The 288,358-nt window shown below is 41.5% G+C and overlaps 1 protein-coding gene and 1 non-coding gene across 2 annotated transcripts; both read left to right on the forward strand.

The window, feature by feature from the left end:
• Window positions 1–1,373: 1,373 nt before the first annotated feature.
• On the forward strand, window positions 1,374–1,448 carry Trnat-ugu (transfer RNA threonine (anticodon UGU)). Its single transcript has one exon. It is a non-coding gene; the product is annotated as a tRNA-Thr (tRNA).
• A 27,131-nt stretch (window positions 1,449–28,579) lies between these two features.
• Window positions 28,580–219,737, forward strand: LOC126154933 (ankyrin-1-like). The gene is made up of 6 exons (XM_049916196.1): window positions 28,580–28,649; window positions 148,168–149,106; window positions 162,592–162,671; window positions 207,423–208,167; window positions 208,261–208,508; window positions 219,587–219,737. Exons 1-6 carry the CDS (start codon window positions 28,632–28,634, stop codon window positions 219,735–219,737), a joined length of 2,181 nt encoding a protein of 726 aa, XP_049772153.1. The 5' UTR covers window positions 28,580–28,631.
• Window positions 219,738–288,358: the final 68,621 nt, after the last annotated feature.

Genomic DNA, 288,358 nt, shown 5'->3' on the forward strand with positions numbered 1-288,358 from the left:
ACACTGAATAGTGCACGGTACATCCAACCCGTTTCGAACTCATCGTTCTACCATTCCTAGACCGGCAAGGGAACTTGCTGTTCCAACAGGACAATGCACGTCCGCATGTATCCCGTGCCACCCAACGTGCTCTAGAAGGTGTAATTCAACTACCCTGGCCAGCAAGATCTCCGAATCTGTCCCCCATTGAGCATGTTTGGGACTGGATGAAGCGTCGTCTCACTCGGTCTGCACGTCCAGCACGAACGCTGGTCCAACCGAGGCGCCAGGTGGAAATGGCATGGCAAGCCGTTCCACAGGACTACATCCAGCATCTCTACGATCGTCTCCATGGGAGAATAGCAGCCTGCATTGCTGCGAAAGGTGGATATACACTGTACTAGTGCCGACATTGTGCATGCTCTGTTGCCTGTGCCTATGTGCCTGTGGTTCTGTCAGTGTGATCATGTGATGTATCTGACCCCAGGAATGTGTCAATAAAGTTTCCCCTTCCTGGGACAATGAATTCACGGTGTTCTTATTTCAATTTCCAGGAGTGTATTTGATCTGGTTATTTATTTATTGCACTAGTTATATCACTTCACATTAACTAAAACAATACGAAATCAGATTATGAACATCAAGATGCTCGCTGCAACGTCCTTTCAAGTCGTCAGGGCAGGTACTTTCTTATGACGAAACGAATAACACAGCGGTACGACAGTCAGTCGATGTTTTCTCTTCTCGGCTTGTAGAGATAACTGCACTATCACACCCAAAGAGTTTTCTGTGCTACAAAAGAGATAAGATGTCCGACAGTATGAATCCCGCTCTATGCTATTTTATCACTCTAGAAAGTGACGGGATTTTCAAGTCCCATTAGGTAGGGAAAGGTTAATCCTACTTGGTAAGGATACCAGCTTGACGAACAATAATTGTGTCTCAGTCGAATGAGCATTTTGTGAGCCACTTCTTTCTTGGATGAATTACACTTCCTTCTACCAAGGAGTCTCTGCCTGTCGGTCACTTTTCCTACAACTAATTTTATATGGTCATTCTACATTAGGTCGTACCGAATAGTCACTCCTATCTATTATGCTGTTACCAACGACTTATCGTCTACACCATAATCGAAAAGTAGTGGATATGAACCCCTATTTATGCGCAGTCTCCTTAGGAGAGCGTGTAAGATATTTTAGAACAAATTATTCTTAAGTACTGGTCGGCTGGCCAATACACTTACCTGGTTAGTCCGTACGAAGAAGGTAGGGACTTACATGATGGGCAAACATCTATTAGGCGCACTACGAATGTAGTGGTGTGGACATGTTGGGAATGTGGATCTCACGGGGAGCGTGCAAGGGATAAGTCCCTGCAGACGCACTATCCTCTGTGCCCGCGGCGGCTCAGATGGATAGAGCGTCTGCCATGTAAGCAGGAGATCCCGGGTTCGAGTCCCGGTCGGGGCAAACATTTTCAACGTGTCCCCAATGAAGTACATCAACGCCTGTTTGCAGCTAGGGTGTCCATTTAATTATCATTTCATTTCTAGCAAAGCTGCATGGTCATCCACGGTAACTGTTCTTTCAGGAACAGATACTACCGTCATATATAAGTACACTCCTGGAAATTGAAATAAGAACACCGTGAATTCATTGTCCCAGGAAGGGGAAACTTTATTGACACATTCCTGGGGTCAGATACATCACATGATCACACTGACAGAACCACAGGCACATAGACACAGGCAACAGAGCATGCACAATGTCGGCACTAGTACAGTGTATATCCACCTTTCGCAGCAATGCAGGCTGCTATTCTCCCATGGAGACGATCGTAGAGATGCTGGATGTAGTCCTGTGGAACGGCTTGCCATGCCATTTCCACCTGGCGCCTCAGTTGGACCAGCGTTCGTGCTGGACGTGCAGACCGCGTGAGACGACGCTTCATCCAGTCCCAAACATGCTCAATGGGGGACAGATCCGGAGATCTTGCTGGCCAGGGTAGTTGACTTACACCTTCTAGAGCACGTTGGGTGGCACGGGATACATGCGGACGTGCATTGTCCTGTTGGAACAGCAAGTTCCCTTGCCGGTCTAGGAATGGTAGAACGATGGGTTCGATGACGGTTTGGATGTACCGTGCACTATTCAGTGTCCCCTCGACGATCACCAGTGGTATACGGCCAGTGTAGGAGATCGCTCCCCACACCATGATGCCGGGTGTTGGCCCTGTGTGCCTCGGTCGTATGCAGTCCTGATTGTGGCGCTCACCTGCACGGCGCCAAACACGCATACGACCATCATTGGCACCAAGGCAGAAGCGACTCTCATCGCTGAAGACGACACGTCTCCATTCGTCCCTCCACTCACGCCTGTCGCGACACCACTGGAGGCGGGCTGCACGATGTTGGGGCGTGAGCGGAAGACGGCCTAACGGTGTGCGGGACCGTAGCCCAGCTTCATGGAGACGGTTGCGAATGGTCCTCGCCGATACCCCAGGAGCAACAGTGTCCCTAATTTGCTGGGAAGTGGCGGTGCGGTCCCCTACGGCACTGCGTAGGATCCTACGGTCTTGGCGTGCATCCGTGCGTCGCTGCGGTCCGGTCCCAGGTCGACGGGCACGTGCACCTTCCGCCGACCACTGGCGACAACATCGATGTACTGTGGAGACCTCACGCCCCACGTGTTGAGCAATTCGGCGGTACGTCCACCCGGCCTCCCGCATGCCCACTATACGCCCTCGCTCAAAGTCCGTCAACTGCACATACGGTTCACGTCCACGCTGTCGCGGCATGCTACCAGTGTTAAAGACTGCGATGGAGCTCCGTATGCCACGGCAAACTGGCTGACACTGACGGCGGCGGTGCACAAATGCTGCGCAGCTAGCGCCATTCGACGGCCAACACCCGCGGTTCCTGGTGTGTCCGCTGTGCCGTGCGTGTGATCATTGCTTGTACAGCCCTCTCGCAGTGTCCGGAGCAAGTATGGTGGGTCTGACACACCGGTGTCAATGTGTTCTTTTTTCCATTTCCAGGAGTGTATTTCTGGAAACTACGACCCATTAAGGAAGATATCATCTACATAAAAATTTTCGTGAATAACAGACAGTTGACTAGAGTAGCCGTTAAAGGCGGGACTCAGCGGTGTGCACTGAGATGACGAATGTGATGGGATACCTCCTAATATCGTGTCGGACCTCACTCATTCTGCCCGGCATAGCTCAGCAACTCGACGAGGCATGGGCTCAACAAGTCGTTGGAAGTCCCCTGCATAAGTACTGAGCGATGCTATCTCTATAGTTGTCCGTAATTGCCATCGGGGTGGCCAAATCATTTACTCGAGTTGGCCAGAATGTTCTTCAAACCAATCTCGAACGACTGTGGCCTTGTGACATGACGCATTGTCATGGGAACATGAAGTCCTCGAATGGCTGTGAATGGTCTCCAGACAACCGAACAAAGTCACCAAGTAGCCGAGCAGAATCATTTCCAGTCAATGATCAGTTCACTTGTATCAAAGGACCCACTCCATTCCATGTAAATACAGCCCACGCCATTACGCAGCCATTACCAGCTTGCATAGTGCCTTGTTGACAACTTAGGTACATGGTTTCGTAGGATCTGAGCTGTACTTGAACCCTCCCATCAGCTACGCCAACCGAAATCGGGACTCATCTGACCTGGCCACGATTTTCCAGTCGTCTAGGGTCCAATCAATATGGTCACCAGCCCAGGAGAGGGGCTGCAGGTGATTTCGTGCTGTTAGGAAAGGCACTCGTGTTGGTCGTCTGCTGCCGGAGCCCATTAACGCAGAATTTCGCCGAACTGTCCTAAAGGATACACTCGTCGTGCGTTCCATATTGTTTTATACGGTTATCTGACGCAGTGTTGCTTCTCTGTTAGCACTGAAAACTCTGCGCAAATGCCAATGCTCTCGGTCGTTAAGTGAAGCCCGTCGGCCACTGCGTTGTCCATGGTGAGAGGCAATGCCTGAAATTTGACATTCTCGGCACACTCTTGACGCTGTGGAATATTGAATTTCCTAACGATTTCCGAAATGGAATGTCCCATGTGTATAGCTGCAACTACCACTCCGAGTTCAGAGTTTGGTGATTCCTGTCGTACGACCATGGTCACGTCGGAGACTTCTTTTTCACTTTAATCACCTTAGTACAAATATCAGATTCGCCAATGCACTGGCCTTTTGTACCTTGTGTACGTGATACTACCGCAATCTGTTTGTGTGCCCATCGCTATCCCATGGCTTTAGCCACATCAGGGTAAAGACTGACGAATGTGGCGTGTAGAATTATTGTGGGAAAAGGCAGTATATTTTTTGTAGAAAAAAGTGTTTCTTGATAGCCACGACTAGGAGGAGTTTGTAAAAAGTGAATGTGGATGTTGCAAGCATTAAGAAGTTCGAGGTGGGACTACAAATGTAGACGTATCAGTCACGAGTGTGTTGTGAATTGGTGGAGGATGAAAATACTAATACTATTCCGTTAAAAATTTTATCTCAGTAGTGTTAAGGCCAAGCTACAGAATGATTAATTTGAAAGTAGTAATAATCGGGCGACTTGCTACTCAAAAATAACATCAAGCAGACGTCCTTGTGCAAACTTGAAAATTTGTCTTCACAGTATTGATCTGATGCAATCTGTCCCGCATCTTTCGAATTTATAGTGATTAAAATTGTTCTGGGTATTGCAGTCGTGCCCTGAGGAAGGCTGCTGTAATTCGGCAGAAACGTCGGTTTTAATTTATTATTATTGTTAGTTTTTAGCAATGACGCGGCATGATACCCAGAAGACTTCTAATCACTATGACACCGGCCGCGGAAGCCAACGTTCTTATATCAGCGAACTTTCGAATTTAGTTTGAAGCTCATTTACCATGTGCTTAAGCAAGAAACAGTACTCCGAAAAAACCGCATATTTTATTTTGTTTCAGTTCTGTGAATTTCACTTAGTGAGCACAATGACATCACCATCCTGCTGAGATCCTGCAGGCTGGTAAAGACAACACCATCACATCGACGGTAGAGAGTATCCACCCCACTGTAATTAATCTCGAGGTAGAAGCGTCTGTGACTCATTGAACTGTTGTCAGCCGCCGTCTCATAGATATGTTGCACAGAAACAGAACTCTGACAGCAGGTTACATAAAAAAGCGATTAGTAAATGATGTCCGAGACGATATTAATTTACTTGAACCTAAGAATTTAAAGGTAGAATCTATTGTCAAACAATAACAGTACAAGGGAAATATACTTTAATTTTACATCTTGTATAGGAGTGTTATTATAAAACATTTGCATCAAGGACTAACCAAGATTACACAGCAAGATTACAAAGTATATAACTCCAGTTGTAGGTACAATTGTTAAAAGTTTCTAGTACACACATAATTTAACGTTAGTTATTATGATTGATCTAAATTTGTATTACATCGAACCGTCAACGCACACCAGAAAAGCTACTCTGTTCATTTACTCGGTGCATAACATTTACATAAAGATTTTGAGCTATCCATGCACACATCTACGTCCTGTAGCTAACAGTTTATTAATAACAATCATCAATAAAGAAGTGCTTACAATATTTTTGTCTTTTATCTATTTATGTTCTTCATTATGTACCGTATATTGTTTTGTTAGGGTGATTGTGGATATGTTTGTGTGCTTCATTGACCGTTGGTTATCAGGCGATTGCATAGGTACCTTCGTTCGATTTTGGAAACTGATTTGATGAAGGGGCATGACTCATCGAGTCTGTTTACTCAGCTAGTTGTTGTTGTGGCATGTTTGTGTACTAAGATACTACGTGGTCGAAACAATATAGTGCACTCTGGTAATCACAAGAATAAGTACAGAGTGAGGAGAACACTGCTTTTCCTTTACTTGTTAATTTCAAATGGTTCAAATGGCTCTGAGCACTATGGGACTTAACTTCTGAGGTCATCAGTCCCCTAGAACTTAGAACTACTTAAACCTAATTAACCTAAGGACATCACACACATCCATGCCCGAGGCAGGATTCGAATCTGCGACCGTAGCGGCCGCGCGGCTCCAGACTGTAGCGCCTAGAACCGCTCGGCCACACTTGTTAATTACAATCGGATCTACTGTGAAGCACATCAGCTATATACAGACTCGGCAAACTTTCATACAGCTGTTTTAATCGGTATGGACACAGCCATGGGCATTATAGTCAGCAGTTGACGTTGATCAGGACTGATTTACGCCGTTACAGAGCGGGTAAACCTCCACGGGTAACCAACCGTGGTTTCACCTTCCTTATTTCCATAAACTTTCGCAACAGCAGCGCCCGTACAGCTGACAGCCATTTCCGAGATGATCGTTCTCTGGAAACTTGCCTTAAAAATCTGCCCTTTGTCATAGTTGCCAGTGTCAGTGGATTTCCCCATTTGTGGCCCACTCGCCACTTGGATGTATCCCAAAAACCAGAATCAATGCAACGTAGAATCGTTACTTTATTTCTTTCCAAAGGTGGACCAACACACTATTAAGTAGGTGGTAATGTTTTGGCTCATATACACTGACAGAAACAAATCGCAACACCAAGAATGAGTTGTGCGACAAATCGAAAGTTGGCAGGCGCGTTTCTACGTATCAAAGATGACGTCTATTTCAGTTTTGCGCCAGTAGCATAAGAGTGGCGCTAGTAGCGCCACTATGAGAATGCAAATCAGCTTTGCTCTAAGTACACGCTGTAACGATCGTGAGCTTTAGTTACCTTTGACATTGGAAGTGATAAGATGTATTAGTCAAGAGTGCCTTTAGGGCGACAAAAACGCCATTGTCAACATCTTGACAGTGTTTGAACGAAGTTGTGTAATAGGGCTACGAAAAGACTCTGCAGTTATGTAGCTACTGTACAAGATTGTGGTAGCTGTCGTAACAACAGTGTTCGATAGCAAGAAGGCCGGGCTCCGTAAGGCCACGTGGAACTAACGGGAAGCAAGAGGATCATGCTCAGGGTATGACTGACGCCCCGTACTGTAACTGCAGCAGCAACTTGAGCAGCAGTTGGCACCATAGTGACGCAACGAACTGTTGGAAATCGGTTACTTCAGGGACAGCTCCGAGTGAAAACTAGTTCCACCTCGGTGCCAATGATGGCCACGTGTTGGTCAGAAAGAGGCCAGTTGAGGGCCTACAACCAGTCTGTGTGGATGCTAGACGAACTGGACCTACACCTGGAGCTACGTCTGTGATATGACAACAAGAGCACTCTTGTGGTTATCTCAAACACCATGACTGCGGATGTATGCGTCAATATGGTGATTCGACCTGTTGTGTTGCCCACACAATGAACAGCATTCCAGGGGGTGTTTTTCAACAGGATAGCGCTCGCCCACATTCCGCTGTTGTAACCCAGCATGCTCTGCATAGTGTCGACATGTTGCCTTGGCCTGCTCTATCACCAGATCTCTCTACAATTGAGCAAATATGGGGCATAATCGGACGGCAACTCCAGCGGCATTCACAAACAGCGTTAACTGTCTCTGTATTGCCACAGGGATGGAACTCCATCCCACAAACTGATATCCGGCACCTGTACAACACAACGCATTTAACATTCTGGCGGTTCCACCGGTTATGAATGGGCCAACATTTCACTTTCACATTTGTAATGGCTTATCTCAGACTTACATTAACCTGTGGTCTTGCAAATGTTAATTGCTTAAATATGTTACGTAGTAAAATGTAGTCCTGAAATTTCGGTATTCTACCTAAACGTCAATACAGAAATTAGTCAGATACACACGTCTCCAACAAACTACCAGAGCACAGAGTATATTAAATGTCAGTAAGAAGTATGGAAGACTACTTTAAAAAACTTCCTGTTGGGATACCATCTCCGCTGCATAGAAAAGCTCCTCCACAGAAACTCTTGAAATTAATGTTTCATGTTAGTTTATAACTAAAATTAACAATTTAATAAAATAATATTTATAGTGTTCTATCATTTCAATGTATTGCACTTAAATATATCTAAAGTTATCACTTATTTTCACATCCCAGAGACCCTTGTCAGCGGTATTCCTGAAATACATCTAATGCAAGTTAGCGTTCAGGTCTCGCCCTATTGGATATGGTACGTTGTGAGGCTTGGTCTTTTAGCCAGATCCCAGTGAACAGGAACTGAGACAGAAGGCTTACTCGCTTCAAATATCTGGAGGGAATTTTCATTTTTCTGTATGTACCTTACAAACAAAGAAAACCTCGGTCGAAACCTTGGATAAAGAGCTATTTCTAAAATTTCTCGTGGGATAATACGTTCCCAACAGAAAAATGTTTGCTTGACCTGTGAATGACCGTATGATATAATACTATGTGCGATGGGAGTTAGACTGATAATTTTCTCTAAGATGCATAATAGTGTAACGGACGAAGAGTACACAGAAAGCATGGTTGAAGCTGGAAATAAATGCCTTATAAGATAAATTCTCGTTAGAGCACGTACCAAAACACACACAATTTTATCAAAAGTATCCGGACACCCCTATGTAAAGCGGGACTTGCCACTAGTTATCACGACAGGCGGACCCAGCAGTACAAAATCAAACGGGGAATATTCTGTTGTCAGTAGAGAAGCAATAACAGAATGGATCAGTCAGGAGATTTCAACGATTTCGAACGTGAACTCGTCATTGCCTGTAATCTGAGTAATAAAATCCATCAGAGTCATTTTAACCCTTCTACAGCTGCACACGTCGACCGTTTGTGACGTGACTGTACAGTGGAAACGTAAAGGAACAACCACAGGTATACAAAGACCAGATAAAGGTCATGTACTGACGGAGAGGGACCGTCGAACATTACGAACAGTGATCGTAAAAAACCAGGGGACCCGTGCAGAACTTTCGCAGTTTTGTGGTTTTAAATAATGACAACATTTAGAATAAGTGTAGTCGTTAGGATAAAGGTCGTTGTAGGAATGAAGAAAAATATATTTAAAAATAAACCGAAAGACGTAAAATAATAATCATTAATTTATTAAACATCTTTGTACACACATTTTCATGCATATAGTTCTGAACGAAGTTCATTTACAGTAAGCATGTTAGGCCGTAGTAGCAATAGGTAAATGACAAATGATGAATATGTTTGTCGTTTCGGAAAGTACATTCGTTTGGAAAGGTCAACTTCTACGACATGCACAGATAATGGACTACCGTAGTGGTCATGGTTACTATCTATGATGATGCTGTATACATATTAACCAGTTATTGAATACTTCAAAACAAGTAAAATGATAGTAGTAATAAGGTAACACGAAAAGAGAGCTTCTTATTGGTGAGTAATAAGTTAGCTTTATGAAATATTTACTACTTCACTGCTTAATGCTTTAAAAAAGCAGTAAACGAAGCAAAAAAAAATTTGGAGTAGGAATTAAAATCCATGAAGAAGAGATAAAAACCTCGAGGTTTTCCGACGGCTTTGTAATTCTGTCAGAGACAGCAAAGGATCTAGAAGAGCAACTGAACGCAATGGGCAGTGTTTTGAAAGGAGGATATAAGATGAATATCACCAAAAGCAAAACGAGGATAATGGAATGTCGTCGAATTAAATCAGGTGAAACGGGTGGAATTAGATTAGGAAACGAGTCACTTAAAGTACTAGATGAGTTTTGTTATTTGGGGAGCAAAATAACTGATGATGGTCGAAGTAGAGAGGAACTAAAATGTAGGCTGGGAATGCCAAGAAAACCGTTTCTGAAGAAAGCAAAAATGTTAACATCGGATACAGATTTAAGTGTCAGGAGTGGCAGAAGTAAAGCTGTGAGGACGTGGCGTGAGTCGTACTTGGGTAGCTTAGTTGGTAGAGCACTTGCCCGCGAAAGGCAAAGTTCCCGAGTTCGATTCTCGGTCGGGCACACAGTTTTAATCTTCCAGGAAGTTTCATATCAGCGCACACTCCGCTGTAGAGTGAAAATCTCATTCTGTCAGGAAGTCCTTTCTGAAAGTATTTGTGTGGAGTGCAGACATGTATGGAAGTAAAACATGGACGATGAACAGTTTAGACAAGAAGAGAATAGAAGCTTTTGAAATATGGTGCTGCAGAAGAATGCTCAAGATTAGATGGGTAGATCACGTGTCAAATGAGGGGGTACTGAACAGAATTGGGTAGAAGAGGAATTTGTGGCACAACTTGACTAGAAGAAGGGATCGGTTAGTAGGAGGCATCAAGGGATCACCAATTTAGTATTGGGGGGAAGCGTGAAGGGTAAAACTCGTGGAGGAAAACCCAGAGATTAATACACAAAGCAGATTCAGAAGGATGCAGGTTGCAGTAGGTTTTCGGACATGAAGAGGCTTGCACAAGATAGAGTAGCATGGAGAGCTGCATCAAACCAGTCTCTGGACTGAAGACAACAACAACAACATGAAATATAGGTATGAAGCTGGCATCCATTATGTTCTTTTGCCTGTGATAGTTAAAAGTTTCTTATATGTTATAATCTTCCAAAAATACTAAGTTTTAGCGCAAAATCGGCATCCAATGTTAGAAGGCGTTTGTTGGAAGAAAGTGATGTTGACTTGAAAAATAATGTATAAGATCGCATGAAGCCTGTGAAAGGAATCATCACTCGTGAGTTCCAAAGTGGTACCAGCAGTCTCGGTAGGACAGTGACTGTGCTTAGGGAGTTAAAAAGAATGGGGCACAGCAGTCGAGCAGGTAAGATAATCCATACATTTCTGTAGTCAATGCCAACTTACGGTTGAAGTGGTGTAAATAGGGTGGCCAATGGACAATGGATCACTGGAAACGAGTAATTTCGAGTGATGAATCACAGCTGTACCCTGTGATACTCCAATGGAAGAGTCTGCACTTGGTGCATGCCTGGAGAACGTACCGGGCTGTCATGCATAGTGACAACAGCGATGTATGGAGGAAGTAGTGTTAAGAATGAGGATGTTTTTCGGGGTTAGTGTGTAGACGCTTTGTAATGCTAAGGAAGGATATGAAAGCATTTCGCGGCACTGTGCACAGTATAGGAACACTTCGGGGACAATGATTGTTTGTATCAACATGACAACACACTAAGTGGTAAAGATGCATCAGTGAGGCACTCGGTTGTGGACAATAACATTCCTGTACTGGATTGGCCTAACCACAGTCCCAGCATGAACTTTGGGATCAGTCAGAACTCATACTTCGTTCAAGATCCCAGCGTCCAACAACATTACCTTCTCTGGTTTCGCCTCTTGAGGAAGAGTTGGCTGCCATTCGTCAAGAGACATTTAGACATCTCACTGAAAGTGTCGCCAGAAGAATTCAAGCCATCATAAAGGTGAAAGTTGGACAAACCCCCTACTAATGTCGACTAATACGTGATGCAACACTGTAAGTGGGCTGTTTAGGTTTTTATGTTGGGGGGTTGGGTTGTTTGGGGGAAGAGACCAAACAGCTAGGTCATGGGTCTCATTGGATTAGGGAAGGACTAGGAAGGAAGTCGGCCGTGCCCTTTCCAAGGAACCATCCCGGCATTTGTCTGGAGCGATTTAGGGAAATCACGGAAAACCTAAATCAGGATGGCCGGACGCGGGACTGAACCGTCGTCCTCCCGAATGCGAGTCCAGTGTGGTAACCACTGCGCCACCTCGCTCGGTTTTTATGTTGGTAATGCCATGTAGCGCTGTGTATGAAAATCACTGACTGCGCTGTGTGCAGTCAGTGGCTAATTGGACTCATTGTTGGAATATTCGCTTGTGTTGGGCTACAGTCTGCAACCGCGCGACCGCTACGGTCGCAGATTCGAATCCTGCCGCGGGCATGGATGTGTGTGATGTCCTTATGTTTGTTAGGTTTAAGTAGTTCTAAGTTCTAGGGGACTGATGACCTCAGAAGTTAAGTCCCATAGTGATCAGAGCCATTTGAACCATTAGTGTTGGGCAGTTGGATGTGAACAGCCCGTAGCGTTGGGCAGTTGGAGGTGAGCCGCCAGCAGTGGTGGATGTGGGGAGAGAGATGCCAGAGTTTTGAGCGGACGGTCTGGACCTATGTCCATCAGAAAAAGGAAATTTGTTTAATTCAATGTCATTTTGAACACTATTAAGGTTCAAATGGTTCAAATGGCTCTGAGCACTATGGTACTCAACTGCTGTGGTCATCAGTCCCCTAGAACTTAGAACTACTTAAACCTAACCAACCTAAGGACATCACATACACCTATGCCCGAGGCAGGATTCGAACCTGCGACCGTAGCAACAGTGCGGCTCCGGACTGGAGCGCCTAGAATTGCACGGCCACCGCGGCCGGCCGCTATTAAGGTAAACACATTGTTTGTTCTCTATGAAAATCTTTCATTTGCTAACTATGCCTATCAGTAGTTAATGCCTTCAGTAGTTAGAATCTTTTATTTAGCTGGCAGTATTCGCGGTCGCTGTATTGCAGAGTTCGAGTAACGAAGATTTTTGGGAGGTAAGTGATTCATGAAAGGCCGGCCGGTGTGGCCGTGCGGTTAAAGGCGCTTCAGTCTGGAACCGCGTGACCGCTACGGTCGCAGGTTCGAATCCTGCCTCGGACATGGATGTGTGTGATGTCCTTAGGTTAGTTAGGTTTAATTAGTTCTAAGTTCTAGGCGACTGATGACCTCAGAAGTTAAGTCGCATAGTGCTCAGAGCCATTTGAGCCATTTGATTCATGAAAGGTATATGTTATTGTTAGTCAGGGCCATTCTTTTGTAAGGATTATTGAAAGTCAGATTGCGTTGCGCTAAAAATATTGTGTGTCAATTTAGTGTTGATCAGAATAAGTAAAGAGAGAACTGCCTGAGTACGTTCAGTTTTGCTCAGCTGTTTGAAAATCAAATAACGTAGAAGATTACCAGCACAGTTATTCTTAATTTTTCAAAGGGGACGTTTCAACACTTTTAATAAGACAGTAACTGCTATTTCGTATACTGTAGTATTACAGCTTGTTAGTGTGACAGACAATGTAGATTTCGTTAAAGTGATGTGAATTTCTCAACGTTAATTATTATATCTATCTTTACTTTCCATCTCCACTTCACTTGCTTTTGTTAGTATCACTAATGGTTTATTCAATCAGGAAAAAAAAGTTCCTTTGAACCAGCGATAGGATCTGTATTTCTAGCAGTGTCCCAAATTTTATAGTATTAAACAGCTAGCGTGAGAAGTAAATCTGGACAAGTAATTCTTAGACAGGCACTATTGCAATTCGATAGTTGCTGAGAGACGGCCCTGAGAGACGGGAGTAAAGAAAAAAGTATTGTGGAACTTCTGTTCGAGGAAGAGGAGCCGTGCTGGTCGATCAGCGTGTGCTGGCAGGGCCCTGCGCCCCGTTTTCCACGCAGTTGGCCAGAGGCGAGGTCAGCGCGCCCGAGCGCCAGAGTAGTGGTGAGGCCACGAGTCGCTGACCTCTGAGTGACGCGACACACGAGTCTGTAACACAGCGGGCAGCTGCAGTCGCATGTGGCGCGTACCCGCGACCGCTCGGTGCCTCATTCACTTTGTAGTTTAACTTGTCTCATCTTACAAGGTATCTGCTTCCTTATTGTTTGAAACCTCACTGTTAGCATAGTGATGAGAAGTTAATATTCCGAACGATTTACCGTATTACTGAACAATGATTGTTTATCCTGAGGCATCAACGGATGCTGCTGATATGTGGGACTTTCAGTAAATAATGCAACACTTTTTTTTTCTGAAAGCAGGTTGGTATTATTCAGGATTTCATTACCCTATATTATTCCCATCTCTTTTGCGTAAAAACTCAATTTTTCAACATAGTTTGCATTCAGTGCGACGACCTTACGCCAACTGACTGGTAGCACCTGTACCCGCACATGGTACTACTCTAATGGTCGACGTCGGAGTCAACATCTTGCTTCACCAGTAATCTCCCCATCAGACCCCTTGAAAGTCCCAGAAGACTGTCGCCGTGACTTCACCGACTGAGATTGCGGCTTTGAACTTTTCATTCAGGGGAGAGGTGATTTGACGCCAATCCATGGTTTGTCGTTTTGTTTCCGGTTCGAAGTGAAGAATCCATGCTTCATCACCTGCTCGACAAACCACTGTCACGATCAGCCTCGTAACGCGCAAGCAGTCCCGCACAAATGATCCTTCGATGCTTCAGTTACGCGACGAGGAAACCAGCGGGCACACACCTTTGAGTACCCCAACTGGTGGAGTGTGTAAGCACTACTAACAGAGACGTCCAGTTGTGCCTGCGAGGTTTGATTGTGGTCCGTCGATCGCCTCGACGTTTCAACATTGCAGGAATCACTGGTGTGTGCAGCCGGCCGGCACGTGGGAGATCGCACAGGTTTGCACGACCTTGTTGCGATGATGACAGAAAAAAAAATGGTTCAAATGTCTCTGGGCACTACGGGACTTAACTTCTGAGGTCATCAGTCCCCTAGAACGTAGAACCACTTAAATCTAACTAGCCTAAGGACGTCACACACATTCATGCCCGAGGTAGGATTCGAAGCTGCGACTATTGCGGTCGTGCGGTTCTAGACTATAGCGCCAAGAACCACTCGGCCACATCGGCCGGCGATGATGACAGACGTCTCGGCCAACGACTCAATGCGCTTTTGTTCACTGCCAGGTTTCCGTAACATTCAGCAAGCGCCTATGAATATCTGATATCTGCGATGGTCTGGTTTTCCGCAAAAAGACACTCGACGAAGCTCTGCTTGGAACGCGCCTGTGTTACAGACGCCGACTTGAAGAATGCATATAGCGCCGCCATCAGTCGGAACTTCATGAAATTATGGGAGCTGAAGCAGAAATATTCAGTGATATCCTACAGAAAATTCTATATTTTGTCAACAGTAATTGATCGATAAAAATGCGCTGCATTACTTATTGATCGCCCCTCGTACTCAATTCCTGCCAGAAACATGCTTACTAATCGTCTCTGTTTTACTTGACTACTTGTTTCTGTTACGCTGCACTGTTGGGCATTAGTGCTGAAACGCCATGAAGACACCAGGAAACAAATATTAAAATTGGAAGAAGTGTTTTGTATATTTGTATACACAAATGATCAGAGAAATACACACATCAAAAAAGCTTTGCATCACCCCGATCCCAAGTAATCCAGAAGATTGACGTTGACTGTGGATATTGTATCACAGACACAGTCCCTTTGACTGTTCAGAGATGTCACTTAACCCGCCCAAAGATGTAAACAACCATGCATGAGTAGCGCCTATTAGACGGATGGGGTCCGACAGTCGATCTGTTCCAGTCATTCCAACACGCAGGAGGTACACGGCTCGTGTTGTCTGGAGTTCGGCCATGCTTAGACGAGTCTGGTCCCTCTAATCCCCCAAACCAACCAACCATGCTTAGACGGTCAATACCGCGGTTCGAACGCATCCGCATTGTTACTTTGCGCCAGGAAGAGTTATCAACAAAGGAAGCGTCCAGGAGTCTCAGAGTGAACCAAAGCGATGTTGTTCGGACATGAAGGAGATACAGACAGTCAATAACTGTCGATTACATGTCTTCGCTCAGGCCGCCCAAGGGCTACTACTGCTGTGGATGACCGCTACCTACGGATTATGGCTCGTAGGAGTCCTGCTAGGAACGCCCTCATGTTGAATATTGCTTTTCGTACAGCCACAGGATGTCGTGTTACGCCGGCCGGAGTGATCGAGCGGTTCTAGGCGCTACAGTCTGTAACCGCGCGATCGCTACGGTCGCAGGTTCGAATCCTGCTTCGGGCATGAATGTGTATGATGTCCTTAGGTTAGTTAGGTTTAAGTAGTTCTAAGTTCTAGGGGACTGATGACCTCAGCTGTTAAGTCACATAGTGTTCAGTGCCATTTGAACTTTTTTTTTTTTTTTTGTCGTGTTACGACTGAAACTGTGCACAGTAGGCTGCGTGATGCCCATTTTCACTCCCGACGTCCCCATCTTTGCAACCACGACACCATGCAGCGCGCTGCAGATGGCCCCAACAACATGCCGAATGGACTGCTCAGGATTGGCATCACGTCCTCTGCACCGATGAATGTCGCATATTCCTTGAACCAGATAATCGTCGTAGACGTGTAACCCGGTCAGACTGAACGCCTTAGACACACTGTCCAGCGAGTGGAGAAAGTGGAGAGAGATTCCCTGATATTTTGGGGTGGCATTATGTGGGGCCGATGTACGCCGCTGGTGGTCATGGAAGACACCGTAACGGCTGTACGATACGTGAATACCATCCTCCGTCCGACAGTGCAACCCTATCGACAGCATATTGGAGAGGCATTCGTCTTCGTGGAAGACAATTCGCGCCCTCATCGTGCACATCTTGTGAATGACTTCCTTCAGTATAACGACATCGCTCGGCTACAGTGGCCAGCATGTTCTACAGACGTGAACCCTATAGGAAATGCGTCGGATATATTTAAAAGGGCTGTTCATGGATGACGTGACCCACCGACCAATCTGAGGGATCTACGCGGAATCGTCGTAGAGGAGTGGAATAATCTGGACCAAGAGTGCCTTGATGAACTTGTGGATAGTATGCCACGACGAATACAGGCATGCATCAGTGAAAGAGGACGTGGTACTGGGTATTAGAGGTACCTGTGTGTACAACAATTTGGACCACCACCTCTGAAGGTCTCGCTGTATGGTGGTACAACATGCAATGAGTGGTTTTCATGAGAAATAATAAGGGCGGAAATGATGTTTATGTTGATCTGTATCGCAGTTTTCTGTACAAGTTCCGGAACTCACGGAACCGAGGTGACGCAAAACTTTTTTGATGTGTGTATATAAAGAAAAGCATTAGATACAATAAGTACTACAATAACATGGAAGCTAGATGTTAATCCCACTTGAGAAGCTGTTGGCAGTAGGGTCTGTACATAGCTTGAAGCCTGTTTAACTGTTTGGCATCATATTTAACCAATGTTCTCAAACACAGGTTAGGTAAAATAAATTTGTCCCTGAAAATATTTATAAGACTGACGCGAAACTGACGCTTCTTACTGAATAGGAAAATTGCCCATCACAGAAAACGCTCCAAATCATGATTTCAGTGCACCAGTCTGTTTTGTCACATGTCGCATGTCTGCACATGCGCATCTCCAGCATGCCCTGTCCTGAGTATGTCGTTGTGTCATTATGTTTGAGTGAATGTGAACAGCGGATGTGTTTAACCACCAGTTGAATGCCACGCAAAATGGTGCTGACGATAAAACAGAGCATGTTCATTTGAGTGTTATGCCAAGCATAATTCAGCGAAACATAAGCGCCACTCCTTACGGAAGACTTGAAGCGTTGTGGCAAAACCTTCGTCAAAGTTTTCAGTTTACATTGCCGCCATTCCCAGCAACATCTGTGATGTTCATTAACGAGGGTCAATCCAACATCGACCTTATTGTATATATTTTCCGAGCCTGTTTTATTTAATAACGCTAACAGTAACATCAACCACAATTATTCCCCACTTAACGTAATGTAGCACATTAAAAGGACGAACGATGCATCATAAAAGTATTCATAGTCTCCCCACGGAATGACTGGTACAGAGGACCGAAAAAACGAGTTTGAAACAGATGAAACTTTGGTGCCTGTGTTCTATAACAATACAAACACAGCATACACATTATACAAGTACATGACTATTCCGAAAACAGTCACCTTGTAGTTGTGTTAACCACAGTAACATATATACATTTCGTAAACCACCTGACACTTTCTGCCTCACAGTAAGAAAAGGAGAATATGATGCACTGACACGAAATTAACGGACTAAATTATTATTGTGATTAACTTACAACTCTCGACTGCGGAATTACAGTTTTTTGTTTTATTTATTTAATTTGGCAAGATAAGGCTATCAGACCCTCTCTTACGTCTAACCAGGCGTTCTACATGTTTTTCATTTTATAAATTACAACAGCATGTTATAATAAACTTAGAAAAATGAAAATTACATTAGTATAGATAAGAAAAATGTATACACAGTTTTTACTCGTACAAGGTAAATACAACAGTAATCAGAGATCACAGTAATGTAGGTTTTTGATTATGAGTGCTAGCATCAATGAACGTGGAAAAAGGGATGGACGAGGGACGGAAAGATGAACGTGATAACACACAGTAAAGGAATATGTGAAAGCGGAAGGTCGCGTGACTCAGAGAAACTAAAAGAAAAAGAAGCGTAACTAGGAGAAGATAGAAGCATTGGGTTTGGTTTTTTACAGATGGGAAGTTGGCCGAATACGTCAGTTTTGGGTAAGCGCTATGAGGATGACAGTAGGAATTTCATCGACTTTTTTCTTAAAAGTAGCAAGACTTCGAATTGTGCAGTAGTGCAGGACAGCTTGTTCCAGAGGCGGACAGCAGCGAATGCATTGGCACAACTAGGATACTAGATAGGTGAGACCTTGTGTTTATATTATGACTGCACGAAAGACGTTTAATCTCTGAGGCAAGGGAGTGGCCGGCCGGTGTGGCCGAGCGGTTCTATTCACTTCAGTCTGGAATCGCGCGACGGCTACGGTCGCAGGTTCGAATCCTGCCTTGGGCATGGATGTGTGTGATGTCCTTAGGTTAGTTAGCTTTAAGTAGTTGTAAGTTCTAGGGGACTGATGACCTCAGATGTTGAGTCCCATAGCGCTCAGAGCCATTTGCAAGGGAGTGGTGGGTGCTTGCGTGCCGAGGAGCCGGTGAAGTAGACACAGGGTGTGATGGTCCCGTAACTTGTCTGGCCGGAATCACCCTGACTAGGTGTGTGAAGCCCAAACATGGTCGTCATATCGACAAATGTTGCAGATGTAACGCGCTTAAGCCTTTATGGTTAGCTCTAACCGTATTGTGTGTTCACTACTTGCAACATGTTGAATTACGTCACAACAGTGGAGGTTCATTAGAACTAATGACTGCTCGAATTTGCGTTTCACATCCTTTGAAAACACGTTCCAAAATTTTTTCTAGGGCATAGAGGCAATCGGAAGTCATCCAGCACATGATGACAGTATTCTCTGCGCAATTCAAATGGTCATCCAAAATTTTACCCATGTTCTCCATTGCTTTCTGATATGTTATTGGGATGTCGTGAAGGTGAATGGGAGGCAATTTATCGCCAAATTTTGGACTTACTAATTTATGATGGGATATGGCTCTGAGCACTATGGGACTCAACTGCTATGGTCATAAGTCCCCTAGAACTTAGAACTACTTAAACCTAACTAACCTAAGGACATCACACACATCCATGCCCGAGGCAGGATTCGAACCTGCGACCGTAGCGGTCGTGCGGTTCCAGACTGTAGCGCCTTTAACCGCTCGGCCACTCCGACCGGCTATGATGGGATACTAAGATTACTTCAGACTATTTTACATTTAGTTTAAGCTCCAGGTTACCACTGAAGACAGACCATCATCCATCTGGGAAATCGCAGTATTTATAGTATAGCTTCAGGCCTAGCGCTTAGGAAGAGATGGAGGTCGACGGCATAGAAATGGTATGTAGAGGAAGACAGGACAAGTGTGACACAAATTTGTACAGAACAAAATTTAGTATCGTAGACATGAAACACATCAGAAATACTAACCAGAAAACTAAGCATAATTTTGGCATTCGGTTTTTCCGACATGCATATATTATGTGTATAAAAAACGCATCTTATTTGACAAGAAACAATTTGGATTTCCTTTGTATGTTAAAATGAGAAGAACCGAGCTACAAAACAGCTGTGAACACAAACGGCGGGAAAACACACACTTCTAGGTAGCCTTTAAGCAGGAACTTTGCGCTATAGGAAACTGGTATATCTGCAGCTAAAAAGTGAAGTATTTCGTTCTAGTCTGTGACAGATTCTCTTCATCCATCGTCAGAGGCTCTTCTTGGGCTCACGTCCGATTGAGCCAATGGAAGAAGAAAACTGCTTGAAGTTAAAAATTTTCTCTTCGTCCTAATGACCTTTCTGTACCTATGGAAAAGCACTGCGGTTCTCTGACTTTTCTCCCCCAAAGATATTCTAGCAGATGTGTTAATATTGAACTTCGCTTTCTTCAAATTTTACTATCGTTTATAAACTTTCTCTGTATATTCTTAAAAATACCTGGCTAAAAATGTGGTTGGTTGGTTGATTCGGGGGAGGGGACCAAGCAGCAAGGTCATCGACCCCAATTTAAAAAAAGTGTGTAACTTTACTATTCACTTCCGGTCTTTGATCAAAACTGCATCAACCTATGCAAAATTATTTCACTGGTAATGTAACATGATTAAAATCAGTTCTCCAGATATCTTCATTAGCAATCTTCTGATCTTTTTTCTGGTAAGTTTTCAAAGTTTTCAAAGCTTCAGTCAGGTAAACGTGCGCAATATACAAAAACTTTCTCCCTCAATCAAACTATTACTTTCAACATTGTTGACAACTTGGCAGATAAAGCACACTTTACAATTCAGCATATGAACATAAACTAAAATTGATTTACAATCTAAAAACCATTAGCCGTATAAAACAATACATTTCTTCTTTATTTAACAATGTACAGTAATTAACCAACCCCCATGAACCATGGACCTTGCCATTGGTGGGGAGGCTTGCGTGCCTCAACGATACAAGTAGCCGTACCGTAGGTGCAACCACAATGGAGGGGTATCTGTTGAGAGGCCAGACGAACCTGTGGTTCCTGAAGAGGGGCAGAAGCCTTTTCAGTAGGTGCAGGGGCAACAGTCTGGATGATTGACTGATCTGGCCTAGCAACACTAAACAAAACGGCTTTGCTGTGCTGGTACTGCGAACGGCTCAAAGCAAGGGGAAACTACAGCCCTAATTTTTCCCGAGGGCATGCAGCTTTTCTGTATGGTTAAATGATGATGGCATCCTCTTGGGTAAAATATTCCGGTGGTAAAATAGTCCCCCATTCGGATCTCCGGGCGGGGACTACTCAGGAGGACGTCGTTATCAGGAGAAAGAAAACTGGCATTCTACGAATCGGAGCGTGGAATGTCAGCTCCCTTAATCGGTCAGATAAGTTAGAAAATTTAAAAAGGGAAATGGATAGGTTGAAGTTAGATACAGTGGGAATTAGTGAAGTTCGGTGGCAGGAGGACCAAGACTTTTGGTCAGGTGAATACAGGGTTATAAATACAAAATCAAATAGGAGTAATGCAGGAGTAGGTTTAATAATGAATAAAAAAAATTGGAGTGCGGGTACGCTACTACCAACAGCATAGTGAACGCATTATTGTGGCCAAGATAGACACGAAGCCCATGCCTACTACAGTAGCACAAGTTTATATGCCAACTAGCTCTGCAGATGACGAAGAAATTGAAGAAATTTATGATGAGATAAAAGAAATTATCCAGGTAGTGAAGGGAGACGAAAATTTAATAGTCATGGGTCACTGGAATTCGACAGTAGGAAAAGGGAGAGAAGGAAACATAGTGGGTGAATATGGATTGGGGGAGAGAAATGAAAGAGGAAGCCGTCTGGTAGAATTTTGCACAGAGCATAACTTAATTATAGCTAACACTTGGTTCAAGAATCATAAAAGAAGGTTGTATACGTGGAATACTCCTGGAGATACTAGAAGGTATCAGATAGATTATATAATGGTAAGACAGAGATTTAGGAACCAGGTTTTAAATTGTAAGACATTTCCAGGGGCAGATGTGGACTCTGACCACGATCTATTGGTTATGAACTGTAGATTAAAACTGAAGAAACTGCAAAAAGGTGGGAATTTAAGGAGATGGGGCCTGGATAAACTGACTAAACCAGACGTTGTACAGAGTTTCAGGGAGAGTATAAGGGAACAATTGACAGGAATGGGGGAAAGAAATACAGTAGAAGAAGAATGGGTAGCTCTGAGGGATGAAGTAGTGAAGGCAGCAGAGGATCAAGTAGGTAAAAAGATGAGGACTAGTAGAAATCCTTGGGTAACAGAAGAAATATTGAATTTAATTGATGAAAGGAGAAAATATAAAAACGCAGTAAATGAAGCAGGCAAAAGGGAATACAAACGTCTCAAAAATGAGATCGACAGGAAGTGCAAAATGGCTAAGCAGGGATGGCTAGAGGACAAATGTAGGGATGTAGAGGCTTATCTCACTAGGGGTAAGATAGATACAGCCTACAGGAAAATTAAAGAGACCTTTGGAGAAAAGAGAGCCACTTGTATGAATATCAAGAGCTCAGAAGGAAACCCAGTTCTAAGCAAAGAAGGGAAAGCAGAAAGGTGGAAGGAGTATATAGAGGGTCTATACAAGGGCGATGTACTTGAGGACAATATAATGGAAATGGAAGAGGATGTAGAAGAAGATGAAATGGGAGATACGATACTGCGTGAAGAGTTTGACAGAGCACTGATAGACCTGAGTCAAAACAAGGCTCCGGGAGTAGACGACATTCCATTGGAACTACTGACGGCCTTGGGAGAGCCATTCCTGACAAAACTCTACCATCTGGTGAGCAAGATGTATGAGACAGGCGAAATACCCTCAGACTTCAAGAAGAATATAATAATACCAATACCAAAGAAAGCAGGTGTTGACAGATGTGAAAATTTTCGACCTATCAGTTTAATAAGCCACGGCTGCAAAATACCAACGCGCATTCTTTACAGAAGAATGGAAAAACTGGTAGAAGCCGACCTCGGCGAAGATCAGTTTGGATTCCGTAGTAATGTTGGAACACATGAGGCAATACTGACCCTACGACTTACCTTAGAAAATAGATTAAGGAAAGGCAAACCTACATTTCTAGCATTTGTAGACTTAGAGAAAGCTTTTTACAATGTTGACTGGAATACTCTCTTTCAAATTCTGAAGGTGGCAGGGGTAAAATACAGGGAGCGAAAGGCAATTTACAATTTGCACAGAAACCAGATGGCAGTTATAAGAGTCGAGGGGCATGAAAGGGAAGCAGCGGTTGGGAAGGGAGTGAGACAGGGTTGTAGCCTCTCCCCGATGTTATTCAATCTGTATATTGAGCAAGCAGTGAAGGAAACAAAAGAAAAATTCGGAGTAGGTATTAAAGTCCACGGATAAGAAATGAAAACATTGAGGTTCGCCGATGACATTGTAATTCTGTCAGAGACAGCAAAGGACTTGGAAGAGCAGCTGAACGGAATGGACTGTGTCTAGAAAGGAGGAATAAGATGAACATCAACAAAAGCAAAACGAGGATAATTGAATGTAGTCGAATTAAGTCGGGTGATGCTGAGGGAATTAGATTAGGAAATGAGACACTTAATGTAGTAAAGGACTTTTGCTATTTGGGGAGCAAAATAACTGATGATGGTCGAAGTAGAGAGGATATAAAATGTAGACTGGCAATGGGAAGGAAAGCGTTTCTGAAGAAGAGAAATTTCTTAACATCGAGTATAGATTTAAGCGTCAGGAAGTCGTTTCTGAAAGTATTTTTATGGAGTGTAGCCATGTATGGAAGTGAAACATGGACTATAAATAGTTTGGACAAGACGAGAATAGTAGCTTTCGAAATGTGGTGTTACAGAAGAATGCTGAAGATTAGATCATATAAGTAATGAGGAGGTATTGAATAGAATTGGGGAGAAGAGGAGTTTGTGGCACCAACTTGACAAGAAGAAGGGACCGATTGGTAGGACATGTTCTGAGGCATCAAGGGATCACAAATTTAGCATTGGAGGGCAGCGTGGAAGGTAAAAATCGTAGAGGGAGACCAAGAGATGAATACACTAAGCACATTCAGAAGGATGTAGGTTGCAGTAAGTACTGGGAGATGAAGAAGTTTGCACAGGATAGAGTAGAATGGAGAGCTGCATCAAACCAGTCTCAGGACTGAAGACAACAACAACAACAACAACAGTAATTAAATATCGACGACGCAGACGAATCCAGTGGGATCTCCTTTGTTAATTAGTTATATGTTCGAAAACTTCTTCTATCGAAGCGATGTGATACAAGCCCGTTTATAGGATAAGTTTACACAATTAGTTTTAACATAAATGAACATGATATTTATTTGGTCCTACTGGTGCAACTACACTTAAAAACTACGTGTTGGGTTTCTTCTGCGAGTTGTCCGTCGGTTGGCAGGTTTTACTCGACCGGCGCTGACCAGACCAGTCACAAAGGAAGCCTCCTCTGTTCTCACTTGGGGTCATTGAACAGGCAAATTAAACACATTATGCGCTTTATTACTTTGACCCTAATACATTATTAATATTCTTTAAAAGTAACACACACTCACCTAAGGTCACTCAACCTTCCAGGAACGTAGTGTGCCGAAAAGTTCGACACACTGCAAATGACAGTGGTAATTTTTCATGTTCCTCACGTAATACAGGACGAAAAAGAACGATACGTAAGGAATGGTGAGGTAACTGACAGCACAGCATTCAGGAACTGTTTTGATGATATAAAGGACGGAACCTCTGAAGTTCAATTGTGCTCCTTTAAGAATCATTAGTGGAATATGAATGCTAAATCTATTAAATGTCGTTTCTGCCCCACCCGTGTCATGTTACATACTGCACGTGATTGTATGAAGATGGAAACTGTACAAGAATTCGACACAGTCACCTAATTTATAGCAAGAAATTGCAATGGAAGCGTCAGCTGCAAGATACACTCTATCTTTGAGGAATTAAAAATTTCAGGTAAGAGTACATGTGTAACAATGCCGGATGTCCCACATGAAACCAATGCTCCTCACGCCCAAGATACAAGTAACAATGAACTAGCGCTAAAAAACATGTAGTTATCTGTTTATAAGAGATGCTGGAAGCAGTGGCAATGGGCATCTCGGCATCGCTGACTTTGTGTGATGACGTTACCAGAAACATACTGTAATTCTGCAGGCGTGAGGTCGTTAATTTCTCTTGTAATGTTTCGTTTAAGAGCGCCTGTTGTGTGAGGATTGGCAACATACACTTTGCTTCCTAGTGTGCCCCATAAATAAAAATCACACGATGTTAAGTCAGGGGACCTTGAAGGCCAGAGGTCTCTTCTAGCAAGCCTGTATTCAGGGAACAAGTTGGTAAAGTGGGCCATACTTTGACTGGATGTGTGAGCGATCGCTCCACTTTGTTGGACTATTGCATGCAGCTTCTCTCCATCTGTTAATTGTGCGTAGAAAGATTCAAAGACTTCTAGATATCTGGTACTGGGGTAATTCAAAAATATTGCGTCAATAATGCGCATGCCGGGCAACGCACACGTAACACCCATCTTCTGAGTGGAAAGGTTCTTCATACAAAATATGTGGGTTGTCCCGCGACCAGTAGTGCAATTCTGGGAGTTTACATAACCTGACAAATGAAACCAGGCCACATCTGACATGAAGTAAAGCAAGGGCTCCAAATAGCCATTAGCATTTGATGTTAAGACCTAGTTACTTTAACAAACTCTTTTTTCCTGTTCCTGAAACTTCAACTTTTGCGTCACGTTCACACAACTGGCTTTTAATTTAATATCTTTAAGGACACGATGTACGATTTATGTACACCATCCTTTTGCGATAACCTCGTTACCGATGTCAGAGCGTAATTTCAGTGCGAATTCTGGCTATAGTTTCAGGGATCATCACTGTCGGTCGCCTATTCCTGTGCACATTCTGATCAGATTCTACAGCTCACCATTTCTTACACAGATCGTGCATAGAGCTGGTCTTATGGAGTTTCCTACCGGGATACTTCGCTTTAAAAAACATTTCTTTACATTCCTTGATGGAGTCTGTCTTTATGCAACACTCCACAACATCAATTCGCTATTATAATACCAACTGCTCCATTTCTGTAACAATTCAACAATACGTGCTTCTCACAATAGCTGACGCACGATGACACAGCTGCTCTCAACTTCCCGATAAAATGCAGTGTAGCCAACTTTTGGGACAGTGTTATCATTTAACAAGCAGTTCGGCTAGAGATAGTTAACCGGTACGTGAAGCGTACAGGTTTTATGTCAGACACCATGTACTGTTGTATATGGGCTTGTTCAGTATTTCAGTAACCTTTTACAATATTACGAAAGCACTGTCGATAGATTTGCCGGCTTCTTACAAAACAACTCGAATTTCAGCTTCGCAGATTTTATACATGAACTGATAATATTTAATTCACACAAGCAGTTGCCATCTTACTCCAAGAAATAAAGCTTACTGAAGGTTGAATTCCAGGCGACGCCGTAGCCACTGCGGCGCAATTTGACCATGAAAGCACGCTATGCATAGATTGCCGCACATGTTTCGTTCAGTATCTCACAAACCTATCAAAAGTGGCACGCGAGGAGTGGATTAAGAATTTTCCTGCTCAGGTAGTCTCGGTTCAATGAGTACCAAGAAAGACTTCTCATAGTGACAAATTGCAGAATTGCAGGTGGATATGAAACTCGCACAGGTTCGCAACAAATTTTATTTTTAGCATCAACACAAAATGTCACACCGGAAATTGCGCTCGTTCGTCTTTGAGTAAAAATATAAAAATACCTAACAAATACACCCTACTAGCACAGAACAGAATTCGTCATACCCCGCGTCAAACCTAATGTTCCTGAAAGCTTTGGTTTTTTTTAAAAAAAAAAAAGTACTGGACCCGCAGGGGAAAAGGAATCAGTATGGCATTTTGAAGCTTTTGACCAACCATTATCCATTTCGAAGCGTCTGTTAAGTCAAAGTACTTATTTTCGCGAACGCTTGTTTACTTGCTCGGCGATTTTGCACTTGTGAACTTAACAAATTCAAAATGTTCAAATGTGTGTGAAATCTTATGGGACTTAACTGCTAAGGTCATCAGTCCCTAAGCTTACACACTACTTAACCTAAATTACCCTAAGGACAAACACACACCCATGCCCGAGGGAGGACTCGAACCTCCCCCGGGACCAGCCGCGTAGTCTATGACTGCAGCGCCTTAACACAGTAACATATTAGCATCAGCTTTCGTCACCTGTTATCATATTAGAATCTCTGGCATACGTACGACGAGAATGCGTTAACCTAGGATGCTTCTCCATCACAACTAAAGAAAGCAAAGCAGGGCAAAACCGACATTAAAACGATATTCTTCCGTTTTTTTTTTTTCGATACGAAGAAGATAGTTCACCATGAATTTGTTCCCCAGGGCATCATCAGTTAACCAAAACTACTAGTATATTAAAATGCTAAGACTATTATGGGAAATAGTAGACCTACGGTCGAAATTGTTTAACGAAATCCATGGTGGCGACCAAAGATTTGACTCGTCCACTCAGGACGCGTTCGAGAACATTTTTCCACACAAGCGACGTATCAGTTGGCATCCCTCCTCCCCCTCTTAGATATTAGTTGCCACTGCTTGGATTACTGGTCAGATATTTAAATCTACTGATCGTAAAAATGAGTTCTTCTTTTGAAATAAGAACTACTAGACATTCCTCTTAACAGAAACAAATTTCTGAATCGTAATCTCATATTAAATATTAAAAGAAGAAACAATTCTTTTCTCCTGAAGATAATTCATATATAAAAAGCTTTTAGTGAAAGCAGAATGAACTTGGCCCACTGTCATTTTTAATGTTTTATGCTTGGCTTCTAGATTCAGTAAAAATGTGCTGTCTATTAAGCTGAGTGGAACGAATGAAAACATAAAATTTCCATTTCTAGTTTAATAATGGAACTTTTTCATTCTGTACTTAACTAAGAATTACAGTTCGCACTGGAAAAAAACGGCATAAATACAAACAAGATTAATTAAGATAAATGATAAGGGAAGGTTGAATGTCAGACCATACTGTCACAGCAAATCCACATGTGAGCGAAAGAAGCACGATGTTAAACAAATTAAATGTCCTGAAAACAATTTTTCGGGTAAGTCTTTTGGAGAATATGTGGACAATATTGCACAATATCAACTTCCAGTAAAAAATATCCATTTTTAACCACTATCACGTATTGGTTCCCTTAAGCGATTTAGGGGATCCACGGAAAACTTAAATCTATATGACCGTTCCTGGTCTTGAACCGTCGTCCCCATGATTGCACGTCTACAGTGCTAACCATAGTAACCGCAGTTCCACCTCGCTCAGCTGAGTATTGCTAGCAGAGATGTGAGAAAACAGAGGAAACTGGAATGCAAGACGTAATTACTATTGTAACCGAAAAGTAAATTGTGACGTCGGGACACACATGGATAGTAGACGTACAAAGGGAATACTTTGCTGGTTACTTTTCAAAGCGGCTTTCAGCATTACAAACCTGCGCATGCATCTCCATAACAGGGCTGAGGGGATAATTTATTGAATAAAGGAAACATAGATGTTTGAACGCTGAGAACAATTGAAAACCGAACAGTCATTGTACTGCAACGTAGCGTTACCATAGGAACAAAAACATCAGCTTCAAGATTTTGTCCACATCGTGTCATCTAACGTTATGTAGTACATCCACTCCAACACTCACAATCGGCCGAGACTGACAAGTTTCATACATCTTTAGACACATGTAATATTTAGTGGACTGCTTTGCTTTCTTGCATAATAAAAACAGAACAGAAACAGTGTCACATTCATCTGTTACTGCATAAACTCGCAGATTCAAAGCTGACTTGTGTTCAGATGAAAAGACTACGTTTGTTGGTAGTACTGTAGTGATAATTTGGAGCTAATAATCCCTCCTTCGCCGCTCTCGCGTCGCGTGCAAGAAGACCTTCACCAGCGTAGCCGTGATGTTTGCTGCGCAAACGGTGAGTACGGTACCGTACTGTGGCACTGATTTCGAAAATCGTTCATAACAAACAAATATGCTACCTGCTATTTGTAGATTAACCTACGTTTACGACTCTAATTTATTGGGATGTAAGTACTGCGGTGGTCGAACATTTGTAGTTCCTACTGCAGTGTAAAGAATTTGAACGCATTAGTCGCCTGTTAACAGAGCTGTAGGCCTACTATTGTTGTTTCGGGTAAAGACAACGAACATTTAGGTTCCGTAATTTATCAAACATATTAAAGGCGCATTTTGATTAGCCTACAGATATGCTGCAAAGAAATTGAGTGAATTTTTGACTTTCGAAAAATAGAAAAGGCGGTCGGGGCAAAATAAACATAAAATATTCCAAAAACGCGATCCCTGTTTGCGTGTAGGTAATTGTTTCAGAATAAACGTTCAGTGAACCTAAAAGAAGGAGCATCATGTAGGCAATCATTTAAGTCACTTACGACGTTAACCCCACTTAGTATATACAGGAACCTTGGTTATAACTGGAAATATTTAAATTATTATGCTTTTCAATTAATGCTAGACGATACAACCATATGTATTCTTAAAAGGCCAAACCAGGCTTGTTACTTCAGAAGCAGGTAGCCTATCTAACAGCTTCCAGGGACAATAACAATCCGAGTTTCATTATTTCATATAACTTAATTTTAATAATCAACAGCCTCAGTTGAACCGTTTACTTAGTGGACAAACGGTAGTTACTATTATTCTGAAGAAGGTTGGGTTATCCCGACTGAAACCTAGGTAAATTCTAGGTAGACGGTGCTACTGAAGCTGTTGATTGTTAAAATTAAAATTGATATTTATACAGTTGCTGACATGTTGAAGATATTTAATTTCATATAACTATTAACCGAATGGAAACATTTAAAATACTGTTTTTATCCATTAAGAGATATACATAGAGTTGTTCCCCAGAATCCTTGAAAATATAAGCTCTACAAAATTTCTTGGAATATGGATCCATGAAGATCTAAGATGGATCCAACATGCAAAATACATTAACGATAAATTGAATACCATTTGTTACACTATCAAAATTCTTTCTGGTTGCATATCGAAAGAGACACTAAGAAATGTGTACCTTGCCCAAGCAGATTGCGATATGGCATAATCTTTTGGGGAAATGCATCTACCAGCAAAAGTTCTTTTATTTGCCAAAAGAGAATTGTAGGAGCCATAGAAAACACTTCCGCAAGAGGCAAATGCAAACCCTTATTTAAGAAACTTCATATCCTTCTAGTACCATGTCTATATATTTTACAAGTACAATAAATTTGTTAGGAAAATCTTAGAAAATAGCAACAGTTTTGTGTCAATTAACCAGAGAGTCCATCTGTATAACACAAGGAGAAAGCAGGAAATACATGTTGAACCCACTTACACAATGCTAAAACAGAATGGACCACTGCAAACAGGAAACAGACTGTACAATAAGCTCCTAATAACATTAAAAAATAAAAATAAAAAATAAAAAACACTTCAGAATTTAAAACTACTGTCCATAAAAAAATTCTGTCCAATATCCTGTGTACAATATAAGTACTGAAAAAGAGATTTTTATGCACAAATAAATACATATATAAATATTTATTGCAAAAGTGTTGAATGTCTTGAAACATCAAAACTTGTTCTGTACCGTACTCTGTGTGTAAACCTGAATACCTTAGTACAAAAGTGTGTCACCTTCACTGTTTTACTTTAGTAATGGAATTTTAAGTGTATACAGTACTTTTGAATTTCCGTGTTATTTGCTTATATGTTTTTTCCCTTAATAATGTGAACTTATTTACAAATAGTGTGCAATTCTGAATCTTTCACAAAATATCCGCCTACACCCTTGTCTGTTTCTTGGCATTACACATGTATTGTATGAACACTTGTATCATTATAACACCACTGACATAATCATTTTAACCATGTACCATCTCATCTCCATTTTTGACTTGTCCTATATCATCATGTATTTCTCTGCACACAATGTATGATCTACAGGATTAATAAAATTACAGTTACAATTAAATATAATCCCACATCAAATGTTTAACACAATAAGCACATATACATATCGAGCCAGCATAGTTCATAGTGCACAAATTACCCATAATTTTTCAATAAGTGTTTGAGAATGAATACTCTTCACGACTTACAATACACTTAACACATAATTTCAAATCCTTTCGAAACTTTTCTTGCTGGCATTTTACCAAAATAGTGAAAGCGAATTTCAAATCCTTTCGAAACTTTTCTTGCTGGCATTTTACCAAAATAGTGAAAGCGAAAAAAGTTTATCACTTACTACATTTTCATAGTTAATGCAGTAAAACTTCAGTATCAGACATGATTTTTGAATTTATTACTTCTTTATTGCTTGTTCGCAATACATTTTGCAGACGACACACATATATTTCACTGGATTACCCACTAAATGATATCACTGTACAGTGCACAGTCCAGAGGATGTGACATCATGAGCATTACGATGCGTGAAAGTCTACCTTAATATATTTACTCATTTGTAATGTAATCAGATGCTGAAAATTTTGTAAACAGAGGAGTTCAATTGTTTCTCGTGGTGGGTGTTACTGGTAACACTAGAAATGAAATCAATTCCATGAGCCCATACCCAAAGCCATGTAATTGTAAGTGACAAGATCTTATGCTAGTTCGAAACCCCAAAAATACTCCCTTCGAACTAAAGAGACACAAACAAAAAAAGCATATTTAAAAATGTTTTGGTAGAAAAAGCTTTCTATAGCATAGATGATTTTCCTCTGGCATACAGTGTAAGCACCATATGTAATATGATACTGTGTAAGCTGCATTATTGGGTACCATACCATACTTCACATTAATAACCAGATACATCTTATAATCCTTGCTCTAAAGCATTCAGAGGAAATATGTTAGTTATGTAATATGGTGCATGCATTTTAAAATAGGCCTCTGTGATTACATAACTATGATTGTCTGACTGCTAGTTACTGCACATAGTACCTTTCCATGCTTGATGTACACTTTTGACTTGATCCATACAATTATGGTACAATTACAAATTGTGATCATTCATATTTTAACAACTGAAACTGGATTCCTGTATTGTTTTGCACAGTAAAAAGTATTTTTATCATGTCAGGCTGTTACAATACTTCTAACTTATACTCATCAGATTACGACAAATTATGCTACTGAAAGTATTGTCTGTTTTCACTGTGATCTATCTGTTCAAACATATCATGTGTGGTGTATTATGAATAAAGGATCCTGGTTGCAAGAGCAGTAGTAATATTATGTTTTGTGTTATTTATGTAGATGTAATGCCAATGGCAAAGCACCACACAAATATTAAAACAGTTACTGGCTAGTTAGATGGGGTTTCCATTTGATTCTGAGGATCAACTGAAAATTTTGGAGAAGGGAACTCTGGAATAGTGTTCACTGAACTTCAAGACTCACAGGCAAGTTGGTTGATGGTGAAGAAACATCACTTGGTATTATTCTTTCTATTTTTAATTTTCTGTACCCATCACCATTAGTCACCCCTAGAATCTCCTACACATTGGAGTCCTACCAAATTTTATAACCTGTCATTTTAAGCTCCCTAGAGGAAATGTTCAGTCAGGTAAATTGGGGAAAAAGTAAAAGAAATTTGCATTAATGGAATGTATCTGAATCAGCATCAGTTTGCTGAAGACATTGGACTATTTACTTTTTGAACATTCATACTTCCATTATGAATAGAAAAGACTGCTAGAGGAAGTTTGAATATAAACTTAAAAATCAGTCACATTGAGACTTAAATAATTTATGATCAACTCAGTGTGCAAAAACTGGCATGAATGTACAATGATGTCATAGTCACTTGATGAGTTTTTGTATGTAAAGGTCTACATCTACCTTTATACTCCACAAGCCACCCAATGGTGTGTGGCGGAGGGCATGTTACGTGCCAGTGTCATTACCTCCCTTTCCTGTTCCAGTCACGTATGGTTCGTGGGAAGAACGACTGCCGGAAAGCCTCCGTGCGCACTCGAATCTCTCTAATTTTACATTCGTGATCTCCTGAGGAGGTATAAGTTGGGGGAAGCAATATATTCAATACCTCATCGAGAAACACACCCTCTCGAAACCTGGACAGCAAGCTACACCGTGATGCAGAGCGCCTCTCTTGCAGACTCTGCCACTTGAGTTTGCTAAACATTTCCGTAATGCTATCGTGCTTACCAAATAACCCTGTGACGAAACGCACCGCTCTTCTTTGTATCTTCTCTATCTCCTCCGTCAACGCGACCTGGCACGGATGCCACACTGATGAGCAATACTCAAGTATAGGTCGAACGAGTGTTTTGCAAGCCACCTCGTTTGTTGATTGACTACATTTTCTAAGGACTGTCCCAATGAATCTCAACCTGGCACCTGCCTTACCAACAGTTAATTTTATATGATCATTCCACTTCAAATCGTTCCACATGCATAGTCCCAGATATTTTACAGAAGCAACTGCTACCAGTGTTTGTTCCGCTATCATATAATCATACGATAAAGGATCCTTCTTTCTATGTATTAGCAATATATTACATTTGTCTATGTTAAGGGTCAGTTGCCACTCCCTGCACCAAGTGCCTATCCGCTGCAGATCTTCCTGCATTTCGCTGCAATTTTATAATGCTGCAACTTCTCTGTATAGTACAGCATCATCCGTGAAAAGCCGCATGGAACTTCTGACACTATCTACTAGGTCATTTATATATATGGTCATTTATATATATTGTGAAAAGCTACACTGGCACATATGGGTGGAGACTGTAAAGTGTGGAGAAATCTTCCACAGTGACAATGACAGGGTGAATAGAAAATAAATAATCAAAACAGTAACAATGGAATGGAGAGTTATTAATGAGATAAACAACATTTTTAAAACTAAGCATCCACTATGCCTGCAGTGGAAAGATTGTAATCAATGTGTATTGTCAGTTTTGACATATTGATGAGGCATAGAATTTTAATACTAAAACTATTTAAAGACATAGCAATGGGGGATTTATACTGAGAAATACTAGGACATACAGTATAACAAACAAAATCGGTGAATGAACTGGAGTTGAAGTTGTAATGAAAGTAAAATGTAGATGGGGTGCATGGAGTCATGTGAATCCATAATACATGGACTAGGGAATTTCTTTGACGGAACAGAAAAGGTAAGAGAACACATAGGTAAAAGTGTAATAGAGGTGTGTACATGACATTAGTAATCATGCAAGAGCAAATTAGAAATCGTTCAACAGCTACACTGGCGCATATGGGTGAAGATTGTAAAGTGTAGAGAAATCTAGAGAGGGTTGTTTATTCTGCAGAGGATGGAAAATGTTTGAATCTGACTTAACATTTATGGGGACAGTGTACATCATGTCAGGATGGCTAACTTTAGGAAGCACAGTTGAAATTATATGGACCCTCCAGATTAAGATGTTCATTCCTACAGTGATGTTTCTTACTGCTTATCTTGCTGTACATATACATTATACATATTCAAATGTTCACTCATCTCCTGAAAATAAAAAAAAAACCTTCTCATCCCCACTTTTTTTATTATTGAATAGTTTTCTGTATTCAGTAGGGGCGAGTGTTGCACATTGGTACACATTCCAGACTTTTGACTCTAGCCAGCCCCTGAAATTTATAAGTGCTGCAGTTGAGGAAGTCTTGTCAGTGTCATCTACTTGTTACATCATTACACTACTGGACACCAAATAATCACTACATGAAAACAAATTAAGCAGAAGCAATTAAAAGTTGAGACATATTAAAATAGAATCTGTTGTAAACTTATACCAATTTTTGTTTTCAAGACAGGTAAAATTTGTTGTTGTTGTTGTTGTGGTCTTCAGTCCTGAGACTGGTTTGATGCAGCTCTCCATGCTAATCTATCCTGTGCAAGTCCCTTCATCTCCCAGTACCTACTGCAACCTACATCCTTCTGAATCTACTTAGTGTATTCATCTCTTGGTCTCCCTCTACGATTTTTACCCTCCACACTGCCCTCCAATGCTAAATTTGTGATCCCTTGATGCCTCAGGACATGTCCTACCAACCGATCCCTTCTTCTAGTCAAGTTGTGCCACAAACTTCTCTTCTCCCCAATCCTATTCAGCACCTCCTCATTAGTTACGTGATCTACCCACCTAATCTTCAACATTCTTCTGTAGCACCACATTTCGAAAGCTTCTATTTTCTTCTTGTCCAAACTGTTTATTGTCCATGTTTCACTTCCATACATGGCTACACTCCATACAAATATTTTCAGAAACAACTTCCTGACACTTAAATCTATACTCGATGTTAACAAATTTCTCTTCTTCAGAAACGCTTTCCTTGCCATTGCCAGTCTACATTTTATATCCTCTCTACTTCGACCATCATCAGTTATTTTGCTCCCAAAATAGCAAAACTCCTTTACTACTTTAAGCGTCTCATTTCCTAATCTAATTCCCGCAGCATCACCCGACTTAATTCGACTACATTCAATTATCCTCGTTTTACTTTTGTTGATGTTCATCTTTTATCCTCCTTTCAAGACACTGTCCATTCCGTTCAGCTGCTCTTCCAAGTCCTTTGCTGTCTCTGACAGAATTACAATGTCATCGGCGAACCTCAATGTTTTTATTTCTTCTCCGTGGACTTACATACATACTCCGAATTTTTCTTTTGTTTTCTTCACTGCTTGCTCAATATACAGACTGAATAACATCGGGGACAGGCTACAACCCTGTCTCACTCCCTTCCCAACCGCTACTTCCCTTTCATACCCCTCAACTCTTATAACTGCCATCTGGTTTCTGTACAAATTGTAAATAGCCTTTCGCTCCCTGTATTTTACCCCTGCCACCTTCAGAATTTGAAAGAGAGTATTCCAGTCAACATTGTCAAAAGCTTTCTCTAAGTCTACAAATGCTAGAAATGTAGGTTTGCCTTTCCTTAATCTGTTTTCTAAGATAAGTTTTAGGGTTGGCATTGATCACGTGTTCCAACATTTCTACGGAATCCAAACTAATCTTCCCCGAGGTCGGCTTCTACCATTTTTCCATTCATCTGTAAATAATTCGCGTTGGTATTTTGCAGCTGTGGCTTATTAAACTGATAGTTCGGTAATTTTCACATCTGTCAACACCTGCTTTTTTTGGGATTGGTATTATTATATTCTTCTTGAAGTCTGCGGGTATTTCGCCTGTCTCATACATCTTGCTCACCAGATGGTAGAGTTTTGTCAGAACTGGCTCTCCCAAGGCCGTCAGTAGTTCCAATGGAATGTTGTCTACTCCCGGGGCCTTGTTTCGACTCAGGTCTATCAGTGCTCTGTCAAACTCTTCACGCAGTATCGTATCTCCCATTTCATCTTCTTCTACATCCTCTTCCATTTCCATTATATTGACCTCAAGTACGTCGCCCTTGCAGAGATCCTCTATATACTCCTTCCATCTTTCTGCTTTCCCTTCTTTGCTTAGAACTGGGTTTCCATCTGAGCTCTTGATATTCATACAAGTGGCTCTCTTTTCTCCAAAGGTCTCTTTAATTTTCCTGTAGGCTGTATCTATCTTACCCCTAGTGAGATAAGCCTCTACATCCTTACATTTGTCCTCTAGCCATGCCTGCTTAGCCATTTTGCACTTCCTGTCGATCTCATTTTTGAGATGTTTGTATTCCTTTTTGCCTGCTTCATTTACTGCGTTTTTATATTTTCTCCTTTCATCAATTAAATACAATATTTCTTCTGTTACCCAAGGATTTCTACTAGCCCTCATCTTTTTACCTACTTGATCCTCTGCTGCCTTCACTACTTCATCCCTCAGAGCTACCCATTCTTCTTCTACTGTATTTCTTTCCCCCATTCCTGTCAATTGTTCCCTTATGCTGTCCCTGAAACTCTGTACAACGGCTAGTTTAGTCAGTTTATCCAGGTCCCATCCCCTTAAATTCCCACCTTTTTGCAATTTCTTCAGTTTTAATCTACAGTCCATAACCAATGGATTGTGGTCAGAGTCCACATCTGCCCCTGGAAACGTCCTACAATTTAAAACCTGGTTCCTAAATCTCTGTCGTACCATTATATAATCTATCTGATACCTTTTAGTGTCTCCAGGATTCTTCCATGTTTACAACCTTCTTTTATGATTCTTGAACCAAGTGTTAGCTATAATTAAGTTATGCTCTGTGCAAAATTCTACCAGACGCCTTCCTCTTTCATTTTTTAGCCCCAAGCCATATTCACCTACTATGTTTCCTTCTCTCCCTTTTCCTACTGTCGAATTCCAGTGACCCATGACTATTAAATTTTCGTCTCCCTTCACTACCTGGATAATTTCTTTTATCTCATCATACATTTCTTCAATTTCTTCGTCATCTACAGAGCTAGTTGGCATATAAACTTGTACTACTGTAGTAGGCATGGGCTTCGTGTCTATCTTGGCCACAATAATGCGTTCACTATGCTGTTGGTAGTAGCGTACCCGCACTCCAATTTTTTTATTCATTATTAAACCTACTCCTGCATTACCCCTATTTTATTTTGTATTTATAACCCTGTATTCACCTGACCAGAAGTCTTGTTCCTCCTGCCACCGAACTTCACTAATTCCCACTGTATCTAACTTTAACCTATCCATTTCCCTTTTTAAATTTTCTAACCTACCTGCCCGATTAAGGGATCTGACATTCCATGCTCCGATCTGTAGAATGCCAGTTTTCTTTCTCCTGATAACGACGTCCTCTTGAGTAGTCCCCGACCGGAGATCCGAATGGGGGACTATTTTACCTCCGGAATATTTTACCCAAGAGGATGCCATCATCATTTAACCATACAGTAAAGCTGCATGCCCTCGGGAAAAATTACGGCTGTAGTTTCCCCTTGCTTTCAGCCGTTCGCAGTACCAGCACAGCAAGGCCGTTTTGGTTAGTGTTACAAGGCCAGATCAGTCAATGATCCAGACTGTTGCCCCTGCAACTACTGAAAAGGCTGCTGCCCCTCTTCAGGAACCACAGGTTCGTCTGGCCTCTCAACAGATACCCCTCCGTTGTGGTTGCACCTACGGTACGGCTATCTGTATCTTTGAGGCACGCAAGCCTCCCAACCAATGGCAAGGTCCATGGTTCATGGGGGGGAGGAGGCAAAATTATTAAGACATTAAAATAACTCAGTGAATGTGCAAGCACCTCATGTTCCGTGGTATAAGTCCTCCTTCTGTTTCAAGGTACAATAATGTGGCACATGACCTACAAAGTATGGCTTAACAGTTCGCATGTTATAGAAATAGTTTTAAAAATATAAACACTTTACTCGCCATAAAGTTCTGTACCCGAAGAATTAACAATATGTTACAACTAGCTCTAACATATTATACAGCACATAAATATGTTGAACATGAAATATATGTAAATGCTGCATAAAACATAACGTCATGTCTAACAACAACAAAAAGTGTAGAAAATGGCATTTCTTCATGCGGTTCCAAAATCAGTCATTACACTGAGGAACCAACCAAAAACTATCAAGTGTTTGTAGGTACACTATCCCCTTGGTATGACACTCTCCCCTGCTTGTATTGACTGTGGGCTGTTTATTTCAATTTATTTTTTCAGTTTTCTTCTTCTTTTTTTTTCCGCAGTTTGGATGGTAGACATACTACATGGCATGTCTTTTCTCATTTCAGTAAGAATTTAATGCATTTTGCTTGAACTTAAGTCTTTCGTTGCTCTTAACAGAACTTTAATAAATGCAAAATAAGACCCATTTAAGTCAATTAAATTGAATCAGTATTGCAGTAGAAACAAGTATTAGAGGTGTCAGTAGGTGCAAAAGTGAGTGTTCACATCACTGTTCATAGAGATTACAGATGATATAACAGTGCCTACATACGTGTTGGAAATGAGTATTGCAGTTCTGTTCAGGACTAGGTAAATAATGTATTTGTTTGTGAGTTTATTGGCTCAAAAGTGTTTCTAAATCCTTGCAAAAGTTAAATCAAATCCTGCTGCTGACTGCTTGGACTTTGCAAGCTCTTTCACATCTCATTTGATCTACCATTGACACTCCTTATGGGGGTAGTGATACAAATACAAGTGTTTAATTCCTACTTTGAGCATATTTACAAGCAGTTGGTGTCATCACTGTTAACACAATAATAATATAAACTTGGGGAAATGCCATTAACTACAATTTAATAATCCAAGATGGATACAATACATATTTATGCAAATGTCAATAACAACAGAAAGTTTCCTAGATCAATTACAAAATAATTGAACTATATAGTTCAGTGAATGGCAAATAAATAATCAAACAGATAATTAACAATAAGTACATGAAACAGTAATAACATAGTTCCAGAGTGTGGCATTTATATAGTTTTCAGTTAACTTATTGTTCATTCTCATAAGGAGAGTGGGTCATTTGTCACATACTCAAGGAATGCTTGAGCAGTGTAAATTACTTTACTTTTCATCCACCTCAAAAGACTAGTTTTAAATTTATTTACTGGCACTGTGTAGGCATTTTCAGGTAATTTGTTGAAGTAGGCAGGACCAAGATATTTATTACTGTTATGTGTTTTGTAAATTAATTACAAATTGGTTTCCAGTGTTTGTCTGTAACCTTTTGACTTCAATATCTATACTTTTCCATACATTTGTCTTTGTTCCCATGCCTCAAAAACTGTTTCTGGTTGTACTGTATTTGGCAGATTAGTGATCTCATAGATAGGAGTAGATTAAGCAAGAACACCTTTACGTTGGAAAAACTTGGTATGCCATCTAACTAAATTGCTTTATGGAATTACTGTGCTTATTTTTGTAACTCCAGAAGAATGTGGGAGGTGAAGATAATCTCCATGGCTACAAAACAGACCATGTTAATGTACTATTGATCATTCTGTTCTGTATTATAAACTGTTAACTTCACACTTCTACATTTGAATGTTTTGAGTAAGAGATCATATACTGGAATAATTTTACTCAAGCATTCAGTGTAACATGAGCACTGCCGGTACTGTCAATGTTTTCAATAGTCTGTTTTTAGAGTAGCCTAAATATGCCAGAGAGCCAGAGCTGCCAAATTACTACACAAAGTAGCAACAGTCAGTGAGAATTGCAGATTGGACAGTGCAAAGGGTAAGAATCAAAGTACACCTTAACTTTTCCATCAAGATGTAAGAAACTTTTTAAATAATGAAGAGGAGATTCTCACATAACTAAAGTTAACTGAAAATATCAAAGGGTGGCTGTACAAATATGTTACAGATAACATTTGTAAATTACAGAAATTAAACAGATGCACCTAAATATGTACATGTTCATATTATATTACCATAGGCATAATATAATGAAATAGGTAATGACTACATGATCAAAAAGTGGAATAAAGTTTGAGCCATAGACCTATTTGAATACTGCATGGAACAATGCTTTGAGTGCTGTGTTTTACTAGCAGACTTGTAAACAACCAAGTAGCATTTTTGTAATTTACATGTGATTTAACAGTCATCATCTGTATGAAATATTATTCCAAATTATTCACTGAATGTGAACTTCATGACATCAATTTTAGGTCTTTCTCAAGCCTCATGGGTTCACTTTGTTGCTTGCTTTGTACAAACATGCAGAGATTTGTCAGACATGGTTGGCAGCCTCTGTGTGATGAAAAGCATCTCCCTTTTTTGTTTAATGGAATTATTTCTGGGTCCAGTAATTAGTTTGACATGGGCTTCCGTAGAATGAATAATGCCTCTGAATCAAGCGGAGAAACAAATGTCACAGTAATGACAACAACAACACTTAACCACCACATGCTCGCACTGTTGCCTTGTTTGTAGGTACATACAGAACCTTGTGTAGCATCACTGTCAACACTGTTTACTATCATAGCAATCTGTCAGTCACAAAGCTGTTTTTCTCTTTTTCCCCCAAAGGTAACTCTTTTTGTCTTAATCTATGTGGCAATAAATAAATACAGAATTAATTAAGGTAATAATCTGTGTAAGTAGATTACTGTTTCCATAATTGGTTATTAACATGCTTTCAACAAGTAGCTTGCACTGACTGTTTTTTGGTAGTTAATGCAGAATTGGATTCATTCCACATCCCTAGAGGTTCTCCTACATCAACAAAATATGATTTGTGAATGAATGAATATCAGAAGTGGTGGGCGGGGAGGGGGGGGGGATATTCACATTATTGTAAAGAAGCACCATGTTTTATTGCACATTTAGCAGATGTTGAATATTGTCTAAACAGACACATGCAGATATTGACAGTAGCATATATAGAACTCCCAGAACATAGTTCTTTGTTCTGCAGCAGCAGAAACAGGAAAATGAGGGGAGAACTTAGCAGACTGAAGAGAGAAAGAGAAGTTAAGAATAGTTTGGAGATCCTTAAAGAGCCACTGCTATTTTACTCACTGATGGTTCAGAATAACGTATCTTGTTGTGTTAGCTCAAGATTCAACACTTTTATAGCTTTTTTTGACATTCACCAAGATTTGTTCCTGCCTGGTGATTGCATTTAACTTGTCCATGATCACCATGGAGTTTAATATTTACTCTGTGTGTAACATCATTTGTCCCTAATTTACTACCACTTTCCTGTGTTCATAGTCCATGTCACACTATATTTGGTTGCACCAACACATTAATGAGCAAAACATTATGACCACTGACCACCATGAGGCTCACTACCACCTAGTAGTGTTGTGGGCAAGTGGTATAGTAAAGAAAGTATATAAGCAGAGTGGAGACAAATGGAGAATCATTCTAGTGATGTAAAGACAACAAATGGGAAGATCCACTGACATGCATGAATTTGACAGAGGACAAAATGTTATGACATGGTGCCTGGGACTGAATGTCTCAGAAATTGCAGAGCTGCTTTGCTATTCATATGCTACTGTATGAGCATCTATAGAAAATGGTTGCAGGATGGTGAAACCATGAGTGGGCTGCAGCGTATTGGAGATCCACATCTCATCACAGAATAATTAGGTCAGAAGATTTCCCTTTCTGTAAAGTAGGATAGATGGCAATCTGTGGCAGATCTGGTAACAGAGTGCAATGCTGATGCAGGCCCAAGTGTTTCAGAGCACATCATTAACTGCCCATTGTTGACAATGGAGCTCTGCAACAGATGACTCTTATGTATTCTGATGTTGACCAAAAAATATTGTCAATTACAATGGGCATTTAATCATCAAAAATGAGCCAGGGATCTATAGAAATTTGTTGCCTGATTATATAAATCATGTTTCTCGGTACATGATGTTAGTGGTCATGTCTGGATGCAGCATCACTGAGTTGGATGGCTGCTCAAAACATGCAGTGCACCACTGAAACAGGCCAGTGGGGACAGTAATATGCTGTGGGAGACATTCACATGAACTTCCATGGGACTTGTGGTAGTATTCAAAGGCATAATGACAGCTGCGGACTATGCAAACATTACGCAGGCAACCTGCATCCCTTCATTTTTTGTTTTCCTCAGCAACAAAGAAGGCAACTTCCAGCAAGACACCTGTCCCAATCATACTATAGTGGTTTGAGGAGCATGGTATTTACCTCAAGTTGGTATCATAGCCATGGAATTAGCCTGATATAAATCCAATGAAACCCATCTGGGGCACTATAGGAGTGCCAGTTACACAGCCGCAAATCATCAACCAATAATTAATAGAAACTGCGTGATAGACATAGACATCTGGTGCCACATATTTCTACAAAATAATTTACCAATGACTTGTCTAATGCATACCATGCAGAATCACTGCTGCATTGCATTTCAAAGATGGACCAAAACAAAATTAATCAGGTGGTCATAATATTTTGGCTCATTAGTATCAGTATAGGAAATCTTGGCTATATGTTCCATTCTCCACAAATAAAAGTCCTTTTAGTTTAGTTAAAGACATAACAACTTCTAGGCCAATACAAACAAGTATAGATATTAAGTACTTACTGTGAAATAAATCAGTATATGCAGTGTTAGAAATAATGTACTAGAATTAGAAAATTATTGTAGAAGTAAGAAAGTGGGTGTTGTTTGCTTAGAGAGGAGAGAAAACTCATAGGATTCCTCCAGTATCATGTCTTGATGTGCCATCTTGATATGCCGTGGACTCAGCAAGTCATTGGAAGTTCCTTGCAAAAATGTTGAGCTATGCTACCTCTATAACCACACATAATTGCAGAAGTATTGCCATTCCAGGACTTTCTGCACCAACTGTCCTCCAAATTACATCCTGTAAATGCATGATGTGATTCATGTAGCCGATATGGTTGACCAGATCATTCGTTCGAATTTTCCAGAATGTTGTTCAAACAAATTTCCAACATATGCGGCCTGGTAACATGGTGCATTGTTATCCATAAAAATTTTATCATTTTTTGTAAACATAAGTCAATGAATGACAGTGAATGGTGTCCCAGTAGCGGTAAATAGTTGGGGATTCAGTCCAGCCCATGTAAACACATCCCACACCATTATTGAGCCACCCGCAGCTTCCCTGTTGACAACCTGGGTTATGGCTTCATGGGGTCTGCACCACACTCTTAATTGTATCAGCAGCTTATACCAACAGAAACTGGGATACATCTGTCTAGGTCACTTTCCACTCATCAAGGTTCCAACAGATATGGTAAATGGAAATAAGTGTTTGGCGTCACTAACCGGGAGGCGCCTCCAGGGCAGGTGCGGCCACCTAGGTGCAGGTCTTATTACATTCGACACCACATTGGGTGACGTGCGCTCTGGATGGGGATGAAATGATGATGGAGACAACACAACACCCAGTCCCTGAGCAGAGAAAATCCCTGACCCAGCCAGGAATCGAACCTGGACCCCTTAGGACGGCAGTCCATCATGCTGACCATTCAGCTATCGGGGCAGACAACAGATATGGTGGTGAGCCCAGGACAGGCACTACAGGCAATGTTGTGCTGCTAGCAAAGACATTTGAGTCGGTTTTCTGCTGCTGTAGTCCATTTATGCTAAATTTTGTCACACTGCCCTGACAGATACATTCGTCATATGTCCCACATTGATTTCTGTGGCTGTTTCACACAGTGTTGCTTGTCGGTTAACACTTAGAACTCTATGCAAATATCACTGCTGTTAGTCATTAAGTGAAGTGCAGGCCGCTAGCCACTGAGTTGCTCATGGTGAGAGATAATGCTTGAAATGTAGTATTGTCAGCATACTCTTGACACTGTGGATCTAGGAATATTGAATTCAGTAACGATTTCCAATATGGAATTTCCAGTATGTCTAGCTCCAACTGTGATGCTGCATTCAAAGTCTGTTAATTCCTGCTGTGTGGCCTTAATGATGCCAGAAACATTTTCACAAGAATCACCTAAGTATAAATGGCAGCTCCACCAATGCTCTGTCCTGTTATCCCTTGCGTACGTGATACTACTGCCATCTTTATATGTGCAGACTGCTGTCCCATGACTTTTGCAAACTCAATGTGTTGAGAATGTTGCATACTGAATCTGACATAAACATTTTTGTTCCACAAGGATATGTTGTTGCTAGCATAATGTGCCAAAAAAAGAAAAAAATGGTGGTGCAGTTTTTGCCAAAGATGGTCTGAAATTCGAAGTTCACTTAAGACAGGTTTGTTGTGAATTAGTTTGTAACTTCAACTGCATAAAGTTGCCAGACCAGAATATGAATCTTTACACATCTCAAAAGAAAGCTGTTGAAAACATTTTAAGAAAATTTTCAACTTGTAGTGAAATAAGCATCAAGGAAAAATGAAAATATGATTATCTGTGGTGTTTTCAATACAGAAATGTCAAACTGTGACAAGGAAGTTTCTAGATCTTTTTTACTGTTCTAAGGTCATTAACTACTACTTGTAAAAAAGCCCCCTTTAATAATGTTATTGTTAACTTTTCTAATGACTTTTTTACCATTCTTTATGCAGATGGATGTTTTTATGAACATGAACCACTATGCCTTAAATTCTTAATTTATGTGGCCGTAGTGTCTGTAGTTGCTTTATAGTTCTTGAGAGTATTTTTGTTCTGTCGTTACAACTAAAAAATGCATGGTTTTTTTCACCAGACGTGTTTTGCTTTATTGAGGTAAAACATCGTCAGTGGTGGTGATTTTTGGTTGATATATCACTTACACTGGGAAATTCCGTCTGTTAGCACATCATTGTTTTTCTGCATTGGACACTGATCATTTTGGTCTAATTTTTAGTTATTGTGCAGCACTATGCCTTTTTTATGTTTTTCACAACACGCTTTTATGCACACCACTGTATTCTGTTTGTTTTTGTCTTTGCCTTTACTCTACAGCAAACTTTCAAGTGACGCCAATGATACTACCCAGGAAAAAAAAAAAAAAAATGTAATGACTTGCATGACAGGTAAAAAAGATGAGTTTGTGAACTTGTTTTCTGATAGATAAAGTTACATAAAGTGGAACTAACTATTGAAACTATGTTTGATAGATGTGTTAGAAATGCTAAGCATTCAGGAAGAAATATAGTTACTGTGAAGCATATATGAAAGTATGGGGACCTCACCATTGATGACATGATATACCAAAAACTAAAATGCTTTGGTAGTGATATTAGTTATTCCTCCCTCCACCACAGGGAGGAATATCTTTCTCAGTCTAGCCATTCTTAGTTGACTGTGAACAATTGTACAGTGTGCATGTGACCTTTCTGTGCGCTCCGTTGTTAGCAATAAGATTCTTGTTAACTTCACTCATTGGCTTCCAGTTTCATTCGGCAACCTTGTGCACCAGAATTCCTACAAAAGTTAACAGTTAAAAGTGACAGTAAACAGCCTGATACAGGTTGTAGGAAATATCTGAAATATAAAAATTCTTATAAAGATAAGCTTATTCAAGCAAAAAAGTTAGTGCGTGAAAGGTTTATAGAAGCTGCTCCAGACAAGTGCAAAGTGACATGCCAGATTACCGCACAAGAGCACTCTCCTACCCACACATAAGAAATGTTAATTGAACCAGACCAACTGAATAGAACTGAAATAAATTGGAAACAGAATTAACTTGACTGGTATTTCTCCACAGAAACTACATGGTAAGCAGCTGCCAGTGAAATAGTGTCATCAGTAGGAAGCTGTCATATCTACAAATGTCTATTGCTTGGGATTTTCTCAGAATCATTAACATTTCAAAAGCTGTACCAGTTTTTCATAAAAAAAATAAATACCCCCAGTATCAGTGATCAGTCTGTATACTTCCAATAATTTTGGAAATATTTGAAATTCTTATACACAATCAACAAAGGGATTATTTTAGATAAAATAACTGCCCTTTAAGGGATTATTTTAGATAAAATAACTTCCTCTCAAGGAATCAGTTTGGGTCCAAATTAGGGGGGTTCCACTTTAGCTGCTCCTGATATTATTAACCAGATCATCACAGCTTCCGAAAATAATAATGCCTTACTTGTTGTATAGGATCTAAGTAAAGCCTTCAATTGTATTCCTTATGAAATACTACTTGGGAAGCTTGAGTTTATAGGTACATAATATATCACTGAAAGTAATTATTTCATACTGAGATAAAGAAAACAATATGTCTTTGTGAGAAATTGACATGATGTGATACCACCCAGCAAGACATTAGTATTGAAATAAATATCACTGGAATCACTACATACTGCAGCAAAATGATTCTCCTCCAATAAACTTCTGTGTAATCCGGTCATCTTCTCTTAGTACTAATGATGTAGGAAAAAAGTCAATTAACTTGTAGGGATTTCATATTTACTCCAAGTTGACCAGGGAAGAAGACATAATTTATATTGGCAAAGTAGTATCCATGGTAAAATAATGTGGAAATTAAGAGATGGAATTACTTCAGAATATCTAAAATCTAAAATTGGCATATTTTGGATTATTCCTCCTTTTTTTCTGTATGTGTGTGTGTGTGTGTGTGTGTGTGTGTGTGTGTGTGAGAGAGAGAGAGAGAGGGGGCGGGGGCAGCTAGTGATACATTGAAAATACGAAAAAATGTGTAATATGAGAAATATGTAGGGCTGACTCAGGAGATCATTATCGACCTGTCTAGAAAACATAAGAGACAATTGTAAAATGGTAGATGTGTGTCTCATCACCATACATTAAACTGAATTTAAAAGAATTTCATATAAGAGGAGATATTCACTAACATGATAATAGAGGCAAAATGAAAACTCATACTCCAAGACACAAACTGATGAAAGCAATCCACTCACCCAGTCAGCTCTCTAATAATCTTTAATAAATTACCACACTCAGTGTGGTCCAATTCTTGGAAATTATTTCAAAGATAATTGCAGAACTGGTTGGCTGAAACCTATTTTATAATATAACAGAGTTTTTTGGTGTACAGATTGTGGGTATGATACATGACAATACAAATGTCTGCTGTTATATATATTTGCAATTAAGTATATCAATAACTATGTATGTCTGTAATTATGTATAAGTGATGGACCCTGTTCCATAGTAAATGTGGTTAATGGTGGATAAAAATTGGAAGTTATGAGATATGAAAACATCGCATTCTGTAGTTAATCGATGCAGTTGTTGAGCCGTATGTACGGTTTCTCTGATTTTAGTGCCCTTAAGGGCCTATTTGCTCTGAGGACTTCACAGTTGCTATTCAGGATGGCGCTCCCATTGTTTCCTATTCTAGCAAGAATTCATCCTGTATCGGAGGTATATTTTCTTCCGTAGGTGCATGATGACTTACAAAGGCCTTCTTGATTTCTCTTGTATTCATGGGCACAAGAATTGTAGTGATAATAACTATAAATTTGGAGATCATAGCTGTTGGTTTTGCACATGTAGGTACCTGTGGACAGGGCATGCCTTTAGTAACAGCTTTCATAAATTTTTGACAAGTTAGTAGTGCTGAAGATGACTGTGCAGTCCCAGAAAGTTTCCTGTGAATTGACTGTATTTTTCTCATATCTTTCTGGTTCTTCTGTCTCAGCTGAGTGAAGCACTAGAGTTGTATAAGTAACACATAGCCTACAACTCCTAATTTTCAGGCTTGTAGTTGGATTGGTGGTACTAAATCTTTCATAACAGAATGTCATCCCAGTTCCAACTTCCAGATTAGAGGAGCAGAGATAAGATTTTAGGGTTGCCAGTTATTTAGCTTAATTTCTTCACCACCAGTAGGAGGTTCATTATTTTCTCTTTTCTCCCACATTTGTGCTGTCAGTGCACTAGAGTATTTGAGTTCCATAGTACAGCCCCATATCTGGAAGCTGTTTTCGTATCTGATACCTGAGGACATGATCTCATGTACATGCAGGTTCACCTTAAAGATGGTACACACTGCCCAAAAGTGTGTTTCTTTGAATATGTATAATATGGTTTTCTGTTCACAATTTAATGACTGGAGAACTAGAAACACACAACAGCATTTTTTTACTAGCACTTACAAGTAGAATCTTATTATAGAGATCACACCATTTAATTATGGACTCTTAAGTTTCAGGAAACATCCAAATTCTCTGCATCAGGAATATAACTCAGAACTGCTGTAATTCTGATGAATTCTGAGGACAGTGATACTAGTCACTTTAGCTTTTGATGTCATAATAAATCAAATTAGAATTGTCTTGCAAATTTTAAAAAAGTAATAGACTATTTACTGGATTACAAGAACAGTTTTCACATTGCTGCCTTTATACTTCAAGTATACTGTTCTGTTAAAACTGTTCAAGCATTCATATTTCTTAATAGTTGCTTTAATTGTAGAGTTCCAGTAGTTCACATTTGGTCATATAACATGTACACTACGACTTCTGCAACGAACATGTTCTGCGAAGTCTACCTTATCTATCCCTATTTAATAAGATACTGAAAATCACAGGTGGGATACAGTGGAATGAGTAAAGTAGCTAATGTAGCATTAGCACTAAGCAGTAAAAAGGGATATAGAAGAACTGGAATATGGTAACTTATTTTATGACTTTGGTCCTTTTTTATTGTCTGTATCTGCATCATCTTGGTACTGTGGCCCATGTGGGGTGAGGGACTGTGGTGACTGGATCAGATGAGATGAACAAGGAAAGAGCAAGGGATAGGCAGGATCAAGGTGGAGGGAGAGACAAGTTCATAACCTTTTTCTCGGCATGGGCAGTAATTAGTTGTCAACTTTTATGAATATCACCACCCTACATTGACCAAGGGCAAAGCTGAATATTGAGATGCAGTTCATGCTACTGAACACTACATGCCAACAACCCTGGCCTTCTGAAATCCTCCCATCCCTCATGAATCACAGATTCTGTGCCCCTGCTCACAGCCTTTGGTAACCCTGTGCCCTGCATCCTCTTCTGATCCATTTCTCATCCCTTTTCCTTCTATTCACTAATCCAATCTAGTGTCTGGGAAAGACAGATACCTGCACTAGCTACAGGAAAATTAAAGAGGATTTTGAAGAAAAGAGTATCACGTGTGTGAATATCAATTCTTATCTCACAAAGTGACTTTTCTGTAATGCATACCATGATGTCTGGTTTATGGGACCCCTATGTTTAAACTAAGATTTAAGTAGTAAATCATGAAAATTTTAATTTAAGTTACACAACTTTTAGTTTTACAGTTATATCATGTTGTTTAAATACACCTGGACTTTATTGCCTTAAATAAAGCCTACTGTATTTTACTTTCTATCACACAAAATTACATACTTTTGTGTGGCTTTTTAAATAGTACACATTAGCAAACTATTAGAGAAAAGACTTCCATTCTGAAACATTATTGTATCACTGCAGCAAGAAAATTTTCACATAAAAACTAATTACAGTGTTAAACTTGAACATAAAAATTGCACTCAATAGATAAAAAAAAGAAATTCTGCAAAACTGATATTCAGTACTGCAATTTAATTTTTTGTTACCACCACTCAGTTAATCATTTTATAGGAACACTGAAGAAATGAGTATTTTTAAAACATTACTGAATACTGAAGGTTTCACACACAAAGCTTTGTAACACATTTTACACACACTTCTTGAAGCACTCAAGACAAATAGGAATCTTGCACATTTTACATAGGAGCTCCATTTCCCTCGTTTTATTTGGATAACTAAGTTTGCACATCATCTTCTTGCTGGGACAGTCATCTGCTCCATCCATTCATACACTTTCTGCACTAACTCCCAGAACTCTCCCAATACAAGCCATCTGATCATGTGTAATGTGGATGTTCTGCATTCTTCTTTCCATGTCGGGATTACCAACCTGCTTTGCAAGACTATTTATGCAATTCAGCCGGCATACAAGTACATTGTCTACATAGCTGTTGTACAGTACACATGCATGAACACAACAGATACCTGCAATCCTACGAAATATTGGCATGGCCATCAACAGGATCTCCTTTCTGAATTATAAACAGATGACTTTTCATCAAGGCTGTCTGCTCTGCCTTTAATTTCATTATAGAATTGAATAACCTCCAGTTTATGTGTTTTGTCACTTGTGCTTAGCACATGATGCATACTGGACAGTAGCACAACAGCTCTGTTTCTCTTTGGAATGTACAAAACTAGGGTAATATTTTTCATGAACCACTTGGGCAGGTTCCGCAGTCAAATACCAATCATCAGTTGTCACATTTTGAGTGTTCTTTTGATTGATATAGGAATGTGGAGCGCATGTATGAGTGGGGAATGAATAGTTTTCATCCTCTGCTGCAAAAGTCCTTCCATCAGACTCCTCATCCGCGTAAATATAGCTTTTCAGAAAATAATTTTTATTGTTGAGTAGACCAGGTTCTGAATGTTTATTCTGTATGTGGAAGGTTCCTTGGGCATGTAGACATCGAATCTACATTTCCCTCTGAAGGACACCTGGATCTCTTTGATGTCAGTGCACAAACACAAGTAGTGTAAGCTGTCTGGCAATTTTCCACAAATTTTACAAAAATGACAAGTATAGCTGCTGCTTGTTAAAGTACCACTCACTCAGCTCTATCTCAAAGGTCATTGAAACAGTTGTTCAAAGGGAGGATGTCAAATCTGTTTCGATTTGTGACACAACACAAAATATCCCTTCCTGTTCCATCCGCCACTCAAATAGCAGAAGTGCTCTCATGGTTTGATTTAAAAACCTGGATATAAATGAGGATGCCAAAGAATGCTATGAGTTCAGTCGTATCCACATATCTCATATCTGTAGCATTTGCTCTTTTGCATTGTATGCATTGATGTTCAGGTTTGAGATATGTAGATGACATAAAACTATTGAGGTCTTTGGGAGAGCCAGTTTGACAAATCTATTTCCATTTGATGTTCAAGATACAAGCAATAGGCAAAGCACACTCAGACTTCAAGAAGAATGTTGTAATTCCAGTTCTAAGGGAGGTAGATGCTGAGAAGTGCATATATTGCTGAACCATCTGTCTAGTAAGTCATCTTTCCAAAATACTGATTTGAATTATTGACAGAAGTCTGGAAAAACCAGTCGAAGCTGACCTTGGAAAGTATCACTTTGGATGTTCGACAAATGTTCGTACGTGTGAGGCTATATGACCCTGCTACTTATCTTAGAAGATGTTGTTGTTGTTGTTGTTGTGGTCTTCAGTCAACAGACTGGTTTGATGCAGCTCTTCATGCTACTCTACCCTGTGCAAGCTTCTTCATTTCCAAGTAACTACTGCTCCCTACATCCTTCTGAATCTGCTTGGTGTATTCATCTCTTGGTCACCCTCTATGATTCTACCCTCCACACTGCCCTCCAATACTAAATTGGTGATCCCTTGATGCATCAGAATGTGTCCTATCAACCAATCCCTTCTTCTAGTCAAGTTGTGCCACCAATTACTCTTCTCCCCAATTCTGTTCAGTAACTCCTCATTATTTATATGATCCACCCATCTAATCTTCAACATTCTTCTGTAGCACCACATTTTGAAAGCTTCTGTTCTCTTCTTGTCTAAACTATATATCAACCACATTTCACATCCATACATAGCTACACTCCATAAAAATACTTTTAGAAAAGACTTCCTGACACTTAAATCTATACTTGATGATGTTAACAAATTTCTCTCCTTCAGAAACGGTTTTCTTGGCATTCCCAGTCTACGTTTTATATCCTCCCTACTTCGACCAACATCAGTTATTTTGCTCCCCAAATAGCAAAATTCATCTACTACTTTAAGTGTCACATTTCCTAATCTAATTTCCTCAGCATCACCTGATTTAGTTAGACTACATTCCATTATCCTCATTTTGCTTTTGTTGATATTCATCTTATAGCCTCCTTTCAATACGCAGTTCATTCCGTTCAACTGCCCTTCCAGGTCCTTTGCTTTCTCTGACAGAATTACAATACCATCGGCAAACCTCAAAGTTTTTATTTCTTCTCCATGGATTTTAATTCGTACTTCCAAGTTTTTCTTTGATTTCCTTTACTGCTTGCTGAATGTATAGATTGAATAACATTGGGGATAGGCTACAAACCTGTCATACTCCCTTCCCAACCACTGCTTCCCTTTCATGCCCCTCGACTCTTAGAACTGCCATGTGGTTTCTGTACAAATTGTAAATATTCTTTCGCTTCCTGTATCTGACCCCTGCCACCTTCAGAATTTGATGGAGAGTATTCCAGTCAACATTCTCAAAAGCTTTCTCCAAGTCTAAAAATGCTAGAAATGTAGGTTCCCTTTCCTTAATCTATCTTCTAAGATAAGTCGTAGGCTCAGTATTGCCCCACGTGTTCCAACATTTCTACAGAATCCGAACTGATCTTCCCCAAGGTTGGCTTCTACCAGTTTTTCCAATTGTCTGTAAAGAATTCATGACAATATTTTGCAGCTGTGACTTATTAAACTGGTAGTTCAGTAATTTTCACACCTGTTAACACTTGCTTTCTTTGGGATTGGAATTGTTATATTCTTCTTGAAGTCTGAGGGTATTCTGCCTGTCTCATACATCTTGCTCACTAAATGATAGAGTTTTGTTAGGCCTGGCTCTCCCAAGGCTGTCATTAGTTCTAATGGAATGTTGTCTACTCCAGGGGCCTTGTTTCGACTTAGATCTTTCAGTGCTCTGTCAAATTCTTCACGCAGTACCATATTTCCCATTTCATCTTCACCTACATCCTCTTCAATTTCTATAATATTGCTCTCAAGTACATTGCCCTTGTATCATAGAAGATAAACTGAAGAAATGCAAACCTACATTGATAGTTTAAGGTGTGATCAGAAACATCCCATTCAAAGGCCATACAGTCCAGAGTCGGTATGCCAATCAGGTAAAATCACTGTGAACATTGAGGCTTGGTGCATCACACATTCTCCATTCTCAGATGTGTGTCTACCAGTGTTATTCGTTAAGCAGCCTAGAAAGGAACAGCAGCACATTGTACCTGTTTGGATGAATTTGGTAATAACATTGCCATAATTCATGACTGTATTTATCTCATGCATGTCAGAAAAAAGCATGGACTCCACACTACTCCCTTGCCTACACGTCGGTGCTTTTATAACTGCATTGGTGTGGCGCTTCATTGCGTATACACTGCAGAAATGCCTTCAAATGGAAATGTTTTGATCGCCCCTTAAATTCATAGATTTAGAGAAAACTTTTAACAATATTGACTGGACCACACTGGGGATAAAATATAGAGAGTGAAATCTTACCTACAGATAAAAGACCTACAGAAACCAGACTATAGTTAGTTGTATACCAAATGACATGAAAGGGACGCAGTAGTTGAGAAGAGAGTAAGAGAGAGTGTAGCCTGTTCCCAATATTAGTCAACCTTTACACTGTGCAAGCAGCAAAGGAAATGAAAATAGGGAAAGGAGATTAAAGAGTGGCGAGAAGAAAATAAAAACTTTGAGATTTGCTGACAACATGATAGTTCTGTTAGGGAAGGACTTAGAAAAGCAGTTAAATGGAATTGATAATGTCTTGAAAAGTGGTTGTAATATAAATATCAACAAAAAAACCAGGGGCAATGGACTTTAATTGAATTAAATCAGATGATGTTGACAGAATTAGAAGAGGAAATACACACTAAAAGTCATTGATGAGTTTTGCTCTTTGGGCAACAAAACAGCTGATGATAGCCAAAAGAGAGAGCATTCAAAATGCAGAGTGGCAATAGCAAGAAAATCATTTCTCAAAAGAGAAATTTGTTAGTGTTGAACATAAATTTAAGTGTTACAATGTCTTTTCTTAGGGTATTTAAATGAAATGTAATCTTATATGGGAGTGAGACAGGGCTACAAACAGTACAACTAGAAGCTTTTGAAATGTGGTGCTGTAGAAAAATATAAAAAGTTGGTTGGTTAGATCAAATACCATAATTAATGAGGAGGTACAGAATCAAATTTGGGGAAAAAGAAATTTGTGGTACAACTTGACTAAAGAAGAGATCAGTTAATTAGACACATCCTTTGGCATCAGAGGGAGACCATTGTTTGAGTACAGTAAATAGGTTGAAACATATGTAGGTTGCAGTAGTTATCCAGGACTGAAGAGACTTGCACAGAATAGGCAAGTATGGAAGGATGCATCAAACCGGTCTTCATACTAAAGACCGCAACAACACTTCGCTTAATTTCATTTTATAGGTTTCAGTCTATGAATTTTCATTTGCTCTCTTTTCTCACTGTCCCCCCTCTCCCATTGTGCTATTCTACTAAGACTGATCCTTTTCAACTTTTCACATTATCTTTTCTGAAGGGGGAGATGAGACAAGTCATTTTTATTTCCTAAGATCATTTTGTACACCATCTAAATCCTCTTATTGTAGTGTGGTAATATCCAGTTACAAAACAGATTTATCTGATTGCCATAAGTGCAGCACTACCCACTGAACCTGATTTCAAAAGTCCTCACTGTGTTCCTACTGAAATAGCAGCCATAATGTCTGAAAAATGTTTTGTAAAAACTATACATTTTACCCAAGACGTTAAGGTCAGAATCATACAGGTGGTAGACTGTGAACTGGGTATTTCTAAATAAAGAAGTTATAGTCAAACTGATTTTTTTTGTTTTATGTAAATGACTGGCACTTTAAAAAAACCAACAAGATGTTGGTTGTCCACATATCATTACAAACAGAAAAGTTTAGAAACTTGCCCATTCTAGAAAGAAGGATAAGAAGTGATCTGGGGCAGATCTGATGACTGAGTATCTTGATAGTGCAGGCACGTGTGTTTTGAAGTACACCATTCAGCAGACAACTCTTCCTGTTGATCCAAAGATATCACCAGTTATTATTATAGGGAACATAAGGTTATCAAGAATGGCCTGTAGATGAATGAAAATGTGTTTCCTGTTCATATGAATCATTTCTTCTTATACGGGGTCAATAGTCATGTTCAGATATACCATTCTCCAGGTGAATGACTACTCAAAACACACTCAGTGTCACAGATGATGCAGGCCAGTGGGAGCAGTATTTTCTCATGAAAGATTTTCATCTGGGCTCCCATGGGGCTTGTGGTTGGAGTCAAAGGCACCATGACAACTGTGGACTACACAAACATTACTGTGGACCACCTGCTTCCTGCTTGATGTCTTCCCCAGTGACAACGGCATCTTGTAGTGGGGGTAACTGTCCATGTAATTAGGCTAGAATTGTGGTATAGTCATTAGGGGAGCATGGAAGTGAAGTAATATTCATCTCTTTGTCACCAGATTAGCCTTATCTGCACCCACAAACCACCAGCTCATAATTTGCAGGAATTGTGAAATGTGGGTACAGATTTTGTGTCACATATTTCCAGAGTTTTGGCTATTGATAACTTGATAGCAGTGTCTGAGTTTAATGTGTACAGCACCGAAGATAATCACTATGTGATCGAAAATCAATTCTGCTATCAATAAAACATCAATATTACGACCAACGCTGACCTTCCTTTTAATACAACATATATGGCCGTGGTGCACACAGCACTCCATGGAGTCGCCAATCAATATTTCCAGAACCTTAATAAGAACTTGTCGAATACTTGTCGCCCCATATCCAGGTGCATATTGCATTGGTAAGGTGGATCAGATTCCTGTTAAGTATGTGATCATAATGGTTTGATTCATCAGTGCATATCTTCCTCTGTTTCTGCTTTGTCTCATAAGCTAACTGCTTCTTGTGAGCCCATAAGCAAAAATTCACTGTGACACATAGAAGATAGTGTGTTAAATTTTCAAACATCAGTGCAGAAAAATAAGCAGTTTACAACTATTCATGTCACAAGCATTATTAACACTTTATTTTGTGCTCTCTCATACATTCAATGCTTATAATTAGTTCCCTACACTTAGTTTAAAACCCTCTGCTATCCATTTAATTTTCACCCTAAAGGTGAATATGTCTTTCTTATTAACTGTGACAAATGTTGGCCCTTCTTACTGTTTGTTGACAAACTAGAGTTAATTTGCTCTTTCCTTACAATAATTGCTGATTTGTCCATATAAATCTCTTCTTCAGTTTGCAAAAAAGGCATTGGAGAGAAAACATTATTAGCTGTTGGTTTTACAGCCATCAGAATGGTGTAACTAAAATTTTTATAACAAATTGGACCCATACTGTGAATAATAAAAGATTTGACTGAATAATGAACAATCACAACTTATTCTACAGTTAAAAGAATAAATTACATTTTTTCATGCATAAGACACAGTGAGATTGAATAGTAGCAATTTTGCAGTAGATGAGCTGTCACAGGTGTTTTAAAGTTTTGTAGTTCAGGTAGAGATTTTGTGTGTCTTGGTAACCTGTTGTACAGTTTTGTTTGAGTAAGATAGAGACCTTTAATGACATATTGTTGTGTTGCAATGACTAACATGTTTATCACTGTCTTACCTGGTACTGTACTCATAGACAATTTTGTTTTGATGAAAAAAGTTTTTATTTCTCAGTTCACATTTCTTGATGTGAATAACTACCTCCAATACATAAATACATGGAAAGGGTAGGATTTGTAGGTCTTCAAAGTAAGATTTGCATGTTTTACTGCTGGTTGCTTGTTTCATTATTCTTATAATTGCCTTTTGTTTCCTCAAAATTGTTGTGATCTGGAGTACACTGCCCCAGGAAAGATACTGTACCTTAGTACAGAATGTACCTGTGTAAAGTATGTAGCACTGTTTCTGCAGCAGTATTGTTGCAAAGACTTCTTACTGTACAGCTCATTTTTGTAGTTTTGAATTTAAGGATATGATAACAAGAGCTTCATTTAATATTTCCCTGCATAGTACAGTGAAACCTCTATATAACGTTTTTCAAGGGACCACAAATTCTGAACACTGTATAGAGGAAAACACTATAAAGAGGAAGGCTTCCAAATAATAACTATAGGGCATTACTGAAGATCAGGATACCACTAATCAGCTTTGACAAATGGTGCCATAGATGACGTTTTAAATTTTCACAACATATGATATTCATTGCAAATGATCAATGTATCAACTGATTATTTTTTTAAATTAAAACATGGGGCTCAGTAGGTGAATGGGTGAAAGTAAATGGATCAGTTTGTACAGTAAAAAGTTATAACACATTCTTAAGATTGACATCATTCTCCAAAGCTGACAGGTGGTATCCCATTCTTCAGTTGACCCAATTACAGAATATGAGCCAAATTTTGTTTATGATATACTGAACATATTACATAAGAACACAGTAAATGGGACAGATTAGAAAAGAATTAGTTACGGAAAAATTACTTAAATAATTAAATTATCAAATGGAACTTAAATTTGCACAAAACTCTAGGAACCTAAGCAATCTGAAAAAAACATACCTATGATTTTTTAAAATATTCAAGCAGGCTTGCTTGTTTTCTGTTTCTCCTAGACTCTATGGCAATCATTTCTTGCTCCAAATGAGCAAGTTGAACTACTGTTCTGTCCTCAAGTCTATGGGCCATCATGCACCTCCTGAATGTTTCAAAGGCTTCAGCTGCCTTAGTATATGAGGGCACAGGGTCATCTTCCTTGTCACTGTCACTTTCACTACCACTATTACTCTCCAAGTTTCTCTCTGCAGTCAGCTCCTCAATACTTTGTACTCCTGTGGTTGCCACGTTGTCATCCACAGCCACAAAGTCCTCAAAAGTGACAGAATCACTGCCTATTAATTGGCGAAACTCTTGCAAATCACTTGCAACTTCTTCCACAGGAGCTGCCATATCATTCTCACAGAATCCCGCTTTTGTGAAACAGTTTTTAATAGTTTCAGCACTTACTTCCCTCCACGAGTACATAATTAAATTTATTGCCTGTAAAATGTTCAGTTTCAGTTGTGAGCTTTGCTGGCTTCCCAGTTTTCTTTGGTCCATCAAATTCAAGGCCTTTTTTACAAGGGCTGTCCTATATTTAACCTTAAGGACGTGTGTTATGTCCAAGTCCAAAGGTTGCAGACGGCTGGTGTAGTTGGGTGGCAGGAAAATTACTTTAACATTTCTCAGAAAGGTTACATCTGGTGGATGTGCGCACATCTATCCACAAACAGCAGCACTTTTCTTGCAGCACTCGCCATTTTGGCGTCAAATTCTCTTAGAAAACGTAAAAATATTTCACTCGTCATCCATGCCTTGGCATTGTTTGTATATTTGCACGGAAACGTGGAAATGTTTTTGGCTTCCCGATAACCAAAGGTTTCAGTTTTTCACTGCCATCAGCGTTTGTACACAACAAAACGGTAAGACGTTCCTTGCTCTTCTTACCGCCATGGCAATTTTCCCCACGAAAAGTAAATATCTTATCCGGCATTAAATTGAAAAACATGCCGGTTTCGTCAGCGTTATAAATGTCACGCAGTTTGTAGCCCTGTATCAGATTAGGGAGAGTCTGTATCCACTGAGCTACAGTTGGTTCGTCCACACATTTACTTTCTCCACATTCCGATTTGTACACAACACCATGACGCTTTCTAAATTTATCAATCCATCCATTGGACGCCTTAAAATTGTCCATTCCTAACTGAAGTGATACTTGAAGCGCCTTCTCCTTCAAAATAGTTCCGTTTATAGGAATGTTTGCAGCACGTGCTTGCTGAAACCAAGTTAATAAAACTTTCTCCATTTCGTCGTAAGTCGATTGTTTCAAACGCATACGTTTCGAATTTCCACAATTCTCAAACCCTTCCATTATCGACGATCTGCTTTTCACAATAGTGTTGAGTGTTGAAGGGGCCAGTCCCAATTGCTTCGCTAGCTCCACGCGACTCACGCCAGGAGATGCCTCCATTTTTTAATAACAGAAACCTTCTCTTCCAGAGAAATATTCTTCCGCTTTTCACCCATGTCCACTGATGAAAGCTTTAAAAAAATGTTATATCGAAGACACACACTTACTAGGCACACGAACTGTTTGCTGCTCACCTCACACAACACGTTACTATAATTACTAATACAAAGCATCGACTGAAATGGCACCAAAAAGATCGCAAGCAGAATGTGCGTCACATGTCACGTGACCGGGTTTTGCCGCTGACATATGAAATACGCTGAGCGCGCCCGCATCTCGTGTATCGTATTCCCGAATTTGGAGACGAACCTAGTACACATATCAAAAAAAAGTTTTGCATCGTCTCGGTTCCGATGGTTCCGGAACCAGTACAGAAAATACGAATAGAGATCAACATTAACATAATTTCTGCATTTTTTATTGCTCATGAAAACCACACTGTGCATGTTGTAACACCACACAGCGAGACCTTCTGAGGTGGTGGTCCAAATGCTGTACACACCGGTACCTCTAATACCCAGTAGCACGTCCTCTTGCATTGATGAATGCCTGTATTCGTCGTGGCATACTATATACAAGTTCATCAAGGCACTGGTTGTCCAGATTAGCCCGCATCTCGTGGTCGTGCGGTAGCGTTCTCGCTTCCCACACCCGGGTTCGATTCCCGGCGGGGTCAGGGATTTTCTCTGCCTCGTGATGGCTGGGTGTTGTGTGCTGTCCTTAGGTTAGTTAGGTTTAAGTAGTTCTAAGTTCTAGGGGACTGATGACCATAGATGTTAAGTCCCCATTGTGCTCAGAGCCACGCTGAGCGCGGGCTTTCCGAGCCAGTGCAAACTGTGAAACCACATAACGGAAAACGATGCGTCTACGTCCAGTCACTTAAACGTTATAAAGAGGTAAATAATTGACCAGGGTTCCAAAAATATGAGCATTACATGGAGGAAACTGTAATATAGAGGAAACGCAGTAAAGAGGAAAATTTAACATTGTTTATATGGGCTTTTAGTCGGGACCGAAAAAAACAGACGTAACATAGAGGAAAACATTATATGGAGGAACGTTATAAAGAGGTTTCACTGTAATCCTAACAAATTTAGTTTCAATAATATAACAATTTTTTTGGTTGTCATTGGTTGTGCTGCGTTTTTCATAATATCTTTTGGAGATTCAGTAAGAAGTTCTTTATTTTTTTCACTCAGTAGACTGGTGTCATCTGTGAGCAGTACTGGTTCTGGATCCCTAAGTGTAATCAGAAATCATTAATGTATACTAAAAAAAGAAATGGACCTAGAATCAAGCCCTGTGTAACACTATGACTTAGTCCACATGATTCTGAAAGGTGGACGTGGAGTTCATTCCCTTCCATGTACTTTGTTACAGTTACCTGATAGCAATTTTCCAAATGTGATTTAATTAACTCATTTTGCATCCCTCTTATGCTATACCATTCAAGCTTTCACAAGAGCACAGAATGATCAGTTATATCAAAAACTTTTGTTAGGACTACCAATAAACCTGAGATGTTTCTGTGATCATCCACTACATTTAAGACATGGTTTATCAGATTAAAAGTGGCTGTTTGTTGGTTGCTGTTGATCTGCAGAAATAACATTATTGTTGTTGAATAATGTAGAACATTGTAAAAGGAACACTTTGAAAACCTCGAGAACAGTAACTCAGACCTATAATTACCTATACAATGTTGATCACCTTTTCATGTAGGGTATTAGTTTTCCAGTTTTAGTTGATGTGGAAAGATGTCACTTGATGAATATGAATTGCATATATCTAATAAAGGATGGCATATGTGTCTTGCTACTGTTTTTATTATATAATCCAGAATATCTCAGTACCAGCTGAATAAGTACTCCTCAACAAATTAATGGTATTAAGGAATTCAATTGGGCCTACTGGATTGAGAAACATGGCATGTTAATTATTTCAGCGTATGAAAGTTCTTTCAGTGTTGAACTGTGTGAATTTTCTAATTTCTCCTTCACTAATTTTTCATCATCAGTTGTATAACAGAACTGAAATTGTTTGGAACTGTCCCAGTGGCAGTGACATTTTTTCCCACCCTGCAATAACATAACATATTTACTATTTGTCTTCTTCCCCATAAGATCCTGCAGAGCTTTCCACATGGACTTAGTTTTAGTGGATGACTCCATAACATATTTGCATTTTCCTTAATTTTTGCCTCTTTTATGATACGTTACAAAACTAACTTCTATTTTTTTTAAATAACTAATAAATTCTGTACCTCAGTTAGTTTATGAGAGAAGAAAAAGTGCCCACTTCCTTTTACAACATACTCTAATACCTAATGTAATCCTATTTTTAAGTCCATGTGTGCTTCTGCAAATCACTTCCTTTTTTGAAACGCTATGTCAAAGTTATGCATGAAAATGTCCAAAAAATTTCCATCTCTTCATTGATAATAGAGGTATCATAGACTTTTCTCCTAGATTGTTCATTCATTAGATACTGGAAGTGCTCAATAGTTTTCAGACAGTAAACCCTTTATGAGTAACATTTTGCATGCTGGTTGAAATGTGATTCACAGATATGGTAAATAATTGTGAAATATGTTCACTGTAGCTGATATCAAAGTTTCCTGAGATACTCTTGTCCTTATTCACACGTACCTTATCAAGTAGAGTGGCACCAGCTTTTTTTAACATGTGTTGGAGACCAGTTAGGCACAGATTGTAGGCTTTTTGAATAATTAAGAACTATGGCTCAGAAAATCAGTATTAAAATTTCCACACTTGTACGACTGTTTTCCCAGTTATCTTTAATTTGCCTAAAGCAAGGTCCAGTTATTTGAAAAAAAAAACTCCTTATATTGCTAATACAACATCTGTACACACATAAAATAATAATTTTTTCGAATACTAACTCAACAGCTAAGATCTCGGCCTTTTTCACAAACTAATTTGCATACACTGTTATGATACGCATTTTCTGTTACATACGAACAAGTTCTTCCGTGTTTTGATTCAATTCTATAGCAGTTTGCAAGGTTGAAATGTAACATTTTATTTCACAGTTTTTTTCTCTATATTTGGATCATTTGTTTATAAAGTTGTATGTGCTTTGAACTATGTATACATGAAATGTATTCACAGTTACAAATCTGCAGCTTGTAGTGTATGATGGAATGACAAAAATGAAAATCTGTGCTGGACCAAGGCTCAAACCCATATTTCCTGCTTCTTGTGAGTGGTTACCTTAACTGCTTTGGCTATCTGTGCACGATTCATGGCCAGATCCAAATATCCAAATATCCATACATTATCATTCGTGCATCACAACCACTCATATACAAAATGTAATTCCTGTACAGGCAGTATGGGAAAATGTTTTTATTTGCAAAGTTTTCATTGTTGTCATTCCATTATATTCACAACTGTGAATACATTTCATATATTTCATGACAGCTGTAGTCCCCACAGAGTCTTGTCCTTTTGACACGTATGCATGTATGTCAAAAGGAACTTTGCCTTGAACTTCTTAACAACACAGGCTCTGTAGTATCACATCTGTTATGTATGCTTCTGAATTTTTTTGTGGTTTCAGACACAGAGTGATCTAAGGGGCTGCAAATAGATGTGCCAGTTGCACTGTATTATGAATAATAAAATTTGGGTTATCATTTTCTACATTTATCACATAATTGAAGAATTTATTTATTTATTTATTTTATTCCATGGGCTACTTTGAAATGGATACTTTTATTTAAGTTGCCCAAGATGAGGCACAAGTCATTTAACTCTCCTTCTAATATGGGAGAGAAAAGTGTTGTTACATTCTTTCTCTGTTACATATGTACACAGCTTGCCATTCAAACTGCAACACCCTGAAAGTAGCATGCAGCAAACACCAAATTGGCATGAAGTGTAATAGATGCCTGAGTATGCAGATGATTAGCATTTCAGAGCAACTTTATCAAAATAGGTAGAAGTAACATGAGAGAAGATCATGTTGTGCTTCATGTAAGAAGGAGAAATGTCTTCAGAAGGTTTCACTATTTGGCAGTGGTAAGATTGTGCCATGTTGAGACATCAGTGCATGATTCTGCTCATGTTGGATGGGAATCAATGCATTTGAGAGGGCCATACTCAACCTGTGCAGGATCTCTAGTGCACCACATGACTAGTGCCTCAAATGAGAGAAATTTTGTTCACTTACCTGGGCAGGATCATATAGTCATGTCACATATCTTGAGTCAGGAAGGGGGTTTGTTTACAGCAAGATGAGTATCCGCAAGAGCAGAGGAACAACACCTGAAGTATCATGGACTGCCTACATGGTGACCATTTACACAGTTTCCATTGCTGCAGCAGCAGATAGACACACACTGCAATAGCTGGTACCATTCCTTCAAGATTCCATGATGTTATCTTTCATCAAGACACTGCAAAACTGTTGCTCTTACTGTCCTGACATGCTTCAATACAGAGGATGTTTGACTAGTGCTCTGGCCAGCACTTATTCACTGAAAGCACCTTGACACAAGTTACAAAGATAACTTGTTGCCAACTACTATATTTATGAACACTGGCATGGAGTTGAAGCAACATGATATGACATAAACCTTTTCTGTCCTCCCAGATCAGTTTGATACATGTGATATTTGATACAGTTTCCAGCTGATTTTGAGTCATTGTTACTACCGGAGGTGGCAGCTCCATGTACTAAATTTCACACCCTGTATACCCCCAATGCATCTGCAGAGTTATTCACATCTTCTCCCCACTATAGAGTACTACATACATGCAGTAAGTAAAATGTTATTTGCTATCCTTCCTGGTGTTGTAACTTTAGAGTCCAGCAGTGTGTTACTGAGGAATGACCTACATACATAGTTGTATTGAGCCACAAGAACAAATAAACAGAAATGCACCTATGATTTACAATAGATTTTTATTCATTTTATAATGTTTCCTTTGTTATGACTAGGTGCTATGCTACAAATCTGGCTGGGTTGGGGATTTTCTCTGCCGAGGGACTGGATGTTTCTGTTGTCCTCATCGTTTCATCATCATCATTCATGACAGTGGCTAGATCGGACTGTGTAAGAAACTGGACTGTGAAAAAGTTGGGACATGGTATGGGCACTGATGGCTGTGCAGTTGAGCGCCCCACAAACCAGTCATCATTGTGCTACAAATGTAATGTTATTTTTATCATTTTGTGTACCTAAATCTCCACAAGCCAACAATTGTTCCTGCAATTGGATCCAGTTTATAAATTTGTGGTAAGCATCCTATGTTAGATGACAGTGGGATCATGTCAGTGATTACTTACAGTGTGAAAGTTTAGAAATTTGTTTTGGATCTGCAGATTATCTAGTCACGTTATGTCTCAGATCTCTAAATGAAAGAAGAAGTTCATTATTGTGTTGCTCACTGATATAATTACTTAAAATTTCCATGTTATTACTTTTTAGTATGAAAATAAACATTGCAACAATTTTTAAAGTATGTGCTTCTTCACAAATAACTCATTTTAAATGGAAGTTTCATTACCATTGAAAATAATATTTGTTTTATGTTGAAAAAAAATATTGTGCAGTTCACACACAGCAAGGTACATTTTACAAATATGCTGCAGATATGTTGCAGATATTGTGAAATGCTTGCCATTATTTGCACTTGGCTATACATGACCCCATCTGCTGCTAGGCATGGTTGATGCTTCTCTTTGCATTCTGACAATGTCTCTGTCTGCTAGATAAACTATTTTTTTGTCATAGATTTTGGTATGTATGAAAACTGTTTATTCTTTAACAACATAGCTAGTTCCAGAATGAATTTTGACTCTGTAGCAGTGTGTGTGCTGATTTGAAACTTCCTGGTATATTAAACTTGTTAAAATGGGACTTGAAGCTAGAACCCTTGCTTTTCTCAGGCAAGTGCTTTACTAACTGAACTATCCCAGCATGATGCACAACCCACTCTTGCAGCTTTTCTTCTGAGAGTACCTCTTCTCCTACATTCTAAACTTTACAGAAGTTCTCCTGCATGCCTCACAGGACTAGCATTCCTGGAAGAAAGGATATTATGGAGAATTGGCTTAGCCACAGTGTAGTGGATTGTTTCTGTAATGAATTTTCCCTTTGTAGCAGAGTGTGCACAGGTTTGAAACGTTGCTGTAGATTCAAACTCAGTGTTGGACTGGGCTTCAAACCAAAGACCACTGGCAAAGGTGTATCCAATTCTAGAATATTGTTCCAGTGTTTGGTATGCTTATAAAGTATGCATGACAACAGACATTGAAGAAATTCAGAGACTCACTGCTAGGATCATAACAGGGTGGTGTAACTCATACGGAACTGTAACAGAAATGTTCGCAGAACATAACTGGGTATCATTGGAAGAAATGCTGTTGTGTAAATTTGGAGAACATGATTTCTGAGACAATTATGGTGCCACCCACCAATGTATATCTTTAGTAGAGTGTCAGTGATGTTGAGAAACAGCTGAAATCATCAAAACTGAACAAAGCTCCAGGTCCCTATGGAATCCTTGTCAGATTCTATTTTGAATTTGCAGCTGTGCTAGCCCCTCTTCAAATCTGTCATGGATTTCCCCCCAAAAAAACTGTGCCCAGTTCCTGCAACAAGGTACAGGTCATACCAGTCTACAAGGAGGATAGTACAATTGATACGCAAAACTACTGTCAAATATCCTTGACATCGATTTGTTGTAGACTAGTAGAACATATTCTGAGTTCGAACATGATGAAGTATCTTCTCAATGCCACCCAGCATGGATATCAGAAACATCAATCATGGGAAACACAACACGCACTTTTCTCACATGACATACCGAAAGCTTTGGATCAAGGTGACCAGATAGATGCGGTATTTCTTGATTTCCAAAAAGCATTTGACTCAGTACCACACCTAAGCTTATTGTCAAAAGGACGATCATGTAGGGTATCAAGTGAAATATATGACTGGATCGAGGATGTTTTGGTAGGGAGGAAACAGTGTGTTATCTTGGATGGAGAGTCATTGTTAGATGTAGAGGTAACTTTAAATGTACCCCAGGGAAGTGTGTTGGGACCCTTGCTGTTCATGTTGTATATTTATGACCTTGCACACAATGTTAATAGTAAAATCAGGATTTTTGCAGATGATGCAGTTATCTATAATAAAGCACTATCTGAGAGAAGCAGCATAAATATTCAGTCAGATCTTGATAAAATTTTAACATGGTGCAGAGGTTGACAACTTGCTCCAAATGTTCAGAAATGTAAAAGTTTGCGCATCACAAAATGAAAAAAATGTGGTATTCTATGACTCTAATATCAATGAGTCACCATTGGGATTAGCCAACTCATACTAATATCTGGGTGTAACACTCTATAGGGACATGAAATGGAATGATCACATAGGTTCAGTGTAGGGCAAGCAGGTGATAAACTGGTTTATTGGTAGAATATTGGGGAAGTGCAGTAAGTCTACAAAAAAGATTGCTTACAGATCACTTGGGCAAGCAACCTAGAATATTGCTCAAGGGTCTGGGGCACATACCAGATAGGACTAACAGAGGATGTTGAATATATACACCGAAGGGCAGCATGAATGGTCACACGTTTGCTTAATCCATGGGAGAGTGTCACAGAGATACTGAAGGAACTGAAATGGAAGACTCTTGAAGACAGACACAAACTATCCTGAGAAAGTCTGTTAAAGAAGTTTCAAGAATTGGCTTTTGATTACTCTAAGGATATACTACAACCCCCTTTGTGTCGCTCACACAGGAATCATGAGGATAAGATTAGAATAATTGCTGCATGCACAGAGGCATTCAAACAATCACTCATCCCACACTACCAACTTGAATAGAACATGAAGAAACCATAATAACTGGTACAATGGGACGTACCATTTTCCTTTCACCTCACAGTGGTTTACAGAGTATAGATGTAGATGTAGATAAAATGTATAATTACCAATTGCTAGTAATTAAATGCAACTACTGTTACATTTTCATTACAATTTAGGATATTCATAATTTTCACATGCACTTTCCGTTTGTGTTTGTGACTCAGACAAGAATTTTATGTAATTGTGTTCTAGTTGCAACTTGTTTCCCACATACTTGAAACAGCAAATTGGAAACCACAGAAATAAAAAATAAAATAGAGTTGAAGCATAGTTCATTTTTAAATGTTGCCATAATTTTTTGTGTATCAGTTATCCTTAGTATATGAAGGAATGAAGTACAGGGTAAAATAAGGCTCAGTATAATATTATGCATGTAAATTTTAGAAACAGCACATATCAGGAAACTTACATAAATGTGTACCTGTAGTACAAATTTGGTAATAGAAAGTCTTTGGCAAAATATGAGTAATGATTGGAGGAAAGGTAATACTTAACCATATAGTTGAGAGAACTGAATGGTTGATTTGCCACAAACAAGACTTAAGGCATTCTAAGTTCTAGAACATTGTTAAGCTTCAGAGGTAACCAATAAAAAATACAAGAAGATTGCAGGATAGAAGGAAAGATTGTGAGGTCAAAGGTCTCTATCTCCATTATTCCCTGTCCCACACCCACACCTTTTTTTCCATGCCCACACTTTACACATTCAGCACTCATCTTCCTCTCCATAGTCTCCCTCTTTCTCCATACTATCTCCTCCTCCCAGTCCACTCTTTACTCCACAGCACATCCCATGCAAATTTCCATGCTTGTGCCAGAGTGAACTCACGATTGCCACATACCTATACCATGCACTTGCTGCCCCTCCCTCCCACCAGTCAGTCAGCTCCTTGTTCTTGATGTATTTAATAAAGATGCAGATCTTCAGATAGTTCAGAGGAGTTGGGGGCATCTGCTTTTAATTTGTTCGTTAATTTATGAAATGTAATTTGTTCATCTCATTACATACAATTTAATTTTTATTATCTGTCTGACATCTACTTATAAATTCTTGAAGATTTGACTATGAACTACAAAATATTGGTGAGAATTATACTTAGATCTTATCTTGTTGGACCTATCTTAGACCATCAAATACTTACTTTTATTATTATCAACACTATTAGAAAGTGATTATATAGACATGAAACTAAACTGTTTCATTTGTGGAAACTTAACTGAGAGGCTGTGAAGTGTTAATGTCTAAAGCTGCAGTTTGTTGTGAACTTGTCTTCAGGAGAAGGTCTTAAAAGAAGTTAGGTAGATTTGTACATAAACATAAAATAATTATGGTACTGTACACATACATAAAAACGGAGATAGTATTCATGACTGAAATATAATTTATTAGTTATATTACGTACCGTGTTCAAATCATTAGATCTGTTGTACAGGAGACATGTTAAGATTAAATGAGATTGATAAATAAGTAATTATATGTACTATCAAAGTGAAAATGCCAGGTGAGGAGGCATAAAACTTAAAGATTACATCTATTATCTCCTTAAGTCTGAGAAACAGAACAAAGTTGCATTAGGTAGGGAAATTATAAATTATATTAAATGTGGAGCTAAAACATAGAAAAAAAAGAACACAAAGCAGCAAGAAGAGAGAGAGAATTAGAAGAAAATTGTGTGTTACTAGACAACAGAGATATTGATGTAAGAAAAAAATTTTTCATAGAACATACTGTTAGAGTACATTACTTCATATGTAAAGTCACTGTTGTTGATGTAAGACAGTTAAGTGAGGCATTTGGCACAGATTACATTGTTGATATTACAAAAAAATTGATTATTGCAACTCACCATATAGAGGAGATGTTGAGCTGCAGACGTGTACACCCCCCCCCCCCCCCCCACACACACGCACAACTGACACACACCTTACCACAATCTCTGGCCACTGATAAATCTGCAGGCCACTGAGGTCATACTGTGAGCAACTGCCCATGATGGGAAAAGAAATCTACATGGTAGGGGTAAGGAGGAAGCAGGGGTTGGGAAGAGGGAGGATAAAAGGGTAGAGGTGGGGGGATGGTAAAGTGCTGCTTGTAGGAGGAGTTAGGGATGTGATGGGGACAGGGTAGGGCAGGTAGGTACAGTCAAAAGGTTAGATAGGAGGGAGAAGGGTGGGAAGGGGAGTGGAAAAGGAGAGGAGAAGAGATTTTCCTATTATTCAGTATGTAGGTTACTATCACTGTAAGACATCCATGTTTCTTCTCTCTCTCTCTCTCTCTCTCTCCCCAACTCCACACATATTTCTATCAGTTCTTAGTACATTGCTATATCACAACTGCAGAGAAATTAAATTCTGAGGAATACAGCATTTGAAAAATGCTCTTCAAAAAATTTGACACATTCGTGTGTCATGAAATTGATTTAAGAACTTCATTAGCAACAATTTTTCCAGCAGTAAAATTGATTTAAGAACTTCATTAGCAACAATTTTTCCAGCAGTAACACCATAATTTTCAGTAAAGCTGTCTGAACACCATACTGCTTCTCAAGGCATTGTTGTGTTGGAGGTGGTAAGCTGTTGCCTCCATTCAGCCTTTGAACTGACTTACCCAACCAGTTATAAGTGGACCTACAGTTTAATGTGGACTACAGACCAAGGTGTAACCCAACATTTTACACATCAGCAAACATTACCAGAAATGAAAGGAGTGATAAGTGACAGATAAAAATCCTAGGATTGATCAAGGACCAAATCACAGGCCTTCGGATTTGTGGTCTGGCACTTTCTCACTGAACTACCAAGCCACCATCATAATTTACAGGATGTAAAATTGATGTGGGCACCCACCATTATCATTATTTCACTTAGCTTTGTGATTCTGAATACAGGTGTGCAGAATGTGGCTATGCAGTCTTGTAAATGGAATGAATGCTGTTTTTTTTTGGTCCATTATCACTGAATTTGGTAATCATCAGTCTTTCTGTTATTATTTTCAAAGTGGAAGATCTTCCATTCTCTGTCTTGTCTTACTCAACACCCTGACTCTCAAAAACATATTGGATTTGGTGTTGACAATAAGGTGTGGTCAGTCTTTGCATGGGTGCTGTTAGATAGCAGAAATGTTTTCTGTGTGAAGTCAGGCCAACGCAGTTGTGTGGGCTAGCTCTCTGGCAAGAAACTAAAAAATGGTGTTCCTTTCCATTTTCAAGAAACATCCAACATTATTCTCAGTAAGTTGCCTAAAAGTTTTGGAAACTGAAGAAATTAACTAGAACTTTGTTTCATGTTTGGTGGGGGGGGGGGGTGATCAGAACACCATGTCTCCCTTTGGCTTCACACCTGTAATCAACTCTATGGGAAAGGAGTGACTCTGAAGTTTTCAGGTGGTGTTGCTGATAGAGAAAGCTCATTTGAGAATGAAATTCCAATGCATTGTATGGAAGGCAGCTACAGATAGAATAATGATGCTGATTATTTTACAGACGAGTAGGTACTTTCCACCACCTTCTTACACAATTTCCCTAGTCATTGGCAATACATGATATAGTGTGCAAACCATTTTACAATACCTTCCTCACAAAGATTTTCCATTTATTGAGCTTATTGTTTCTTGCATATTTCTTAGTGAAATTTCTAATGTGTGTAGCCTAAAACTGGTATTAAGTGGACCAGAGCCTGGAAGTTTAGATCACTAAATTTGGCAGGTGGGTTAGAAAATTTAAAAATGGAAATGAATAGGTTAAAGTTAGATGAAATGAGAACTAGTAAAGTGCAATGGCAGGGGTAATGCTGGAGTAGGTTTAATAATGAATAAGAGAATACGAACGCAGGTAAGCTACTATGAAAACCATAGAGAATGCATTATTGTACCCAAGCCCACACCCATCACAATAGTACATATTTATATTCCAATTAGTCTGCAAATGTTGAAGAGAGTGAAGAAACGTGTGACAAGATAAAAGAAGTTATTCAGGTACTTACGGGAGGCAAAAGTTTAATGGTGATGGGGGACTAGAATTCAGTAGTTGGAGAAGGAAAAGTAGTAGGTAAATATGGGCTGGAGAGAATGAATGAAAGAGCAAGCCACCTGACAGAATTTTGCACAGAGTATAGATTAATCATAGCTAGCACTATGTTTAAGAATAATGGAAAAAGGTTGTATACATGGAAGTGACATGGAGATGTTGGTAGGTTTCAGATTGATTATATAATAGTTGACTACAATGTATTAGTTATGAACTATAGATTAAAACTGAAGAAATAGCTAACAGGTAGGAAATTAAGGAGATGGGACCTGCATAAGTTGAAAGAGCCAGAGGTTGTTGAAAGTTTTGAGGAAGCACTAGGCAATAATTGACCAGAACAGGGAAAAGGTATAAAGTATAAGACGAGTGGGTAGTTTGGGAGATGAAATAGTGAAGGCAGCAGAGGATCAGATGAGTAAAAAGAAAAGACCTAGTAGAAATCCTTGGATAACACAGAACTTATTGAATTTAACTGATGAAAGGAGAAAATAAAAAATGAAGGTGAAAGGGAGTAGAAAAATCTAAACAACATTGGTGTAAATTTTCATTTGTCACTTCAGTTTGCATATATGCATCTAAAAAATGAGGTTGACAGGAAGTGCAAAATGGTCATGTAGGAATGCCTAGAGGACAAATGTAAAGATTCAGAAGCTTGTATCACAAAGGGAAAGACAGACACTGTCTACATGAAAATTAGAGCCCTTTGAGGAAAATAGAAGCAGCTGTATGGACATCAATAGCTCAGATGGAAAACCAGTCCTAAGTGAGGAAGGGAAAACTGTAAGGTGGAAGGAGCATATAGAGGACATATACTGATGTGATACTGCAAGAAGAATTTGACAGAACACTGAAACACCTAAGTCAAAACAGGGCTCCAGAAGTACATGACATTCCATCAGAACTACTTATAGCCTTGGGAAAGCCAGCTGCTACAAAGCTTTACCATCTGGTGTGCAAGATGTATGAGACAAGCAAAACACCCTCAGACTTCAAGAAGAATAGAATGACTCCAGTTCCAAAGTAAGCAAGTGTAGTTAGGTTGCAAAATGGCAACATGAATTCTTTACAGAAGAATGAAAAATCTGATAGAAACCAACCTTGGGGACAATCAGTTTCGGTTCCCGAAAATGTTGGAATATGCAAAGCAATACTGATCCTGTGACTTCTCATAAAAAAAAAGGTTAAGGAATTCTACACCTGTGTTTGTAGCATTTTGTAGACTCAGAGAAAGCTTTTAATAATGTTGGCAAGAATATTCTCTGTGAAATTCTGACGGTAGCAGAGGTAAAATGCAGGGAGTGAAAGGCTATATACAACCTGTATAGAAACTAGTCTTCAGTTATGAGAGTCAAGGGGCATGAAAAGGAAGCAGTGGTTGAGTTGTGATTGAGACAGAGTTGTTTAATCTGTACATTGAGCAAGCAGTAAAGGAAACCAAAGTAAGATTTGATGTAGGAATTAAAATTCAGGGAGATGGAATAAAAACTTTGAGGTTTGCCAATGACATTGTAATTTTGTGAGAGAGCACAGCACTTGGAAGAGTGGTTGAATGGAATGGACAGTGTCTAGAAAGGAGATTAAAGTAATGTACTCAAATTAAATCAAGTTATGCTGACAGAATTGAGATATTTAAAGCGGTAGATGAGTTTTGTTATTTGGGCAGCAAAGTAACTGATGATGGATGAAGAGGAGAGGATATATGATGTAGACTGCCAGTGGAAAGAAAAGTGTTTTTGAGGAAGAGAATTTTGTTAGCATTAGATATAGATTTAAGTCTTGGTAAGCTTTTTCTGAAAGTATTTGGAGTGTAGCCTTGTATGGAAATGAGATGTGGACAATAAACATTTCAGATAAGAAAAGAATAGAGGCATTTGAAATGTGGTGCTGCAGAAGAATGCCGAAGATTAGGTGGGTAGAGCATGCAACCAAAGAAGAGGTACTGAATGGAGTTGGGGAGAATGAAATTTATGACATTAGAAGAAGGGATCAGTTGACAGGACACATTCTGAGTCATCAAGGAATCACAAATTTAGTACTGGATGGAAGTATGAGGGGGTAAAAGTTGTAGAGGGAACCAAGAGACAAATACAATAAACAGATTCAAAAGGGCGTAAGTTTCAATAATTATCTGGAGATGAAGAGGCTTGCACAAGATAGAATATCAGGTAGAGCTGCTTCAAACCAGCCTTCAGACTGAAGTTGATGACAACATCTCACCCGTTAAATAGCATATTTCTGTTCATCTGTTGTGACAGTTCAGTTTTTCAATTTAATTCTTTTTGTGGATATTAACAATCCTGGATCTTTGATAAGCCCTACCAAATCTGTTCCCATTAGAGCCATACCTATGTTCTCTGATGAGGAAAACCTCTGGCTGTAAGGTTAAGAGGCAGCTAATAGGATGGAAATGTTATTTAGCAAGTTTGAGTCCATCCTTGAGACATGAACAGGTAGTTATGGATGAGAAGGCTATTGATAATATGCAGAGAAACAGGTTTCAAATCCCAGTCTTACAAATTTTCAGTTAAAAAATCTAGTCACCAAATGGTGGCAGGGGAACACACACACAAAAAGGTTTAACTTTTACAAGCCTTTGGAGCTAATGCTTCCTTCTTCTTGCAGAAGAGTTGAAGGGAAAGGAAGAGGAGTGAACAAAAAGACTGGAGAGGTTTAGGGAAAGGGTTACAATTGAGAAAAGTCATCGGAACCCCAGGTCAGGGAAGTCATATCAGATGGCATGAGAAGGAGTATTTTCTTTTCATCCCATCCCTATGTCTCCCCTGACCTGGGGTTCTGGATGACTCTTCTGAGCTGCACCCGTTTTCCTAAATCTCTCCAGTCCTTTTCCTCCACCCCTCTTCCTTCCCCTTCAACTCTTCTATAAGAAGAATGAACCACTGGTTCCGACAGCTTGTATAAGTTAAACCCTTTCATGTGTGTTCCCCCGTCGCTGCTTGGTGAGTAGATTTTTTATCTGCCCATTTACATAATGTTGTCAGTAATTGATGATTTTCATTGTAATAAATTTTCAGTTGTCAGATTAACTGAATAATGTGACAGAAACTGTGTTACTGAATAGATATAGCTGATTTCTTTTATTTACAATGTTGGTATGGATAGGAATGTGACTATCTGTACAGTCCAGCCAGAAATTTCTCTTTAGCTTCTACTGGAAAATTTTGGGATGAAATAACATGAATTCTTTGAAAGAAAGAGAAAACCCATTTATGTCCTGTTACAAGACAAGACATAAATAAAAATAAAAGTCAGGTAATGATGTGCAGCAGGTGGGCATGTTAGTTGGTTAAACATTAAACTCGGGAAGAGTATCTTGGAGAGGTAGATGAATTATACATAGTAAGTGCAAGAAAAATACTTTAATAAGGATTATGTAAGACAGAACAGCTTTGATTGAGGAACACCTGAAATAACATCTATAATATATGAATACAGACCAGGAAAAGATTCATAGAAAGTTATGATTGGAGCAAAGCCGTGCATGAGTGCAAAACGTCAACAGTGGGAAGACAGAAAGGAAACAGTTAGGAGCCTGCAAAATGTGTTATTACAGGAGTCTGTTGAAGAGCAGGTAGAATACGTAATGCAGATGCCTGCCCTGTAGTCAGAGGAAAGATCTTACAACAAATAAAATGAATTGAAGAGACAGAAGGGTAGGATTCTTATTTCAACGTGAGTTGTTGATGACAACTAGAACTGAAGTTGGAAGGAAAGAACAGCAGAGACCATCCTAGATATTATGAGTATATAAGGCAGCCAGTCAATGATGTGAAATGTAACAGTTGTGCTCAAATGTAGAAGACTGCAGGAAAACAAATGTTGGGTTGATGACTGAAACAGAAAGTTTTCCACTCCAAAAATCAGTAACATTAATGGAATTTGATGTTCATCGAAGAAAAACTTACACCTTGCTGACAGATGTGAAACAGTTCAATGATGTAACATTATTATCCTGCTGTCAGGCAACTAAAGAGGGTTATGATTTAAATTCTGACCTTATCATCACTATCCAGATTTTTAGTAACTGTTCTGATTCACTCTTTCTGCAGAATAATTTTCATGGCAGTTCATGGATGCCCATGCTTCTGATTTTTGCAACAACAATATTACAAAATGGAGATGAGTATATACTGAAAACTAAACACACTTAATGTTATCTACTCATTAGAAATCTGGGTGCAACCAAGCAATGTAAATAAATTCTTCATAATCTAAAAATTGATAAAGAAAATGATAGCTCAAGGGAGATGAACAGAGCAACTCCACTCTTCAAAAATTTAAAAATAAAGATTTTCATCATTTTGTAGCATTCTACCCTTTACTTCTGGACAGAGAAATGTTTTTATCGTGTATCCAGATCCTGTTAACTGACTCACTCCATATCATTTTGATAAAAGAATCATTCCAATGATCTATGAAACATGTGACTAATTAACTAAATCAAAATTAAAAAGGAAGAAGTACACATTCATGTTACAAAAAACTTTGTTAAGGGTAACACAACTTGAATGAACCATTAGGTTTGCTGCAGTACTTACCAATTCTAAATCTGTATCCATACCCAGCAAAGCATTGAAGAACATGGCAAAAGGTACTTCTAGTTGCACCACACTTTAGGATTTCTTCCCTTTCCACTTGCTTATGAGTGTGGGAAGATTAAATGCTCAAATACATCTGTGCACACTGTAATTAGTCCTAATTTTTCTTCACAATACCTGTAAAAGTGATACACAGCATATTAAAGTATGTTTCTAGATTACTCACTTAACAATGATTTTTAAAATGTTATGAGAGAAGGAAAGTTGCTACTCACCATATAGCAGAGATGCTGAGTCACGATAGGCACAATTAAAAGATTCACACAATCATAGCTTTCGGCCATTAAGGCCTTTGTCAGCAGTATAGACACACACACACACACACACACACACACACACACACACACACACAAGTGCAGAGTGTGTGTGTGCGAATGTGTGTGTGTATGTCTACTGCTGACAAAGGCCTTAATGGCTGAAAGCTATGATTGTGTGAATCTTTTTATTGTGCCTATCACAACTCAGCATCTCTGCTATATGGTGAGTAGCAACTTTCCTTTTGTGTATTGTTACATTCCATCCTGGATTTTCCAGTGTTTGATTTTTAAAATTTTTTTAGTAGGCTTGTACAAGTTAGTTGATGTCTGTGTTCAAGCATCTGCCAGTTTAGGACTTTGAACACTTCTGTAACACTCTACCTTACGTCAGGCCAACATGTTACCATTTGTGCTACCTTTCTTAGTATACATTCATCCTTGTTGGTCCTATTTGGCGTGGGTCCCTTACTCTTATAAACATGATTATGGAATAGGCTGAACAAATGTTTCTAAGCACCTCTTCATATTTCTGTTTAAACAAAAGATGACACTATTCCTCATAGAAAGTAATTTCGTTTGAATCAGTGAATACCATTTGTCTATAATGCAAGAAACTGGAAATAAGCGAATAAGTTTCAAAAGTTCTTATGCAAATTGTATACTGAAACTTCGTGGCAGATTAAAACTGTGTGCCAGACTGAGACTTGAACGCAGGACCTTTGCCTTCACAGGCAAGTGCTCTACCAAATGAGCTACCCAAGCATGACTCACGACCTGTCTTCACAGCTTCAATTCTGCCAGTACCTCATCTCCTAACTTCCAAACTTCACAGAAGCTGTGTAGACAGGTTGTGAGTCACACTTGGATAGCTCAGTCAGTTTGATCTCGCTCAGGCACACAGTTTTAATCTGTCATGAAATTTCATATCAGCACACACTCAGCTGCAGAGTGAAAATCTCATTCTGCAAATTGTACACTAATAGTAGGTTATAAAAAGTGTAGGCACTGTAATACAATTTTTTTTTGTAAAGTAAAAATATAATTAAAAGTGATATGAAAATGCACTTGCAAAACTGGAAAGCAGATACATACTTGTATCTTATGCAAAGACATACATCTGAAGCTGCTAGATAAAATATGCATTTTCAGTGTATGTGTATTATAAATTTACTTATAAAACATAATCATATATTTGTGTTAAATATTCTTTCCAATCTCTACAGCAGCCATTTCTCTGTTTGTACCCACTCACTGCCCCTCCCCTCTCCCCTGCCCCCTCCCCTCTCCCCTGCCCCCACCCCTGCTCGCCACTCTTTCACACCACACCCGTGTTAAAAGGTATAATAAGTTTGCAAATGATAATCATGAAACTAAGCTTGGGTTGCCAAGGGGAATAACAGCAACTTTCCTTGGCATTTGCCAACTTGTTACCCTTTATTCTTGCCATCAGGACTAGGACTATCTATGACAGATACTGCTCGTGATGTTAATGTATTAGATGTAATGGCAACAAATAGACTTGATCACTTTGAGGATGTTCACATCAAAACTGGCATCATTGACCGTGACACAGTGGTGGCAACAATGATTACCAAAGTACAAAGGACAACTAAAACAAGCAGAAAGATATATATGTTCAGTAAACTAGATAAAAAAAGCTGTAGTGTCATATCTCGAGGAGGATTTTAAAACTTTCAGTGCAGGACAGTAGCACTGAGAGGAAGTATGGCTCAAATTTAAAAGAATAGTTGATCACACACTGGATAGATATGTTCCCATGTAGAATAGTTCATAATGGGAGGGGCACTTCAGGGTATACAGTCACTATGAAGAATCTTCTTAAGAAACTGAGACTACTGCATAATAGGTGTAAATCAAAGCATAGGGCTGCAGATAGAAAAATTCTGAATAAAATACAATTGACTGTCCAGAAAGAAATGCATGAAGCCGTAGTGACTACTCTAGCAGGATACTGTCTAGTGTGCTTTCACAGAACTCAAAGAAACTCTAATCATATGTAAACTCTGTTAGTGGCACCAAAGTTAGTGTCCAATCCACAGTGAATGGGACAAGAATTGAAACTGAGAGTGCCAAAGCAAAGGCTTAACTCCATTTTCAAATGTTGCTGTACAAAGTAAGCAATATCCTAGGGAATTGCCCCAATTTAATCCTTGTACCACTGAAAAGATCAGTGAAATAAGTGTTAGTTTCAATGGTGCTGCAAAATAGGTGACATTGTTTATACTCCACAAAGCTCCAGGAGCCAATGGAATCCCTATCAGATCCTATACTGAATTTGTGGCTGAATTAGCCCCCTTGTTAACTATAATCTATCACAGATCTCTTGAACTTTAAAAGTGTGTACAGTTGTTGGAAGAAAGTACATGTCACTCTCACTGAAGAGTAGTAGAAGTGACCCACAAAATTGTTGTCCAATGTCGTTGACATCATATTCTGAGCTCAGACATAATCAGTTAACTCAAACAGAATGACCTCCTCCTGCATGTATTACGAAAACATCAATCATGGAGACACAACTTGCACTTTTCTCACATGGCATATTGAAAGTTTTGGATACAGACAGTCATGTAGGTGCAGTATTTCTTGATTTTTGAAAAGTGTTTGACTCAGTAACACACCTGTGCTTATTGTCAAAAGTTCATTCATAAGGGGTATCAAATGAAATTTGTGACTGGATAGAGGACTTTTTGGTAGAGAGGGGACAGCTTGTTATCTTGGATGGAGAGTCATCATCAGATGTAGAAGTAACTTTGGATGTGCCTCGGGGAAGTGTGTTGGGACCCTTGCTGTTCATGTTGTATTTTAATGACCTTGCAGACAATATTAATAGTAGCCTCAGACATTATGCAGGTGATGCAGCTATCCATAGTGAATTACTATCTGAAAGAAGCAGCGTAAATATTCTGTCAGGTCTAAATAAGATTTCAGAGTGGTGCAGAGAATGGCAACTTGCTTTAAATGTTCAGAAATCTAAAATTGTGCTCTTCACAAAAGGTGTAAAACTCGGTAGGGATATGAGGTGGAATGACCACGTAGTCTCATACGTGGGTAAAGCAGGTGGTAGACCTTGGTTTATTGGTAGAATACTGGGAAAATGCTATCAATTTACAAAGGAGATTGCTTACAAATTGCTCATGTCACCCATTCTGGAATACTGCTCAAGCGTGAATTACTCGCACTAGATAAGATTAACAAGGGATATTAAATTTATACAGAGGACAGCAGCACAAATGATCACACGTTTGTTTGACCCAGAGATGCTGAATAAACTGAACTGGCAGATTCCTCCAGAAAGGAACTGACCCGAGAAAGCCCAGTCAACCATGTCCACATAAAACTTATTGTAGGGAAACAAGGTGTTACGCTGAGATTCACTGGAAAAATGTTGAGGCAACTTGACACATCCATGAAATAAGTGGCTTACAAAACACTTATTCGACTGATTCTTGAGTATTGCCCAGCAGCCTGGGACCCATACCAGGTTGGATTAATAGAAGTCAGAAGTCACTCATTGTTAGAAGAATCAATTTATTAATTCTTCACAGTCTCAAACCCTCACATGACGACATTTGGACGACATGACAGTGAAGCATTGTCATAGGACACTGACCACTGTTACACTTACTGCAGCTTTGGTATTGTTCGAACTTGCGCCATAGTCAATGGCAATAGGGCAAGTCAGGTGTTGATTCAGCAGGCTCTCGCTGCAAAGTGCAGGATTCTAAGCCCCAGCTGGATGCAGTAAGTGATGGGCACAGACTTCCAAGGAGTGAATCCAGGGGCAGCCAGCAGCTGGGAGGGCCTCTGTTTAAGCCCCCAGGCCTTCGGGTAGTGGCAGGACCGCGTTGGTAGGTGGCTCTGTCAGGATGATTGCAGAGCAGCACCAAACTCACAGCGGAGCCTGACACTGCAGAGATTGACGACTCAATGACTTGCGTTTTCATTCAGTGGCCAACATGATCATACGGCCAGTATTCATATGCGCCAAAGTGGGTTTGTTGTAATGTTGCGACTACTGATGTCACATACACTGCAGACCGAAGTGCCTCCTGGTTTCGGTAATCGTCTAAGCACAGACCAGAGGACAGACAGCAATCCCAGTGAATGCCATGGCGCATTGCTGGCTTAACATACTGCCGCCAAGTGGTCCACTTTATGGCACTTAGCCCATCTGCCTAGACTCGTGTCTTTACCATTTCAGTGACTCCCAACACATTCCAGTGGTAGATGCTATGTGAGGGGAGTTGTGCATCATGGGAAAGAGGAACTTTACAACTGAAATTCAGAGAGAGATCATTCGAAGGAGAGATGGGCAGCATGACCTACTTCGTCTCATATGCCTCACAAAATGGCAGCTGCAAGGAAATCAGAGAAGTTGGAGCTTACGTGGAGGTCTATCGACACTTATTTGCTCCATGCACCATTTGCTAGTAGAACAAGGAATGGGGAAACGGTTGCAGTGCCAGAAATACCCACGAACTATAAGGTTTCTTGTGGAGTATAGATGTACATGTAAATGTACAATGTATTCTATTTTTAGGCGTTAATAGGCAGGCCTTGACTCGGAATTAGATTACACCCAAAACAAGACGATTTTGCAGCTTAGACAAGAAGTTCACAGAAATATTCACATTAAAAATAAGATCTGCTAGCGTACATACTCTCACGAACTGAATGTCGAAATATGATAAACTGTACGTAACCTGTCATATTGTAGCCATGTTTTGGACCGTGACCAGAAGCTACGGGCAAAGACAAGAAGAAACCTAGAGATAAATCCTGCAGAAATAATGACACGGTGCTTGTTACTGGGAGTGGCTGCCACAGAAAACCCGTGAGAATGGTAGGTGTGCTTATGAATTCGCGAAGAGGACTTTCATGGCTGCCCGCAGGAGGGCACAATTAGCAGAAGAGTCACTAGCGGCTACCTGCTACCTCACCTGCGCGCTGTTAAGGACCGTCTCATGGTCAGCAAGGTCACACAGACCACTAGCAAAACTTTGTCGGTAGAAGGTATTAAAGGAGACAGTATCTTCCAACCGTAATCAGGTACTTTTCGTTTTACCAACTTCTTGCCACATACCCCGACGGTCCAAAACGATTGAGACTGGATTAATTTTAAAAAAGAAAGAGAGAGAGAGAAGTTAATACGACGACCCGCTCGGTAGTCGCGCGGTCTTAGGTGCCTTACGACGGTTCGCGCGGCTTCCCCCGTCGGAGGTTCGAGTCCACCGTTGGGCATGGGTGTGTGTGTGTGTTGTCCTTAGCGTAAGTTAGTTTAAGTTAGATTAGGCAGTGTGTAAGCCTAGGGACCGGCGACCTCAGCAGTTTGGTCCCATAGGAACTTCCCACAAATTTCCAAATTACGTATTATGATTTCAGTGCTTCGAGTGCTCTGCATTGTCTGTCTCCTCCTTCTACTCCTCCTCCTCCCCCCATCACCGCCCTCTACTTCTGTACAGCGCACAGAACGTTCGTACCACCCTCTGAAACACTCAGAAAAGACATTAAAAAAAGTTGTGTAACTAGGGCTTCCCGTCGGTTAGACCGTTCGCCCGGTGCAACCCGCTGCAAGTCTTTCGATTTGACGCCACTTGGGCGACTTGCGCGACAATGGGGATGAAATGATGATGACGACAACACCCAGCCCCTGAGCGGAGAAAATCTCCGACCCAGCCGGGAATCGAACCCGAGCCCATTGCATTGACATTCTGTCACGCTGACCACTCAGCTACCGGGGGCGGACAGAAAAGACACTCTTTGGGATGTTTTTCAACTAGTGCTTCACATTGGCTTGAAGGTCTCATATGACGTCGTAGTATTGACCCTAAACGTGAATTTCAGAGATTTTATCATTTTGCGTTACGTTCGTAAAGATACCTCCAAGCATCACCACTCGTGAATATTTTTTCCGGCTCAGAACTCCCCGCGCGATTTGCATTTCTATAAAATCCTGGCGGCCAAGCACGCGGCCTTGTCTTTTCTCGGGACTCAAGATGTGCGGGAAAACTTGGCACACACTTTTCTCTTCCTCAAAACACTCTGGAAATTGTTTTGAGCATTTGACTTGTTGCTCAACTGCGATTTGTGACACGACAACGTTGACACATTACGGCCCACGTGCGCTATTTAACACTGGCTTGCTGACAACGGACTGATCGAATCCCCGTATGTTGTTTACAGTTGTTAGTTCAATGTACCACCGCACGTATTGCGATGACGTCGCTTCTACGCCAAAAATAAAATCAGGCACGGCACCTCTAGGACGGATAGTGTATGTGGGGCTGCGTATCAAAAAGACCACATTGCAGGTATCGAGTCATTAGAGATTTTGTACTTTTGATTTTATTAATCAATGGCTAACTTTTAGAATGATGCTGTACTAGTAATGATACTGTAGTTTGAAAATGAAAAAGATCCATATTTAATACTGTGTACAGATATTTACACACTTACATGTCTAGTTTGATATGGATGGACCGGGTGGTCGGCAATAGTCCTATAATGAGGACTGCTCATGCATTTGCGTGAAGGTAATTTAGAGCCTCAGGAAGGCTAAATGCAGACTGCAGCTTCTGTTTGCATGTTTAAAACAACAAAACTTCACTCCGTTTATCCTTAGAATACAATTCTGTTTTCCAAAGTAGATATTTAAAACTCTGCACTTTTCATTCATGTCTCGATACCTATCAGTGGTCATACCGTAATGCTATCTCGTACTGTAACGCTACGCAAACTATCAGCTAAGATCAAGGCCATGACGACGATGCTTGTTTTCCATTTTGTATACCACAACTCTCGATTTACTTGCCTGTAAAGTGAGTGTGCATCCCTTCGTAACGAGTGAGATGTTGAATACAAAAAGAGGATAACTGAATTTTCTTAAGATTCTCAAGAAGACCAAAAAAATAGTCATAGCGCGAAAGTGTGGTTTGAAGTTACAGGTTTTACTGTTATTTGTTTGTGTTACATTTTTTTACTAAACCCCTACTCTGTGTTACCTAATCCTTTACAGTATAGAATATGTTGATTAACAAGCACTTTTTAACTGCCCGTTTAAATAATGAATGCATAACGCACTGATGACGATTTGAATTTCTGTATTTAACAATACACGGGCACAAGTAGCAAAACGTTAATCGTCCGAATATTTATATGTAAATGTCAGTGTATTTACTTTTGAAACTGCTAGCATTTTTTTTAAATTAATAAATAAGGTGATAATTAAGAAACACAGATTCGTTTCTAATACATGGTGGGGGGGCTTGTGTTCAGTTCTGTTTTGTCTGTTACTGAAACACGTGCCTTTCAAAGTCTCGCTTTACTTCAGAGTCCCTCATTGGATACTGTAAAGGCATTTCAGTTGATATTATCACAGCTTTCTGTGTGCGTGTACTAATGTGAGAGGGAGGGGGTAACAGTGTAGTTGTATGACAGCACGCAAAAAGTTTCTGCCAGTAGTTAATGAGGTTAGTGTAAGCTTAGAATACTGTTGAATTTTTCAACTCATGGATCACAGTCAGTCCGGCGGCATTGAGATACGTCATGTTGAGGTCTTTGCAACAAAACTATCATCCTAAAATACTTGTAATCAGTATGTCCCTGGTAAATAACACACCGCTTCCATAAAACGATATTCTTGCTCCTGCATTTGTACTAAGTTTATCTTTTACAATTTAGCTTACAAATGGAAATAATATATATTTTAGAAGTGGGTCAAGGGGAGAAGGGTTTGGGGCAATGGAATATCGCTTAACAAAAGGAGACTTGGGGTCCTCCACCGACAAATTAGTAAAATTTGGTGTTGCTTAAAGTAGCTTTTGGTAATTGTTTTGGAGTTCAGGGTTAATACGTGTCTACAGAATGTGTGTAGAACATTCCGGAACATTACGGAATGTTGTGGTATGCTGTCGAATACTCTCGAATGCTCTAGAATACTCTCGAATGTTCTGAAATGTTTTAGAAATTTCTAGTGATCTAAACTTCGCAGCCCTCACACCTTCGAAAGCATGCCCCTCAGGTAAAAATGAGAACTGTATTTATAGATGAAGGATAGAGGGCCACGACACCATGGGACTCACTCCATCGTACCGGGACTCTCTTCTGAGAATTAACGGCACGCACGCTGTACATTTGTGTAACATATAAATTGATAAGTACATTTTTATAACATACAAATTGATAATTACCACTGCTACTACACAAGTGTAAAGATGTAAAAGTATTTCAAAGAATTATAATTAAAATTACTTAGAATTACAACCTAAATAATCAAAGTTGAGTCTGGCACTACATGTTTGTCGTAAGTTCAAAATAAATTAGTGCGTACCTGGAACAAGCTGTCCTTAGTGAGTCTTCTAGATGTGAGATTGTCGGATTGGGACGATATTTATTGTTGATAATGCTCATACTTCAAAATTTCAAATTTTCCGAACAAGGATAAGTTTTCGAAACAGCAGTAACGATCATGGTATATATATATATATATATATATATATATATATATATATATATATATATCTTCTTGTAGATATAAAATTTTGGTTTTTAATTCTTCAAGATTACAATTTCTGAAGATCTCACATAATCTACCTCAAAGATCAGTAATGTCAACTGAAACGAATGAATTGTTGATAAACATTGTCCCTTGTTCAAATCTTGGAAACTGGCTAAAACTATTACTAAATTCTGCGACACATTTCAAGATGCGCGACAAAAAGTAGATAATCAAATGGTTCAAATGGCTCTGAGCACTATGGGACTTAACATCTATGGTCATCAGTCCCCTAGAACTTAGAACTACTTAAACCTAACTAACCTAAGGACATCACACAACACCCAGTCATCACGAGGCAGAGAAAATCCCTGACCCCGCCGGAAATCGAACCCGGGAACCCGGGCGTGGAAAGCGAGAACGCTACCGCACGACCACGAGCTGCGGACAGTAGATAATCACATTCGCCGACATTTACGGTTAACATTAACTGAATTCAAAGTGGGAAAGAGTGATAGAGAATTTCTTTTTCAATGTACAGTCCATAATTAAAGTTTCCTTCGAAAAGCGTTTACTGTACTTATCATGGCTGAACTCTTGCGATTTTCACCTTGGAATTGAAGGTTTAGCTTATTTAATTTTAAAGTGATATCAGTCAAGAAGACTAAACCTACGAGCAATGGTACCTCTTCATGTTCTTGACAATATTGCAAAGATGATTTCAGAAAATATTTTATCTTATCTGGAAGACTGCAGAATGATTCCAGAGTTTTCCCCCTACCAAGCCACCTTATGTCTGAATGAAGCATTATGTCACCGTTGTCGGAACTTGATACACCCAAAAGATTTTTTGTACAAAGGGTGATGTGGATCGGATGTCAATTACTACACGAGTTGCAATTTTTAAGCCATAGTCAGATTTCGAAATATTTGTACATAAACCTCCCAGCATATAATACAGAAGTAAGAAAGAAATTTTGGAAATGAATCATCTACATCACAAAGAGAAAGAAATCCATTCTGCTTTCCAGCTGTTGGAGAGTATGTGTTGTTATGGCTACAAGTTTAGAGAGTAAAAGTTGCTACCTTTCGCAAATTTCAGAAATGCAGTAAATATGTCTTATCCCTTAGCACGTTCCTGAAGTGGCAGCATATTTACAAACTTTTTCCTTACCCATAAAATCATGAGACATTCTAATAAATAAACACAACTCTCCAATATCGGGAATATCAGTGCTTTCATCAAACTGAAGCGGAAAATATTCACACAATCGGAGGTCCTGATGTAATAAGGATTCCAAATTCTTAGAAATTCCTTCAACACTTCTAGCAACAGTCTGTTGAGACAATTGTCCTTTTATACGGGACATAAGTGCAGATTTATCTTTGTGATCATCTAATTCCGCGACACTTCTCGTTACTTTTACGTACTTTCCCTTTGCTGAAAGGTTGTTTCCTTTTCGCTAAAACATACCACAAAGTGTAAGAGGTCATTGTCAGGTAACTATTTTTCTGAGCTGGCTTAATAAACACAATTCGCTGTAATGTTAATTTAGATTTTAAGTCCCTAACTTGACGTTTTCGTAATTCAGAATTGATAGGAAAATCACTATTACGGTGTGCGTGACTGGTCGAAAAATGACGTTCTGTATCACGTTTCTTGGTAACAGACAACTACTGTTACACAATAAAAACACGATTTTTCCTCCAAATTCGACAAAAAAATACTGCTTCTCCCAGTCACAGTTAAACTGTACGTTCTTTGCCTTTTGGCCACATTGTTTTAAGAGTAATCGATCACCCACAAGACAAGTAATTGTATGCACTCTCATATGCTCTTAAATTATACTGGATAGCGTCAGAAACAATGATCATGAAGGAGCTATCAATACAAACAATAATGTTCAAAAAGAGCGAACTTTTTGTTCGCGGCAAAGCTTTGTAGGGATTAAAGTGACTGTCTCAGATTCCCAACAACTGAGTTCTAATATTTATTCAGGGGTATAACGAATACAGCTTTGAGTATACAAAAACCAATTTTGCTCTGAAACTCGAATTACTATTAGAAATAATAGGGGCAAGATCGGCTCTATCAGGTGAGCCGACTCGTGGCGAGGATGACCAACATAAGACCTTCAATTGTCGCCAGTTTGAACATAAAAAATTCCTAGATTTCCGACATGCAATAAATTACGTGGGGGGGGGGGGGAGGGGAGGTTCTTAAGAACAGGATACAACACATCGGCTCTGCCTAATGACGTCATATCTAAGCCAAAAATAATGCAGAGCGAACATATGAAAGCATAATCGATTATTCACAAGCAAATAAGTGTAGCACAGCGAACATGTAACTTAGAGTTACATCACGTAAACGGAGAGCGTAATCCAATACCGGTAACTCGTTCTTACATGAGGAATTAAAGAACCAAAGAAATGTAACACAGAAAACAAACGTTATAGACATATATAACGTAAATCCATAAATGTGATACAATCTTATACAACCAAAAAAACTTTAGAAAAAGAGGATTACTGAAGTCGATAAACAAAATGAAATTAACGGGAGAGACATGGGAAATAAGGGGGTTTCAGGTGGAGAGGAACTAAGAACACGCAGCTGCAAACAAGACGACAAACCTCTGAAAAACAAGACACCATTATCCGCAATAGCGGAGAAAACGAAGACTGTACCGTGCATATCATAAAAAATGAAAAATTATGGCTGAAATATGTTATAAAACATGTAAAAAATGTGAAATATACCGGCACTGAATTAAATAAGCAGGTAGTGAAATGCCTGCAAAAAAACTGCTTATGCTGAACTAACTTAAAATTAAACATAGATACTTCGATCATCGCCATCTCGTGCTCTTTCGTATTTCGTCATCTTCGCTGTTTACCTCCTCTTCAAAGAAGGAAGTTGAAGTGATGCTAAAGCTGAAGTTGGTGGTTTAGAGTAGCACTGCATAATACCTATCTTTTGCAACAACTCTTTCGGCAGTTCGTACGAACTGCAACCTCTGCCTTCATTTTTTAGTCCATATTTGACACACAATATGCACGGAAGAGCCAAATAAACTGGCACACCTGCCTAATATCGTATAGGACCCCCGCGAGACGCTGAAGTGCTGCAACACGACATGGCATGGACTCAACTAATGTCTGAAGTAGAGCTGGACGGAATAGACACCATGAATCCTCAGGGCTGTCCACAAATCTGTAAGAGTACGAGAGGGTCGAGATGTCTTGTGAACAGCACTTTGCAAGGCATCCCAGATATGCTCAATAATGTTCATGTCTGGGGTGTGTGGTAGCCAACGGAAGTCTTTAAACTCAGAAGAGTGTCCCTGGAGCCACTCTGTAGCAATTCTGGACATGTGGGGTGTCGCATTGTCCTGCTTAAATTGTCCAAGTCTGTCGGAATGCACAATGAACATGAATGAATGCAGGTGATCAGACAGGATGCTTACGTACTTGTCACCTGTCAGAGTCGTATCTAGACGTATCAGGGGTTCCATATCAATCCAACTGCACACGTCGCACACCGTTGCAGAACCTGCACCAGCTTGAACAGTCCCCTGCTGACGTGCAGGGTCCATGGATTCATGAGGTTTTCTCCACACCCGTAGACGTCCATCCGCTCGATACAACATGTTTCAGTCATCAGCAGTCCAAGGTCAATGTTGACGGGCCCAGGCGATGCGCAAATCTTTGTGTCGTGCAGTCATCAAGGGTACAAAAGTGGACCTTCGGCTCCGAAAGCCCATATCGATGATGTTTCGTTGAATCGTTTGAACTCTGCCACTTGTTGATGGCCCAGCATTGAAATCTGCAGAATTTGCGGAAGGGTTGCACTTTTGTCACGTTGAACGATTCTGTTTAGTCGTCGTTGGCCCTGTTCTTGTAGGATCTTTTTCCGGCGGCAGCGATGTCGGAGATTTGCCGCTTTACCAGTTTCCTGAAATTCACGGTATACTCGTGAAATATTCGTACGGGAAAATCCCCACTTCATCGCTACCTCGGAGATGCTGTTTCCCAACGCTCGTGCGTCGACTAATCACTACGTTGAAATTCACTTACATCTTGATAATCTGCCATTGTAGCAGCAGTAACCGATTTGACAACTACGCCAGACACTTGTCTTATATAGGCGTTGCCGACCGCAGCGCCGTATTCCACCTGTTTACATATTTCTGTATTTGAATACGCATGCCTGTACCAGTTACTTTGACGCTTCAGTATGTAATGCAGTGTCCTAACTTTCGTTTTGTTCTTTTTTGATTTCATGTTATTTACAAAACTCAACACATGCTCAACATCTGCGTTAGAATGTTGGAGTGACAGCACATGTAAGGCGATACGTGCCAGTTCATGGAAAGTGGAGTCTCTATAACAGTAAACTTCTACCGAAAATTTAACACAGTCACTCACATCATGCGACCGTACATTGCATAAATTATCCCACTGCAAGTCTACAGCTGGTATGTCCTTATAGTCTGTAAGCAGTTTTCCTACTTCAATTACAGATAGTTTAACAGGTCTGTGACATCCGTCAGTCTAAAATAGGGCCATTTCCTGCAAAACTTATGTGTTTTCGGGAAGAACGGAATGAATTTAAGACACATTTGACGTATATCCTTCTCAACTTCCTGAGGGAATTCTTCAGTAGACATTTACGTTTCAAATTCATAACCGATGTTTGTCCCGTATAAAATCTAATCTTTTGCGTGGAAGCATAATTCTCGTACAATGAGACTAATAAGCAGCAATATATAATCCGGAAGTTTTGTGGAATGTTGATTTTCACTTTCAGAGTGTTTGTTTACCGTCTGAACTTGCTTTAGTATCTGCCTGAGAAAAACAAAAAAATGCGTAATTACTACGGTCTGCATACACCTGGTATAAAACCTCTGCGGCGTAACAATGCTCACTACTACAGTAAAATGAGTTTTCAGCTCAAACCATTATAGAAGTGGACAGCCAACGAGTAATACTGACATTCACAACTTTCAAAGGTAGTTTTCCTTCACTAATTGCTTCAAAAATGCCTCATATGGCTCTGAGCACTATGGGACTTAACATATGAGGTCACCAGTCCCCTAGAACTTAGAACTACTTAAACCTAACTAGCCTAATGACATCATACACATCCATGCCCGAGGCAGGATTCGAACCTGCGACCGTAGCGGTCGCTCGGTTCCAGACTGAAGCGCCTAGAACCTCTCGGCCACACCGGCCGCTAATTGCTTCATACAGTTGCTTGTATGCGACTTGCCCATCTGACTAATGGGAGAACCAGTTGTATGTTTCTCTGTTTAGAAAATCTAAGTTTCTAGGAGGGAATTGTGCAGTAGCATGGGAAATTGCTGGCTGTAGCGAATGACACGAGCATATAATTAGCTGCAAGTGAGGTAGTTCAGTTTTCAGCTTGGCGTACGCGTCATTGTTGATACCACTCATCACCGATGCATTGTCAGTCCCAACAGATATTAATTCCGCATAATATAAACCTCTGTCCTTTATACAAGTCTTTACGGCTGAGGTCGGAGCATCAGCAGTGCATTCACTTAGTTGTATTACCTGTAAGTAGGTTGCAACAACGCATTTCTTTGTTTCTCAATAGTATCTGATGGCTGTACCTAACAATTTTGTAACTGAACAATCGTTACTTTCATCAATCAGTAAGCTGTAACCCCTATCACCAATATCTTTTAGCAACTGTTCATCAAACAATGGCCTATGACACTGCAAACGATAGCAGGGCATTTTTTATGAGTATCTTTATTTCACTGGCACCCCTGCTATATGAAAAACACGATCTACAGAATTCGCACGTGTGATTAGTTATTCCTAAAGAACAGTGCTTTGCAGTGAATAACGGAATTTGTGCTTCCACTCGTTTTGCTTCAGTATTCACTGGTTTGAATGATAACATGTTGATATGGATCATAAATAGGTGCTTCCCTTTTTTACCTCGTTAGCGTTCATATGTTTCGTTAAATCACTTAATCGTTAAATCACTTAATTTAGCAGATAACTGCACTTAACTCCACTCTGCGTAACCAATTTTTATAGTTTTCGCTTTTAGCCACTCTGCTAGAAATCTTTGCAGATACTGCGTCTTACCCATTTCAATGAATTTAAGTAAAAATGTCTATCACTGACAAGCTTCTTAATAGCGTGATCGTGTGCCGAATTTATTTTCTTATTCTTACTTCGACACCACAGTAAGCACTAGGGTGTGGAATCCCAGGGGAAATTTGGGATATCGTACAACTATATACAGAAATACCGGTATATGGGAAACATTTAGGCGATACTTTTAATCAATATTTACTCTGCGGTGTATCAGTAACACTGATACTTTATGGCTGCTAACTAGGAACGACGAAAGTTACATCTAATCATTGCGACAATTGTCTCACATTTCATGTCAAACTGAAACTTACAGTTTACTGCCATTCTTTAAGAAGACTCCAGATTAGTCAGTAAAACGCTTTTAAAATCTCCATAAATGTGACCTACCGCGAAAATAAAAATCTTGTCACCATATTGAATTAAAAAAGGATACATCTAGCGGCAGAATCACTAAGTTGGTCACCCTGGTCGTGGCATCACTCATAGCCTGAGTTACTACTTCAGTTATTATGTATCTTCTACTCTTCCAAATTCCGAAAGTTTTCCTGCGTGCGTAGTTGGATTAGCATCCCCGCGAGGAGGAAGCTCCAACAACAGCCCAGCTCCTGTTTTGAGAATGACTTTCTACCTTTCCTACAGAGTTTCGCTACATTAAATCTTTCATTTGGCTTAAAACTGTGCGGTCTCCCCTGCAGTCTAATTCACGCTGCAAAATCACTTTGCTGTTAAGAGTGACTGGGAGCAAGGTATTCGAGAGCTCTCCTTCAGTGCTACAAACAGTAGTAGAGAAACTCCCAACATTTGAAACTTTCAGTTGGTCCGCCAACGTACTCAAGGTTTTGTTAAAAGCGTCGACCGCGAAATGCGAAGTGCCAGGATCGAATCTCTCTGCGTCCCATTCTGCTTCACTGCGGCGGCTTTTTACTGGAGATTGACAGACTCACTGTACACCATTATAGTTCATTTAAGAATGTCAGCTGTGTTAATGTTTCATTACCCTTAGACTGAAGCTGTGAGTGGTTTGTTTCTCCTCTACTTCAGCAACCACAATGAAAAATTCATATCGGTCGTGTATCTTGCCCCTCACAGCAGAGCTTCTCGCTCACAGCAAGCCATTTGCCGAACGTTTGATGATCTTATCTTGGAGCCTGTAGAACTCAATTCATTTTTACAAGCCTGTCGAGATAACCAGTTACACACGCACACACGCACGCACGCACAAGTACACAGACAGAGAGAGAGAGAGAGAGAGAGAGAGAGAGAGAGAGAGAGAGAGAGTGGGGGGGGGGGGGGAGAGGAATATGGACGTCGCGCTATCGAAACGAGTGTCTGCTTATCTTGTGTGGTCATACTGCTCCGTTGCGAGGTACCGTAAGTGTGGCGCAATCGATTCATAGTAGATCCAGTAAGTCATATGTGCTTCTGTTTGATATACAAACAGTGACAAGATCACAAGGAAGCTTCTGTATTCTACCGTCTCTTAACGAAAGAAGTGTTGACCACGATGTGTGGGTGTAAGAATATACAAAAAGTTTTTACTACTAATTAATGAAGTTTGATTAATTTTAGAAGTTTAAATTGATACGTTGCCGGCAGTCCAGTGTCGTTCTAGTAAATGACAGACTTACTTCCAGAAACACCAATATCGTCGCTTATCGACGAAATATTGTGGCGATCTTCCTTCGTCTAACTATTGTCCTTTACTTTTTGCCGTAGAAAAATTTTTCAAGGAAACAACAAACGTAGTCACCGAATTTCTCCTTTAAATTCACACTTAAAAGCTGCCTTGATGACTTCCAATGCTGCAGTGACATCGAGTACAGGGACATTTTTGTTCTTTGCGCACACTAACGCTTTCACTTGACTTGCCAAATCAGTGTTTCCAGTAGATGTAAACCGAGCCAGTACTAGGTAAGCCGTACCTAGGTGGAGCCTCGTCGGATACTGAGATGGGGATGTAGAAATGAAGTAAAAAATTTATTAATATAATTACTTGTTATTTAGAACGCAATTACGTGGAACTTTTTGCGACAGAAGTAGTTGATACACCATATTTCTCGGAAGATTTCACCTTTCCCAGCACAACTTTTTTCCCTTTCACGTATTTGTAAAACTCCATGCTAGTCAGCTCAAGTCAGCTTGTAGTTAAACTGGAATTGTAAGACTGATTCCACAGCCCCTGGCATCAGTCGATTTGTTTCATCAGTCCACTGGCTCGACATCAGCGAAAATACCCTTTCTACAGTAGCGTTGTGTGCGGGAATAGAAATCATATTCATAATTTCAGTAGTTTGCATTTGCGTTCAGGATGTTTGGTTTCCTTAAGAAAGGAAATCCAACTTTCTTTCACGGAGTGTTTAGACTTACATTCTTCAGAGTCATGCTTAGTCTCTAAAAAGCTTTTGCGACACATATGTTCCTCAAAACAACTGCCGCTTGAAATCTTTACACCATTCCTAGTCAGGTATATAATAGAGTTTTCAATCATCACCCAATCTTGGGTTTCAGATAGCGTCGTCCAATCAAATACTTGATATTTATTAAAAGAAACAGCCCATTTCTCTACGTAATCAAATGCTGTGGTACAGAAAGTCATAGTCTCTTCCTTCAGTTTCAAAATCAAATTAATTATTTCTTGGTTAGGATTTTCATTCTTTAACTTGTTCAAATCAACTTGGGTTGCATCCAATAAAACTGGCTGTCTTCCTTTCACTGAAACAGCTTTGAGTGTCGATTAATAAATTTCTTATTTTAATCATCGAGACTTTATTCTTCTCCACGCTTTTTATATTCCTTTTTTGTTTTCTACAAACAGCCAAGTTTGACTGCAGAAACATGAAGTGAATTCCACTGATCGGACTTTTGAAAATATCTGAAAGTATTTTAGACGGTCTGTCTTCGGCATCAAAAAATGAGGTAGAAGAGCCTGATGATTGACATCCACGTACAAGCCAAACACTCTCAGCTTCTCTGTCCTTACGTGTATGACTTCTTACGTAATAGAACCCAGTACGTTGTCCTCGATGGTGAGTGTTCATCGGAGGTGAGGGTATCATCTGGAGTGCCCCAGGGAAGTGTGACAGGTCCGCTGTTGTTTTCTATCTACATAAATGATCTCTTAGATAGGGTGGATAGCAATGTGTGGTTCTTTGCTGATGATGCTGTGGTGTACGGGAAGGTGTCGTCGTTGAGTGACTGTAGGAGGATACAAGATGACTTGGACAGAATTTGTGATTGGTGTAAAGAATGGCAGCTAACTCTAAATATAGATAAATGTAAATTAATACAGATGAATAGGAAAAAGATTCCCGTAATGTTTAAATACTCGATTACTAGTGTAGCGCTTGACACAGTCACGTCGATTAAATATTTGGGCGTAACACTGCAGAGCGATATGAAGTGGAACAAGCATGTAATGGCAGTTGTGGGGAAGGCGGATGGTCGTCTTCGGTTCATTGGTAGAATTTTGGGAAGATGTGATTCATCTGTAAAGGAGACCGCTTATAAAACACTAATACGACCTATTCTTGAGTGCTGCTCGAGTGTTTGGGATCTGTATCAGGTCGGATTGAGGGAGGACATAGAAGCAATTCAGAGGCGGGCTGCTAGATTTGTTACTGGTAGATTTGATCATGACGCGAGTGTTACGGAAATGCTTCAGGAACTCGGGTGGGAGTCTCTAGAGGAAAGGAGGCGTTCTTTTCGTGAATCGCTACTGAGGAAATTTAGAGAACCAGCATTTGAGGCTGACTGCAGTACAATTTTACTGCCGCCAACTTATATTTCGCGGAAAGACCACAAAGATAAGAGAGATTAGGGCTCGTACAGAGGCATATAGGCAGTCATTTTTCCCTCGTTCTGTTTGGGAGTGGAACAGAGAGAGAAGATGCTAGCTGTGGTACGAGGTACCCTCCGCCACGCACCGTATGGTGGATTGCGGAGTATGTATGTAGATGTAGCTGTAGATGTTGAAAAATAATCAAATATTTACACAACCATTATTTCGGTGTAGACTCCAGCAGCGCTTGATACAGTGTTGTGAAGAATACGGGCAGGGCATCCAGTTTCTTCTACACTTTTAACTCCTTCTTCTTTAATTTGGTGAGAAACTTCCGCTGGCTGCGTCGATAAAGCCCTCCGAAGTAGATATCAGTATTTCCTGCACAAAAAGCGATTAATGTATGTAATTATCTTAAAATGTCTAGTCAAAACTTTACAGTTGTCTCCGACGTTACGTTATCCAGTGATTCAAACTTCAACAGCTTCTGCTGGATTCCGTTAGTTTCAGTGGAGTACCGAACAACAAAGAAAACATGTTTTCAGCCGTGTGGTTCAATGCGTCGATGTGTATGTCGTGAAATAAAACTTCTTGCAATTATTTTATGCATTTGGACGGAGTGTGGTGCGAGAATGTGTAAGTAGCCTGTTTATATGTTTGTATGTTGGCAGCGCTACAGACTGTGTTAATATTGCTGACAACACTCTGCGCACTCGGTAAGAGACTGTGGTTGCACGGACTAGCATTAGAAGTTAGCGAGTGGACGGCTTGGACATGTGTCCTTCGTGGAGACACACTGTTGGTGGGACATGCATTGTAAAATGAGGATGGATGTAGTTGGTAATGTCTGGGTAGTGGAATTATTGACGACCATATAATTTTTGGAACTTATATAGAGCTTATATAGAGCTTATAACAGTTAGAATCCTTTTATTTAGCTGGCTATAGTTGCTGCTTGCTGTAACTACTGTAGTTCGTTTTATGAAGATTTTCTTTGAGGTAAGTACAGGTTATTTTTAGGATTTCTTCCAGTTCAGGGCCATTCTTTTGTGTTAATTATTTGAAGCCATGTTGTCTTGTATAGCAGTCAGATTTCTTTGGGCTTGTATATTGTGGGTAATAAATGAATAGGTCACGTTTGAGTTGTCTTTGTCAGGAAAACTTCTGTAGGTCAGTGTTTGAAATGATAAAAATAAGCAAACACTAAGAAGTTTCAAATGTTATGTTTTTAACAATCGCCGTAGCTTTGGTCCAGGCTGTAGACTATTTGGGGCGACTTTGGAGTCAGGATACATTGCGGCATACTGTTTTACGGTACTGTCTAGAGAATTGAAGGATTGATGACTTGACAATTTTATAAGCTGTTGTCACATCTGCAGCAGCAACGAGCACTTCTTCGTGAGTACCTTCTTTAGTGATGAATGTAGAAATAGGCTTTCAAGTCGACGCTACCGCGAATCTATTTGTATGATTCCTCGTAGAAATGTGATGCCTCACATTTGCTTTACTTCCGTGAGTTGCTGAGGTGAAACATTCACAAATCACACACAGTGCGTCCTGATACGTACGTTCTTTCTTGACAAAAGAACAGTCTTTTGTGTAATCATCCGCAAAGTGACACTTTCTCTTTCCATCCTTAGGCATTTTCGTAAGCTTTGATAAGTTAATTATAGCACTTTAGTCAAATGGTTCAAATGGCTCTGAGCACTATGGGACTTAACTGCTGAGGTCATCAGTCCCATAGAACTTAGAACTACTTAAACCTAACTAATCTAAGGACATAACACACATCCATGCCCGAGGCAGGATTCGAACCTGCGACCGTAGCGGTCGTGCTGTTCCAGACTGTAGCGCCTAGAACCCGTCGGCCACTTCGTCCGGCACACTTCAGTCGTCCAAGGATACGTTACTATACACTTCACACTCTATATACTCGCAGTAAACACTTCACGCCCTATATACTCGCAATAAACACTTCAAACATTACTAACTTGCACTTATTGTCCGTATTACGTTTAGAAAGAATCGTGTTATCATGGCGCTGCTTAAATAGTTCCAGCTCCGTAATATCGGAGCTACTGGAGGAATCTGGTATTTTCTCAAATGATGGCGCTAAATTTAGAAGGTGCTTGCATCGTCGATACAGAATACGCAACATCCAACGCCATCTGTGGAACAACCTTGTCAACATAAACTTCTTGATATAAATAAATCTAACAGAGGCTGCATTTGTATGTTGCCCTAACAGATGGCATTACTTCAGTATTTCAGCGTCATATTGGGAGAAGGTCTTTAAGGGTGACGTCTCGATATATCGGGACGGATGGCAACCCTTTCGAATGCCGGTTCCGACCCAAAGGCAGATATGCGTAGACATAGACGTCAGTCGTCAACGCTCGATACTCGCTATTAATTGTTTGTTGTACGAATACTACTGATATCAAAGTAATTACGACTTATGTACCTGCTAAGGAATTAAATCGTAGGTGTATCTAGCAGTATGAAAAAAGACATGTCCATAGCTACCACACACTAGGCGAAATGACCGAGTTGTAACTTACAGCGAAAGGGGTCGAGATTTTTTAAAATCGTTAAAAATGACAAGAAGCATACGATAAAAGTAAAATAAAAAGGTAGATACAATTCCGCTTCGAAATAGCGTTATGACGGAATGATGTATGTTAATGTTCAACATTTAACATTTTGAAACTTTTGTAAATGTTTAAACAAGCTATTAATAGCTTGTTGTTAATACAGTATGTAACGCTAAACTGATTAACACATGTTTTGTGGCTATTTCGTTGTGCATGTTCTTCACTTAGTAAATAACAGGTGATGATCGTAAAAGTTGGGAGTTATCATTGGTGTCCTACATCGCGGTGTAGTAGAAATTAGCAATCCTAATGAGTACACTGTATATGCTTATTTTTACCTTGTCCGATATTAGGGAGGAACTTCACGCATTCTCCAGCACATCCATTTGAACTGATGAGCCAAAACCTTATGACCGCTTCCTACCGTGACGTTGGAAGCCGCTTGGTGGCGTTGCGGGCATGTGAGGCGACAGCAAAAGTATGTGAGCGGAGCAGACACGGATTGGGGGTCACCCTAGCGAAGATACGGGCTTCGAATGCTGAAATCATATACGAAGGTAGTATCTCTTTCCGAAAGAACAGATACCATTGATGACCGTGCAGCTTCTCGGTTGCTCAGATGGATAGAGCATCTGTCAAGTAAGCAGGAGATCCCGGTTTCGAGTCCCGGTTGGGGCACACATTTTCAATATGTCTCCAATGACGTATAAGAACGCCTGTTTGCAGCTAGGGTGTCGATTTAATTATCATTTCAATGGTGAGATAAGCGACTTTTACAAGGAGCAGGCTATTAGTACGCAGAGTCTGTGAACGAGTATCTGGAAGACGGTGAAAGTGATCGAATGTTCACGTGCTACTGTCGTGAGCATCTACGGAAAGAGGTAGAAGGACAGTGAAACTACCACTAGGCGCTAAATGGGTGGACGTCCACGACTCTTCACAGAACATGGCGTTCGAAGGTTTGTCCACTCTGTAAAGTGGGACAGATGGTGATCTGTTGCATCTCTGCCGAAAGAGCACAATGCTGGTGTACGCACAAGTATTTCAGAGCACACGCTTCATCGAACACTGTTGAACATGTTCTGCAGCAGACCACCCCTACGTGTTCACATGTGAACCCAACGACATCGTCAGTTACTGTAGTGGACACGGGACCGTCGTGATTCGACCGTCGATCGATGGAAACGTATCGGCCCTTCGGGTGAGTCACATTTGTACTGCACTAGGTCGATGGTTGCTCCACAAACGCCGTCATCGAGGTGGACGACGGCTCGAAACGTGCAGCGTGCCACGGACGCAGGCTGGTGGGAGCAGTATTATGCTATGGGAGACATTCAGTTGCGCCTGCATGGGACCTGTGGTAATAATCGAAGATACGCTGACAGCTGCGAACCACCTGCATCCGTTCATGTCTGATAGCTTTTCCGACGGCAATGTCATCTTTCAGCAGTATCAGGGGCATTATAGTGAACTTACGTCTATGCCTTGGCGACCATATTCACCTGATACGACTTCTGTGGAACACGTCTGGGTCGCTAATGGGCGCCATCACTGCGTACGCATATCAGGGGCCCTTTATTTATGCGAATTACGTGACCTGCGAGTGGACATCAAATGCCACATACCTCCACAAACCTACGAATAAACTGTAGTAACCCTGATACGCAGAATCAGTGATGTACACTCTAGACATTAAAATTGCTACACCACGAAGATGACGTGCTACAGACGCGAAATTTAACCGACAGGAAGAAGATGCTGTGATATGCAAATGATTAACTTTTCAGAGCATTCACACAAGGTTGGCGCCCGTGGCGACACATGCAACGTGCTGACATGAGGAAAGTTTCCAACCGGTTTCTCATACACAAACAGCAGTTGACCGGCGTTGCCTGGTGAAACGTTGTTGTGATGCCTCGTGTAAGGAGGAGAAATGAGTACAAACACGTTTCCGACTTCGATAAAGGTAGGATTGAAGCCTATCGCGATTACGGTTTATCGTATCGCGACATTGCTGCTCGCGTTGGTCGAGATCCAATGACTGTTAGCAGAATATGGAATCGGTGGGTTCAGGAGGGTAACACGGAACGCCGTGCTGGATCCCAACGGCCTCGTATCACTAGCAGTCGAGAGGACAGGTATCTTATCCGCATGGCTGTAAAGGATCGTGCAGCTACGTCTCGATCCCTGAGTCAACAGATGGGGACATTTTCAAGACAACAACCATCTGCACGAACAGTTCGACGACGTTTGCAGCAGCATGGACTATCAGCTCGGAGGCCATGGCTGCTGTTACCCTTGACGCTGCATCACAGACAGGAGCGCTTGCGATGGTGTACTCGACGACGAATCTGGGTGTACGAATGGCAAAACGTCATTTTTTTTTTCGGATGAATCCAGGTTCTGTTTACAGCATCATGATGGTCGCATCCGTGTTTGGCGACATCGCGGTGAACGCACATTGGAAGCGTGTATTCGTCATCGCCCTACTGGCGTATCACCCAACGTGATGGTATCGGGTGCCATTGGTTACGTGTCTCGGTCACCTCTTGTTCGCATTGACGGCACTTTGAACAGTGGACGTTACATTTCAGATGTGTTACGACCCGTGGCTCTACCCTATATTTCAGCAGGATAATGCACGACCGCATGTTGCAGGTCCTGTACGGGCCTTTCTGGATACAGAAAATGTTCGACTGCTGCCCTGGTCAGCACATTCTCCAGATCTCTCACCAATTGAAAACGTCTGGTCAGTGGTGGCCGAGCAACTGGCTCGTCACAATACGCCAGTCACTACTCTTGCTGAACTGTGGTATCGTGTTGAAGCTGCATGGGCAGTTGTACCTGTACACGCCATCCAAGCTGTGTTTGACTCAACGCCCAGGCGTATCAAGGCCATTATTACGGCCAGAGATGGTTGTTCAGAGTACTGATTTCTCAGGATCTATGCACCCAAATTGCGTGAAAATTTAATCACATGTCAGTTCTAGTATAATATATTTGTCCAATGAATACTCGTTTATCATCTGCATTTCTTCTTGGTGTAGCAGTTTTAACGGCCAGTAGAGTATGTCTTTCCAAAGACGGACAACCAAGCTATTAAGCAACTAACCTAAGGACATCACACACAACCATGTCCGAGGCAGGATTCGAACCTGCGACCGTAGCAGCAGCGGGGTTCCCGATTGAAGCGCCTAGAACCGCTCGCCCACAGCGACCTACTAGGCAGTTTCTTTAATCACAAAATATAGGAAATCCCTTGCTATATAGGACAGTTGCGAATTCTAGCCATCATTTGAATTTAGGTTTTTAACAGTATTTAAGAAAATGATTCTTCCAAATTCTCCCGAATTCATGGTGAAATAGTTCACGGGTGAACGGCCGGATGTCAGTGTCCAACAGACGTAATATTTTGGCAAACGACAAGTTGCCATCATCAGGTGTGTTGATCGATTGATTACATGTGGGCTCAAGCAGGTCTTGCTTCTCCTAGCTCCTCTCCTCCCCTCTTACAACCAACATCTCTTCCCTAACCCCTACTCCCCCCCTCCTCCTCGTCTTTCTCCTCCTCTCACTGAGACGTCACTCCGTTCGAAGTCAGTTCGTTGTGGGATATGCCCTTCTTCTTCTTAATCACGGCAAGTTCTTGTCCCATGGATGTAGCCACTATCACGTCTGATTAATGTATATATGCAACATTGGCAGATGATCTGCCAGCCCCGGACTACCGTCGTCAGAGTTCGTCCTTGGTACTACCAGGTAGCGTCCGTGTTTCAGCTGGTGGGCAGGAGACAGTCTTCACTTGGTGTTTCCGAAGAAATTTTCCTATTTTACCAGATAATGTACCACGAAATGGAATAAACACATTGGCCACATCCTTTTGAAGTTCCCCTTCTATCTCTGTCTGTTGTACAATCGGTGTAGGATGGAGGGCTCTCCGAATTTGCAGTGTCGAAACACCATCTTCTTCAGATTCTCAGATTCTTGGTTGATACTAATTGTGAGAGAAGGTATGAATCATATATGCTGATGTTTTGAGCACTGCGTTTTCTACGCCACGTGGTATCAGCTGCCGGCGTTTTAAGTATAAATCGGCTTGCGTCTTACGGTAAACACTGTCGACCAACGTGCCGTCTGATATGGTTTCACCAGGACATCCAGAAAGAGGAACACTCCATCTGCTTCGATTTCCAAGGATAAAATTGTTGTTCTGGTGTATGGTGTTGAGATGTACGAGAAAGTTATTCAACTTGTCTCTTCCATGTACTCACGACGAAGAATTTGTCGACGTATGATAAAAAAACCGATAGGTTTCCTTTGAACTAATTACCAGGCTTCCTCTTCGAAATGCTTCAAATACATTTCAGCGACAGCTGGTGAAAGTAAACCACCTGTAGTTACTCCTTCCTCCTGCTCGTAGTAAGCACCGTCGAAAAGAAAGTATATCATATTTACGAATTAACTTCAGGTAGAGGGGGAGCAAGAGCGCAGACACCGTCAGCTTGTATGTCCCATGGCGCGAACCTCGGACGAGTGAAGGCGAGAAGGAGATGTTGGACGCTCACCCACACTGTGTGCGGACTGCACACCGAACAAAAGATGGGAGGAACGAGGGGAGCCCTGCGCCAGCCCCAAGGCAATCACTTCGTCAGCACATCTGACAGCGACATTGTCACTTGCTGAAACATTTTACCTGTTGGATACTGACATGAGCTATTTCTTCAGTACTTATCTATGCATTAATCATCTTCAGTGTAAACGCATTATTTGTAATTCTATAACTCCAGGTAAATCTTACGACATTTGCATCTGTTAGGAAGGATTTGGATTGAAATGTTCCAGAATTTTTTTGTTTTTTAGTACTCTAGAATAATCGCGAGAAAATGAGATATTAGTTTTACGTGGTGCTGTTCTTGCAGAGATGTCCGAAAGAACAGAGACCATTTTTATCCTGCAGCCACTATGAATGAAGACACAAAGGACATGACATTAGCTGCCAGCAGACATTGATTTATATCAATGAAGAAAGTTGAAAATTTGTTCTGGACCAGGACTCGAACCTGGGTCTCCTGCTTACTGGGCAGATGCAATGACCACTGCACCATCTGGAGACGTGGTCATCATATCTGCACGGACTGCCCTAGAGCACCTCCCTTCAGAGCCAAATTCTCAACTCCTCTGAAAAAACAGACAACACATACAGGGTGAGTCACCTAACGTTACCGCTGGATATATTTCGTAAACCACATCAAATACTGACGAACCGATTCCACAGACCGAACGTGAGGAGAGGGGCTAGTGTAATTGTTTAATACAAACCATACAAAAATCCACGGAAGTATGTTTTTTAACACAAACCTACGTTTTTTTAAATGGAACCACGTTAGTTTTGTTAGCACATCTGAACATATAAACAAATACGTAATCAGTGCCGTTTGTTGCATTGTAAAATGTTAATTACATCCGGAGATATTGTAACCTAAAGTTGACTCTTGAGTACCACTCCTCCGCTGTCTAATTGAAAGACTTGCAACAGGCCGTCCGACCACCAGAAATCATAATCACCTTTATGTACCGGCTAGTCTGCGTCTATCTTCAGGCTTTTATCAGTTTACTTCTTTCAGCTTCTCCGTGACACTCTTCCACGCGTTAAACAAACCTGCGACTGTTTTGAATAAGGAAGACCACTGCGACTGTTACAATATTTATTCAAAGTCGCAACCGATTCCGCAAACTATATTTGCATTGTAAGGTGTTTATCTATATACAAATGTGTAAAACAACTTATTAGAATTCTGGCAGCGGCAGGTAATGGAAAATAAAAGCGATTAGGTTTGTGTGTACTTACAGTCAATCCATAAAAGAGATCTGTTTAAAAGCCGGAAAAACCACATTCCCCAACATCTCATCAAAGAATTTAAAATTTCTGACTCGAAAATGTGCCAACACTCATAAATAAAAAATTGGGCTATGGCCATCTCGGCGCCTAGAAAAGAACCCGGTGAAAACGTCAGAAGCAGGAACGTAATGGGTATTGAATTAATAATTTGTAAAGACGTTCTGCGGAGAAACCGCTTATGAGAAGTGGTAGAGAAAAAGAGTTTTAGAATAATGTCACATTTTACCTCTAATGTGTAGTCAGCCTGGGTAGAAAGCATTGCTATGGCAGCAATTAAACTAACAGTAAGCCGCAGCATGACCCACTGGGAAAGTTGCGCATGATTGGGGGTTTGCCGTACATTTTTATAAACAGACTGTAATAATCAGAACCAATACACTCGTTTCCTGAGCCGCTTATGTCAAAATTACTTGTAATTTACTTAATTTCGTAACATTTCCAGCTCCTACTAAATTTAATATATAGGGCATTAATACTTGAATGACATTCCTCCTTTCTTACCAAATTGGAAAAATTTTATCAGTGTAACTATCTTTTTAAAAGAATTATGTGTTTAAATAATTATTAATTTTAAGGGCATGACATTGGGTATTAATGCCCTATAGGATCTTTGATAGTATCTGAAAATGTTTCGAAATTGTAACAGTAATTTTGACATAAGCGACTCAAACAGAATGTAGTGCTTCTGATTATTGTAGTTTGGTTTTAAAAATGTACAGCCAACCCCCAACATTTAAGTCTGAGCACCTTATTACTCCTTGTCTGCCACATTGCACATGCACAGCTTTCCCTGTAGACCACACTATAGCTCACAGTTCAATACTGACAACAGCAACGCTTCTTCTCCAGGCTTTGTACATTGAAGGTAAAATGTGACATTCTAAAATACATTAACTGTATTTGCAGCTGCGAATATGGACAACCATCAGGCGTATAGTGGAATGACGATAATGGAAATTTATGCCAGACCGGAACTCAAACCCGGATATCCCGCTTATTGCGAACGGTCGCATTACCATTAACCCCAATTGACAGTCGCGGTGCATTTGATTAACTGTACCGTGAACCTATCTGAAATAAACACGAAGCTGGGTGAAGTCATTCCATTTTTTTTAATTTTCTTCACGATGTACTCTTTCACATATTTTATTACTCATGTTTTCTTATATCAGATTTGATGAATTACAGTTGATAATTGCTCCCTATTTCGTTATGTAGTGGATAACTTTTAGAAAACCTATCGCCCAGAACAAAATCTTGCTATGACTCACAACAGCATCTAGTACTGCAGTTTGCAGCACCTAAATACTGTTTTCTATAATGGTAGTACATTACTTTTTATGTGGTGGCCTTTCTTTGTTTGTAACTGAATATGTCTGACAGTTGATCCTCAGCATTTGCTATATATTGAGATCATGTGTTGTAACCACACTGTAAGTGTTAGGTATTGAAACAATCAACGAAATAGTATCACAATACTCAATTCCATCACTAAACTGCCAAACATTATCATAACCAAGATAGGCAAAAATCCAACACCCATCACAGTGGTGCATGTTATCATGCCTAACAACACCACAGATAATAAACAGATTAAAAGAATGTACAATAAGCTAAATCATATAGGTAGATAAGAGAGACAAAAATTTAAAATGTGATGAGAGACTGGAATTAGGTAGCAATAGGAAATAGGAGAACATGGGCCCGCCGGCCGAGGTGCCCGAGCGGTTCTAGGCGCTACAGTCTGGAACCGCGCGACCGCTACGGTCGCAGGTTCGAATCCTGCCTCGGGCATGGATGTGTGTGATGTCTTTAGGTTAGTTAGGTTTAAGTAGTTCTAAGTCTAGGGGACTGCTGACCTCAGATGTTAAGTCACATAGTGCTTGGAGCCATTTGAACCATTTGAAACTAGATCATAAATTTTAAGATATTTGCAGATACAGACTGACGATAATTTACTGATTATGGACTGCAGTTTACAACTAAAGAGATAGTAAAAAGTATCAAATTAATCAGAAGGGACCTAAATGATTTAAGCCCAAGAGTTTGTCAATAATCCTAAAGGGATTTGACAGAGGAAGAGGTACCTTTAAGAGAGGTATTAGTGAAGGCATGACAGGTTGTTAATTGGGAAAAGGTACAACACAGACCCTTGGATTACACATGATTGCGTGTGATTAGTCAGTTCTAGAAAGTTGAATGTAATAGCTGTCAGACAGTGGTTGAAAGTTTTGGTATTCAGCTGATGTGAGTTTTGAATTAAATACTTTGCGGAGCTCAATAGACCTATACCAATCAGTTAGCGTGAGACCGAGCGAGGTGGCGCAGTGGTTAGCACACTGGATTCGCATTCGGGAGGACGTCGGTTCAATCCCGTCTCCGGCCATCCTGATTTAGGTTTTCCGTGATTTCCCTAAATCGTTTCAGGCAAATGCCGAGATGGTTCCTTTGAAAGGGCACGGCCGATTTCCTTCCACATCCTTCTGTAACCCGAGCTTGCGCTCCGTCTCTAATGACCTCGTTGTCGACGGGACGTTAAACACTAATCACCACCACCAGTTAGCGTGAGAGTTAGATTGAAAAACGTAGAATAGTCTGTATTCAGCATAAGGGTCTGCCATACCGCCACACTACACACAGTGTTAGCAAACGCAACTGTGTGACCTTTGCGGAACCAGTGGATGGTAGAAAGTCGTTTACAGCGACAAGCGATTATAGGATCAAGGAATGTGACCACATCACGGGATAGCTGCTTTCTTGTTCCCATGAACGTAATGGGCTGTACAGCTTCGTCCCGCTCTGGTCCAGCATTAGATAAATGTATCAGGTGTTCATTGTTGGTTCGACAGCTAGGCTAACGGCATGTGCGTCATTTGTCGGCTTCCTTTTGTACAGAAAGCGCGAACATCTCAGACTGCAATAAGCACTTGAACAACACCGCTGGTGTGCAGGAAGAAAAATGTGGTGTTTTTTCGGACGAGTGTGCTTCAATTTATTCTACAATGGTGACCATGTAACTCGGACTGACCTTGAAGAAAAGACCGATATGAATCAATAACATTTAAATCTTTTCCTTCCACACATGGTCTGAAAAGCAGAAGTGGAACTTGGAGCAATATCTCGGACTAAATTGTGAAAGTACAATTATACATATACATAGCGAATTACATTGCTGAAACTTTACGGAAACTGATAACTCCTGCTACATGCCGTCGACCCCACTCGATGCTGACGGCGTCCCGTCCGTTTAACCGCTCACATCAGTGTGTCACTCCGTCAACAGCACCGAAAACTGAGAGAAAGGCCGCGTGACGTTATATCATGTGACATACTAAAACTAAGATCTTTACTCCCAAAGCTGGCGTGATCCACACCATCCTTTGTATGTCAGATATGCTCCACCTTCGTAAAGATAATACTTACTTTGCGAAAGCAACTCTAATAGTGCGAGAAAGGTGGCGTGAGAAATAAAGAGAGATAAGAGAGCAGTAGTTCGTCATTTTTACGTCAATCTCAGCCAGGAAAATGTCTTAAAGCAACTCATCGAGAATTAACTGAAATATGGGATTCTGGTGAAAACATTGAAAATATTTTTACAGTTGTGTTACAAATCATACCGAGAAGAACTACGTTGTTAATAAAGATGAAAGGCTTGCACAAATAATATCGATCTAACATTTACGATTTAAATAAATGATTATCGTGTGTGACACAGAAGTGTTCATTCAGCAAAAACTCTTCGTGAGTGTAATAATTTCCACATCATTGTAGATGACAGAGAGTTCTTCTTATTATATCATACATTAGTATTTCTTCCGACCCTATCTGTGTATGAGTGTCATATAATAAGGTTTCTTCCGATTGTACGATTGTATCTGCGTACTGAGTTCGTGATGAATTACTGTTTAAATGTCTCTGCGCGCTCTGTAATATGCGTAATCTTGTCTTCGCGATTCTTGTAGGAGCGATAGTAGTTTGCTGTAATATATTCCCAGATTCCTCACTTTTTACAGCTTCTGGAAACTTTGTAAGTAGGTTATCGTGAGACATTTGGCATTTACCTTCAAGCGTTTGCTAGATAAGGTTTTTCCCCGTCGCTTTCCTGTGGGAAAAAAAGAAAAAAAAACTGTGGCCACTCACGATGTCCTTATTTGTGTAGGTTCAGTATCCTCTGTTAGTTCTACTCTGGTAAGGGTGCCATTCAGTTGAACAGTTGAGAAATATTATGGGATTATTTGTACAAAACTTTGGCAGCTATACAAAAGCCTGCAGCAGCAAATTTGTCGCGCCGCCGAAGACCATTACACTTGTGAATTACACAATTACGATGTGACACACACACACACACACACACACACACACACACACGCTCACGCGCGGTATCGTCGGGGCCATACAAAAGGAAAAATGCTATCCATGGAAGCCGCACGAATAGCAAGCGCCTATCATCAGGCGGGCAATTGGTTACCAGCCAACGCTAAAATGACACCTTCAAGTTTCAATGTTCAGTTGAGTCTTAGCAGGGTGAAAACTGAAAGTCACTTCCCTTATATTGTCTGAGATAGCATTCCCTTGTTAATACTGGTTTTGAAATCAGTATTTGTGCAACATTCAATTGGATTACATTGAAAATTGTAAGCACAGGGCGAGGCAAGAATGCTCGAAAATGTTCAGGAAACTTATTTAATTAATGGTGGAAACCGAGTAGGGATTTAAGCATTCTACATTCCATAGCTACTCGGTGTTTTCCTACTTAAAGTTCTTATAAATGATTCTCGAATATCATTACAAGATTTCCTCTCAGTCAAGATTTTTGTAAGACTAATAGCATTGTTTAACTTTGTTAAAAAGAATACATCTGTTTGTCGTATACTTGCAACACATTTCGCAACGATTCTTTACCGATCCGTACCATTTTTACTTTCGTGGTTGTCCTATATCAGTTGCCTCAAGTTGTAAGATAATGTTTCAAGTACACTGTTTTAATTTTACTGAAAGTTAGATAACTGTCAACTGAAGATAATTGATTTTATGATCGGAACGATAAAGATGTTAGTCCTTGGATGGACAAATGCGTTTGAAGCACATACGATAAACTAGTGTTGCGACTTTAGTAGCAAGTTTCTTTAAGGTACGAGGGACGTTTAATAAATAATATAACACATTTTTTCTGAATGCAGGTTCGTTTTATTCAGGATTCCAATACAAAATATCACTTCCCACTCTTTCGGCTACAAAACACTATTGTTTCGACATAATCTCCATTCAGTGGGACGGCCTTACGCCATCTTGCGGGGAGGACCTTTAGGCCCGCATGGTATCACTCTACTCGGCGAAGACAGAGCCAACGTCTTGGTGCATCCACGTACTGCTTCCCGCAGAGAGCATTCTTGACTGGGCCAAACAGATGGAAGTCGGAAGGTTCGAGACAAGGGCTGTAGGGTGAATCAGGAAGAACATTCAAATGGTTCAAATGGCTCTGAGCACTATGGGACTTAACTTCTAAGGTCATCAGTCCCCTAGAATTTAGAACTACTTAAACGTAACTAACCTAAGCACATCACACACGTCCATGCCCGAGGCAGGATTCGAACCTGCGACCGTAGCGGTCACGCGGTTCCAGACTGTAGCGTCTTTAACCGCTTGGCCACCCCGGCCGGCAGGAAGAACATTCGAATGAAGTTTCGTGAGCTGCTCTCGGATTCGCAGACTTGTGTGAAGCCTTGCGTTGTCATACGAAACAAGAAATTCTTTTGCATTCTTGTAATGACGAACACGCTGAAGTCGTTCCTTCAGTTTCCTGAAGGTAAGAAGAGTTGATCGTTGGAACATGAGGGAGGACATCACACAGAATAATCCGTTCATTCTCCCAGAAGACCGTTGACTTTACTGGGGGAGGGTGCAGCTTTGAAGTTTTTCTTCAGAGGAGACGTGGTGTGGCGCTACAGCACGGATTACCGTTTTGTTTTCGGTTCGAAGTGGTGAACCCAAGTTTCATCGCCTGTGACGATGTTCGAGAAAAAATTGTCACAATCAGCCTCGTACCGCGCAAGCAGTGCCGCACAAATGGTCCTTTGCTGCCCTAGTGGTCATCAGTTACGCAGTGAGGAACCCGACGGGCACACACCTTTGAGTAACCGAACTGGGGGTCGAATGTGTCACCACTACCAACAGAGACGTCCAGTTGAGCAGCGAGGTGTTTGATTGTGATCCATCCATCACCTCAACGGGAGTGTCCGCACGTTCGAACATTGCAGGAGTCTCAGCTGTGTGCTGCCGGCTGGAACGTTGGAGATCGGATAGATCTGTGCGCTTTGTTGCGATGATGACAGACGCCTTGCCCAACGACTCGCGTGTTCACTGACAGGCCTCAGTAGGCATTCTGCAAACGCCTACGAACATCTGCGATGTTCTGGTTTTCCGCGAAAAGAAACTCAGTGACAGCTCTGTGCTTGGAACGCACATCCGTTACAGATACCGTTTAGAAGGCTACGTATATATCCGTCATATATCGGAACTCCATAAAACTATAGGTGCTGAACTGGATATATTCCCCGATGTCCTACAGTGTTGTTATTGCAGCTGTGGTGTATCTGAAGAAATTGCAAAAAGGTAGGAAATTAAGGAGCTGGAACATTGATAAATTGATGAAAGTTTCATTACGCAACGGGTGGCCGGAATAGCGGAAACGAACTCAGTAGAAAAAGAATGGGTAGCTTTAAGAGAGGAAACAGTGAATGCAGCGGGTAAAATGACCAGGCCTAGCAGAAATCATTGGTAACACAAAAGATAGTGAATTTAATTGATGAAAGGAGAAAATTTAAAAATGCATCAAATGATGCAGGTGAAAGAGAATACAAAGGTCTGAAAAATTAGATTGACAGGAAGTGCAAAGTGGCTAAGGAGGAATGGCTGGACGACAAATGTAAGGACTTAGAAGCAGATTTCACTAGGGGAAAGACAGATCCCGCCTACAGGAAAATGAAAGACGTTTGGAGAAAAAAAGAAACAGCTGTATGAAATCACGAGCTCGAGATGCTAAACCAGTCCCAGCCAAAGAAGGGAAAGCTGTAAGATGAATGGAGCACATAGAGGCTCCGTGCAAGGAGCAGGAAGAGGAGAAGATTAGTGTTTAACGTCCCGTCGACAACGATGTCATTAGTGACGGAACACAAGATCGGATTAGGGAAGGATGGGAAAGGAAATCGGCCGTACCCTTTCAAAGCAACGAGCCCGGTAGTTGCGTGAAGCAGTTTAAGGAAAATCGCGGAAAACCTAAATCATGATGGAAGGACGCGGGTTTGAATCGTCGTCCTCCCGAAAGCGAATCTAGTGTCCTCCATACTAGGGAGAAGAACTTGAAAGTAATATTACAGAAAGGAGAGAGGGCTTCCATGAGTATGAGATGGGAGATGTGATACTTGGAAAATAATTTGACAGACCATTGAAAGACCTAAGTCGAAACAAGGCCCCAGGAGTAGATAACATTCTTTTAGGACTACTGATAGCCTTGGGAGATCCAGCTATGACAAAATTATTCTATTTGGCGTGCACGGTATATGAGACAATCGAAATATTGTCAGACTTTAAGAAGAATGGAATAATTCTAATTCCAAAGAAAGTAGGTACTGACAGGTGTGAAAATTACCGAAGTACAGTAAGTCAGTACAGTAAGTTATGATTGCAAAATAGTAATACGAGTTCTTCACAGAATAATGGAAAAACTAGTAGAAGTCAATCTCGGGGAAGATAAATTTGGACTTCGAAGAAATGAAGGAACATGCGAAGCGATACTGACGCTACGACTTACAATAGAGGATAGGTTAAAGAAAGGCAAACCTACGTTTATAGCATTTGTAGACTTAGAGAAAACTTTTGACAATGCTGACTGTGATACTGTCTTTGAAATTCTAAAGGTATCAGGGTAAAATACAGGAAGCGAAGGACTGTTTACAACTTGCACAGAAACCATATGGCATTTGTAAGGACGAGGGGCATGGAAGGGAACCAGTAGTTGAGATGAGAGAGAGGCAGGGTTATAGCCTATCTCCAATGCTATTCAATGTATATACTCAGCAAGCAGTAAAGGAAAAAAAACTGGAGTAGAATTAAAACTCAGGGATAAGAAATAAAAAATTTTGAATTGGGCCGATGACATTGTAATTCTGCCAGAGACAGCAACGGACTTGGAAGAGCAATTAAACGGAATCTTGAAAGGAGGATATGAGATGAACATCAACAAAAGCAATACAGCTATAATGTAATGTAGTCGAATGAAATCAAGTGATGCCGAGGTAAGCAGATAAGGAAATGAGACAAAGTGGTGGATGAGTTTTGGTATTTGGGCAGCAAAAATAACTGATGATGGCCGAAGTAGAGAGGATATAAAATGTAGACTGGCAACGGCAAAAGAAGGTCTTTCTGAAAAAGAGAAATTTGTTAATGTCGAACGTAGATTTAAATGCTAGTGAGTCTTTTCAGAAAGTATTTGTCTGGAGTGTAGCCATGTATGGAAACATGATCCATAAACAGTTTAGGTAAGAAGTATACAGAAGCTTTTGAAATGTGTTGCTACAGAAGAATTCTGAGGATTAGATTGGTAGATCACGTAACTAAAGAGGAGATGCTAAATGGAATTGATGAGAAAAGAAAACTGTGGCACAATCTGACCAGAAGATCAGGTCCGTTGGTAGGACACATTCTGAGACATCACAGAATCACGAATTTAATATTGGATGAGTTTTGGAGAGAAGTGTGGGGGGGATAAAAATCGTAATGGGACACTAATATTTGAATACAGTAAGCAGATTCAGAAACATGCAGGATGAAGAAGTTATACAAGGATGATGAGGCTTGCAGAGGATAGGGTAACATGGGGAGCAGCATCAAACCAGTTTTTGGATTACACTGCTGTCACAGTCCACATCTTGCCTTATAATTTAAATCTTGTTGCGAAATCTCTGTCTTACTATTATATAATGAAATTGAAACCTTCCGGTGTCTCTAGGTCTCTGCCAGGTATACAGCCTTCTTTCATGATTCTTAAACCAAGTGTTTGCGATGATTAAATTATGCTGTGTGCAAAATTCTCCCAGGAAGCTTCCTCTTTCATTACGTTCTCCCAGTCCACATTCACCTACTATTTTTCCTTCTCTTCCTTTTCCTACTATCGAATTCCATTCCCCGATCACGATTAGATTTTTGTCTTATTAAACCTACTCTTGCATTACCCCAATTTGATTTTGTAGTTAAAAGCCTGTATTCACCTGATCAGAAGCCCTTCTCCTCCTGCCCCCGAACTTTATTAATTCCTAATGTTTCTAACGTGAATCCATCCATTTCCCTTCTTAAATTTTCTAACTACCTGTGCGATTAAAGGCTCTAACATTCCACCAACTGATCCGTAGAACGCCAGCTTTGTTTCTCCTGATGCCGATATCCTCCTGGGTAGTCGCCACTCCTCGAGCTGAATTGGAGACTGTTTTACCACCGCAATATTTTACTCAGTATAATGCAGTCACCGTTTAACCATCCAGTAGAGCTGCATTCACTCGGGAAAAACTACGGCTGTAGTGTCCCCTTGCTTTCAGTCGTTCACAGTACCAGCACAGCAAGGCCGTATTGGTTGATGTTACAAGGCCAGATCAGTTGATCATCCAGACTGTTGCCGTTGCAACTATTGAAGAGGCTGCTGCCCCTTTTCAGGAACTACTCGTTCGTCAGGTCTCTCAACAGACAACGGATACCCCTCTGTTTTGGCTGAACCTATAGTACGGTTATCTGTATCACTATGATTTCAAACCATCCCACCGATGGCAAGGGTCCCACAATAAATTCCGCATTTCCTCAACCGAAACTGGCCGAGAAAAAAAGTGTTGCATTACTTACTGAGCGCCCTTGTAATATATTTTGAAAGGCAACTTTTCTGATTTCAGTATTAAATACAGCGCCAGTTAAATCGTCATTTATGTCGTGATGGTAAGGATGTTATATTTTTTAACATACTGTACGCCTAGTAATGAATAGTATCATGCGCCTTATTACGTAGACACCAAAAAACACAGCAATATATTCCTAACATTTCCCTAAAAAAAGCAATTTTTACCCCTCCAAAGAAGTTCCCTTTTTCTTACTCTCTCCAGCATTCACGCTGTTTCATCAGCATCATTATGAACGCAAATACGCCGTACGTCAACGAAGTACAATTACCTTTAATGCTAAAGAGAGAAGTCTACGAAACTTCAAATAAATTCTGAGTACCTTATAAAGTGCCATAAAGTGAGCTCAGGATATCAACAAACCTGACGTATTTCTTTTCAAAGGATTTCCTCAGAGACATCCAAACTGCAAGCTAGGTGGATCCTGATCGATTATGCCAACGTGACCCTACTGCCACTCCCATAACATCAGTAAATTTCCACAAACTCACGTAGATGGTAATCTGAGAACGTTATCCTACTTCAACTAGCCGGGAAAACAAAGAGGTCATTTATGCGTTCGCCCAAAAAATTTGGTACCCCCAAGAAACTTCACGCTAATACCTTTTCTCATCTTCCATGTCTAGCGTAAATTACTCATTGGCGATTTGATCCTGCTGAGCTAACAGATTGGGGGAATTCCGACTGCTGTATTCACCCGCATTTTCTGTGGTATCGAGATCGGCTGATTTAGAGGTGTTGTCGATGAGTGACGGGATGCTCGAGCGCTCGTCAGTCCAGGAATGCATGCCTGCAGCCCTGACAAAGCTGTTATCCTCTTTTAAGAAGGGAGTGCCCATCGGAGAGAAGAAACGGCATCATTTGGTCACCGACAAGGTTGAAATAAACATCGTGGTTTATGTTACTGTGAGATAAATGAGTGGATACAAGCCACGTTGCGAGAAAAGTTCCAACACCTCACAGAAGTACCTCTGATGTTAACTGCACTCTTCACACACCACGAATTAAGCTCGTCATCATACCATAGGTGCGCTTGACGTTTGCATAATTTGAAAACAGGCTAAATCTCGACTCGTCGGACCACACTACACGTTTTCATACAGCTACTGTCAGATTTCTGTATTGTTTGTCCCAATGAAGAAGTGGAGCTCCCTGTACCGCTCCGCTGCCAGAATTTTATTTTATTTATTTATTTATTTATTTTTTGGGGTGTACCGACTCCAAGTATTCACTGAATACAGTTCTTTTCGAAATGTTCGCTCGGGAAGTGGTTGAGATAGACATACACTTAAGGAAATCAGTACCTCCTATGAGATTGAAACCATTTGCCGTTGACGAAGCGTGAGACTCATTTCTGGTCGGTTAAGACCTTCTTACGACCACTGTTTTACGCTGTTTTAAGTGGCTGTGAGATCTACAGCATATACCTTATAGAGACGTTGGACACTCCAAATTGCTACAGCAACAAATCGGGCAACTTTATTCAGGTTGTGGTCATAGGCACGCACAAACTCGATAGCTCCCGTCTACCATTCTATCACGTCTCCATGTCGGCCAGTCTTATTGCTCTGATATCGATTATCATACTGGCAAATATTACAGACCAACAGCGTATCGTAGCGATGGACGGTCAGGTGACTTTCAGGTACCATCTACAGTGCTCTAAAATAACCTGTGTGTTCTCATAAGAAGGTGACTAACATTTTGTTCCGTGACCATATTATGCTTCCGTTGTTAAAACATTGTTTAAGGTATGTAATGTAAATAACGAAGGTAAATAACTTACAACAAAACTTTTATTTATTTTGCATCACTTCTACGTTCATTCACATTTCGAGGATTACCTTATCGTCGTCGTCAGCGGCAATTAATTGTCAGGCCTGCTGCTAAAGTGGCGTTATGTACCTCATACACGGTTTATGATTGATCGGTAATTACGTAAGGCTGCCCAAGATGGTGTCAACGTCTGCGCTGGTGGCGCCACCCCTCCCTAACCAGCGTAAACGTTGCTACGAATATCTCTGCTCCTTCTCTGGATCGAGAGTGCGCTTACATGAACTGCTAAGATTATATCAGCTGTCACGGTTGAAGTTCGTCTCGCACATTTCTACAGCCTCTTCACTTACAGAATCCCAGTATGTAGGACAAAACTTTCATTTCGTCAAACAGTATTTTGTATCTGTTTGTGAGGTTGTGCTCAACAGCGGCAGATTTCTCCAGTTCTCGATTTTTAAAGGGTCTTGATGTTCTGCATCCCCCCCCCCCCTTCCATTCTGTTTTCTCCTCACATAACCTCTCTCTGCCCCCCCCCCCCCCCCTCCGAGTCCTTTTGTATACCCCTCCTCTGCCTTTCCCCACTCCCTGTTGCGTCTGCCCAGCACCCGTCCCCCTCTTATGAGTCCTCGTCCTCCATCGGCTCCTTTCCCCCCTCCCCCACTTCGTTTTTTTTCCTCTCCTTCACCCCCCCTTTCTTTTCCCGTCATCTGTCCAGGTTCCCCCCTTCTGCCCTCGGCTGTGGTATATCATATTTGTGCCAATTTTTTAGTGCAGTGTTCAAGTGAATGTTCAGTGTTGTTCGTCTTTCCAAAGTGTTGCGAACAGAAACCATGCTGTCGCTGGGTGCAAATTTTATATCTCTTGCGAACAGAAACCAGATTGTCACCGTGTTTTTTAATTGTCTGTCTATTCTTTTACCTTTCTGCTTCATGTGTATTTTATTAGCATCATCAACCCTTTGTTCTATGTTTTAAGTTCCACGATTTTCCGCCATTTTAACATTTAAGTCACCGATTTTATCGCCTGCTTTTATTATTTATTATCTTCATCTTTTTAAAACAAATTTTGTAGGCTGAAGAGCGGCGTACTAAGCTGCTGCCAGCCCGCCCCCCTTCGGGAGGTATTGGTGCGAAGAACAAAAAGCTGTCTCCGACGAGGGCACTTGGATACCGAAATTAGTAGTCTGAATTACGCGTTCAGGAGTACCGTCTACGGTTCTCGTGATACATAGTCAGCATTCTCCAAGAAATGGAAACGTGAAGATGTTGAACATCATCGTGATTAGCCACTGACTGTATTCCTTCCATTATGCGACGATAGATCCAGCAAAATAGACAGAAATCTGGAAAGACGGAAACGATTTCCTAAGAAGATAAAGGTAATGCTACGTCCTGTTAAGCGCAATCTCATCCTCAGGATCTCAGGGATTTATAACATCCTTTGTGAATGAGGAAGCAATTATGTCATTCAGTCCATCCGTACCGTTTCCGATCGCTGTGCAGAACATTAACGGCATATTAAAAATCGAGAATTGGAGAATTCTGCAGATGTGCGAGAAGAACTTCGACGATGACAGCAGATATAATCTTAGCGGTGCGTAGAAGCGAGTTTTCGGTGCAGAGGTCAGCAGCTTGTGTTCTAGGGGCTAGCGTTGCTGACTCGGGATAACGGCGTCCCGGTTTCGATTCCCGGCCGGGTTGGGGATTTTCTGTGCCCAGGGACTGGATGTTTGTGTTGTCCTCATCATTTCGTCATCATCCTCATTCGCGACAGTGGCTAGATTGGACAGTGAAAAAAAATGGGTTGTGTAAAAATTGGGAATTTGTACGGGCGCTGTTGAGCGCCTCACAAACCAAACACCATCATCATCATCATCGATGCAGAGAAGAGGCAGAAATTATCGTCTGAATGTTTACGGTACTACGGAAGCGGTGGCGCCACCGGTTCAGACATTGACACCATCTGCTACAGCATTACGTAAGTACCGACCACTCAGACGCCATCTTTGGGCAATACTTGTATATGGCCACCAAAGCGGCTGTTACGACAGTGAGTTGCTCCTGACGAGGACGATGGAGATAATCGTCAAAAGCTCGATGTCTGACAGGGCAAGAAGTCCGTAAATGTTCTATAGAACTATGTCGTCAGCAAATATTTCGTTCTTATGTTAAATTTTCACAGTAATCTTCTGAAGTAGGGATTGTGTGCTATCAGATCCATTTACAGAAATATCTATCGATCAGTAATGACTAAGCCAGGCTTCTGGGCTGCGTTTATCGATTCACTCTCCCCCCCCCCCCCCACCCCTCACACACACACACACGCGCACACACACACACACACACACTTGCTTCCCCCATAGTTACTATCGCTGGAAAGCGTCGATGGAGGAAAGGTCACCTTGTGGATAAGCGAAATAGGCCGTAATCTGATAAACCTGACAATTACTTTACTTCTGACGTGTGTAGGAGAACAACAGAATTACCATACGCCTGCGTGCACTCTTATGATGATTGATGTGAGATCACTTAGTAAACGTGCCAGCTAAACCAAAGAAATGAAAACGAATAAGGTGAAATAGTCGGGTTGGCTCACTATTGATCTATGACAAAACGAGAAACCTGTCTTCGATAAACACTGCGTGTTAATTTCAATTGCGTTGGCATTTCTTGAACGATTCCGCAACTCATACGTGCTGCTGCTACTCTCTCCGCTCTCAGGAAGTTTCTGTAATTCATTACATCTCGTTCGCCAACGTGGATAGGTGGTGTATTTGAGTTATTTGTAAAAAAGTGACTAACGTAGAAAACCTTATTATAAATTATCATCAAGCATGTACCGGACGAATGATGAAGAAGGCTGTAGAAAAGGCTGTTGCGTGACGGATTATTTACGAGTCGTGAAATAAATTATAGAATGAAGCAGTGATTGGGGATTTGTGGATATCGAAAAATAACTTGTATGTTTCAGTAAAATCTGTACGACCAACCCTCTAGAAGAAATGCATCCATTCAAGTCGTCGTAATGTATCGAAGAATGTATACATTATAGATACATTCCATCGGGGTAGTTAGAAACTGAGAACAGAAGTTAATCAGTCACGGAGCTTCCATGCAACAAAACGATTCTTAACGGTCCTAGACAACGTCTCTTGATCCTTAAACACAGGAAATTATGAAGCAGGACACGTCAGTTGAACATAAGTTACTTCAGCAACCTTCGTTTTGCTTATGATATTGGTTTTCTGAAGTTAAAAAATTACTCCGAAAACTTAAGATTTTTCCAAATGTGAAAAAACACTTCAAGGTACAAAGTTGTCAGGTACCCAGGGAGGAATATTCTATTCAAATTTAAAAGCGTTGCAATAGACGAAATCTTCTCAGCACTACATTTAATCGTCTACCTGTTACAAAAAACAATAAACAGTTAGTGAATTAAAGTGAAGTATCATCAAAACCACAGTTAAAAGTTAAATGCATTTTGAAGCAAAAGTTATTGGATAACACAAATTTCCATTTGCAAGACAGGTAAAATTGTTAAGGCATAAAGGAATCTGAGTCCGTTTGAAATTTTCATGTGTTCTGTGGTAACAGACCTACATCTGTTTCAGGGTGGAAGATGGTGCACGACCGACGAAGTATGGCTTAACTGCTGTCTACGTGTTATATAAATGGTACGCAATGGCGAAAACTGCTTATGGTGGTCTCTCGTGCGCATTCTTTCGTATGATTCTGAAATCAGTAACTATAATGAAGTACCGACCAAAAAACATTCGTGTTCCTAGGTACAACCCTCTTCTCCACACTGAATGCCTCTGCGCGGGGCAGGAGTTGTTTAATGAGGTGACAGGGAAAGGAACTGGCGTAGACGTGTAAGATATAAAGGAGATAGTATTAGAATCAGAGTTTAAGAGAGCTTTGAAAGACTTGAGATCAAATAAGGCAGAAGGGATATATGACATTCCTTTGGAATTTCTAAAATCAGTAGGGCAATGGCACCCAAACTATATTCATCTTGGGTTGCAGAATGTATGAATCTGGAGACATATCATCAGACTTCGTAAAAATATCATCCTCAAATCCTGAAGATAGAAAATGCGGGAATTATTGCACAGTAATGTTAACAGCTTATGTAATAAAATATCTGACCACAATAACGCACAGAAGAATAGAAAACAGAATTGAGGATTTGTTAGATGGCCATCAGTTTGGCTTTCGGGAGATAACGTCACTCTATAGACAGAAGCTACTGATAGTGGAAGCAATATTTAAGAAAAATCAAGGCTTCTTCAGAGTATCTGTCGACCTGGGAAAAGCGTTCGACAATGTAAAATAATGCAACATGTTTGAAATTCTGAGAAAAATACGGGAAAGCTATAAGGAAAGACGGGTGATACACAATCTGTAGAAGAACCACGAAAAAATTGTTCACATTACAAATTGGGTAAAATAGGGATGCAATATTTCACCGCTACTCCGCAATGTATACATTGAAGAAAAAATGAGACAGGTTCAAAAATGGGATTAAAATTCAGGATGAAAGGTGGTCTACGATAGGAATTGCAGATAACATTATTATTTTCAGCGAATGTGAAAAAGAATTATGTGGTCTATTGAATGGAATGAACTATCTAGTAAGTACGAAATTCGGATTGAGAATAAATCGTAAAAAGACGAAAGTAATGGGAAGTAGCAGAAAGGAAATTAGCGGTAAACTTAAAATCACAATTGGTGACCACGAAGTATACGAAGAAGTTCTGATATCTTGGTAACAAAATAACATGATTGACGAAGCAAAAAGAACATAAAAAGCAGACTATCACAAGCAGAGACAAAATTCCTGAACTAAAGAGAGCTGTAAGTGGCTCTGAGCGCTATGGGACTTAACATCTATGGTCATCAGTCCCCTATAACTTAGAACTGCTTAAACCTGACTAACCTAAGGACATCACACAACACCCAGTCATCACGAGGCAGAGAAAATCCCTGACCCCGCACTAAAGGGAGCAGTAGAGAGTAAAAACTGTAGGGGAGGACACAGATTGGAGTATGTCCAACAAATAATTGAGGACGTTGGGAGCAAGTGCTACTTTGAGATGAAGAGGTTGGCGAATGAAAGATATTCGTGGTGGGCCGCATGAAACAGGTCAGTAGACTGATGACTGAAGCAGCAGGAGAGAAACGAAAATAATTAAGAGGATCAGAAAACATGATGGAATGAAATGCATAGCTTTGACTGTAATGAAAATGAAGTGGATGTGGACAAACAGGTTGTCGGGCAAATGAATGTTAGGTATATCAAGCGTTTTGCTGGTTTCTAAGAGATAAGAAAAGATCGTGAAAACGACACAATAGAAGGTTGGCAGATTACATTAAGAAATTTACAGGTGCAACATCGGTATAGGCTTAGGTGAACACCGTAATGCATAAAGAAGTCTTACGAATTCCTTTATCTGACATGAATGTCGATTGGCTGATGATGGTGAACACTGATTGTAAATCTGGAATCCGCACACTAGTGTCTGAACTATCTCTCGTCGCCGGCAGAGGAGTTACAAGCTCAAGTAAACCACTGGATCTCCGAATTCCGCAAAGAAAAAGTGACGATGAGCAGTGGCGTGAAGTGGAAGAAAAATATTCTGTCTTTCCAAGAATGAGACCCATGTAGACTAGTCCAGGGAAAATTGCTACTCTGTTCTTTTTTAGTTTCAAGTCGCCTTTGTTTATCAATTGTGATGCAATAATGGAAACAGTAACTGCACATTACTTGGTGTAGAGCGACTTTACAAACTAAACCGTGGCATAAAGACGTAGCGTCCTAAAATGCTGCATATTATAAAGTTCAGTTTTTCGTGATAACGTTGGTAACGACTTTCGGAACTAGATGTGCGCTTAAAGGATTTAGATGAGAACAACGTGACTAGAACCGAGATGAAATCTCACTTTCAAGATAATAACTTTCCGACGCACAAATCATTTTGCCATTTTTATTGGACTGTTCACGTTCTGCATGGTTAGTATCATCAATACCAATATTTTTTTACTATTTAAGTATATAAGTAAATAAATTGACACGTGTGAAGGTTTGATATTGCCAACTGGAAATGAAGTATTAAAAGAATCGTTACAACCGAGCACAAACATTCAAATGTGTGCGGATTCCTAAGGGACGAAACTGCTAAGGTCATCGGTCCCTAGACTTACACACTACTTAAACTAATTTATACTAAGAGCAACACACACACATCCATGCCCGAGAGAGGACCCGAAGCTCCGACGGGAGGGGGCCACGCAGTTCGTGACATGGCGCCTCAAACCACGCGGCCACTCCGCTCAGCAACCAAGCACGCTAAACGTGTAGCGTAAGGGACAAGTTGCACAACACTGTGCTATAGAGTTTGTAGCTTAATCGCCATAGACCCAGAGCATATTAATTTTTATCAAAAATATAGGAGATAACTGCTGCTGTATTAAAATTGCAAGAGTGTACGGGAGGCAACTGGCGCCGCACGCCAGCGTCCCATCTATTCGATTTCTCCTATGTGAATTTACACCGACAGTTGTCGTGGCCTGACACGCTCTCATTTTAGTGTTAAAATCGTTCTCTGTAGCGTGAAAATTGCTTTGGTCTTAAATATTTGTTTTGGAGCACATGATATGGAATTGTGTGACAAGAAAGTGTTAATAAAAACAACTACTGTGCATGGGTTTGTTGTTGATCAAATGATAAGCCCTCAAAGTTCCAAGTTACGAATACTACACAGCATCTTGCCGTGACACTCCCTGAATGTATATGCGACTGCAGTCTTTCTCGGCGTATTCCACTGGCGAATTCTTTTCGGGGTTATCAGCCGAGTGGTGCCGTCGTCTTGTCTGAACGTCTCGATGAGTTTCGCACCCATCATCTTCTGGCGAAGAAGAAATTCCTGAATGTGGTCTACGTATTTCGAAATATAAGGAGGTGTTGCTGACACGATGCTGTTGCTGCGCCACAAATAGGTATAGGCATGAATCTGGGAAATTTTTGAAAGTTTTGCGCATCTGCGGACGAAAGGTAGAAGTTAAGGGACCGATTGACATATTGGGTAGAGGGTACTGGCAGTTTTGTCATTAAGAAAACGTTTCTGCCAGACAGGTTTACTACATCGCTCCCAGGCGCGAAAGCACGGCCTTGTTGGCACTATAAACGAATGTGGAGACGGGTGTTGAGTAATCAGGCGTAACACATGGCACTGACATGCTGTGAAAAAGCCATACATTGCTGTCCGCAGCTCGTGGTATTGCGGTAGCGTTCTCGCTTCCCACGCCCGGATTCGATTCCCGGCGGGGTCAGGGATTTTCTCTGCCTCGTGATGACTGGGTGTTGTGTGATGTCCTTAGGTTAGTTAGGTTTAAGTAGTTCTAAGTTCTAGGGGACTGATGACCATGGATGTTAAGTCCCATAGTGCTCAGAGCCATTTGAACCATTTTGTTTAACCCGTCCATACATTGCAGATATGACATCACGTAGAAACCTGTATGTGGGGATAGAAACGGGCTAGAAAAAGCTGACTGTATAACAGTTAAGCAACACTCCACTAGACCCCTCCATGGGCATTGCATCAGAGGCGTAAGAAACGGAATGTAAGTAAGGGAGACCAGAGACCCAAGGCAGGCAGTTGTATCGCCATTCTGTCCGCGTCTGGAACCGGAGAGAGTGACGATTATTTAAGTTGTAGGCCAACCACGTCAACCATCTGGTGATGAATTTCGGCGGCCAACCGGCCCGCTGAATCAACCGCCAATCCCTGCCGTAAGGACGCGCCACAGTCGTGGCGAGGCAGGTGGAAAACGTGGTACTACACGGTTGCGGGGACACATGGCCTGCCAGCTTCCGCTCTCCGAGTTACTTCGCCCAACGGACTGCAAGCTGCCGTCTGCAAGGGAGGAGCCAGGCCACGGTGTCGCCGCCTCTCGTGTCCGAGGCTGTCCTCAGTCACCGACTGAGCCACCCTGGGCGGGCAGCTGGAGCTGCTGAGGCTCCACAACGATGACGGCTGCTGGCTATTACCCTTCTGCGCTCTGCATAGTGACCACGAGAAGCACTTGGGAATAGCCAGCCGCGAACCGGAGGCTGCCGACACACGCTGCCGGCCACACCGCCCGGGATGGGTCAGGAACTATTACGTCACGAGGACGGAGCAGTTGGGTGCCATAATAGAAGATTTTAGCCCTGGCGTTCGCACTGACACACTTACAAACACTGCGCTGCCTTTGTCTGGATCAGCAGAGACACTGTGTATTCTTCGGCGAATGAAAGTCAATGCAAAACGTGTCTCAATATCTGTGCACTCCACGGCGTGATGCTCCCCTCTCTCTCAAACCAAATATCTCAGTCATCCTGTCGCATTACGACCCCTGAAGTCGGGGGATTGGAACACCGTATACTGAACTGTTTGCATTCCGTTCCTATGTGATAGCTTGTTTTGCATCTACTACCTTGCTCTTTAGAGAAAATTGAAATTAAGAGTTACAGGAGCAGAATTATGACAAAAGAAGTACTTCTTATTTTTAAGTAATAATAGAAAAAAAAGTTCAAGTGTGTGTGAAATCTTATGGGATTTAACTGCTAAGGTCATCAGTCCCTAAGCTTACACACTACTTAACCTAAATTATCCTAAGGACAAACATACACACACATGCCCGAGGGAGGACTCGAACTTCCGTAGGGACCAACCGCACAGTCCATAACTGCAGCGCCTTTGACCGCTCGGCTAATCCCGCACGGCTAGTAATAATAGAATACGTCAAATGCAGTTCCACTGTTGATCAAATCTTACAACACGTGCTGAATTTGTAATTAATATTATATACTGCATAATATCTGTAGCTTTCGAAACTGAAACTGAAACAGTGTAAATAACAGGTATTGGTTCACTGAAGAAAGAAGAAAGCACTGTCATCAAGTTTTCTTGAAAAGAGATTGTAGAATGCCTACATGTATACGATACAGGGTGAACATTAATAAAACCAACAAACTGCAGGGACAGATTCCCGGCTGCAAGTGGAGGAAAACAGGTCCTATGGACGTGTGTCCGGAACTGCGTCGTTGCCACGTAAGATGATGCTGATGAATGGCAGTTCCTCTGACCACATGCCTTGTATTCCTTGTGTGTTGCATGGTGGGTGATTGACGAAGCGTACTGCAAGCAGCAGAATGGTCCAGTGTTCATGTCAGAAACAAGCCGGGAAGGTGTTTGTGTACCACCAAGCGAGTGGAAACAGTCGAGAGGCAGTACGGCTGTACCAAAACAAGTACACCCACAGACACCAGACACATCACACAACATTTCAAGCCATTTTTGGGCGTTTGTGTGATCATGGGTCCTTTTAGACGGAGGAACATGCAGGGAGGTGACGGACTATGCGTCCACCAGATTTGGAGGACCGGGTTCTACATGATATTGGGGCGAACCCTGGTACAAGCCACTTGGTGTAAGAGAAAGTATGATTACGTGTATCCAGCATTACAACTGCTATTATCCTTATCACCTGTAATCCCATGGAGGGTAGTTTGAATATATGATGTAACGCGGCTCTGTAAGTGTTCCGGGGTGATTTGTTGTCGCACGTACACTGTCCATTTTCGTACACATTTTTGTAGGGCATTTTTGCCTCCTTTTGAGATGCAGTTCCTATGTTTTATTAATATTCACTCTGTATAATGAAAACCACAATGTGTGCAAGGTACATTGACTAGAAGAAACGACGCACATTCCTTGTGTGGAAGTACGTAATCCGTAGACCTAGAAAGTTCTAGCAGTTAGCTAAATTATTATCTCCACCAATGAGCGTGATGTTTTATTGGATTTCGCCTTTAATGCTAATGGAATCATTAATTTTAATGGCCTGAAACAATCCGTTTAGGATAAAATAAACTATTCAGCTACAAGTTGAGTGGCAGTGTAAACTATTTTCCCTGGCTCCACACAGTCCCGAATTTACCTCGTTGATAATATATTTATGATGACGTTTTCAGAGGCAAAATATGCTTACAACAAAAATATTTTGTTCTGGGGTGGTTGTAACAGCTTCATAAAAGTCGAAGCGGTAAATTCAAGAGTATCAGCTAAGACAGATCATTTTTAATAAATTTGTGCTTTAGTTTATATTTTAAATTCTGTGATGGTGTCAAGCTAATTAAATGGTTTGAACACAGAATGTACTTACATTAAGTACGAAACGCCACTATGATGAGAGGGAAAATACATGATAAAGAGATAATTTTCAACAGTTCTCAAAATAGTTTTGGTAATAGCAATACCAATAGGACGCTAAGCAATATCGAAGGATAAGTACTCCCTTTTACGCACCAGATATCCGCTTTTACTAGTTTTCATACCATGATACACTTCTTGTCATACATTCAATCAATAGTCATGCAGCTTAAGACTGTACGCCTGCTGTGCCTTGAACAGTCGTTCGATTAGTACGAATTTGCGTATATTCCATACTTGGACACAGAAACGGTGGTTTCAATTGATAGCATTAATCATGTAGAAATTATAAAGTTTGTCTTCTGGATGCCAAGCACTGCGACTGTTATTAAAAAGCGAATGATGTGCATGGAAAGTGCAACCTGGTGCTTTACAGCTTTTAAAACATTGTAGTTGGACACTATTAGGAAATGAATATTTCTAAAAACTTTGCAAAGCAATTGTCGCAGTTTTCATTCAAATCATCAGCTATTTAACAGGAAAGGCGAATAGTTTTACTGGAAGTGAATTCTTTGTCCACTCCGTGACTTTTCATAAAATTTCTTCAAATATTAATCCCATTTTTAATATTTTTCATATGAGGCTCCAAGCCACCACATCTGTTCAAACCCTATTGTTGTTTGAGGGAACATTGTATTGAGACTTTTTTTCTACAGCTTCTTTCGATTACTACATGAAGTCTGTTTCCACAGATTCTTCCGATTCATATATGAAACAGGATATGTAAATGTTAATGTGGGTAATTATTAAGAGTTATTTTGAAGTGTTTGTTGGTTTTGTTGTTAAAAATACTGAGGTTAAGTGGGAAATTTAGTATTATTTTTTAGATATCCTTTAGGCACTCCGAATCAACATAACGCTCTTTATTAATTTCTGCGTGTTGCTCAAGCAATAAAATATGATTGTGTCCCACAATGAAGCTGTTATGATTTATTTAATGAGATGTACTGTCCTAATATGAAACAGGCCGTTTAACGCTATTTATGACAACCCATTACGAATAAGCAAGGGGAAATAGTAACTGTAAATTAAAAAAAACAGCGACGCAGTGGCAATAAAGATTACGTGTAGCAAACATAACGCTATCTGCTATCACTTATCTTATCAAACACTTCTATTTAAGCTGACGGTCGCAGCAAATCTCAGCAGTCTACTTACGAGACCGCCGAATTAATTACGTATTTAGTTTTCAGTTGTTACTGATGTTTTAAAGAAAGAGTTGTGCGTGTTGGTTGCGGGATCGCAGAGGCGTATTAGAAGAGAATTACGTTTTCACACAGTAAGTATAATCTGTTCCTTATTTCGTTCGGAGGGCTAATATGTCTGTCTGCCTAGGTAGTGATACTACAATAATCAGACAAATTTGTACCTATGCAGTTCTCTGCGGGACAACTTTAAAAATTCGGCCAACTAATGCAGATTAAGTCAAACATCTATATATACATTTTGACGCAAGAGTATGTCTACATGTACAACTGTATCTGACGAAATAAGAGACTGAAAATTCATTATCAATAGCATGAAAAGATAATTTTGCTAAGGAATATAGGGTTTAAGAGTGACTTGACTTTGTCAATATTGCTGAAATATAAAAATAGTTCAGTTTTAAATCGACTCCGAATGCTATCATAAATGACATTGAAACATACATTTATTTTTTTAAATTCCTTAGATTTTTAAACTAACAACTTAACAAATAGTTCACTGTTATTCTAGTTATCGAATTCTGGAATCCCTTATTTAAATAAACAGAAGTATATAAATAAATAGAAGTACATAAGGTGCACTGCGGTAAAATCTTGCAAGTAACCATTACCTGTTAAGCATCATACGATTTGAACAGTTATCTCTGTAGCATCCGACGGTGTCTACCGTTACATGGAGCGAAACGTTAGGCAGAAAATAATGTTAAAAACTATGACAGGAAGTCCCAAAAACCATAAATGACGAAACAAGTAAATAAGAGCAGCAACTGTCTTACAGTTATTACTTGGAGTTACAAAATGTACCTAACTCGTAGCGGAAGATCCAGTGCTAGTCTGCCGACAAAAGGATAGGAAAGACCTCCGACCAAGACGTACATTAATATTTTTTCACTATACAGTATTCGACCAATAGTCGCTAATAATGAGCTATATGAACTACAGAGACACTTGTGCTCTTGAGCTGGTAATGTGCTCATAAAGACAAATAAGGTCAATGATTATTATAACGCGAATATAAGAAGAAACAGAAACCGCCACAACAAATTCTTTAAAAGTTTTTCCGGTGGTGGCGTAGAATACCGAGTTTTAATTTGACAAATAAATAAAACGCTAAACGACAGAAACACGAATGGCCTAAACTGTAACGTGGCAGCGGGTAGTGAAATATAATTTGCCCCGTTTTCGCGGGGTAAAAACAACGTAAGAAGTGTGTGAATATGTGTTTCAGAGGTATGCACTAAGAAAAGCACAACTCGTAGTGCTGTGATAGGTTATAAAGCCCAATGCTAACCATTATTTGTTGGGGGAGGGGGGGGGGTGAATATCTAATAGTTATGGCAAAGTGCGCAACAAAAATTAAGGGCAAAAGAGGGAAAATTATGAGTTAGTTAAACATAGAAAAGAAATAAGGAAGCATATAAGATACAAGACATCTGAGGTAGGTTATTTACATCTTGTACAGAAACCGGACGAGAGTTACAAGAGTTGTGCGGTGTGAAAGGGAAGCAGTGGTTGAGGTGCTCCACACCACTGCCATGTGTCAATCATAAATTGTGAGTGTGCTTACGTCAGGCAGTGTGCTTATACTTCGCGGCGTGCGGTTGCAGCTGTAGCGGTTATAAATCTAAGTACCGACAAAGTTGTTTGTGCACTGTTATACCGTTGTCAAGTGCAATAGTTTTCAACGGTGTTTCGTGCTGTTTGTGGCGAAATAACGATTTAATAAACTTCTGGAGACGTTCGCTCTGTGCGTTGAAGTCGCTTAGAAAATTCGTGCTTTAGTTTTCAGCTGACGTTTCCAGTTGGTTTTAGTGAAATATTTCAGTAAAATTTTCATCCACTGTTTTAACTTCGTTGAGTGTTCCAGTCTCCACTCGAATTTTTTGTTTTAGCTAATAAATTTTTGTGAAGTTTTGTTGGTACTGGTGTTAGTTGTGGTTTAGTAGTATTAATAAAAGTTGTTGCTCTATTAGTAGGAGAGACAGAATTTCTAGATGCTATTGCTAGTTCTATAAATAGCTCTATTGGTGTAACTGAACTTACGTAACGTAGACGTTTAGTTTTTTTTTTTTTCAGTAACTGTAAAATTATGGCAAGAAGGCAGCTAGGAGGAGGAGGTGTTCATATAGTCGTACTTTGCGTATATGCAATAGATTTGACCAACTGTCAGAGTTGAGTGGAGAGGAGCCACTTGTAGTTGTAGGAGTAGGAAACATGCAGCAGTCCTCAGCAGTTAGGAGACCTAAGTCAGTTGCAAAGTGAAACAGAAAGAAGAAGGTTCTGCTGCTAGGTAGTTCCCACGGTAGAGGTGTGGGCCAGCAGTTGCAAGAAGTGTTGGGAATTGAGCACCAGGTTACCAGCACTGTGAAGCCTAGTGCAGGGTTGGCTCAGGTGACTGACAGCATGGGGGAGTTATGTAGGAATTTTACGGAGGATGATCAGGTAGTGATAGTGTGTGGAGCAGGGAGCAGTCTTGATAGGGACGGGAAATATGAAGTAGGTGGTGACCTGGTAAAGATAGCTACTCAAACTGGTGGCGCTAATGTGGATTTCGTGCAACTGTTTCAGCTTCATGATCGGCCTCATCTTAAGTCCGCTGTTAGATGCGTTAACATGGGGCTGGAAAAGGCACTGATGATATAAGGCACGGGTCACATTGCAGTGGTGCCAGTTGAGTCTATCAGTATATCAGATTTCACTAGGCATGATCTGCACCTCAGTTGGTATAAGAAGGGGAGGCTGACAAAGCTTATAGGTGACAGTTTAGTAGGTGGTGGTGGTGGGATGACTCATGGAAAAGTTCCTGTAGTAGTTGGTGTTAAAGCTGCACCTTTTTTAAATTGAGGTCACCTGATAGGTATACCTGCTTAAAGAAAGTCCCTCCAACTGAGGAATCACCTTCAGAGGACGTCGTGTTTCCAAGTAGAGGAGGAATTAGCGTATTTCATCAAACGTAAGAGGTATTAGAGATAAAGTTGGTGAACTGCTTATAGATTTTGACTGTGAAATTACTGGTATATCAGAGCACCACTTAAATAATTTGACAATTCAGAGGCTTTATTTACCAGGATACAGATTAGCTTGCTATTTTTCAAGGAGTTACTTGCAGGGTGGGGGAGTGGCCATGTACGTAAAAAACAGTATTCCATTTGAGTCCATAGACGTATCACGGCACTGCAGTGAACAAATTTTTGAATGTTGTACAGGGGCAGTTGAATTTAGTGAACCTAAACTTCTAATTGTTGCTGCTTATAGGGCCCCTAACTCTGACATCAGAGCATTACTGCTCAAGCTAGAGAGGGTTCTTGATTCAATTTATAGGAAGCACCGTAAATTAATTATATGTGGTGACTTCAATAATAATTTTGTATGTGATTATGCTAGAAAAACAATGTTTATAGATCTCTTAAATTAATATGATCTGGTGCAGACCCGCAGGGGAACAGTAAGACAGCCATAAACAATATTTTTATTCATTCTTCATTACTAGATGGGCATTCTGTTAGTAAAAGGGTGAATGGCCTTTCAGACCATGGTGCACAAATTTTAGTACTAAAAGACTTTTGTACTCAAACAAATGTCACATATAATTACAAACTATGTAGGAAAGTTAATCCAACGGCAATAGAGAGCTTTTTAAACCTCATCGAGGAACAAGAGTGTCAGGACGTTTATGGTGCCGGTAACATAGATGATAAATATAATACTTTCCTTAAGACATTTTCTTAAGCTCTTCGAGAGTTTCTTTCTATTAGAACTTTCTAAGCTGGGCAATAACAGTAAAAGGCTGCCTGGGTGGATTTCTAATGGAATAAGGATATCATGTAGAACAAAATGGGAATTATATCAAAGCGTTAAAGTAGTCACAATCAAGCTATAGTAGCCCATTACAAACAGTGTTGTAAGGTGCTTAAAAACGTTGTTAGGAAGGCAAAGAGTATGTGGTACGTAAATAGAATAGTTAATTCACAGGATAAAATTAAAACCATATGGTCAGTTGAGAAGGAGGTGATTGGTCAACAGCCCAAGGTCGACGATAGATTCAGTTCGTGGTAAAAATATTTCTTTTACTGATAAATCAGATATATGTACAGTATTTATCAATCATTTTCTGAGCTTTGCTGGTGAATTAAATAAAAATTTAGTTTCTGCAGGGAATCACATAACTCTCTTCACACTTGTCTTTCCGAGATTGATGCCCAAAATACTACTCTGAGATACAGAGAAGGAGGAGACTGAGTCAATGATTAAATCACTGAAGACCAAGAAATCTCATGGATATGATGGAGTGCCTAGCAGAATACTAAAGTACTGTGCTGCACATGTTCGCCCTGTACTTCGCCATATTTGTAATTTTTCATTTAGAAATGGCCAGTTTCCTGAACGATTGAAGTAGTCAGTAGTAAAGTAGTAGTCAGTAGTAAAGCCTCTATATAAGAACGGATAAAGGGATAATTTAGACAATTTTAGCCATCAGTGTTCGTTAAATTTACTGAAAAGGCTGTAAGCAAAATTGATCATTTTATATCACATAATTTGCTATCAAATGTACAGTTCGGCTTTGGAAGTCGTATAAAAACTAAAAATTTTACATACTCTTTTCTATGCGAGGTACTGGACGGGTTAAACAAAATGGTTCAAATGGCTCTGAGCACTATGGGACTTAACATCCATTGTCATCAGTCCCCTATAACTTAGAACTACTTAAACCTAAGTAACCTAAGGACAGCACACAACACCCAGTCATCACGAGGCAGAGAAAATCCCTGACCCCGCCGGGAATCGAACCCGGGAACCCGAGCGCGTGAAGCGAGAACGCTACCGCACGACCACGAGCTGCGGACACGGGTTAAACGAAAGGTTTAGAACGCTGGGCATATATTTTGATTTAGCTACAGCGTTTGACTGTGATAATAACGAAATATTGCTTCAGAAGTTGGACCATTGCGGAATACGGGGAGTAGCTCACAATTGGTTCACCTCTTACTTTAACGACAGATAGCAAAAGATCGTTATTCACATTGTTGAGAAGGATGATGTGGGGCCTGAATGGGGTATGGTCAAAGGGGGCTGACCCAGGGATCAGTGTTGAGGCTACTCCTGTTCCTTATTTATATACACACCAAAAAAAATTGCGTCATCCCATTTCCCTGAACTCCTGAAGATAGACGTTGACTGTTCAGAGATGTCACTAAACCCGCTCAAAGATGTAAACAACAATGCTTGAGCAACACCTATAAGACGGAGGGGGTCCGACAACCGATCAGTTCCAGTCATTCCACAAGGAGGTACATGGCTCGCATTGTCTGTAATTTAACCATGACTAGGCAGTCAATACCGCGGTTCGCCTTGTTACTTTGTGCCAAGAAGGGCTCTAAACAAGTGAAGTGTGCAGGCGTCTCAGAGTGAACCAAAGCGATGTTGTTCGAACATGGAGTGAGACAGGAACTGTCGATGACATGCCTCGTTCAGCCCTCCCAAGGGCTACTATTGCAGTGGATGGCTGCTCATTATGGCTCAGAGGACTCCTAACAGCGACGCCACCGTGTTGAATAATGCTTTTCGCGCAGCCACAGGACGTTATGTTACGGCTCAAACTGTGTGCCTTAGGCTGCATGATGCGCAGCTTCACTCCTGACGTCCATGGCGAGTTGCATCTTTTCAACCACGACACCATGCAGCGCGGTACAGAGGGTCCAACAACATGCTGGATGGACCGTTCAGGATTGCCCATTTTCTTCACAGATGAGTGTCGCATATGCCTTCAACTACAGGTAACCCGGTCAGGCTGAATGCCTTAGACACACTGTCCAGTGAGTGCAGCAAGGTCCCTGCTGTTTTGGGGTGGCGTTATGTGGGGCCAACGTACGCCGCTGGCAGTCAAGGAAGGCGCCGGCACTGCTGTGAATACCATCCTCTGACCGATAGTGCAACCATATCGGCATCATATTGTCGAGGCATTCGTCTTCATGGACGACAATTTGCGCCCCCATCGTGCACATCTTACGAATGACTTCTTTCAGGATAACGACATAGAGTGGCCAGCATGTTCTCCAGACATGAACCCTATCGAACATGCCTGGGATAGATTGAAAAGGGCAGTTTGCCGGCCGGTGTGGCCGAGCGGCTCAAGGCGCTTCAGTCTGGATCCGCGCGACCGCTACAGTCGCAGGTTCGAATCCTGCCTCTGGCATAGATGTGTGTGATGTCCTTAGGTTAGTTAGGTTTAAGTAGTTCTAAGTTCTAGGGGATTGATGACCTCATATGTTGAGTCCCATAGTGCTCAGAGCCATTTGAACCATTTGAAAAGGGCAGTTTATCTACGACGTGACTCACCAACCACTTCAGGGATCTACGCTGAATCGCCGTTGAGGAGTGGAACAATCTGAACCAACAGTGCGTTAATGTACTTGTGGATAGTATGCCACGACGAATACAGGCATGCATCAGTGCAAGAGGACGTGCTACTGGGTGTCAGAGGTACCGGTGTGTACAGCAATCTGGACCTCCACCTCAGAAGGTCTCGCTATATGGTGGTACAACATGCAATTTGTGGTTTTCATGGGCAATAAAAAGGGCGAAAATGATGTTTATGTTGATCTCTATTCCAATTTTCTGTACAGGTTCCGGAACTGTCGGAACCGAGGTGAAGCGAAACATATATTAATATGTGATATGCCCTCTAGTATTGTGGGTAGCACTAAAATATCTTTTTCTGCTGATGACACTAGCTTGGTAGTAAAGCATATTGTGTGCTACATTGGCTCGGTTTCAAATAGTGCAGTTCGTGATCCAAGTTCTTGGCTTGTAGAAAATAAACTAACGCTAAATCACAGTAAGTCTCAGTTTTTACAGTTTATAACACAATTCAACAAAACCGAGAATGGGCATGTGATTAGTGAAGCTGGACAGCTTAGATATATAGGTGTCCAGATAGATAGTAAACTGTCGTCGAATGCCCACGTTCATGATCTCGTTCTAAGACTTCATGCTGCATTTCTTTACTATTCGAACGGTATCTGAAGTAAGTGATCGTCTACTTTGCTTATTTTCATTCGCTTATGTCTATGGTATTATATTTTGGGGTAACTCTTCCCATTTTAAAAGGATATTTTTGTCTCAGAAACTGACGGTTCGGGAATTAAGTGGTGGACGTTCGCGAACCTCTTGTGATCCCTGTTTACTAGTCTGTTTTTTTATGTTTTTATTTTATTTTATTTTATTTATTTATTTTTTTGACACTGGCCTCTCAATATATATATATTCTGTACTGTAATTTCCTGTTAACAATATTAGCTTATTCCCAAAAATAAGCAGCTTTCACTCATTTAATATTCTGCAGAAATCCGATCTGCATTTTGATCGGACTTCAGTAACTCTCGTGCAGAAAGGTGTGCAGTATACCGCTGCATCCATTTTCAATAAGGTACCACATGAATTCAATGATCTTAGCAGTAATCCACGAGCTTTCAAATGGAAACTGAAGACCTCATGGGTCACTCCTGTTCTGTTGAGGAATTCCTTGTAAAATTAAGCGGATTCTTACGTTACTTTGTTGATTGCGTGTACTTAATGGCTTGACTTTTTCTGGCCTCATAAACCACGTTCAGATGTTATTCACGCTAAACGGTGAGTAAGGAGTATATATATATATATATATATATATATATATATATATATATATATATATATATATATTATTGGTGTTTTGCCCTTAAAGAGCGCATTTGGACTAAACTACATGGCCAGTTCCTTTTGCTGCCTTCCTTGCTGCCCAAACTTCCCTCATTCGCTCGCTGTGTTTCTGTTTACGGTCCTCTGTCCATGCTTCTTGTCGGCTTCGTGTCTTCGGCTTCATCTTGATTGCCTTTTTGGTTGCCCATATTTCTTTCATCTTCTGGCTGTGATCTTGCTTTCGTTCTTCGGTCCATTTTATGCCTGTTCGTTTGTCGCATTGTATCTCATGTAGTTTACTTTTCTTAATGATGTTTCTGAACTTTATTCTGTCGTTTATTGTGTCTGCTGTTATGTTGAGCTGGTTCAGGTCGTTTTCTACCTCTGCCACCCATTTGTTGTTTCTAGTGGTTACCCAGTCAAAGATCTGTTTGGTCAGCCTGTGTGATGGCATTCTGTATTGGTGTCCATAGAATTGTAGTCTGCGTTTTCTAATCTTTTCTGTGATTGTCTCCGTATGTTTGTACAGTTCCTCTGTAGGTTTCTTGATCCATATTCCATTGTTGTTAGTTGCGCCAAATATTTTCCTAAGTATTTTCCTTTCTACTTTTTCTAATTGTCTGATACGTGTATGCCCTCGGATTAGTGTGGTCTCTGCTGCATATAGTGCCTCGGGGAGCACCACCGTGTCGTAATGGCGTAATTTGGCTTTTTGTGAGATAGACTTCTTGTTGTAATGGTTCCACATTACTTTGTATGCCTTGTCTAGTTTAGTCTTTCTTTCTTCATTTGAGTCTCTGTTATGTCCACTCATTTGTAGTGTTTCACCGAGGTATTTGAAGTTTGCTGTTTTGTAAATCGTGCCATACATTGTGTTCAGAGATGAGAGTTTCTTTGTGCTCATAAACTGTGTCTTTTCGTAAGAGATCTGTAGTCCAGTTTTGGAAGCGATTTCGTGCAGTTTTTCAATAGCGTCTTTTGTTTCCTTTATACCTTTCGTGACAATCGCCAAATCATCTGCAAAAGCCAGGCATTTAATCTGTAGGTTTCCTAAGGTTATCCCCTGTTGTGATGTTTCCCATTCTTTTATGACCTTATCTAACACCAGATTGAAAAGGAGAGGTGAGAGGCCATCGCCTTGTCGGACACCTGTGCGAATTTCGAAGGGCTCTGATAGTTCCCCACAGAACTTTACTTTGGAGGTCGTGTTGGTTAAAGTTTGCTCTATGATAGCTCGTGTTTTGTTGTCTACTTTGTATTCTGCTAGAATTTTGAAGAGAGTTTTCCGGTCGATAGAGTCGTACGCCTTTTTGAAGTCAACAAAGGTAATGATCAGGTTCTGTTTGTGTTGTAAAATCATTTTCAGGTTCCAAATTTGTTCCGCACAAGACCGCCCTTTACGGAAGCCTGCTTGGTATTCCCCAATCAAGTGGTCGGTTTGGCATTCTAGTCTGTTCAGTAAAGCTTTAGAGAGGATCTTGTATGTGACCGGTAGTAGGGATATTCCTCTGTAGTTGTTCGGGTTAGTCTTGTCACCTTTTTTGTGTAGTGGGTGTATCAGGGCAGTTTTCCAGTCGTCAGGAATTTTCATGGTTTTATATATATATATATATATATATATATATATATATATATATATATATATATATAGCTCAGGGAGAAGAGATAAGAACACTCAGGTTTGCTCATGACATTGTAAGTCTGTCAAAGGCAGCAAAGGACTTGGTAGGGCAGTTGTCAGTTGTACGGAATGGACATTGTCTTGAAAGCAGGATATAAAATGAATATCAGCAAAAGCAAACAAGGATAAGGGAATGCAGTCGAATTAAATCATGTTATGCTGAGGGAACTAGATTAGGAAACGAGGGATTAAAAGTAGTTTATGAGTTTTAGTATCTGGACAGTAAAATATTATGATGGTGAAGTGGATAGGATATAAAATGTAGACAGGCAATTCCAAGAAAAGCGTTTCTGAAGAAGAGAAATTTTTTAACATGGAGTATAGATTTAAGTGTTAGGAACTCTTTTGTGAAGACACTTCTCTTGAGTGTAGCCATGTATGGAAGTGAAACATGGACGATAAATAGCTTAGACAAGGAGAGAATAGAAGCTTTTGAAATGTGGTGCTGCAGGAGAATGCTGAAGATTAGATTGGTAGATCATGTAGCTACTGAGAAGTTACTGAATAGAATTAGAAAGAAAAGAAATTTGTGGCACAACTTGACTAAAAGAAGGTATTGGTGGGTAGGGCATGTTCTGAGGCATCAAGGGATCACCAGTTTAATACTGGAGGGATGTGTGAGGGTAAAAAATTGGAGAGGGAGATCAAGAGATCGAAAGGTTATAGGCTGCAATAATTTTTTGGAGATGAAGAGGCTTGCACAGGATTAAATAGCATGGAGAGGTGCACCACACAAGTCGGACAGAAGACCACAACAACGACAATAGCCGTGTGTAGTGCAAACTTAGTTACATGTTACTACGTTTATCGGGTTGTAACTCAGTCAATTTACATTGATGAGAAAATTTTACCTATTGTGATCAGTATAGAGCGTGTGACCTGCCAAATGCTGATTAAGGATTCGTCTGACGTCATAATCATGCTAACTAGTATGGTCTGTAGTTATTGGACGTCTTTATGAACATCTCCATATTGAGGCGTAAAATATGAATGGTGTGCAGCAGCACGTAAATGTTTGGTTTTCGTTATTACTGCTAGAGTTTCGGGTTATTTCCCGCCAAAGTACACAACCTGAATGACTTGGATATCAATAGTAACAACGATTTCTAACAGACCATGCCCAGTCTGGTGTCTAGTGGTTCCCCTAATGCAACTAGGTCTCGCGCGAGTTTTCCTCAGTGAAAAGAACTGTGTACACCTCACAATTATTCTAGTTGTTCTACAACCACGGATAAAATTGTGTACTGTACAGCTGCTGAAAACCATCAATAGATTATATTGCCGACTATTCACTAGTTCAAAATAGTTCAAATGGCTCTGAGCACTATGGGACTTAACTTCTGAGGTCATCAGTCCCCTAGAACTTAGAACTACTTAAACCTAACTAACCTAAGGACATCACACACATCCATGACCGAGGCAGGATTCGAACATGCGACCGGAGCGGTCGCGCGGTTCCAGACTGTAGCGTCTAGAACCACTCGGCCACTCCGGCCGACTATCCACTAGTTTGTAGGGGCAACAGTGTATAGGAATTCTGTCAAGTTTTGTGTGGTGTGTGTGGGCACCCTACTAAAGTGAATGTTCCCTTCTTTTCCAGCGCATAAAAAAATGACGAATTAAAATAATGATTGGCAAAGTATTTATCGAAAATGCACATTTCGCTTGTATCCAGGAAATGACACATAGCGCAGGAGGTCCTTCTGTATCTACATACTACGCAAGCAACCACACGGTGTATGGCGGAGGGCATTATGTACCATTGCTAGTCATTCACTTTCCGTCCCACTCGAAAATGGAGCTGGCGAAATACGACTGTTTATATGCTTCCGTATGAGCCCTGATTTCTCTTATATTGCTTTCATGGTTGTTACGTGTGAAGCACGGTAGTCGCAGTACAATCATTCTGCAGTCTGTAGCAAATGCCGGTTATTTATTCTATATCAATAGAGTTTCGCGAAAAGAACTTCGTCTTCCCTTCAGGGACTCCCATTCGAAATTAAAGTACTCGCGTGTTGACCGAACTTAACCGGTAACAAGTATGGCATCACGACTCTGAATTGCATCGATGTCTTCCCTTTAATCCGACCTGGTGGGGATCCCAAACGCTCGAGCAGTATTTACAAATGGGTCGCACTAGTGTTCTATAACCGGTGTCCTTTGCAGATGAACAACATTTTTCTAAACCTGTCCCAATAAAACGAAGTCGACCGTTCGCCTGCCCCACTGCAATCCTTCCATGCTCGTTCCATTTATATCGCTGTGCAACAGTATGCCTAGTTATTTAATCGACCTTTCTGTGTCAAGTAGTAAACAAATAATGCTGTATTAGAACATTATGGAAGTGTTTTCCATTACCTTATATATTACTACATTTACAGCCAGCTGCCTTTCATCACACCAAGTAGAATTTTTGTCTAAGTCGCCTTGTATCTACCTACAGTCTAACAATGACGATATCCTCCCATTGACTACAGCACCATCAGCAAACAGCCCCAGATTGCTGCTCAGCATGTCCGTCAGATCATTTATGCATACCGGGTGAATAACCTAAAACTTGCGGAAATGGTAATTACTATTGCTGTGCGGTTTTCAAAAAATGGGTTGCTAGTCAGGGGCTCATACTGTTACCAAGTCAACAGATTACAGTAATACTTAGGAAGAGTATTTTTTCTGAAAACATGCAATTTACGATAGTAACAACTAAAAATAGGATAAATTAGAATGTCCGTGGTGTTTGTTGCAGGAGTCTAGTGCGAGTCATTTACGAGATATCGTATTTAAAAAAATTTCCACATCGACACTTGTACAATACCTGTGATCGCATATACTAAAGAACAACGCAAGAGCACACAATAGTTACATGGATTCTGATCAGTAACGAGACAGTTGACCATCATAGGTTAAGTTCAAAATGTCTACCGGCAGCAGCAATACACGTTTCCATTCTAGTATGGAACGACTACTGCACACATGCTAGCATGTCAGCGGTGTTCGAAAAGGCTCCATCGTTGTATATCATCGGGTGCAGTTGGTATGTCATTGTAGACAGCGTCTTTCAGCTTTCCTCACAGAAAAAAAGTCTACAGGCATCAAACCTGGGGAACGGGTTGGCCAAGGTGCAGATCCGCTGCATCCAATCCAACGATTTGGAAACAGTTCGTGACTATATGGTGTAGTGCTTCGTGCACTATGGGCTGGATAGCTATCATGTTGGTAGCACAAGTTCTTCCTAGTCTGCAGAGGAACGTTTTCTAGTATCCATGGAAAATGGTATATTAGCAGGCTCCGATACTTGTGCGCGTTCAATATTCCGTCTGTGAAAAACGGGTCTCGGGGGTGGTGGTTCACTCTCCCGCAACACACGCTGACATCCCACCTGAGGAATACAACGGGGATTGTCAACAGATTAATAGTGCCTGTTTCGGCTGTTTACCTGGCCTGGCCTGGCTTCATCACTAAACAAGATACATGACACATCTGGAGTATTCCGTTGTAATGACCATGTGAAGAAGTTAACACGATTATCATAATGGTTTCCATGCAGCACTTGAGGGAGAGAGATGTGATAGCGGTGGAATCCATGCCGATGAAGAATGCGTAGGACACTTGCCTGACTCATGGCACTTCCTCGTTCAATTGCGCGGTAGCTAACGTGCGGATAAACTGCAACAACAGCAGCAGCAAGAACATAAATTCTTCCTTGTTTTGTCGCCATTTGTTTCCTTCTGTTACGTTGTCTAGGTGTTACAAAATAATTGCCGACATGTTTGATGTCTATTGGGATATTTTGCCGTACACATCGTACTAGAACGAGGTGCGTTCTTCTTGCACTCACCATACACCATGAGCATGTCGACTTTTTCTGTATTTGCAAATTCCATCGTTCACTAACAACTTACTGCTTGGACTGTCACACATTAACTGACTGGCATCGCAATGTACTCAAGGAACACACAAGCACACTGTTAGCAAACATAACAACATCGTTCTTTGCAACTACGTAGGTTGAATTACATTCCGTTAACACTTGTTCCTTAGATCATGAATATGACATTTCATAATGATGTCGAACATGTCATTTTACATAAGTTTTCTTTACACAGTACACTTTATTTTATTTTTTAATTTCATATTTTTTTACAGTTACTACGTTATATCTAAAAATTCAGCTATTGAGTGGAAGGAGTTGTCATTCAGAAATTCTTGTAATTGTTTTAATTCTTTTAAATGTTGGTTGGCTATCTGTCAGACTTTCAATGCTACTTAGAAAATAACCAAAGATTTTTGTGGCAGTATAATTGACCCCCTTTTGTGCCAAAGTCAGATTTAACCCAAAATAGTAAAGATCATCCTTTCTTGCAGTGTTGTAGCTATGCACTTCGCTATTATTATTGAACTGAGATGGGTTATTAATAACAAATTTCATAAGCAAATATATGTATTGTTAAGGTACTGTGAATATCCTGAGTTCCTTCGATAAATGTTTGCCGAGGTGATCTTGGGTGGGCCCCATTTCAGTGAGCTACTACATACGTGGCTGAGGATCCTACTTGTCTGTTGGGACCAAGCTTTTAGTACTCTGTTGAAGATGCCATCAGTTCCATGTGAGCTTTTACGTTTGACCGCATTTATTATTTTCCTAATTTCAGTGCAAGAGGTCGGTTGAATTTCAGTTTTATCAAATTGCGTAGGTATTGCCTCTTCCATATATTGCTTTGCATTTTGTAATGAATAGCTTTATCCTACTTTCTTTACAACACTTAAAAATGGTTAGTAAAAATATTTTCTATTTCTGACTTTTTGTTAACAAACTTTACACTGAGTTTGATAGAAATACAGTCTTCCTCAGCTCTTGGTTGCCCTGTTTCCCTTTTGACACTATTCCAAATTGTTTTAATTTTATTATTAGAGGTGCTAATGTGAGACGTAATACACATACTTCTGAACTTTTTAATAACTTTTCTGAATATAGTGCAGTAGTTTTTACAACTTTTCACTGTTTTTCGACCATTGTTCCTTCTAGCTATATGATATATGGCACAAACAAGTGTCAATTTGGGCACTCTTTTAAGTACGATATCTCGTAAACGACTAGCACTATAATCGTGCAACAAACATCACTGACATTCTACATTATCCTACTTCTAGTTTGTTGTTGTCAATAGGCATTGTTTCATTTTAAAATGTGTATGTTTTCACAAAAAATACACTTTCTAAGTATTGTTGGATCTGTTGATTGGCTAACAGTAGGAGCCCCCAAACAATTCTGTGAAAACCGCCCATGAATAGCACTTTCCGTGTCAGCAATATTTGCAGTGAAAGTTTTAGGTCGTTCACCTTGAGTAGACAATAACAGCGCTCATATCCTCGAGCCACTCACATATCTGGGAACCTCTTCCGTATGTTCGTACCTTCGATTTCGGAAATCTTCGTGTTGCCCTCCATCCTTAGTTCACAGGATATCGTGTGAGAAAAAAGCAAACTGAGTTTCCCACAAGCGATACTTCTAAAACCGTGGTGATTCGTGGACAGAAGCTTTTTCGGCTCAGAAAACTTTATTATGTTCGAACTGAGAATATGTTCAAGGATTCATCGGCAAATCGATATTAAGGATATTGGTTTGTAATTTTTCGGACCCTTTCTCTTACCTTTCTTATACCATACAGGTGTCACCTGCGCCTTTTTCCGGTCGTTTGCCACTTTGCGCTGGGAGATATATTCGCGATAAATGCAGTCTAAGTAAGGAGCCAAAGCCGTCGAATGCTCTTTGTAAACTGAATTGGGAATCTGTCTGGACCTGGTGGCGTATTTGTTTGCATTCAGTTGCTTCTCTGCGCCAGAGATGGCTATTAATACGTCATCCAAAAGGGAACCTTTGAGATGGTCAGAGGATGGTGTGATTGTACGATTCTTCTGCGTGGAAGGTTACTTAAATGCGAAATTGAAAACTTCATCTTTCCCTTTGTTATCTTTTATTGCCACACAGTATTTGACAAAGAGTGAATGGATAGAGGCCTTCGCCAGCCGGAGTGGCCGAGCGGTTCTAAGAGCTACAGTCTGGAACCGCGCGACCACTGCGGTCGCAGGTTCGAATCCTGCCTCGGGCATGGATGTGTGTGATGTCCTTAGGTTAGTCAGGTTTAAGTAGTTCTAAGTTCTAGAGGCTGATGACCTCAGAAGTTAAGTCCCATAGTGCTCAGAGCCATTCGAACCATTTGATAGAAGCTTTTGAACCGCTTAGCGATTTTACGTAGGGTAATTTTCTCGTGTTCTCGGCTAGATCCTTTGCTAAGAAATGACGATGGTGTTTTTGTATGCTTAGCGCTTCGATCGTTTTACGGACACCCGAATCTCTAGTAACTGTGGGCTGTCGTCATTTGCGTTCTTTATTTTGAAGTGACAGTGCAGCTGTCTTTGCTTCCTCGGTATTTTCTGAACTTTGTTATTAAGCAATGGTTGATTTTTTCCGTAATTAATCCACTTAATCAGCACATAATTTTCCAGAGCACGATTTAGACTCCGTCTGCACTTTGCACATACTTCCACTATACTGAAACTACATGGTCCCCATTCATTGTCTAACAGTAAGTGTGATGCTAGCAACCGCTTCTCTGTTCTTTCTAGAAAAAATACTCTCCAAGCATTCTTGACTGATTTATTAACTCCAGTAACCATTTTTGCTACGATGACGACATGGTTTCGCTGTCTCTGTACTCACACCGTCGACGAGGTCAGGCCAGTTTGTAGCTACAAGATCGAAAAAAATTCCCCTTCATTCTGATCTTGCATCCCTAACACTCGAGCTGTACTCAGGAATGGATGACTTACACTTCCCTAAAATTCTTTCAGTATACCGAGTCGACTACTCGTCTTCCTACAATCGACATTACTTGCTCGTTCCATTTCATTTTACTTTTCAACGTTACATGTAGGCATTTCATCGACGGACCTGTGTGAAGCAGCACTCAACTGATACTGTATTCGAACATTATAATATTGCTTTTCCCACTCCTCTGCATTAATTTATGTATTTCCATATTTATAGCAAGCAGCATTTATCACACCAATTAGAAATTCTGTCCAAGCCGTCCTGTATTTTCCTGAAGTCTCTAAAAGACCACACTTTCCCGTACACCGCTGCGTCATAAGGAAACAATGCAGATTGCTGCTCACCCTATCCGACATATATCGAGAACAAGAGCGATCCCATCACACTTCCCCGGAGCACTCCTGAAAACTCCTTTCTCTCTGATGAACGCTGGCCATTTACAGCAACGTAATAAGTTCTGTTTATTAAAGATTTCAAGCTACTCAAATATTTGCGAACTTTCCGTATTCTTAGACCTTCGTCTGCAATGTGGCGTTGTGAGAAACGCTTTCGAGAAATCTGGGATTATGGACTCGCTTGTTTTCCTTCATCCGTAGTTCAAAAGATATCGTGCGTAAAAGGGTAAGCTGAATTTCGCACGAGTGTTGCTTTCTAAATCCGTACTGATTTGCGAATAGAAACTTTTCTTTCTCAGTGATATTTATCTGTATTCGAACTCAGAATTTGGTTAGGAATTCCGCAACATACTGACATTGAGGATATTGGTCTGTAATTTTGCGGATGCTTTCTTTTACTTATTTCCTATGTAAAGTAGTCAGCTGCGTTTTTCTAGACTCTTTCCACAACACAAATGCAAGCTAAGTATGAAGCCAAGCCCAAGAGTATTCTCTGTAAAACTGAACTGGGACTCCAACCTGAACTGGTGACTTATTTATTTCCAACTTTCTCAGATGCTTTTCAACGCTTACCTCCATGTGGTATAACTGTAAGCAGCTATTATTGGTGTTGCTTATTCTGTTTGTGTGATCTTCAGTCAATAGAGTGGTGTCATGCGCTTCTCCATGCTGCTCTGTCCTGCGGAACCCTGTTAATCTCTGTATTACTACAGCAGTTTACATCCACTTCAACCTGCTTACATCTTGGCCTCCCTCTACAATTTCAGTCACTTACACATCCCCCATCACTGAATTAACTAGTCCCTAATGCGTCAAAATATGTCTTATCATTTTATCTCTTATTTTAGCCAAGATGTGCCGTACATTTATTTTTTCCCTAGTTCCATTTAGTATTTTCTCATAAGTTATCCGATCTACGCATCTAATCCGCAGCATTCCTCTGTACATACAGAGCTTCTATTCTCTTCTTGTTGGAACTCTGTAGAAGGCTACATTTTAGACAAATACCTTCAGAAAAGACTTCCACTAACTTATGTTTGTATTCGATGTTAACAAATTTCTCTTTTCCATAAACGCTTCTGTTGTTAATACGAATCTTCATTTAATACCCTCCCTGCTTCAGCCATCGTCAACTACACTGGAAGGAGAAAAACATGGAAAAAAGAAAAGACACATTACGTAGGAATTATCCGCATAGGACGGAAAGCGGTAGATGTGATTTACTTGAACAGACAAACATGTGATTAGAATTTCAGAAACAATGAGTGAATAGTTCAAGAGAAAGAGCTTCATAATATGAGCAAGCCAATAACACTTTGGTCCGTCTCTGGCCCTTACTCTAGAAGTTGTTAGACTTGGCATTGATTGAGAGTTGTTGGGTGTCGTCCTGAGGGATATCGCCCCAAATTGTGTCCAATTGAGGCGTTAGATCTTCAAAATTCCAAGATGGTTGGAGGCCTCTGTCCATAATGCCCCAAACGCTCTCACTTGAGGAGAGATCCAGCGACCTTCTTGCCCAGAGGAGTTTCTACTGCTTGTCTTCGTGCTTGCCAAATCCTGCCTTGGTCAGCAAGGTCGCCGGATCTCTTCCCAGTGGCGAACAGTTGGTGCATTATGGGCACGGCCCTCCAGCCATCTCGGTATTTTGAGTATCTAACAAAATTTGGAGCGATATTTCTCAGGAGGCCATCAAACAACTATGTCGATCAATGCATAAGTACCAGAGGTGGACTAGCGCGTTACTGAGTTGCTCAAGTTGTGAAGTTCTCCCTCTTGAATAATTAATTAAATTTTTCTGAAATTGTAGTCAGTACATGTACATCACATCTACTGATTTCCGTCCCATTCGGATAATTCCTTCATAGTGTGCCTTTTTTTGTCTTAGTGTGTACTTTGCTGTCCAGATACTACCCATCTACTAAATTTAGTGCCTCGTTTGATTATATGATTCCCTTTGCATCATGTGGGTTCAATCGGCTACAATGCGTCATCATTGTTTTATTTTATTTTCAAGCTATTTGACAATTCGTTCAGCTGATCTCCCAAGTATTTCTCCGTCTCCGACAGTTACGATGTCATTGCCAAACATTAAAGTATTATTTCCTCTCCCTTTCCAAATTTGTCTTCGATTTCCTTTTACTGTTCGCTGAATGTATAGACTGAATAACGACGGTACGCTACAGCTCTGTCTCACACCCTTCTCAACTGCTGCTCCCGTTTCATGCCCTTCGACTTATAACTGCAGTTGGTTTTCTATACAAGTTGGAGATAATCTTTCGCTCTCTGTATTTTATCGCTCTGTGTATTTTATCCCTGCTACCGTCAGAATTTCAATGAGTGTATTACAGTGAACATTGATTAAAGCTTCCAGTAAACTGCAAATGCAAATTTATTTTTATTTAGGGTATGGCTACTTCACAAAAATTATATTACAATTGTCTCTAACTGCAAACTAATATCCAAGAAACGAATATAGTTTTTTGATCCTTTAGTCACCCCAGGAACTCTGTCGAATCGCCAGCCAAAGCTCTCCTAGGACATTCTTGGATTACGTGGCCAACAGTGTGCTTTTCAGTGGCTCAAGCACAACTTGGAGAAGTTATTTTCGGCCACTTGTGCAAAGAATCGGCATACCTTCCAGTCCTGGTTTTTATTCGTTTAACAACCGACCACATCTGGCAGTTCAGCCAGATAATTTGGTCGACACGCGTGGCATCTTAAGTTGTTCCCATAATAACACTGATCTGCCAGTGATTTGTATTAAAGCCGTTTCCAGCTAACATCCTTCCGGTTTTCATGGGTAAGTGACGATAACGATGCCTAACTTTGCCGATACTTGGAATGTCTGCTTGAGAAAGGAGTTTAGGATCTGCAAATGCTATAAACGTAGGTAGGCCTTTCTTTAGTTTACCTTCTAAGGCAAGTCGTAGGGTTAGTTAACCAAGCGCGTCTCTACATATCTCCGGAACCAATACTGATATTTTCCGATCACGGATTTTGATGACTGTTAGGTGTGCTGAAGAGGGATCTGCCCTGAGTACGTTTCTAGCTGACTTTCGTGCGACGACCCATAATTTCCTACAAAAATCGATGTTGAAGTTCCATGCGCGTGTCTGCTATTGGAGTGAAGATTCTATCAAGCGAGCCTAGCGCAGCGGCTTGCGTAAAGGCTTACCATGCTCGCGACACGATTTCAGATCCATCCAGTGTACTTTTTTCATTTTCAGCCTACAGAATACCATAAAATAGTATATGTCACGCAAAGTTATACAAAAATAGTCATTTTCGCGGTATTAATCTCATTAATAAATTAATAATTATGCAAATATTCTTAAAATGCGCATTCCGTTTGTTGCAGATAGGGTTACAGAATGGCCTTACTCGTTTTAGCTTGCATCGCTTGCTGTGCTAGAACAGAATACCGGATGATATTTGTCGTAGAAGCACCCGAAACACAATTTCGTGTAGAGTAACACGCACATTTAATTTAAGCCACTGCCTCGCAGGTGCATGGATTTTTCAGAAGTGATAGCGAAAGACACAGTTTGCTTGGAGAGGAAAAGATTGTTCTTTCTTCGATCAATTTCGACGCAAACCACGCATATTTGATAACTCCTATGAAAGTAGATGCACTAAACTGAGGCAGAATTAAACAATGTATTTCATGGATTCTTCCCTCGAAGCGATTTCTCTATCACTCTTGAGCTAGGCGGGAGCATATGAATATTTTTGGTGAAAATGTTTAACCTGTCTGTGAAAGTAAATACCATAGGATTAGTCAAGTGGAATACATTTGAGTGAGATATTTTTGAATAATTTTGCATGACAAGAACTAGTTAATGATGTTCTGGGCGACGAAATTGAAATACAAATACATGGGAAATATTTCAATCCGTAGCAGCAGCCTGGTAGTCTTGAATGTTTGCGCCCCACTTAGCTCGCTTGGTCGTAACATGGAATAGGCGACAAGCACAAAACGTCAACATCGAATTTCTAGGAAACAAGGGGCCGTTACATGAGAAGCCGTTAGACAGGTACTCAGGACAAGTCCCTCTACAACAAGACTCATCCAAATCCGTGATTCATTTTCATCTGTTTCGCCTCACCTGTTCGTAATATTGTCTTCAAGATTGCTTCCTTTGTGTAGTCCTTCTGTATATTCCTTCCATCCTTCTTAGCTCGAACTTGCTCACCAACTGATATCTTGAAATTAATATAGCAAACTCTCGTTTCTAAAACGTTTCTTTAATTTCCCCATTTGCTAAATCCGTTTTTCCCTTTCTCGTGTACGCTTGAGATACCTCTCGAAAGCAAAGTACATCTTACCCTGTGTAAATGAATTGTCTGATGCACTTTACACTTGTAATTTATCAGACAACGGTTATACAGCGTCAACGACAACTTCTCTAAATCTATTTGGTTATTTGAGTTTTGACAAATAGCTTCGGGCAGAGACAAGAAATCATCATTCCTGAACACGTGAGAAAAACAGAGTGGCCCGCTAGAGGAATGCACTGACGGATCCTTATAACGAAAAAACGCAACAATTTATGTTGTTGTGTAAATACGCAATAGACAGAGACAATCTCTAAGACGTGATCCTGACCATTTAACGACTACGTTGAATCGTGTGGTGCCTACGCGTTCGTAACAAGGCACATGTACTTCGACATGTTGGCGAGGTCAATGGCCGTACCTAGGTGGGTACACCGGTTCCCTTTATATCACCGAAGTTAAGCACAGTCGGATGTGGACAGTACTTGGCTGGGTGACCGTCCAGGTACACCGCGTGCTGTTCACGTTTACCACATTGCCTTTACAGTAGAGGGGAGAGGAGGGGTGGTGGCGTGCGGTCCCTGATCACCAGTATTTGCGCCAAATGTTGTGGATTCAGTTCCAAACCTCTCCTCAGTTTCTCAGGAAGTGAAGGTATGCAACACTGCTGACAGTTATCCGTCCTTCGGATGGGTTAAGCTCGGCAACCTCCTTGGTGCTCTTCTGAATACTCCCTTCTCTCATCAGCACCAACACGAACATGACAGTACACTACACACACACACACACACACACACACACACATATTACAGTCATCGTCACTTCACAAATGCACTTACGAATCCAGCTCTCATATTTCGCGAAGGAAACGTGCCTGCGGACGCGAAAGATAGAGAAAACATCTTTAGTTATGCGGCTGAACCAGCCCTCGGGAGTCTCCCAGCCACTCATGCTATACGACTTTACTTTTTTTATGTTGGCGATCCACACAGTTCCACAGATGCCTTCAGTCATAATTTTGCAGTAGGATGATGCCCCACCTCACTATCATGGGGATGTTACCACATTTTACCATGAGGCATTTCCTGACCATTGAATCGGAGGTGATGGGTCCCATTACCTGGGCCCTCGGTCTCCTGATCTCACTCCATTGGGTTTCTGGATTTTAGTGCAAGGAGGACATTGTTTACACACCAAGGGTTTGAGATATGGTATATTTGAGAGAGAGGATCTACGCCGCAGTAGAGCCCATAAAACCTGTCATGGTTATAAGCATGTGGCGAGAAGTGGAGTACCGTTACAGTATCTGTCGAGCTACAAACTGTGCCGACATTGAATTGTACCAGCATGCATAAAAATGTTTGGGCTCCTGTGTACAATGTTGGACAAATAAAGTTATAAACCTTAATAGTTGCTGAAATATAAGCAATGCTTTTGTTCACCTCTAGCCCGGACACCATGTATAGTAATTTTGTGGATGTTTCAGGATAGCATCGCAAAAATGACCTCAGCACAAAAGTGGAGACTGGAAGATGTCTTAGAGTGGTCTCCTGTACGTTTTGCAGAGGAGACAAATGCGTGGGAATGGATAGAGAGAATGTTGGAAAACGGGTTGTCAGCAAAGGAGCTCATAACCACGAGGAGGAAGCTGTCCGATTTGGAGACGGCAGTCGCCTTAATGCACGTCTTCTGCACGGGCGGTTACTTGCGGCTGCTGCGGCTGGCACTGTCAGTGGACCCGAGATTGTCATCGGCGAGTCTAGACGGGAAGGGATCGACGCCGCTGCACTTGGCAGCCGCGAACAGGAGAGACGCTGCAGTGCGTCTGCTGCTGGACGCGGGCGCCGACTGCGAGGAGAGAGACGGCCTCGGGCGCACGCCGCTCCACGTCGCCGCCGCCAGTGGCAGTATCCACGCCTTGCGGCTGCTGTTGGATGCCGGGGTTGACCCAGAGGTTCGGGACTCTGAAGGAAACACGGCGGTGCACTTCGCTAGCGAAGCTGGCCACACAGGTATCCTGAAGGCGCTGTACGACAGGGGCCTGTCGCGCTGTCTGGTCAAGTTGCAGCTGCTCTTGTCAGCGGAGAGTTGCAACGTGGAGGGCGTGCGCCTCGCTCTGAAGCAGACTTCCAGCTGGGGTGGCGCATGGAGTGACTTGCACTGCGTGGCGATCAAGGGCAGTGGCACGGCTGTGAGGACGGTGCTGACTGCCGGCGTCGACCCGAACGCCCGCGACGCTAACGGCGACACCCCGCTGCACGCCGTGGCTGCCGCGGGCTGCCCGGGGGCGGCGGAGGCGCTGGTGGAGGCCGGCGCAGACGTGGACGCCGCCGACTCGAGCGGCTCGACGCCGCTGCACTATGCGGTGCGCGTGGGTAACCTCGAGGTGGCGCGCGTGCTGTTGGCCGCGGGCGCCGACGTGGAGGCGCGCGACGCCGAGGGCGACACGCCGCTGCTGCGCGCCGCCGCCAGGGGCTGCGCCGACGCCGTGGCCGCACTCGTCGCCGCCGGCGCCAGGACCGACGCCACTGACGCCGCCGGCAGGACCGCCGCCCAGGTGGCCAGGCTGGTCGGCTACAACGGGCTCATCAGCGCCCTGCTGGACCGCGCTGACAACCGCATTCCTTACGCCGTCGATAAAGCGCCGAACGCTGCCGATGTGATCCTGCGTACAGAGGGACTCGTAGATGTGTCTTAAAACAGAGTTGGTGATTGAATGGCACCTTCTCGCAGTTGTTAAGTACTAGGGGCGTTCAGTAAGTAATGCAGTACATTCTCTTTCTGAAAGCAGGTTGGCTTTATTCAGGATTCCATACACCATATTATTCCCCACTCCTTTGGCCACAAAACCCTATTTTTCAACATAATCTCCGTTCAATGCGACGCCCTACGCCACCTTACTGGGACGGACTGTACGCCAGCAAGGTACCATTCTACAGGTCGACGTCGCAGTCAACGTCTTGCTGCATCAATAACTTCCCTGTCATCCACGCACTGCTTCCTGCGGAGTCCATCCCTTATTGGCTCAAGTCAGAAGGTGGGAGATCTTGGCTGTGGGATGGATGACGAAGAACAGACCAATGAACTTTTGTGGGCTCCTCTCAGGTGTGTAGACAAGTGTGAGGACTTGCGGTCTTGTGGAGAAGGAGGAGTTCGTTTGCATTTTTGTGCCGACGAACACACTGAAGACCAACATTGCAGGAGTCACAGCTGTGTGCGGCCAGGCGGCGTGAGGAACTGGTTTTCGCGATCTTATTGCGACGATGACAGACGTCTCGCCCAACGACTCACCGTGCTTTTGTTCATTGCGATGTCTCCGTAGACATTCTTTAAGCGCCTGTGAATATCTATGGTTCTGTGGGGTTTTCTGCCAAGAGGAGACAGTTTTGTGCATGGAACGCACCTCCTTCACAAACACTATTTCGATGGCTACGCGTTGTGCCGTCACCAACTGGAACTTCATGAAACTCTAGGGGCTGAAGCGGCAAAACCTCACGATGTCCCACAACAAATTCTGCAGTTTGTCAACAGAAATTGGCCGAGAAAAAAAAAAGTACTGCATTACTTACTGAACGCTCCTCGTAGCTGTGCGAAACCTTTATCACACTGATCATTATAAATCGAACCTTTCCCTCTTCGAAAATTTTCCTCCTACCTAAATATTACCCAGCAATCCCACCGCTTCCAATTAAATAGCATTCGTGGCATGTTGCAGCACCAACACCAGAAATCCTCTCAATCCATGACGTACAAACTCTTCGCATCCAGTCACAACCCAGCTTTGACTCGCACCTCGAAACTTTTCTGATATATAACCATCTTACGACATTAGTTTCCTCCTGTTCTTGTTGGCCTCCTACATTCTCGGTCGTCCCGCTTTTTATCTCCTCTCATCTTTTCGTACCTTCTCTCCTCAAATCATTGCCCTCTCCAGCCGCTATCAAAATAGTCTTTCTCAACTCGGATCTCGTTTATGTCCATGGCACTTTACGTCTTGTAACTTATCCTCTTTCCTTATACAAGGTGTCCCAGGATGATTGATCAGTATTCAGGGATGTGACAGAAGCGATCATTTCAAGCACAAAAAAGAATGAAATAGAAGAAAAAAAGACATTAATATTGACATACGCTCTATTCCATCTTGTTTCCGAAAGATAGAATCCATTTAATGTACGTCGTTATTTATTTCCTATACTATTCAGTACGTTGTCAGTTTTACGCACGTACAAGAATCAGTAAATATAAAACATGCGTTTTACAAAGCAACAACTGAAAAACATGTGTTTGTAACTTATTCAACGTTAAGGATTATCGTACACATCGTATTGTACAATTCACAATAAATTTCAAATATCTCAAATGCATTTGTGCACTTTTGATAGAACATGTTGTTTTGTTTGTCAGAGTGCATCTGTACTTCGCCTAACTAGGCCGGTTGTGTCCATGATCCGACCAAGCACTTATCTGGTATATTCATGTGTCGTTTGTACACTACATACCTTATCCAGCCCCACGATCTTGGTGGCCAGTTAATTGTACTACCACGACCAATCCACCCATTGGTGTAGATGTTCCCGCAAACATCTGGTAAAATGTGGGGAGACTTTGTCATGCTGAAAATACATCGCAGTCCGCGTACCCAAAGATACCTTCTCGAGTTGTATAACAAACGAGTTAAAAAGAAAAAGATATGCAAGTAATTCTGTTCCGTCATTCGCTCGTGTAGAATGACCGTATCTATGAATATGTTACCGATCATGTCGCGCCTAACATTGATCGAAAAGCGCACTTGGAATTAGGTTACCACAGTAGCAGATGGGTTTTCCTCCGACCATCAATGATTATTAAGTGTGTTGCTGGGGGAGTAAGGCACATACGTGCGTGGCACTAGCCCAAAAATAAGTGTACATTAAATGTGTCCTACCTCAGAAACGATCCAGAATAGGGCATATGCCAATATGAAGTTATGTGCTTCAAATGAGCGCCCCTGTCATATCCCTGAATATTGACTATTCCTTCAGATACACCCTGTTCATCACACATTTAACCGCAGCATAGCATCCTCCCTGTCTGTGCCCTACATCTACACTTTCTTGGTGCAATTTCGTCAGTAGATCATCAATTGAGCAATACCACTCACCACTTGTAAATGTCGATAATGAGAATCCTGATGGCAAATAGGTTAACATGTGATGCATATTATATGCGATTGTCTACTTTCTGGAGTAAATAAATGTCTCATTTCAGACTTTCACTGCTGTTTTTTTCGATTTGAAGCTTCTCTCTGGTGATGAATGGAATATTTGATCCGCTTACAACTTAATAATAATCCAGAAAAATAATGTAACACTTAACAAGATACACCGTCGATCCCATACCTCCACAATCCACACCCTACCGCAGTTTAATGCAACTAACAGCTGCTTCAGGAGTATTAAATTCGTATTGGCCTCAACACATCGTATCACATAAAACGCAGTGTGTTTCTTTCTGTGCAGCTGGTCTTGTTTCCATCCCTTCCGTTCATAAGGCTTGTGTGTAGACGTTAGCTTAAATTATCTCACCCCCTTCTCTGTCAAATCCTTCTTACTGTCCGTATTTTCATACGAAACGCACACATCACTATTACTGTATACATCTTACAGTTTATTCAGACGCATACTTCCTCTCTTCCGACTCGCTGTGCCTATGGTGCAAGTCCTCAACCCTACGTTGACACAAAAATCAACATTGTTCTCATCTTGCATTTGAATCATGTTATGTAATGCATACATAAACCAAATCACTACATATTGCATGTAAATTACAAAATAAGAATTACTTTTATTCCATTGTATGGTATTAATACCAATATTTCAAATTTTTAACATATGGTGCAATTAGTTTTAAAAAACTTGGCCGAAGAACAGTTGTATAATTGTGCCTATGACAAATCACAAGGGGCAAAGAAGGATGAAACAGCAGTAAATAAAATCTAATGGTAACATGTTGATGATTTCTTGTACTATATTTCAGAAAAGTCTCCGGAAACATCCCTTTCCTTTTTTTCTTGGAGCAGAAGTACGGTAACTCAGTTATAAAGACTTAGAATCGGTATGTGTGGAGCAGATATGCAGAAAGTTCAGAATAAAGTACATAGGTCGGCGCAGAGTTGTAGGAAAAAGCACGTAGAACACATTTGCTGAACATCTCAAAAGTGGGACCACACTCCCTCCTCCTCAGCCTCCGCCCATTGTCCATAAACATAAATACATGCGTTCAAATTTTGAACACAGACAAAACTTTATTTACATTACAAATGCATCAACAAGAGACAATAACTTATCAGTGATCATACCTCGCTCTGCAAGAAATAAGCTTTTAGCACATTATGGAAGATCTCAAACAACACTCACCGAACCAGTGACATTGCAGTACACGGAAGATTTAAATTTAACCTACCTCTGTTCTTCTTTCGCTTCCGAGTAGCCACTTTCCCTCCACTGCTATGGTTCGTAATACTTATTTGTATTAAACATACGTTTTATTGGAATTACTTCGTAGAGACCAAAAAGATATACCACAGTTCGAGCATTAAAGATAGAGTTAGCGATAAATACGAGCCTAAAGATCAAAAGAAGAAAAGGACATAAAAATCGCGAATGGGACTTATAATGGGGGATCAAAAAATTTCCGTTCGAAAGACGTAGAGTGCAGAATCGGTATGTCACTAAGGCAAAATTGCCGTAAATATTGAGGCAATCATTCATAATCGCATGGAGAGAGATTAGGGAAATAGGGCTCTAACTTAGTATTAATTGTTATTGCCCATAACGGATGAGGCTGGCCTCCCAGATCGACCGTCGTCTTGTGCCGAATCACTAGCAGTATGGATTTTGGGGCATCGCTTCGCAACGGTGGTTTTCTGCAGATATGCTGCATCGTACACATTCTTCATTTTCCGGTGGATGTATACCGGTGTTAGTCCTTCGCAGCTAAGACAAAAATAACAGCACGTTTGTCTTGTTGGGCCCCATTTGGTAATAATTCACGTTTCCACATTTACCGCTCTCACATTAGAAAGACACCAATCCCGCAATCGTCTCTTGCCTACTGTACGTGTCGGTGCTTATCTTCCCGCATCGGAATCGCGGTATTTTGTATATATGTTGCAGCAAGGTCTTCAAACAGAAACATTTTGATCGCTTCTTATAATATTACAGTTTCGATACAACAGGTTGTAAACTTGAACGGTAAGTTTGTATTATGAAAGCGATTAAATGGTTCAAATGGCTCTAAGCACTATGGGACTTAACATCTGAGGTCATCAGTCCCCTAGACTTAGAACCACTTAAACCTAACTAACCTAAGGACATCACACACACATCCATGCCCGAGGCAGGATTCGAACCTGTGACCGTAGCAGCAGCGCGGTTCCGGACTGAAGCGCCTAGAACCGTTCGGCCACAGCGGCCGGCTGAAGGCGATTAACACAGGGTCGAAGCATCAGAATTCCAGGTATAAGGAATAAGTAAGCAACGATGGGTCGGTACTCTGAAGGCTGAAGTGTGAGTGGGTACACATGAAGTGGCAAGAAGTTCGTAAGCTTTCTGCTGCTTTTTTTTCAGTACCGTCGCAGTTTTGCTGCGACCAGCAGCTGATGACATCCGTTTCTGTTCGCTAAAATATGAGAAAATGATTCTTGTCGTAGTAAGGAAATCAAATTCAAAACGAGCGTAAGAATAGCTATCCGAGAAACGTACCATAGATTCGAAAGCAAAATATTACTTGTAGATTTGTCTAAATTGAAAGTAAAATCATACAATGAAATGAACTTTCTTTCCGGGTATTAACAATAAGTGCCAGGTTGTATTAATAGAAGAGATAGTTAAGATTTAACGCAGAACGTCACATTTCGTCGCTTATGTTTTTGTAAGTGCGAGAAGATTGCAGAGATGCGCAGCAGACTGCAGTGGCGGACACCACAGAAGCTGGAAAACTGCCTCCCACATACGTACCCAATACGACAAAAGAGCCAGAGAAAGTACAGGTCACATGGAGGATTACCGCCAGTCTTTCTTCCAGCGCATGTAGTAGGGACATACAAAGCGGGTGTAATACCCGTTCCAGAAGTACTCTCCTCCACACACCATAAAGTGGCTCGCACTGAACAGCTGGAGATGTAAATTAAAAACCGAATATTGCATGCTCCATCGTATACCTTAAGGAATGACTACAATGAATACAGAGAAGAGATGACGCCTGTCATTCCACGCCTAGTCCAGAAATGGGACAAAGAGGTGACAATCGGTCCTGGTGCATCTGCTCTTTAACAGTTTTCCATGAGCAGTTGTTGTTGACTTATATGCCGTGTAGCTTTGGGTGAGATTGTATTTACATGGTCTGAAATGGTATGATTTTGTCAGTGCCAGATCTGAATGATACTATGTGGAAAGAACATGCAGGCGTACTGTTAAGGGAAGAACACCGTACGTTGTTTATAGAGAAAGAAAACACTCTTTTGTGGCAATCATGCAGTCTAGATCAAGTACAGCTATCGTGTCCCAACTAACCGAACCGGAGATATGCCATCTCACTGTCGCCAGATGGTAACAGATATATTTGATGTAGAGTATAACACCTAAAGGGCGCTGGATTTAAATTTAGTGTAAATGATTATATAATCAAGCGGTCTCCTAATCTAATTATGTTGCTATGTTACATCGAAGGAGCTTAAAATGTGTTAGTTAACAATGATTTATTTCACTTACAGAATGCTGAGGGAAACAGTGAAAATTATTTACTTTTTGCATAACTTTACTGTAAAAACCTTGACCAAGTTTCAGCACCACTAAAGGTATCTTATTCAGAAGGAAAGTTATTTCTAATGTTTTAAACGTATTTCAACACAGATACTTAACACTTTATAACGTTGAAATGGAATACGTGGAATAAAGGCATGAAAAGAAATAAGCTAAACTCAAAAGCGTCATTCCCGTAGCAAGGTGTTGTAATGATGTTTGCTTTCAAAAATCTAATCACTAATTTTTCAGTCGAATGTTAAGTAAGAATCAAATAAATTTTACAGAAGAGGAAAATAATCTCTTGAAGAAGGACTCAAATACAGAGTATACGTAAAGAACGGGAGCAATTTCAATTATTTATTACACGAGGACTAAACATTGTACAGAAGTCATACATATTGCATTTTGAAGAGAAACTCTGAAAGGTTTTTACAATTATTCGATATGCGAAGCATGAGTGACCCGTCAGACGTCAATAGGGTAATCGAATTCTTGCCATACCCGTCTCAGCATGGCATTTTCGACTGTGGCAGTCGCTTCCCGTGTTCTCTCCCGATCTCTGATACACCACGTTGTAGAGGCGGTACGTACACCAGGTCTTTAATGTGTGCTCACAGAAAAAGTCACACGGGGTGAGATACGGCGATCGGGGAGACCATTTCATGAAACAGCTGTCCCCTTCTGTAGCATGGCCGCCATGTTTCCGACTAGCACTGGCTATCGGCAAATTAAAAAACTGCGCTGTGGCGGTATACGTGCAAAAAAACTTTCAGGATTTTTTCTTCAAAGTGACATAAGCATGATATCAGTACAATGTTTGGTTCTTGTGCAATAAACAATTGAAAGTGTTCCCGGACTTTAGGTACATCCTGTATAATGTAACGGCAAATGTTACAAACCCAAATATAGTATGAAACCTCATGGTAGATCTTAAAATTCGTCTCGATTATATAAAAATGTAAAATTTACAGCAGGTTAGAATATCCCATAATGTTCGTAATATTTTCAGTAAAATTGAGTTTTTATGTTCAGTTTCCTCAGAATAAAGATTCAAAATATTATTGCTAAATTAAAGCAAAATGAAGACTTTGTAGCATAATCTAATAAATGTAATGCTGTAGTTATTGCCTACAAGGGTGAATACGTTTCTAAAACTTTAAAAATTTTTGAGACAAAGTTTCTGAACTGGAGGACTCAACTTCTACTTTACCAATATATATATATATATATATATATATATATATATTCTACGCCCTGTTTTGTTGCCCTTCATGGCAAGACATCTCGGAGGCGGCCTATTGTGCCGTCAGAGTTCCCTCAACCACTACCAGCCGTGACCTGAAATCATCCCTGAGGCTTCCCACACCATGCTGGCAGGAGTAACGCCGTTGGTCTCTCCAAAACATTGGAAGAATGGGGCCTCTTTCCAGGTCGCCACCATATTCGCCAACAGTCATCCGAGGTAGTGCGGAACCACGATTTATCTCTGAACACAATGCGATGCCATTCATTTAGCAGTCCATGCTTCACGGTTGCGGCACCCAGTCCATACGCAGCCGTTCATATTGCCCTGGAAACAACTGCCAACGTATGGGGTGGTAAATTCATTGTCCCGTTGCTGCTAGTCTCCGACCACTGTTGCGGAATGACATAGAATGTTACAGGGAGACAATTACTTGTTCTCCGACAGCAGACACAGATGCGAAGGGGATGCGACGTGCTTGTTTTATAACACGGCGATCCTGCCTCTAAACACTCCATGCATTCCAACATCAGGCCACTGTCGCAATCGAATGCCGCACTAGTCTGGATGTTGCACTATTTGAATAGCCCGCCAAATGGAGACCCATAGTGAGGACCCTTTCAAACACTGTCAGCTGCTGATGATGCATTATCACGCTAGTATGCGGCATTTCCCTGTCCCTCACAGTGATCACTCGACATCTGATGCTGCTAACGTCCGTTATATACCATACCAAGCCTGGTAATACCACTAAACACGAACACTAATGCACACTACAGGCCGTTCTGCCTGACACAGAGAAGTACAACTCTAATTACTTACATAAGCGCCGATAATGTGTACGTGTACGAAGTTACATTGACCTCCATGTCTGTCTTCTGGGTCCTTCACTTTTTTTACCAGGCCGTGCAGATGTTGACTTGTCCTACTTCATTGCTGTAACAACGTTCTTCTGTAGAGTGAGCGAGCGGGGTGGCGCAGTGGTTAGCACACTGCACTCGCATTGGGGAGGACGACGGTTCAAACACGCGTCCGGTCATTCTGATTTAGATTTCCTAAATCGTTTCAGACAAATGTCGGGATGGTTCCTCTGAAAGGGCACGGCTGATTTCCTTCCATTTCCTTCCGTAATCCAAGCTTATGCTTCGTCTCTAATGGTCTCATTGTCGCCGGGGCGTTAAACATTAATCTCCTCCTCTTCCTTGTATGACGACATTTGCTTCTGGAGTTAGTTTTTGAAACATGCACTGCCGTTAATAACGAAAAAAGAAAACGTCAATTTTTCATTTCGTGTAATTTATCAAGCAGCTACGTTTCTCATCTGATTTTGAAAGAAGAGTTCATTTCCCTCAAGGTCCCTAAATAATTTCAGGTAAGTGCAGGTATTGTTCTGGCACGACCAATTTCCTTGTCGTATCCGAACTAAATTTCTGAACCTATCGAACTCGTTGTGGATGTAAAGCTAAATTCTTTTGTTTCTTTATTAAATATTGTCCTGTACAGGCTTCGTACGCAGCATGACAAGAACCCTCCAGCTAGGACTAAATTCACATTCAGACTTTTCTCAATCTAATTTTACTATTCGATTTTTACAATATTTACAGTGATTTCCTTATGATATAATAAAATAAGTGGCTTACTTCCACTCCATGTAAGAATGAAGCGTGCATCTACTGAGCCACACGACACCTGGCTGGTATTTATCCACACCTCCAAACTTGTAGCTTTCTAAAAATACCAGGATACGAAATATTACCGACGAAAGTACGTCCCTCATTAGTAAGCACTGTTACCTGAAAGCCAAAAATGTGTTTTGCGTTGAGTTCAGTGAGTAACGTATTATATTTAAATGGAACAGTTTTTTTCGAAATATTGTAGTTATTCTGGTACCGCGCGTCGCGGAATTTGAATCCGCGCCAGACGTCATGGACGTCGAAGACCCATAGAGGTCTCTGCACCATGCCGCCGTAAGTTGCGGCGGCGCGCGCCTCCTGGCCCTCATTTAGTGTGAGGGCGCCACAGTGGAACACGTAGTTCCAGCAGCCAATAGCGGCGCCCTTGATAGAGTATTTAAGCGCCTGCCTCTCGCTCAGCTATTGTCCATTGTCTTTTGCGAACAGAAACCAGACTGTCGCCGTGTTTTTTAATTGTCTGTCTATTATTTTACCTGTCTGCTTCATATGTATTTTATTAGCATCATCATCCCTTTGTTCTCTGTTTTAAGTTCCACGATTTTTTCGCCATGTTACCCTGTTTTTTATTATATATTATCTTCTCCTTTTTTAAAACAAAGCCTGTAGGCTGAAGAGCGGCATACTAAGCTGCTGCCAGCCCGCCCCCTTTGGTGGGAATCGAAATTCAATAAAGGAAAAAAAAAAGCTCAGCTAGCTGTCTAATCTTGCGTACGTGACACATAGCCTCGCGTTAGAGAGCTTACTTACTTTCTTGTTCTGTGTACGAGTGGACGTGGTTGTTAGGTTTCCTTGTGACTCCGTTGTTTCGATCTTGTTGCTGTTCGTTCTGTCCCTCGTTGGTCGTGTCCGTCCTCTCCAGTTGTGTTGTTATTCATGGGCCGCTTTGTGGGTCCCGCCACGCTTTCCGTCACCTCAACCCCGCGACCGTTCCGGTCGCAGTTACAACAGTTATAATGCGATGGTTAAATGGGTAAGTGTCAAACCGTAGACGCAAAGTAACGGGGTACATTCCTCAATCGGTCCTGTGATTATTTCTGTCATTTATTTTCTTTATTAACCTGTGGCACTGCTATTGATATGAAACCTGACAAGTAGCGCCGTGTACCATTCCTCGGAGACTACGTCAAGCAGTAGGTCACCTATAACTGCCCACGCCCCTCCAACTAAACCTGCGAAAACCTACTTACATAGTTTCAACAGACATTACTAACTGACGAATTTCAGCATATACTATAGCCACCCAGTAGGGATCACCAAGAGAAGGTTAGACTAACTGCAGCGTTCAGGAGACATTTAAGCAATCATTCTTCCACACTCCATGTGCGACTGGATGGAACGAAGCCTAATAGGTAGTAAAATGGGACGTGCACTCTTCCAGGCGCTTCACACGGTTGTCCTGATTGTAGATGTAGATGAGATGCCAAGAAAAGTATTGCAGTGTTCACATCAGCCTTCAGATTGAGTCCATCCTTGTATATTCATGAAAGACGTGAATGGTAAGCTGTTTTTGAACACCGAGATAGTGTCCACAACAGGATGGATTACATCACTAGCGTGATCCTCTGTGCTGCTGGTGTATCTATCCCAAAAGTTCTCAGGCCGACTTCGGGGACGACATGTGCCGTGTTGGAACGATGAGAGTCGCTCCAGAATTGAGGTTAGACGTTTGTCATTGCGACGGTTCAAATGCCAACCATCTGCTACGAAGCTCGCAGATTTTCAGGTTGCGGCGACAGAGGCTCGAAAACAATCAAAAAGACGAAGAAGACGTCTTGGCAAATGTTTCTGGACTCGGTAAATCGTCGTACAAGCTCTTTAAAGGAATGGGAAGCCATAAGGAGAATTTGCAGCAAATGTGTCAGAGCACTGCTGTACTGAGGCTGAGGTGTGTCTAGTCTATGTCTGGGGACACCACACAGGCAATGGCAGAACACTTTACTTCGGTTACTGCCGCTGACAAACTAGATTCAGCTTTCCACCGCTATCGGTCACTGATGGAGAGAGGTGATGGAATTTCCATTCCACCAACACCGAGGAATATAATGACAGCTGTTCTTCGTGGGAGCTTGAGTGTACATTGTCTCGGGTCAATAAGACTGCACCAGTTACCGATTGAATCCCGTGTAGCACGTTAAAGTGCTTCAGACAGGATGTAAAGGAAATCTCCTATCGCTTTTTAATATAATTTGGTGGACTGGACACTTTTCCGATTCCAGGAAGGAGGCGATTTTACTGCTCCTTCTGAAACCAGGGAAGGGCCGCAATTAGCTCAGTTACTATAGCGTGGCTCTCAGTAGCCACATAGGAAAGACGCTAGACTACATGGTCAACCGTCGTATGACTTGGGTCCTACATTAGCGGGACCTACTTTGTCGCTCGTAGTGTGGGTTTCGGAGGTATCATTCGACCCTCAACTTACAATGCCGGAGGCCGAATCTTTCCTACACAGTCAACACCTGACTATTACCTTTTTCGATCCTGAGAAGACCTACGACACTATACGGAAGCATCATATTCTGGGACAGCTCCACAAGTGGGGCTTTCGGGCACTGCTACCAATACTCATTCGGTCCTTCCTTTCCGGGCATTTTTTTTTATATCGAGTCGGTGATGCCATCTCTCAGGGATGTGTTTGAAGAGAGTCTATTTGACACTGTCATCAGTGAGTCCACGGTTAAGCCTCCAGCTTTACTTCATTGTTTGTGGACGACCTTGATACACTCTGCACCTCCTCCAGCATAATAAAGACCATTCGACAGTTGTAACTAACGATACGACGGGTGGAGGAGTGGGCTGATAGTACAGATTACAAATTTTCCTCAGAGAAATGTGTTTGTATTAATTTTAGTCGTTTTTGTCGCACTTTAACATGCCTACTCTTCACTTTACGATTCCCGACATTCCATACCGTTTCTCGCGTTCCAGTGGAGGGACTCTTCAGAAATAAATCGCAAGCAATGAAGCTTTTTCTGATTTTCGTGTGACAGGCCTTATTACCTCTCAATGCAGGCCATATTTCTGTGCTTCATCGAGGCTACCCTGGTTAATAAGAAGACCCATACTTATTTTAAATTTATCAGTGTAAAAAAAGTATTTTACTGCAGGCTATTATTTTGAATCGATGTTTTACAGAATTTCATTTGGACACTGTGTGTTATCTTTTGCACTGATAGGCCTATACAGGCTAATTCCATTGGCTGTGCTGCGTTATTTCCTGAATGTGTTCCCAACATTCGCCTACCTGGTACATTGGCAGTATATGACTCTGAAGTACATGCGACCTTGAGGGAACTGGAGCACATGTGGTGTTTTTCTGCTACCCAAGTCCTCGTTGGCAGTGTCTGCCCTTCAGGCTATCCTTCACTTGCATCCAGCAGAAAAGTATCTGCAGCCGATGCACGACACCCTTTTCCACTTACAGAGACAAAGAGTTGTCATTTTCTGGGGGGACAGGGCTCGTGGGCTTCCAGTGCAGCGAAGTGGCGGATGATGGAGCTAACAGGGCCTGCTTCGAAAATACGATTTTTGAATGTGCTGCCCACGTACATGCAGTTTCCTCACTGTTGAGGGACAGGATCATTCGTCTGTGGGAGGAGGTGCGGTATGTGTAACCAGCGACATGGCCGTGGCGTTCCTCCTTCATCCCTGCGACTGGAGGAAGTACACTTAACGCGCTTCCAGATAGGGCACTGTCCTCTGTCGCGCGGATCCCTCCTCCAGCAATATGCAATGCTTGTTGTATACAGGTATGTGTACACATCATTTTAACAGACTGTGTTTTTTTACCAAGCCGTGAGAGCTTCAACCAGCTTATCAACCGATCCGCCCGCTGTTTAAGTAGAGTAGACGATGAATCGAATGTGGTCCGTGTTTTAAGATTCATTGTGGTGTCTGGTGTTCCCAGTGGTGTCTTAGGAGAGTTTAAGGAACTTTCAGAGTGGTTGCTTCATCCTATGTATTCCAATTGCTCAAGCAGGCACAATTCCCTGATAAACCATTTTAGATGCTGTGTAGTTATGGTCAGTGTATTTCGATCACAAAGTGCCTTGAAGCGAACATATTTCGTTGTTCTGCGTAAAAGAGTGAGCTTGAATGGGAGAGATTGTACCAGGGTGGCTTAGGATTAGTTTTCATGTTTTACCATTCCTTGCATACTTTTCGTAAATAAAACCACATTCGTTTCCCATCAGTTGAATACTTCACTGTTGAGCGTCCTATTCATACCATCACCACCACCACCACCACCACCACCAGGAGACAGAATGGAAAGGTGTTACTATCACTCTCATATCAACCTTGTTACAAGTAGCTATTAATCCCACAACGCTACGATTGCCTTTCTTTCCTTGCGTTTATGTTTTGCACTGGTTCTGCAGTTTTTTTGATTTGACGAATTTCTGTTTTCTATTTTTGGAGGGATATCTCCTTGTCGTCCGAGTCATCAATTAAACTAAAATATAGAAGTCGTGTACACCATCCGTCTGCCAATCTTTTATACTTTGTTCTGCGCGTTATCGTATTTCAATTGTTTGCGTTTCTTATTTCCCTTGCGAGACCGGAAAAGAGCCTAGTATCTGTCAAAGTGAGCTTGGAAAACTGCCTACAAAACACACACTCGTTAACCAGTGTACCGGGTCAGCTTTCATGAATCGGCGACGCAGATTATATCCAGGTCAGAACCATACCGCGGTTTTGAAAGCTACTGTGCTACGTGTTGAGCTGTTTTTTTATTTTCGTTCGGGGCTGTGTGTCACCCCCTCTAGGTTTTCCCTTCACTTTATAGTTGTGCCTTCATCGGAAAAAATCTCAGAGATATTTTCCAAAAAGAAAAAATATCTATTGTGTACTGTCACTTCTTTTCTTTTTAAGTATCTGTTTGCCTTTATGTATGGGATTAATAGGGAAAAGGCGTACTTTTTCGTTAATTAAGTTAAATGTGACATATCCAGATAAAATTAAAATCCTTCTTGATAAATATACAACTGTGTCTTGAAATAAAATAAAGTTACACTTCTTCATAGCGAATAAATTAAAATGTTTTTCTCTTCCACAAAGGTTAATAATACCTTCTAAAGTGGAAAAAATTTAAAAAGAAATAAAATGTAATGTTAACATCCTCTTGATCAGTTGAGTTTTGAAACTAAATTTTTCGTTAGAACACTTACTTCTATTACAATAAACATTAGAAGAATGCAAACTTTTTTGTGGTTTTATATTGTTAACCGAAAATGTTTTTTGTGATTAGGTGAGAGTCATGTATGTACTGGATGGTTATACTTCAGTGATTATGTTCTGAGTCCTGCAGTGCGGGTCGTATACATCGCAGTACGCCGGAACATCATAGGTATGTTCATTAATCGTTTCACTCGCAGAGTATGCTGAAAAAATAATAGTTCCACTTTCTGTCGCCATATGAAAATATCGCTCTGTAAGCAGTCAGAATGTGAAATGTTTCCCATTTTGACGTCTATATGTTGTTTGTCACTTGGTGAATTGTGGTGATTTCTTTTGTAAAATGACTGTTAGCGTAAAGGGTTAAGAACACTGAAGTTTTCTGTACGAAACGCAGCGGCTATTGCTAAGAAACACCGTGCAATTCTGATAAAGTTGTTGTATCATAACGATAGCACTAGCAGTGCTGCATTGCTGGAATATCGCTGACTGCGAGGATGCCCTTGTAATAAATGGGCTTAAGAATATGATCAAGATATTTTCTTCGAAATATTTAACCTATCCGGCCGGAATGTTGCATTTGAGCTTATATAGATGTGATGAGTCGTCTGGATGCTGGATGTTAAGATTTTCGTATATATATATATATATATATATATATATATATATATATATATATATATATATATGTGCTCATTGCACACATTTAAAGTCGCCCTAAGTATCAGTCGATTATGGGAATTTCTTAAATAGTATGTGAGAGCTTTCAAAAAAAGTTTGTGGAGTCTCTTTCTTCTTGTTGGATCCTGAAGGGACGTACACGTTTTCTAGAATAACATCATTGATGACTTCTTTTATCACCAGACCGCGTGGGCGAAATTCGAGTTGACTCATTGTCAGTCCTCTCTTCGATAAGGCTGCACAGCCGGCCAGTGTGGCAGTGCGGTTCTGGGCGCTACAGTCTGGAACCGAGCGACCGCTACGGTCGCAGGTTCGAATCCTGCCTCGGGCATGGATGTGTGAAGTCCTTAGGTTAGTTAGGTTTAATTAGTTCTAAGTTCTAGGCGACTGATGACCTCAGAAGTTAAGTCGCATAGTGCTCAGAACCATTTTTAGGGCTGCACAGTCGGGTCCATTTTCTCCCACATTATTATAAATGTTACATGCGACTGTAAGGGAAATGTGGACAAGAGTAACTTTTGTATGATTTGTTTCTGTCAAGTAAGATACCTCGATGAAACACGGACCATACATAGAAAGAATTGCAGCCATCGATAATAAGAGAAAGAAGTGTGCAGTGACACGAATATAAATGAGACTTTTATTCAAAGACAATAATTGCACTGAGCTCAGTGGTCCTCTGGACATTCCAAAAGATGGGACATGATTTGAAATAGGGTGGGTGATCACAATATACCGCAAAGCATGCTCTGCAACGTGATCCCGTGTTGGCCGTGAGGTTGGTAAGGATCTGTTGCGGTAGGGCGTTCCATTTCTCCACCAACGCTGTTGACAACTACTGGATCATCGTTGATACATCTGGACTTTCTGACATACGTCTCCCCAACACATCAGACTCTTGCCCGATAGGATATAAGCGGATAGAGTGGGCAGGCCAGTCCATTCACCGAATATGGTCAGGTTCCAAGAGCTCCTCCACCTGCGCAGTGCGCATAGTCATCCATCGAAATGAGGTCAGGGCCGAATGCAGCCCTGAAAAGACGCACATGGGGAAGGAGCACGGTGCAGAATAACGTTGACTGGCGAGTGTATCGTTTTTAAAGATTTGGAAGTCGTTACGCCCATGCAACATTATGCCGCCCCTCATCGTAACACCTGGACCACCAAAACAATCAAGTTCGACAATGTTCCTGTGCGCATTATGTGTTCCCATCTCTCGCCTTTTTCTGTGTTTGGTCCAACTTTCATTAAACTCTGTTACTTGGCATGGACATGTCATACGAAAGTTACTTTCGTCCGTAAGTTTTGCACACCAGTGTACTTACTGTAGAAATGCAACAGCGACGTCATTAGTTTTTGAGAATATCCGCAAATTTGGACGAGGTGGTAATAAAAAATATTTAGTGTTCGACGTTCGTATAAGAAACGATTTGTCAGTCAGGATCTAAATTTCTAGCTCTTAATTCCAGTTTGTATCAATGGCCGTTTAGCACTTCTTTCTGTTACACAGGTTTCTTCATCGTCTGTATCATTCTGCGTCAAATTATAACTTATAACTGTACAATCGAAGTTAGGCCGAGATCGATGGATCAGGTGGGTCGTCTGCCCAGGATGCAATGTTTTGCTATCCAGCCGCTTTTGCAGCTCATGAAATTCTTTGATATACAACACAGGTTTGGCACGATTTTTATATTTTCGTGACAGACTTTTTCATTTCAATCCTAAGATCCATTGCTGCTTGTCCTTTTGGTTTCTAAGAAGGCACTTTTGTCGTTTTGTACTTTGGCAACGATAATTTTGAAGTGCGACGAAGTGTAGAAGTGGTTTTGTACTGCATCCATTTTCTACGAATTTTTCCAGGATGGTGCCTTCGTCAGTTCAGTACCCGTCAACGCATTTGTTTTCTATTTTCAGAATCTCTAGTATCTTTGTTTTTGCAAGTCCATAGGTGCATTTTGACATTTCTCATCATGTGTGTTGTTAGCGACACTGATAGCGCTCTCGGCGATTGATTGTTGTCAGCTTTATAGTTGTCCATTCCGTTCCCTGTCCCTTCGACGGTAGTCTTTGTATCCTCGTCAATACGTTTCTCCTACTTCCATGCCCTGATACAGGCCCATGGGGCGGTCAGTCTACCTAAGCGAACAATTGAAGAATTCAGATATAGCTTGGCCACAATGTTTCTAAACTTTTCGGCAAAATATTGGATGGCTAGGTCAAAAAAGGAACGAGTGATTCATTCATCATCAGTAGGGAGTCAGCTCTTGTGATGAAAGTCTTGTATACAAATCTGTAATAGAATGAGAAGAAACTAAGAAAGTAACTAAGGGATCTCCGACCGTGATATTTTTGGCCGTGTGCAAATTGTGCCTTTGATCTATTTACATTTATTTATGTATTACGTAAAACATTATAATAATTATAAAAATAGAACTGATATTGTAGGAACCTCGTACACAACACCAAGAATTGTTTTTCCTCTCCGTGCTGGATATCGTGAGTCGGGAACACTAACAATATTTGGGATAAGAACCAAACACACTTCTCATTGTCCTCAGGTGAAACATTTCCTCGAAGAAGGATGAAAATTACAAAATTCAGAAACATAAGTCTATCTCGCTGATAAATCGGATGTCATATTGGTATTGTAGGTGTTAGAATTAAGTCAGGAATTATGTCAATTATTTTGATGTTATGTTTTTAGATATTACTGTGGAATGAGGGACAAAAACATAAATAGAGACTTTAAGAGTAAATGTTTGTAAATAGTAAATCTTTATAATCGTGCTGGAATTACTAGAGAACACGGAACATCATCCATCCTTATTCTCCTGAAAATTATACACGAAATTGTCGCTAATATTAGATGTTCAAGAGACTAGCAAAAACAAGAAAGGTTTAACCCTATTTATTATAATAAATCCTCATATGAATCCCCTGATCCAGTGTCACTTTTCTTTAAAAAATCAGACTTGAAATAACTGAAACTGATGTACTGTATGTAACATGGAAATGATTTACTGAGGCAACGCATCCCATCTCCTGATGGCAAATGGATTTTGCATTTTAATTTCATGTCAAATGCAAAGCATCTTTCGCAAGAGAGAAAACAGTGATCGCTGTGCAGGAAATGGTACTCTGTAATAAAGGAATAAGCCTACAAAAGGCTCAAATGTGCTGACATCTTATAAGTGTTGCACTATGTCACATGTTAATGTAATTAAACTACAAGATATCTTGATAAAAACATAAACAAGGGAAAAACTATAAGAAATTCGTAGCGTTTCTCTAATTTTAACTGTGACGAAGTGTTGTACGACGTGGTAAGGTTTTGTCACTGTCAATTCTGTGAGCGTGTGCTTATTGAAAATGTAAATGGGTGACTGATCACAGTAACAGCATCGACCGCCATCTCGGCAGTTCAGATGAACCACCGAGAGGTGGCTGTCGTAATGACAGTAGACTCGCATTTAGTGTGGAGCGTGCTTGAACCCAACCTCAAGCCGATCGGATGGAGAGGTCCTGCCGTATCATAAAATTTCTGAAGGCAAATGCCGGGATAGTCGCTTTGAAAAGGCCACCTTGTATTTTATTCCTCATTCTTGCCCAATAAGACCTTATTCGGATACGTAGGGACGAACTAATGTGTAAGCATCCAGAGAAAAGGAAACTAGCGTCTCACTTTCGCCACATATCACTGGAAGTTAAGTCTAACTGCGAACGAGCTGCAGAGCCTCCAACTGTTTGTTGATTTTTATGCAGCCACACGAGACAGCAGTGTTACAAATACTGTTGTTCAACTTATGACGGAAGTAAGTCTGGTGTTCCAGTGACGGAATTGTTTTCTACACAATTAATGTCACTCCAATATTCGATGGTTTGTGGCCTCTCTCTGTACAGCTACTCACCATACTTTTGAACAACTTATAACTAACAAGAGTAGTTTTAAAAGTTCATGGAATCATCACCAGATGTCAGTTTTATTGCAACGAGATTCTCACATGATAATAGGTTATCCTTTATGTATAAACAGTTGAAAAGTCAGTGCTCTGCGTAGAGAACTCCGGTACTGAGCTTTCTCTGTTGTTGTTCGCGTGTAGTGATTTGTGAAGATGAAAGAAAACAGGATTCGAGCAGTGATTAAGTACTTCGTAAAGAAAGGTATGAAAGCAAAAGAAATTCATACTGATTTTCAGAAAACACTGGGGGGGGGACTTGCTCCTTCATATTCAACTGTAGCCGAGTGGAGAAGCGAGTTTAAATTTGGTAGGGAGGCTTTAGATGATGATCGGCGTAGTGGTCGGCCAAATTGTGCCACTACCCCAGAAATTACAGCAGAAGTGCATAGAACGGCTATGGAGGATTGCTGATTGAAAGTGCGAGAAATTACTGAATCTGTACGGATGTCATTTGAACGGGCACATCGTATTTCGACAGTGGAACTGGATATGAGAAAATTATCTACTAGCCTCGGGCCCCATACCTTTAACGCAGGATCAGAAACGCAACACAATGAAAATGTTTGATCCGTTTTCAGAGCAACCAACATAATGATTTTTGTGGTGGTTAGTGACCACAGATGAAAGCTGGAGCCCACTACTGTACTACAGAGCTAAATCAACAATCAAAGCTGTGGAAAATTGTTGATTTACTACCGCTAAAGAAAGAGAAGGCAGTACGGTCGGCCGAGGCCGGCCGGTGTGGCCGTGCGGTTCTAGGCGCTTCAGTCTGGAACCGCGTGACCGCTACGGTCGCAGGTTTGAATCCTGCCTCGGGGACGGATGTGTGTGATGTCCTTAGGTTAATTAGGTTTAAGTAGTTCTAAGTTCTAGGCGACTGATGACCTCAGAAGTTAAGTCGCATAGTGCTCAGAGCCATTTGAACCATTTGAACGCTCGGCCGAAACGTCTTAGCGTCAGTTTTTTGGAATGCAAAAGGGACTTTGCTGTTAGATTGTCTTCCCACTGGTCACAAAGCTATGGGACAATGCTGTGCTAATTTCATTAACCAACAGTAGCAAAATATTTGCAAAACAGGCCAGGTGTGATAAGGAGGAAACTCATCTGTCATCGAGACAACGCGCATTCATACACAAACGTCGTTGCCATCGCAAAAGTACATTAACTAAAACATGATTTATTGTTACACCCGCCTTATTTTCCTGATTTGTCTATATTAACTTCCATTCCTTCCCCTGTCTCACAATGTTGATCGGTGGATAGAGACTTTCTTCAAACGACGAACTGACAGCCGAAGTTGACAGATATTTTGCAAGTCTGGACGAATGTAATTTTGGCATTGGAACATCGCTGGAGCGAGTGCACTAGTGTATAGGGAACTGCACTGAAAAATAAAAGTTGCGCTGAGGTAAGTCGTTTCTTTCTATCACATTTCTCACACTTTTCTAACTATCCTCGTATTCCAGTACAGAGAGCAGAGTTAATGTTACAGCTTCAAATGGTTCAAATGGCTCTGAGCACTATGGGACTTAACAGCTGTGGTCATCAGTCCCCTAGAACTTAGAACTACTTAAACCTAACTAACCTAAGGACATCACACACATCCATGCCCGAGGCAGGATTCGAACCTGCGACCATAGCAGTCGCGCGTTTCCGGACTGCGCGCCTAGAACCGCATGGCCACCGCGGCCGGCTAATGTTACAGCTAAGAATATCCCTGGTATTAGGAGAATGATCCGGTGTGAGTGTGATACGTGCAGAGTAGTCATGGCTGATTTATTGGATTGACTGAAGAGATAGCAACAGTTTGTGAAGTTGAAGCATTCAGTGATGACTTCACGTGTGTGTTGCGCTCATTAAGAAGCCGCGGAATCCAAGTCTTGATGGCTTTACGGGTATTTGATCTCCGACCTTTAGGAATACGAGTTCAGTCTCACAGGTGTGGAGTGGCCGAGCGGCCGAGCGGTTCTAGGCGCTACAGTCTGAAACCGCGCGATCGCTACGGTCGCAGGTTCGAACCCTGCCTCGGGCATGGATGTGTGTGATGTCCTCAGGTTTGTCAGGTTCAAGTAGTTCTAAGTTCTAGGGGACTGATGACCTCAGCAGTTAAGTCCCATAGTGCTCAGAGCCACTTGAACCATTTTTTCACAGGTGTGGTGACCGGTCGCTCAAGAGCCCCATCGGAATCCGATTTCCCTTCTGTCCTCATCCTACCTTTGTGCAACAAAGGAGGCTGGGTGAACCGGCACTGAAATGATATGCAACTGCCTGAGTGGTGTGAGAGCTGGGAGGCAATCGTAAGAAATTCCACTAAACTGTGAAACTGGTTGTCATGCTGCATATAATTTAAAAAAGGGTTATAACGTATTGCTTTGTAAAGAGGCATTGCATTGGTTATAATCTTCTTTAAAGTAGAGCCAAACATCTAGCTGCCACAGCAGTTTACTTCCAGGTAGTGATAAAACAGCTCAATGACTACTATCTTAAGCTGTGGTATCTTATCGCAAAATATCTTTCACAAAGATGCACGATTTACGGTACGACATTAGTTTCAGAACAGCAACACGACTGAAACGATGTGAGTACACTAATTCTTTGTAAAAATTCGAAGCAGTCAGGAGGAATGCAATCTGAGTTCAGTGTCTCTTACAGAACCATACTGCAGACTAGCAGTCGCTGTTCTACTACTTCTTCGTTCAGAATATTCGGAAATTTTGAGTCAGAGAATTATTGTTGGTATCTGTGAAGTCCAACGCTATTCATGCCAGTGTGAATATGTGTTCTGGTGATACGAAAAGATGCGCATCTTCTGTACCATGTAAAAGTAGCAAAAACAGGTATATTTTTCTTAGCTATGTTGATGGCGATATATTTTTTCGAGGCTCTGGATATGCCATAGTGACTGTATTGCCTATCTTGTTCTCAGTTCAAATCATGTAACGTACAGTTTCTCCCTCCATTGGTTTCCTATCTCAAACTATTCGTTACCGAAAGCACATCGAGTAAATTGTCAGCGTGTAGACCAATTTTCACTAAGAAAATGTGTCTATTTGAAAACATCATGTTAGATATTTGCTTTTCTTTCATTTAATATCCGTCACAGTTGCTATAAGTCATTTCTTCGTGGTGATTAGTTTCGGACCATCACGTCGTTTTCAAACCATGGCCGTGGAAGTAAGTGTAATCATACAGTTCCCACCAACATACTTGTACGTATCCAAATATTCATTATTACTAACCAGTAATCATTACATAGGTACAAAGTGATATACTTCGTATGAGCATTCTTTCCAACTGAAAGCAGAAAACCTGTTGAACTTAATACGCGTACAGCATAGTGAGATGTCACGTAACATGATTCAAGGAGCATTAAAAGAGCTAAACAAGCCATTATCACAGAAAAAAAACTTGCAACCTGCAGTAACACTGATGCGTATCGTGTGCGTCAGTAAAAAAGCAGTTGCCTCAGTCTTCAGCAACGATTTCGTAATGAAATTCATTGGTCAGTTTTCTCAAAATAATATCACTACTTGGTATCAGCTAAACAGCTCCTTGCTTACGGACTTCATTTGAAATGCGAAAATTTTTGTTTATGCTTTACCGTGACTATTAATAACGAATATAACAACGCGTTTAATCTTACCAGTCACTGTTTACTTCTTTACGTAACAAATTTCGGAGTTAAACGTCTGTCATCAAGTAAACAAAATATGATGACAGATTACCCCGAAGTCGTCATTGTTATGGTATTCAGTCCAAAGACTGGTTTGATGCAGCTCTCCATCCTACTCTATCCTGTGCAAGCCTCTTCATCTCCAAGTAACTACTGCATCCTACATCCTACTGAATCTGCTTTTTGTATCCATCTCTTGGTCTCCCTCAATGATTTTTACCCTCCATGCTTCCCTCCAGTACTAAATTGGTGATGCCTTGATGCCACACAACGTGTCCTATCAACCGATCTCTTCTTCTAGCCAAGTTGTGCCACAAATTCCTCTTGTCCCCCATTCTATTCAGTGCCACTTCATTTGCTAAGCAACCTACCTATCCTTCTTCTGTAGCACCACACTTCAGAACTTTCTATTTTCTTCTTGTCTAAACTGTTTATCGTCCATGTTTCACATCCATACATGGCTACACTCCATACAAATGCTGTACTTTCAGAACAGACTTCCTGACAAATCTATACTTGATTTTAATAAATTTCCCTACATCAGAAACACTTTCCTGGCCATCGCTAGTCTACATTTTGTATTCTCTCTTCTTCGACCGTCCTATAAAGACGTCCTTCTGAGTACTCCCTGCCGGCCGCGGTGGCCGAGCGGTTCTAGGCGCTTCGGTTCGGAACTGCGCGACTGCTACGGTCGTAGGTTCGAATCTTGCCTCGGGCATGGATGTGTGTGATGTCCTTAGTAGTTCCAAGTTATAGGGGACTGATGACCTCAGAAGTTAAGTCCCATAGTGCTCAGAGCCATTTTGTCTGGCCCCTCAAGAGATACCCTTCTGTTTTGGGTTGCACCTACGGTACGGCTATCTGCATCGCTGAGGTACGCAAGTCTGCCCATCAATGGCAAGGTCCATAGTTCACGGGGGGTAAGGGGAGTCCGAATTCGTAACACAACATATAAATCCCATATTGATCTACATAAATCTACCATCTACCTGACGGTGGAGGTCTAAATTTTCGAAACGCGTTGTGGAATTAAAGAAACATACTTCTCGTCTGAGGCAAAGACAAATCCCAAGCGTTGGTGTTCATTAGTAGCAACTGTAAACTCCATTTGTTTAAAGAATCTAACTTTCATACGTAGAACAGCCTCAAATATCTGATTACTTCACAGATTCTTTAATTTGTTCGATATTTGACTTTAAACATGTAAGCGAGAAAAATTTTAGGTATGAGTTGAAATTATACTTAAGGTTTACTTAAAGTCTTTAAGTGCTGTAGTTATGCAACACTGGATGAATATCACATTGGTAAATTGCGCTTCATTTTAATCAAAAGTAAGTTTCTCACGGATCTCAATGTTTGTAACGTCCTTTCACCTGAGCTATATATGTCGTACAGTAACATAATTTTTCAGACACATTCAGTGGTATATACGGATACTGTCTGCTAATTGTGTTGCGACTACAGTTAGTAGTATTTGCGCTTGGGAGCCGCTGCACTATGCTCTCAGCTGTAGCAAGAAAAACTGAAAGCAGTAAAATAAGAAATTACTGCCTCAGTTACAAATACCGAGAAACAGTTTACGCCATCTTCGAAAAGTTCCTGTGTTCCACGTTTGTATCCTGCAGAAACAGAGGAAATTCTCTATTTTTGTTCGTAAATACTTCCAAATTTGTACTGCTTTTTATCGACACTTTATTAATTCGTTATATGCCTACTACGATGAGCTCGTTTCGGCATTAGGTATCGCAGTGGTTAGTACATAAGACTCGCATTCGGAAGGACGACGGTTGATACGGCCACCCTGTTTTAAGTTTTCCGTGATTTCCATAAATCGCTTCAGGCAAATGTCAGGATAGTTCCTTTGACAAAGTGCACGGCCGATTTCCTTCATCATCCCTCCCTAATCCGAGCTTGTGTTTCATCTCTAATGACTTCTTTGTCGACGGGACGTTAAATACTAATCTCCCCCTCATCATTTCGTCATTTTTGCCATTTTCAAGTGATTCTGCTATGAAGGTACATTTTTTGTAAAAATATATTATAAAAGTATGCTGCTTACGTCTAAAGTACAATATAGAATTATATGGCTTACGTATATCTTAGTAGTTTTTTCTTATTTTACGCCTAAGACGTGTGACGTATACTACATATTGCACCCTGGAGCGTCTTTTTCCTTGTCTCTCAGGCATCACTTACGTATGTTTGGCAGTTTTCTCCGGTGATGCTTATATGTTTGCGATGGATTTTATTCGCGGAAAACCAACAATAGTATGTACATTGGAAATAATATAGTACAGCTGAAATTTTATGTTTCTTGTATAAATAAATTTGTGTTGAGTATGTTATTCCGTTTTATATGGCGTGAAGTGGTAAAAATATATCCCTTTTCTTTTAGGATGTCAACAAAGTCTTCTAGACTTTTTTATGCTTTAGTTCTGTTTCCTCATTCAGAATTTCGTTTGCATACGAGCCTGTGTGGCTGTAAATTTCCAGATCTTCCATGATATTCATTGTTTGTCCTCTGGGTACCATATATGGAGTGTTTCTTGCATTTTTTCTGTTTCTTCTCTCTGCTGTTGGTTGCTTTGGTGCGTGTAAAATGTAGAGTAATTGTTCTCACAGTCCTGGGTATGTTCCTTGAACATTATTCTGGCATTTATACCTATATACATATATGCTGCATTTATATATATATATATATTTATTTATTATGTGCGATTGGACCCATACGGATCACGCAAAGCTTTTCCGATTCAATTTTTTAATTCTCCAAACATCTCTCATTCTTTCCCCATGAATTCTCTTTCTTTCCTCTGTCCATTTTGTCCCCTGTCTCTTGCAAACTTCATTCTCGGGTTGTACTTTCCAACTATTGATTTTTTGCCTGTATACATTTCTGTTTATAACTTCTGAAGAATTTATTTGTGCATTTGCTAGATCTGTTTTGGTTTCTTGTATCCAGGGTATGGTTTTCAATTTTTCAATGTATATTAAAATCTTGTGGGAGAGTCTGGGTGTTGGGAGTCTGTGGATATGACCGTAAAATTTTAGTCTTCTTTTCCGGATGTCTGCGGCGAGGTTAGATAATTTTTCTGTAGTTTTCCGAGACTGTAACCTGTATCCATCTTCCGTTCTTTTTGGGCCAAGAATCTTTCTGATAATTTTGCGTTCCTCTTTCAGGATGCCTTCCAGGTCGCCTTTTCTATGGAGTGTGAGTGTTTCGCTGGCATATAGTGCTTCGGGCTTGATTACTGTATTGTAGTGTCGTATTTTTGAGTGAATGGAGAGACACTTTTTATTGTAGATGTTGTGGGTTTTCCAGTATGCTCTTTTCAGTTTTTGCAGTCGAACTTTTTGTGCAGTTTTCTCTCCCCCTGTTGGTTCTAGGACCTCGCCTAAGTATTTAAAGAATGGAACTCTCTCAATTTGTCCATATTTTGTAGTCAGTTTTTGAGTTTCAAATTTTGAGCAGATGAATTTGGTTTTTTGGAAGGAAATTTGTAGCCCAACTTTTTCGGCGCAGTCTTTGAGAATGTCTATCTGTTTAATTGCTGTGGTCTCGTTTTCTACTAGAATGGCCACGTCATCTGCAAATGCCAAGCATGAAATTTTAATACCATCTTTAGATCTTCCTAGTTGTATAGGCTTCCAGTAATTTTGATTCTTCAGTTCTTTTTCCCATTCTCGGATGACTTTGTCTAAGACAAGGTTGAAGAGGAGTGGAGACAAGCCGTTACCTTGTCAGACGCCGGTTTTGATCAGGAAGGGCTCTGATATTTCACCCAGGAATTTTATCTTAGAAGTTGTGTTTGTGAGCGTTTCTTTGATAAGGTTTAGGGTTTTCGGATCGAGTCCTAGCTCCTCAAGGATAATAAAGAGAGATTGCCTATCGATTGAATCATAAGCCTTTGCGAAATCAACAAAGGAACAAATGATCGGACTGTTTCTGACTGCTTTGTATTTTAGTGTTGTCTTCAAATTGAAAATTTGTTCTGCACAGGATCGGTGAGGGCGAAAGCCAGCTTGGTATTCACCAATACTGTGTTCGAGTTGTTCTTGTGTACGTTGAAGAAGACAAGCTGAGAGGATTTTATAAGTGACTTGGAGAAGGGAGATTCCTCGATAGTTGTTTATATCTGCCATGTCTCCCTTTTTATGCAGTGGATGAATTAGGGCGCATTTCCAATCTTCTGGTAGTTTTTCTGTCTGCCAAATGTCTGTGATGATTTGAGTGAGTTCTTTGAGGGAATTTGGTCCAAGATTTTTAAGTAGTTCTGCAGTAATATTATCTTCTCCGGATGCCTTGTTGTTTTTCAGTCTATGAATATGTCTTTGGATCTCCTCTAGTGTAGGTGGTGGGGATTCTGGATTTGTGTAGATAGCAGTTTCTTGAGGGAATCTTGAAGAAGGTTCAGGGCAATTGAGGAGTCCGGAAAAGTGTCTTGCCAGCTCCTCACAATTTTCCCGATTTGTGAGCGCTAGTTTTCCATCTGGTTTTCTGAAACATAGATTTCGTGAGCCGTATCCATTGATTCTCCCAGCAAAGGTCTTATAGAAGTCTCGTACATTATAGTTACGGAAATTTTCTTCAATAGACTCACACTGTTCCTTGAGGTACTTCCTCTTGACTTGTCTGATTGTTTTTGCCACTTGTCTTCTGGTGTTGTGGAAGTGATCTAGATTTTCTGGGGATTTTTTACTGTTATACTTCAGAAAGGCTTTCTTTCTTTCTTCCAGCGCTTTTTCACATCCAGGGTCCCACCAGGGGGTATATATATATACACACACATATATATATATATATATATATATCCTGCAATAGCTGAAAGAGATTATTTTATTTTTTTACCACTTGACCCAGATGTTATATAAAAGAAAATAAAAACATTCAATGCATAGCATAGCAGAATGCTTTCAAGCCCACAATGGTGCACGTACTATATGAGGAGTATACACAGCCAAAATAATACTACATACACAGAGAACTAACGCTAAAAAAACAGGAAGGAACCGGTAACAAACCAATCCGCGTCGCAGTGCCGTATGTTGGCAATAATTCAATGAAACTAAACAGTCTATTTAAAACGACGAAAACAAAGCTATTATGCTGTATCAATTATATTTAAAAAAATAAATTCAGGAAAATATAAAAATCGTCATTCCTCAAACCCAGGAATGTACAAAATCTCTTGAGACGATTGCAGCAAATTCTGCGTCGGACAAATAGGTAGAAATGTCAGAACAAGGTTCAACGAACACACATGTAACTGTGAGGGCAATTAATCTACATACACTCCTGGAAATTGAAATAAGAACACCGTGAATTCATTGTCCCAGAAAGGGGAAACTTTATTGACACATTCCTGGGGTCAGATACATCACATGATCACACTGACAGAACCACAGGCACATAGACACAGGCAACAGAGCATGCACAATGTCGGCACTAGTACATTGTATATCCACCTTTCGCAGCAATGCAGGCTGCTATTCTCCCATGGAGACGATCGTAGAGATGCTGGATGTAGTCCTGTGGAACGGCTTGCCATGCCATTTCCACCTGGCGCCTCAGTTGGACCAGCGTTCGTGCTGGACGTGCAGACCGCGTGAGACGACGCTTCATCCAGTCCCAAACATGCTCAATGGGGGACAGATCCGGAGATCTTGCTGGCCAGGGTAGTTGACTTACACCTTCTAGAGCACGTTGGGTGGCACGGGATACATGCGGACGTGCATTGTCCTGTTGGAACAGCAAGTTCCCTTGCCGGTCTAGGAATGGTAGAACGATGGGTTCGATGACGGTTTGGATGTACCGTGCACTATTCAGTGTCCCCTCGACGATCACCAGTGGTGTACGGCCAGTGTAGGAGATCGCTCCCCACGCCATGATGCCGGGTGTTGGCCCTGTGTGCCTCGGTCGTATGCAGTCTTGATTGTGGCGCTCACCTGCACGGCGCCAAACACGCATACGACCATCATTGGCACCAAGGCAGAAGCGACTCTCATCGCTGAAGACGACACGTCTCCATTCGTCCCTCCATTCACGCCTGTCGCGACACCACTGGAGGCGGGCTGCACGATGTTGGGGCGTGAGCGGAAGACGGCCTAACGGTGTGCGGGACCGTAGCCCAGCTTCATGGAGACGGTTGCGAATGGTCCTCGCCGATACCCCAGGAGCAACAGTGTCCCTAATTTGCTGGGAAGTGGCGGTGCGGTCCCCTACGGCACTGCGTAGGATCCTACGGTCTTGGCGTGCATCCGTGCGTCGCTGCGGTCCGGTCCCAGGTCGACGGGCACGTGCACCTTCCGCCGACCACTGGCGACAACATCGATGTACTGTGGAGACCTCACGCCCCACGTGTTGAGCAATTCGGCGGTACGTCCACCCGGCCTCCCGCATGCCCACTATACGCCCTCGCTCAAAGTCCGTCAACTGCACATACGGTTCACGTCCACGCTGTCGCGGCATGCTACCAGTGTTAAAGACTGCGATGGAGCTCCGTATGCCACGGCAAACTGGCTGACACTGACGGCGGCGGTGCACAAATGCTGCGCAGCTAGCGCCATTCGACGGCCAACACCGCGGTTCCTGGTGTGTCCGCTGTGCCGTGCGTGTGATCATTGTTTGTACAGCCCTCTCGCAGTGTCCGGAGCAAGTATGGTGGGTCTGACACACCGGTGTCAATGTGTTCTTTTTTCCATTTCCAGGAGTGTATTAAAGGCACCTACGAAACCAAAAACGCAAAGCAGATTAATGAAAGATGCAATGAAGGTTCTAAATAGGGTGCCCAAACGACATACAGTGAATATCCCGGAAGAGCTGGAAATGCTAGTCACACATACACGTACAAAAACGAAATTCTTAATGAGCGCACAGAAGTAAAGCATGAAGAAAATCTAGGAAACTTTATTGACACCCTTAATGGAACAATATAATTTTTCAACACTTCACGACAGGTAAAAGACAATAGAATTATCAACACAAATATCATTGTACATGAAACGAAAAATTATAGCTCTACTATCTTTGTAATGTACTTATTAGCACTGATTCTCCGCGAGTAAAATTAATTGTTAACATAGAAACATCACCGGAGAAAACTATCAAACATACGTAAGTGCTACGTAAATTCTATTATAAAGGTGACCAGTAGGACTGCAAAAGACGCTGCAGGGTGCCATATGTAATAACGTCACATCTCGTGAAACAAGTAAACCATATAACATATTTGGCTATAGACATAAGGAAAATGCTTTTACTGTAGATATTTACGAAAAATTACATCTTCATTGGAGAATCACCTGAAAATGTCAGAAATTCCTAAGCGAGCTCGTGACACACAAATAACGAAATAACAAAGTGTCAATAAAAAAGCAGCAGAAACTTGGGAGAATTTATGTAATACGCCATTCTACGATTCTCACGCAGTGCGGGCCCATGAGCAAGAAAATCTTTGGATTTAATAGAGATCATCATGTACAATAATGGCTGCGAAAGCGAAATTGTTTAAGAAATACGATGTCCATACTCTATAATGATGCTATAGAAAGTTATTTGTCAGGAAGACAAATTGTAACTTTCATTCTGTTAACATCTGGAGGTCCATACAAAAAGTCACAAAAATTACGCAGTCAAAATAATTATGCAGTTCAAAAAATTGCGCAACGACAGGTATATTTTTTTCACAACCATAATATTAAAGACGTCACTAGGGACATCGAAGCGATTTAGTAGCATCTAAATATTTGGGTAATGTAGACTAATGACAAAGCGTCACAGCAAAGTGACTGCACAGGCGGTTAGAACAATATACAAAGCGGATCAGTCAGTAATACTGCAAACAGACAGATAGGACCCACTACACTGTAATGTGACATTTGACCTGGAGCAAGTAGCGTGCAATCATGCTGTCTCCTCATGTTTCAAATACATGACTGCAGCACTTCTTTCTATAGTAGAAGGGTAATAAACATTTCAACATTTTAAAAATGTTTATTGGTGGCTTATTTTAATCTAAAATACGTAATTTCCTTTCCAGATAAAGTCAAATGAAACACGCTTCATTCTAGTTGACTCAAAATTGCTTACTCTCACGAGACGCCAATAAAAGAGGAAAAATATCTTGCCGTTTATTAGAGAATATACACACACCAAAAAAAATTTTGCATCACCCCGGTTCCCAGAACTGAAGACTGACGTTGACTGTGGATATTGTACCGCAGACACAGCCACTTTGACTTTCCAGAGATGTCACTAAGCCCGCCCAAAGATGTAAACAACCATGCATGAGCAGCGCCTATTAGACGGAGGACGCCCGACAGCCGATTAGTTCCAGTCATTCCACCCGGAAGGAGGTACACGGCTCATTTGTCTGTAGTTCAACCATGTCTAGACGGTCAATGCCGCTATTCGATGGTGTCCGTATTGTTACTTTGTACCAGGAAGAGCTCTCAACAAGGGAAGTGTCCAGGCGTCTCGGAGTGAAACAAAGCGATGTTGTTCGGACATGAAGGAGATACAGAGAGACAGGAACTGTCGATGACATGCCTCGCTCAGGCCTTCCAATGGCTACTACTGCAGTGGATGACCACTACCTACGGATTATGGCTCGGAGGAACACTGACAGAAACGCTACCATATTGAATAATGCTTTTCGTGCAGACACAGAACGTCGTGTTATGACTCAAACTGTGCGCAGTAGGCTACATGATGCGCAACATCACTCCCGACGTCCATGGCGAGGCCCATCTTTGCAACCACGACACCATGCAGCGCGGCACAGATGGGCGCAACAACATGCCGAGTGAACCGCTCAATATTGACATCACGCTCTCTTCATCGATGAGTATCCCATATGCCTCCAACCAGACAATCGTCAGAGACGTGTTTGGAAGCAACCCAGTCTGGCTGAACGTTTAGACACACTGTCCAGCGAGTGCAGCAAGGTGGAAGTTTCCTGCTGTTTTGGGGTGGCATTATGTGCGACCGACGAACGCCGCTGGTGGTCATGGAAGGCGCCTTACCGGCTGTACGATACGAGACTGTCATCCCCCGACCGACAGTGCAACCATATCCGCAGCATACTGGCGAGGCATTCACCTACGTGGACGACAATTCGTGCCCTCATCGTGCACATCTTGTGAATGACTTGCTTCAGAATAACGACAACACTCGACTACCTTATCGAACATGCCTGGGATGGACTGAAAAGGGCTGTTTATGGACGATGCGACCAACCAACCCCTCTGAGAGATCTACACCGAATCGCCGTTGAGGAGTGGGACAATCTAGCCAACAGTGCGTTGATGAACTTGTGGATAGTATGCCGCGGCGAATACAGGCGTGCATCAGTGCAAGAGGATGTGCTACTAGATATTGGAGGTACCGGTGTGTACAGCAATCTGGACCAAGGCTTCTGAAGGTCTCGCTGTACAACATGCAATGTTAAGTTTTCATGAGCAATAAAAAGGGCGGAAATGATGTTTATGTTGATCTTTATTCCAATTTTCTGTACAGGTTGCGTAACTCTCGGAACCGAGGTGATGCAAAACTTTTTTTGATATGTGTATAATCTAAGACAGTGAAAGTCTCACCACGAAGGAATTATTTATATGGGACGGAAACCGGAAAATGCCATGTACAGGTACAGATAAACAGATGATTACAATTTAAGAAAAATTTTGTGATTTATTCGGGAGAAAGAGCTTCACAAATTCATCAAGTCAATAATGTGTTGGTCCACCTCTTGCCCTTATCCAAGCAGTTATTCGGCTAGGAAATGATTGACAGAGTTGTTGGATGTCGTCCTGAGGGATGTTTTGCAGAATTCTGTCCAATTGGCGTGTTAGATCGTCAAAATCCCAAAATGGCTGGAGGGCCATGCTCTTAATGCCTCAAACATTCTCAGTTGGGGAGAGATCGAGTGACCTTGGTGGCCAAGGTAGGGTTTGGCAAGCACGGACTCAAGCACTAGTAACTCTCGTTGTGTGTGGGATCGCATTACCTTGTTGAAATGTAAGTCCAAGGTGGCACCCCATAGAGGGCAAGAAAACGGAACGTAGAATATCGTCGACGTACCGTTGTGCTATCAGGGTCCTCCAGATGACAACCAATACTATGGAAAGAAATGGCACCCTAGACCATCACTCCTTGTTGTCGGGCCGTATGGCGGGCGCCAGACAGGTTGATATCCTATTGCTGTCTGGAACGTCTCCAGATACGTCTTCGGCCTGGAATCTCATTGACTGGAGTGTAATTGTCTGCAGGGATGCAGACTGTGCCCAGTGGCCAAGAAATACGTGTCTGGAGACACCCCGGACAGTGGCGGGTTACCATTTGGCCCGTCAACCGGGAATCATCAACCGACAACTTTTTTTTTTTTTTCGTAGCGGGACCCCTTTGTTAGTCATCCGCTGCACCATTTCAGCACAGCCGTGCGTCGACGATATTCTACGCTCAATTTTGTTGCCCTTCGTGACAACTATCGTGGGCTTACTTTTCAGCAATATAATGCTCGCCCCCACACGCCGGGAATTCATCCAGCTTGTCCTCGTCCTTGTCAAATCATACGTCGGTCAGCATGGTCACCGAATGTCTCCCCGACTGTGAATGTGTGGAGCGTTGTGGACAGGGCCAGCTCGGGTCTTCCTCTTGAATAAATGATGCAATTTGTGTGAAATCGTAATCATTTGTTTATCTGTACATATACATCACATCAACCGATTTGCGTCCCATTCAGATAATTCCTTCATAGTGCGTAGTGTTTTTGTGCTGCCCGCATCTCGTGGTCGTGCGGTAGCGTTCTCGCTTCCCACGCCCGGGTTCCCGGGTTCGATTCCCGGCGGGGTCAGGGATTTTCTCTGCCTCGTGATGGCTGGGTGTTGTGTGCTGTCCTTAGGTTAGTTAGGTTTAAGTAGTTCTAAGTTCTAGGGGACTGATGACCATAGATGTTAAGTCCCATAGTGCTCAGAGCCATTTGAACCATTTTTTTTTGTTTTTGTGCTGTTGTTAGGGAGTAATGAGAAACGAACGGTCTCAATCAGTTCGTATAATAATATCCGAATAACGTTTTGGGTTGTGCCGCTACAGCTACAACTACATCAACATCTACATGAATACTCTGCAAGCCACCTGATGGTGTGTGGCGGAGGGCACTTCTGGTGCCACTAACTCTTACCCCCTTCAATGTTTGACTCGCGAATGGTGCATGGGATGGAAGATTGTCGGTAAGCCTCTGTATCAGCTCCAAAATCTTGAATTTTCTCCTCGTGGTTATTTCGCTAGATGTACATAGCGGGTGGGGGATGCGGGGAGGGTGAAGTAACATGTTCTCCGACTCTTCGCGGAAAGTCCTCTATCGACACTTCGATAGTAAACCTTTCCGTGATGTACAACGTCTCTCTTGTACGATGTGCCCCTGAAGTCTGTTGAGCACTTCTGTAACGCTCTTGTGCCGCCCAAACGATTCTTTACCGAAACACGCGTTCTTCGCTGGATCTTCTCTATCTCTTCTAATAGTCCTACCTGTTAAGGGTCCCAGATTGATGAGCAATACTAAAGAAACGGCCAAACATGCTTCTTTAAGCCACTTTATTCGTGGGTGAGCCACATTCCCTTAAGATGCTTCTTGTGAATCAGTGTGGCATTTGTTATTCCTACTATTGGTTTAATGTGGTCATTCCACGTAAGGTCGCTGTGCATTGTTACTCGTAGATTTTTACTGTAGATACCGTTTCCAGTAATTTGCCGTTAGTAGTGTAGTTGTACAGAAGTTAATTTCTGTTCCTATTTATGTGCAATGTGCTACAGTTACTTACGTTCAGGGTCAACTGCCAGAGCCTGCACCATTGGTCAATCGTCAGTAGGTTATTTTGCCAATCGATAGTGTATCCTTGCGTTGCTACTTTCTTATAAATAATCGCATCATCTGCGAACAGCCTTGAAGAGCTTTCGACGTGTTTAACTAGATCATTTGTATGCACTACGAACAGTAACGGTCGTATCACACTTCCTTTGGGGATTCCCGAAATTATCTTTACATCTGTCGGTTTTGTTCTATGAAGAGCAACGTATTGATTCTATCTGCAAGGAAGTCTTGAATCCAATCGCAAATCTGGTCCAATAATCCCAAAGATCTAATTTTTTTTTCACTAAACGGCAGTGTGGGACGGTGTGAAATATCTTCCTGAAGGCAAGGAACACGGTATGAAACTGAGCACAGTTGACTACAGCGCTATGGATCTCACGGAGGAACAGAGCGAGCTGAGTTTGCGCTATGGATGTCATGGAGGGACAGAGCGAGCTGAGTTTCGTAAGATCTCTCTTCGCGGAATCTATGTTGATTTTTATGGATGAGATCTTCGTTCTCCAAAAATTCCATAATTCTCGAGCGTAAAACATGTTCCATAATTCTATAACATATTGACGCCAGCCATAGAGGCCTATAATTATGTGTATCTGTCCTATGTCCGTTCTTGAAAAGGGAATTACCAGCGCTTTTTTGCAGTCATTAGGTACCTATCGTTGCTCCAGGGAACTACGATAACCTGCTGCTAGAAAGTGGACTAGTTCGTTCGCATAATCTCTGTAGATTCCTACGGGTATCTCATCTGGTCCTGATGCCTTTCCGCTATTAAACGATTGTAGTTGCTTTTCTATTCGGTGATCGGTTTCTCAATATCTGCCACTTCGACGATCGGAATATGATTGAAAGGAGGAACCGTATTACTACCTTCCTCAGTGAAACGGTTTCGAAGACCGAATTCAGTATTTCGGGCTTCCCTCTGTTATCTTCCGTTTCGGTGCCTGTATGATTACTGATTGATTAAATAGGTCATTTCGAACAGCTTCTAATTTAACGAAGACCAAAACTTTTTAGAGTTTTTAGTTCAGTTGAGAAGATTTTACTTTCAAAGTCATTGAACGCTTCTCTCATTGTTCTCCATACACTCATTTTCGCTTCGTTCAGTTTTTTGTTTGTTTGCTAGTTTTTAACTTCTCCTGAATCTGTGACTACACTCTCTTTGTGTACGTAGCACTATTCTAAGATGGCTGTTAAGCCACGGTGGGTCCCCCATATTCCTTAAGACCTTTCTCGGAACATACTAGTCTAAGTCATATTGAAAAATGCTTTTGAAGTTTTTTTTTCCTTTTGAGCTTCACATCTTCGTCCTCAGCACTGATTATTTGACGATGAGCACTCAGGTACTCTAGAATTTGTATCCTGTCACTCTTGCTAAGCAAAAATATTTTGCTACGTTTCTTAACATTCTTTGTAATACCCGTAGTCACTCTTGCTGATGCAGCCATATGATCACTGATATCCTCTTCTATGATGACTGTTTCGATAATTTCGGGTCTGTTTTTTTGCTACGACATCTAAGACGTTACCTTCCCGGGCTGGTCCTCTAATTACCTTCTCGAAGTAATTTTCGGACACGACATTCAGAACAATGTCACGCGAATCCCTGTCTCTGGTACCAGTTTTGATAGCATGATTCTCTCAGTCTACGCCTAAGCACGTTGAAGTCTGCCCCTATTACAACGGCGTGAGGAGGAAAGTTACTAACGGTACTCCGAAGGTTTTCTCTGAAGCGCTCTAAAACTGCAGCTCTTGAAACACGCGGTCTATAAAAGCTTCGATTACCATTTTTGAGGCCGGCCGAAGTGGCCGTGCGGTTAAAGGCGCTGCAGTCTGGAACCGCAAGACCGCTACGGTCGCAGGTTCGAATCCTGCCTCGGGCATGGATGTTTGTGATGTCCTTAGGTTAGTTAGGTTTAAGTAGTTCTAAGTTCTAGGGGACTAATGACCTCAGCAGTTGAGTCCCATAGTGCTCAGAGCCATTTGAACCATTTTACCATTTTTGACCGACCTTTGATGCTTAACTTCACCCAGATTAATTCATATTCGGAATCCGTGATAACACCGTTAAATATTATCGAATTCTATTCTAAAATAACTACATCGTCACCCACTGGCGACTAAATTATCCTTACGGCAAATATTCTAATCCGAACTTAGAATTTCGTTGCTGTTCACTTCCGGTTTCAACCAAATTTGTGTTCCTAATAATACATGGCTGCTACAACCTTCAATAAGGTATACTAGTTCTGGGACCTTTCCTTGGACGCTCCTGCAGTTTACTAATATTAATCTTTTCTGCATCCCATCTGCGAGGACGAGCTTTTTCTGGGAACATTGTGGCTTATGTATCATCGATATTGGCAGGCAGTTCGTCTCTGATCCCAAGGGGGTTTCCTCTGACCTGCACACTACACGTAACCCGCTAACCAAGTATCCACTTTAAAGAGAGCCATGTAATTCTCCATCCTGTACCGGAGGTCGAGAAATTTGCATCTGATATCAACGAAGAATCGTCTGAACCTCTGGTTTAGTCCTTCCACTCTGCTCCAAGCCAGAGGATCAGGGTCGACAGTGGGTACGATGCTACAAATAATGAACTTAGGCCTCGGAACCCAAGCGACAGGAGTCATTCGTACCTGTAAGGCACTTTGCTGAAATGCTTAGACATTCGTGTCCCAATAAAGGTGCAGTTATCGAAATAGAGCAGGCAACAGTGACTATTCTGAGTAATATCCTGCCCGCCGCCGTGGCAGGCATCGTGCCTTTGTCAGATGGACAGTCGTAACAGGAGGGGGGAGGTGTCGGTGAAGTTTGATGTCATCATTGGAGTCCCAGGCAAGAAACATGGCCTTCAGCTATGACAGAGCCCTACACGCTTCTGTGCTTCGTAAATGTAGTGGAAAATCTGAAAACATTGCAGTTTCTCTGGAAGAACTGTAGATGGTCCTTCAGTGGATTGCATTGGAGCTGTATACGGAGCAGCTGCTGATGTTGGTCTCTCTATTAAGGCTAATACATATTAATTTTCCAAAAAGAGAAGTATAAAATAAGAAGTGTGAGTCGACTGTAGTATGTCTGTTGTATTGTATAGAAAAACCCCATACATACATTCAGTGAAATATTTCAAACACGGACCGGCCACATTAAAATGGCAACCGCCTATGTTCGGCGCCAGTGTGCAACAACAATTCACAGACGGCAGGTGGCAGCACTAGCAATAGAGGGTGTGAAAACGATTCGGGGGACGCGGAAAACAGTGCAATAGTTGTAATCTTGGGGAATCGGAGCGATTTATCTGACGTCCAAAAGGACATGATCACTGGCTTTTGGGCCAAGGGTGGAAGCATTTCCACAACGGCTAAGTCGGTAAACTGTTTGTGTGTTACCATCGTTAAAGTATGCCGTGCGTGGCAGAATGACGCTATCGAAAATTGGCGAGAAGGCAACCGTGGTGCACCACGGGCAGTAGATGACAGGGATGACAAACAACTGTAGAAATGTGTACGGGCGAATAGACGTGCAACTGTTGAGCAATTGACCGCCCAGATTAACCAAGAGGCTGCCACAATGTCTCCTCAACGGCCGTTCAGCGGAAGTTGCTGCGTGTGGGCTAGCGCAGCAGGCGCCTGGTTCATGCAACCATGATGGCTGCTGTTCTTCGACGACGAAGGCTGGAATCTGCACGCCAGTACCACAGCTGGACGTCCACTGAGTGGCGACAGGTGGTCTTTCCAGATGAATAACGTTTTATCCACCATCAGACTGACAGCAAACACCCCGCAACAATCGTCGTAAGGGTCCAAGTCGGAGGTGCTTGCGTTGTCTGTATCTTTATGGATACTCCGCTACTCACATTCAAGCGGGCAGAGGGTCCATCGAACCACCTCCAGAATACTTCTCTATTATCCCAATCTCGTACATCGCGCGGAAAAAACAAACACACATACCTTTCCGTTCGAGCTCTGACTTCCCTTATTTTATTATGTGGCCGTTTCTCCCTATGCAGGTCGACGTCCACAAAATATTTTCGGATTCGGGGGGAAAGTTGGTGATTGAAATTACGTGAGAAGATCCCTCCGCTACGAAAAACGCCTTTGTTTCAATAATGTCCACCCCTCATTCTGTATCATTTCAGTGACAAATTCTCCCCTATTTTGCGATAATACGAAACGTGCTGCATTTCTTTAAACTATATCAATGTACTCCGTCAATTCTATCTGCTAAGGACCCACACCGCGCACCAGTATTCTAAAAGATGACTGATAATCGTCGTTTAGGCAGTCTCTTTCTTTAGCTAGTTTTAGTGCATATACCGATTTCAGCGTCAGTGCTTTCTATTAGCGTTTGGAGCTCTGATATTTCTCCAACGTAGCTACGGCAATTTATAACTGTTATACCATACCTACGGTTCGTGTATCTATGTTCTTCCTGTGTTTGGCCTGCACCATTTTGAACTGCAGCCCTTTTTATGTTATCCCAAGACCTCTAACCTAAAAAAAGCCTCCCATTCGATCATGGGTGAGAGGTCAACCTCAGTGCGAGCTACAACTGGGATGGCTACCAGTGAGGACCTATCGGAGGACTCGGACGTGCTGGACGTCTGTTGGAGCCTCAGAGCTGGCCCAGAACAGTGATGCCCATACATTGTAGCTTCAAGCTGTGTAACCAAAGCCATCACAGCCTGGAGCTAATAGCGGAATGTCACCAACCTTGCTCGCATCCGCACACTACAATCGCAGTCCCTAACCATACTAATGACCGTGGAAAACTACCCTACTCAGACATGTGCTGCGGAACTCTACTGTAAACCGTAACGAAAACGCAAGAACTGTGACGATTAGGAACTTATAATATGTCACAAAATCGGTTTACATCCCGACGCAAATGAAAACACGAGGACTGTGTCTATTAGATATTAAGTTAACACGCAGAAACTCAAGAAAGTAAACTATCAAAGCACACAGATGAAATTATACAATTCCTCTCTGGTTAGAAATTCGTAAAAGTCACAAAATCGGTTACTTCCCTGTGGCTGCTTCTGTCTTGGCCGGTTGCTGCTGCTTTACTGGTGGTTTAGAGAATGTTCCTGTGGCATTTGCCGGGTGATGACATCATTCTGGTAGGTACAACGGATGAACGCAAGTATGCCTCTGTCATTCGGGACCATGTCAAACCCTATACGCGGCTTGTTGATCCTCAACATGAAGGTATATTTCAGCAAGACAATTGAACGTGTACCGAGTGGGATGGTGCAGTAGTTAGGGCACTGGACTCGCATTCAGGAAGATGGTATTTCGAACATGTATCAAGCTAACCTGATTTAGGTTTCCTGTGATTTCCCTAAATCGCTTAAGGCAAACGCCAGGATGATTCCTTCGAAAGAGCATTGCAGCTTTCCTTTTCCATCCTTCACTAATCCGAGCGTATACTTCGTTTCTAATGAACTAGTTGTGGATGGGACGTTAAACAATAATTTCCTCCTCCTCCACAATGAAACGTGTCACACAGTTCACAGTGTGTGTGCCTGCTTGGAAGAGCTAAGGGATGTGTTTGCCGTACTCCCTTGATCACCAGACTTCCCGGATCTAAACCCAATCTAAAATCTGTGGGACCACCTCGACTGGGCTGATTGCGCCATGGGTCCTCAACTGAGAAATCTAGCCCAGCTGGTCGCGGCACTGGAGTCGGCATGGCTCCACATCCCTGCAGGTACCTTTCAGAACCTCGCTGACTCTCTTACTGCACGTCTCACAGTTGTGTGCGTTGCTTGCTTATAACAGGTGGTCACACTGATGTGACCTGACAGTGTGTATGAATCTTAACCGACGTATTCCTCGCGGGAGAAATCTGTAACTGAATTGTTACTTAAAATATTTTAAATATATCTTTTGTCTTTCAGACCCAGTTGCAATTTTTTTTATTCATCATGACTATTTTCTGCCCTCCTGGATCATTCTGTATAGGAGCTAGAACCAGGATGCTGTGCTCTGAGGTGCATAGTGTGGCATGACATTTGTGTTGCAAGACGATGAGAGAATAGAGATCGTGAAACGCGATGCCACCACGTATACCAATATTCTCGATTAGCACCAAAATGCTCCCCGAGTTCCATCTGACAGTGTCATATGCCCTCACTCCACTGCGGAGAGGATTCGAATTACCACATGAGCGCCAAGTCTGGTTTCAGCAATTTCACGCAATCGCATTTCCTCTCCTTGCTAGCAAAATTAAGCAGGTACCATAGGGACACGAGCGAGCTACCTCCGAGTTGAGTGCCACTGCACCTGTGTGCGTTAGCGATATCGACTTCTCAGGTGATTGGTTACCCTCTGGATCACTGTCAGCGTATCCCAGGTCACTAATATATACTATATGATCAAAACTATCTGGACATCAATTATCGTACATTACCATGGGGTGTGTCCACCTTTCGGCATTATGACGCCTTGAAATCGGCTGAAGGCACTTTCAATGAGGTGTCTGAATGTCTGTGGAGGAATGGCAGACTATTCTTCCACAAGAGCCAAAGTAAGGTAGTGGCGTCGGACGCTGGGCTCTGGAGAAAAGTTCTCATACCAAAGGAGGTGCGTTGGTTTCAGGTTGGGATGCTGGACAAGCCAGTCCATTTCAGGAATGTTATTGGCCACAAACCATTCCCTCACAGATGCTGCTTCATGCTCTATCGTGGTCTTACAGACAGTTATCGTCTCCGAGTTTTTCCTCTCCCCCTCTCCCTCCCCCCCCCCCCCCTCCCCAGTACACAAAGCTGTAATATGCGTATATGACCATATACTTCCGCATTCAACGTTTCCTAAAGCTCAGTCAGGCGACGACATCATAACCACGAGAAAAACCACCATAGTGTAGCATGATCTAATTATCTGCTCCTTACTTCACTGCTGGCATTACGCATGAGGACAAGTGACGTGGTCTAGGCATTCGCCAAACCTAAACACTCCCATCGGACTGCTGCAGGTTATAGCGTGGTTCATCACATCATATCGCTCGATTCTAGTCATCCAATGTCCAGTGGCGCTTCTCTTTACACAACCTGAAGCGTTGCAGCGCATTCACCATACAAATGTGTGGATTACGAGGAGATGCTCGACAGTTGTACTCCATTCTTCTGAACTACCTTCACACAGGCATTGTGCTAGCTGAACTGTTCGTAACTAACGAGTGATACCTTCAACTGGTTCCATTTGTTGTATACAACCATCCACTGCATTGCCCGACGGTCCATAGTTCTTGGTTTAAATGTGATTTTCTTTCGAGTTTCTTCTTCACAGTCACATCACCAGTAGTCGAAATGGGCGATTTTAGAAATGTTGAAACGTCGCTAATGGATCTGTTAGCCAGGTGACACCCAACGGCTAGCCAAAATTCGAAGCCAATGATCGCTCCTTCCCAACTCATTCTGCTGCTACTGCTTCTTCAGCGATAACACAATGCTCCCTCCTCCATTCATGCTGACGGATGCACCTCTTGCTATATCTGACGGTTAATTCCGCATTACTTAATGGTTTCTAGATACTTTTATTACACATTCTATGTTATGTTGGGTTCACTCGACCATGACGTAATTCATTAGAATACTACACTACTGGACATTAAAACTGCTACACCAATAGATCCTGAGAAATCAGTACCCAGAACAACCACCTCTGGCCGTAATAAAGGCCTTGATACGCCTGGCCATTGAGTCAAACAGAGCTTGGATAGCGTGTATAGGTACAGCTGCCCATGCAGCTTCAACACGACACCACAGTTCATCAAGATTAGTGACTGCCGTAATGTGACGAGCCAGTTGCTCGGCCACCATTGACCAGACGTTTCCACTTGGTGAGAGATCTGGAGAATGTGCTGCCCAGGGCAGCAGTCGAACATTTTCTGTATCCAGAAAGGCCCGTGCAGGACATGCAACATGCGGTCGTGCATTATACCGCTGAAATGTAGGGTTTCGCAGGGATCGAATGAAGGGTAGAGCCACGGGTCGTAACACATCTGAAATGTAACGTCCACTGTTCAAAGTGTCGTCAATGCGAACAAGAGGTAACCGAGACGTGTAACCAGTAACACCCCATACCATCACGCCGGGTGATACGCCAGTACGGCGATGGCGAATACACGTTTCCAATGTGCGTTAACCGCGATGTCGCCAAACACGGATGCGACCATCATGATGCTGTAAACAGAACCTGGATTCATCCGAAAAAATGACGTTTTGCCGTTCGTGCACCCAGGTTCGTCGTTGAGTACACCATCGCAAGCGCTCCTGTCTGTGATGCAGCGTCAAGCGTAACAGCAGCCATGGTCTCCGAGTTGATAGTCCATGCTGCTGCAAACGTCGTCGAACTGTTCGTGCATATGGTTGTTGTCTTGCAAACGTCCCCATTTGTTGACTCAGTGATCGAGATGTAGCTGCACGATCCTTTACAGCCATGCGGATAAGTTACCTGTCATCTCGACTGCTAGTGATACGAGGCCGTTGGGATCCAGTACGGCGTTCCGTGTTACCCTCCTGAACCCACCGATTCCATATTCTGCTAACAGTCATTTGATCTCGACCAACGCGAGCAACAATGTCGCGATACGATAAACCGTACTCGCGATAGGCTACAATCCGACCTTTATCAAAGTCGGAAACGTGATGGTACGCGTTTCTCTTCCTTACACGAGGCATCACAACAACGTTTCACCAGGCAACGCCGGTCAACTGCTGTTTGTGTATGAGAAATCCGTTGGAAACTTTCCTCACGTCAAGACGTTGTAGGTGTCGCCACCGGTGCCAACCTTGTGTGAGTGGTGTGAAAAGCTAATCATTTGCATATCACAGCATCTTCTTCCTGTCGGCTAAATTTCGCGTCTGTAGCACGTCAGCTTCGTGGTGTAGCAATTTTAATGGCCAGTAGTGTACTAATGGAAGTAGCATTTGTAAACAAAAATTCGCTGTCAGTAAAAAGAAGTGTGTAGCAGTGGTATCCCGTTCATAAGGATGCCCGCCAATATTGTCGACTACATGATACGGCAGTTCATAATAATGCGTTCAGCTGATAAAGATGTTACGGATGCTTACTTTAGCGTCACTCCAGGAAAGTACACTGTATGTTTGAAGAAGCTGCATTAACCTTTGCAATTTCTTTTTATTTTCATTAATTGTGCGCAAGAACATAAATAGGATGTTGCATGACACCGTGTCTAACTACGTTTATCCATAAATATGAAATAACAGTTAAAACCTTGCTCAGAGAACTATGCTAAACGTTACACATTTTCACAAAGAGTAATTTATTTATTTTTATTTATGTACTTATCACGTTGCGTACATCCATATTAACCATAAGTACTTTTTCATAGGACAATATAGTACTTAGTTTACTGAATGATGATTAACAATCTGTGAACAGAAAAAACTAAAAAATTAGTAAAACAAAATAATTGTGACGGAGTGAGTGAATGAATAACATACGAGTACTACAGAATGACAAGACATGTACTTTCACATTTCCTGTGATTTATTAGTAGCATATTTCTCAAGTTTCTTTATTCTGTATTAGAGATTTAATCTTGCATTTTGTACGTGTGAATTCATCAAGTCAGTCAAGTCAGTCGTACAGTGAAACTGCCTGGCAGATTAAAACTGTGTGCCGGACCGACACTCGAACTCGGGACCTTTGCCTTTCGCGGGCAGGTGCTCTACCAACTGAGGTACCCAGGCACGACTCACGCCCCGGCCTCACAACTTTACTTCTGCCAGTACCTCGTCTCCTACCTTCCAAACTTAACAGAATCTCTCCTGCGAACCTTGCAGAACTAGAACTCCTGAAAGAAAGGATATTGTGGAAACATGGCTTAGCCACAGCCTGGGGGATGTTTCGAGAATGAGATTTTCACTCTGCAGCGGCGTGTGCGCTGATATGAAACTTCCTGGCAGATTAAAACTGTGTGCCACACCGAGACTCGAACTCGGGACCTTTGCCTTTCGCGTAGCACAGTAGTTGCTCTCTTGTTTTTTAATACAAACGCCCATTCGTGTAGTAAGCCAGTCAGTCTGCCCCCCCCCCCCCCCCTGCTGTTCATATCTCCAGAGCATCAAGTTAAGTGCTTAGCTTTTCCTGTGTTTTACTAATAGTATATTTCTTAAAATTCATGCGTGTTTTTCTGTTTAAGAGGTTTAATCTCGCGCTTTGTAAGTGTAAATTCAGGTAGTCTGTAGCTTAGTTTTCATTTCTTCTGAACAGCCAGCTACACAGCTCACTCAGGCATCAGCGTCCATTTGTAGCATATCAGGAGGGTAGCAAGTTGCGTACCTGGGTTTACCTAGACCTCTGTGTGCTTTTGTACTTTAGTTCAAACTTCAGACGGCTCTGAGCACTATGGGACTTCTGAGATCATCAGTCCCCTAGAACTTAGAACTACTTAAACCTAACAAATCTAAGGACGTCACACACGTCCATGCCCGAGGCAGGATTCGAACCTGCAACCGTAGCGGTTGCACGGTTCCAGACTGTAGCGCCTAGAACCGCTCGGTCACTTCGGCCTTCTATACTTTAGGTTTAGTTCTTCAGCTGGTCTGCTAGTACCGGTAAGATGTGTGCATGCTCTGAGCGGATGCAGGGGGAGCCGGCCACAGTTCGCAAACATCTGAACGAGCTATTGGACGAGGTCATCCGCTTTCAGGCTGCTGCTTCGGGATATAGCGGTGGGGAGAATCTGGCGCGTCGAATGGGACACCCCAGGCACAAAATGGAGAGTGTACAGAACGGCAAGCAGAGGGCGGCTCCTTTGCTTTGTATGAAGTGTTGTCTGGTACCAGAATGTGGCCGCTACAGAAGTGAAGCGTTGCACTCGACGCCATATTGAGACCGCCAATGCGAAACAAAAGTTGCTTACTACTACGGCTCGAAATGGTGATTCTTTCGAAACGGAACTAATCCAACCGACTAAATGAAAACTTTTACTAAAGTACATGCCAATGAAACAAGTTGTGAAAGTCTTTAATTAAAAATTTATCACATATTCTTTTAAATTCATTACCGTTCAGATGTGCAAGCTGTGAACTGCCACTGCTGTTAGCTATAGATGACAATGAAGCCACTTTGTTTTGTATATATCGGTTTTTCCTTGCAGCAATTTTATTTCACTTCTTAATTTTTATGTTCTGAGATTTTGAGCTGTTAAACCCCTTCACTTCCAACAGAAACAGCTGTTATGTGGCACTCTGTAGGAGTTTTTGTGCTGCAATTTTCTTTCACGATTTCACCCTGAGGTATTATTTACTTGCATGTCTGGATGAACAGTCATTGACAACGATTGACAGACATCCGGAATTAATTCGAAATAAGTTGACATGCATGGATAGCCGAAGTGATTAAGGCGACTTCTCGCGAAGCGGAAAATTCTGGTTCGAGTCCCAATCCAGCACAAATTTCCATGTGTCAGTAATAGGTAGCACGTCTATGCGTAACATAGCTGATGCCAAGATATTCCCAGTTAGTAAATTTATTTAGAATTAACGGAAGTATTACAATGAGGTGACTAATGTCACCTAATACCGTGTCGGACGTCCTCCTGCCTTGAGTTATGTAGAATTTCCATGGGGCACGGACCCAACAAGTCGTTGGAAGTCCGCTGCGGAAATATTGAGTCATGCTGCCTCTGTAGCGGTCCATAATTGCTCAAGTACTGCCAGTGTAGGATTTTGTGCACAAACTGACCCCTCGATTATGCCCCATAAATGTTCGATGGGATTCATTTCGGGCGATGTGGGTGGACAAACCATTCGCTCTAATTGTCCAGGATGTTCTTGAAACCAATCGCGAACAATTGTAGCCCGGTGACATGGCGCATCGTCCTCCCCAAAAAATTCCGTAGTTTTTTGGGAACATGAAGTTCACGAATGTCTGCAGATGGTCTCCAAGTAGCCGAACATAACCATTTCCAGTCAATGGTCGGTTCAGTTGGCCCAGAACACGGCCCATTCCATGCAAATATAGCCCACACAGTTATGGATCCACCATCAGCTTGCACAGTGCCTTACTGACAACTTGGTTCCATGATTTCGTGGCACCCGCGCCGCACTCGAACCCTATCATCAGCCCTTACCCAACGGAATCGGGACTCATCTGACAAGGCCACTGTTTTTTTCAGCCATCTAGGAACCAATCGAAATGTCACGAGCCCAGGAGAGGCACTGCAGTGGATGTGGCGGTGTTAACAAAGACAGTGCTGTCATAGTTCATTAACCCAAATTTCACCGCAGTGTCCCAATGGATACACTCGTCACACGTCTCCCATTGATTTCTGCGATTATTTCAGGCAGTGTTGCTGGTCTGTCCGCACTGACAACTCTGTGCAAATGCCGCTGCTCTCTGTTAATAAGTAAAGACCATCAGCCACTTAATTGTCCGTGATGAGAGGTAACGTCTGAAATGTTGTATTCTCGGCACAATCTTGACACTGTGGATTTCGGAAGATTAGATTCCGTAACGATTTCCGCAATGGAATATCCCATGTGTGTAAAGCACTCCGTCTTCAGGCCACAAGTGGCCCATCGGGACCATCCGACCGCCGTGTCATCCTCATTGAGGATGCGGATAGGAGGGGCGTGTGGTCAGCACACCGCTCTCCCGGTCGTTACGATGGTTTTCTTTGACCGGAGCCGCTACTATTCGGTCGAGTAGCTCCTCAATTGGCATCACGAGGCTGAGTGCACCCCGAAAAATGGCAACAGCACATAGCGGCTGAATGGTCACCCATCCAAGTGCCGGTCACATCCGACAGCGCTTAACTTCGGTGATCTCACGGGAACCGGTGTATCCACTGCGGCAAGGCCGTTGCCTCCCATGTGTGTAGCTCCAGCTACTATTCCACATTAGAAGTCCGGTAATTCCAGGCTTCCGGCCATAATCACGTCAGAAACATTTTAAGATGAATCACCTGAGTACAAATGACAGCTCCACCAATTTACTAACCTTTTTGTGCTTTGTGTGCATTGTCTGTATATGTGCATATTGCTATACGATGACGTATGTCACGTCAGTGTACTTTACCTGAAGACAATAGGCTGCGTTAAGTTTAACGTATACAAATGTCTCGAACTGGCCCGACCCTGTAAGTTTACTGTAACGTATTATGTAATATGCATCATTTTTTTTTTTAATAACTGACGATTGATAAGTGTCACAAAAATCTTTGGTAAGGTTTTCTGCTAAATGGCAGGCGAGTTTCAGATCTGCCATCATGTAACTCTTGGTGTAGAATGTCTTCTTCTTGATCATCATATTCTACCAGCAATAAGTACAACAATAAGTCGCGATCCCTAATTGGAAAAAAACGTGTGTCTACTATTGTTCACTACCAAGCTGCGGTCTACTTCCGCTGTGACGAGATGTGGCTTTCCTTCCAACTTCAGAAACAACTTCGATAGTTTCATGCAAAGTACCACCTAAAATTAATCAAATGTAAGTTAGCCAGCAGCAACATTTTGCAATGAAAACACTTGAAATTTTATGCTGCAGAGTAATAGGTAATTAAGTTAATCATTAACTGTGACCAATATCGAAAAAATAGAAACTTCATCATCGAGCTATGATATGAAACTAAGATATGGAAGAAATCAGTTTTGTGCCACAATTAGTTTCCTCAGAATAGAATGAGAAGCATTACACAGAAAAGTGAAGAAACTGCGTAGATGCGAAATCAGTAGTTTCTAATTATTTAAAGGAAAGGGAGAACCTCTACCGAAAAACTAACTACTGGAGTTGATGTCTTTTTGTTTGATTTACATACAATATTATTTACAGTTTAATTAGCTTTTGTTGTTTACAGCAAGAATATCGGAAAACTCACTTTTTTCGTGCACTGCTTTCAGCGTCTTTGTGGATCCGCTAGTTACTTACCTGCATCGTCTTTTCTCTTACTACTGCTCATTATATATTTCTGACTCTAACAGTACCTCAGACAATCGTTAATTCGTAGGTAAGCTCAGGAGCTAAAATAAACGAAACGTATTTGTGGTCCACCTTTGGCTTCTAACAATGCTGTTTACTCTTTCTTAAAAAAATGGTTCAAATGGCTCTGAGCACTAACGGACTTAACTTCTAAGGTCATCAGTCCCCTAGATTAGAACTACTTAAACCTAACTAACCTAAGGACATCACACACATCCATGCCCGAGGCAGGATTCGAACCTACGACCGTAGCGGCCGCGCGGTTCCAGACTGTAGCGCCTAGAACCGCTCGACCACTTCGGCCGGCTTACTCTTTTCAGTATGGTAGACTTAGCGCATGTGCAATGAAGTTTGGTTCATGAATTGCAGTCGAGATTCTATTCTGTATCCTCTCTATTCTGTATCCCAAGTGCCGCTCGCTTCGCCCGCGCGCTCTGCTGCCGAGCCACCACTTAAATGTACTCTACGCGGTGAATCCATCCTCGCAGCAGGGTGAGTGGCGGGTGGTAACGCATTTGCGTCGCTCGAGGCGGAGGTACAGTGTGAAGGCTGGCCGTCTGGCCTCGCATATCCGCCCTGTGAGTGAACAGGCGACCGTTCCTTCAGCATGGTCCGAGCAGCCACACGTGGGCGGAGTTTTGCGAGTTTTCGGGAGCTCCAACGTTAAGCCCTTGCAGCTATCGAGCGTGCGGGGTGTAGTCGTCTACGAGTTGTGGCTCATGTCGGTATTAACGACGACTTTCAAGTGGGCTTTCCCTTAGTTCATACAGGCGGCTGGCGTAAGTCGTGAAGGCTGATGGCCTCGCGCGGGGGTTGCGAGAGAGGCTCGCAATTTGCAGCATTGTTTCCAAAGTAGATCAGGGTCCTTTGGTTTGGAGTCGAGCAGAGGGTGTCAGCCAAAGGCATCGTCGACTCTCTGACAGTCTGGCTGCAGATTTATACTCATGCGTTATCGAGTGGGCATTTGTAGTACTTTCCTTCATAGATTATGGATGCACTACACAACTACTCCAGTAGAAGCGTGGTTGTGGAGTGCACATGGATGTTGTTTAGGCTAGGCGGTAGTTTTGAGGTTCTGAACACTTGCCAGTCGATGTGCAGCAAGAAAAGTCAGACCTTGTACAAAATAAAGACACTGCGACTGTCAAAATTTTGTCAGTTATTTGTCGAAATATTTGTAACAAAGTTCCTGAATTTAATGCCCTCCAGGAAAGTGCTCGGGCTCACATTATTCTTGGGACCGCGAGATAGCTGAAATCCAAGGTAGAAAGCTCTCAGGTATTTAACTAGTCATTGAACGTATATCGGAAGGACAGATTAGAGGCCATAGAAGGTGGACTGTTCCTCGCAGTTGACAAAAATATTGTCTCCATTTTGGTCGAAATTAAGTGTGACAGTGAAGTTATTTGGTCGCTTATAACGGGACTAGGCGAAACCAAGTTAATTGTTAGACGTTTTCACTGGTTACTGGATTTCGCTGTAACAGTTCTAGAGTTATTCAAAGAAAGTCTACTGTCAGTAGCGCCTAAATACCCAGATCATGCAATGCTGGTAGGAGGCGACTTTAACCTAACGAGTATAGACTGGGGCGTCAGTGGATGCAGTGCGTGGGTTACAGACTGACAGTCTTGCGAATTACTTGTGAACACGTTTTCTGAGAACTGTCTTGAGAAGCTAGTTCGGCAGCCCATGCTCAGTGAAAATAACTACAACCATGCTACACATTATCGACAGAGTCAGTATAGAGACGGGGATTAGTGATCATGAAGTCATTGTAGCAACTACGGTTAACAAAGTTCTAGAAAGAGCATTTCACTTAGTGAACTGACGTCGTTTAGTGCCAGTACGATGGACGTAGAGCAATTATGGGCGAAGTTTAAAAAGATTATAAATAGTGGTCTGGAGAACAATGTGCCTAGTATGTGGATTATGGACTGAAAAGACCCGAAATGGCTTAACAACGAAATTCGTAAAATGCTCAAATAACGACAGGCAAAGTTTACTAGAGATAAGTACATCTGTGGAACAGTCTACGCGCGATGCATACAACTGCCACCGAGAAGGTTTTTGGTTCTATGTAAAATGGCTAAGAGTGTCTAAGGCTTCCGTCCAGTGGGTCGTTAACCAGTTTGGTTTGGCAGTTGAAGATAACAACGTGAAATCTGAAGTCTTAAATTTCGGGTTTAAGAAATCTTTCACACAGAAGAATCGTACAAACAATCGTACAAACTTACCGCTATTTGTCTATCAGACAGACTCCTATACGGATGACATAGTAATAAGCATCCCTGGCACAGAGAAATAACAGAGAATGTTGAAAACAAATACGTCGTCAAGTCCGGATGGAATTCCGATTCGGTTTTACAATGAGTACTCTAAGGAATTGGCTCCTTACCTAGCTTGCATTTATCCCGGATCTCTCATCCAACGAAAAGTCAGAAGTGACTAGTTAAAAGCGCAGGTTACTACCTTGTTTAAGAACAGAAAAGAACGGTCCCACAAAATTACGTACCAGTATCCCTTACATCGATTAGCTGCAGAATCCTTGAACACATTCTCAGTTCGAATTCAATAAGTTTTATTGAGACCGAGAAACTTACGGGCATGAAACAGAACGGCTTTAGAAAGCACCGCTCGTCCGAAAGTCAGCTTGCTCTTTCCTCACATGATATACTGCAAACTCTGGATAAAGGAAGACTGGCAGATTCAATATTTCTAGATTTCTGGAAGTAATTTGATACTGTTCCCCAGTGGAGACGTTTAACCGAGGTACGAGCATACGGAATAGGTTCTCAGATATGTTAGTGTCTCGAAGACTAATTAAGTAATAGAATCAGTATGTTGTTCCCGATGGCGAGTGTTCATCAGAGACAAAGATATCATCAGGAGTGTGCCAGCTAAGTATGTAGGACGCTACTACACTCCTGGAAATTGAAATAAGAACACCGTGAATTCATTGTCCCAGGAAGGGGAAACTTTATTGACACATTCCTGGGGTCAGATACATCACATGATCACACTGACAGAACCACAGGCACATAGACACAGGCAACAGAGCATGCACAATGTCGGCACTAGTACAGTGTATATCCACCTTTCGCAGCAATGCAGGCTGCTATTCTCCCATGGAGACGATCGTAGAGATGCTGGATGTAGTCCTGTGGAACGGCTTGCCATGCCATTTCCACCTGGCGCCTCAGTTGGACCAGCGTTCGTGTTGGACGTGCAAACCGCGTGAGACGACGCTTCATCCAGTCCCAAACATGCTCAATGGGCGACAGATCCGGAGATCTTTCTGGCCAGGGTAGTTGACTTACACCTTCTAGAGCACGTTGGGTGGCACGGGATACATGCGGACGTGCATTGTCCTGTTGGAACAGCAAGTTCCCTTGCCGGTCTAGGAATGGTAGAACGATGGCTTCGATGACGGTTTGGATGTACCGTGCACTATTCAGTGTCCCCTCGACGATCACCAGTGGTGTACGGCCAGTGTAGGAGATCGCTCCCCACACCATGATGCCGGGCGTTGGCCCTGTGTGCCTCGGTCGTATGCAGTCCTGATTGTGGCGCTCACCTGCACGGCGCCAAACACGCATACGACCATCATTGGCACCAAGGCAGAAGCGACTCTCATCGCTGAAGACGACACGTCTCCATTCGTCCCTCCATTCACGCCTGTGGCGACACCACTGGAGGCGGGCTGCACGATGTTGGGGCGTGAGCGGAAGACGGCCTAACGGTGTGCGGGACCGTAGCCCAGCTTCATGGAGACGGTTGCGAATGGTCCTCGCCGATACCCCAGGAGCAACAGTGTCCCTAATTTGCTGGGAAGTGGCGGTGCGGTCCCCTACGGCACTGCGTAGGATCCTACGGTCTTGGCGTGCATCCGTGCGTCGCTGCGGTCCGGTCCCAGGTCGACGGGCACGTGCACCTTCCGCCGACCACTGGCGACAACATCGATGTACTGTGGAGACCTCACGCCCCACGTGTTGAGCAATTCGGCGGTACGTCCACCCGGCCTCCCGCATGCCCACTATACGCCCTCGCTCAAAGTCCGTCAACTGCACATACGGGTCACGTCCACGCTGTCGCGGCATGCTACCAGTGTTAAAGACTGCGATGGAGCTCCGTATGCCACGGCAAACTGGCTGACACTGACGGCGGCGGTGCACAAATGCTGCGCAGCTAGCGCCATTCGACGGCCAACACCGCGGTTCCTGGTGTGTCCGCTGTGCCGTGCGTGTGATCATTGCTTGTACAGCCCTCTCGCAGTGTCCGGAGCAAGTATGGTGGGTCTGAAACACCGGTGTCAATGTGTTCTTTTTTCCATTTCCAGGAGTGTATTGACGGACTTTGAGCGAGGGCGTATAGTGTTCTTTTTTCCATTTCCAGGAGTGTATTTTCTATATACACTCCTGGAAATGGAAAAAGAACACATTGACACCGGTGTGTCAGACCCACCATACTTGCTCCGGACACTGCGAGAGAGCTGTACAAGCAATGATCACACGCACGGCACAGCGGACACACCAGGAACCGCGGTGTTGGCCGTCGAATGGCGCTAGCTGCGCAGCATTTGTGCACCGCCGCCGTCAGTGTCAGCCAGTTTGCCGTGGCATACGGAGCTCCATCGCAGTCTTTAACACTGGTAGCATGCCGCGACAGCGTGGACGTGAACCGTATGTGCAGTTGACGGACTTTGAGCGAGGGCGTATAGTGGGCATGCGGGAGGCCGGGTGGACGTACCGCCGAATTGCTCAACACGTGGGGCGTGAGGTCTCCACAGTACATCGATGTTGTCGCCAGTGGTCGGCGGAAGGTGCACGTGCCCGTCGACCTGAGACCGGACCGCAGCGACGCACGGATGCCCGCCAAGACCGTAGGATCCTACGGAGTGCCGTAGGGGACCGCACCGCCACTTCCCAGCAAATTAGGGACACTGTTGCTCCTGGGGTATCGGCGAGGACCATTCGCAACCGTCTCCATGAAGCTGGGCTACGGTCCCGCACACCGTTAGGCCGTCTTCCGCTCACGCCCCAACATCGTAAAGCCCGCCTCCAGTGGTGTCGCGACAGGCGTGAATGGAGGGACGAATGGAGACGTGTCGTCTTCAGCGATGAGAGTCGCTTCTGCCTTGGTGCCAATGATGGTCGTATGCGTGTTTGGCGCCGTGCAGGTGAGCGCCACAATCAGGACTGCATACGACCGAGGCACACAGGGCCAACACCCGGCATCATGGTGTGTGGAGCGATCTCCTACACTGGCCGTACACCACTGGTGATCGTCGAGGGGACACTGAATAGTGCACGGTACATCCAAACCGTCATCGAACCCATCGTTCTACCATTCCTGGACCGGCAAGGGAACTTGCTGTTCCAACAGGACAATGCACGTCCGCATGTATCCCGTGCCACCCAACGTGCTCTAGAAGGTGTAAGTCAACTACCCTGGCCAGCAAGATCTCCGGATCTGTCCCCCATTGAGCATGTTTGGGACTGGATGAAGCGTCGTCTCACGCGGTCTGCACGTCCAGCACCAACGCTGGTCCAACTGAGGCGCCAGGTGGAAATGGCATGGCAAGCCGTTCCATAGGGCTACATCCAGCATCTCTACGATCGTCTCCATTGGAGAATAGCAGCCTGCATTGCTGCGAAAGGTGGATATACACTGTACTAGTGCCGACATTGTGCATGCTCTGTTGCCTGTGTCTATGTGCCTGTGGTTCTGTCAGTGTGATCATGTGATGTATCTGACCCCAGGAATGTGTCAATAAAGTTTCCCCTTCCTGGGACAATGAATTCACGGTGTTCTTATTTCAATTTCCAGGAGTGTATATATAAATAATCTGGCGGACAGGGTGAGCAGTAGTCTGCGGTTATTTGGTGATGATGTTGCAGTGTACGGTAATGTCTCGAAGCTGAATTGCTGTAGGAGAAAACAAGATGGTTCAATATAGTTCAAATGGCTCTGAGCACTATGGAACTTAACATCTGAGGTCATCAATTCCCTAGAACTTAGAACTACTCAAACCAAACTAACCTAAGAACATCACACACATCCATGCCCGAGGCAGGATTCGAACCTGCGACCGTAGCGGTCGCGCGGTTCCAGACTGAAGCCCGTAGAACCGCTCTGCCACACTGGCCGGTAGGAAACAAGACGACTTAGACAATGTGTCTAGTTGGTGCAATGAATCGCAGCTAGTTCTAAATGTAGAAAAATGTACGTTATTGTGGATGAGTAGGAAAAACAAACCCGTAATGCTCAAATACAGCATTAGCAGTGTTCTGCTAGACACGTCACGTCGTTCAAATATCTGGACGTAACGTTGAAAAGATGTGAAACGGAAAGAACATGTGAGGACTGTGGTAGAGAAGGGGAATGGTCGACTTCAGTTCATTGGGACAATTTTGGGAAAGAGTTGTTCATCCGAAAGGGAGACAGCACTTAAGACGCTAGTCCGACCTATTCTTGAGTTGTGCACTAATGTTTCTTGTCTGTACCAGGTCGGATGAAAGAAGACATCGAAGAAATCCAGAGGCGGCTGCTAGATTTGCTAGATTTGTTAGATTCGAATAATACACAAGTGTCAAGGATATGTTTTGGGAACTCAAATGGGAATCCCAGGGAGGAAGGCGACATTCGTTTCGAGAAATACTATTGAGAAAATTTAGTGAACGGATATTTGAAGCTGACTGCAGAACGATTCTACATTTCGAGCAATGACCACAAAGATAAGATACGAGAATAGAATACGAGAAATTAGGCCTCATGCGCAGGCATAAGGACAGTCGTTTCCGCTCGCTCTATCTGCGAGTGAAACAGAATAGGAAATGAGAGATAGTGGTACAGGGTGCTCTCCACCACGCACCGTACGGTGGCTTGCCGAGTATGTATGCGGATGTAGATGTAGAAAGTTCTCAACTAGTGCGTGGAACTCTTTGTGAAATTTCAGTATCCTCAAACGGTGAGTTAGGGTAGTTTTGATATAATTTATTTTACGTTTTTATTTATTTGCATCGCTGGTGAGTGCTGTGCCATACCTGCCATGTGTTGTTGGTTTAACAGTAATGGAGTGAGGGTCGACAACGTTGTGAGCGGCTATCCAGAGAGTAGTAACGTCTTGCAGTACAATATAGTACGAGTCTGTTAGAGAAAGTGATAGGGAAATGGAAAGCCATGGTTGATGTTGTATGGTGCAAAATATATAATTACGTGCTAAGTTGTTACACTCTGTATCGTGAGTGAATTCAGGAGTTCATCACTTGTAAAACTGACTTTAAATTCAACGAAAGCAAATCCTACTGATGTCACAATAATGAATGCTGAGTGGAGTCATGTTCACTAGCTGTGAAAGGGAAGGAATTAATGTGGCACCTTTCAACTTGTAATAGAGGCAGGTAGCGATATACACTCCAAGGGGAAAAAAAGTGACGCACCACGGAGGAATTATCCGAACGGGACGGAAATCTGTAGATTGTGGTGTACATATGCAGAGATGATTAAAATTTCAGAAAAATTGCGTCATTTATTCAAGAGAAAGAGTTTCATAAATTGAGCAAGTTAATAAACCGTTAATCCGCTTCTTGCCCTTATGAAAGCAATAATTCGACTTGGCATTGATTGACAGAATCTTCGATGTCCTGTTGAGGGTTAGCGTGCCACATTCTGTCCAACTGGAGTGTTAGACCACCAAAATCCCAAGATGCCTGACGTGCCTAGCCCTTAATGCTCCAAAAATTCGCAGTTGAGATGAGATCCGGCTACCTTGTTGGCCAGAATAGGATTTGTCATGCACGAGGACAAGCGATAAAAGCGAACTTTGTCGGTGGGCGTTGTATTGCTGAAATGTAAACTTAGGATAGCTTGCCATGAAGGGCAACCAAACTGTGCTTGTAATGGTGCCACAAATGACAACCAAAGGGTTTCTGCTATGAAAAGAATTGGCACCCCAGACCATCATTCCTGGTTGTCAGACCGTATGGCGATCGACAGTCAGGTTGCTGTCCCACTGCTGTCCAGGGCGTCTCCAGATACGTCTTTGGCCAGGAATCCCACTGATTGAAGTAGAACTTTCTTCATTAATGAGTACTGCTTCGAACAGAATCCTGATGACCAGCAGATCTCTCTCCAGTTGTGAATGTTTGAGGCATTACAAGAGGTTCCCTCCAACGATCTCGGGATCTTGACGATGTAACGCGCCAATTGGACAGAATGTGGTGCGATATCCTTCAGGAGGACATCCCACATCAATCGGTACCAAGATGAATAACTGCCTAGATAAAGACCCGAGGTGCACCAGGGTGTTGCTGAGTTGCTCAATTTACGAAGGTCTTTCTCTTGAACAAATCATACAATTTTTCTGAAATTGTATTCATTTGTTTGTCTCTGCGTGTACCTCATACCTACGGATTTCCGTCCCCTTCAGACAGTTCTTCGTGGTACGTCTTTTTTCCTCTTAGAGTGTGTCTTTTGCAGAGTAGGTGTGTAGTACAAAGAAAAGTTCCAACTTCGATTTGAGAACTAGATGTTCAACACTGAATTTTTTTCAGCTTTTCTAGAAACCTGTTGGTAATGGTCGGCCGGAGTGACCGAGCTGTTCTAGGCGCTACAGTCCGGAGCCGCGCGACCGCTACGGTCGCAGGTTCGAATCCTGCCTCGGGCATGGATGTGTGTGATGTGCTTAGGTTAGTTAGGTTTAAGTAGTTCTAAGTTCTATGGGACTGATGACCTCAGCAGTTAAGTCCCATAGTGCTCAGAGCCATTTGAACCATTTTTGTTGGTAATGAAACCGACGAAATAGTGCAGACCTCTGTATACATGGCGGAACGAAGTGGAAATCGTTTTTCATCCTAGTGTTCACTATACGAATTTTGCAGTTTAAATAAATCAGTGAATGTTGTATAGGTACAGGGACACAAGAGCTAGAATTGCGACATACCTGGGTCATTTCCTACAAGAACTGACGCTGCAGATCTATTTGACCACCCTTTTCTCGACTGAGAAATTTTTTCGAGAGTATGGAGTTACCCCAAAATATTATGTTAAGGACGTAATAGAGCAATGGTAAGCAAAGATAACTAGACTCCACATTTCGGTATCAGAGACAATGGAGATGATCTCTGTAGTGAGGATATCAGCTTTAAATTTCTGCACAAAAAGCTTTTCGTCTACTCTCACTATTCAGAATTTAGAGTGGCCGCCTTCGCTTATTGACCAGCTTTCGCATTTCCATGTTAGAAAGGCTATTCACTGTCTTTTGTTGTCGTTAAGCACTAATCTGGCCACGGTATGCCACGTGCTGACGTTATCTACTACCACATTAGTTTCATCATTTGCATTATATTACACTTAACACTTTCGTCATCTCCAAAGAGAAAATGACACGTTTGGTGGAGGTCAGTGATGTACATAAAAAAAACCATCGATCGTGTAACAAAACCCTTCCACAATCTTCACTCTGAATGGTCTGTACTCTGTTTATTGACACTAGAGGAAAACAATTTCTTTTCCTGTTTTCAAAGTGAAGACTTTTCGCTAATTCCATAACTTCTCAGCTTACGCAAACGTACTGCATTTTAAGGTCCACGTAATAAAGTGACTTTACTAAATGAAAGAAAATACCTACTGACTTCAACATAGCCATAAAGATGATATAATAATGTGAATAGGGAACAGCAAATGCTAAAAGATGTCCTTATTTTGCATTCTATTTTTCAGATTCACAAGGGAGATGGAGATATCAGAGGATCAGCTGTCTATAGAAGAAGTGAGGCAATGGACGCCCCTACGCTTTGCTGAGGAAACATGCGCTTGGACGTGGGTCGAGAAGTTTCTCCAGAGAGGCGTCCCTCTGAGATATTTGGAAGCAACAAGGAGGAAGCTCCAGAATGTGGACTCGGCAACAGATGTAGTGAGGACAGCGTGTGTCACAGGTCTGTTACATCTTCTGCAGTACGCCCTCTTAGTTGACCCCTCTTTAGCAAAGGTAAGACTGGACACAGAAGGTACGACGCCGCTGCACGTGGCCGCCGCCCACAGACGAGTCGCAGTGGTGCGTGTACTCGTCGATGCAGGCGTAGATATCGACTGCAAAACCGACAACGGTCGGACGCCACTGCACGCCGCAGCATCGGTGGGTGCTGCAGACACTGTGCGCATCTTGTTAAAATATGGAGCCCACTTGAGGGAGACAGATCGAGATGGGAAGACTGCCATGCAGCTAGCAACGGAAAACGGTCATTTGCACATTGCTAAGTCGATGGAAATCCACGGAGGAAATTTGAACAAGATTATGCGTGACTTGATTAGGGCAGGTCTGGCAGGAGACGTGAAGACGGTGCGGGAGCTTTTGCCATTGAGCTCTCAGGCAGGCCCCGGGGAGTGGACGCATCTCCACTGGGGGACTATAAGGGGCACCACAACTCTATTGAACGCGTTCTTGGCTGCGGGGATGGACCCGAACGTGAGTGACAGGCATGGGAACACTCCGCTGCACATCGCAGCCGCCAGGCGTCCACCAGCCTTCAGCGCCGCCCTCATCGCCGCCGGCGCCGACATCGACGCCGCTGACTCCACCGGCTCCACGGCGCTGCACTACGCGGTGCGCACGGGGAACATCCCCACTGTCCGTCTGCTGCTGGAGTCCGGGGCTCGGCACGACGTGAGGGACAACGACGGAGACAGCCCACTGCACCGCGCGGTCTCCAGAGGCTCGCTGGAAACTGTAAGCGCGCTGCTGGAGGCTGGAGCCAGAACGGATGCCAAAGACGCTCAGGGAGAGACGCCCTACGATCTCGCGCGGAGGTACGGCTACACTGACTTGCTGAGACTGCTTCGTCTTATGCCCTCAGGTAGGGAACAGGCACTCGTGAAGAAACCCCGGGTGGCGCCCCACAGCTGCTTGGGCACCCCAGCTTGTTGCAGATACTGTAGTCCACCCCGTGATTAAAAAGATGATAAGCCATTGTCATTGATGGTAACAGAGAATTTTCAGTTAGCAGGAAGGAAAATCGTAGGTGATGTCTGACACTTAGACAGGAGGACTAGGATATCGTGAACACGTCCGACGGCTGTTTTCCAGAGGAATGAGAAGTCAATTTTAGGCAGTCTTGTACAATATGAAATGATGTCTGCCATGGAATTTCGCTTTCTTTTATAATTGCTTACACCTACCATTGAGTCAATCACATACTGTTCAAATGACTAACTGACAGCTCACAACATTTCTTCCTAACCATCCACAGTCATTTAATTTGCCTCTCTTGCAACACATTCCAACGTTTGCCTTTCTACAATTGCTGCAGTTTCTTTGTTTGTTAGCATAAATTTTACATTATTTGACACTAGACGGCTCTCTAAGTGCTTGCAGACAAATTATCTCACATTAAACGGTACCGTGGATTAAGGATTGCTATTCGTACTACAGTATGACTCAGTGTATTCTCATCGTACAGTACCCTCCGCCTTTTATTGTTCTCCCTAAAACTGTTAAGAAGAATACCAAGATGCATTTTTTCTTCTTTAGTGGCCTTTAAGATTTTATCGTATAGCCATCTACATACAATTTTTGATCTTCAGTGGCCTGTTTAACTCATAAAAATCCTTAGCAGATTTACTAATTGATTTAAGAGGGTCTGATACGACATCGTGTGGTTAACAGCACGGAGTGGTATGAGTTAGTGAGAAAGCTCAGAATCAAACATTATGTGGTCACACTTTAGGTGAGTTAAAAGATTTAAAGAAGGAAAGAGATACAGAAAAAACGTATTCTGAGTTACACACAATGTAGTTAAAATACGATGTAAGTAATAAGAAGGTATATGCCGCCTAGATTCTACATGAGACAGCTGTAAGTATCGAATACAATTTGGCAAATTAAAATTTACAACCTACTTCTATTTTGACCAATATTTCTCACCATGGTCTCTCTGCTTTCTTACATTTATATATATAGACAGAGCTAAAAAATGAGGATGGGGCTAAGGTGTATATTGGGATGATACACGGAAAGACAGTAAAAAAATTAAACTCGTAAAAGATAGCAAGCAATCCTGGAAGTTCTTTTCTGTATTGTATATACCGTAAACAACAATAACATCATTCTGTCAGATTCCAAATCAACACTCGCCAGGAAAATAAATGTCCCTAAGTGTGTAGGATGATTGACACACTGAAAGAAAATCAGAACAATAAATGCCGGGTAAAGATGTACTGGTGCAAAACGTACCGGAATAAAACGAAACAAAGACAGCATGGCGAAGTAGCCAAGGTACGATAGCGAAGAAAAACATCTTAAAGTACTATTACTTGCAGACGATTTCCTGCAAAGATATAAATGACTATTGAGAAATGAATGGAACAAAGAACGGAAGCGGCCGACGTTATGCAGTAGTAGCAAGCAGCTTCTGGTACTCAGTAGTTATGAGAGAAAGTCTGTATCTCTTCAAGAGATCTTTAATGCAGTCCATTAATTAAACTAGCTTTAACACGCAAGTATATACATATATATATATATATATATATATATATATATATATATATATATATATGTGTGTGTGTGTGTGTGTGTGTGTGTGTGTGTGTGTATGTGTGTGTGTGAAGCTGAAGTGCCGTGTTTGGTGATATTCGTATGTGTAATTTCATACTACAAAAACATGCAGTTTGGTGTATGCACCACGATAAAAATATCTCAAAGCCGCGTCGTTTTTGATACAATTTGTTATATAAAGATATCGATAAATTTAACGCTGCCGCATATAAATCTGCCTGTATTCATAGTTAAAAATTAAGAGTGCTTTATTACTACTTCGGGAAAATGCAATTTTGGTGATTCAACCAGTAATCTTTTGAGAAATATGAAAGTACGAATATTTCAGTGTGAATTAAAGGAAACTCTGAAAAGCTCTGGGCTGCCCATTCTAATTACGCTGACAATCCTTATGGCTAAAGATCAATGTATTAAGTCTGTGTTCACAGTTCTAGGTTCTTGTTTCAACCGTGGGATGATAATTGAATCTAATAATGCTGACATGACAAAGAATATGTTACATGTATGTAGAATTGCAGATCTCAGCGATGTAAGATCTTCTGCAAGAATACAAAAACTTTCATAATTTAGTAGAAACGGAACTTTTCATGCCAGTGGAATATAAGGCCAGTCTCAGTTGTCTGGTGTTGTGCTGAAGGAAGTTTGTCTTCCATGCTAAAATTTAAACTCACAGCATGTGTTTCCACACAACAATGAAGTATTTATGGATTCGTAATATGAACTCTCAGAAGAGAACGTTGAAGTTATGACATGCTTTCTCTTGAAACACCTTCGACAGTGTATGGTTGCAAAATTATTTTTTCTTTATTGCTTTAATTCATTTGATTTAGTGAGTTGAATATAAATGTTTCTTTTAATTATGTAAATTAATATGACCTTTTATGCTAGTAAATGTAACGTAATTTATAGATACATTTTTCATTTTGAGCATAACACTGAGAAACAAATAAAACAAAAATAGGAACATATAGTGCTTCAAAAATAAACCATCAGAACCGACTACCAAAACTAGCAAAACATAGTTGTAAAACTGGCAAAAAGTAATACAACATGTGACAGAAAATTGCATCAAAATTAGTTAAAAACGACAAAGAAATTGGCGCAAAATGACACCGAAATTGAAATTGACTACAAAATAAAACGACCTTTTCGTGATCTAACTATAACATAGTTGAGTTTTTCATATATATTTCAGGCAGCATCTACTTCGCGTATGTGGTTTTTAGCTACAGCTTTATGAATGTGGAATCAGAGAGCAGCTGATTCACTTGTTCTGCAGAAGCAACAGTTGAAGAAAACAATTCTTAGCATTGTCGTTTTACACCTTCTTACTGATATTCCTGGCGACACAAGATGCACAAGGATCTCTTTCTCTTCCTGTTTACTTTATATACATGTAAAAAGTGTGTGAAATATTCATTTCCGATGGTTGATTCCTCATCTCAAAATACACAATTGAGAACATTCCGCAATTAAGGTTCAAATTGTTAAACCAATTTTCACTTTGACTCTGGTACCTGCTTAATTCTTTTACTGTCTATAAACTGATGTCCTTACCTCTGACCACATGAACCCAGCAGTCTTAAAAGATGTCACCATTGCACACACAGCTAAACACTGACAAAACCTGAAAACGAAATTGGTGATTTTCATGATTCACAAAAGAAAGTATTTTCAATAAGCTACTGTGCTTTGTACTTGCAGATGACTTTGTAGCGACTTGTAGAAGACACTTTTTTACATCATATGTATTACTGGCATCTGTAGTTCTTACTGTGTAAGTAATGCTACTGTTGGTTATTTAAAACACCAGCATTAGTACAGTCCTCTTCAAAGAGATATAAGTTCCTTATCCATTTCTCTTTTAATTGAAAAAGCAACAATATTTATTTACTATTAAAAACAGTCTTGATTACGATTTATTTATTAAGGTGACTGTAGTCACCTTCAGACCATTGAGAAGGAACCTCTTCCTGCTAGAGATTCTCCAGCAGAAAGAGGTACCTCCTCAATGATCTGAAGATGACCACAGTAGTGGTTGAAAACGGTCACCTTAATAAATAAATCGTGATCAAGACTGTTTTTAATAGTAAATATTTGTAACACATTGATCACTGTCACTCCCATAATGTATTCAAAAGTAAACTATATTTATATTGTGATAGGCATCTGGTACTTGAAAGAAAGAAATAAAATCTAATCAAATCATTGTTTTTAGATTTTATTTTGAGGTGGATGGGACTAGTTCTTCAGCTTTGTAGCAATATTTATTCATTTGTTTCCCCGTTTATTCAGCAGCTGCACGTGTGATTAGAAAGTAGCCTTTGAACATATCCCATAAATAACCTGGTATTAGTTTCATGCCCATTATTCGAGTGTTCCATTAGTATCACAAAAATAATTTCAAGTTTTTTCGACCAAACAGCTTTTGAGAAGCAGTTTTGCATAAGAAAAACTTTATATTCTACAGCAGATGTGTCAGATTCATATACAGATGTGTTTTGTACAGATCAATCAATTTGTAAATGCTAGATATTTTATGGTCTTTAAGTAGCTTCATCTTGCCAATAATCATTTATTCATCACTTTTATATAAATCTAGTACAAGCAGAGATTTCATTCGTTCACTCATAATAAGTAAAACAATGCTTGATGCATCTCACATGATTTTGAACATTTTGAACATGAAAGTACTTAATCACTAAGGAAGGTGTCTTCAAATATTCTTTCTGGCTGACAATAAAGAATGCGGAATCTCCAAAAATTCTAAATGCTCATTTAACCTAAAATGTTAATGGGTTCACCAGCATTCATTCAGTTGATATAAAGTTAATAATAAAAAAACATACATGTCAAAACGTTCTTTCAACTTTGTTGCTGTAGATGTAATAGTCTTGAAGAGAGGAATATCTGCACTACCTTTTTTTTACACTAGTTTCATTCTCACCATCAGATGTCATTTTGCCAAACATATTCATTAACAGGTAATGTCTGAGTCAATTGTAACTGGACACAGATACAATTCATCACTCTGATTATTATATAGGGAAAACATTTTTTGTTTTGCGACTAGTGTAATGAATGTGCTTCAATGAAATGTGTACACGGGAATTATCATTTAAGATATACTTTTTACCTGTAATTTTAAGATTGAACTTGAAAATTTATTTTGAAACAAAAACTGAAATGGATGAATATGAAAAATTAAATTTGATGCCATAGTGCTCTTAAACTCTTCATTAAACTGTCTCCTCAGCTTCGAGAATTTGTATGTTAAGACAACTTTACAATATCAAAATTGTTCTATTAAACAATATGTTACTCTGCAACTAATTCAGTGATGGTTGTCAACCTCTAACATACACACATAGTTTACTCTTAAAGTGATATTATGATACTGTAATTCTGTTACATCCTTAAATAAGTATTTTAAGAGCCTGAAGAGATATAAAGGATATGCTGTACATTACAATGTACATCTAGACATCATTTACAAATGTGAAAGCAAATGGGCTTCTAAATATGAGTGGAACCATGTTGCTGTATGTTAATTCAATAATAAATACTTCTTACTTGATTATCTAGTAACATTTCACTTGTCATTGCAAATCAAGGATTGAACACACATAAAATTCTTTAACAATTTTGTATATCAATGAGTATTATCTTGAAATATCAACATTAAAGTGATACTGAGATACATTAATTAAATATGTTTACCTGAAATTAACAACTCAGGCTTTTATTATTGTATTGGAATGGTTAGGTGATTGCCATATGAATATAATTGCCTTATAAGTGATCTCTGATTCACAGTTCTTAGTACTTTATATATATATATATATATATATATATATATATATATATATATATATATATATATATATACACCAATTTTAAAAAAGTGAGAACATGTTCTACCTCTGTCAGAGTGTATTATTATGTAACAATGTAAAAATGACTTAATAGGTTGGGGAGTCATTTAGCTGTTAAGGTATCTCCATGCACCATACTGCTCATTATGTCACTATCTTCAAAAAGAGTAAATCGTTTCAAATACTATGGAAAATAAAAGCCCAGTATTGTTGACTGAAATATTGTAAACAGGAATAATTGTGGTGTAATATAATTCAAGGGATTAAGCGAACCACTATGCTATTTATTAATGCTCTGCTGGACGCTGAAACCAAACTGGAAACAACAGAAATAAAGGCATTACAGTGTGTGACTATATGTGCAGGAAAATTCCATCTGTTGAAGATTCCAGAAGTTTGTAGAATTTTGTTCAAACTGCAAGAAAAAGTTCCTTTTGATTTAATTTGCTTATGAATCTCTAACACTTCTGTACTGCTCAATACTTTTTCAAATAACTTTCATTATATCTCATATATAAAAATTAAAATCTGAGATGTTTAATGATTACAGGATTGCAATTTCATTTCAGCCTTCTGCTGAAACAGCATTTTATTAGTCACAGGGATTGGTAATGGAACACTGTGTTCAACAATATAGTTTCATGCAACTAATTCCATCTGAAATCACCAAATATCCTTATGCCAGGCTTCAAACGCAAATTTGGATAGACAGATTATTAGAAATACAATATTTACAACAACAAGAGAAAGAGACAGTTTATGACAGTCAATTAAAAATTCCATCAGCACTTTCAAGATACCTTACAGAATTATCTGTGAGGCAACCTATGTTAATAAAAATAATTCTGAAAGAAAATGTTAGGAAATAATAAGTTCTAAATGTACTTTTTTTCATGAGTTGAATATCCAAGTTTATGTTATCTAGGTTGCCCAATTATGTTCAGCAATTTGAATGATTGTCTTATTTATATGCACTAATTTTTGGATTATGAGCAAATGTAATTTGACATGAGTGTGTAATATAGATAGAGTAAATGTTGAATTTAAATATGGCTGGAGTTAGTGAATATACAAGAAAGCTTTGAAACCATCTGAAACATTTTTATTCTTCAATATTCTGAACAGTTTGTTCATAAGTGCAAAACATTTCAATCATCTTAATGTAACTGTAACAGTATCACCATCATTAGTACGTGTTCTGTTAACATTTAAAATAAAACTTCCAAACTAGTGTGGCATGTCTGATTCATATTTTTGATCAGACATGTTACTCATCAGAATATCTGATTAATAAAATAAACAAATTATTTTTTAAAAAATATACAAAAATATTAATTTTAACTTGGGATTGAGTGTTACAATTGAAATCTTATAGGTCTGCATTAATAACGAATCAATAAGAAATATATTTTCGTCGTATTTGCTGTTCCTTGTGTTGTAAATTGATTGCGGTACTGCACAGTTCCCTACGTATATGTTTCTCGTGTTGTATACAGTAATTGAAATTCTTTAACACTAGATAGTGATTTCTACCTAGAAATGCAAAATTAGCTAAAATATCATCAGTAGTTTTATGTTGGGTTATATGATTTTAATATATAAGTAACAGTGACAGATTTAATTATGGATCTGAATTTATCCATTGAATTTATATGTATATGGGGCATTCTCACTGAAGTGACCTTGTGGGTGGCCTGCTGATCTAGTCCAATAGAAATGTACTGTTTATTGTACATGATAAAAATTTATTATTAGGAAAAGTTGTAATTAGCGTGCAGAGTCTTTGAACGCCATTTAAGTGTTGCATTCTTTTCTAGGGTGTATGTTTGATTAGTGATTTCATAAAAAACTGAATTTTAAGTTATTTAACAATTTACGCTTGGTTCCATTTAGGCTTCTGGAGATGTTAGTGAAGCCTTTGTTTTGTGCAAAACTTCATGTCTTAATATGTTGCTGAAACAAAGTGAAATACAAATGGAGTCTTTTAACTTAATGCATAATTATTTCTTTGTCAATAAAATTCAATCCCTGTCCCCAGATTTCACACTCATTCCTTTACTGGAAAACTTTCACCCAAGTATCATGAACAGTTGAGAATTCTTTCATACGTTTAACAGGACTTTTGACAACATACATCACTAGGCGTATGTCTCTTTCATCAGGTGATCAGAATGTCATTGGTTGATACGTCAGAGTCTAGAGTTGTGAATCTGAACAGGTAAGCGAATTTTAGTTTGTGGGAGACTTTCACTTCAAGGAACCACACAATATCGTTACGATTATGGAATGATATGGAGTTATTAACCACTGCAGTGATTTTAAATAGTATCAGAAATATGTATGGCATTGTTGTTCATTTATCTGTAACAGGAGATGAACTACCTGAAACTTGATATAAGAAAAATTAGATGAATTTTAATTTATCAGTACAACATGGCATATCAGCACAAAAGAAAACAATGATTCTATTTGGATAAAGTCTGTTTCTATAACTACTTATCTAGTGCTTTGGATACCCTAAAAATAGTTTGAGGAAATACGTATCTGTTGATAGTAAGGGGTAATAAAGTTACTAACATCCAGGTATTGTAAATTTCGTGTTAATCAGAAGAATATCATGTTTCGCAGGTTTCAGCGTTCATGGTCTGGGCACACTTTGCTAAATGATCGTCCAGAAAGTGAATAAGCTACTCCTTGACATAATTCCTCGCATGCTGTTTCATGTGTGGTTCCCATTTATAAAAGAATGGCAGTGCTAGAAATGTTGTATTCTACGAGTGCAAAAAAGAAACTATATCATGATTTAAGTAGCTGAAGTTGCTCTGCGAAATGCAATGTTTACAAGGAATCGGTGCAGCGATTATGTGAATATTAGAAGTAGGAAACGTCTCCCTGCTCATTTATAGAGATGAAAGTCAGCGGAGAAAGAATGTCAACGCTATCAAAGTTTAGAGACGTATATGCCGATAACTGTATGTGCCATGTCAAAAGCAGTTTACTTTTGTATTCGTGAATATGATTTTCTCATGGGCTTCAAATGTTTCTGCTTCATTTATTTCGCTTTACAAACATCTCTAATTAGCGACATATTCGTACTGACTTTCCTTTGAATATCTCTGGAAACATTCTGTTAGACCTAGAATACGTGTATGAGTTCTTTGTGTGCTTTTATTTGAGGTAAACTGCTATCAAATAAAGATATTCCAAACATTTCTCTCTCTCTCTCTCTCTGTCTCTCTCTCTCTGTACCCTTAGCTTCCTTTCCAAGGTAACTCATGCGGCGCCAGATTCTGAACACTGGGGGACGTTGTCCTCTGCTGTGTTTCAGGCGTCCGTGGGGACACCGCATTTGCGGTCCTGTGCAGAAAATGCTGTCACAAGACACAGCACCAAGATACACTAGACTAACACATATTCAAGAACTAACACTTATCGTTTATCGTGATAAGCACTACAGTACAAACACTAACACTTCAATACAAGCCCTGAGATGGAAAACTGCCTGTTAATTTTTTCTTTCTTATTTACTACTACTACTACAACTAAACCACATATCGAGTAGTCATGTACACGATGCACGTGTGTATTCAAGCTACAGATTGTCATTATAATGTGCAATGTATATGTGGGCACTTGATCATGCACAGTGGTTCACCAAGACCAAGCTATTACGAGAAACTCTATTCAATTACGGGAAGCAACATAACATGGCTTAAGGATGAAAATCACACTAAATTGTACCTATATGAAACATGTAGATATTAGAATAAAACGGACTGAGTGGATGTAGAACTCCATTCTGTTATGGACTATACGATTACTCATACAAGCCTCGAAGCGGTTTCATTGCTTTTATGTCTAATAGAAATATCTTTTCTGTCGAATTCACTGGTACGGAAAGTTCATAAGAATGAGATCTGTCTAATAGAAATATCTTTTCTGTCGAATTCACTGGTACGGAAAGTTCATAAGAATGAGATCTGTCTAATAGAAATATCTTTTCTGTCGAATTCACTGGTACGGAAAGTTCATAAGAATGAGATCTTGCATCGATTTATTTAAACCAGAAAGCTGCACAACAGATTCTTCTGCATCTCTGTTCTATTTACCTATTAGCTTAAACAATTACATAGACATAAAACAAATATGATATTAAATTAATGAAATATGACAGGCTATTGGAAATACGCTAGGTTGACAGAATGTTAACTGGATATAAGTCCTCGAAAACTGAATTATTAATTTTACTGTTTTTTTTATTACAGTGTATTTTTGCATTTGTGTTTACAATGATTTCCGGTATCGTTCATATTCTAAACATCTTCAGATCCATTTTAGTCGCAGAGCAGTAACAAATATACCTGAAGTTTCTGGTATTTCAAGAAGCGTTGTATGCTTCTATTCCTTGAAGCACAACGCCTATCGTTCAGCGTTCCGCCGTTAGAGTTTGCTGATCATTTCTGTAACGCTCAGGCCCTTGCTAAACTTGCAGCTCTTCATTGGATCTTTTTTATCTATTCATCCAACATGCTGATGATCAGTGCTCAAAAATCGGTTCTACAACAGTTCTGCAAGCGACTTCTTTCGAGGCAGGCTTACACTTACTTAAGATTCTTCGAATGAATGACAACCCTGCGTCTGCTCTCACTACAGTTTGTTGTATGTGGCTGTTCCACTTTAGGTATATCTGGACAGTTACTCAGAGGCATTTGGTGGCTGTTATTGTTTGCAGTGCTTTATCGCTAACAGACTAACAAACTAGTACTCGATTTCAACAGCTACTTGAGCGTAATACGTCATACTTATTTACGTTCAGGCGTTGCACTGATCATCGAACCTCCACACAACTTCTCACATTTCACGAAAAATACATTTTTGCATAATATAACAAGTAAGACTTACCTGCCAGCTCTGACGTGGGAGAGTGAAGGCTAGCTTTAAATGAAGAATCCAAGCAAATATTTAGTTGCTTAGTGGAACAAACTGAAAGAGCTAATTAGGTAGGAATGGCGAGACGAAATAATAAACACGAAGGGAATAGGTGGGAATGAGAAGTTACAGTGGTTCTTAGGATCCTAATATGGAAATGGATTGGACATTAATAACAATAGGAACTGATGGAAGATGGAATACGGAAGTTAACTATTTGGCTAATAGTGCTAAGAATCAAACTATGCAATCAATAAATTGCCAGAAAATACCTGGATACGTAAAGCTAAGTAATTTCATCATATAAAGTAGAGAAAACTGGAATAAACATTTATGCACCAGTGAGTAAAAAAGTCGTTCAATGAAACCTAAATACCGTACCTAAGAATCGATGACTGGAGACCAATCTGGCCCAGTACGACGAGGTACGTTGCTGTCGCGGATACGGCAGACAACAGCAAACTCCTGTCGATGGGAAGCAGTCCAGATGCTGTGAAACTTTGTCGGTGCGCACGCTCCGCTTGCCTCAGGAAGACTTCAACCTCAGGTGGGGTGTCTGCGAGTCCAGCAGCCCTGTTCAACAGCTCCGGCGTCTCTTCAACCTCCCGTTGCAGCGCAGAGCACGCCATCGTCAGAGCCGTCAGGTCAAACACATGTTTCAAGAGCCAGCATGCGGAGTAACTTCCAGATGTTACGACCAGTAGGTTATCTGCTTCGTTAGGCGCCACCAGCATGACGAGCAGCTCGTAGCTGCTGTAGATGCAGCCCAGCATGCTGTACATCACGTAGAAGGTGAGGGTGGGAGACACGTGCAACTGCAGCAGCTGAGCCGCGCGTTGCAACACCAGGTGAGCCTGCCTGCTGCAGCCTGCGTAGTCTACTACTGAGCCCCACGTGTGGAGGTTTCTGCCGCCAGCCCAGCAGCAGCTGAGACAGTCTGGGGTCTCCTAGAGAAGACAGCGACTCCACTAGCGCAGCATTCAGCGTCCCGAATCGAGTCCACAGTTCCAGCACAGAGAGTAGGAACTGGTGTTTCAGGACGAAGTCACAGAACAGTGAATATGTGCCTACGAGCACTTGACCCATGGCCAATAGACCGAATCTGTTTCTGAAGGTGAGAACTAAGTTGAAGATAAGGGTCATCACAAATAATGTATCTATTATGAACATCATGGTAGCAAATTTCCTGGAATCGCGACTGCTGTTTGGAGTGATCATGACGTCAATATAGGCCAGGGAGTCCAAGAAAGCTGTGTAGTATTTTAACTTATTGAGCGAACATGTAAAGAGGCCAGTAATCAGTCTGAGGCTGACCATTTGTTTAATCAGTACGTCTGTAAACACTGTAATTTTCGGAATGTTAGGGTAAACGTTCTGAAATACAATGTAAAAATCCAAAATTCTTATCGCTACGGTGAGGATCAGCCACGCTGACGAAATAGCCAGATACTTGGCAAAACCTGTCTTGAGACATCGTACATATTTGTCATCCAGTCTGAAATTTGGTGCTATTCCCAGCAGTTGCCACAGCCTGTAAGACGTAGCCGTAGTAACGCAGAAATTTACATCAGTCATTTCAGTTTTCTGTTATGGCCTTATATATTGCAGATGCCAGCAGTTTCACTCTCACACCCCTCTTCAATCACTGATCATGATTTTCGACGAGGGAGATTACAATATTGCCAGTACCCTAATAACAAGTCTTTCAGCGACTCAGCTTCTTCGCAGGCGACGCCGTAACCCTCTACAGCAAAGACACTTGACATTAAAAAGGAAAAGAACGCTTCTACCGATTTTTAATAACTTTATGGTTACCACTTGGGTCAATAAAGCTGTTGTTACACACAACACCACTCTTCTTTATTGTGCGTTAGAGTTTCCGCAGCATAACAGCAACATTCAATTTCAAGAGTCTTTTATACAGACATTTTATTCTCTTTCCTAAGTAAAATGAGTCCGCAAAATGAGGGAAGATAAATTTCAGCATCACTTATTGAAAGAAAAGAAGAGAGAGAGAGAGAGAGAGAGAGGCAGAGATAAAGGGAGAATAAAACTCAAGGGCAACATTTATCTTGCAGCTGTCTTACTGTTAATCTTCGTGCATTAATACTGTATTACGTACACAATCATTATATTTGGCATGCAGTCTTTTCAATACATCGAGCATTAATTCTCCTTCAAAACATTATGTGGTTCCAAATAGTATTTAATCCTATTGGTGACATTTGAATACTCCTTCAGAAATACATGACTAATTATCCCACTGCTGCTTCTTACTGCACTTGTAAGAAATGTGCCCCGCATCATTGTATCAGCAGTCAATACATCTTATTACAAGTTTCCTCGATAGGAAGAATGGAGTGAGGTTTACAACGCCTGCTGACGCCAATTAGATAGGCACCTATGGCATTAATTGTGACCCCGGTAGTGAAAATTTATTAAAGGCTCGTTGGGCTGAGTATTTTGTAGTGTTCCTCCAATACTGGCAACGGATAACGACATACACAGTGAATAACAAAAGAGTCAGTGAATGGGCTAGTACTGTATACGACTATAGCCATATGTATGTTGTATTGTTATTCCCTGTGACACTGGTCATCGCTTGCAATTGGTAAGCACGGTGGAGTGGGATGTCCCCAAAGAGAGATAAAGTGAGAGAGATAAAGTGGTAAGTGAGTTTCTACTCGGCCTATGCCTGAATGAAAGGCTGCCCAGGACTGTAGAAGCGAGCTACAAACTGTTAAGGCGAACTGATCCACAAAACAAATTATCCCGTCTCATTCGCAGGCTACAGTGCTTACTTAGAGTCCTTTCCACTTCAGAAAAACTGATAAAACTTAATTGCTATAGGATCTAGTGTTCTCCACAAAATAACAAGAATGGCGTAGCGAGCTATTGCTTCAGAACGGGAAAAAGTCACCCTTAAATGTTGTACTGCAGCTAGGCGCATCACAAGGAATTTCGTAACAACTTTTCTCTACAATAGAGAGCAACGTGTTTTGAAGGTGCTTGTAATAAACGTTTCTTTGACAGAACTAGAAGTAGGAAACCGGCCTTTCTCAATGAAATGTACACCAGGGAGAAATGGAAATGAGCGTATGGCATCGTTGGCCGAGAGGCCCCATCCGGGGAAGTTCGGACGCCAAGTGCAAGTCTTATTTGATTCCTCGCCACATTGGGCGACTTGCGCGCCGGTGATGAGGGTGAAATGATGATGAAGACAACACAACAACGAGTTCACGAACGGAGAAAATCTCCAACCCGGCCGGGAATCGAACCCGTTCCCGCGTTCGTGTAAGGCAAGCACGTTAGTACGCAGCTAAGCAGGCGGACACCAGGGAGAAATTTGTTACACTCTGACAAAGGAGAAAGAGAGATGATCTGCTGATGGTATTCATTTAAATACATTCTTTTCCTCAGATTCATTTACTGAGGCACACGTGTCGGTTTTGAGAGAAATTTTGATGCAGGGACCGATTTTGTTGTCGAACAAGACAATACACACAACTAAATTATTGATATGTAATATATGAAAGCTTATCGGAGAGAGAAATTGTTGTAGGTTTCTTTCATGGACTAACAGTATGAATGTTTCCAATGGTGACTTCGTTTGCAGCTTGATGCCACAGTATATGTCTCATTAAGTGTTTACTGGCGGAGAATGCGAAACTGTCAGCAGCCACTACATAATCGTGGGTCCACTGAAAATTTGCGACATGCTATCCACCATCACAATCTGCATACTGCCTGTTGACACCGAATCAAGGAGGCTGTCATGTTCCAAGAATTATTCTTGGCGCATACACATATTACTTATACCGAGGAAAGCATACCTAAATAGTATATGTGTGGTGTATAAAATCGATCTAACACAATATTACGGGGACAATACTAGTCAAAACTAAAAAAATCCAAATCATTATATCCTGCATATCATGTTGGAAACAGAGGAAAGGAGCTGTAATCTCTTTCAGTGACGAGCCAGTTGGTATGACTTAAATCGAGAAAAAGTGTACTAGAATTTAAAGTACTCTCTTTCACACCCTACCTGGAGATTCACGTCATATAGCTAATACTGTAAAAATTACTGACATACATGGGCATTAAACAAAGAAACTGAAAAAGAGATGGATATACTTCATTAGAGACAGACCTGAAGAACACTAAATGTAACGGCAATATAATGGCTAGCAGCTCTTTATTTGCCTTCTGGGTCATATCAACGAGCCCTTCGTCGAGGCGGTGAAGGGTCGAGAGATGTTTACCGGCCACCGTTTCTTCCTCTACCTTACATTATGCCGATGCGATGTGGAGGGGCATGTGGTCAGCGCACCGATCTCCCGGCGATTTTGCAGACTTTCCACACCGTGTAGCCGTTATTAATCGATCAAGTAGCTCCTCAGTTGACGTCATGAGGGTGCGTGCACCACATAGTTGCCCTCCGCCAAGGGAGAATCCTTGGCGCTACTGGGAATCGAACACGGGTCCTCTGAATGGTATCTACACTGACCACACAGCTCCTGAGTCATAGGGAATGCGTTAAATATGATCTTTTGTAAGCTTTTAAGGTACAACATCCTGTCTTCATTTTTGTCCAATGAATTTGCTACACCAGGAAATATAGCAAATAATAAATTTTACTGTGGTTGGATGACAGTTACTGGTACGACAATCCATAGTGCTTCAACTCGATGATAGAGTCTAACAGTCAAAGTTGCTGGTAAGTGGTAATGTGCCTATCTCTCAGTACTTCATGACCACATGTTTTCAGTCGCTGAGTGATCTGGGGGAATGGTGGCCATGGCAACCATCGAACACCCTCGGTCAGGATAACGCAAGCACCATTCAGTTGGTTGGATGGTTCGGGGGAAGGGACCAAATAGCGAGGTCATCGATCGCATCGGATGAGGCACGGATGGGGAAGGAAGTCGACCGTGTCCTTTCAAATGAACTATCCCGGAATTTACCGGAAGCAGTTTAGGGAAATAGCGGAAAACGTATATCAGGATGGCTGGACGCGGGTTTGAACCGTTTTTCTTCCGAATGCGAGCCCAGTGTGCTGCGCCATGCGGTCTTGCATTTTCTCACTGAAACATAACTTCACGGAGATCTGGAGGATGTCAGAAGTAAACGGCTACTGTTCAAATTACTGGCTCTGTGGGGACGATGTCTTTAGAGTTCGTATCGACACCGACGATTTGCGTGACTCCGTTTTGGAGATCTTTTCCGAGACAGATGCAGCCATTATAGGAATAAGAAGCACATCCTTTTCAAATGTATTGCAGAAATTCAGCAACGAGGTTTGGCGTTGGCATGTTACGAAGAGTGATAAGTTGCACATTTACTATTCGCTGATCTCTTTGCGGTTCGCTCTTGATACTGTAATGAAAAGACTCATTGTTCTACAACTGAACTGTCACAGTAAATAAGCATCTGTTCGTAATTTTCGTAATATCAAAAGAGCGAATGTACTGCTGGCTACTGGAATTTCATCACCAGCAGGATAGCGTCTATTAACATTTTACGTATTTTGTGCATACAGTGTAGTACGAAAAGTGCAATATGACACTTGTGTAGTTGATTCGTAAGTACACAGGATGCGAAATTTGGCAGACAGAGCCACCATATACCACAGCTACGATGGCTCTAATTCGGCTGGGCATTGAGTCGAGGTGATATTGGGAACATCATTCTATGTAGCTTCAATTCTGTGCCAGCTTTCGTCAATTATAGTGGCTGCAGTGTTGTGGCGTGCAAGTCTCGCGGCAGTCCAGATATTTTCATTGAATGAGAGACCTGAATATTTTGCCTCCCTGGGAAACCTTCCAACACACTCTGTATCGAGATATTATGCACGAGAAACAGCCTGTAGTGGTATCTTGTTCAATGTGAACATTATGGAAACCTTTAATGAAGCACGCAAACACCGGCTTTAACACGCCAGATAATTATAATGAGTGCTATCCAGACTACAAACCGTGAGAATGACAAGTGACCATATTGTGCATCCAGCGGGGCTCCATACCATCACGCTACGAGCTGGACGCCTATGACGATGACGACAGCAACGTTAGTTCTCCTCGGAGCTGCCCCACACGAATGCATCCATCATGACGCTGAAAAAATTGCGCGATGCCATTCTCCTGTCTGCTGTCTTTGGACGTACCACTGTCGGTGGGCCTATGTCTACAGCAGCTACCACGCAAGTCTCATCGCAAGGAGACCAACCTGGAAATGGTTTTTGGCCGATTTCCCACGTCCGACTAGGCGAATACCGGGCTGGTACCCACGTCCCATCTCATTTGCACGATTCACAAACATTTAAAAAACGAACGCACATTTTCACATAGGTTAATAGTGGAAACAGACAGATGGGGTACCCAAATTCCGGTTCCAGCGGGGAGGGGTGAGGAGGAGGAAGGGGGTGGGGAAGGGGTAACGACAGGAATCCAATCCAGCGACCCTCCACCGCTAATGTTGGAAAATCCAATAGCTAACACGCCGACTACGTGAAGTCCAGGAAAAACAAAGATAATGTATTCCTCCACTGACTGTTATCTTAAAGTACAACATCAGCTATACCATTAATAACAGACATCACGCATTATACGAGGGTGCGCTGCAAATTAGTGCCTCCGAATTTTTTATGTGAAAACTCTTAAAGATTATTAAATAAAATTAACGTTATTAACATTCTCCATCTTCATTCCTCATGTATGCGTATTTAAAGCCCTCTGCCTCTAGAGGATTCAGAATTCTAGCGTGTAACCTGCCAGTGTGTAACGTTACTGTCAGTGCCCGAGAAATAGCGTGCAGCAAGTGAGTCTAGAATTCGAAGAGTTCATCCACACATGGAACACCGTCTCCTCCAGCATGCCAATGTCAGACCACACACGAACACTGCGTCATCTGCGACAATCCGACGCCTTGGTTTCACTCTCATCGATCATCCGTCCCGACTTGCCCCCATCCGATTTTTGTCTGTTTTCAAAATTTAGAAAAGATGAAACTTCCTGGCAGATCAAAACTGTGTGCCGGACCGAGACACGACCTCGGGACCTTTGCCTTTCGCGGGTGAGCTTCTGTAAAGTTTGGAAGGTAGGAGACGAGCTACTGGCAGAAGTAAAGCTGTGAGGACGGGGCGTGAATCGTGCTTGGGTAGCTCAGTTGGAAGAGCACTTGCCCGCGAAAGGCAAAGGTCCCGAGTTCGAGTCTCGGTCCGGCACACAGTTTTAATCTGCCAGGTAGTTTCATATCAGCGCACACTCCGCTGTAGAGTGAAAATTTCATTCTAGAAACATCCCCCAGGCTGTGGCTAAGCCATGTCTCCGCAATATCCTTTCTTTCAGGAGTGCTAGTTCTGCAAGGTTCGCAGGAGAGCTGTAAAGTTTGGAAGGTAGGAGACGAGCTACTGGCAGAAGTAAAGCTGTGAGGACGGGGCGTGAATCGTGCTTGGGTAGCTCAGTTGGAAGAGCACTTGCCCGCGAAAGGCAAAGGTCCCGAGTTTGAGTCTCGGTCCGGCACACAGTTTTAATCTGCCAGGAAGTTTCATATCAGCGCACACTCCGCTGTAGAGTGAAAATTTCATTCTTAGAAAAGATGTTCGAGGACTTCAATTTGATAGTGGTAAAGCGGAGCAAGCAGAGGTGAGGTTGTGGTTCCGCTAACTATTTCAAACATTCTACAGTGACGTCAACAAACTAGTCTCACGTTGGGAATAATGTTTTCGTCGCCAAGTTGACTACATTGAGAAATAAATATGTAGACATGAAGAATAAATAAGTAAAATGAAAAAAATAAAAATTTTATTTAAACAACTTCAAGAGTTTTCACACAAAAAATCCGGAGGCATTTCTTTTCAGCACCATCTCGTATAAATATAGCTTCGCAGCACACTGCAGTAACAAACACACGAAGAAGCACTTACACCTAAAACATACTACGTAGAATGTTTGTACATATTCTCGCATCTCTCTCTGCACGGCCCAACAAGTTTTGTAGTATACTCACGTCTTTACAGCCGTAACGTTCGCTAGTAAGTGGCGTTAAAACGAAACGTATTTTATAACTGGGTTTCTGCCGTAAAGGAGAGCTGCGATAAGACAGCAGATTATGATAGTTGTCAGGCTGATATGGTAACGTTATGCCCACTGGCTCCAAGTATGCCGTAACTGGTTCCTAAGCGCTATTAGATAATACAAGGCCAAATAAGATATCTGACATGGCTCCAGAATATATTACAACTCAGGTTTTACATTTCATCGCAAACTATACACTGACGGACATGGAGGGTGTTACACGATGAACACCATGACCGAATGCTACCAAGGTGATGCTTCTATACCTGTGGGACGAGTTGATTAATATTCATCATTATGCAAGCTTATTTTCAGTAGAGAAGAAAGCCATTCTTCTAGATAAAATTGGTGTGACTATGTGAGGGCTATTGGGTGAGTTTAATATTACTAGAAGCTTTCTTGTGGGGATGACACCCCAGCATGCCCAGAGAAAGTGCTCTTCCTATTTGTCACCATTTTTCGGACTTTGAAAGAAGTCGAAACATTGGTATGACGGACATGAGAACATCAAACCGACAGATGGCGCGGATGATTGTATTTCGTGCGATGGTTGCAGAGCGATTGGTAACGACATGGATTCAAGAACGTAGTGTAGCAAGGCGAGTAGGACCGCGTTCATCCAGAAGGATTACATCACTGCAAGGACGTAGGAGTGTTCGTTTGGCAACAGCTGAAATCCGGGCACAGGTTACAAACAGAATGACAATGAACTATGGGGAATACATTACCGGCAGCTGGGTTGAGATCTCAAGTTGCCATGCGTCGTTTACCGGCGACAAATTACCACAGCGGAGACTTGCGTAGTGTAAAAACAGATTCAACGGGGACACTGAGACGAATTTTGTGGTATTAACCGGTGAGTCTTGGTCTGTTTTGTGGGATGAGGTAGACACCACTGTGGACGCAGACGGCCTGGTAAGAAACGTAAATGTAAATGTTGGATGGGAAACCCCATGGGGAGGCTTCAGCCGTCTGTCGGAAAGAATGTTATGCCTCCGCACACAGTGACCCCTTTCCTTGCGGGTTTATAAGAGTTGTGTCATCTGTGTGTTTTTGGAGTGAGAGCGAGTATAGTGGATGCTTGTATATCGTAGCAATATGTTTGCGTTGTGTGATGCTTGTGAGAGAAGGGATAGGATGAAAACCTGGGCCATTACAAAGGCGATCTCTCACTAGTAATGAAACGTCCCCTTAGAAAATTTAATGAATTACTGTGCTGATAAACCTCTTACATTATTTGATTTTCAAACAGCTGAACAGAACTGAACGTACTCAGACATTTCGCTCTTTACCTATTCTGATCAACACTAAACTGACACCCAATATTTTTAGTGCAACGCAATCTGACTTTCAACAATCCCTACAAAGGAATGGCCCTGACTAAAATTAACCTATACCTTTCACAAATCACTTACCTCACAAAAATCTTCGTCACTCGAACTACTGCAATGCAGTGAGCGCCACTACTGCCACCTAAATAAAAGATTCAAACTACTGAAGGCACTAACTACTGATAGGCATAGTTAGCAAATGAAAGATTTTGATAGAGAACAAACAATGTATTTGCCTTAATAGTGTTCAAAAGTCGTAATATATACAGCAGTTCGTGACATCCAGTCTTACAAATTTACTGTCTCTGATGGACATACGTCCAGATCATCCGCTCTCAAAACTCCGCCATTTCTCTCCCCACATGCACCACTGCTGGCGGTTCACCTCCAACTGCGCAACGCTACGCGCTGTTAACAGCCAACTGCCCAACACTACAACAGCATATACTCCAACAATGCAAACCAACCACAGCCTTCACACAGCACAGTCAGTAATTTTCATATAGAGCGCTACGTGGCGTTACCAACATAAAAACTTAAACAGCCTATTTACAGTAACACCAACACCAACGGGATCTCTGAACCTAACGTCCCCATCCGACGAGTGGATCACCATAACGGTGTCGCTTTCCTTCATATCTTCAATCGCTGCGGAGAGGTTTGGAGTTTAATACAGGACAATGGCACAAGGGCTGACGATCAGGAGCTTTAAGTCACCACCTCTCCACCCCTTTGACGGACAAATATTGACAGTGAAACCTTCATCCAGCATAATGATTCGAATCAGCTTACCTTCGCGTCGACCGCCACTGCAAAGGCATGCTTTAGCGATCTCCGCTATGGAGACGAACCTAATGGAGGCCACAGGAAGGGCCTGCTCACGAGACACATTCCTGTTCAATTCGTTGAGTCGTGGTGTGGGTAACTGTTTCATGTGACAAAAGGACTGATGTGGCAATTGTTGAATAGAGGCTAAATGCTCGCCAGTATGTGACAAGAATGCTGAACACTGTTGTGACGGTACAAAATTTAATGTTTCAGCAAACTAAAGTAATACGCCGCTCAGCACTGCACATCCCAAACGCCTTGAGGTACGTTCAAATAACTGACTGGCCTGTTTGGTGACATGAATAGTTTGGGGTGCGATGAGTAGATACTTTCATACCGGCCTGCAGCCAGCAATCGTCATGAACTTATCATTTTGTTGGCGTGTGTATTTACCCCTTGTACTGATTGACATCTCTTCCATATGGCATAAAATCATTTAATATCTGATATCCTCAAAGGTTGATAAATATAGGATCGATATTTCATGATATAACAATGCCCATTTCCGTTTGTGTGGATAAATCCATAACGACAACCTGTAACTTATACGAAATTTTACAGTTACCCTTCATTAGTTAAATATGTTTCAGTATACCATTTAATTTCTGTGTTGCCGCTAGCTCCTTTTGCCTATAATACGGAAAGAGATAAAACCAGGTGCGTGTGTAGCTAGCTTCCTTTTGCCTATAATACGGAAAGAGATAAAACCAGGTGCGTGTGTAGCTCGTATGTTTCTAGATATCTTCCTCAACAATATGTATTTATCGCTAGCTATATAGCGTTCGTTACACATACCTTTTGTGCCTATCATTGTGGAGAAGGACGTAGACATCACAAAAGACAGAGTACGAACCAATTTAAGCAAGTATAAAAACTCATGTTTCGTTCTTGATGGAGCCTCCCTGGCATTCGTCATCATGTATGGCGTTAAGATGTTTCATGTATATATCTATAGTACCACCGATCATAAGCTCCTTATGTTGCTATTCTGTCCCCACTCTAAACTTCCCGATAAGACAGCGTGGGGCTGCAGTGGCGGCCGCTGTTCCTTTGTGACTGTAACTACGAGATCCATTATAGCAGGCTGTTCCAACCGAGCTCCAGGGAGCCGGAGCGCTCCGGAGCGCTCACTGCGGCAGCTCGGAGCCCGCGTGGAGGGGGAAAGCGAACTCACTGCCCCCTGGCCGCATGCAGCCGCAACTGACGCAATAATCCGTGTTCACTGACAGCTATGATTAGCCGCGGGAGCCCTGTACCTCTATTGGAGGATACCTTTCTATTCATTGAGAGGGATGGTCGTCCGCAATGTCTTGTATGTCATAAAGTAATTAATTCTGCGAAGAGGTACAATATACAACGACATTATACACGTCTTCACGCAGCGCACTACGATCAGGTAGAAGGCATTACACGCAGAGAACTGGTGGCCAGGCTTAAGAACGACATACCAGGAGAAGTTAAGTTTAAAAACGGTTTCGTAATACGGAGGGTATCAAAACATGCAACATAGTTCGTGATCTGTAATGCGTTTATAATTTTCAGGTGAATGAGAGCGGAGAAAACACTACTGAGTCTGCAAATCGAGCAAGCTGCAGGGTGGCTCACATCATTGCGACGAGTGGCAAGCCGTTTTCAGTGGGACCACTCGTAAAATCGTGCATGGTAGCCGTTGCAGAATGTTTGTTTCCAAGGGAGGTGCAGGCAATTGAAGGGGTTTGCCTGTCAAAGCAAACAATGTCTCGTCGAATCCTAGACATGGCAGCGGATTTAGAGACACAGCTCAGGAAAAAGGCGGAGAGCTTTGTTGCATTTTCGCTAGTGCTTGACGAAAGCACCGACACTATGCTCAGCTTGCAGTTTTTGTGCGTGGAGCTGCAAGTAACTGAAGAACTCTTGGATGTGGTACCACTCGATTACACCGCAACAGGACGTGACATTTTTGAAGCTGTTTGTGAATCAGTGGACAATATGAATTTGCCGTGGGATAAGCTCCATTCTGTAGCGACAGATGGTGCACCACAAACGATCGGGTGTCACCAAGGTTATGCTTCTCGTTTGAAAAATAAACTCAGGGACGAATTCTGGAAAGACATTTTGACTCTTCATTGTTTTATTCACCAAGAGGCACGGTGCGCTGAAACAATAGAGCTAGATGGCGTAATGAAAGATGTCGTGAAGTGTGTGAATTTTGTGCGGCGTCACGGTATGAATCATCGCCAATTCAAAGGATTCCTGAAAGATATGGAAGCGGAGTATGGGGATATACCTTACCACAGTACAGTTCGTTGGCTGAGTCGGGGAAAATTTCTTGATGTTTTCTTTGCCATTCGTGAGGAAATAACCCTTTTTCTCGAAATGAAAGGGGAAGAAATGCGTTTTCTGAAAGATATAAAATGGATATCAGAGCTGGCGTTCCTAGCTGACATATCTATGCATCTAAATAATGTAAATCTGTCATTGCAGGGCAAAGGGCAGCTAATAGTTGACATGCACGACCAGATCAAAGCGTTCATGCAAAAGTTACGTTTATTTGAGAGGCATATGAATAATGGACATTTAACGTTCTTCAATCGTCTTGCTTCTTTAAAACTACCTGAAGGTACTACTTTCGGCGATTACCAAGCAAAGTTAAAGCAGCTCATCACGTCGTTTGAAACACGATTCCGAGACCTCACTAGTTTGGAAATGGAACTTAAGGTGTTCAGCATTCCTTTTTCAGTTTCCCCCGATGACTTGTCATCATCACTTCATTTGGAGATTATTGATTAGCAAAATTCAACTTTGTTGAAAGACAGGTGCTACAACACGTTGGATTTGTCATGATGGTATCGTTCATTACAGCAAAAAACATTTCCCAAGCTTCACAACAATGCTGCTCAGATCATGGGCATGTTTGGATCTACGTATTGTTGTGAGCAGCTTTTCTCAGCAATGAAAAGAGTAAAAAGTAAGGAACGATCGTTTCTTCAGGATGCAACAATGAAGGCCATCCTCCGCATTACCGCTGTGAACACTTTGACGCCTGATATTTTCGATCTTGTAATGAAAAGAAAAGTCAAGCTACAGAGGCCCAATAAATTTAGTATGCAATTTCTTATAAAACAGTTGTTTCTTATTTATTTCCTGAACATCGTATTTCCTGGTGTAGCATGTCACCACGTCTTAGGAGCTAAAAGTATGAGGTTGTCGATCTTGTAAGATGCAACTGGCACATCAAAACGCTTGCCTTGCCGCCTGCCTCAGCCTGCCGTGCCACCTGCCGGCGTGCGGGCCCACTTGAATGGTCACAGCGAGCGACACGGCTCCCTGGAGCAGGGAGGGCTCCGCGGCTCACAACGGAGCCGACGAGCTGGAACAGCCTGCATTATAGGCTCGCTATGCAGCACTTAAAATGTGGAAGCACGTTCTTACTTACTGTGCAGCCCAGATAAGGAGTCTGAGAAGTATGAAGCATTACGTTTCGCCTTAGACGCTAATCAGCGACACACCCTCGACAAATTCTCAAATAAGCCGCGTAAAGGAGCAACATAAACAAGTGATCAGCTACCCCGCAGGGTGTTTTCTAATGTTAACCGGAGCACATGGCTGAGAGCGCAGACTCGACATGACACACACGTTTTATTTATTACGACGCCAGCTTAATGCACATATGGCAGCAATTAATGGCACAGTTATACACCTGCATTCTGGCTACCATTACTTTCGAACATCTGTCATCTTACTAGAATGGCGGCCCTCTACAAAATTTACTAGCGAGTTTCTAAAAATGAATCAATCCCTCTTCATGAAGAATTACTCTCGCTTACTAGGAAATGCCTCAAATCCAGAACACCAGCGAATGAAGCAGGAGTCCAAATGCTCTCCACTGGGTTGAGCTGGGAAGCTGAATGGAAAAATGAGTAGCAAGTCATGGAAGCTGGGAACCAGAAATTTATGGGCAACCCTACCGTTAAAATTCCAGGCTTTCATCAATCCAGGTAAGTGTGGTTACACATCTTAACAGATGCAGTTACAACATGTGCGTACCGGGCTTTTGACCTGATAATATGGTTGATTGTGGTGATACTCAAGGAATCCCTTGGTTGGTGAGTGCACTGACACTCAGGTCCAACAGCAACAACGTGCAGCTCCGCACCCCCCTCCCCCCGCCCCCCTACTGATCGTCCACAGAAGCCGACTGAGCAACCAGCAACCACACCTGTGACAATGTCCAATGTGGGTGAAACTGCTCCCGGAAATCCCACAGAGACCTCCGGACGATCACGACGAGGAAATGCCGTGGGGGCCTTTGGCGAGAATTCCAGCACTACTGTTCATCCTTACTCAACTCCCCGCCAATAGTTCGGCCACAACTTACTACCGTAGGGGACGGCGCTGCTGTGGGCAACTCACGTGAGCCCGTCTACTGAAGTGAAAGTACCGTGACCTCGGCCTCATACAGCAGTTCTCACAATTGTCTGAAGCATATGGTTTCCACCACTTATTGGTACACTGGCTGACATTGTCTATACTTTATGATCTAGGTCGCTTCCTGAACTGTTTCGCGTACAGTTACGACAATTATCCCTAAGCTGTGGACTTTTCTTCTGGCTAACTGTTTACTTCGTGAACCCTGCCATTACTGACCACGGGAAGAGTCTGTACGTCCACTCAGTCTCACGTCACTCGGTGTTTTATCTAGGCAGAGGAGGATATAGAATCGATCATTGATTATTCTCTACAAAGAAACGTATCCCTTGATATCTACTCCCATGCAATGTACGACGTAATCTAATTTGGACTGAAAACCAACATATACTGACAGGAAAAAGTCGCAACACCAAAATGGAACCGGCCAGTGTGGCCGAGCGGTTCTAGGCGCTTCAGTCTGGAACCACGCGACCGCTACAGTCACAGGTTCGAATCCTGCCTCGGGCATGGATGTGTGTGATGTCCTTAGGTTAGTTAGGTTTAAGTAGTTCTAAGTTCTAGGGGACTGATGACGTCAGATGTTAAGTCCCATAGTGCTCAGACCATTTGAACCGTCTTGAACCAAGATGGAGCTGCACGACATAAACGAAAGTTGGTATCCGTGTTTCCGAAAGGTGATGTCTCTTCACATTTCATGCCATTCGCATGAGAGTAGCGTTAGTAGGGTGACTATGAGGATGCAAAACAGGTAAGCTCTAAGTACACCCTGTAACTGCCGTGAGTGTTGTGATTATCAATACCTCACCTTCTCTAAAGAGGCTACGAGAAGTTGGATATTCCTTCTGCAATATTACAGAAAGACTTGGCAGGAATGGAGGCACTGTACGTGACTGATGGCAGCGGTGGTCATTAGAACGCACGTTCACAAGAAGACCGGGCTCCAGACGGCCACGTGGCATTACAGAGAGGAAGGGCATCGCGTTCAGCGTACTCCGGCGCATTACACTGCATCTGCAGCAGCACTTCGAGCAGCAGTTGGCACCTCAGTGACACAACGAACTATTACAAACAGGTTAATTCAAGGAAAGCTCTGAGCAGATGCCTAACCTAACCTAACCTAACCTAACCTAACAGCGTGCATTCCACTGGCCCCAAACCACATCATTTGATGTCAAGCGGGAGCGCACTGGAAGGCAGTGTAGAGGTCTGTTGTGTTTTTCTGATGAGAGGTGGTTCTGCCTCGGTGCCAGCGACGGCCATGTGTTGGCCTGAAGGAGGGCAGTTAAGGACCTGCAACCAACCCGAATGCTGCCAAACACACTGGACCTACATCTGAAGTTATGGTCTGGGGTGCGATTTCATATGTCAGCAGGTGCAGTGTCGTGAATTTCCCAAGCTCCCTGAGTGCAGAATTGTATGTCAATCTGGTGAACCTACCTGGTGTGTTGTCATTCATGAACAGAATTCCAGAGGGTGTTTTCAAAAATGGTTCAAATGGCTCTGAGCACTATGGGACTCAACTGCTGAGGTCATTACTCCCCTAGAACTTAGAACTAGTTAAACCTAACTAACCTAAGGACATCACAAACATCCATGCCCGACGCAGGATTCGAACCTGCGAGCGTAGCGGTCTTGCGGTTCCAGACTGCAGCGCCTTTAACCGCACGGCCACTTCGGCCGGCTCAGAGGGTGTTTTCCAACAGACTAACACCCACATGCCGCTGCTGTAACCCAGCATGCTCTACAGAGTGTCGAGAAGTTGCTTTGACCTGTTCGATCACCACCTATGTCTCCAATCGAGCACATATGGGACATCATTGGTCGACAACCCTAGCGTCATCCACAACAGCATCAACCGTCTCTCTAGTGACCGACCAAGTGCAACAGGCATGAAACACAATTTCGCAAAATGACATCCGCCACCGGTTCAACACAATGCATGCACGTCGCAAGCTTGCATTCAACATTCTGGCGGCTACAACAGTTATTAATATACCAGCGTTTAACATTTGCGATGAGTTATCTCGCGATTACATTAATCTGTTATGCCGCAATGTTAATCACTTAATTATGCTACCTAGAAAAATGTATTCCCTAAATTTCGTTAATCTACATTAATTTTTTGTGATGCGACTTTGTTTCCGTCAGTGTAGTTCATTCTTCCGATTCGACCTTTATTTAGGTGTCATCAAAAATCATACTTTCCTCGAAAATTCAGAAGTTCTTTAAGTCAAGTATTTATACTTCAGATTTACATATGAATTGCTAATGTCTTATTTTACTCTAAATGTATAAACAAAGTGTTCTGCATTGTGGTTAGCACAAGACAAGCCTAAAATAAAATTTAAAAAAAACTTGATGTAAACGCAACTCCTTGTTTTCTTTTTCCAGTGTTTTCACAATAATTACAAAATGATCGTTCAATATAGTTTAAATAATTATCTTTACAGCATTACCGACGCGAACCGTTAGCCGTCTATGCAGCTGATGATCAACTGTACCTTCTCTGGCGGTCAGCCAACATTTCCTAAGTATCTGAATGTTTTGTACTTCCGTTCCGCTCTCCGGCAGACTTATCGTCTTACCATACGATAAAGCCAAACATAAAATTAATAATTAATATGATTTCTAGCACTTGCATGTACCTCAAATTAAGTTGCTTTCTTTTATTATTAAACTATTTGCGCGCTGTGACGCTAATGTAATTCATGAGTCTGCGTCAATCTTATTCTGGCTACCTCACTTACTAGCGAAAGAATTTTTTTTTTTTGGTCGTGTGTTCAGAACACAGAACACAGAAATCTAATAACATTTGCTTACAAAAATATGCAGAAGAGCAATTGTAAACAATGGTTGCTGTGGCATGTTTGTTCAGATGGTGCTATGGGTCGTGAGAGATGAATTTTTAGCCTCAATCGTTGTGATCTATTTGCTTACTTTTCACTATAAGCTGTAAGTTAAGTGTAATACTGAAAATCCTAGAGAGTGTGGTGAACTGCATAATAGCACCCCTCACATGGCAAATGTACTGCAAGTTTATGTTCTTTGCAACGTTTGTTTTGGGGGGTTACACTGTGTAGTGATAAATACAAACGTAAAATTTAGGAGAAACACACTAGTCTAATATGTAAGAGAATCATCTTAAAGTGGAAAACATTATGTTGCATTTTTCTTTCAAACCCGATTATATGAGTACAGTATTTTATTCTAAATCGTTACATTCTGTAATTGAGAAGTTGTGTTATTGCTGATTTAACATAAAGCCAGAGTATGTGTTCCACATGTTACGTCTCAGATCAACGGAAAATGCTGCCTTTTAAAATAACCAATAATAAATGTCGAAATAAAAAAATTTTTGAACATAATTCGGAAATTCCAAATAAGGCTTTACGTTACAAAATGTGTGTTAACGACATCGTGCTGATTTATAATGGTTCCAAAGATGCGATTCACTCATTATCAAGAGCTTTAAATAACGTGCATCACAAGCTTTTAGTCACTGTGGAACACGAAAATCATAGAAGCATCAACTTTTTGTACCTTAGGATTCCAACTGTCACTGGAAACATCGCTTCGCAATTTATAGGAGTCCAAAGGCTACAGACAACTCTTGTCATTCTTGCAGATGCACAAAAGCGTTTTCCAATCTATGATTCATAGACATCGAAAACTTCCTCTTGATTCGGATGAGAATTGAAAAGGAAACCTGTAGCAAATCATTATTTGGCCAGGACATAATGCAAAGTAATCATTCTTCTGGGATCATTGATAATCATTTTCACAATACCTCCAAAGGATTTCTGTTGAATACTTTAGAAGGCACAGAAATTTTCGTACATCGTAAAAACATGCCTTTGGTTTTACTGAAGGAACAGTTGGATTTTTACTTATTGGATGAATTATTCTGAACTCACCTGCTGCTTTGCTGTCTTCTTAACGCTTGTGTGACTCAGTTCACAAGTACATTATTCACTAATTCTATCAAAATGCTTGGTAAGCAGCCATTCTTATTCTTTCGACTACTACGTTCGTTCATAGATTTTTTATGCTAAGGTGCAAGTTAACTACCAGATAATCAGTATTACACTATTCTTATATCTGGATTTTGTCACTGACTTTTTTTGTAGTATTACATTTTACTGTACGTAATTGTTTTATGTTACTTGTTAATGCTAGTTATCTCCTGACCGTCAATGTAGCAATTTTAAGGTAATTTACTCTAAGCTATGGTGTTGGATAATTTTTATACTTCACGATATACTTCACAACCACACAATTATGTGCTAAATCAGTTTTGGCGTAGGTCACCTTAATCCAATTTTGAGTGCGTATTATTCATTATTTTACTTGGTCATTACCGTTTTATATGTTTATGGACTACAGTTGATTACGTTCAACCATTTTATGCTAATTCCTATCCCATTCGGTTGCTCCAACGCTTTAAGATTCCAGCTTTGTGCTTCCATGGTGTCCGACGATCTTTGGCTCATCATCGTTGGCTGATCTTTCGTTTCGATGGAGTGACGGCGCGGCTTGTACGGCCATTTCAATATTTTCTCACGATTCACCGCTTATGGCAGCCAAATTTCACAGATGTCGGCGTCGCCTCGGATACCAATGCCATCATCTACATTATTTTCGCTAGTCGTCCGATTCGCGTAATAACATCAAGTCCCCAATGAGGGCAGCTATTGTACGTAGAACCTGTTGTCATTATTTCACTGTTGATATCAATTATAGAGTTTTGGTAAACTGCTTTGTACAACAGTAAATTCTGTTGTCATTATATAAAAGATTATACTGTTGATATTCGTATTTCGTATTATAACCACGAAGGCACAATAATTTTGTCACGCTTCTCTGTACACTGTACCTCACTGGCTGTAACTGAAGTCAGGCGATAGAAAGGGTGGGAAGGCAGAGCCTCTTCTATTCAGCCCATTGCTCCCTTACGTTAACCAACAGTTGACATTCTTTCTCGCGCAAACGATTCCTGCCCTGTGTCACCGCCTCCGCCTGCCACTTTTATGAACATCTGTAATTAATTACTGTTTTGCTTTTAGATTTAAGTTACAGTTATTGTCTTGACATACCTCTAAGTATTTAACTATACTCTTGTTGATGATGATGTAAAACAGATTGGAAGCTATCACCGTTTTCAAACAAATGTCAATATGCGATGAAGACTGCCTCTGAATTTTTATTAAAAATGTCTCCCCAACGCATAATGCACGTCCTCTACAGGATTTTTATCTTGGGTGAACGGGAAGGCGAGTCTATTCGCTGAACATGATCTCGGTCCAAGACCTGCATCACCTGAGCTGGCGATGCTGTCGCGCATTGTCACCGATAAAAAATGAAGTCGCTGAGAAGATAGAGATTTGGAAGGATTTCTGTGTCACAATAACCATGACCGGTGAGAGTATCGTGTTCCATGATTTGGAGTTCAGTACGCCTGTGCACTATTATTCCTCATCACACCGTAACACCTGGACCACAAGACGATCGTGTCAGACAGTGTTACCGAGTGAATTTAGTGTTCCTATCCCTCACCAAAAAAGTGTACGTCCAGCGATACAGAATATGATCGATTTGGTGGTCCATGTGTTATGCTGTAGGGAAGTGTAATCCTTCATGGGCGTAGTGACACCCAGATCTTTGAACGGTGCGCTCGACGTTCAGTGTTAATGCGACACTGTACTGCTTCGCCATGTGCATCTTTTCACGAGCGTATTTGGCCCAGAGTTCATTTTTATCGTTGACAGTGCGCGACCGCATCGGACAGCGCAGGTGGGGTAGCTCTTGGAACGAGAGGATACTTGGTTAAAGGACTGCCCTGCCCGTTTCCCAGCCCTAAAACCCACCGGGTTCGTGTGCAAAGCCCTGTGGAGACCTAATACAGCACGTCCACATGCACCAACGAGCGCCCAGCAGTTTCAAGGGCATCAGTGAAGGAATGGGACGCCACACGACAAGAACTGCTTATCCTAGTGACCAGCATGGGAGCATGTTGCAGACTGCTGTTCCTGGTAATCACACACTCTATTAAGAACCATGTCCCGTCGTTTGCAATATCCGGGGAACCGTTTCGAAGCGCGGATACTTCTGTGTAGTTATTGTCTTTGCATAAAAGTGACATTTTGTTCGTCTCATTGCGTACTTCTTAAAGATACTTTCTGTCCTACCGTGTAGAAGTTCTTCATATGTATGGTCCAAGTTTCATCGAGCTATGTCACTAGGCACACACGCATCATGCAAAAATTACTTTAGTCCTTAAGTTTTGCACGCCAGTCTATATTGTGCCTTAGCACACTTTCACGGGATTGCTGCAATATTCAGTCGAATTTCGGTGAACTGTGCGAGAACCTATAAAATGATTTTTTAAAATAATAATATGAATATTTCTATATGTGTTTGGAGAGAGAGAGAGAGAGAGAGAGAGAGAGAGAGAGAGAGGGAGAGAGAGAGAGAGGGAGAGAGAGAGAGAGAGAGAGAGAAATAGAGAGAGAGAGATTGATTTTTGATTGAGATTTTTACTTTAAGTCGTAACTGGTACCTGAATTTTGGTTGCTGCCTCCTTGAATGATCAGCTTCTGCACCAGTTGGTGACGTATTACAATTTGGAGGAAGTTATTGTTCTTTAAGTTTTAAAATACGACTCTGTTAGTTACTTGGCCGTATTGCGGATAGTTTTGAGACCACGTTTTCGTAGCTTTTCATACCTAAAGGACCACTGTTGTAAGTAAATAAGATCAAACAGCAATCTGTTTTACGTTAGAAAAGGAGATTGCTTAGCACACAAACTTCCTTCAAACTACACGTCCTGCTACATCAAAATTGGTCATTGGAGTTCAGCACCATACTATTGTACAAGAACATAACCCAATTAAATTCTGTCGATTGATAGACGGCGACGACAATGAAGTTCACCTCCTTTTCCAAAAACAAGATATTTGTATTCTTCACTTCCAGAAAATTTGTATACATAAATGTTTGACAAATCTTACACATACTTTACTCGGTTTTATCACTAAAATATCAATTTTCATTAAATGTAATAATACGTTCTGAGCGACTGCCTAGCAACTCGTCCTCTTTCCACAAGATACAGATTAACAGTTCCCTTTTTTTTAATAAATCAATTGTCTTTTTTTTTCCAAAGTGCATACTCAAAGATTCACAACTACTATCGTTGGAGGGAATGCGCGGTAAAGAATTTGTTGCTGTCCAGCTGCTCTTCACTTCAAGTACTTTTTGAATCAAATTTACATTTACGGTATTTACATACATTACTGAGCTACTCAGAATAAAATCAGACACAAATTAGTTAAAAAAGGGCGCGGTGAAGCTCACATAACATTACAAGCCGCACAAGTTCGGTCAGTGGTCACGATACTTCAAGCGTTCAAGCGAAAGTAATTTTCTTTCTAATTATGGATGTTATTCCCAGGACGTCTCGCAAAGAAGAGCTGAAGATTCAGAAAGCGAGAACTGTAGGACATACTTCTACCAGATCATAATCCAATTAAATTCTGTCGATTGGTACTTGGTTGTTCAGAACAGTGTGCATGACGTACTTCTTTGCAAATAGACGTTAATATTTTTTGTGCAAATCATCGTACACTGTAAAACAGTGAAAGAGTAACTGTGATTTTTATGGGGGTGGTTTAAAAGAACATTACAACCACGTGTTTCTTGGCATATGCTTTAAGTCAAATCGTTAATCATAGGCTGGTATTCGACTGCACTACTGATTCTACAATTCTTCCTTACCTTTCGACTGTCTTCGTACTACATTAGTCATTCTTCACTCCATTCTCAATTCCGTTCACTCAGTACTATCGTAACTATTTCCAGATATAGTGAAGCAGAATGAAATTTTGCCCTCCTCAGTTTCCACACCTCATCTGTGCTGCACACTTCCAACGACGTTTACACGTCTCAGCTGGTTTCGTCTGTAGTGAGTGGAAACTAAAATGAACTAAGCATAATTGCATAATTGCTATTGCATCCGAAGGCACCCAATCGCATTCTCATAAGTTCTAACATGAATCACAGCATATAACTGTATTCTCTTTTATAAACATATCTATCAATGACACCTTATTGTGCCTTTCGGTTTTAGGACCACACACCAGTCAGACACATCCAATTTCACTCTATCTGTAGTATTTTAAATTTTATCTTAAACGAAGACAAAGCAAAGCGCGTACAAAAGTTTACGTGGCCACTCAGATTTACCATAAGCTCCAGGTACAGCAGTATTTACGGTGCTTGTGCATTAGCAGCGAACTGTAGCTAGATGTCACCGGCTTGTAAGGATAACAACCCGCTAACATGTCAGTCAGCTGACGCCACGTCGCCTGCAGGAACTGCCGCTGTTGTAGCCGCAACCATAGCGGGTGCCCGCCTGTTGTCGTCGTCACGTCTGGCATCGGAAGCAGAACGTGTACAGGACGCAGGGCGAGGCAGTTCTCGGCAGCCAGAACACTCTTCCGTGATTCCTCAGCACACAAATCAGCATCTGAAATTACGAACTAATATCTGTAAGAAACGCAGTGGAACTCTAAGACAAGGTATGCACGCACTTAAACAAACAGGAATTAACCTCGTGAACATCAGGTTAGCTACATTCCGTAAACACAACAGATAAAATGTGGGGCATTACCTTTATGCATTCACTACCAATCCAGAGGGAGGAAGTTCATAAAGTAAAGAATGCGAACAACGTCCGAGATGTGCGTTGAGATACTGTAGCTGCCCTCCTACTTTTTATGTGCTACCACCACAGTAGCCGGCCTGGGTGACCATTTCGCCAATTGCTGTAGATTCAGTGCTGGGCCATCAACAAGTGTCAGCGAGCGAACGAATCAACGAAACATCGTCGATAGGGGCTTTCGGAGCCTGGGCCCGTCAACATCGGCACTGGACTATTGACGATTGGAAACATGTTACCTGCTCGGAAGAGTCGCCGGTCGGGGTGGCGGAGAGGTTCTAGGCGCTACAGTCTGGAACCGCGCGACCGCTACGGTCGCAGGTTCGAATCCTGCCTCGGGCATGGATGTGTGTGATGTCCTTAGGTTAGTAGTTCTAAGTTCTAGGGTACTGATGACCTCAGAAGTTAAGTCCCATAGTGTCAGAACCATTTGAACCATTTTTATCACCACAGTATGCAAACTACGACTCTAAGACGACGAGGAAGAATGAATGAATGTTGAATGCTGTATCCTTTAATGTGAATAAATGCTGTTTATACGACTTACAACTTATGAAACTTGTACACATATATAACCTGTACAGAATCCAGATAGCAGTTATAAGAATGGAAAGGCATGAGCGAGAAGGAAGTGGTTGAGAAGGAAGTGAGACAGGATTGTAGCCTATACCCGACGTTACTGAACCTGTGCATTGAACAAGCAGTAAGCGATGCCAAAGAAAAAATTGGAGAAGGAACCGAAGTTCACGAAGGAGAAATAAAAACTTTGCGGTTTTCCGATGACTGTGTAATTCAGTCATAACATTGCAACATCACAGGTTAATGTAAGCACGAGATAAGCCATTGCAAATACGAAATGCTGGTACGTTAATAACCGATGTAACCGACAGAAGGTGTAACGCAAACATGCAAATGTGCATGCATCGTGTTGTACAGATGCCGGATGCCAATTTGAAGAAATGAAGTTCCTCACCAGTTGCACTTCCTCGGTGAATACGGGGATGGTTAATTCTCATTGTGACCGACGCTGGAGCTGTAATCCGACAATTTCCCTTATGTGTTAGGCTGGAGACAGGTCTGATGGTCGAGTAGGTCAAGGCAACATGTCGACACTCTGTAGAGCATGCTGGGTTACAACAGCTGTATGGGGGCGAGTGCTATCATGTTGGGAAGCACCTACTGGAATGCTGTTCATGAATCACCAGCATAACAACTCGAATCACCAGACTGACGTACAATTTTGTAGTCAGGGTGCATGCTGTCATACTAAATCGCACCCCACACCATAGCTCCAGGTGTAGGTCAAGTGTGTTTAGCAAGCAGACAGGTTGGTTGCAGGTCTTCAACTGGCAATCTTCCTAATTAACACACAGCCATCACTGGCACAGAGTCAGAACTGGCTTTCATAAGAAAACACAACAGAACTCCCATGTGACTTCTAATGAACTCCTGCTTGAAACTACTGAAGTCTCAAATGTCGGTGCTTTGGGGCTAATGGAATGCTAGCTACAGGACGTCTCGCTCGGAGCTGTTCTTGAAGCCTTAAGACATTCTTGACTAACATCAACTCACCACGCTCACGATCGTTACAGCGGGTATTTGAAGCAAACCTGATTGTATCATCATAGTGGCACTACTAGCGCCACTCTTATGCTACTGGTGCGACATTTGAATAGACATCATCTTTCAGATGAACAAACACGCCTACCAACATTCGTCTATGTCGCACGCCTCCTTCTTGGTGTTGTGATTTTCTTTCGTCAGTGTGATTAAGTGCACGACCTTAACAAGTTAATTAGGTATGAGCGCGGTGCATATTCAGAACATGTTATAATCTTCATAGATTTCCCACTACCTTCTCTGTCATCCCATAAACTTTAAGAATAATGACGTCATGTGTTTAAGCTATATAATTTTAACGACAAAATCAGGGATTTCCAGGTTTCAGGTCTTTTTGTAAGAAACGTAAGCCATCAAAAAGAGCCTATAGGCGGAAGGACACCCAATTTCCCGAAAGACTGGCGCCCGGCACGCAACACTCATGCCGCTTCCACAGTCTCGAGCACAGTGTTCCGTCATCTGCTGATCTAGGGAGAATACTACCGTTGGAGTACGCCGGGTAATGGTAAGGGCATTTCCTTGTACACTGGAGAGCCAAAGAAACTGGTACACCTGCCTAATATCGAGTATGGCCCCAACTAACACGCCGAAGTACCGCAACACGACGTGGCACGGACTCAACTAATATCTGAAATAGTGCTGGAGGGAATTGACACCATGAATCCTGCAGGACTGTCCATAAATCCCTAAGAGTACGCGAGGGTGGAGATCTCTTCTGAACAGCACGTTGCAAGGCATCCCAGATATGCTCAATAATGTTCGTGTGTGGGAGTCTGGTGGCCAGTGGAAGCGTTTAAGCTCAGAATAGGTTTCCTAGAGCCACTCGGTAGCAATTCTGGACGTATGGGGTGTCGCATTGTCCTGTTGGAATTGCCCAAGACCGCCGGAACGCACAATGCACAAGAATGAATGCCGGCCATCAGACAGGATGCTTAAGTACGTGTCACCTGTCAGAGTCGTATCTAGTCGTATCAGGGGTCTCATATCCCTCCAACTGCACAATTCCCACACCATTACAGAGCCTCCACCAGCTTGAATAGTCCGCCACTGACATGCACGGTCCATTGATTCATTATGATGTCTCCATAACCGTATACGTCCATGCACTCGATACAATTTAAAACGAGAGTCGACCGAACAGGCAACATGTTTTCAGTCATCAACGGTTCAGTGTCGGTGTTGACAGGCCGAGGCGAGGCGAGGCGAGGCGAAGCGAGGCATAAACCTTTGTGGGCCTTCGGCGCCGAAATTCCATGTAGATGGTGTTTCCTTTAATGGTTCACACGCTGACACTTGTTGATGGCCCAGCATGGATATCTGCAGTAATTTGCAGAATGGTTGGATTTCTGCCACGTTGAACGATTCTCTTCAGTCATCGTTGGTCCCGTTCTTGCAAGATCTTTTTCCAGCTATAGCGATGTCGGAGATTTGATGTTTTACCGGATTCCTGATAATCACGGTACACTCATAAAATGGTACGGGAAAACCCCCACTTCATTGCTAGCTCGGAGACGCTGTGTCCAATCGCCCGTTCGCCGACGATAACACCACATTCTAACTCACTTAAATCTTGATAACCTGCGTGCAAACGAGCCACCAGTTCTGGGACACCGCTCCCCCCTTCCTTCTCAACCCTTCCCCGTCCTCCCTTCCCCCATCCCCACCCCCACCGCCGCCATCATCTAGTTTCCTTAGACGTAATTCGTATTGAAGTTGCTCGCGCCGAAGATGTTGCAATATAAGTCGTGCTCTCCAACACGCCAACTCAAATCTGGGACAATAACAATGCAATGTATTAGGCACAATATTTAAGTTAAACTTGTCAGAGAACAACTACCACGCTCTGGGGCTCCCACTGAAATATCAAGGGACGCCCCAGTGTCAGGAAAAAAAGGCCATGGGAAAGGTGCCGACCATGTATTACAAGTCATTTGTTACTTCAAAAAAGTCCCAAAATCAAAAACACTAACAAAATTGTAAAATTTCTTTAATTGAACCAATTGATTATTAATTAGTTAATTTAAACGAATAAAATGCACCAATTTATGGACAACTGACAAGCAAGTAGTACAATTAAATATGACTCAGGCACGCACTTAGCGCTAGTCAAACAATAACAGCAATGATGCTAAAGATTGCAATTCCAACATCTGATGGGCCAAAGGGGGTGCTAGACATTAATGAATGTAACTTACAACAAGTTTAGTAACATAAAATTCCCAAGTCTGCTATCAACACTAGTATCCAATATTTGATTAATCAGATAGGTTCAGATGGTTCAAATGGGTCTGAGCACTATGGGACTTAACTTCTGAGGTCATCAGTCCCCTAGAACTTAAAACTCCTTAAACCTAACTAACCTAAGGACATCACACACATCCATGCCCGAGGCAGAATTCGAACCTGCGACCGTAGCGGTCGCGCGGTTCCAGACTGTAGCGCCTAGAACCGCTCGGCCACCCTGGCGGGCAATCAGACAGGCCCCTTGGGCATAATCAAGACACTGACGTGAAGAAGCAATTGAACACTATTTATCAAATTGAGCATTACACAACAAATATTGAAACTATTACGTTATAACTAAATTTCAAACATGGAAAACATGGAAGGGGCAGGTACGGCAAACCAGGTCTGAATAAAATTGTTTAGAATAACGAGAATTACTGGTTAAATTAACGTCCGGTTGCTACGAGGGATGCCATAGCAAACCAGGAGGCCGCAACGTCTCAGAGGCTACGGTGAGACGGGAAGCGGCGGGCCTCCCACGCGCCTTTGCACAGCCCACGCGGACAGGCTACTCTCGATGAATCGGTAGGTAACAGTTAACACACCGCGGCAGTGCCTCCAAACGCTACGAACAGCTCGGAAGGCCGAGATCAAACAACCAAACATATGGGTCATGCATAATAATCATAGAATGTATGAAAATGCTCGGACCAAGACAAGAAACTCAATGTGAGCGTAGCCCCAAGTACAACCAAACCTTACCTATTACAACAAGAATATTACAATAAGAATTACGAAGAGGATTAACCGGTTAATCTTACAATGAAACATAGCAACAAGTTAATGTAATATCCAAGACATCACTGTGTACACGAACATTTAACTTAAGTGAATTAAAAAATTAGTAAATATGTGGTAAGGTCTTGTAGGACCAAACTGCTAAGGTCATCGGTTCCTAAGCATACAAACTATCTAATCTAACTTAAACTTATGCTAAGGACGACACACATACCCATGCCCGACGGAGGACTCGAACTTCCGACGGGGGGAGCCTCGCGGAGCGCGACAAGACGCCTTAGAATGCGCGGCTACCCTGCACGGCCTAAGAGACTTAAAAGGTACAGCAAATATAGAGAGTTAGCGCTCAAACAAATACAATAGTAATTAAACTTAAAACACTGAATATTAATTTTTTTTAAAGGGGCAAAGTCTCACCAGAGTTATGGGACTTAATTACGCAAATGAGCCGAGATTCATTGGTTCGCTAGCGCCTGCTTACTAAGGCCGTAGGCAATTTAATACTCGCTAATACAGAGTAGACTGTCTGCGTAGACATTGTGCACAAGTGTTACCGACCAACACAGCTCTACCAACCACCGGCCGCTTGGACAATCGTACGTCCGTAGGCTACGTGAACAGCTCATGTGGTCAATAAGCCAATCCAAGAAATCACAAACCAAGACTCAACTAACAGGTGATCGAAGCGCCACTAGACAGAAACGGAATGCGCCAGTAGACGAAGATGTAAAACATATAACGAGCAGAAATGGCTGAATGTTAAGGCCAGCGGCTATCTTCGAGTGCTTTGTGTTGCCATGTTTCAACAAGATAACGCAAAACTATACGTTACCCATGCCGTGCTGATAGTGTATTCGACTGTTATCTTGGCCATCATTTGCCCCAGATCTCTCACCCACTGAGAACATCTGGTTGTTGGTTGTCGAGAGACTGGCACACCTTCTGCCACCCAATACGGTTGAGGTAACATGGCAAAGAATGGAAGCACCATAGAATGACGTAAATTTATATGCCATTCAATCTCAGTTCTACTCAGTTCCCTACAGGGTCTGAGCCGTCGTTGCTGCCGTAAGTGTTAGCTCTGTGCATTGAAGTTTACTCCCTGTACACCCCTGAACTATTAAAAAAATAAATCACGTATTGCTCCTCTTAAGTCTGTGCGCAACAGTAAGTAAAATTTGGTTTTATTATTTTCCTCGGTTACAGTGTTTATGATACTGAGAATATTACTTTCCAATGTCTGTGACATTATGTCTAGAGACAACGGTACAGCTGTACAGTATTTTTATTTTATTTTTTTCCTTTATTGTATTTCGATTCCCCTGCGGTTTGTTACGCTGCTCTGCAGCCTACAGATTTTGTAAAACGCAAGAAAGAAGATAAGAAACAATAAAAGCAGGCGATAAAACGGTGACTGAAATTGTAAAACGGCGGAAAATTGTGGAAAGTTAAAACATAAAGCAAAGGATTGGCAAAGCTAATAAAAAAACACAGGAAACTGACAGGGAACATAGTAGACAAAAAATTAAAAAACATGGCGCCAGTCTGGTTTCTGTTCGCAAGAGATATAAAAATCACATCCAGCGACAGTATGATGTCCGTTCGCAACACTTTGGACAAGAGCACTCACTGTAAACACTGTACTAAAATGTCGGCGCAAAGATAACCCACCATAGCCGAGGGCAGATAGGGGGGGGGGGGGGAGGACCTGGGCAGATAGGGGGGAAAACAAGGAGGGAGGAGAGGAAAAACGAAAGGGAGGAACCAAAGGAGTGAGAGGACTCATAAGGGGGGGGGGGGGCGAAGGGCTGGGCAGACACGAGAGGGAATGGGAAAAGGCAGAGGAGGAAAATGCAAAAGGATTTGGGGGAGAGAAGGGGGGAAAGAGAGAGGGTAGGTGGGAAAAAAGGATGGAAGGGTGGGGAGAGGGATCCCAGGCAAAGGACAGAGGAAAGGAGGGCGGTGAGGATCAGAGTTGATAGGACGGATAAATGGAGGGAGAGAGGGAATCATCCGGAAGGGGTAGTTGATGGAAGCCAACTTGGGAAAGGAGATTAAGGGTGTAGAGATGGAGGGTTTGGGGGACACAACAGTGAAGACGTGGCAGGGGGCGGTTATGGGAGAGGAGAGGAACAACCAGGGGGTGAGGGGGATCAAGGCGGCGGGAGACGTAGAGTATGCGGATATGTTCGAGGAACAGGAACAGACGGGGGAAAGGAATGAGTTCGTGGTCCAAATTTGAGTTCGTGTTCAAATTTCTCCATATAAAGATTGGCAATCGCAGGGCCTAATGGATTTGAACAATCAGCCCTAGACAAAGCTAATAACAAACCATCTCGTTGGTATCGATATGTAGATGACACATTTGTGGTTTGGTCCCATGGCAGAAAGGCCTTGGACGATTTCTTTGATTATCTAAATAAAATTCACCCAAAAATACAGTTTACCATGGAAATAGAAAAGGAAAACAGAATATCTTTCTTGGATGTCTTAGTTATGAGACGGCCCGATAGAAGCTTGGAATATAAAGTTTTTCGGAAGGCAACACATACGGACAGATATTTACATAAAAATTCTAATCATCATCCTCAACAAAAAGAGGTGTCATAAAAAGTCTCGTCGATCGAGCGGAACGGATATGTACACCTGAACATTTGGATGCTGAAGTGAAACATCTGAAGCAGGCTTTTGAAAAGAACGGCTACTCAAGAAAAGAGATAGATAGAATTTTGCGTCCAAGGAACAGAAACCCAAAAGATAAGAATGAACCACAACAACAGAAAAATACTGTAGTTCTCCCTTTTATTAAAAAAGTAACAGATCGGATCGGTAAGATTTTACGAAAACATGACATAAAACCGATCTTTAAGCCAACTAAGAAAATAAGTCAAGTACTACGATCAGTGAAGGATAAACGCCCTCCTCTGTCGACATGTGGTGTGTATAAAATTCCATGTACCTGTGGTAAAGTTTACATTGGTACTACCAAAAGAAGCGTAAACACGCGACTGAAAGAGCATAAAACTCTTTGTCGACTTGGAAAAATAGAAAAGTCAGCTGTAGCGGAACATGCTCTTCAACCAGGCAACCACCAAGTGAAGTTTTCGGATACCAAAGTTTTATCTACAACGTTAAATTACTATCCACGGCTTTATAGAGAAGCTATCGAAATTTATAAACATAACGATAATTTTAATAGGAAAGAGGAGGCTATGAAACTTAGCGATATATGGACAGTGGCTCTACAAAACTGCTAACAATTTTTATCTTTGACAAGGTGGTAATCGATAGTCAACCTTATCTTTGCTATGGATTATCACTGCTCATCACGTGTCACCTGAACCACGCCCCCCTTTCTCACAATATATAAGTCGCTCTCAGACACCCGACAAGTCAGTCGGCAAGACTCAGCGGAGCAGCGCCTCTGAGGAAGTCCAGCTCAGTCCTGGACGAAACGTAAGGAGCAGAAAAGTTCTTGGACCACGACCTCACATCCCGGAAAGTATATCAACAGCCATGTCAACCGGTCGTGAAAGCCTTCATTCTACAATCGAAAGGAATGAGGTTATAGAGGATCCGCGTGGCGGACGGGAGACGTATATGGAAGGCGAGGCGCAGTGCATGACGCTCGATCTGGAGGGACTTATAGAATTTGGGAAGGGTACAGTATTTCACTGGAAGGTAGATTTATTATCTTCTTCGATTACTATGTGAGTGAGGTTTCCACATGCTAGGATGCTTTTTTGGACTGTTGTGTCTGTTGACGGTATTGACAGCTTCGTCTCCTAAAAACGAGTGGTAGCCGTGCTTTCTGTCTCCTTATAATCTTATACATGATCCAGTCAAGCCAGTGCGACCAACGCCTATGTTTGACGTCTACGTGCAATTACCACTCACAGACGGCAGGTGGCAGGTCGAGCATTGGAAGGTATATAAAGTGTGTCAGGGGAACGCAGAAGACAGTGCAGTCCTAATCGTAATGCGGGAATGGAGCGATTTATATGACATCAAAAAGAGAGGGCACAAGCATTGTCGCGAATAAAACAGTGACTCTTATATACAATAACTTTCCTTTAATTTACACCTATGGTCACAAACGTTTTGTTAACAGATTACCGGTTTCGGTCTATAATGACTATCATCAGATCTGTTTTACAAAAACAAAGTCCTGCAGTCCTGCACTACATTAGGACTTTGTTTTTGTAAAACAGATCTGATGACGGTCATTACAGACCAAAACCGGTAATCTGCTAACAAAAAGTTTGTGACCATAGACGTAAATTAAAGGAAACTTAAAGAGAGGGCATGATCATTGGCTCCCGGGCCGAGGGCATTTCCAGAACTCCCAAATCTAAAAACAATGGTTCAAATGGCTCTAAGCACTGTGGGACGTAACAACTGTGGTCATCAGTCCCCTAGAACTTAGAACTACTTAAACCTAACTAACCGGAGGACAGCACACACACCCATGCCCGAGGCAGGATTCGAACCTGCGACCGTAGAGGTCGCGCGGTTCCTGACTGAAGCGCCTAGAACGGCTCTGCCACAGCGGCCGGCGAACGCCCAAGTATGTAATGAACCAAGGGGCTAGCAACAGCGTCTCCTCAACGACCGTTCAGCGAAAGTTGTTGCGTTTGGGCTAATGCAGCAGGCGCCCTATTTATGCACTAACGCTGGCTGCTGTTTATCGGCGACGTAGGCTGGAATTTGAACGTCATTACTGCAACTGGACATACACTGTGTGCTGACAGATGGTGTTTTCAAATGAATCACGTATTATGCTCCAACTCACCGAAGGCCCTTGGTGTGTACGGCGTGAAACAACTGAGAGCTAACACCCTGCAACCATGAAGGAGCGTTACGGTCTGGGGAATGTTTTCGTAGCATTCCCTAGGTGATCTAGTCATTCTGGAAAGCACAACAGATCAACGCAAGTACGCATCTATCCTTGGGGAACACATTAGACTCTACATGCTGTTAGTTTCTCCTCAGCACGATGGCATCTACCAGCAGCATAATGAAAAGTGTCACTCATCTCGCAGTGTACGTGAGTGGTTCGAAGGGCACCAGGATGAGTTTTCTGCACTCCTCTGACCACCAAACACCTCGGATTCAAAACCCACTCGAGAATCTGTCGGAACACCCCATCCGAGAAAGCAAACAGAGGTGGCCTTGGCAATGTCTGTACCTTTCAGTCTTCATTGGCTCCCTTCCTGCACGTCTCGCTGGCGTCCGCGGTGCCAAAAGTGGTTATTCAGGTGGTTACATCATTATGACTGCACAGTGCATAAAAAAATCATCTACATGTTTGAAAATACATTCAGTCAACCATTACTAGCAGTTGTACCACATGCACAGTATCTCTCTTGTACTCTCCAGTCCATTTTCAACAGTTATGCCTTTTTGTGATTTTAACAAGACATGCTAGAATGTAATCGCGTCTGAGCGTGCCATTGGTGTCATCCATCAACTACTGTGTTATTTATAGATCGTCCTCCCGCATGCTTTGATATTCCTCAGTCTATTGAAATTACTGATTTCTGTTAAATGAGAACGCTGTGTGGCGAAGTGTTCTATTAACCCAAAACTGGAGCACTGCAATTGGTATTATATCCCTAGAAATTAATATTTCCATAGAGACAGTGAAGCTTCTACTTAACAGTGCCAGCTTTAAGTACTGCGAAAATACATTGAAAGTTCAAAATTTCTCACAAATATCTGTAAAGTGATCCCAAATAAAAACACCAAGTGGTAAGCGGTTTTCACACCACTTTCCATGGTACACTTACAAAATCATTACTGAATCACGTTTCTTGCAGGAAGAATGTCATACGATTCTTCAGGTATCCTTAGTCGTGTAACTTGTGTTAACAACAAAGAATAACTTGAAAATTTTAATGTGTCCATTGTGCTTTGTGGCTTTATATACGTTTGTTCCATTAGTCGGAATACTGATTGCCTAACTGAATAGATTAAGAATGCACCACATTTGCTTTCTGAGATATACTTTTCATTTTCATACTATCCTATGCACAATGGTAACTGCGCGTGACCTACACTTATGTACCGCTTCACAGTTTACTTCGTATCACCAGACAGATCAGTACCTAGGATAAAGATCCAAAAGAAATGCCTGTTGTGGTAACTGTGTGTTCTCCTTGAACAATAGGAATGAAACACAGTGATAAAATAGAATTTCATATTCTGGTGAGAAACTAACAGCTTGGCAGGAGACATCAGGCAGGAAATTGAGAGTCCGCAGATATTCGAAGACAGAGTTAATGAGTACCTGATTTCAGAAAGCAGAAACTCAGTGACGGAAAGTCCACACAACTTTAATGTTTGTGTCAAAGATTTTTTGACTTTGCCAGTGTACAAGTTGAAACACGTGGGACACAACAGTCGTTTTATTTTGTAAATGGTTCGAGATATCGAAACGAGGATTCGGCAAATGGTAGTTCTCAAAGTGGCATATAATCCTGTTGTATAATCGTAACTCTTTGTATCAACAGATGTGTTGAAGCAGGTATGATTTTTTATTTTAAATATTTACCCGCATTGCTACTCTCTTACTCATTATTAAACCTAACTCTGCATTACCATTATTTGATTTTGTATTTATACCCCTGAATCCATCAGAGCAAAAGCCCAGTTTCTGCTGTCACCGAACTTGACTAATTCCCACTATATCCGTCTTCAATCTACCCATTTCCCTCTTCAAATTTTGTAACCTAGCTGCCCGATTAAAAGATCTAACACTCCACGCTCCCACACGTAGGATACCAGTTTTGTTTTCCCTGACGACGATATCCTTCTGAGTTGTCCCCACCCGGAGATCTGGATAGGCGACTTTTATACCACCGGAATATGTGGCCCAAGAGGATACCATACAGTAGAGCTGCATGCCTTCGGGAAAAATAACAGCTGAAGTTTCGCCTTACTTTCAGCCATTCGCAATACCAGCACAGCAAGATCATTTTGGTTGATGTTACAGGGCAAGACCAGTCAGTCATCTAGAGTATTGCCCCTGCAACTACTGAAAAAGCTGCTGTTCCTCTTGACGAACCATAAGTTTGTCTGCCCTCTTAACAGATACCCCTCGGATCTGCATCGCTGAGGCACGCAAGCCACCCCACCATCTTACCTGTTAAAATAAAAAAAAAAATGCATGTTGAAATATTTCCACAGTTAATGACAGCTTTAATAACCAGCTATAAAGGCACTGTTCTCGTTCTAGTTTCGTGGGTAAAGGCGTGTCTCGTCTTATGTGACTCAACCTGTGTAGACAGGTGGTAGTAGTCGGTGTAGGGTTGTTTATGTGCTTTGTTCACAGTCTTATCTAGTACGAGAGGATGATCAGTGCCATTTTTTCGTAGTTGTAGTGTTTCCCCTAATACATACGTAATTATCGTCTGATTGGATTAGCACCAGCGATAAATTGTAGTACCAGCTTGTGTCTGTTAAAGTCTAACTTGTATCACATTTCTTAAAGGGGATGGGATAAGATATATGGAACACGATTTGTGAATAAATGAATAAATGTACCTGGAAGAGGAAGTAAGTCCGAGTTGGCCCAGCAGAACGAGGTAGGTAACGGTGGCAGAGATGGCAGACACTAGCAGCCTTCTGTCAATCGGCAGCAGACCGGATGCAGTGAACCGCACGGTAGGGCCTCGCTCCAGCTGGCTGAGAAAGGCCTTTACCTCCGGCTCTGCCACTGTGAGACCCGCAGCCCTGCGTAACAGAGTCGCTGCCCGTGCCTCCTGGTCCTGCAACGCCGAGCATGAGAGCGTCAGCGCCAACAGCTCAAATACGTGTCGCACCAGCCAGCATGCGGAGAAGCTCAAGGACGGGGTGATGAGCATGCTCTCCACTTGTTCTGGCACCACCAATGCTATGAGCACTTCGTAGCTACCGTAAATTGTGCCGAGGACGCTGTACACTACGTGGAAGGTGATCGCTGGTGACACGTGTGTCTCCAGAAACTCTGCAGCACGCTGCAGCACCAGGTGAGCGTGTTGCAGCCGGCGAAGCCTGCCACTCAGGTATACGTGTTGCTCTTTCTGTTGCCAGCCAAGGAGCAGCTGCGACAAATTGGGCTCTCCTAGACAGGACAGTGTCTTCACCAGACTGGCGTTCAAACTCTTTAACCGAATCCAAAGCTCTAGCACTGACGCTATGAACTGCATAGTTACTGAAAAATCACAGAATATCGTGTAGACCGTTATGGTCATCTGTAGCGTGGTAAACCTGCCGAATCTCTTTGAAAAAGTGGAAAGAGATGAAGCTCCAGAGATAACAGCTATAATTATATCCACAACGAAAATAAAGTTTCCCGCATTCCTCTGGGTGTGGACAATGTTTGGACCCAGGAGTTTGTCTGCATGATGGATCGCAGCCAGGAAACTACTGAAGTGTGATAGTTTACTGAATGAACAATGGAAGGACATGCTGAAACACCTGATATGAGTCATCAGTTTCAACAACGCGTCAGTGTAAATAGTTACTCTTGAAGCGCTAAGATACGAGTGCTGACTCGCTACATAAAAATCGGAAATTGTCATAAAAACTGCGATTATTATCCATATTGATGATATCGTCAGATACTTAGTGAATTTTTGTGGCAGTTTCTTGTCAAAACATCGACAGTCTTGTTGGTTGTAGCTACTTGGCGCAATCCCATGAAACTGCCATATTCTATAAATCCACATGATACTAATGGAATATGTGGTGTCTCCCATTCTAATTCAATGTATAACTTTCTTGCAACGAGTCAGTACACTTCCACTCTCTTGTGCCACACAGTTTACGAACTAATACTCCACTGGAGGCTTGAAATGGAGAAACATCGTTGCAATAAAGTGAGAAAGCAGAGGGAGCTAGTATTACAGCTGGTCCTGTCCAATAAGGAACTAATCTCTTTACTCACTAGAGTCTAGCTGACTTCGTAACTGACAGAATTATCACTGTGTAGAGACACTGCTGTGGCAGACAGGATAAGGCGGATATTGATTCTTAACAGTTCGATACCGTATTCTGTTGGCAATCAAGTAATGAGGGTCTGAAAAGTTTTTCAGTTAAAGTAGAGGGAAATATCTCAATCTCATACCTTGATCCACTTAGCATCTCGTAAGTACTGATTCTAAGCAATGACACATTCTTTTCATCCTACCTTAAAGTTACACATATTGCAGTTTTTTTTTAGCTAGGGCATCTATATCCCAAATCATTTGAACACAACGTATAAAAATATGGATCAACGTTTATTTATGACTTTAGTTAATTTATCACTATTCGCTTCATGATTAATAGGTCTGTGTTAAGCACATATAGGAGCTTCCCTAAGCCATGCGTGTATTTGTATTCTCTTCTGTATTGTATCTATTGGAAGAGGAGAGGTTCAAAGAATTCAGTAGATTTCTTCTGGTAAGACCTTTTACCACATATATTGCCTGTTAAACTTCACCTGGTATATTCAAATGTGAGAAGAAATTTTATGTGATATACCACCAATTGATAAACTCGTACCGAACAACCAAGTTCACTGGGAAACATGAAACATATATATATATATATATATATATATATATATATATATATATATATATATAATTTCATCTCGTACGTGTGCGCAAAAAACTTCCAAATCACTCTCATCAAAATCTCTCTGATTTTTTCAGCCGGCCGAAGTGGCCGTGCGGTTAAAGGCGCTGCAGTCTGGAACCGCAAGACCGCTACGGTCGCAGGTTCGAATCCTGCCTGGGGCATGGATGTTTGTGATGTCCTTAGGTTAGTTAGGTTTAACTAGTTCTAAGTTCTAGGGGACTAATGACCTCAGCAGTTGAGTCCCATAGTGCTCAGCGCCATTTTGATTTTTTCATCACAGTATATTTCCTCTCTCTTTCTCTCTCTCTCTGCCTGTCTCTCTCTCTCTTTCCACTTATGCACACCATAATTACTTACAAAAAATATTACCACATACTCCTCATCATCATATCTATGATTCATACACGACAGTAAATTCCATGTCTCTGTGTCTTTCACGCTCTCCCTCCCTCTTTCCATCTCTTTACATCTCTCCCCCGTTATTAATTAAATTTCATTTTGTATGTATGCCCACACAGCATTAAAAAACACTTCTTCATTAGCCTTATCATCATGGGGCAACTGGATGGTAAGTCTACAGACAGACAGAGAGAGAGAGAGAGAGAGAGATAGAGAATGTGTGTGTGTGTGTGTGTGTGTGTGTGTGTGTTTGCGTGTGTATGAGTGAGTGAGAGAGAAAGAGAGAGAGAGAGAGAGAGAGAGAGAGAGAGAGAGAGAGAGAGAGAGGGTGGAGGGAGGCAGAGAGAGAGACAGAAAACTTGGGGCTAGTGCGAGAGAGAGAGAGCTCCACAACTCAGCAAGATGTGTTCGATAGCTCGCTTCAGCTGCTGTCACAGCTTCCGCTCCTGCAAAGGGGAGGTCAGAGAACACATGCTCTCTGTCTTTCTCTCTCTTCTCTCTCTCCCTCTCTTACAAAATAACCAGGAATTATGTGTTTCATCAAAATGAGTAGTTTTATGAATGCATTTTTTCTTTTCTATTGTCTGTTTTTTTTTCAGCTGGTTTTGAAGGTGGATATCTGGTTTTCTGTAATGGTGTGCTGTGGAAACTGCCTACTGTACAACTTGACATCTAATCTCCCAGCAGATGCGTTATCTCTTTGGTCTCCTGAACTACTCAAATTTTGAATGTCTCAGTAGGCCATGGGAGTGCAGCCTTTCTCGGAAATTACCTATTGTTAGTTAAGTCTATGATACTCAGCGACTCTGAATTTAGGCTTTGTGGGCATATCATCTTGGTTTTGTTATAGACAGTTGGCAAAGGGCTATGTTTCACATCAAACGATCTCATATTAACTGTCTAAGTTAATGTGACTATTTTGACTGACTACATCTTATACCGTGTCAATCCATTTGAAAGAACCTACGCGTCTGTAACCAATCGACTATGCGAATATATTGACCATAATCCCTTGATCCAAGAAAATTTTGAGCCATCTGGTTAGTGCGAAAACCGTAGAACAAATTATTTTTATAAATAACTTCCTATACTCCCTAATGACAACAATAAAAATTACGTCTTTGTTTAAGAAATTTGTAACAACAGAACGTTTACACCCACGTAAACAACAGAAAAACACTGTACGATTAGCAGTGAGAAAAGTTAAGGATTTTTAAAAAAGAAAATCAAAAGTAATAAATGGAATCGTTCCGTGCACACCAATATGATCCGAAAACCCGCATGCGACAATACGATTTTTCAAGGGGTTATGTCTTGGGTTCTGTTGATCAAAGAGATAAAATGTCGAGAGTAAGCGGGCAGTTCGAAAGGGGCGAGAATCTTTTGCATGGAGGACCATATTCAAGAAGTGGGAATAACGATCATATTCGTACGGAACATTTACAGCACTTCAACCGTCTCACATAAACATCAGGCCCCCTCATTTAGTTTACATTTGTTTATGGAGGCATGGAAACCTGCTCTAGACTTTAGAAGTTATTTGCAGCCTCTGCAGGTAGAAACCTTACAGTGTTAACTGTCAGTAAGCAGGTTAATTAATCGCGGAGTTAGAACTTGAGGAACTTTTTGATGGCATCGCAGTAACCTCAAAAACCCATTAGAAATCTAGATTTTGTAAAAATCAAACTTTTTAAGCTGTTGAAGGCTTTATTGCCACATTCGTTGAACGTCATAAAAAATTCGAGTGTTGGCGTCCTGCAATATTTTTTAATTCATATTAGGTCAGAGGTACAGTTTTTATTAATAACAATATCAATAAATGCTTACGTTGCCATTGCACATAGGCAGCTATCCTGGAACATCCAGGCTCTCAGAAAAAAAATTAAGAATTGTTTAAATGTATTGTTGCGTAATAGTTAGAAAGGATTTTAATCCATCATGAGTAGGATGGATGTCTTCACTTTGGGGTATGTACGGTATTTTTGGTGATAACACCCTGACAAAAATCAGACGTGCCTTTTAACATACATAAAAGAGAAATGATTCGTTATTTCTATTTTACAAAACTATTTCATACAATAAGAATAACGGCACGGTTATCGTTGTATGGATTATTCAATCAATCATTCATTATCATTTTAAATTACGCGACAACTGGCGCCAAACATGGGCCTTGAAATTGCGGAAAATTTATGTATGTGGAAAGAATATATTATTAATATAAGAAAATTAATGCTTGTATATGTAATCTGTTTCTTGTGGACGAGGATTATTATTTTCGATGTGAAGAGAAATGGAAGACCTGGAACCTACAAGAGATTTGAATATGAATAAAGCTGACAATAAAAACGAAAGTAAGGGCTTCTGAAAATATCTCTAGCTTTCGTGTGCGTGTTGTTTGCCAATATTCATGGTTCGTACTATGTGGCTGTGTCTTGCAAACCGTAACTCTAGTAGGTAAATTTTTGTAGAAATAGAAATGTTATATTATACTATTATTATTTTTTGTGGTGGTTGCTGTGTGAAAATAATTGTGATAGAACAATGTCTCGTACAGAGTCAATGACGTTACATAGTAAGACTAGGGGAGAAGCTGATATGGAAGCAGATTCACGAGAGTTTAGTGACAACGAATTGGAGGAAATCCCCATGGGATCTACATCCAATAAAAATATACAGGAAAATACTAAGGATGATGAAGTAGAAACTGCACGTCCACGTGCAGAAACTGAGTGTAGCGTTGAGAGCAGCGTGTTGTCAACTGTTGCGGGCGGCTTGCGGAGTATGAATGTAGGAGTTCGCTACACTCAGCTGGCGGCTGCACGGGTAGCGGAGGCTGTGTGGCGTGGACTGGGCGGTTTTTTAGATTAGAAGGCCTCGGGAAAGTACGGGGTGGGCTGCAATCTCAAAGGGTGCATGACAAATACAGGACGTGCTTCGATCAAGGAACAGTCGGAATTGTAGTTGTAAATTGCTGTAGTTGCGCTGGGAAAGTCCCTGAGCTTCAACCGCTAATAGAAAGCACAGAAGCTGAAATCGTTATAGGTACAGAAAGCTGGCTAAAGCCTAAAATAAGTTCTGCAGAAATTTTTACGAAGTCTCAGACGGTGTTCAGGAAAGATAGATTAGGCAGAATTGGTGGTGGAGTGTTTGTGTCTGTCAGTAGTGGTTTATCTTGTAGTGAAGTCGAAGTAGATACTCCGTGCGAATTGGTATGGGTGGAGGTTATACTTAACAGCCGAACTAAGTTAATAGTTGGCTCCTTCTACCGACCCCCACACTCCGATAGTTGCTGAACAGTTCAGAGAAAATTTGAGTCTCGTAACAAATAAATACCCCACTCATACGGTTATAGTTGGTGGGGACTTCAACCTTCCCTCGATATGTTGGCAAAAATACTTGTTCAAAACTAGTGGTAGGCAGAAAACATCTTCCGAGATTGTCCTAAATGCTTTTTCCGAAAATTATTTCGAGCAGTTAGTCCACGAACCCACGCGAATTGTAAATGGTTGCGAAAACACACTTGACCTCTTAGCCACAAACAATCCAGAGGTAATAGAGAGCATCATGACTGATACAGGGATTAGTGATCACAAGGTCGTTGTAGCTAGGCTCAATACCGTTTCTTCCAAATCCACCAGAAACAAACGCAAAATAATTTTATTTAAAAAAGAGGATAAAGTGTCACTAGAAGCCTTCCTAAGAGACAATCTCCATTCCTTCCGAACTGACTATGCAAATGTAGACGAGATGTGGCTCAAATTCAAAGATATAGTGGCAACAGCTATTGAGAGATTCATACCTCATAAATTGGTAAGAATGGAACTGATCCCCCATGGTACACAAAACAGGTCCGAACGCTGTTGCAGAGGCAACGCAAAAAGCATGCGAAGTTCAGAAGAACGCGAAATCCCGAAAATTGGCTAAAATTTACAGACGCGCGAAATTTGGCGCGGACTTCAATGCGAGATGCCTTTAACAGGTTCCACAACGAAACATTGTCTCGAAATTTGGTAGAAAATCCGAAGAAATTCTGGTCGTATGGAAAGTACACAAGCGGCCAAGACGCTGTCAATACCATCGCTGCGCAGTGCCGATGGTACTGTTACCGACGACTGTGCCGCTAAAGCGGAGTTATTGAACGCAGTTTTCCGAAATTCCTTCATCAGGGAAGACGAATGGAATATTCCAGAATTTGAAACACGAACAGCTGCTAGCATGAGTTTCTTAGAAGTAGATACCTTAGGGGTTGCGAAGCAACTCAAATCGCTTGATACGGGCAAGTCTTCAGGTCCAGATTGTATACCGATTAGATTGTCTACCTTTCAGATTACGCTGATACAATAGCTCCTTACTTAGCAATCATGTACAACCGCTCGCTCACCGATAGATCTGCACCTACAGATTGGAAAATTGCGCAGGTCGCACCAGTGTTTAAGCAGGGTAGTAGGAGTAATCCATCTAACTACAGACCTATGTCATTGACGTCGGTTTGCAGTAGCGTTTTGGAGCATATACTGTATTCAAACATTATGAATCACTTCGAAGGGAACGATCTATTGATACGTAATCAGCATGGATTCAGAAAACATCGTTCTTGTGCAACGCAGCTAGCTCTTTATTCGCATGAAGTAATGGCCGCTATCGACAGGGGATCTCAAGTTGATTCCTTATTTCTAGATTTCCGGAAAGCTTTTGACACCGTTCCTCACAAGCGACTTCTAAACAAGCTGCGGGCCTATGGAGTATCGACTCAGTTGTGCGACTGGATTCGTGATTTCCTGTCAGGAAGGTCGCAGTTCGTAGTAATAGACGGAAAATCATCGAGTAAAACTGAAGTGATATCAGGTGTTCCCCAGGGAAGCGTCCTGGGACCTCTGCTGTTCCTGATCTATATAAATGACCTGGGTGACAATCTGAGCAGTTCTCTTAGGCTATTCGCAGATGATGCTGTAATTTGCCGTCTAGTTAGGTCATCCGAAGACCAGTATCAGTTGCAAAGCGATTTAGAAAAGATTACTGTATGGTGTGGCAGGTGGCAGTTGACGCTAAATAACGAAAAGTGTGAGGTGATCCATATGAGTTCCAAAAGAAATCCGTTGGAATTCGATTACTCGATAAATAGTACAATTCTCAAGGCTGTCAGTTCAACTAAGTACCTGGGTGTGAAAATTACGAACAACTTCAGTTGGAAAGATCACATAGATAATATTGTGGGGAAGGCGAGCCAAAGGTTGCGTTTCATTGGCAGGACACGTAGAAGATGCAACAAGTCCACTAAAGAGACAGCTTACACTACACTCGTTCGTCCTCTGTTAGAATATTGCTGCGCGGTGTGGGATCTTTACCAGGTGGGATTGACGGAGGACATCGAAAGGGTGCAAAAAAGGGCAGATCGTTTTGTATTATCACGTAATAGGGGAGAGAGTGTGGCAGATATGATACGCGAGCTGGGATGGAAGTCATTAAAGCAAAGACGTTTTTCGTCGCGGCGAGATCTATTTACGAAATTTCAGTCACCAACTTTCTCTTCCGAAAGCGAAAACATTTTGTTGAGCCCAACCTACATAGGTAGGAATGATCATCAAAATAAAATAAGAGAAATCAGAGTTCGAACAGAAAGGTTTAGGTGTTCGTTTTTCCCGCGCGCTGTTCGGGTGTGGAATGGTAGAGAGATAGTATGATTGTGGTTCGATGAACTCTCTGCCAAGCACTTAAATGTGAATTGCAGAGTAATCATGTAGATGTAGATGTAGATGTAGATGAAACAGCCACGCCCACAACTACACAATCAGTTAAGTGCGCCGCGCCTGATTACGACGCCGTAAGTGCATTTCTAACGTAGATCAATACCAGAAGCAACAAGAGGAGAGAGATAGAGAGAGGGAAAGAATACAGTTAGAAATGGAGAGACAGCAGGAGGAGAGAGAAAGACAGAGAAAGAAAGGGAAAAAGAGAGGGTAAAAGCAGACATACCCAGTTTGAAGCAAGCGTACCAGGAATTGCCAAATTTGACAACTATTTTAACAAAAGACGTACAAAATGTGCAACTAGAGCAGAATAGCATGAAGGAAGCCATTCAGAACAAAACCGAGAGGGTAGAAAATATAGAGATGGGAAATGAGGAAAGAATACAGAATTGCCTCGCGGAACATACTAATAAAGTCGAAGAAAAAGTAGAAAAATGGATGAATAACAAAGAGAAACAGATAGACGAAAACATACAAACAGAAGCGACACGCGCAATTCGCGCAGTTCTCTCGACTAGTCAGATCAGTCAGACAGAACAGGAAAGAGTAAATAACATGAGAATGGAGGACAATTATGTACCTGCTTCACATGTTTCACACGAAAACCCGACGTTCTCTGCCACCTATAATACAATTCGTGGGTTACAGGTAGGAACGCGTAGTCCTAACAGTGAACCGTTGAATGGTGCGGTAAGTGTGCCCACTGTTCTTCAATAATGGTGGAAGAGAGTTTAGTTAAACATCAACAGTTCCAACCTTCTCCACCGACAAGAAAAATATCCACCCGGTTGTATTTATAAAAAGTTTTCGAAACGTTTATTAGAGAGAAAGTAATCCATGTTCCAGACAATAATCTGGATAACTTCTTGTCTGTCTTGGATTCAATAGATTTAATTCAGGAAGACTTAAATTTGCAAAGTGGCAATGAAAATAGTTACTATTATAAGGAAAAGAACAATAATTGACAAAATGGTTGGAATAATTGTGGGAATTGTTCTAATGGGCGAAACCACAATGGTAAACCTGTGAACGGAAACCAGTCGTTTAACGGCCATCCGAATAATGACAAAGGTAATAACAATACACAGGCTTGGGGAAACAGTTCATCCCAATACAGACGGATACGAAGGTACGAGGCAAGGTTTCGCCCAGGAGGTGGCAATCAACAGCAGATGCGGGACGCAGGGCCACAGTGGAAGAATAGATATGCAGTGCCATGGTATCCGAGACAGGATAGTCAGAATAACACAGAAAAATATCAGAACAATAGCAATAATAGGAACGTACATGGTCAAGCAGGTGCTTCAAACAACCCTGCTTGACTGAATCAGAATCAAAGGGTGAGAATAGATGATGTGACGAATGACAATCGTCCTACATTAACCGATTCGACAAACTAAAGACGGCCGCAATTAGCTCTCCGTTGTCGGCCGCGGGACGGAGGGAGAGCACACAATAGAGTAAGGAGAAACATGATGTTGTGAAAATGTTAACAAATAATAATGGTGTTAGAATGAAGGAGGAACTTTTATCGGAGAATAGGAGATGTAACTAAGTAGACCGTGAGTTGATACAAGCTGTGGTTCAGTCTTAAGTTCTTAGTATACCGGTAAATATCACGACTGATACAGGAGCTACGGCTAATGTAATGAGTTATGGTTTCTATATGAAATTGTGCTAATTGCATAAAGCGCCAGTGTTGCCAGTTGAGAATTTCAAAGTGTCGGGTGCTATTGGTGCCCGAGCACATGTAGTGAAGAGCCAGGTACAGGTGGAGGCGTATTTATGGGAAATTGAGCATCCTATTGCACGTTCCTGGTTTTAAAGGGATTGAGATTCGCCTGCATTCTGGGTTTGGAGTTTTTGAGGGAAAGGAGTGCCTGTAAAGACCTCTCTTAAGGTATTCGCAGTTTGGGGAATGGAGAAGTGAGAGTGAAACTGGAATTGCTGGACACTAAAGCTATACATGACAAGTATTGTTAGAATGTTAAATTGAAGTGTAACCCGCGAAAAATACTGCATATGCAGCAGTATTTTGGGGGGAGAGATTATAGCCATCTCGGTGGAGAGAATGTTAGTACCACAGAATCCTGTCAACCAATAAACAATAGAGGAATCCACGTATCTGAAACCATAGCAACAATTAAAATTCTCTCAGACATTGAAGGAACATATAAAGGTATTCTCTGAGAGACCGGGGATCATCAGAGGTTATATATATATATATATATATATATATATATATATATATATATATATATATATATAATATTGATGTGATACCACACAAGACATTTTGTAACGCTACTTACTCCGTTCAATGGTCGAAACAGGAGACTTAATAAAATTTGTTTCCATTAATGAATTTTCAATTTAATTGTAGCCAAGATGAAAATTTTATCCTAGTATGTAGTAAAAGTTTCATGCAATTAACGTCATGATAGAATTTGTTAGAAATATGTTACGACAAATACAATGGTATATGTAGAATTTTAAAAGGATTAAGGAATTTATTATATTATCATGAGCATAGTACACGTAACGGTACAAGCCATGAATCAACTGAATGAAAAAATTAAAGATCAGTAGGTAGAAGCTAGGTAGTTTTACCTACCGAATTTATAAAGATAGAATTTCATTAAGATACGTTCACATTTTGAGTGAATTGGACTGTCAAAGACAGTGATTTTAAAAGTATCACGGAAGCAGAGACATATTGAGGAGTCCTGTATTCAGTGAATATACGAGTATATTTATATGTATCTTAATATGTGACGAACTGAATTATTGTATAAACCAGGCCAGTGTCAAAAAGTCCAAAGGATGGTCTAATTGGCCAAGCATATGTAGCAGAAAGATACTAATGCTACCAATATCTAATGTGAATTGTAATGAGTTATCATGTGAATACGAGTACATTGTGTATTTCGTCGTGTAAGTAGAATGTTAAAGTTTTCATGAACAATTTAGTGTGCCACAAGAGACTGTGAGGAACAGTGTCTGCGTGTGCATAGACCCAAATGAACGTTGTGTCAATAAACTGGTTGTGTCAATAAACTGGTTTCAGTGTGACCAAAAGTAACGTCATTTACGGGAACTCTCGTGCAATAAAGTGTTCATGAAACGTTATAAACGGTACAACGCCAGAGACGTTGGTTTTATTATAGTGTATTAAGGATAAATGTAGTAGATACATTACAGACCGTGGCAAACTGATAAGCGCCTTTCGGACGAGGAAGTTACTTAACGAAGTCGAAGCAAAGCTGATTTCTACGGACAACAGAAAATCAATATCTCGCCAACGCCTGGAGTGGAGCAAGTCAACAATGGGCATCCGTCCGCGCAAGAGAACAGAACAGCTGATCTGTGCAAGCGTGTCCGGAGATACCTATTCGTGACATTATGGACAGTGTGATGTGTAACAGAAGTAGTGACACTGAGTAAACAGCCTACTCTGGGGCACAGAAACTCTATGAAGGGGTAAAAAACAAAACGTTAACGTGGGACAAACCGTGAATTTGAAACGTGTCATAAACAAAAAAAAAAAAAAAAAAAAAAATGGTTCAAATGGCTCTGAGCACTATGCGGCCTAACTTCTGAGGTCATCAGTCGCCTAGAACTTAGAACTAATTAACCTAACTAACCTAAGGACATCACACACATCCATGCCCGAGGCAGGATTCGAACCTGCGACCGTAGCGGTCGCTCGGTTCCAGACTGTAGCGCCCAGAACCGCACGGCCACTCCGACCGGCAAAACGTGTCATCCAGCAATAAGAAATCGAAATATAAACTTCAACTAGAGTGTGACCAACTGTACTTAAACAGTGTCATACAGTGGACTTCGTATGTATTAACGTGTGGACGATTAATTCATAAGAAAAACGACATAAACTGGTGCTGGACGAAGCAATGAAACAGGATTAATAATCATGTGTTTTTCCCATTCACAGGAATAAACATGTATTTATCTATAATCAACTGATGCTGCTGTCGTTATTGCATTTCATGAAATCTTGCTGTGGAGCGGTGGCGGAGAACAGCTGCAAGGAGGGTGGGAGACGGCGCACGTCCGGTGCGCGGCTGTGTGCTGCTCGTCGCTGTCGCGTGTCAGCTGATCGCCAGCCTCGGTGACGTCACAATCTGCAGTACGCGCTGACGGGGGCGCAATCCGGCGCCCACTCCCTCATCACTTCACCAACTCACCACGAAAGAAAAATAACGATGAACATTCTATTTTGTGTAGAAACCATAACGACAAACTAAATTGAATATAACTACGTCTGTATTTATCTATTTAAATGTTTAACGAGAGTGCAGTCTTTATAGCTCTGCCCTGGTTTTCCCTCGGTTTCCCAGTGGCTTTTACCTAGATAGGGGACCATGCAACAAATCATTCCGAGGAGAAATAGTAAAAGAGGCTGCACTCGACTTTAGACTGAAAGCGCCCATGTGCAAGAATTGTACGAAATTACATATATTATCATAACTATTAAGATCACATGTGTCTGCAGTCAACTGTCGGGACGCAGGCTAACTTAAAACATATTAATATAATCATTGAAAAACAGCATATATCCGTCGTCACCTGTCTGGACGAATTTAGTCAATAATAATAATAATAAAATAAATCACATCAATCTATAGTTACCTGTTTGGATGCAGATAAAAATAAAAATCAAATAATAAAGATTAAATCAAACACGTCTATCGTCACCTGTTTGGACGTAGACAAATGATAAAAGAAAACACGCTATCGTGGAATGCCATTTACAAGACCGTATGTAACTATGCAAATGGCATTCCAGTGGGCTTTTATAGCATTGCATCTGGTAAAAAATACACTCCTAGAAATGGAAAAAAGAACACATTGACACCGGTGTGTCAGACCCACCATACTTGCTCCGGACACTGCGAGAGGGCTGTACAAGCAATGATCACACGCACGGCACAGCGGACACACCAGGAACCGCGGTGTTGGCCGTCGAATGGCGCTAGCTGCGCAGCATTTGTGTACCGCCGCCGTCAGTGTCAGCCAGTTTGCCGTGGCATACGGAGCTCCATTGCAGTCTTTAACACTGGTAGCATGCCGCGACAGCGTGGACGTCAACCGTATGTGCAGTTGACGGACTTTGAGCGAGGGCGTATAGTGGGCATGCGGGAGGCCGGGTGGACGTACCGCCGAATTGCTCAACACGTGGGGCGTGAGGTCTCCACAGTACATCGATGTTGTCGCCAGTGGTCGGCGGAAGGTGCACGTGCCCGTCGACCTGGGACCGGACCGCAGCGACGCACGGATGCACGCCAAGACCGTAGGATCCTACGCAGTGCCGTAGGGGACCGCACCGCCACTTCCCAGCAAATTAGGGACACTGTTGCTCCTGGGGTATCGGCGAGGACCATTCGCAACCGTCTCCATGAAGCTGGGCTACGGTCCCGCACACCGTTAGGCCGTCTTCCGCTCACGCCCCAACATCGTGCAGCCCACCTCCAGTGGTGTCGCGACAGGCGTGAATGGAGGGACGAATGGAGACGTGTCGTCTTCAGCGATGAGAGTCGCTTCTGCCTTGGTGCCAATGATGGTCGTATGCGTGTTTGGCGTCGTGCAGGTGAGCGCCACAATCAGGACTGCATACGACCGAGGCACACAGGGCCAACACCCGGCATCATGGTGTGGGGAACGATCTCCTACACTGGCCGTACACCACTGGTGATCGTCGAGGGGACACTGAATAGTGCACGGTACATCCAAACCGTCATCGAACCCATCGTTCTACCATTCCTAGACCGGCAAGGGAACTTGCTGTTCCAACAGGACAATGCACGTCCGCATGTATCGCGTGCCACCCAACGTGCTCTAGAAGGTGTAAGTCAACTACCCTGGCCAGCAAGATCTCCGTTTGGGACTGGATGAAGCGTCGTCTCACGCGGTCTGCACGTCCAGCACGAACGCTGGTCCAACTGAGGCGCTAGGTGGAAATGGCATGGCAAGCCGTTCCACAGGACTACATCCAGCATCTCTACGATCGTCTCCATGGGAGAATAGCAGCCTGCATTGCTGCGAAAGGTGGATATACACTGTACTAGTGCCGACATTGTGCATGCTCTGTTGCCTGTGTCTATGTGCCTGTGGTTCTGTCAGTGTGATCATGTGATGTATCTGACCCCAGGAATGTGTCAATAAAGTTTCCCCTTCCTGGGACAATGAATTCACGGTGTTCTTATTTCAATTTCCAGGAGTGTAGTAGAAATAAATTGCAGATACTTAACAATGGAGAAGAGTTATTTGTGTTATCAGAATTACAAATGTTATTATTTGTGTTTTTTGTAGAGTAAGGAAGAGTGGTTTTTGTTTCATTGTCTTGTCGATTCTGCGGTCCTCGCTGACGAATGTTAAATTTTCACGGTCTGTAACTTATAAATTTGTAGTTGGAATATAAAATTGTTGAATACATATGAGATTAATAATTGTAGTGCGTATTTTTGTGAGTGGCTAGTACCTATCCTGTATGTGATTCAGTATGTAATAATGAAATGTTGCCCTGTCCATTTTTGTGTAGGCTCATTTCTCGTAGTGAAGCCATTAATGACGCAAATTATGTGAGTTCTTCCAACAGTCATATAATACTAAAGGTATAGAAACAATAATTTTAATAATCTGAAAACGGTATCCTGCAGTATTTTTCAATTCATATTAGGCCAGAAGTATATTTTTTATTAATAACAATATTAATAAATGCTTACGCTGCGATTGCACATAGGCAGCTGTCCTGGAACATCCAGCCCCTCAGAAAAAATAATTAAGAATTCTTTAAATGTAATATCGCGTAATAGTTGAAAAGGATTTTAATCCATCGTGACTAGGACTGATGTCTTCACGTTGGGGTATGTATGTTATTGTTGGAAATAGCACCCTGAGAAAAATCAGTCGTGGCCTTTAACAAACATAAAAGAGAAGAGATTCATCATTTCTATTTTTCAAAACTGTTTCGTACAATAAGAATAACGGATCGGTTATCGTTGCATCAGTTATTCAATCAACCATTTATTATGATTTTAAATTACGCGATACAGAATGGGGCGCTCCGCGGAACTCACGGATTCCGAACATGGTCAGGTGATTGAGTGTCACTTGTGTCATACGTTTGTACGAGAGATTTCCACACTTCAAAACATCCCCATTTCCACTGTTTCCGATGGGATACTGAAGTGGAAACGTGAAGGGACACGTACAGCACAAAAGCGTACAGGTCGACCTCGTCTGTTGAGTGACAGAGACCGACGACACCTGAAGAGGGTCGTTATGAGTAATAGGCAGACACCTATCCAGTCCATAACACAAGAATTCCAAACTGCATCACGATCCACTGCAAGTACTATGAAAGTTAGATGGGAGGTGAGAAAACTTGGATTTCATGCTCGAGCGGCTGCTCATAAGCCACACATCACGCCGGTAAATGCCAAACGGCGCTTCACTTGGTGTAAGGAGCGCAAACACTGGACGATTGAACAGTGGAAAAACGTTGTGTGGAGTGATGAATCACGTTAGACAATGTGACTATCCGATGGCAGGGTATGGGTATGGGGAATGTCCAGTGAACGTTATCTGCCAGCATGTGTAGTGCCAACAGTGAAATTCGTAGCCGGTGGTTTATGGTGTGGTCATGTTTTGGATGGAGGAGGTTTGCACTTGTTGTTGTTTAGCTTGGCACTATTACAGCACAGGCCTACGTTTATGTTTAAAGCACCTTCTTGCTTCCACTGTTGAAGAGCAATTCGGGGATGGCGATTCCATTATTCAACACGATCGAGCACCTGTCCATAATGCACGGCCTGCGCCGGAGTGGTTACACGACAATAACTTCCCTGTAACGGCCTGGCCTGCACAGAGTCCTGTCCTAGATCCTATAGGACACCTTTGGGATGTTTTGGTACACCGACTTCGTGCCACGCCTCACAGACCGACATCGATACCTCTCCTCAGTGCAGCACTCCGTGAATAATGGGCTGCCGTTGCCCAAGAAATCTTCCAGCACCTGATTGAACGTATGCCCACGAGAGTGGGAGCTGCCATTAAGGGTAATGGTGGGCCAACACCATATTGAATTCCAGCATTACCAATGGACGGCGCCACGAACTTGTAATTCATTTTCAGCCAGGTGTCCGGATACTTTTGATCACATAGTATATGTTGTGCTGACTCTTTCGGACATGTACAAAAGACAGTTACCACATATAAAATTATTTAACAGCAGCACAAACTGGGGCATCCAGTATCTAATGCACCTATCCCCATTCCTTTTTATCAGCCAGCAACATCAGCTAGATTAGGGATCAAGAATTGCTTAGTTTTGTAAAATCATTAACTTCACTGTGTATGAGGAGAACTGTTTGAGAAGTATTGTTGTGTAAGTAAATACTAAGAAGGTAGACTGGAGGAATGAAATATTAAATCAGATATCATTGTCAGTAAAAAAGGCAAAAAAATTTTATTTTTCACAATGAGCGAGTGTCTCTGAAACATATTACAAGCTCGTTTGAACTTTCACTATCTGTTCCAGGTTCTAATGCATCTATGAAAAAGTGTTTTCAATAATAAAAGCTTTGCGGTCAGATGAAAAAACACACTTATTTAGGACACAGTAAAAGCTCTGACAATGACAAAAACCACATTTGCTTGCAGCTGTTACACTGGCTTGTACAATCTGATACTTGTTGAAAATAAACCTCTGGAGCAAAAACACACCACTTCAACATACTACTCAAGTACCAATGAGTCTGTACCATAATCTTCAATGGAAAATATATGAAATTTACGTTTATATTTAGATGCAAATTTTATACGAGATACTGCTGTTACCCTGACATCAGTGATATTGCGGATTATGCGAAAGTAAATTATTATTAAACTATACTGATGGCAAATTTATCGTATGCCTATTTGTAATTGTTTGTCCGGAATTTTCATGCATTATTTTCGAAATGACATGAATTTCGTTGAACACAACGTGGGAACGCTATGTATGCAAAAACCCTTCTGCTGACACTAATGTTTGTTTTCCGTCTCAGCTGTCTTATTCTGCAGTGAGTGGAAATTAATATGAAATACGCGTAACTACTGTGTATTTACTAAGCCTCTCAATCTCATGGTTGTAAATGCTAACATAAAAAACGCCGATTCATTATGTTCTTCATCGTAAATACTTTTGTCAATAAAACTCTCATTATGAATCTATGTACAGGCAATGTATCTTTCTACACACTCTCATAATAATCATCAGGCACAGCTTGAGGGGGTAATACAGGGCTATTACAAATGATTGAAGCGATTTCATAAATTCACTGTAGCTCCATTCATTGACATATGGTCACGACACACTACAGATACGTAGAAAAACTCATAAAGTTTTGTTCGGCTGAAGCCGCACTTCAGGTTTCTGCCGCCAGAACGCTCGAGAGCGCAGTGAGACAAAATGGCGACAGGAGCCGAGAAAGCGTATGTCGTGCTTGAAATGCACTCACATCAGTCATAACAGTGCAACGACACTTCAGGACGAAGTTCAACAAAGATCCACCAACTGCTAACTCCATTCGGCGATGGTATGTGCAGTAAGCTTCTGGATGCCTCTGTAAGGGGAAACCAACGGGTCGGCCTGCAGTGAGCGAAGAAACGGTCGAACGCGTGCGGGCAAGTTTCACGCGTAGCCCGCGGAAGTCGACGAATAAAGCAAGCAGGGAGCTAAACGTACCACAGCCGACGGTTTGGAAGATCGTACTGAAAAGGCTAAAGCAGAAGCCTTACCGTTTACAATTGCTACAAGCCCTGACACCCGATGACAAAGTCAAACGCTTTGAATTTTCGGCGTGGTTGCAACAGCTCATGGAAGAGGATACGTTCAGTGCGAAACTTGTTTTCAGTGATGAAGCAACATGTTTTCTTAATGGTGAAGTGAACAGACACAATGTGCGAATCTGGGCGGCGGAGAATCCTCACGCATTCGTACAGCAAATTCGCAATTCACCAAAAGTTAACGCGTCTTGTGCAATCTCACGGTTTAAAGTTAACGGCCCCTTTTTCTTCTGCGAAAAAAACGTTACAGGACACATGTATTTTGACATGCTGGAAAATTGGCTCATGCCACAACTGGAGACCGACAGCGCCGACTTCATCTTTCAACAGGATGGTGCTCCACCGCACTTCTATCATGATGTTCGGCATTTCGTAAACAGGAGATTGGAAAACCGATGGATCGTCGTGGTGGAGATCATGATGAGCAATTCGTCATGGCCTCCACGCTCTCCCGACCTAACCCCATGCGATTTCTTTCTGTGGGGTTATGTGAAAGATTCATTGTTTAAACCTCCTCTACCAAGAAACGTGCCAGAACTGCGAGCTCGCATCAACGATGCTTTCGAACTCATTGATGGGGACATGCTGCGCCGAGTGTGGGAGGAACTTAATTATCGGCTTGATGTCTGCCGAATCACTAAAGGGGCACATATCAAACGTTTTTGAATGCCTAAAAAAACTTTTTGAGTTTTTGTATGTGTGTGCAAAGCATTGTGAAAATATCTCAAATAATAAAGTTATTGTAGAGCTGTGAAATCGCTTCAATCATTTGTAATAACCCTGTACGTGTGTAGGGCCTTGCAGCAGTCATTGACATATAGTTTAGTCTGTCGGTTGTACATCAAACGAAGATAAAACATAGCGGATACAAAAGTTTGAGGGAACTGTCCAGAGTTACCATAAGCTTCAGGTACAGCAGTATTCCTGGTGCTTGTGCGTCAGCTATAAACAGCTGTAACTGGATGTCACCAGTCTTTACGGTTAACAACCGGCTGACACGTCAGTCAGCTGACGCTCCGTCTGCAGGAACTGCCGCTGCTGCAGCCACCACTGTGTCGGGTGTCTGTCATACCACCTGTTGTTGTCACGTGTGGCGCCGGAGGCAGCGCCTCTACAGGACGCAGTGTGAGGCGGCCCTCAGCAGGCAGAGCGACCTTCCATGGTTCCTCAGTAGACAGATTAGCCTCTGAAATTATAAAGTAACACATCTAATAAGTCCAGTGGAACTTTAAGAAAATAAATTGCACTTATTTCAACAAAAGGAAATTCACAATGAGAACCAGTCGTTAGCTAGATATGGTAGATACAATAGATAAAAGGGAATGCATTACATGTGTGCATCCGCTACCAACCAAAAGAGAGGAAATTCGTAACGTAAAGATTGCGAAAAGATTCCGAGATGTTCGTTGAGATATTGCAGCTGCTTTCCACTCTTTTATGTGACAACAGCTCGCTATGCTTTTTGGGACTGTAGGATTTAATGGAGAATGTAGGGACGTTAAATGACGTGCCTTTAACGAGGATAAATGTTATGCAGTATAATGGTCTCACTAATTAAAAACTCAACTTCAAGCAGTTAACTGTGCATGACTGTAGTACACATTAAGAATAACTATTAAACCCCCTAGATTGCTTGGCATGCATCGAATAAAATTTGAGACTGACGACGTCATGTATTGGTTTAATACAATTTAACGAAGATATCAAGGACTGTCAGCTTTCAAGCATATCTATAAGAAAAGTAAGGCACTAAAATCAGCCATTGGGAGAGAGGACACCAAATTTCCCGACATTCTGGCGTCCGGGTTCCAACCTCCCTGCCGCTTCCTCAGTCTCGAGCACTGGGTTATCGTCACCTGATGACCCAGGAAGAAGCCTGCTGTTCGTGTACGCCAGGTAACGGTAAGTGCAGTTACTTTGACATACGTTCGTTTGTGTTGGCAACCAATGCCAGGTTGTCTGAGAGCGAGTCAACAACGAATTTTGAACAACGTCGTTATAAAACTGCCGATGAACAATTATTCGGTTTGAGTCATAAGCTGCCAGATGAAGACATACACTGGCGCAGTTTTTCATACTCATCCTATAAATCTTTAGGCCCTCTATCTGAATCTCTAGTGAAGCTGACTGTACATGCACTCATTGCATTGTCATCTCATGGGGAGACGGACCCTCCATGTTCCAATCGAGTGTGAACGAACAGTATCGAAATGTTAACCGCGTCTCCATGCGAAGGTAAGCCAGACACGTCATTATAGATCTTCTTGATGTATACTTCACCTTCTAAAGTCATGATAAGTACTCTTCAAGAAGAGGGATCATACTTGTGTATATTAGTGTCTTGTAAACATGTTTTGTTTTAAATAACACATCGTTCTTCCCACGAAAATGTCAGTCATAAGTCTATTGTACAAGTTTCCGGTATGCTTCTTTGGACACTCAATGTGGTCGGTACTGATTTTACTATAAATTCTTTAATGCGAAAGTGACAATCTGTCGAAAGAGATCAGTGATTGACTTATATCGATTTATTTGATAAACAAACATATTCTACGGCATAATAATGACAATTTTAGCAGGTAATGAATGTTTTGTTCACCAAATATCACCCAAAACCAATAACATCAGAAAAATGCCAATGTATTGTGGAACTGATAGTAACTGTGAAGTGGAGTGAGGTTGTCTCTAAAATACGATAACAGCAATATCCATATACAAGTGGCTGGCATCTTCGTGTGTAGGACGATGAACCATTGCATAGTCAAAATATAAAGTACCCTGAAGTAATGAACAGGTCACAGAACCATTGTCTGCAAACAGAAGAGGTACTTTCAGTGGCTGGTAAAAGCGGAATCAGTAAAGTTTTGAGTGTGTAAATCAAAGAAACATCACATGATGTTAACAGGTACAAGACATTCTAAATAATTCGCCCACCGCAAAAGTTACAGTGTGTTCGCAGACAATCTGACCGCTGAGAGCTTTTAGAAAAAGATAGTGTTTAAAGTACAGTTTCTACGACGTGAAGTGCTTTTTTCATTCAGTTGCCAACTCATACAGAGGTTTCTTTTTATAAAGACGGAAGTAGACTCATTTTGGAAAGCTGCTGTTATTACTATAAACGATAAGCGACTAAAATTAGATGTCCTACCAGCTAATGTAAATTGTCTACGAATGAAAGAATCATTTCTCTTTTACGATCGTGAGGCAATTATTTAATGTGTATACTTAATGAAATGCAGAAAAATTAGCATTTCAGGAACAGGTGTTCAAAATATATGTTTTACTTTAAAGACGGAATGTGTCATCATTCTTAGGACGAAGGTAAGGGCTTTAGATTGGACAGATTTGAGAAAAAACGTACACACGTCCACTACTCTTAAATCTTTTACTGATAAAACCGGGCGACCTGAACTGTCTTGCAGGTCCTCTAATCTCTTTTCTGTACAGAAGTTTGACTATACAAATGGTTATTACAAGGGACGAGTAGAGACCTTAGCCCTGTATGACAATCAATCCAGATAGAAATTAACATCACTATAAGGAAAATACCAGGAAGCACTTCATTAAAGATGTCCCAGTCTTTAAAACTTGTAAGTTCAAATTTATTGCACAAGTAAAACTTCCTAAATCAAGATTCAACTTGAAATTCCGTAACAAAAGTGTCTGTACTGTACTAGGACCTGGGATTTCTATCCAGCACGTACTCACCCTGTTAATCAACTACATAAGATCTGAAATATGGTTTCAGTCACAAGCAACAAAGTGTGTATTTGAACTTGAAATGATGTGATGTAAAGTTATGTGTTCGATGGAGATTCGAATGCAGCACCTAATCGATTATTAACTAAACACAACCAGCAACTAAGCAAAACCAGCAACAGTCATTAGTTTTGTCAACGCATGGAGACATAACAAACATAATTATTTTTCACGCATTTTATTGTGTTTAGGTAACAATCGATTAGATGCTGGGTTTGAAACCCTATTCAACACATAACTTTAAGATACATCATTTCAAGTGCAAACATACGCACACTTACAAGGGAATATTCCTAAGTGTAAATAAACGACATTAATGAAACTTGGTGGATGTGTAGAGGGAGCAAAATAATTCAATTAATATACACTCCTGGAAATGGAAAAAAGAACACATTGACACCGGTGTGTCAGACCCACCATTCTTGCTCCGGACACTGCGAGAGGGCTGTACAAGCAATGATCACACGCACGGCACAGCGGACACACCAGGAACCGCGGTGTTGGCCGTCGAATGGCGCTAGCTGCGCAGCATTTGTGCACCGCCGCCGTCAGTGTCAGCCAGTTTGCCGTGGCATACGGAGCTCCATCGCAATGTCTTTAATACTGGTAGCATGCCGCGACAGCGTGGACGTGAACCGTATGTGCAGTTGACGGACTTTGAGCGAGGGCGTATAGTGGGCATGCGGGAGGCCGGGTGGACGTACCGCCGAATTGCTCAACACGTGGGGCGTGAGGTCTCCACAGTACATCGATGTTGTCGCCAGTGGTCGGCGGAAGGTGCACGTGCCCGTCGACCTGGGACCGGACCGCAGCGACGCACGGATGCACGCCAAGACCGTAGGATCCTACGCAGTGCCGTAGGGGACCGCACCGCCACTTCCCAGCAAATTAGGGACACTGTTGCTCCTGGGGTATCGGCGAGGACCATTCGCAACCGTCTCCATGAAGCTGGGCTACGGTCCCGCACACCGTTAGGCCGTCTTCCGCTCACGCCCCAACATCGTGCAGCCCGCCTCCAGTGGTGTCGCGACAGGCGTGAATGGAGGGACGAATGGAGACGTGTCGTCTTCAGCGATGAGAGTCGCTTCTGCCTTGGTGCCAATGATGGTCGTATGCGTGTTTGGCGCCGTGCAGGTGAGCGCCACAATCAGGACTGCATACGACCGAGGCACACAGGGCCAACACCCGGCATCATGGTGTGGGGAGCGATCTCCTACACTGGCCGTACACCACAGGTGATCGTCGAGGGGACACTGAATAGTGCACGGTACATCCAAACCGTCATCGAACCCATCGTTCTACCATTCCTAGACCGGCAAGGGAACTTGCTGTTCCAACAGGACAATGCACGTCCGCATGTATCCCGTGCCACCCAACGTGCTCTAGAAGGTGTAAGTCAACTACCCTGGCCAGCAAGATCTGTCCCCCATTGAGCATGTTTGGGACTGGATGAAGCGTCGTGTCACGCGGTCTGCACGTCCAGCACGAACGCTGGTCCAACTGAGGCGCCAGGTGGAAATGGCATGGCAAGCCGTTCCACAGGACTACATCCAGCGTCTCTACGATCGTCTCCATGGGAGAATAGCAGCCTGCATTGCTGCGAAAGGTGGATATACACTGTACTAGTGCCGACATTGTGCATGCTCTGTTGCCTGTGTCTATGTGCCTGTGGTTCTGTCAGTGTGATCATGTGATGTATCTGACCCCAGGAATGTGTCAATAAAGTTTCCCTTTCCTGGGACAATGAATTCACGGTGTTCTTATTTCAATTTCCAGGAGTGTATTTATGTTTGTGCCATCGTCTTGAAAGGTAATTTGGCATATCAGGTTTAAAGGGAATATCTTTTAAACTATGATTTTTTCGTATAAAAGTTGTATGTAATCAACATTCCTGAAAATTGTATGATCAACCTTTGGAAAAATTTGAAATTTTTCAAAATATCTCACCACTATTTATTAATTAATTTGAAAAATGGAAAAGTTTTTCACAACATGAATAAAAGAAATTGTCAAGCCACTTACATCCATGTGTAATAAACTGGGTCTCTGAAATCCCAGCTGTACATAGTGTGCTGTCACGTATTTTCAATATACTTAATGAAAATATTTAAACATTCGCTATTATTCAAATTATTTGTTTTACTTACATTTATTACTTGTTTTAAATTGTTATTTTATGCTTTACAGTCATGTTTTCTATTCCTTTTAGTTTACAATTTCACATATGTGTATCATATTAACTGAAAATAGTGACTCATTATTATCATATAACATAATTACAGTGAAGTATAGATATAGCATTTTTTACATCACATACTTAAACTGTATCAAATTTCTACATGTGATATACACAATGGAAAACACAGTATAAAACAAAATTCAGCAGGATTTCAAATTCTCAAGGGTGATCCTCTAAACATCTTGATTTGTGTCAGGCCTATTTCACTATGTTGGTAAGCCTTGTTGAAGAGAACTGATTATAACTGGTGACTGCATCTTGATTATATTGTTTCTCAAATGAAGATTGACATCATAATCATTCAAAAGAACTAGATGTGACATTCTTCTCATGAATTTCTTTCATAACTGAGAGCTGTATATGTCCAATGGTTATACCCATGTTGTTGAGGCTCTTAGGATCACTAGATGAATAAGCTTCTTGTCCTCTGGATATTTAGAGGATCGCCTGTCTCAATTTAAATCCTTCTGATTTCTATCTTTTTTGTGTTCTGTGTCAAGCTCATTATATAAAGAAATTTGGTTACTTTTTGTGCATGCTGTTAAAAAGTTATGTTTTGATCATTTCTTTACAGGTTATTGTTACTGTAATAATTTTGTATCAAAGTAATGAGTTAGTAATTGTTTGTAATTAACAAAATACCCATATTTGATGAAATAAACTAAAACAAGTAAAAAATGGATGTAAAACATTAAATAAAAACTTAAAACTTGAAAGAAATGTAAGTAAAATAAATAATTAGTATAATAATGAATATTTGGAAGTTTTAATTAGATATTCTGAAAATACTCTGACAGCCCACTGTGTATAGCTTAATTTCCAAAAATGATATTTCAGAAACAAGCTCTATTACACAGGGATGTCTGTGGTTTGAAAGCTTCTTTAATTCACATTGTAACAAAAGTTTCCATTTTTCTAAATTAATTTATGGTGACAGAGTATTTTGAAAAATTTCAAATTATTAAAAAAGTTGATTATGTGGTTGTCAAGAATGTTGAGTACATATCAACTTTTATATGAAAAACATTTTTAATGCATTGTCATTGTTGTTGTTGTTGTGGTCTTCAGTCCTGGGACTGGTTTGATGCAGCTCCCCATGCTACTCTATCCCGTGCAAGCTTCTTCATCTCCCAGTACCAACCACGACCTACATCCTTCTGAATCTGCTTAGTGTATTCATCTCTTGGTCTCCCTCTACGATTTTTATCCTCCACGCTGCCCTCCAATACTAAATTGGTGATCCCTTGATGCCCCAGAACATGTCCTACCAACCGATCTCTTCTTCTAGTCAAGTTGTGCCACAAACTTCTCTTCTCCCCAATCCTATTCAATACTTCCTCATTAGTTATGTGATCTACCCATCTAATCTTCAGCATTCTTCTGTAGCACCACATTTCAAAAGCCTCTATTCTATTCTTGTCCATACTATTGGCGTCCATGTTTCACTTCCATACATGGCTACACTCCATACAAATACTTTCAAAAATGACTTCCTGACACTTAAACCTATACTCGATGTTAACAATTTCATATCCTCTCTACTTCGACCTTCATAAGTTATTTTGCTCCCCAAATAGCAAAACTCCTTTACTACTTTAAGTGTCTCATTTCCTAATCTAATTCCCTCAGCATCACCCAACTTAATTCGACTACATTCCATTAGCCTCCGTTTGCTTTTGTTAATGTTCATCTTATATGCTCCTTTCAAGACACTGTTCATTCCGTTCAACTGCTCTTCCTAGTCCTTTGCTGCCTCTGACAGAATTACAATGTCACTGGCAAACCTCAAAGTTTTTATTTCTTCTCCATGGATTTTAATACCTACTCCGAATTTTTCTTTTGTTTCCTTCACTGCTTGCTCAATATACAGATTGAATAACATCGAGGAGAGGCTACAACCCTGTCTCACTCCCTTCCCAACCACTGCTTCCCTTTCATGTCCCTCGACTCTTATAACTGCCATCTGGTTTCTGTACAAACTGTAAATAGCCTTTAGCTCCCTGTATTTTACCCCTTCTACCTTCAGAGTTTGAAAGATAGTATCCCAGTCAACATTGTCAAAAGCTTTCTCTAAGTCTACAAATGCTAGAAACGTAGGATTGCCCTTCCTTAATCTAGCTTCTAAGATAAGTCGTAGGGTCAGTATTGCCTCACGTGTTCCAACATTTCTACAGAATCCAAACTGATCTTCCCCGAGGTCGGCTTCTACTAGTTTTTCCATTTGTCTGTAAAGAATTCGCGTTAGTATTTTGCAGCTGTGACTTATTAAACTGATAGTTAGGTAATTTTCACATCTGTCAACACCTTCTTTCTTTGGGATTGGAATTATTATATTCTACTTGAAGTCTGAGGGTATTTTGCCTGTTTCATACATCTTGCTCACCAGATGGTAGAGTTTTGTCAGGACTGGCTCTCCCAAGGCCGTCAGTAGTTCCAATGGAATGTTGTCTACTCCGAGGACCTTGTTTCGACTCAGGTCTTTCAGTGCTCTGTCAAACTCTTCACGCAGTATCATATCTCCCATTTCATCTTCATCTACATCCTCTTCCATTTCCATAATATTGTCCTCAAGTACATCGCCCTTGTATAGACCCTCTATATACTCCTTCCACCTTTCTGCTTTCTCTTCTTTGCTTAGAAATGGGTTTCCATCTGAGCTCTTGATGTTCATGCAAGTGGTTCTCTTATCTCCAAAGGTCTCTTTAATTTTCCTGTAGGCTGCATCTATCTTACCCATAGTGATACTATCTTCTACATCCTTACATTTGTCCTCTAGCCATCCCTCCTTGTCATTATTTGAAAATATTCCCTGTAAAACTAATATGCAAAATTACATTCTGCGATGTTTTTTACCACTTAAAATGAAGTTGACCACAAGCAAAAGAATATATATATTGAATTATATTTCTCCCTTTGCACACATGCCAAGTCTTATCAGGATTATTTATTTATGCTTAGGAATGTTCCCTTGTTAATTGTTTGTCGTTGAAATCGTATTTAAGGTCTTCCTTGAATAATTAACAGGGAGAAAAATTTGCTGGATAGAAGTTCTGGATCCCAGTCCAAGACAAATTTTTGAATATGGAATTTGAAGGTGGAACTTGCGTTTATAAATTTTATTTATTGTAATAAATTTGAGTTGTGGTAAAGACTGTTATATCACTAATAATGTGTTACCTGCTTCTTTGTTATAGTGGTTTTAATTATTTTCTGGACTGATTTCCATGTAAGTCCTCTAGTGGTTTCTTGTAGTAACCATTTTGTTTCGTCGAACGTTTTTACCGAAAAGAGATTAGAAGACTTGCTAGACAGTAATGTTATGTGTATTACATAGAATCTACATGGAACATAAGTCACGTCTTTTGGATACTTATGAGGATGATTATAGGTTGATATTTACTTTCTGTATTATTTAATACATTACCAGGGTTTCTCATGTATATGTGTGCAACTGTTATTAAACATTCCAAAATGAATTTTACAAACATTAACGAAAAACACGTGCTTTTATCAGATTCACCTCTAAGCAGTACTGTATATGTCACATTACATCTGTTGTACAGTTCACAATAAACGTTCGAATTTCCTACTGTCACCTGCTGTGCATTGGTCCGCTCTTTGCAGAACATTTTGTGTTGCATGTCTGGGTGCCTCTGTACATTCTGTAATGAGGGCACTAGTGTCGATGATGAGACCAAGCAATAAATGTTCATCTCACGTATGCACTTTTCGTTTGTGCACCTTATACTTCATCCAACCCTTCAAACAAAAATACAATGGCGTAAGGTCTGCTATCTTGTGGGCTAGTTGATTTTACTACCATGACCAGTTCGGCGATTACAGTGCCACTAGCAAAAAAAAAAGAAAAAAAGTACATTATACATGTTGCTCCCTGGAAGCCATTCCGAACAGGGCAGCGCTGTAACAAATATGTATGTCAAGGCCACACACAAAACTGCGGTTTAGGGAAGGGGGGTCTTGGCATTCGGTTCGTATCTGAGCTAGGATCGTGAGGTAGAAACTTTTGGTTTAGCCCCAACCAGGGGCCATTTGTGTAGTTATACGGAAACGTGTCTTACTCTGTTACTCTGTTACAGTTTATTAAACAAGGCCTGAACGACGAACCGCATCTGACATTCAAGTAAATTGTGCGACCAGGTAATTTCCTTTTTGAAAAGATTATAATTGGACTGAAAGAAATAAAAAAAACGCATTTTTACGATAAAGTTGGAAACTCGCTTTCAAAAATCCAGCTTCATCCGGATATTAGGTACAAGAAACACTCTTTTGGGTTTCTCTCCGGGCGCGACTTCTGTGTTTCACACTTGTACGAACCGTTCAGATTTTGTAAGAAGGTAGACGAATATGTATAATTAACGGACCTACTGTTGTTTTATGAAAGCTTTATCCGTTGCCACGATGTAACAGTGTAAATGTGCACATATAATGCACGTAAAACCTGGTTTTACGTGGATTGCAAGTGCTGAGACGATTTAAAGTGATACAGATAGTAAAAAATTATTCTTACGGTAGCAGTAAGAAATATTTGTAAAACCCTTTGTCCTTTCGGTTTTTACGTCGGAAAAATTATGGATTTGTACATGAAGTTGTGTTTCGTAGGAATGTGTTGCATTTTAAGCGCTGCATTTGCTTGCAGTTTGAAAAAGCTTGTTATTACAATTGATTATCGTTTCGTTGTTTATACGTTAAAGACTTTATTCACCATGGCTTAAAATCATAGAAATATCTCTGTATATGCGAGACATTGATTGTAGCAAACCAAAATTATGCCCAACTCTGTGCAAAATGATGTACTCTTTGATCGACAATTTAAAGCTCTATTGATGACTAGGCAGAAAGTTAGAAAGCTCGAAACTGTTATTAGCGTAATGGTCAGATAAAAAGGTGACGTTATTTCCTACCAATAGAAAATGTATCATTGCTTTTTCTTCAGAAACTATTTTGCTATTGTTTTCAAGCAAAACTAGCGTAAGTTCATTAGATTTCGTACGGACTGAAGACTGAAAATTTAATAGCATTTTGTTGTGCATACATTGCTTCTCAGCTCTTCTGCTTATTTTAGACAAACATACCTGTACGTAAATCCGATTCGTTGTTGCAACGTTATGCGCCAAAATTATTCACGTGAATTTTTCTATCATATATATATATATATATATATATATATATATATATATATATATAGAGAGAGAGAGAGAGAGAGAGAGAGAGAGAGAGAGGACACAGAGAGAGAGAGAGAGAGAGAGAGGAATTATGTTGGGACAAGGAGTTGCTCTAGCACTCTTAACGTTTCTGGCCATCTAATATGGATCAGAGTTATTTCATATGATGAATCTGCTCATACAATGAACACTTCCATTTTGATCTGTTTATGTTTTTCCTTCACCTATTTAGCTTTAGCTTCACTGCATTCCCCCATTGATTTTATTCTTAAGTGACTTAATATGCGTTATTTCTTTCATTCGGTGAACATTTTTGCATATTCTTTGTTCCTCGATCGATTAATGTTTTTTTATCCAAGGTTTAGCCGCACATCCTTGAACGTATATTTGTATCATACTTCTGTGATTCCCTTTATTTACTGGTATGCTTTCCTTTTCAGCTAAACGGTCTGCTGTATCATTCATTATCATAGTTTCCACGTCCTCAGAGAACTCCAATTGCACATCATCTCTCATTATCTCAGTATCCCACTTCTTTACACTCTGGTTCTTCCCGATGCTTCTTTTAAACTGCACCCTACGCTTCATCATTACTAAATTGTACTCTGAATATACTGGGTGATCCCTCTAAGATGTCTGGAAAGTATATGTATTGAGTTAATGTATATGAGCAATTTTCTGCAATGTACATGAAAAGTCTGGAGTTAATAATGAGCGATCATGCTCTGGGAGGAAAGCCAACAGAGTGAAGTTGACAGCACGATAACCAGATGTTGGAGACACAATACATTTTTATTTATTTATTTACACATCAAATTCCATACGACCAAATTGAGAAGCAAATCTCGAAGGTCATGGAATGTGTCAGTACATTAAATTACAACGTGAAAGTAATAACAGATAAAACAGTATTTATGAACGTGAAAAAAGTAAAGGCATAATTTTAAGTAAACGCAGTCAACAACTCAACAACAATCAGCTTAATTTTTCAAGGAATTCCTCGACACAACAGAAGGAGTGATCCATGGAGATACCTTTCAGTTTTGATTTGAAAGTGCGTAGATAACTACTAAGAGTTTTGAATGCGAGTGGTAACTTATTGAAAATGGATGCAGCAGTATGCTGCATACTTTCCTGCACAAGTCTTAAGGAGGTCCGATCCAAATGCAGGTTTGATTTCTGCTGAGTATTAACTGAGTGACAGCTGTCTATTCTTGGGAATAAGCTGTTACTGTTAACAGTAAATGACAGGTAATATATATATATATATATATATATATATATATATATATATATATATATAGATGCCAAATAACAAAATACCCAGACTTGCGAACGGGGGTCGACAAGAAGTTCGTGAGCTTACACCACTTATTGCCTGATCAGCCCACTTCTGAGCCAAAAATATCATTTTATAATGGGAAGATGTACCCCGAAATATAATACCATACAGCATAAGCGAATTAAATTAAGCAAAGTAGACTAATTTAAGGTGTCAAACGATCACTACTCCAGATACCGTTCGAATAGGCAAAATGGCAGCATTAAGTCTTTGAAAAAATACTGTACGTGGGCTTTCCACGACAGTTTACTATCTATCTGAACACCTAGAATTTCGAACTGTTCAGTTTCACTAATCATATGCCCATTCTGTGAAATTAAAACATCAGGTTTTGTTGGGTTGTGTGTCAAAAACTGTAAAAACTGAGTCTTACTGAGATTGAACTTTAGTTTATTTTCTACAGACCATGAACTTATGTCATGAACTGCACTATTTGAAACCCATGCAAGCACTGACACAGCTGAATTACGGAGTTCGACTCTAGTTTGTTATGGTCATGTGTGGGCAGCAGGAAGTGAGCGTCTGATGATTTGATTTGTACTATGTAGTTAGAATTATCACATAAGGCGTCATTGTCCAGGTGAAGCTTCTTTGACTGCTAACCAGAAAGTGCTGGATTCGGTCCTAGCCGATCTCTTAGATTACAATTAAATTCTGTCGGCAATTGCGGTGAGAACTTCCAATATCAGAAGTCGTCCTCATTCTGTCAGTAACCTTTACAGAGAGAGCAAGAGACTGGATACTCCTGTAGTGTGAAACTGTCAGTAAAGACGGATAAATCAGCAGTGACGAATTGCATGAATATGCAGAAGACAATCGGATTCACAGTTAAAGACACATAATGCGAATTCTCAAATTAGGTCTCCTGCAGCTGGAAAACTGTCTATATCTCAACGTTGGCAAATAATACTAGTCTACATGTTAGGATATCCGAGAGGTGACTGTCAAGAGGGATGAGACAATGAGAAGTAAACTGAAAATCCAACAGCACCATAACACTCCACAAGTCGGAGTGTGGAATGTCAGAAGTTTGAGTGTGGTAGGGAAGATGGAAGATCTGAAAAGGGAAATCCAAAAGCTAAATCTATACCAGTGGGATTCAATAAAATTATATCGAAAGAAGATATTTGGTCATATGAATACAGGATAACATCATCAGCTGAGAAAAAAGGAAGAAGTTGGAATGATTCGCTAGGAAAAGGAAAGTAGGGCAAAGATTGAGTACCTCTGGTCATCAATAGCATTATTCTCATCAAAATCGACAGCAAACCAACATCTACAACATTATTTAAATAATATATACTGATGTTACAAGCAGATGCTTCAGAGGCAGAGTATATAAAAACACTGTATAGGTAGCACATTACATAGTGAAAAATAAAAATCAAATAACCAAGTGAGATTAGGAAGCTGCAGTAGGGGAACAAACAGAATTTTAGACTTAGTAAAGGACCACAACTGAAATACTATTTCAAAACCAAATTATGTACATAAAAAAGATTCAGATTTGACCAATTTATTTACACAGAATTGCAAAACAATTTTTGGACGTGTCCTGTGAACTGACAGCCAAATGGTTGGCCAGTATTGGTTCTCTGAAGGTTAGCGGATAGACTACTTGTTAGCGGCAGTCAGCTGAACTTCATTACTCCCCATAAAAACTGCAACACCGTGGGGAAGAGATGCAACTATCATCTAAAGCTCATAAAGTGTACTGTAACCCTGGGCACACAAGCGGACAGCAATTTAAGGAACTGCTCAAATTTATTTGGAATACCTAAGGCCTCAATCTGTATACCTACTGAGACAAAACAAGAAAAACGACGCACCACAAAGGAATTATCCGAAAGAGACTGATATCGGTAGATGTGATGTACATGTACAGACAATCAGATGACTACAATTTCAGAAATATTTCACTATTTATTCAAGAGAAAAAGCTACATAAATAGAGGAAGTCAACAACTTGTTGGTCTACCTGTGGCATTTATGCAGTCAGTTATTCGGCTTGGCATTTGTTGATAAAGTTGTTGGATGTCCTCCTAAAACATCTCTCCAAATTATGTAAAACTGGAGCCTTAGATCGTCAAAATCCGAGCAAGTTCGAGGCAACTTCCCATAACGCTCCAAATGTTCTCAACTGGGGGGACATCCGGCGACCTTGCTGCCCAAGTTATGGTTTGGCAAGCACAGAGACCAGCAATAGAAACTCTCGCCATTCGCGGATGGGCATTATCCTGCTGAAATGTATGTTCAGGATGGCTCGCTATAAAGGTCAACAAAACTGGGCATAGAATATCGTTGACGCCCCGCTGTGCTGTAAGGGCGCCGGGGATCCTATTATGAAACTCAATTACATCCCAAACCACCACCAGTGGCTGTCTGGCCGTATGGCGGACGGTAGACGGGTGCCATCCAGCCGCCGTGTGAGGCGTCTCTTGACACATCTGCGGCCTAAAATGGAGTAGAATTGTCTTCAGTGATGAGTTCCGCTTCGAAATGAGCAGTAAATGCAGTAGAAGGCTACTACAAATGTCGCGGAAGGTTGACTATGGTAATGAAAAACTTTTATGATAACTTTTCAGTAGCAACATTACGTACTGTGAAAATAGGATAAATGTTAAAGATTTCTCAAGAACATCAATAAAGTGCGTCAAGTTATTTAATTGATCCTAAATAAGATTGAACACCTGGAAGAAGAACAAATCTCACTTCTTCATATGCGAAACTTGTATTTTCAAACAGGCAAGAGAAGTAACACAATGAACTCCGCATGCAAGATGCACAAACAGACAAATAAGTAGGCGATGCTCAGATAACGGGCTCTGAAATATGAAAATAACACCTGATACTATAGCAAAAAGTGACACTTAAATCTGCAATCTGCGGAAGAGGATGACAAGAATATAAAGTGTTCTTAACACTGTTCTTAACTGAAGCTCACTTTACATGGTAGCAGCAAGATTATAACGTACCGAATTTTAACAGTATTTACTATATGTTGACGAAACACACACAATGTCTAGAAGGGAAGGGATAGCACATGATTAGCTCAGCAGAATATACTGTTGTCAAGATGCTAAGTTCTCACGGATCATGGGAACGGAAAGGCAGAGTTCTTGCTGGAACCCTTGCTGAGTAGGGATTTGCTACATCTCATGTGGACTG

This window comes from Schistocerca cancellata, chromosome 2 (genome assembly GCF_023864275.1).
Source record: "Schistocerca cancellata isolate TAMUIC-IGC-003103 chromosome 2, iqSchCanc2.1, whole genome shotgun sequence".
Taxonomy (NCBI): domain Eukaryota; kingdom Metazoa; phylum Arthropoda; class Insecta; order Orthoptera; family Acrididae; genus Schistocerca; species Schistocerca cancellata.

Bases quoted from the DNA above. Each gene is read 5' to 3' on its own strand.
- LOC126154933 (XM_049916196.1), top strand. The intron at 149,107-162,591 runs GCGCGCGACGCC...GTTTCCCATCAG, and splicing joins CCGCGGGCGCCGACGTGGAG to TTGAATACTTCACTGTTGAG. The intron at 208,168-208,260 runs GTGAGTGACAGG...GCCGGCGCCGAC, and splicing joins CTGCGGGGATGGACCCGAAC to ATCGACGCCGCTGACTCCAC.